Source organism: Cryptomeria japonica, chromosome 6, assembly GCF_030272615.1.
Source record: "Cryptomeria japonica chromosome 6, Sugi_1.0, whole genome shotgun sequence".
Taxonomy (NCBI): Eukaryota; Viridiplantae; Streptophyta; class Pinopsida; order Cupressales; family Cupressaceae; genus Cryptomeria; species Cryptomeria japonica.
Window position 1 is genome coordinate 517,213,623 of NC_081410.1, and position 288,358 is coordinate 517,501,980.

The 288,358-nt window shown below is 35.6% G+C and overlaps 1 protein-coding gene across 1 annotated transcript; it reads left to right on the forward strand.

Annotated features, from left to right (window-relative positions):
* Nucleotides 1-20,262: 20,262 nt before the first annotated feature.
* On the forward strand, nt 20,263-202,382 carry LOC131876675 (uncharacterized). Its single transcript, XM_059222126.1, has 4 exons — nt 20,263-20,640; nt 174,815-175,094; nt 192,666-192,857; nt 202,132-202,382. Exons 1-4 carry the CDS (start codon nt 20,263-20,265, stop codon nt 202,380-202,382), a joined length of 1,101 nt encoding a protein of 366 aa, XP_059078109.1.
* Nucleotides 202,383-288,358: the final 85,976 nt, after the last annotated feature.

Sequence of the window (288,358 nt, forward strand, 5' to 3'; positions counted from 1 at the left end):
TGGTCACTCTTGGAGTTGCAGTGGTAGCCGATGCTGATGCTATAGGCACTGCCTTGGCTTTCTTAGCTGCCGGTTCTTTTCCTTTCTTCATCGATGGTTCTTCAACCGGTACAATCCTCTCCAAGTAGGTTCTGGTCCTCTTAGCCTTTGGATCAAGAGGTGAGGCAATAAGGGTTGAGGCATACCCTTCCAGCATGTCATACATAACCTCATAGCCCATTGGCTTTACTTCCTCCATTCTAGGCTCAACAGTCTCCATTAAACATTTGTCCACCTGAATAGTGAAACAGATGTCATCTTCGTATTTCTTCACTATGTCACCTGAGATTCTTACCCTCTGACTCATCTTTCTTCTGAACTCATCAAAATATTTGTTCAGTACTTCAGGGTAGCCAGTTCTGATGGCTTGTACGCTATCCTTTATCTGTTTGGTTACCGGTTGGTCAGGGGACCACTGGACATCTCCTACACTAGGAAAGTAGCCTTGGAAATAAAATAACAACCCTACCAGTAGTTGTCCAAACTTAAACCTCAGTGAATTATCCTATTTGATTGCCTTAAGATTCAACAGGAGTTGCCTTTGCATGCTGGTGCATAAGTTGAAAGATGCATCCTCTTTTATCATCTGGTAAGTGGCATTTACCGCAGCAGCAGATAGAGAATTAATCTTGCTGGCTGAAAATGTTTTGTATCCTATCACCATGCAGGCATATTTCACCAAATCATCCTTGATAGGATTGACTATCATACCCTATGAATCACTGGTTGAACCGGTGAGCTTGTCTATTTCGGTTTTGCTCACTTTTCTCAGGGCTGGCACTTCCCCTGTGTTATAAAAGTCGGTGACTGCATGAATTGCCTAAGGCATAATGTCATGTGTCCTCTCTAGGTACATCTTATCACCGTGGACTCTGCTCAAAATAATTCTGATGTGATCCTCCATGAAATCTTCCAGAAAATATACTGCGTTATGGAATTTTTTCTTCTCTAAGATACTAAATTCTGGTTTTATCTTTTTGTCCTTGCCGCAAAATAGACCTAACTGAGTGTGAATGGCTAAAGAACCTAGGTCTTCTATTTTGCAATCAATATAATCAGAAATTCCTTTTTCAACTATGACTCCAGCCAGAACTTGTGACAAAGCATTATATTTAGACTTCCTCTGAATAAAACTTTCTGACTCAATTGATGTACTCAAACTGATATGAGATGCAGTAGCCATTGTAGAGTATTTCAAGAACACGAAAAATACCTTTCAAACACAAATTTAGGGCTTCCTGATTCTGCTTTACTCCACTCTTCATCGGTTACCAAATCACCGCTTTGTGTTCTCCACTACCACTTGCAAACTGGATTTGAATCTCTTTCAAGGTTACTCAATTTCTTGAAATCTAAGCTCAAATCACCTTTTCTTCGCTCTGCACTTCAAAACTTTTCCTCGCACAGATAGTGAGAAATGATTTGAAAAATGCATTTATACGTGTCTCTCACCTATCGTCATTAATGCTCCTCTATTAGCGCATAAACCCTAATTTTCCTTTTTACCATTTTTGATCTTCTGCCAAGCGATAGGTATCGCATACTAGTTAAGGTCTTTTACCGGTGTCAATCAGGGGTTCGAAAGCATTTTCTCCATTTGCTCCCCCTAAGCCTTTAAGGCTTAGTTTGCCGGTTCCGATATTTCCACGCTAGGTGCAGAAACTGGTTCCTCTTTCGACATTGTTGGTTTCTTCCTCCATGTTTTCTTCATGTCCCCTTGAACTTTTTCAACATCAATTTCTCCTTCCTGAGTGACCAGTATATCATCAGATATACTTTTTCTGCTTCTGCAGAATCTTGCAATGTGATCCGGTTTGTTGCAGTGATAGCAAACAAGTCCAGGTGCTCTCCAAGGTCCATTGTACATGTTTCCATTCTTCCTTCTACATGTTGCAGTAGTGTGACCATGACCATGATAGATCATACAACTTTCTCTCGATCTGGTTGCCGCTTGATGACCACCGCTTCTTGACTGATGATTGAAGACATTAAACCGGTTGTGATTCTGGTTCACAAAAGGTTCAGGACCAGTTCCTTGGCTCCTCTAAGGATATCTTTCAGTGTTATCCATCACAGACCTGCATTCAAATGCTCTATGCCCAAACTTGTTGCATGCATAACAATGACCATTGAACTTATTGGATCTAGGTACATTGTTGATAAAATAAGGAAAATTATTGTAGGCTTTGCTCCTACATACATTAGCAGTGTGTCCTTCTTTAAGACAGTTAAAGCAAATAGGTTTGAATTTTTGCTTACCTTTTCCTTTGAGTGTCGGTTGCTTCTTTAATGCTTCAACATTTGTTCCTGAGGATTCTCCTTCCTCATGTCCAGAGAAACCAAGACCATTGGTATTCTTTGCCAGTGTAGATGACTCAAGCTTTTGCTCTAGCTTGATAGTACTTTTTCCAAACTTAGCAAGTATTTCCATTGACTGAAAGAGTTATTTGGAAATAGCAGTGTTTGTCTCCATTAGACTTGCATTTTCTGAGATGGCTATGTTCAGTTCTCCTTGCATGTCTTCTTTTTCCATTCTGCTCTAATGAAGGCGAGCAGCCAGTGCACTAATCTCTTGTTTCAACTTGGAGATCTCATGATCTCTATCCTTTATCTGATCTTTAGCATTTCTTTGGTTCTCAAGCTCTTGACTAAACCTAATAGTCAGTCCTTCCAACTCCTTTCTCATATTGGAGTTTGAATCATTCAGTTTATTTACTTCAGCAATCATGGCTTCCATGTTAGCTTCATCTTCAGAACTACTTTCAGATAGTTCCATCAGCTTTTCTGCATGTTCTCTCCTTTTCTCTTGAGATGCCTTGTATTTGACCATAAGATCATCATAGGCTTGCTCAGACTTAGTGAGCTATTGAGTGAGTTCCCTCATGGTGTATTCCCCCATATCTCTTTCCAAGTGGTTAAACTTATAGAAAGCTAGGCTCTAATACCAATTGATGAATATTAAGAGGGGGGTGAATTAGTATGCCAAAAATATCTGCACTAAAACACTTACATAGTCTAAAGATAAACTGGTAAAGTAGTCTAACAGTCAAACCAGCTACCACACATGCAAACCAAAATGTGAATAAAGCATTCACCCACAAAACCAATACAACCATAACACAAGATATTTGACATGGAAACCCAATTGGGAAAAACCACGGTGAGATGGAACTCACAAGTCACTATCTACAGAATAGAAACCAGACCAGTTAAGGTCAGACCGGCTAAGGTCTTACAATGTTCTTCACTAGAATATATCCTGTTAGGAATCTCGATCTCTGTTAGGAGATAAGTCCGATTAAAGACTACCTTGTTAGAGGATTTTAGATTCACATGTGTGAACCACCTTGTTAGAGGATTTTACAAAGGCTTTGAGGCCTACCTGGTTAAGGGCTACAGACTTGTCAAAGATGTGAGTAATCAACAAGTGTTTGATCTATCGGATAGCACAAACTGCTCGGTTAGAACCAGTATTGCTCACAGTTAATGCATTCCAGCATTACTTCAGTCTACTCTATCTCTCTCACAGTTACAACTTGATCTTCTCAGATAAGATCATTCTCAACTTCCACCTTAAACCCTAGGTCGACATTAACCCTTTTAGCAACAACTTAAAACCCTAGACATGATGTCCTTTTAAAGGAATCTGATTTCACATCGGTCCAATAGGATTACATTACAATTTCCTAGGTTCAATGCATCTAGACGTACTCAGTAACATGACACAAAAAGCACCGTCAATGTGTCGGCACCGTCAAACAATCGGTGGATTGGTAACTCATCACAGATTATTATCGATTCATACAAAATACTGGTTGCCGGTTTGACAAAAAGGAAGACTGGTAAGAATGTGTTGTGCCGCTTTGCTCCCTCGTGCCGCTTGGGATCTACGAACCACTTGGGGTCGACATGCTTCTTCAGACTGGGAAACAGATTTTGCAAAATCACCACTAGTCTAAAGACTAGAATAAAACATACCATTTCGAACAAATACCGGTTGAGCACAAGCTCATACACATAAAGGGGATCTCAATACAAGTGTGTGTCCATCAATGACAATCACAACATAAAAAAAAAATGCCAACAATAATGTCTTTGACATAACCAAGTAGTCTTCAAGTCATTCCAAGTGTTGGTGAATAATATAACCTATCAGTGAACCAAATACTGGTGACTATGCATAAGTCTCTGACTTGCGGGTGAACATAATCAAAGATCTCCAAGTGCTGATAAGTGTTGACAAGTGATGACAATTGTTGACATCAGTGACAAAACCATATCAACATATCTAAAATACCAATGGCCTTCTATCATTTTACAAAGATAATTACAATATGAATATACATGACAACTCAATAATGTATAAATACATGAATATCAAAAACAATTGCCGATGTCAAATCTCCACAAGATGTCGGCCTCCAATACTGATAACCTGGTTCTAAACCATGTTGGCCTGCATTGCCAATAATCAAAGAATTTCTTCCAACCTTTCAGTGTCGATGTCAGTGCTGTTGTTAGTGAAGTGTCTGTAAAGTGCCCACCGATACATAACTGAAACAAAATATGAAACTGGAACAATTTTTTGTCTTGCCATGAATGACAACATATTGAAACCTGTTGGCAAATGTACACTCCAATGAGAAATTGTAGGTGATTGAAGGTATTGTCATTGATGGCAACCTTACAATCTTATGATACCAGAAGGCACCAACACCGACAGACTCTACACTGGCATACAGATCACCGACACTCAAAAGGAAGATTACCGACACCCTGGCCGATAGCAATTTTATATAAATGCATTTTGTAATTAATTGTAAAATCTTTTGTAAGCTGACATGGCGGACTGTAATATGACTCATATATGTATGAGATCATTGTAGATCATTTTGTAAGATGTATGATGTGAAATATGAATAGAAGGTAGCAGACCTAATATGTGAATTATAGGTTAAGGGTTTATGTATGTAGCAGAGCTTAAACCGGTACTGAATCTGGCATAGCAGATGCTAATCTGAAGTAGTACAAGACATAGGATTTGTATAATCCATTTGGTAAGTTAGTGTGACTTCTTTTGTAATTGAGCAGTGAGCTCTAGGCACTTGGCCTTCCTGCATGTGCAGGCCCCTATTGTAGTAGTAATATTCCCTTATTGGCCAGTAAGTGAATATTGTGGGTCACAAATCCCACTGAGGTTTTTCCCACACCGGGTTTCCTCATTAAAATATTATGTTATGGTGTGCTTTTCATGTTGTGGTTCTTGTTCTTATTTGCTACATTATTTATGCTTTACCGGTACACAGTTTTAATATGTTTTTCATGTTATAAGATAAGAAAATTAATATACCGGTCAGATACTTATTCACCCCCCCTTCTTAGTATCTTTGGGAATCCTAACAATTGGTATCAAAGCCTGGTCCTCTATTTTCAAAAGCCTAACACCTTGAGGAAGATCTTGACACTAGTAGAGATGGAAAACTTGAGAAAGCAATTGGAAACATCTCTTTTAGACTATGATGCAGAAAAGGTGAAGAATATCAAACTTGAAGATGATCTGAAGGCTGCTCAGGATATCATTGAAGCACATAAAGAGAATTTTACTATTCCAAGGAACAAGAGGAGAGAACTTTGTGAAAAGATCCAAAATGATGTCAAAGGGGGAGTAGTGCGATGAGAAAAATGGTTAGAAGAAAGGACATCATCAGCTTGGGGGGAGCATACATTTTTGACAACACAGTTTTGGTAAAACAATTTTTGGCAAATTCTTTTTGGACATCATTTTGGACACTTTTTTATTTTTCTCATGTGTTGCCATCAATGCCAAAGGGGGAGATTGCTGGAAAATGCACACTCCAATGATAAATTGTAGGTGATTGAAGGTATTGTCATTGATGGAAACCTTACAATCTTATGATATCGGCAGCCACCGACACCGACAGAATCTACATCGGCATAAAGATCACCGAAACTCAAAAGGAAGATTACTGGCACCCTGGCCGACAGCAATTTTGTATAGATGCATTTTGTAATTAATTGTTAAATCTTTTGTAAGCCGACATGGCAAATTGTAATATGACTCATATATGTATGAGATCATTGTAGATCATTTTGTAAGATGTATGATGTGAAATATGAATAGAAGGTAGCAGACCTAATATGCAAACTATAGGTTAAGGGTTTATTTATGTAGCAGAGCTTAAACTAACACTGAATCTGGCATAGCAGATGCTAATTTGAAAGCAGTACAAGACATAGGATTTGTGTAATCCATTTTGTAAGTCAGTGTGACTTCTTTTGTAATTGAGAAGTGAGCTCTAGGCTCTTGGCCTTCCTGCATGTGCAGGCCCCTATTGTAGCAATAATATTCCCTTATTGGCTAGTAAGCGAATATTGTGGGTCAAAAATCCCACTGAGGTTTTTCCCACAGTGGGTTTCCTCATTAAAATATTGTGTTATGGTGTGTTTTTCATGTTGTGGCTCTTGTTCTTATTTGTTGCATTATTTCTTCTTTACCGGTACACAGTTTTAATATGTTTTTCATGTTATAAGATAAGAAAATTAATATACTGGTCAGATACTGATTCACCCTCCCCCCTCTCATTATCTTTGGGAATCCTAACAAAACCAACCAATTGAGTGTCAATTACTAACAATCTTCCCCTATGGAATTGATGGCAACACTCATGTAAAAAATGATCATGGTTTGCATCTATCGATTTCAACCTAAACCTACTCCCCCTAAGCTGAATATTCATCTATGATCATAATAAAAAATACTCCATATATCCATATCTCCCCCTAATGTATACAACTCCCTTTTTCTTTTTCACATCAATATCTCTCCCTCTTTGACATCAATGCCATCAAAAATACCAAAAAGTATCAAAAAGGCAAAAATCGAGACAAAATGAAAGACTGTACAATGAATATGTCCCAAAATACCTTACCGGAGCTGAATGTATTTGAAAATATTCGGATAAGCCTTCTCCAAAAGCTCAAGATAGGTATCCCAACCAGATTTGAAAGTGCTGAAAATAGATACAAGTCCATTTAGCATATGAGCAAATGACTCTTTCTCATTAATATTTGCCAGTTTGAGCTTACCAACCATATCTATACACTCCTTTTTATGTACACTTAATGAATCCAACCAGGGACTCACCAAACCTTTAAGACTTCTGGCTCTCCTTATGATTTTATATTTTTCTTTCTTAAGAGCGAAAAATTGGGCTTCCAAAACCAAAATCTAACCATCTATAGTTGTAGTTAATGAATTCAATCCATCAAAATAATTGGCTATACCTACAATCTCCTCCTGAATATCCTCAATCCTTTTATCTCTCTCAATTGTGAGTAAACCTATATTACAACATACTCTCTAGATATTAGTACACTTCCTCAATGTATTATTAATCAATTTCAACTTATCATCAATCTCCTTCCTCTCAGACTCAATCACTTGATCAAATGTAGCTCTCTTTGCCTGTGTGAACCTCTCCAGTGTTTGTCGGTTTGATATCTATTGCAAAGACTGAAAATCCTCTGAAATGTTCTCTATGATTGTCTTAATCTTGCCGGATGGGCTCGCTTCTTTGACAAACTTTCACTCTAAGACTAGTCTAAAATTAGTAACATATATCACAAATGGTATCAGAACTTTGATCCTGCCATCTTGCAAGGTATAGACAAATCTATGAACTATTCTAGTTAATAAGAAAGATTCTAACAATGCATGTATTGAGTGGATACTTTGAGTATGATTTGTGTCTTCATGAATTCATGTGAATAATTCCTTCATTAAGGAGTTATTTTATGCTTGAGTGTATTCATATGTCTTATGTATTCATGTGATCACTTGATGTCTGATATGTTTTCAACATATGTCTTTATGTGTGCCTCATGACTAATGTGTCTTCAACATGTAAATATACAAAAATACAATATACATATTACAAGATTTTGATGCACATCAATGATAAAATTGTCAAACAAATTCCATGTAATGATCATGGCTCATACCAATATGCAGAGCCTATTGTAAAAACTTAATAAATTCTATTGGATTTTAATTTGATAAATCCACAATATGCTAGAATTGGATCACATTTTAATTGTAAATATTTAAGTTTCAAAGTACAAAGACATGCACATAATGAACAAATTGGATCAAATATCATTTTTTATATATATCAAAATGCACAATAATTGTGTATGTATACAAAAATGGCATATATGCCAAGTCAATAAAAGTTTTACAAAAATGTGGCATATTCCATGTCTAGATTGATATACAATAAAAATGTCGAATATATACATGTATTGGTCCTTCAATGACCACAAATAACACAATATGATCTATAGTGGGAAGCTTATAGGATACATATGTCTAGGACACTAGGAAGCTTTTAGTACTATTTCATGCCATGCTAGTATTCTAAAAATGTGTAGGTACCCATTTCGGGTGCTTGTGTTTAGTCTAGGCATGATCTATGTCCTGTTGAATAGTCTATAGTCTATTTTGAGAGCTTAGAGTGTCAGTTTGAGAGATCAAGGGTTTTGAGAGCTCAAAGTGTTATGTTATGAAGGTATTGATATCTAGGAACCATTAGAGGTGTCTTAAGTTTGTTTAGAATGACTTTATATGGTGTTGTGGGTGTTGAAGTGCGATTAGGGTTTCACTGAAACCAATTGATGGCACCTAGGAACTAGTAGGTATTCTTGTTTGTCAAATCAAGTCTTGCAACTTTTTGAGTGGTCTTGTGTGACCCTAATCACTATAGTAACCTTTTTTTATGATTCAGGATACCCTTCCCCATGTTTAATTGAATTTTTAGGTTCTTAGTCTTCTATATGAAATTATTAGTGAATGATAGTTTGACTTACTCTTGAAGTTGAGTCTTAAACTCATGTATGTTATGTATGTTCACTCTTAGTTAATAAAATAAAAGTATGTCCATATATTCTTATGTGTATTTTTCTAATATCATCTAGGGTTCCTTGGCAGAGCATTAAACTAAGTGCCATAGTCTAGGAGGACTAGGGTGCTGGGAATATTATTCCTAACTTCCTAGGCTAAAAATAACATGTGAGAGCTTAGAAAGGTGATAAGCTTCTATATTTGGTATTGGATTGAGTTAAATTGATCAGGTTTGGAGGCATGAGGGGAGAAACACCAAAGTGAGGACCAAATGATTAAGAAATTAGATGAAAATATGATTTATGAGACTACAAGTTGTAACTCTTGTCTTGGGTCTACATGGGTGTTCCTCATGACTGCAATGAACTTGGAATGCTTGATAGGCATGACTTTGACAATAACTATTATTGGTGTGTTTGTAGCATCCATCCTCTTTGTGATTTTTAATAGTTAATTTCATAGATATAATTGATCAAAACAGAAAATTGCATGCAACAAGGAAAATACGAGTCTTGACCCAATAAATTTACTAGTTGAGTAGAATGGGATATTATTCCATCCTATTTTGCAAGAATCAAATGAAAACTATGTTTCAAATGATACATACAAGGATTGGAATGTCATATTTGATTCCTAAAATAAGGTGTACATCATCTAAACCCACTCACCCTTCTCAATCGCCATTATTATTGTTTCTTGCTCCAAATGGTGTTAGATTCCTTGTTACAATTTTTGTTGCGACATTGAATATCAATGCATCTACAATCCCTGATACCTTTCATGTTTTAGTAAAAGAGAAATTATTTTGCACTTGGCCTATTATGTTGGCAACATTTTACGAGAGTCTGGTATATTGTTCAATGCATTGCAATTGAGAAAATACATATAATCAAATTTAAGTTGATGATTGAAAAAAATTGACAACTTCTTGTATGAATCATTTCTTAGAAGCAGTCCAATTTTTTTCCAATCACTCGACTATTAATTGTTTGTAATTTGAATCAACTTCTCCCTATCAAAAATATTATAGCTGTGTATGTTGGAGCTTCATATAATACATCACTACAACTCAACAAATTGTTATATTGAATAATATATTGTAATTATCTTTATAGATTATCAAAATCTAATACTTACTTTACACATACTTATACAATAAATTAACTTAAGAGGTCTACAAATTTTGCTAAATTATAACATGAATTTCTAGAGTCCATGATATCATTGAGATTAGACTTTTGGATTTGAAATGTGCAATTTTTTTCGACATCATTTATCTTCTATGTTTTAGTAAATATATTGACTCAAAACAAAATAAATATTCAATAAAGTAACACAATCAAATCCAAAACTCTATGCACATTATTAAAATGTTCACTTCTATTTATATAGTGACAATGACAATCATTAAAAATTTGCAATCAACAATTAATTTTTTAATTGAAAATCTTATTTCAATTTCCAAACCTTACTAAAATATCTAAGATGATCATTTGTAACATATGCTTGACCCTAATACGTTGGTTGTCATTTGTTGACCTCAGATTTATATGATTGGAATAAAGGAAAGATGTACTGTATTGGTACTTGTCTTTTCAATTGCCGACCTATAGACGTTGATCAAACATTGCGTAAAGAATGTTGCGATCACTTCTTATTTTAAAAAATCCCGTACGCCCGCATTAATAACCTACGTTTGGAACGGTGCATATGTACTCCAAGTTTTCTGGAATGAATCTTCACCTCATATTGCACTGATATTTTTCGTATTGACTGTGGCAATTGTCTCGTGGTAGGCAAAAGTTGACCTGCGCGTGTATATTACAGGGGTTCTCTGCGGGTTTCCATTCATTGCAAGATTACAGCTTTCAATTTTCTTCTTCTATAAGCTGAGGAGGGATGGCAACAAAATGAAATTGCCTCCATGAAACTCCATGAAAGCTCAAACTGAGAGAGGAAGAAGCTGCTGTCCTCCCTTACTCAAAATATTACATGCAGAATGTTTGCCAGTAGGACGTACTACAATAAAGAATGGAGATGTCCGCAAGTGGGCAACCTCAAGGTAGGAAAGGCAAGAAGATCATGTTTTATGGGCGTGGTAGCACCAACTCTTCTCACCTTTCCTACCTTGAGGTTGCAAACTTGTAGATGATGTTTGCCAACGAGTGGAGATGAGGTTGCAAACTTGCTGATGATGGTTGAGGAGATGTTGACTTCATTCCTTCTCACGACGAGCACATTCATCGTAGATTGGTAAAAGGAAATTTTAAGGAAGAAGATTGTAAAATCTGAAAACAGAGGCACGATGTAATGGAGTTTGTGAATTGAATTTCTTTTTAATTGTGTATGTTACATATCTGTTTAATTATTCCGTGTGTGCCTCTGTTTTAAGATTTGAGCAGGTTGATCGGGGAAACTTAGGTTTGAGAGTTGCAAAAGAAGGGATGGTTTAAATCACACACTACACTTTGATTTCTAGGTTTAAAAGTGTTAAACATTCAAAATTGACTGGCATTTTCTAGACTTAATATGTTGCTTAGTGTGTAGTTTAAGGCTGACTGCAAAAGAAGATAGATCATTGAAGCAATAGCGCTTGAGGAAAGAAGAGGAGTCAAGGAAGGAGGCAGTGCCAAAGAAGCATCATACGAGGAATGAGATGGTGACAAGGAAGGAGATGGTGGTTGTGAAGTAGAAGGTGGTAAAGGAGGTGGTGATAGCGAATCGGGTGAAAAAGGAATTGGCGATGAAGCGATAGGAGGCCAAGAAGGAAAAGTCGGTGCCAATGAACCATGAAATGGCATCTACAGCTAACGAGACCTGAATACTTTACCCCACACACTAAGTGTAGCATCCTAAAATTACACCCTTTGCAATTTTGATTGCATTTGGGTCTTCACCTTAGTGTTTGCACCCCTCGGCCCAATTGAAGACCCAATTATGCTCTTGCACATCACAAATGGAATCTAAACTCAAATTGCACCTTATCTAGCACCTTATGTCTGCCCCAAACTAGGGCAGGACCATGACATCATGCCATGGTCCTCACTGGGACCATGGCACCACACAATGGTCCTCTCTAAATTGGGCCCAATTTGACCCTTTGGTCCTATTTCAAAATTGAGCAGGATTTCCCTCTCTGTGTCGACTCATGTCAGAAAATTAGCCAATTTCACCAACGAGCAAGTATATAAAGAGGTTTTCCCCTCTCATTTGAACATCTATTTGTATGCGGGAAAAGCGAGTCGATAGAACTCAATATGTGAAAAATGTTCCAAAATACTTGTCCACACACACACACAGGACTTCTTGGTGCAAGCTATGGAGTAATGAAGTATTACTCAGCTTCCCAAGGTTGGTCCCATGGTTCTCTATCTTACAATGTCCCTCAAACTAATGTTTTTGCTCTCAGATCACTGAGCAAAATGGTTTAGGGATGGCAAATGCAAGAACAAGGGATGCTTTGATAGATTTTAGTATGAGATGCATCCTAAGCTATGCATGATCTTAAAATGTAATAAACTAGATTATAAGATGACAAGGTTAGTATAAATACTATCCTAACATGATATATTAGTCAATGATTGAGCTAAAATGATAAAGAAATTATTCTAAACATGCATATTTAGACTAATTCCTGATTTAAAAGAGGCTAAAATGATGAGCATAAAATGAGATATGAAAGCTTAAATGTATTTGAGCATAAGTGTGATACTACAAATTTGGAGGATGATGCAAAATGGAGGAATGAGAGCTCTATTTATAGCAAAAATAGGGCAATGGATGGTCAGGATTGAAAGAGTTGATCAAGGGTTGAGTTTGAAAGTTGGGGATCCATGTTTGCAATTTGCACCAATGAAATGGTGACAAGTATCAACATAGGGTTGGGTTGAGAGAAGGGGTTGGAGACATTAAATGCCTGAGAAGACCTTAGGGTTATCTAGAAGGTAAGGGTCAAGCTTAAGTTAGGATTACCCACTGGATTAAGAGTTAATCCAAGGATAAACCTTTATGCAAACGATTAAGAGATAATCATGGTCAAAACATTAAATGCTTGATGAGACCCTTGGGTTGGATGAAGGTTGAGTTAAAAGAAATTCTTTAACCATGTAGGAGGGTTTGAGTTAACCATTAATGGTTATGAAGACTTTGGGGAATTAAGTGGTTGAAAGCTTGAAGCCTTTAATGGTTATCAAAGACTTTGAGGAATTAAGTGGTTGAAGGTTTGAAGCCTTTAATGGTTATCAAAGACTTTGAGGGTTTGAGAAGTGACCTCCCCTTGCTTAGGGATGTGACAAAGTTTAGAAGATGGGTTAGGCTAATTACAAGCGATTAGAAGAGTCTAGAAGGGATTAGAAAGGGGTTTAGGAAGGCAAGTGGGAGATGTAGGATTTTGCAAGTGGATGGAGGGATAATAGGATTTAATTGAATTAAATGATTTAATTCAATTTGGTTGCAATTTGGGGAAATTAAATAAATTAGATATATTCAATTTAGGATAACTATTTAATTAAATTTGTATTTAATTAAAAGTGGATAGGGGGAATTTAATTGAATAAAATGATTTATTCATTAAATGGTATAGTGAATTTAATTTAAATAAATTGAGTAATTTACTTAATTAAATAGAGGAATGTGGGTAATTTAATTAAATTGGATTTAATTAAATAGAGAAATGAACATAAAATATTCATTTAGGAATATGGTCATTTTTATACGTCTACACTATCAATCACATGAGCATCAAGATCATACATGAGATCAAGCATTAAAGACCAATTAAGCAACAATTAGTCTTCTTTCAACTTAAGAGCAGTAGTAAAGTCAAGTTTCAAGCATTGAAGGAGACATTATTCATCATATTTTGTTGAAGACTTCATAAACCCTAATTCCATGTGGAAGCAAAAAAAACTTCACTAGAGGTATCATAATTCAATATTAAGTCGTAATTCAATATCTCTCTCAAAACGAGATCCTTTCCTTTCACTCATTTCAATTACGTTTATTTCAATTTCATGGTTAATTCCAAAACTGGGGTTTGACCTAAGGAAAACCCTTATTCCTAACACATTTCCCTTTATTCTGGTGTAGGAAACTGGTACAGAGTTGTACTCCTCATATTGGGCTTCACTCACGGCGATGAATCATCTCCCTTTGGTGTGTGTAAAGTTTAGACAACTGTTGTGATGCACCATGGTCGTGGCAAATTTTGAGAAGTTTTGGTGAGAAGGTCTGATTTGACTTACATTGTTTAATTCCAAGTGCGTGCAAAAATCCCGCAACTGTAGCTCACTATTTTCATGCTTTCACCTTCATTTTTCAGCCTTTTACCTAATTTCATCACTTCATTTTACAAAAGGGGAAACCCCCTTATATCCAAATTCACTTAGCATTCAATCTTTATCTGATTTTTGACTGGATCTATTGAATTCTCAATCCTCTTTTGAATGTAAAGGCCCCAAGAGAAAAATATCTCTAGTGGTTTTCATTCCTTGGGTGGAAACCCTAGGGAATCATTTTTCCCGTTTACATTTTTGGTGAACCCAATATGTCCTATGCTTACTTTTGATTTTATTTTTTAGATTTGAGTATGTATGCAATTTCAAATTCAAATTTCCATTTAGAAGTTTGATTTTCTTGCAAATTTTAAAAATTTAGAGTTTAATTTCATTACAACACTTATTTTTAATTTCAAATTTGAGCTTGTGAATTGCATAATTTGGGTTAATTTTTTCAGATTTTTAATTTTTAATTTCAAATTTTCCTTGCAAGTCAAATTTCAAATTCAATTTTATTTTTGACTAATGGCAACACACAAGAGGTTAGGGCTGCAACCTAGAGAGTTCAGAGATTTTAGACCAAATGATTGGTCAACGTACCATGCATGTCTAGATTTTCGTTCATGGACAAAACCTAAATGGGTTTGGGAGGATCATAACAAAGCCCCTGAACTATTTATGGGTAGAAAGGAAAGAGGTGGATGGTGCAAGAAGTTCTTGAGATCCAAAAATGACTTCCAAGGTAGCTTCAACAATCGCAATGACAACCAATCGGGAGAGAAACCAGATTGACAAAAGGTTTGTGCAAAGGAATGGAGGCCGAAGAAGATCCCAAGAATGAAGCCTTTGGGGAAGGTAAACGCTCAACTGCCGAAAGCTCAAAAAATATCTTTCTTTTTGGATAATAAAAGTTAGAATGATTTGCTAGCTTTCTTAAGAGAAAAGGGTTTTGGCATGAAATGGATTGGAGATTGGTTGGCTTTTAGCCATGTTAAGAAATGGTGTGAGGAGAAATGACCTTTCAAAGTGGATATAAAGACAATTCCTAACGACTTCTTCTTAGTAATCATAGAGAATAGTAAGGATAAGAGTTGGTTCTTAAATAATGGGTCATTTTTCATGGGACGTCGAGGTTTGTAAATCAAGGATTGGGAGCTGAACTTTAATCCTATTAAGGCCCCTCTGGAAAAAGTGCCCATTTGGTTGCTAATTTATAACCTTCCAAAGAAATATTGGAATGAAGAGACCTTCTAGATGATTGGGAATAATTTAGGATTTAATATCAAATCGGATGAGGCTATAGAGAAAAAATAATTTAGCATGTATGCAATAATATGTATTGGATGGAAACCTCATTTCCCTTTGCCTACATGGTTAGAAATAAATACAAATGTAGGATGTTGGATATAGTAGGTGAAGGTAGAAGATCAACTAGAAAGATGCTCTATGTGTAACAAGGAAGGACATTCGGTAGAGGTGTGCATGGTTTACCCTAAGAGTAAGTAAATAGATTCTTCATTGGAAGTTACAGTGGTGAAGTTTGTGAATGAGGCGAAGGAGAAGAGGCAGTCAAAAAATTTGGATGATGAGGATTCCCCTTCCATGGTGGTGCATGTTGCTAAGGAGCATGAAGCAAAAATAGGGAATGAACATATGGCAGTCTCAAGTGATGCAAATAGAATAGTAGGCCAGATTGAAGTTGCTAACCTAGTGGAAGAGACCTTAAATAAAGTTGAAGCGGCTATGAAGACATTGGATGTAGGAGTGGTAGGAACCCAGAAGGAGCCGAGTGCAAAAGAATATTTACAACCGGAACAGAGTTAATGTGCTAACATGAATAATGAAGAAAGGATTGTTTGTGAAGAGAAGGCAGATGACACGATTTGAGATGATGAGGAGGATGATTGGGGAGCTTTTGATGAGGAAGATATTATAGAGAGTCGTACCATCAACCAAACCAAATCAGAGCTTGCAAAAGCCCCCCTCGAGGAAAAGAAGTCCAGGGGTAGGAAACCAAACAGGATCTAGATTGCTATGGAAAGAAATGCCAAAGGACAATGTAAACTTACAGTAGGGAAGGGAGGACCCCTTCCTGAACAAAAATGAAACTCATAAGTTGGAATGTCAGGGGCTGTAACACCCTTGACAAATGTCATCTGATCAAGCATGGTCTTGAATAGATGAAATTGGATCTGGTATGTTTACAGGAGACAAAAATGAGCTTGGAGGAGGCAGAGGGTTTGATGAGAGCTTTGGCAATCATGGACAGGGGTTTTTTCAAGTGTTGTGGGTTCTTCAGGTGGACTTGATATACTATGGAATCCTTCTTTTGTTAAGGTGGAGGAACACTTCAAAACTCATGCTTGGCAATTGTGCAAAATCTATTCTTGCAGTCTCAATTGTAAGTTCTTCCTCATTAATGTGTATGGCTTGGTGAAAGCTAATCTGCAATTGAAGATATGAAAAAAATTATCATTGATCCTGAGTAATCTGTCACAACAACTGGGGATTGCTGGGGGAGATTTTAATGCAATTCTAGACATGATAGACAAGAAAGGAGGAAATGTGGGTGTCACTACTTCACAAGCTGTCTTCCAAAAAATTTTCATTGAGAATGGCCTGAGAGATGTAAGAACTAATAAAGGAACCTTCAACTAGTCCAATTGTAGATTTGGGGGTGATCATATTGCTGAGAAATTAGACACTTTTTTTGGGCGGAAATTGGGCTTCCAAACCTTTAATCTTCAAAGTTAGGGTCAAATTGATTGTTGCATTAGATCATTTTCTAGTGGAACTTTCGGTTTGTCTAGATAGTCTCTCGATTATATGTCCTTTTAAATTTGATAAAATGTGGTTAAGGGAGCATGGTTTGAAAGATTTGATCAAATCCTGGTGGGAGGAGGCCCTGATGGTGTATTGTTCGAAAGCATTCTAGTTCTTTAAGAAATTATAGTTATTTAAAGGAAAATTAAAAGAATGGAATAGGATGAAGGTTGGAAAAATTTTCATCGACAGAGATAAAATAAGGCCCCGGGGCCAGATGGTTTTCCTTATTTCTTCTATCAATAGTTTTGGGATGTGGTCGACCTTGATGTTTGGAAGGTGGTCGAACAGGCCAGAGTAAGTGCATAGGTAGCCAAATAATTAAACTACACCTTCTTAGCCTTCTTAGAATTAAAGAGGTCATTTTTATATGAGCTTTTGTTTCTAATTTAAGTGATTGTTAAGAATTAAAGAGTTTATGAAATAACAATTGATTTTCTAAATGAGTCTTTGTTAATGCATAGCACATTTTTCACTGGATAATATATCATAGCTTAACCAACAAATGTAATTCGAAAGGGGAGTAAAAGAACAATGTTGACATATTATATATGCAAACATCCTAACTTAGTTAAGTCACAATGATGTCTAGACTTAGGCAATGTGCAAGGATCATTGTTAAATGATTAAGCTTCATATCAATTTGTGTATGGTTGTTATTTGACTAACACGTCATGTTATTCGCACTCTGTTGCAGTCAATATGTGCATAATAGATTGTGTTATCGCTATTAGTATATCGCAGGGAAGGTCCTTTTATAGATTAAGTCGGTCGCGAAACTACGAAGAGCACATAACATGAAGATTACTGATCTTCATCATTTCATAGATTAGTTTAAGTGTTGACTAACGTGTCCCGCGTTATAATGAAATACACATAATGCACGTGTTATTGACTACCATTGTGGTCTATCACCATTTCAATGAGAAGACTGCCTAAGTGTTCTGACTGGCCCCAAAACTGTGAAATGCATATAACACGCATGCTATTGACAACCCATTTTTTTCCAATTCATCATCAACATTCTTTATTGACTTTGACCCTCAGCAAAATAGCAAAATGCTATAATGTTTGTGGGGCCCAATTTTCTCCTGTGTCGGCAGGTACTCATCTATCAGGATCTAGTTCATCCACTTGGCAACGGGTTGTACCGGTGGGACCATTTTTTGGGTGATGTGGTAGATTTCACTGATTAGATGGTTGTCGCCATTTCACAAGGAGACCATGAAAGTGTTGTATGTTGCCATCGAAATCACAAAGACAAAAAAGGTGACCTTGGAGTTAATATAAGATGTTATGGTGATTTGTTTTTAATAGGTCATGGGTCAAACCTTTCAGTTGACCCAGCCCATAGAAAAACCATGAAAAGGCATGTCATTTTTGGTATTTTGCAGGGATGTCTGTTAGGATGTCTTAACTAGCACGATGATGTTAAGAGGTTGTTTGGTGTGCAAATAACACTCGTGTTAGTTGCATTGTGGAGCTCAAGCATTTTGTGCGCTCAATAGTTGACCTATCCACATAAGTGTTTGGTGATTGCTAACTAGAGGCTATGAACGAATGATTGAAGAGTTTTGAGGCTACATCTGCATGTCGGTAAACAAGAAAATAAATGCAGAAGTTGACCAAGGGTTGACTAAATAGTTTAAATTTTATTATGACAATGTGGTGCTCATTGATTGCATGCAGGGAAATGAGAATCTGATTAATCACTTGCTAGAGTTTGTTGTCATCTACCAACTAATGATTCATTAATGGAGGTAGCTATGATCAAATCGATCAGAACAGGAGGATGCAGAATATATTAATGGTGACTGCATTGTAGATTGTTTGTTGTGCTTGAGGAAGGATACCAGATCTTTTCGGGTAGAGGAAGATTACTAAACTTAGTAATCTAAGTACAAAGAATGAAAAGACATAATTAATGCATTCAATACATGAGACCAATCTGGGAACGTATTTAGGACAAGGAATAAAATTTCATGAAGTATAAACATCCAAGACAACATAACTGAATAAAATATTTTTATTTTCTTCTTTGTAGGGAAAAATATTGGGTGTACAGAGCCAATTGAATCAAGTAGCAGATTTGATGAGATTTGACAATTGGAGGTGTGGTTGTTGAGACAAAGATAGATGTGGAAATACAAAAATCTTTATCTAACTAAGGATGTGTATAGAGAGCGATGTGTGAAGACCTGTAGATAGTAGAAAATGTAGTTACTAAACCACAAATAAGAAGAGAACATTTAGTAAGGTGAAGCAAAGGCAGAGAGAAGAAGACAATCAAACAGAGGAAGAAGATAAAATAGAGGAAGAACATTAGCTAGCAGTGAAATCCATTCTCAAGGTGTGAGAATTTGTAAGTGTTACAAACCCATTTGTAACAAGGCTATTACTGATTTTGTAAACCTTTATTTCTTGTAAATATCTGAGTGGGTTCTCAGAGAAGGGGTAGGTGCTCTTAATTGTTAGGGGGTTGGTGCTCAAAATCATCAAGGATTGGTTCCCCTTGGGTTGGTTCCCTAAATATATTTTAATTAGTGATTTTATTGTGAGGCTGGACTGGAGTAGTAGATTCTAGCAACATTTTTTATCGAGGGTTTTTCCCATTGTGAGTTTTCCTTGTAAATCTTGTGTTGTGGATTTATTCTTGTGTATGTGTGTATTCTCATTTGCATTGCATTGTTAATATCTACACACTTAATCTTTTTTTTTTTTAAATACATTGATTCACCCCCTCTTGGTGTTCACTTGTGTTCTTCAATTGGTATTAGATCCCTAGGTTCTCTTATAGTAAAAGATTTATCCAACTTGGGTAGATCCTTCTTAGTGAACACAATGGCTAGGAATGAATCCTCCTCTTCTAAAACACCTATAGTTGATGGCACAAACTATGCCTTTTGGAGTAGAAGAATGGAAACTTATTTATCCTCAAGTTTTTATGTTTGGATGTAAGTAAAAACAAGTTATACTATTCCTTAAGCGTCTCCTACAAATCCTGATGCTAAAAGAGAATATGAGAATAATGTTCGAGCCAAGAATGCCATCCTTAGTGGCTTATCTGATACAAAGTTTATCAAAGTGATGCATTGTACAACTGCAAAAGATACTTGGTACAAGCTGCAAAAAATCTATCAAGGTGTTATCAAAGTAAGGGAGGACAACCTACAAAATATCAGAGGTCAGTTTGAAGGTTTAAAAATGAAGGAAGAAGAGAAAATAGTAGAATACATTCAAAGAGTAGATGAAACTATAAATACTATAATAGGAATCAAAGAGGAAGTCAAATTTGAAGTCATCATCAAAAAGGTGCTCAGATCTCTCAATCCAAAGTATGACACCGAAGTCTCAGCCATTGAAGAAGCTAAAGATCTGACCACCTTCTCTATGGATGAACTATTTGGCTCTATATCATCCTATGACATGAGAACAATAAGTGGAGAATTGTCAAAGAGAGAGGCAACAATAAACATATACAAGAAAGGAATAGAAGAAGTTGCTCATGAAAAAAAAGATGATTCTGATGTTGTTGTAGATAACTTTGTCAAAAAATCGAAAAGGGATCAAGCAAGTACAAAGGTAAGCTTCCCTTCAAATGCTTCAACTATGGAAAAATATAACATTTTTGTTCTAAGTGCCCCTATGGTGAGAAAGCTAAAGATGAGAATAAAAACAAAAGATCTTTTTGTAAGGATAAAATGAAGAAAACGTACAAACCAAAGAGAAGATGCTCTAGGAAGAAAAATAGTCTCTACACCTTTGAAGATGATGACATGGATGAAGCGAGTGTCTCTGATGAGGATTGTAGTGAAGAAGAAAGACAAGTTAATCTCTTCATGGTACAATGAGAACTATATGATGAGCATGTTGCTAGTGATGAAGAGGAAGAAGTTGAAGTTGAGGTAGATCTTGAAGGTGAACTTGTGAGTTCTCTAGAAGAACTTAGAAAGGTGTGAAAAGAATACAAAAATAATAGGTATGCTATTGCTGAAGAACAAGAGTTGATAAACAAATTTCTTGATGAGTGAAAGACAATAATTTTTGACTTGAGAATCCAGTGGGAAGAAGTAAAAAGGATGTATGAAGTAACAAAATCAGATTTAGAGAAGAGGAAAAAGGAGTATCAAAAATTGGAAGAAGATCTTGTAAATATAAGGAAGGAGTTTGAAAAGAATAAAGATGAACTTAACATGAGGATTAAGTATGAGGGGAGCACTAATGCACTGGACAAAATGTTGAGCAAACTAAAGCACTCCAAAGACATAGAGGGTGTTGGATTTGATGCTAGTCAATTCTCTAATGTAGAGGACTCAACCAATAAAGAAATACACTTACCTCTTCAAGTGAAAATGTAAACAAATAAACCTTCACTATCACTAAGCCTACTGAGAAGAAGACATGTTTCTACTACAAGAAACAAACATGCTGATCCTAAAGGAAAAGCCAAGATGGATGATAGAGGCTTCACAAGACTCAAGGATATAAGGAAGAGCTCAATAAGATCAAGTTATGTTGCTCCAAGGAGACCAATGAGAAACAATTTCAACAGTGATTGATATGTACCTTAGTTCCATGGATACTATTATAAATGTAATACTTATGGTCATAGAATTGCAGAATGTAGACTTATGCGTAGGTCCTATTATAATTTTAAAAGTAGATATTCATTTATTTCTCTTAGAGATGTAAATGTCATTTGCTATCATTGCAATGGTGTTGGTCACATGATTCATGAATGTAGGAGAAATGTATCTCAGTCCTACAATAGATTTTCAAATTCATCATTCAATGTGAATGTAAAATGTTATCATTGTCAAAACTTGGGCCACATTCAAAACATTGTAAGCTTAGGACAACTAAGCAAAAGAAGGTAGTGTCAATTTTGGAATAAAAAACAAAATTAGATTAGAATGAGACAATATAAAAGAAGGAAGAGACAAAACAAGTTTGGATAGAAAAAGGGAAGAAAAAAAATGAGTCAAGTTTGATTGTCCAAACTTCCCTACATGCAAAAAGAAAGAACTTGTGCATAGTAGACAGTGGTTGTTCCAATCACATGACTAGAGATAAGAAGAAATTCATTAATCTTGAAGATTGGAATGGTGGTTCTGTGAGATTTGGAGATGACTCATCAATTAAAATAAAAGGAAAGGATACTCTCAACATAGATGGAAAATTCAAATCTCATGATGTATATTATGTTGAAGGTCTGAAACACAATTTTCTAAGTGTGAGTCAAATGTGTGACAAGGGATACAAATTCAATTTTGACTCCAAAGGATGTGAGATTAGAAAGGAAAGTAATGGAAAACTTATTGCCAAAGGCAAGAGGATTGATGGTAATGTATACAATCTGAAAGAATTCTTTAAATCTCAGTGCATGATAGGACAAGTTGATGAGAGCTAGTTGTGGCATAGAATGCTAGGACACATTAATTTTGACAATTTGGTTAAGGTAAGAAATAGAGGGTATGTTCAACACATACCTCAGATTATCAAACCTGCAAGCACTTTCTATGATGAGTTCCAAAGAGGAAAGAAAGCTAAAGTGAGCTTAAAGACTTAAGAATACTCAACTATAATGCCACTAGAACTTGTGCACACTGACTTATCTGGGCCAACTAGAACAAGAGCACTAAATGGATAAAAATATTTATTGCTTCTTATACATGATTTTTTAAGGATAACATGGGTCACCTTTCTTCAAGATAAGTCACAACCATTTGAAAGATTCAAAATATTCAAAAATATGGTAGAAAAGGAAAGTGGATACAAACTAAAATGTATGTGATCAGACCATGGAGGTGAGTTCACATCAAATGAGTTTAAAGATTACTATGAGAGACATGGAATTAAAAGACAATTCCCCGCCCCTAGGACACCACAAAAAAATGTTGTTGCAGAAAAGAAGAATAGCATAGTCAAAGAGATGGCAAGGACAATGCTAAATGAAGCCAATCTACCTAATGTTTATTGGAAAGAGGTAGTCCACATAGTTGTATACACCTTAAATAGAGTAGAACTAAAAGTGAATAGCATAATGTCACCTTATGAGTTATGGTATGATAGGGAAACCTCAGACAAGTACTTCAAGGTGTTTGGTAGAAAATGCTTCATCAAAAGAGATGAGGATGGAGTATTTAGCTTTGAATAAAGATGTGATGAATGTACCTTCTTAGGATACTCTACTAACAACAAGGACTACAAGTGTTTTAACAAAAGGCCAAAGAAAGTGATTGAAAGTGTACATGCTAAAATCCATGAAGATCTACATAAAGGTAAACAAACCACAAGAAATCAGATTGAAGAAACATATGTTGAAGATGAAGAGAAATCTAAAAGTGAACAAGAAGAGGCTCCTAGCAAAGCTCCAAATAGATATGTTCAAAAGAATCACCCTGAAGATCAGATAATTGGCAATATGAATGAAGGTGTGCAAACCAAAAGAAGTCATGTAAGAAATAATGAGAAAGTAAACTTTTGCCTTATGACTTAGATGGAACCCCAGATATATGATGAGGCCAACAAGAGTGAAAAGTGGTTGAAGGCTATGGAGGAAGAGTTACAACATATTCAGAAGAACAAAACATGGGAATTGATTCCTAGACCTGCTGATAAATGTCATTGGGACTAAATGCATCTATAAGAAAAAGATGAATGAAGAAGGAAAAGTGATAAGGAACAAAGCAAGGCTTGTGTGTGTAAGGGATATGCTTAAGTTGAAGTGATAGACTTTGAAGAGACCTTTTGCACCAGTTGAAAGACTTGAAGCAATTAGAATGTTCTTGGCATTCTTAGCCTATAAAGGATACAAAGTATATCAAATGGATGTCAAATATGCATTCTTGAATGGTAGTCTTGAAGAAGAGGTATACATAGAGCAACCTAAAGGATTTCAGCTACATGAAGATGAGAAGTTTGTTTGCAGATTGAAGAAGGCACTATATGGATTAAAACAGACACCTAGAGTATGGTATTCAAGATTACATAAGTATCTCCATCAGCAAGGTTTCAGGAAGGGAAATGCTGACAACTTATATATTAAGGTAGAAGGAGAAAACATGATCATAGTAGTGGTATATGTAGATGACATCATATTTGGAGGAAACAAGGATACCTTATGCAAAGAATTTTTTGATCAAATGAAGTATGAGTTTGAGATGTCCATGCTTGGAGAGTTATCATATTTTCTTGGTTTGCAATTATCGCAGTAGGATAAAGGAATATTCATCTCTCAAATCAAGTATGCTAAGGACATGCTAAAGAAATTTCAAATGGAAGACAACAAACCGGTTAGTACCCCCATGGTGACAGGTTGTAAATTAAGGATGATGAGTCACCTAGTGTGGATCAGACCCTGTATAGATCCATGATTCAAAGTCTATTGTATCTCACGACCTCAAAGCCTAATATAGTTCAAGGAGTTTGTATGGTTGCAAGATTTCAAGAAGCTCCTAAGAAATCACATATCAATGCAATTAGGAGGATATTCAAGTATCTGTAGGGAACACTCAATTTTGGTTTATGGTATCCAAAGAAAGGATATTTCATTTTACAAGCCTATACTGATGTTGATTGAGTAGGATGTGTAGATGATAGGAAGAGCACTAGTGGTGGATCCTTCTTCATTGGAGACAAGTTGGTATCATGGCATAACAAGAAACAAAGGTCAATCTCTTTATCAACTGTTGAAGCCGAATACATTGTTGTTGCAACATGTTGCTCTCAAGTGTTATGGATGAAGTAGACACTTAAGGATATTCAAGTAGAATTTTTAGACCCCATCCCCATCATGTGTGAAAATTCAAGTGCTATAAATATATCAAAGAATCTTGTCATGCATTCTAGGACAAAGTACATTGTCATCAAGTCTCACTTTCTCAGGGAAAAGGTTGTAGAGAAAGAGGTAAAAGTTTAATATTTGTGCACTGGTGAACAAGTAGTTGATATCTTCACTAAGGCATTGCCAAAAGACAATAATGAATAAATTTGGGTGTTATCCCACCCTCTGTCAACACTTAAGCATTTTAATGAAGTTTGTGGTTCCAAGGGAGCATATTTTTTTATAAATTTTTCCTTTGAGCCTCATGCTTGATCTTAAGGGGAGATCGCAAGTTTTTATAAGCAGTATTAGAGCTAGGTTTTATCTTGTAATAATGGTTCATCTAGTCTTTTAGGCAATACAAGTAGTCCAACTTTATGTATGCGAAAATGTTCAGAAGGAGAGAATGCACACTTCTTGCAGTATTTTAGCCGCACAATACAAGATTTGTACATCAGGTTGATTTTTTATAGGCAACCAAGCCTACCAAAGGGGGCAATTGTTGGCATTGTATTATCATTGATGCCAATGGTAGAGAATTTATAAAGAGGATGTGTATAACACATCATGTTAGTCACACAGGAGATAATAAAGGCCAACATGAAAGGGTTGTTAGAGTACGTGAAAATGGACAAAGGAGACATGGTAGAGAATTTATAAAGAGGATGTGTATAACACATCATGTTAGTCACATGGGAGATAATAAAGGCCAACATGAAAGGGTTGTTAGAGTATGTGAAAATGGACAAAGGAGACATAGGTCAAAGTGTGTTAAATGCATTGGGTGGTTTGATCTGACTCACAAAAGTATGGTTGTTGTTTGAATAACATGTCATGTTAGTCACACTTTGTTGTAGTCGATATGTGCATAATACATCATGTTATCTCTATCGTTATATCGCAGGGAAGTACCTCACGCAGATTAAGTCAGTCGAGAATCTGCAAAGAGCACACAGCACAAAGATTACCAATCTTTTCCATTTCATAGATTAAGAGTCAACTAACATGTCCGGTGATACAACAAAATGTGCATGTTATTGACTACCATTGTGGTCTATTGCTATTTCATTGAGAAGACTGCCTAAGTGTTCTGACCAGCCGCGAAACTGCAAAATGCGTATAACACACATGTTATTGACAACCCATTTTTCACCAATTCATGGTCAAAAAATTTCATTGACTTTGACCCTCTACAAAATAGTGAAATGCTACTATGTTTGTGGGGCCCACTTTTCTCTTGTGTTGGCAGGAACTCATTTTTCGAGAGTTGATTCATCCCCTTAGCAATGAGGGTGGCTACAAGAAGTTGAGACCCACTTTTGGGCAAAAAGTGGAAGTGTTTTCTATATTTTTCAAATTATTTTGTCGATTGATATCCAAATTTGAGGCACTTAGAGATTGAATCTCGTAAAACTTCAATAATAGAAAATGTAGTACTCAGAGTCTAATTTTCAAATATGTAATTTATTTCAATACCCACATGGTAGAAATATATTTTTAGTAGGCATGATTAAAAACCACTTTTTCAAAATGTTTGTTTCAGGACCATACCACACATGTGTATGACCACCATTTTTTGACACAAATAAATGATTTTTGCAAATCCTTCCAGGAAACGATACCTAATACACCAAATATTAATGAGAATATTTTTTCTTATTTTTTGATTGAATATATTTTTGTTTATTAATTTTTAATTGACAATAAAGTACATTTCCAAAACATTCGGTGTACGACCACCATAATTTGATGAAAATTTCATTATTTAATTTTTTTTTTATCTTCAAAATAATTGTATGTAGATTGATGTCATATAATTTATTTTTCTAAAAACCTAAAAACAAAAAAGTTATTAAAGTTTTAGTGAACCTCAGTATTTTAGGTTTAAGTAGCACTTTTGATTAATAAATAATGCAAAAATAGTAAAATAATTTTATCACTGTGAAATTTACATTTAATATCAAGACATTGACAACTCTAATGGGTTTTCGTTTCATCAAAATATTCGATCAGGAAGGCCCTCAAAAAATTAGGCCAAGGTAGAAATTTGATATTCTTTAGCCTTAGCCATTTTTTTGGAGGTCCAAGCATAGGCTTGGTCCCACCAAGCCTAACCCAGAGCCAAAAGCAAGGCAGAGGGTTGTTTCCCACTCCACCTTTTATGAAACAGATGCCCCTTTCGCTTTGTACCGTTGAAAGTGAAATGGGCACCCATTTTTCAGAAATGTGTACCCGATTTGAAAATAGGCACCCATTTCATTCAAATAATGGGTGCCCATTTCTTAAAAGATTAGTTGGGAAAAAAATAGCCCACAAGGAAAAATTTCAATGAGTGAATGATTATTCAATCATTATTCAACAGGTTTGATCTGCAAAGAGAATATTTTGTTAAATAATTATCTTTTATTGTCTTGTTATCGATTTGACAAGGAGATCCATCCGAATTCGAATTTTGGTACAGCCATGGGATCAAATCAACATAGAAAGAGGAAAAGGAAGGTTCTGACAGTTGGAGACATTGCAGCAAATAGCAAGGAGGAAAAATGTCAATGAGAAAGAAGAGAAAGAATTAAAAAATTGAAAAATGTTGGAGCTTTAAGTTCAACAATCATTTTAGAAGAGGAGAACATTAAGGACACCATAAATGTTGAAGAAGGAAACACAATAGAATGAAATTTAGATGCATCTTGTAATCCATTATTGGATATAGGTATGTCTTCACAACCCCATTTTTATGTTAGCATTTTACAAAGGGAGAATGTTGGCATTCCAGTAAGTTTGTTGGTATGAGGATATTGAGAAGGTTGTTGGAGATTGTTGATATAATTGATAAAGGATGATCATTGTCTTAATAATATTATTCTGTCATTGATGTCAAGCTATTGATTTTCTGATTTAGTATGATGTTGCCATATCTTAAAGAGTATGTTTTGATGAGTATAAAGATATCGATAAGTGACACAGAATGAATGTAAAAATGAAGGAGAGTAATAAGTTATTTAATGGGCAACTATTACCGAGTTAGACAGTGATGATATCTTGTTGTTTTGATTGTTTTGATATCCTATATATGAGTATTCAAAGACTGAACAAGAAGGAGAAAAGATTTCAAGCTATAGAATTAGTTAAGGTTTGCTACTGTTCTATGTTACTGAGAAAGATGCTAGTTGGTAAACCCTAAGGTCATCGCTATCGGCTAAAGAAGGCAGAATATCTACTGAGTGACGTTCAGTATTTATCGAGTAACAACCGCGTAATAACAGAATGCATTGGATGGATAAAAGCATTATTAAATGAAAGATGCCAATGAGCTGGAGATGTATAGATGATTGGTATGTCATGCAAGAAGTTTGTTAAGGATCTACGACAACGAAAATACATGGGTTAAATCTACAACACAGATTGAACGGTCATAACCTAGCACAAGTTCCAAGGTGAGATAAAATGTTTTCAGATCGAAAGATACAATGAACCTAGTCAAGTTTAAAGATCTAATGGCTAAGATTGATCATGGGAAATGTGATCAAGGAGATTAAGCGGTTAGGAATTGTTTATAAATAAGAAATTATTGATGAACAATGTATGCGGGCAAAATAGAAGAACAGTGATACTACAGTAGTGATCACTAAGCACAAAAGATTGAAGAACATATTGAGAAGCCCAACAAGGAGCAAGATAAGTCTTATGACAAGATTATTTTGAGCACATAGAATTTGCTTTAGCATTTTAGATGTGAAGTTGCAGATATATCTTATATTGTTATTTATGTTGTAGGTGATAGGGAATCGCTTAACTGAGTGGACCTAACAGTCTTATTTATAAATCCTCTAGCAAGGTAACATTCTGAATGAGTGTTTGAAATCCTTTGACAAAGTCACTTCTAACAAAGTGAAAGACTCTAACAAGTTCGAGGGAAATCCCTTAACTGGGTCACATCTAGCAATGTGTTTATGTAATCTGTAACAAGATTGGCTTTTAACCGAGCATACTCTAGAAGGGTATATTTCTTAGTGGGCCCGAAATCCCACAGTGGTTTTTCCCTATTTGGGTTTCCACGTTAAATCTAGTGTTAAATGTGTTATGATATCTTAAGTGTATATGTTTATGAGTTTGAATGATTTACAGTCATAGTTGCATAGTAGTAAAGGCTACCAAGGTTGAATCTGATAAATATATTGTATAGTGAGTTTTTATGATTCACCGTCCCCCCCCCTCTCATCTTATTAACAATTGGTATCAGAGCTTTGGACTCTAGAAGAAATTTTTTAAGGTACTTGAGGCAAGATCCGAAGATGTATAAAAGGGATGCACCAAAGCTGAACAAGTCTTGTTTCTCCACATGGCAGAAAAGGATGAAGCTGCACTTATCAGGAATTAGAGAATATGCAACATATTATCTGGAGAATGATTACATTGCACCTAGCACCTACCCAGTGACAATGGAAGAGATAAAGGAAAATGAAGAACATATTCAAGCAATGATTGAAATAACATTAGCATTAACCGACTTAGAGTTTAATGATCTAGAAGGTTGCAATGATGCCAAAGCAATGTGTAATAAGCTTATATCTGTGTATGGTGGTGATGAACATGTTCAGAGAGAAAAAGTAGATAGTCTGAGAGGTCAACTTGAATCCATGAAAATGAATGAAGATGAGAACATAACCCAATACAGTACAAGGTTAAAGGAAACTGTCAATCAAATCAAAGAAGTAGGAGGAACTATTGAAGAAAAGGATGTAACAAGTAAGTTGCTCAAAATACTTCTACCTTCTTATGCCATTCAAATCTTTGCAATCAATGAATTTAGGTCTATACCAAACATGCCAGTATTCTTGGATGCTACTATCGGTAAGCTACATGCATTTGAGTTAAGTAATTTTGATAATAGTGGGTCTTTGGTAAATAAAGTTGAATCTCCATTCAGTTCTTTTCATCTTGGTGAATCTGATGATTACAATGATAGAATGTATAAGTAGACTGAAGGAAATCAGAGTAGAGAAAAGTGAGAGATTTCGCAAAAACATGGAAGAGGTTCACAAACTATATGAGGAAATCAGAAAACAAGAAGAGTTTGAAGCATTATTATCCAGAAGGTGACCAAGAGGCAAAGGTAAGTATAAAGGAAAGTTACCTTTAAAATGTTTTAACTATGATAGGATAGGACGTATGGCTTCTAACTATCCTAACAAAGAATCTAATGAAAAGAGAGAATACCAAGATGACAGACAAAAAGACAACCAATACAGAGGACACTGAGACTTCAGAAGGAGAGATAGAAAGTCATGCCTATTAGTTGATGAGGAATCCAACAATAATAAATCTGATGGGACTTAGACAGAGGAAGTTGTTTATGTGGCTATGAAAGATGGATCATATGAAGAGAGGTATGAGGAAAAAGCCTTAATATCTCACATAAATAAAAATGATTCTTGGATCATACATAGTGGATGCTCACATCACATGATAGGTGACAAACACAAGTTTGTTAAATTAGAAGACTATGATGGAGGCTATGTAAGATTTGGTAATGATGCACCATGTCCAGTGAAAGGTAAAGGTTCTATCACACTTCTTGACAATGCTAAATGTGATGATGTATACTGGGTTGAAGGTTTGAAATACAATTTGTTGAGTGTAGCATAGCTAAACAATACAGGATACCGAATAGAATTTCATAAAGGAAGTGTCAAAGTTCATGACAAACATGGAAAGCTGGCTACTACCGGGACACAAACAAAAGGTAATGCATTTCATCTTGACTCAACTCAGAACAATTGTCTGTATGCTAAAATAGAAGATACCTGGTTATGGCATAAAATATTTTGTCATGTAAATTTTGTTAACCTGATCAAAATAAGTAAGAAGCATAGAGTAAGAGGTCTATCGAGCTTGGAAAAACCTAAGAAAGCAATATGCCAAGGATGCCAGATGGGTAAGATGACAAAACAAGCTTTACAAGTAAGTCCTACACTTCTAAAGGAATTTTAGATCCTGTGCACACTGATCTTTGTGGTCCTATGAAAGTTCAAAGTTATTATAGAGATAAATACTTCATATTATTCGTGGATGATTACTCAAGGATGATGTCAGTTATGTTTTTAAAAGAGAAATTAGAAGCCTTTCAATTGTTCAAATGGTATAAGGCTAGAGTTGAAAAAGAAACAGGAAGATAGTTGAAATGTCTAAGATCTGACAGAGGAGGAGAATTCATTTCTGATGAATTTAATCTATTTTGCAATGATCATGGTATAAAGAGACAAGTGTCTACACCAAGAACACCTCAGCAAAATGGGATAGCTAAAAGAAGAAACAGATCAATTTTAGATTGTGCCAGAACCCTGATGATAGAAAAGAGGGTACCTCAAACATTTTGGAGAGAAGCAATCAACACTGTAGTTTACACCATGAACCGTGTACAACTGAAGAAAGGAACTTTGAAGACACCGTATGAAAGCTGCTATGACAAGAAACCTAATGTAAGTTACTTTAAAATATTTGGAAGTAGATGTTATGTTCACAAAGATGACATAAATGGAAAGTTTGATCAAAAAAGCGAGGAAGGAACATTTCTTGGCTATTCTTCTAGAAGTAAAACATTTAAATGTCTAATCAAATCATCAAACAAAATAGTGGAAAGTGCAAATGTGAGAATTGATGAATTTGCAGAAAGAAATGATGAAGGAAATTCCAAATAACCAAAAGATTATGAAGAGTTTGTATATGTTCAACCGAGAAGTCCTACTGAAAAAATTGATGAAGAAAATGAAGAAAATACTCAGTTACCGAGTGATGAAGAAGATCAAACAAAGCCTACCGAGCCTATATTAGCCAAGTATGTCAGAAGAAATCATGCATCAAGTCAAATTATAGGAGATAAGGATGATCCAGTGATGACAAGGAACAAACTAAGACAAAACACATGTCTGATATCTGAATTTGAACCGAGGATAGTAAAAGAGGCATTTAGTAATGAAGATTGGATAAATGCTATGACAGAAGAGATTGAACAAATCAAGAAGAATGAAACATGGACACTGGTCCCAAGACCAAAAGAGAAAAATGTAATCGGTACAAAGTGGATTTTTAGAAACAAGCTAAATGAAAAAGGAGAGGTCATTCAGAATAAAGCAAGACTAGTTTGAAAAGGTTATGCTCAAGAAGAAGGAATAGATTATGGTGAGACTTTTGCACCTGTGGCAAGACTTGAAGGAGTGAGAACATTGTTGGCATATGCTGCTTACAAAAATTTCAAGGTATATCAAATGGATGTTAAATCTGCATTTTTAAATGGTATACTAGAAGAAGAAGTTTATATTGAACAACCTGAAGGATTTATTGAAGACAAGAATAAAGACCAGGTATGTAAGTTGAACAAAGCATTATATGGTCTAAAGCAAGCACCTAGAGCATGGTATGAAAGACTGTACTCTTACTTAATCAAGATTGGATTTATAAAGACAAGTGAAAACAACAACATGTTTATGAAAAATGATGAGGACAATGGAATATTGCTTTCAGCCATATTTGTTGATGATATTATTTTTTGTGGAAATGATTCTTTATGCAAGAACTTTGGAAATGAAATGTGCAGAGAATTTGAGATGTCCTTAATCAATGAAATAAAGTATTTTATAGGTCTATAGATACTACAAATGAAAAATGAGATTTCCATTACTCAATCCAAGTATATAAAGGAAATATTGAAGAAATTTGGAATGGAGGATTCTAAACCTGTAAGTACTCCTATGACTACCATTTGTAAACTATCAAAGATTGATGAATCTACATCTGTTGATGAGACACTTTACCGATCTATGATTGGAAAGTTGCAATATGTGGTTCACAGCAAGTCAGATATAGCACATGCAGTAGGTATAGTTGCAAAATTTTCTACAGATCCCAAAGAAACCCATATGATAGTAATCAAGATAATTTTCAGATACTTAAGAGGTACTAAAGATTATGGCTTAGTATATCAAAAGAGGAATGTTTTTGACTTAAAAGTCTATACTAATGCTGATTGGGCAGGAAACATTGATGATAGGAAAAGCACAAGCGGTGGAGCTTTCTTTTTGGGAAACAAACTAGTAAGTTGGCTTAGCAAGAAACAAGGATGCATTTCATTGTCAACAGCTAAAGCTGCATATGTCACTGCAACATTGAATTGTACCAATATAGCATGGATCAAACAACTGTTGGAAGGTATGAATGAGAAATTTACCGAGCCAACAACTATATTCTGTGATAATACTAGTGCCACTAACATTTCAAAGAATCTGGTAATGCACTCTAAAACAAAGCATATCTCTATAAAGTATCATTATCTTAGAGAAGAAGTTCAAGAGAAGAAAGTTGTGCTGGAATATATTAGTTCAAAGGAACAAATAGTAGACATATTCACAAAGCCACTGCCAAGGGACACTTTTGAGTATCTCAAAAGTAAGTTAGGGGTCCTACCCCTATCTAGTACTCACTGACTGAGTCCGATGAAAGCATCAATTCTATGAATCTACAAGATAACTATTTATGAGTTGATGTTGTTTTACACACTCTAGGAGGTTGCCTAAAGTTGTGTAGGAAATAGTGATTAAAGACAAGTTGCTCTGACCAAGACTGAGATGATACATTTGTATTTTCAACAAGAAAATTACTTCACAGCGGAAGGAATCATGAATTAGTTTTACTTTTTGGCATTGTTGTCAAAGGGGGAGAAGAATAATTAGTAAAGACAGATAAGAGAAAACTAATGACTGGGGGAGAAAATTTTAGGAGAAGTTTAAATAGCAATCCGAATCCGAATCAATTGAAATAAATCAAGTTGGTATTGCCATTAAAGTTGGTTTTTGCCATCAATACCAAAGGGGAGATTGTTAGCATTTCACAAAGGGAGAATGTTGGCATTCCAATAAGTTTATTGGTATGAGGATATTGAGAAGGTTGTTGGAGATTGTTGAAATAATTGATAAAGGATGATTACTATCTTAATAATATTATTTTGTCATTGATGTCAAGCAATTGATTTTCTGATTTAGTATGATGTTGCCATATCTTAAAGAGTATATTTTGATGAGTATAAAGATGTTGGTAAGTGACATAGGATGAATGTAAAAATGAAGGAGAGTAATAAGCTATTTAATGGGCAACTATTATTGAGTTAGACACTGATGAGATCTTGTTGTTTTGATTGTTTTGATATCCTATGTATGAGTATTCGAAGACTGAACAAGAAGAAGAAAAGATTTTAAGCTATAGAATTAGTTAAGGTTTGATACTATTTTATGTTACCAAGCAAGATTCTAGTTGGTAAACCCTAAGGTTATTGCTATCGGTTAAAGAAGGCAGAATATCTATCGAGTGAGGTTCAGTATTTACTGAGTAACAACTGAGTAATAACATAATGCATTGGATGGATAAAAGCATTATTAAATGAAAGATGCCAATGAGCTAGAGATGCATAGATGATTGGTATGTCATGCAAGAAGTTTTTTAAGGATCTACGACAACGAAAATACAGGAGTTAGATCTACAAGACAGATTGAACGGTCATAACCTAGCACAAGTTCCAAGGAAGGAATACAAGTTCCAAGGTGAGATAAAAATGTTTTCAGATCGAAAGATACAATGAACCTAGTCAAGTTTAAAGATCTAATGGCTAAGATTGATCATGAGAAATGTGATCAAGGAGATTAAGCGGTTAGGAATTGTTTATAATTAAGAAATTATTGATGAACAATGTATGCGGGCAAAATAGAAGAACAGTGATACTACAGTAGTGATCACTGAGCACAGAAGATTGAAGATTTGATTGAAGAATAGGTTGAGAAGCCTAGCAAGGAGCAAGATAAGTCTTATGACAAGATTATTTTGAGCACATAGAATCTGCTTTAGCATTTCAGATGTGAAGTTGCAGATATATCTTATACTATTATTTATGTTGTAAGTGACAGGAAATCTCTTAACCGAGTGGACCTAACAGTCTTATTTGTAAATCCTCTAGCAAGGTAACATTCTGAATGAGTGTTTGAAATCCTTTGACAGGGTCACTTCTAACAAAGTGCAAGACTCTAACAAGTCTGGGGGAAATCCCTTAACTGGGTCACATCTAGCAATGTGTTTATGTAGTCTGTAACAGGATTGGCTTTTAACCAAGCATACTCTAGAAGGGTATATTTCTTAGTGGCTGCAAAATCCCACAGTGTTTTTTCTCCATTTGGCTTTCCATGTTAAATCTCGTGTTAAATGTGTTATGATGTCTTAAGTGTATCTGTTTATGAGTTTGAATGATTTACAGTCATAGTTGCATAGCAGTAAAGGCTACTGAGGTTTAATCTGATAAATATATTGCATAGTGAGTTTTTATGATTCACCCCCCCTCTCATCTTATTAATAGTTTAATCTCATGAACAAATTGGTAATATAGTAGAAGCAGGTTATTCATTAAATCAAACCCATTTGAAAATAAGACCCCAAATGAGAGTAAAAGTCAAATTGAAAAACCAAAATTGAAACCCCAATTGAAATTGAAAATCAACTGACAACTGAAATCAATAATGTGGATGTAGACATGGAAATACCAATTGAAAAAGAAACATGTTTGAATGATAATGAAATAAATGAATATTTTCAAATTAAAAGAGATGTGCTAGACAATATTCTTGGCTTGGTTTCATGGAGACAGATTAGGACAGATGCAAATAGACTATTTAGACAATTTTTTTATAATAAGAAATTTGGGTTTCAATATCAATTAATAGTACAACTAATTAAAATGACTAAAATGCAAAAAGTGATGAATAAGTTAGGTTTCTATGTGAAACCTAAGAAGAAGGATGAGTCTTTAAAACAAGTTGTATCAATTGTTTCTAGCAACTTTGATACAATTGGAAAGAAAAATAAGTCTAAAGATAAGAGTGTGGCACACCGAGCAATAACAACAACTTTAGTAAGCAAAACAACTTCTGATAAAAGAATGATGACTAACATAGTTGGATATCTTAATATTCATCATAAAACTTTGTCAAGAGCTGTAAAGAGAAGAGTCAACTTTGAAAGTGATCCATCAAACAATTTGTGGACTTTTAGTGGTAGACTACCAAGATCTAATATGAAACTTACTGGTGAAGTCAAAACTTTGATCAAAAAATTATGGCATGATAATACGAGAATATCACCTAATGCTAGAGATGTTCTTAAATTAAGAGTTGGGTATAAAATTCATGATCCACATCCAGAACACCTTTTGGACATGACTCAAACTGAATTGTACAAAAGAATTTTGGATGATAAGGTGTTAACTATTAGCATTAGTCAAACTTCTTTTGAAAAGTGTAAATATTTGTATGTTCGGATTGACAAGGAAAGAGTCACATGTTGTTGCAAAACTCATGTTCAATTTCATTACCATTATGATGTATTTCGATATATACGTGTTACCATGCATAGTAATGGAATGTTGCAAGAATGTGGTATAAATATACCAGCTAAAACTATAAAGGAGTTTATATCAAGTTTGTTTTGCAACCCACCTAATGAGCAATATTTTCTTTTGAATGCATGTGTTTCTAGTGTATGTGATATATGTGGCAATCTTGCATTGTTGGATGAATGTTTACATGAAAATATTTCAATTGATTTTAGACAACAATTAGTTGATGTAAAAAGATTTAAAACTGTTGAGTATCCATTGAAGGGTGGAAAGGTTGGAAGATGGTGTGATCTAAGTACTAAAAAAATTAGTGTTCATGTATCTATGAATGAATTTAAGAATAAGATCCTACCTAAATATGTTAAACACTCTCAAAATGCTAAATGGCTCGATGGTCAGTTTTAAGTATGTAAGAATACATTTCTTGTTGTTAGTATACTTTCGGTCATTGACTTTGCAAATAACTACACGCTTGCACCACAAGATGAGGTCCAATCACAATATTACAATTTAATGCAAGTAGCAATTTTTGTTCATATTGTCTATAGGCATGCACCTGATAGTATAGAAAAGGATCATAAAATTTTGAGAGAGTACCATTTGTATATGAGTGATGATAAATTGTACTCATCAGAGTTTTACTAGTATTGCTTCAAGACCTTTTATGAGAATTTGAAGGAGAGAGAAATTCAGATGACACAACATCTAATATGGTCAGATAATTGCACAGGGAAATTAAAGAATGCTAGAATGTTTTATTGGTTGAGTAGCATACATAAGAAAACTAATATTGAACACATGAGGAGTTTTTTTAAGGTTGGACATGTGAAAGGAGAACATGATGGTGTCGGTGCATGTGTTAAGAGATCCGTTTGCAAAGAGAAACTCAAATTCAAGGAAAAAGCTAAATTTAAAAATGGAAGTGCAATTGTGGATTGGTGTAGTGCAAATTTATCCACAAGATCAAGTCAGAGCTCTACAATTAGACATTTCTTTTGGCTAGTTGAAGAGGAGAATATCCTTCCAAGATATTATTGTGATACAATCAATGGTTTAACTAGATATCATTCATTTAAGAGTTCTAATTCTAACACTTGGACAATATGGACAAGGGAGTGGTGCAGGAGCACCCAAAGACACAAAGGAGGACACAAATGAAGTATAAAAGAGCCTAATATCACCCATAAGGTAAAAAGGATCATTTCTAATAGGTTGATAGTTTTGTGAGCCAATAAGACCTAATTGATGTAAGGCATTGTCATGGTTGCATTTTATAACCCACCATGGATAAATGACCATGTGTGTTAGTAGGAGTTTAGGCATGAGTTAGGAAAATAAATATTGGTCCTAGAAACATCAAACCAATCCTTGGAATAGGTCGAATACACTTGGAGTTGTGAAGTTTGAAAAGTGCAAGTTGACAAGTTTTGTTGTCATTGTAAAATATTGTAAAAAGGGATAACTAATCCTCCAACGGTTCCAAAATTTGAAAAGTAGTTGGAAACCATTAGGGAGGATATATTATTCCCACTTGGATTGATTCCAAGCTATTTTTGGTGTATTTTTTGAAGTTTATTAAATTTGATGATGTTTTGGAGTTTGGAGCAATACAATATACTTGGAGTTTTATAAAATTTTGTGTTTTTGCTATTAATTTCTAATTAGTACAGATTGTTGGATGTTTGAAACCAATTGAATGAATTAGGGAAGTATCTTACCTTTTATTTGAATCAATTTTGAGGTTTTATAATACTCGGGTTGTAGGGATCCATCCAGATATAACTAGACTAGTCACAAACCCTACCGACACCTAGGGTTTCACTGTAAAGATGCCCTTAATCTGACATTTTCACTAGAGGACCTAACCAAATATTGGGAAAATGTTAGAAGGGCCATTGTATCATAATATTTTGGTGTTGGTTTGCAGGGATACTCCAAGACTGGTGAGATTGAATTGACCCTAGGCGGGCATCTCTATGTGATCGCCTGAACTGTAGAAGTGGAAATCACTTGCAAAAGATAAAGAAGATGGGATCAATTCTTTAAACCTTTTATTTTTTGGTTTGACACCTTACCCCAAGTTTTAGAAGTGTTAGTTTAGTTGGGGGACTAATACAAGGGGTACTTTCTTTATAAATCAGACCTAATTGGCTTAATTAGCTTTGGAAGGATAGTAAGGGTACAGACCTTTCAACTTGTGGTTAGAGTTCAAGCCTTTGGATAATTGTTTAACTAGGTAAAGGGTATCTAAATCTACCTTTATTTTGTCTTGTCCTTTGGAATTTTGTTAAGTTGTGTTTGGAAAACTCAATCGGTAGGGCTACTACGCTATCGGTAGGGCTACTAGAGAATTGGATAGTTGTGAGGCAAGTATTCCCTAACGCATCTGATTGCCATATCTTATGGGTGTTTTGTGTTGGTTGGACCACCAATAGGAAAAATCCAATAGGTTTCCATCCCACCATTACCAGAAGACACTAAACCGATTCACACAAGGGTAGAGTGTTTTCATCATACCGGTACCAGAAGAGAATAAACCAATATAGATCTGGTCACACAAATTGTTGTGTGAGCTGAGAATTTGGTAGGTGCATTTTTTGACACCTTGAACAAACAAAATAACTTGTTTTGGACATAGTAATTGTTGGTGAGAGAAGGTTTTCACCTAGTTGTTCCCTGGCTCTGCATCAGGGAGCTTGCATGTTTTTGTCAATTTTGTGTTGCAGGTGAATGGGAACAATGCAAGAAGATGGAATGGGTTGAATAATGGCAAAAAAAATCCTTAACACCTAGTGAGACACAATATCAAGATATTAGAAGAAATGAAGACCCAGATCATGCATTTGCATTAGAATATTATGATCATGTTTTAGACCTCATACAACCTAGTAATTTAATTCAATTTCTTGTTTATAAATGTAAATTATATTATTTATGTATTACCATATAATTTATGATTGTATTTGAATTATAAATTCTAATAGGTTTTATTTCTACATGTACTTAATTTTGTTTTCTAGGACATCTGTATGTTGTTGTTGCACTTGAGGATAATGATGAGTAGACTGAGTATTGGCTAGCTAGATGTGTAGAACCTAAGACAAAGTTGATATTTCATCAAGTAGATGATGATGGTTTTTCAGTATCCAGTTGGGTCCGTTGTGGTAGGTCGCACATGGCTACAAAAATACCTAACAAGAAGGAATGACTTACCAGCTTATGAAGACTACCGATCAGAAAAGAATATTATATACTATTCTCATTTGGTGGTGGCAACAAACATCAAATTAGAAAGATACAAAGGGAGACCTTCTAATAAGGTACTATGGACACTTTGAATGGAAGGGAAATCATAGAAATATATGTAGCATTGGGGTGAAAATGGGTCTAAGGATGTAGTAGGATGTATTAAAGGGTTCTCAATTTTTTACAAGATCAAAATATGTCCTATGATGTATTAAGGCATCCTATAATATATTAAGAGGTCCTAGGATGTACTAAGGTGTCCTAGAGAGAGAGAGAGAGAGAGAGAGAGAGAGTTATTGTTCATTTTCTATCTATAGTTTATTGTGTGTTTTATGTTTAGGGTTTATTGTTTATTTTTTTCTAGGGTTTATTATTTGTTTGTTTTCTATCTAGGGTTTATTGTTCGTTTGTTTTTTGTCTAGGGTTTATTGTTCATTTGTTTTATGTCTAGGGTTTATTGTTCATTTACTTTTTTTCTTTTTGTTTTCTACCTAGGGTTTTAAGTTTTAACTATTTTTTATTTTTCATGTTTTCTACAATATTTGAAAACTAAAAAACAACTATTTTAAACATAAAATTAATTTTTTTTTTACACTATTAAACAAAAAAAAATTTCAAACTTTAAAATTTTAACGTACTCTCTACAATTAAAAAATAACAATAAATTAACATTCTTTTAAAAAAATAATAATAAAAATAAAATACAATAATTAAAAAACAAAGGTATGTCCCTAGAATGAAAAAAAAAATGGTCTGGGGGGTCAGTTGGAAAGCTGAAAACAGGCACACGTGCTTCCTGAAATTGCTTACCCATTTTCTAAACAGCAAAAATGAGGAAAAAATGCCTTAAAAAAAAATTAAATACATTTACAAAACGGGCACCCATTTTTTACAGATTAGGCACCCGATTTGTAAAAATCGCATGCCCATTTTGCTTCAGGGGACCGAACCGAAAAGGGTGCACATTTTTTAAAACATGCACCCATTTTATTCATGGCTCAGGCCCTCGAAGTGAAGTAGGCACCCGATTTGTAAAAATTGGGCACTCGTTTCTAGTGGGTAATTTTCCCAACATATAGACTTCCACAGGATTGGGACCCAACTTTCAACTATTACCCATGAGTTGTACTAGTGGGACCTTTTTGGGTGATGTGACAACTTTTTAGTGATTAGAAGGTTGTTGCCATTTCATGGGAGACCACGAAAGTGTTGTATGCTGCCATTGAAACCGCAAAGACAAAAAAGGTGAATGTGGAGTTAATATAAGATGTTACAGTGATTTGTTTTTGCTAGGTTGTGGGTGAAACCTTCCAGTTGACCTGAATCATAGAAAAACCACAAAAGGCATGGTGTTTTTTCCATTTCATAGGTATGTCTACTAGGATGTCTTAATTGCTAGTGATGTTGTAAAGAGGTTGTTTGCTGTGTGAATAACACTTGTGTTAGTTGCATTGTGGAGCTCAAGTTTTTTGTGTGCTCGATAGTTGACTTATCCACATAAGCATTTGACAATTGCTGACTGGAGGCTATGGATGAATGATTGAATAATTTTGAGGCCACATGGTAGTTCACCAAGGGTTGACCAACTGGTTTGAATGTCATTGTGATGATGTGGTTCTCATTGATTGGACATAGGGGAATGAGAATATGATTCATCTATTGCTAGAGTTTGTTGCCATCTATGAATTGAAGATTTCATTAATGAAGGTAGCTATGATCGAATTGATCAGAATAGGATGATGGAGAATGCATTTATGGAGACCTCATTGCAGACTATTTGTGTGGCTTGATGAAGGGTACCAGATCTCTTTAAGAAGAAGAAGATTGCTAAACTTAGTAATCTAAGTACAGAGAATGATCTGAAGAAAGAATGTGTTTGCCTAGCCAATAAGAATAATAACTAGATTTAAAGTCCTAACTCAAATATTGGTCATCTATTCCAAGTAGCTACCATTTCCATGACTAAGGTTCATTTACTTGTCAACCTAGGAACGTATTACTTGAAATGGGTCTGCATTGTATATGCACTAAGTTCGGGTGAAAATCATTCTGCACTACTACAACAAATAAGTCTATCTAAAATAAACAAGCAAAAATATGACAACTAAATGGCTACAGGAAATCTTAACATTAACAAAAGATTCTAACTAAATAACAATTTGTTGGCATTCTACACTCATATGAGAATAGTTGATGTTGTTATTGATGGCAACCAAGTGGCACCAAAAGGTAATAGGTTTCTACATGCACCGACATCACAAATTTTATGCACCAGTAGACACTTACACTGGCATTTAGATTACATTGGCAACAAAGCATACCAGCCCTCAAGCCGACATGGGATAAAATTTTGTTTATTGTAATATAATTATATTATGTAAGCCGACTTGGTATATTGTAAAAGACTCATATATGTATGAGATCTTATAGGTTATTTTGAAGTAGTAGAAGAAGGAAATATGATATATGTATGGTAGAAGAAAACTATTTAGTGGCAGTGGAGGTTTTTGTTTAAGGTATCTATTTGAGCTTAAACCGGTACTAAACCTAGAATTAGAGATTTTGTTTTGAGCCATACATTGTATTGGATTTAATTATCCATTTTGTAGTTAGTGAGACTCTACTTTGAGCAGTGAGCTCTAGGCTATTGGCCTCCCTGCATGTGCAGGCCCTTATTGTAAGTAGTATTTATTGATTGGACAGTGAGTAAATATTATGGGTCACAAATCCCACTGAGGTTTTTCCCACACCGGGTTTCCTCATTAAAATATCTTGTGTTATGGTGTGTTTCTATGTTGTCTCTATTATTTATGTTTAATGCGTTAATTCTTGTTTACCAATACACTGTTTTGGGTTGCAAAGTAATAAATAAGTTTAAATATTCATCAAACCAGTTAGACACTGATTCACCGCCCCACCCTCTCAATGTCTATGGTAATGTCATTGAATCTAACACTATTAACTAATTTTAGAGATGACAAACATGAATTACTCTATCTACTTTGGCTGCAGGAACAATCACAAGATCTGGCTCCAATGGCTGGAGGAACAATCAGTTGCTAGAACATCTACTGCAACAAAAATAAAACTTAATATAAAAATCACACATGAATACTCACCAAGTGGGCCCCCTTGGATGAGTGTATCCAGACTTCAAAATTATTTTATATACTCAGAATAACATAGCTATTATTCATTATTTCCAAAAGTTGATACAATGCATGAGATCAGAGAAATGCTTCCAATTCTCGAAAATGTTGTCTAACCTCCGTGAAGAGGTGCAGGTCTTTATTTATAATAAATTTATAACAAAATTTCAACTACTTAGATCATGCCCATGAACTTAGGTGGAATCATTTACTACAACAAGGAGAAGAAGTTAATCCACAAAGAACGTGGGGCTTTACTAAACCGTAGTCAAGAATATAGCATGGCAGTGGTTACTAGATTGATGTTTGTTGGAGACAACCATAAATGAGTCTAGTATCACCTCACTATTCCTTTTCTGATTTACTCAAACACCATATTCTCCAATGTTTTAAATACTCAACCACCTCAAAAAATCTCCAACTGTTTGCATGGTGTGATTCTCCATCTAGCTTAAGACAATCGCTTCTGCAACAACTTATTTACTCATGCATTAAAGGTTAGAACATACAAGAATATATATATATATATATATATATATATATATATATATTTCCATTAATCACAATATTTATACATCCACGCATCATATTACCATAATAATCCGCATAGCTATAGGAATATTAAGTCACAACAATAAAGGGTTCAACGGGTTAGGCTATCATTAAAAAATGCACATAATCAAAACTTTGATACATCACATGACTTAAACATTGTCCCAATATGCAACTTAAAACATAGGAAAAACTTATCAGTCATAGAAATAAAAGAGCTATTATTTTATCTCATCATTTGCCCCCCAACTTAATGTCTTGTTGGTCCTTTAGCAGGAGGAAAATTCCTTAGTCTAGCACTGACTCAAAAATCACCTATGGTACGTTGTCCTGTACCTCCTCAAGCAAGGTTCCAATAAAATCCTTTCATCTTCTCCAACCTATCCCACTTGGCTTCCTCCGTAGCCTCATCATATAGTTTATCTATAGCTACACATCCCATCAGTGGCCACATAAGGATAGGTGGCTGAAATATCAATGGTAGCCAATTATTGCCTTTTGTGCTATCCAAGTGGATATACTTGGGAGCTCTTTGTATGGCTGCATGATAATTGGGAAATGAATGGGGTTCACCCTGCTTTAGGTCCTCTAGAAGGTTGTTCCAATGTTGAGTTGGATATTCAATTGCAACTTGATTCTCAGTTCTAACCAAATTTTCATACTCCTGAAATACTTCCTCTCTCAATGGTAAAACTTGGCTTCTAACATTAGGTCTACTCAACAACTTTTTCCAGTCATAGTACATTTGTTGTGGGTTTTTAGCTTCCTCTCTAAGTGGTAGTGGACAATCAAGCTCCAAGTTCATGTATGTTCTAGATTGTACTCCCATACTAATTTCATTTTGTATTCAAGATATCAATGCTTTTAACTGAATATCACCAATATACAACAAGGGATTTCATTCATTGTTAGAAGAGACAACATAATTATGCAAATAAAAATCACATAGAAAATTCTTAGCAGCTATAGGAGAGCTTTGGTAAGAACTATAAAACTCATGCAAAGTCTTCAAAGAAGGGATTAGATCCCTAACAATGTGGTTAAGTTTAAAACATAGATACTGTTCCCTCAGATATAAAGAATAAACTCTCGATGGAGCCTTGCACTGCATTAAATTGGGAACCATGTTTTGCTACAGTATCTACTTTAGTTTGTAACTCAAGAATTTGGTTGTCCCTCTTTTCAATTTCTTTTTGTTGCTTGTAAATTATCTCCTATAGCCTAGCCTTTTCTATTTCCCACTATCTATAAAATGTGAGTACACCAGATAAGCTAGTGAGACATGAAGGAGCCTATGAGTAGTTACCTAAGGGCTCAAGATCTTATCACCTAGTTCTTCAAACTGCTTTGCTATTTGGGCTAAACTTGACAGTCTTTCAGCTTCATGTCCTTCCTGCAACTTACCCTCTTTCTGACTTCTGTGCCCTAATTCTCATGTTTCCATAGAAATAACCTCACTCACACCTCATGTTTCCTGAGCTCTTTGCTTAACTCAATGAATTCTTCTTAAAGGGAATTCTTGTGTGGTTGTAGGAGGTTCTGCTACAAGAAAATCCTCCTTCATTTTTTGCTTTTTAACTGGAGGAACCTGCACTTCTTGCGGCCATTCCATGGTTTCTCCCCCTGCATCACCTTTTTCTTTATCCTTTCTTTTATAAAATGCAATCCCACTTTAAGTTTGAGTGGAGGGATGCTCAACACTTGGCTCAACTATTGTTCCTTTCATGCCAGACAAAGCTTCCTCGGCAATAGGAGGTTCGACTGCTGCAAAAACCCTAGGAGACAAAGCTTCTACGATATTTTCCTCTTGAATTGCAATTTCTTTTGTAGAAGGACCATTTTCTTCCCCAAATTGCCTGATATACTTAAACTCTCCCCATGACATCTACAAGACATCTCTAAGAGACCGTTCTACCAATAATTTGATTAATCCATGATGACTTACAAAATGGGTACTACCCTTCTTAGTCTCCTTTGCACTAATAGAGATAAGATGATACAAGACATTTGGAATATTCATCCTTCAACCATGCCTCACATGACTCAATAATGTGAAATGGATAGAATGCAGATTGGAGTACTTACCATCACATGTTAAATACTTCATTACATGAAATGCAACCTACATCCATTCTCTTGGAAGAGACATCCACTTAGTTCCTTTCTTGTCCATGCTCAAAGGTTCATCAACTGGGTGAGTAAACTTTGCCCTTGCACTTCTTGCATCTTTTTCCTTAGCAAATAGTGACTTTGGCTATTCTCTTCTCTATGGCTATGACCCATAACCCTTTGACAAAAGCCTCCCCTTCACTAAATGGGCGCATAAATTCTTGCGCAATCTTAAAATCTATCAATTTAAAAATATAATTGATCCACCCATAAGTCTGGAAAAATATTCACATTGGTTGTCCTGTAGCAAAGTGTCATAAATCATAGCCTCATGATGGATAGGGGCACCTCTCATGGTTAACTTTACATTCAAAAACAATCACCACAACAAAATGAATATCATCACAACAAAATGAAAGGCTGAAATATTTTGTGAGATTTAAAAATTCATGCCCCATAACCTTTTATTTATTCTTCAATACCTTTCATCAACTATGGCAGTAGGAAAGGTTTACTCACTCATACTATAGGCTTTCACATCAGTACTAACTCATTCAAAAATGATGTCAAAAAGATTAAAACACATCATGGACAAGGACACATAATTACACAGTCACAAATAGAACCATAAAACACCCCCCCCAACTTAAGATGACACGTGTCCACACATGCAGAAAAGGACAGAGGGAAGGGTATGCGGATTATGTGAATCATATCAGGTAATAATCATAATGAAAGTATAAATGTATAATTAAAGAAAAATAAATAATATACATACATGTAGTCATGCTAATTAATGATGCAATCAAACAATTGGTTTTTAATGATATGAGATGAGGTGATGTGAAGTGGATGATGTGACAGAAATAGAAATGAAATGAGATGATCTAGATGAGAGAATTATTAGTGAAGATCAGTATTTCCATTAAATATGGAAATGTTTATTATCAATGCATGCAAAAATAATTTTAAGACTCTGGACCAGAAAGGCCCCTTGTAGAGGTTGCAAGAACTATGGTCTACACTTGGTTGTCAAATTGTTGCAAGAAGTCTTCTTTTGTTGTAGGCTTATGATAAAGGCATAGACGATGACCATTGACCAAAAGTTTGAATATGACTGGGTCTATTGTTGTCAACTGAACTGCTCCATTTAAAAAAAAAATCATCAATCTCATATGGGCCCAACCAACCTATCTGTAGCTTCCCCATTGTATCCTTATATCTAGAATCATATAAGAATGTCCAATCTCCAGATTGAAACTTTCTCTCTTTAATATATTTATCATTCCATTTAGCATGTTAATGTTGAATAATGTATGTATATTGGGAAATCATCTTTCTCAGTTCATCTAGGGCATTCAATTGCATGATGTGGTCCCTTTGTGCTTCTGACAGAGTCATATTCAATTGCATGATGTGGTCTTTTGTGCTTCTAACAGAGTCATATTCAATTGCAGAGTTGTCCTAAGATTTTTATGCTCAAACTCAATGGGCATCATGGTTGTTTTTCTACACTATTTCAAAAGGTGTAAAATTAGTTGTTGTCTTCCATGTTGGTTTGTATGCCGAAATGGCTTCAAGAAGTCTATTTGGTGAATATTTCTTATGAAGAGTTACTATCTTGGTAAGAATAACTTATAAATCCCTATTTGTAACCTCTAATTGACCATTTGCACGAGGATGGTATGGAGTAGACTTCTTGTGTCTGATATTATATTCATTAACCAAAGCTACAATTAATGTGGAAGTAAATTATGGGCCTTGATCTGAAACAATCTCTCTTGGTACTCTATATCTGGTAAATATTTCCTCATAGAGAAATTCAACTACCTTATTATCTCTTGAATATGTCATTTCTCTTTCTTCCACCCATTTTGTAACATAATTAGTGCATACTAGAATATAGGATATCCCATTGGAAGGAGGATCAATTGGTCCAACAAAATCCAATCTGCATTTGTCAAATGGTGCAACCGATATTTGGGGATACAATGGCATTTCATCAGATCTAGTGGTCCTACCCATTTGTTGGTATCTATCACATATTCTAGTATATTGAGTTGCATCTTTATGCAAATCTGGCCAATAATACCCTGTGTTAAGGATTTTAAGTGTTGTTCTTTTAGCAGCAAAATGTCCTCCACATGGCTCATCATGACATGCATGAAGAATATCATATGTTTCATCCTCTCTGACGCACCTTCTTAAGACTTGGTTAGGTCCAATATAAAATAAACAATCAACAATCCAACAGAAATTAAAGCTTTTATCAACTAGAAACCTTCTTTATTTTGGAGAAAAAATGAGAAGGCATCTTATTAGCAGCCAAATAATTTGCAATATTAGCATACCAGGGAGTGTGAGCTTTAATCAAGAACAAATGTTCATCTGGGAAAGCATCATTTATAGCTTCAAGATTATCCTACAATTGAAGCCTAGAAAGATAATCTATTACTACATTCACTTTACCTGGTTTATCAACAATTATAATATTAAATTCTTGCATCAATAGTAACCATTGAGCCAATATTCCTGTAATTGAAGGCTTGTTCATGAGATATCCGATTGTTGTATAATCAGTATGCACATATGTTTGATATCCTATGATATAATGCCTGAATTTATTAAGTGCATATATTGCTGCCAACATCTCCTTTTCTGTGATAGTATAATTAAGCTCAGGTCCCTGCATGTTTTTGCTGATGAAATAAATTGCATTCTCTAAATTGTCCGTCTTCTATCCCAAAACGGCTCCTATAGCATAATTTGATGCATCTGTAAGAATATGAAAAGGTAATGACCAGTTCGGACCCTTGATCACTGGTGCTTGAGTCAATGCACATTTGAGATTAAAGAAAGCTTCATGGCATGCGGGAGTCTAATAAAACTCCATATCTTTAGTCAAAAGACAATATAAATGTCCTACAATTTTACTAAAATCATTAATAAATCTTCGATAATATCCAACATGACTAAGGAAACTTTAGACATCCTTTTGCTTTATTAGAACAAGAATGTTTTTAATGACTTCAATTTTGGTTGGGTCAACCTGTATTCCAATTATAAAAATATGATAACCAAGAACTATGCCTTCGTGCATCATCATAAAGAATTTTTCACTGTTCAAGGATAAATTCTAATCTTCACAACTTTGTAACACTCTCTTTAAATTCTTCAATGCCTCTTCAAATTCTGAACCATAAGTGATAAAATCATCCATATAGATCTCCATGCTATCTTGGAAAATATCTAAAAATATGCTTATGACCTCTCTTTGAAAATTAGCTATAGCATTACACAACCCAAAGGGAAGAACAAAATATGCATACATTTCCCAAGGGAAAGTAAATGTAGTCTTTTCTTGATCCTTGAGAAAAATTTGAATCTGGTTGTAGCCACTGAATCCATCCAAGAATGAAAAGTATTGCTTCCCTGCCAAGGAATCTAATACTTGATCAACAAATGGTAATGGAAAATGATCCTTCCTAGTTGTTGAGCTCAAAGCTTTGTAATCTACACATACCCGCCATTTACCTCCTTTCTTTGGAACTATGACTAGAGGTGACACCCACTAACTATTTGATATATGATAGATAAATCCAGCATTTAATAATTTATGTAGTTCATCTTTAACTATCTCCCTTAATGCAGGATTGATTCTTCTCTGTGGTTATTTGAGCGGACTACAGTCTTCTTTGATATAAATATGGTGTGTACAAATCGTAGGATATATTCCTTTCATATCTTTGTAATCCCATGCAAAAGCATGTTTATGATATTTGAGCAATTCAACTAGTATTAGCCTTTGAGTGTCTATGACTTGATTATTGATATTTAAATGTTTATTTGGATCAACTTCCACCTTGATAGTAAGACCGACCTGAGTTGCTTCAAAAAGATAAGAAGTGTAGACTTCCTATGGCAACAAGGTATGCAATATGTTAGTGGCTGCAAGAAAATCCGATGTTGTAATACTTAATGTTAACTCCTGTGATTGCTGCTCCAGATTATATTGATTTTCTAGGATTTTAGAAAGGATAGAATCATCATCCTGGAGTCATATGAATGATTCTCTATTAATCATCAAAAGATGACTGATAGATTTGACTTTCCCTTCTAATTCCTCCCCCACATCAGGCCAAACAACTTGTTCTTGATCAAGTTGGGGTTGAGCAGATGAATACAGGGCTAGAGTTTTAGTAATATTTCCATAAAAGATAGTCATGTCTCCTGATCGATATCAAATATATGCATCAACTGTAGCAAGCCAAGGTCTCCCTAAGATGACTGAATATCCCCCCAATGTAGCTCTAGGAGATAAGATCATAAAATCCGTTGGATATTCCCAAGAGTTTAGAGTAATGACATCTTCAATCATACCATTAGGTCGAACCATGGAACTGTCAACAAGCTGCAGGACCGTAGGAGTAGGCCTGAGACTAGTTCTGTTAAGTTTTTGTATAATGTCCTTTGTCATTACATTGATGGTTGCTCCCAAATCTATTAAGGCATTCTTTATTTGAGTGCCATTGATGACTATTTTCATAATAGGACTACCAGGGTCAGAATATTTAGGTATTGAAACTTTTCCCAACATTATATCAATGAGTTGACTCATTACATGCATTATTTGTAGATCATTTTTCTTCTTGTTAGGTTTCTTTAAACATGCTTCTTTAATTGCCTTACCTTAGATAGGGACATCCTTGATATCCTGAAATAATAGTACCTTAACACATATGTGTTTCAGCTGATCAATGATATCAAAATTTATATCCTCTTATTGAGGAATCTCTTCAACTTGCAACCTTTGAGGAAATGGGGGTATTTGCTGACTCTAGGGAATTTGGGTTGTTGAGCTAGATATTTTCTTTCCCTTTTGTATTTTAGTTATAACTGGAGGGGACAGGTTAGGAAAAGTTGTCGTGGATCTAAGGTGAATATCACTTATAAAAAGAGAATAAGTTAGGTATTGATTAGGATCGGCTGAATAAAATTGTTGTTGTTGTTGAGGCTTTCTATTAGGATTTGGCATGGGTTGAGTAGGCATTTGTGTGGGTTTAGATGGAACGGTATTAGTAGTAGGAGGGGGCATTGTAGTAGGTTGTTGAGACTGCTCTGGTTTCTATAGAGGTTGTTGATAACCAAAAGACTAATTTGACCATTACAGACTTCCTGTCCATTGAGGAGCAGGTTGCCAATTCCCTTGGAATGGTTGCCATGGTCCTTGAGATTGAGACCAATTTCCTTGTGGCTGCTAGCATTGTGGATTTTGATTGGCAAAATTTTTCCCTTGGTCTTGAGGGTTATACAAATTTTGATAATTTCTAAAATTTTAAGCATATGGAGGTTGCCACTAATTATTTTGTGCATAGGATTTTCCATTATAACTAGAAAAAGAAAGTGGATCAGGAGGCATACCTTGTCTTGGAAAATTTGGCCTTCTTTGAGCAACATAAAATATTTGTTCATCATCTCCTTGTACTGTCTTGAAATCAGGAACTTCAAAATTTGCAACCATCTTACATATTTAGTCTCTTTTCTTTTGTCTACAATATGGATATAATTATGCAAGCATTGCATCAACTTCCTCATGCTTCTAATTAGCTTGAAGTGTGTCTAACTGAGTAGCCATATTGTTTATGATATCCTCTTTAAAATCCTTCAAAAGGCGATTGAGCTCCATTTGTGAAACTTCATTACTGGGCATTGATGAAGATATTCCCGACTTGAAATGCCTATTCTTCTTAGAAGAAGATCTAGAAAACTTCTGACAAATTTGGCCAATGTCATTCCATGTTGATTGATTTATATCACCACCTCTCATAAGGTCTAAATAATCTATGCATTCATCACTAATCCCTCTCAGAAATATCAACTTAAGAGAATCTTCATTTAAAATACTATGCTTGGACTTATTGACACTGAATAAAAATCTCTTCAGATAATCTTCTAGACTCTCATGCTCCCTTTGTGTCATGCTAAAGATATCATCCCCATGGTGGTCAGTCCCTCTATAATAATCTTTATATTTCACAACAAATAATCATTTCATCTCATCCCATGTATTGATTTTACTAGTCCCTAGACTCATAAACCATCTCAAAGCTGATTCTTCTAATGTGGCAGGAAATATTTTAAGTCTATGGAGATCTATAGTGTAATCACAACTCCTACAAAGGACATCAAATTTAAACAAGAAAGTATTGGGGTCCTCTGTCACCATTCAATAAAATTTAGGAAGAGACGAAGATGAAACGTTCTTGAGATTAGCATTATAATGCAAATTAGAAATGGGGAACTCAAATATTGGGTTCACAGGTGGAGGTGGGTTATTCACCAGGGGGTGGATTTCCTTGCATTGGTCTTTGAGGAGAAGTTACTAGACAAGGGTCCTATTTAGGAGGTCCAAAGATGAAATGAAGGTTGTTCTCAGAAAGTTCAAATACAAGAAGGTTCAAATTATTTGGGGCTTGAAAAAGTGTAGCAAAAGGTTTTACATCTGGTGCTTCATATGGATTGAGTCTTGTATGATCAGGATGGTTAGGAAGGAATCTACATTGAGCATCTCTTCTTTGTATATGCATGCAGATTCATGAGAATTACTTAAAACAAACTAAGATATCAAAACCAACTATACTAAAAACTTAAAAATTCATAGCTATGACAGATTCTTAGTTTGACACCATCCTCGGCAACAATGCCAGAAATGTTTACCTAGCCAATAAGAATAATAACTAGATTTAGTCCTAACTCATAGATTGGTCATCTATTTCAAGTAAATATCATTTCCATGTCTGAGGTTCACTTACTTGTCAACCCAGGGACGTATTACTTGAAATGGGTCTGCATTGTATATGCGCTCATTTCTGGTGAAAGTCATTTGGCACTACTACAACAACTAAGTCTATCTAAAATAAACAAGTGAAAATATGAAAATTGAATGGCTATAGGAAATCTTAACATTAACATAATATTCTAACTAAATAACTGTTAACTAAGTTTAGAGCTGACAAACAAGAATTACTCTGGCTTTTTTAGTTGCAGGAACAGTCACATGATCTGGTTCTAGTGGCTGTAGGAATAGTCAGTTGCTAGAACATCTACTGTAGCAAAAAGGAAACTTAATCTAACAATCAAACAAGAATATTCACCAAGTGGGCTCCCTTGGATGATTGTATCCAGACTTCAAAATGATTATATATACTTAGAATAACGGGTGAACTCACAATATTGGTTCCCACTTTTTGACCAACTTTGACACTTAGATGAACATTTTGCAAAAAACCTTCACTTTCTGACACCTATAACTTTTAAATCGTTAAGAATTTGAAGATGATGTAAACTAGTGATTTGTAACATCCTTTTTGTAGATTCTAAATATATTTTTTTCAAATTTTTTTGAATAAAATTTTATTGATTTTTCCATCTCCCTCAAAAGTAGTTTTTTACAGGAAACAACATTTTTTAAGAGTGATGTGCATCCCGAAACGTATAAATTTTTTTCTATAAATAATAAAAACTTATCTCTTTTAAATTTTGGTTTTTAACATCAATACCCAGGGCATGCAGTTGGTTTGATAGTGATATGTTGAATATTTTTTATTTTATTAAGTTTTGAAGTCCGACTAATTATAATTTAGATATAGGTGTACGTTTGAACACATAACTTGCTCTATATATATCAAAATTAAGTTTTATTTTTTTTGTTAGAAAGAAGACATCAATACCTAGGGCATAGATATTTTTCAGAATTTTTTTCAATTAGTTTGCTATTTTTCCCAATGCATTGAACAAAGAAGTTCATGTTCGGTGAAAAACCTACATTCATAAAAAATAAAATAAAAATATATTAATAAACTTAAATATATTAAAAATTATACTATTTGAAAGCTTATAATAAGGACTAAATCCTCAAGAAAACAAAACTTCTAAATGATTTCATTTGACCCCTCAAAAGCTAATGTAAAATTGGTTTTTTATCAGCATTTGATAGATGCAAAGGAGACTCCATTGCAAGTATGATTTAGAAGTAGAGAGGTTCTATCCAAGAAATTTTGATCTAAGAGCCTTTGATCTAACTCTCTTCAATTAATTACTTCAAATGGAACCTCTTAAAGCTTAAATAATTATATTTTCCAAAAAATGTATGATTTCAGCAAAAATCAGGATGTACCAAAAAGTGGGAACCAACTTTGTGAGTTCACCCTAACATATCTTTTATTCATTATTTCCAAAAGTTGATACAATGCATGAGATAAGATAAATGTTTCTAATTCTGGAAAATGTTGTCTAACCTCTGTGAAGAGGTGCATGTCTTTATTTATAAGAAATTTATAACAAACTTTCAACTACTTAGATCATGCCCATGAAATTAGGTGGAAACATTTATTACAACAAGGAGAAGAAGTTAATCCACAGAAAACGTGAGACTTTACTGAACCGCAACAAGGAATATAAATAGCATGGCGGTGGTTACTAGATTGATGCTTGCTGGAGACAACCATAAATAAGTATGGTATCACCTCACTATTCCTTTTCCAATTCACTCAAACACCAATTTCTCCACTGTTTTAAATTCTCAACTGCCCTGAAATGTCTCCAACTATTTGTATGGCATTATTCTCCATCTAGCTTAACACAACCGCTTATGTAGCAACTTATTTACTCGTACATTAAAGGTTATAACACACACACACACACACACACTTATTTACTCTTGCATTAAAGGTTATAACACACACACACACACACACACACACACACACACACACACACACACATATATATATATTTCCATTAATCACTATATTTATACATCCATGCATGATATTACTATAATAATCTACATAGCTATAGGAATATTAAGTCTAACAATACAAGGTTCAACGGGTTTGTCTATCATTAAAAGATGCACATAATCAAAACTTGGATACATCACATGACTTAAACACTATGCTAATATGCAACTTAAAACATAGGAAAAACTTATTAGTCATATAAATAAAAGAGCTATTATTTTAGCTCATCAGAATTAATGGATTCAATACAGGTGGCCAATCTAGGAATGCATTTAGGATAGAGAATAAAATCTCCTGCAATAGAAATCTCCAAGAAAACATAACTAAATAAAATATTTTGATTTTTCTCTTTGGAGGGAAAATATTGGATGTACAAAGCCGATTGAATCAAGTAACAAATTTGATGAGATTTGACAATTGGAGGTGTGGTTGAGACAAATATGGAGATGGAAATAGAAAAATCTCTATCTAACTAAGGATGTGTATAGAGAGTGATGTGTGAAGAGTTGTAGAAACTAGAAAATTTAGTTACATAATGGCAAATAAGAAGAAAACATTCGACAAGGTGAACAAGAGGCAGAGAGAAGAAGAAAATTAGATAGAGGAAGAATATAAAATAGAGGAAGAACATTAGCAGGCATTGAAATCCATTCTCAAGGTGTGAGAATTTGTAAGTGTTACAAAACTCATTTTTAACGAGGCTATTACTGATTTTGTAAACCTTTATTTCTTGTAAATCTTTGAGTGGGTTCTCAGAGAAGGGGTAGGTTCTCCTTGAGTAGGTGCTCTAAATTGTTAGGGGGTTGGTGCTCCTTCGGTTGGTGCCCTAAATATATTGTAATCTGTGATTTTATTGTGAGGCTGGATTGAAGCAGTAGACTCCAACAACATTTCTCATTGTTTTTTCCCACTATTTTTTTTTCTCGTAAATATTGTGTTGTGGATTTATTATTGTGTGTGTGTGTATTCTCATTTTCATTGAATTCTTAATATCTAAACACTTAATCTAGAAATTTCTTAAAATACATTGATTCATCTCCCTCTCAGTCTTCACTTGTGTTCTTCACTAGATTCATGAAGTATAAAACAAAAAAGCACTAAGAACTGGTTGTAGTTTGTAATTCCATAGCACATGAACTGTACATAAAAGAACTAGATTATAAAAGCTTACAATACTGATTTCGTCAAAGTTTATAAGTCCATAGTAGTCCAAATTTTAGATTCATTTAGTATCTCGATCTTGAACATCTTGATGAAGTTCTAATTTAGTGTTCACTAGTAGATTAGACTTTATAATCTATATGTAGTGAAAAATTGATGTAGTTGCACTTCAAATCTAGTTCATAGGTTTCACTTCAAAACTAGCCCGAAAAAATAAGGCGATTATTTGTAATGAAATTATCAAAAAAAATTTATCAAGTATGTGAGTTATATAATACAACTTTAGAAATCTAGTGGTAAAGAAACACCTTTTGTCTTGTCATGTTGACTCTAGTATATGGCTAATATATACATAATAATTATTTTATTTAATATTTATTATTATTTTTTTAAAATTTGATAATTCTTTAATTTTGTTTTTACTTTGAAAGGTGTAATAAATACTATAATTGACATGTTAATTTTTAATAATTTGCTTTGTAAGCATGTGTATTTATACTTTTTAATTTTATTGGTGAGATGGAGGCTCTTTAGTGATGTGACACATAGGTAGAGAAAACTAACTATGACCTGCTAATGAGGGAGCCATGAATGTATCAGGAAAATTGCTAGCAAATGTGTTAAGAACTAGAGGATTATCATAAAGCTAAGAGGAATATAGAGGGATTCGATAGAAGTTTATAGAGAAATACTGACATGGTTGAGAGGTGTTAGAAGATGGGGACAAATGGTGAGAGGGGAAAGAAATAGAGAGTAAACTAATGATACAAGGGATCTAGTGACAAGACATAACCATGGAAGGAGGATCCATCCCAAGGAACCTATGATGGGAACTGATAAGAAATCAAAATAGGAAGGAAACCTACAAAGTATGACACCCAAGATTAAATCCCAATAATACATGGACTATGGGGTTGGGGCTTCCCCCCTCTTAGGTTTTCTAAGGCAAGGGCATAATTTATTTCCTAGTCTTGAGGGACCTTACAACTAATATTTCATTAACAACAATAAATTTAGGAAGATGATTAAGAGGATGAGGGAGAATAATTTTTTCATTAAATGGGGTAGAGGCTGGATTTCTTTACCGAAGATAAATCAATAGAATGAAAAATAGTGAGGAATGTTGGGGGTTAAATTCATGGTTAATGGCTTCTATCTAACAGAATGCCCCAATGAGTGTGTGAAGACTTGCATTATGAATATCAGATCATATTTAATGGATAGGGTAATATTTTTCATTAAGGAATAGGAACCTAACATTGATTAATCTAAAACATCCATTAAAGAACCTCTAGTATAGATCCGACTGTATAATCTTCCATCTGAGTACTAGGATTCAGAGACATTAATAAGTATTTTTAATCAATTGGGAACCTTTGAGGAGTTGGACAAGAACATGGAGGATTCAAATATACTCTTGGCCTCCTAAAGGAAATGAAGATCAAATCCAACAATAGATATTACAGACAAAGGGTTGATAGAGAGGATTGTTAGGCCCAATATGGAAAGCTAATGTATTGAGAGGGGAGGGGTGAATCAGTACTCCAAAACTTTTCTTATGTAATAACCTTACTATTATGCATAAACAGAATAGTGCAGTAACATAAAACAAAACTATAATTAACAGATAACATTCATACATGATTCACTCCATAACACATATATTTTGGTCACGCAAAAATTCTTGGTTAGAGAGAAAAACTACGATGGGGATGGCACCCACAACTTCACTACTGCAATAATAAAGAGTGCTCAGTTAGAGCTACATTTAGCTATTTCTGATAGCTTACCCTATTAGGAGTATTAAGATCAGTTAGATCTACCTTACTAAAGGATTTATACAACACTATATAAGTGTAGCACCTAGTTAAAGGATTTACAATTTATAGACATGGTTAGTGTCTTTTACCCTATTAAAGGTTTCTCTTACAACTTCAAAATATTACAATATAATCATTACAAATATCTGCAACTTTACATCTGAAATGCTAAAGCAGATTCTATGTGCTCTGAATAAGATTACCTTGCCTATAGCATACCTCAATAACTCATAAAGTAACTCGGTAAACCCTTCTGTTTACTCTGTTCCTCAACTGTTTGCCGATAACCTTCTCGGTGACCTCTGTGTCTCTATAACAGTCATAATACTCTGTGATTTCTCATGTATCACATAAGTCTTGCTTCATACACATATGCACACACATTTCTCACATTCACATCTATTTCTAACCCTAAATTCATGCTGTATAAATAGACTTCTTATGTTGGTGATCTGATTCATTGCTTCGATCTTACAAACATGATTTTTCGAATAAATAACCATGCAAAATATTTCATTGGTTAGATGACCTCAAAATTATACAAAATTTGTATGTGCAATTTCCAATGTGATAATGGTTCTGTGTGCCTCGATCTTGTAACATGTTTTCATATGTGTGTCCAGGTTCAATGAATCTGGTAACACGTTTCACTCGGTGTATTATCTTTACTGCTTAGTAGTCATGAAATAACACTCGGTAGATAGCTTGGTGTATACTGGGCTTTGTGACTGTTTTCCTTCTATAACCGACTAGACTGTTCATACCGACTAAATATTTTGATAGTGGTAACCGACTAGAGTATATAGAATGACTTTGCATATAAAACTAATGGCAATTTGATAAGTAGTAACAATCTCCCCTTTTGACATTAGTTGAGATGTTTGACAAAACTACTTTCAAAGTCATTACTCAAAAATCTGTATACTTTACAAACTTTGACTAAACATGCAGTATATACATTAGTCATTGAAATAGTATAATCAAATATACTCCCCTTATCAATATGCTATACAAAACTTTGTAATCACTATTCTTTCCTCTGTTCATTGCTTGGTTCACTGCTCTTGGATGCTCTGCATATTCTACTCATTCTCTGCTCGGTATACTCCCCCTGTATACTACACTCCAGTTGTTTGATACTTTGAATACTATACACTCTTGATGATATACTCTGATATACTCCCCCTTTTTGACAAACATCAAAATTTAGTTACCATTGGGAGGTGGCAACTGATCAAAAATGGATTTGTACGTTGTCTTGGCTTCGGTGAGAGCGATAGAGAGTGCATCCTTTACACTATCCATTAAAGAATTTTGTGCATTAATATCAACCAATAATGAAATGAAGCCATCTAAAGTGCTTTCCTCTTGTGTAGTAGAGAGATAAGTGGCTCAGTTTAGCTATTCTTGAATGGATGAAAGATGAGGAAGGAATAATGTTTGAAGTGTCATTATGTCCATCCTGATCTTGTGTTCTTCATTCCTCAGTTCAAATTGTTGAGCCATGAGCTATTGAAGCTTAGTATAAAAATTCTGAACTGAATTGGGCTCAGGGGTCAACTTATTTGAGAGATCGGTGATCTCTTTCTCAGTGCTTCTATTTTATTCTTAATGTCCTTAAGAAATAAAGAAAATGTGCAGAGTTTTTGAAATAATGAAAGAATGTGCTTGAGTTGAGGGGACAACTCAGCAATAAATTTGACAAGTTTTACCTTTCCAACAGCAATGGATTTCTGTACTTCCTCTATCATTTTAGCAGTTAGCTCCTTGTCTTTTAGTTTGCTCAAGTATTTGGATGCATCTACTCTAGATGTCTCAATCTGATTTAGGAGTTCATCCAATTGAATATGGATGGCTGCATCAGTTGATACTGTAGCTAAAGGTAGCATATCTGATAGTAAGGTCTTGACCTTCTAAAGTACTTTATTCTTCTTTTGTATGGCCAGTTGCTTCTCCTGTTTGGCCTTTGCTTTGCATAGTTCACCGAATTCATTGAGTGCTTGCCCTTTCAAATTGGAGATGTCTACATTGGGCAACACTATCAGTTTTGATAAATCAATTTTGAAACTATGCTTTTTCAACTTCTTTTCTTTACCTTTCACCAGGTGAACCACTACAATAGCTTGAGAGGCTTGAGTACCCTCGATAGGTTGCTTGGTAGAGACAACACTTTTGTCAGTTTCTTTAGCCTTGGTAGTGTCTTGCGGTGTCTCAGTGCTTGGTGTCTCAGCTATAACATTTTCCATGCTAGAAGGTGCTTGAGAGGTTTGTTCTTGTGAAGTACCTTCTGCTGTAGACTTTTGACCTTCGGTGCCTTCACATGTAGCCTAAGGAGCTTCAGTTGTAGTAGGTTGATTGATCGGTGGGTAAGGCTAAACTTGTTCCAGAATAGATTCACTGGAGACAAGTTTTGCATAAGCATTGCCTTCTATCATTTCTTGTTCAGGTGCCTCTGCATCCATGATATCTTCATCTATTTGAATGGTGTCAGCAGGGTCTTGGTCGGTGATGCTAGGCTCTTGGTCGGTGACATCAACTATTTCCACTGTAGATTGTTCACCAGCATTCTTTCTTTGAAAGATGGTCTTCCATTGCTCTTTTGTTTCCTTCTCCACTTCTATATACAGGCCATTCATCAATTTCAAGGCCTTTTGTTTTACTGTAAATTGAGTTTGGTTGTTTGTTAGATGTTCTTTTATTTCATCAACTGACATATCACGAAAGAGATGCACCAAACTTCTTTCTCTAATTTGTTTCTCTGAGTCTAGGGCATATTGCCATCTGGTTTCAATATGTGCATATAATTCCTTGGGAATAGAATTACATACTTCTAATGGGACTACTCAGAATTTGAGAAGTGTGCAAATGATAGCTTCTTCAATTTGCCTCTTTTCATTAGCAGATCTGGAATCATATTTGACAAATCTGAATCCACCAAATCCAACAAAATTCCTTTAGATTATTACAAAAAATTTCTACACTATGTACATCTACCTTCTTGCTTTTCACAATCTGAAATTTATTTACATCTTCAGATTCGGTATCACTCGACTCTTTTGGTAAAATGAGTCTCTGAGTAGATTTATTGTAAGTTCTAGTTACCTTAGGAACGGCAACACTCTTTTGTTTCTTACTCGGTGATGCAGCAGATGCCCTTGTGTTAGGTCTCTTTGTTGGAGGGGTCGGTAGGGCCATTGAAGTGTCCTGTTTCTTTCTCTTCAACACTTTTCCCTTAGGCAATTTGGTGCTAAGTGTTATGTATGCTTCTTGGGCTTCTATCTCCTCTTTGGTGATGGCTAGAACTCCTTTGATAGGTGTGGAGGAAGACTCTTCTCCAAATTTCTCAGTTAATGCCTTAATCATCTTTGTAGCTTTTCTTGTAGCCTTAGGTACTACAATGCTCATTTTTACTTTTTCCTTCACCTCTTCATAGGTTCCATACCTCAGCTCGGTAGTATGCCTTGGCAATGATAGATAGGCATCAATTTGTTGCTGTGTGATATCAAAATCAATCTCATAACCCATAGGTGACAAAGATTGAGTCCTCGGTTCCACAGCATTCATATAACAGTAATTGGTGTTGACCTCAAAACATATTTCATCTTTGTATTTTTCTACCAGCTGTGGTGGAATCCGGTACCTGTTATGCATTTTCTCTTGAAACTTGTTGAAGTAATCAACCATTATATCATTAAAGTTATCACCTAACTTCTTGATGAAGTCATTGATCTGATGGGTGATTGGTTGATGTAGTTCCCAAACAACTTTACCGACTGTTGGAAAAAGCTTCTTAAAGTAGAAAAACATACATACAAGTAGTGATCCAAATTTTAGAGTATTTGCCATGTTGTTCTTCTTCGGCTTCCTAATTGTGTTCAGATTTTCAAACAAGTTCTTTAGCAATACTTCACACAAGTCAATTTTCATGCCTTTCTTAACGATTTTGTATGCTAAGTACACTACTGCACAAGGTACATTGTTTTCCCTTGCCAATTGGAAGAAATAGTAACCAATTACTCTAATGGCAAATTTGAGTTCAGGATCAGTGACATTGTTCAACTTCAGACCTCTGTAATCCAATTCAACTCCAGTCAAACTGATCAATTCCTTCTGTGATATCATTTTCTATGCTCAGGCATGATCATAGATAGGACAATCAGTGATCAGATGAATGATTTCTTTAGTGATCTTAAATGGTTGCTCTTGTAGCCACATGAAATCATCATGCACTCGGCTTAGTACAAACTTGACCCACTGGGGTTTGAACACATGGGGATAGGTTAGGTCTTCAGTCAATCCCTTGATATTGATATGCTCATACTTGCTATCCATTTTACCATCTGTGCACAATTCATCATATGCATCTTTGATCTCAACATGACCGAGTTCTTCAACACGACATTTTGTGAAGAATTTCACATCCTCGACTAACAAGACTCGATCCGAGATGAGTGAAAAAGCAGTTTTGTCATCCAATTTAGATGCAATTTTGGAATTCAAAGAGTATTTTAGTGAGGGCTTTTCTACATTTGTGACAACAATGGGGTTTTGGATCTTAGATGCCATTTTGATTTCAGATAAAAATTGACATAGGAACCTTAGGGTTTGAGAACTTAACAAACGACAGATGCTTCACACTCAGTAGATAATAACAACTTAATGAGTTTGGTAAACTAGCTTAGCAATGCGATGAGATTCGATGTAAATACCTTAGATTTTCCTTTGAAGATGGTTTGATCGCCTTGATTCGCTCTGCTCTACTTCTCAAAAACTTAGTGAATGAAAATGACCACAAAAAACCTTTTAAGTACTCAAAAATACATTATCGGGCTCCGTGCAAGTTAGGTCAAAGATATTAAATACACTCGGTTCACTTAACTTTCTTTCCCCTTTTTTTTTGTGTTTTAACCGAGTAACCAGATTTCCTTCATATACTGACTTGACAGGCTTCCTGAATTCACCGACTTAATAGTTTTCCCATAAAGTGCTCCAAAAGACTTTGATAGAATTTCAAACTTACTACTACATCTTACTAAGCAGATTTTGAATTCAGTACATACTAAAGTAGGAACTTTTTAAGATTTAACCTTGTGAGAATGTAGTCCCTTCATACCTTTACCGATTAATTTGGAGTGGGAGCACCTAACTCGGTAGGTAAGGTGCTTTCTTTATTTGACACAATTTCCTTCTTTCTCCAAATCATCTTTAATTTCCTTTTTATTTCCTCAGTGTCTTCTCTAGGTTGATCTCTGCAATCTCCAGCCAAGTATCCTACTTTGTGACAATGAAAACATGCCATACTAGGATTTCTCCATGATCTTCGGTTATTCATTCCAAACTTTATAAAGCAGTTGGCACTTATATGTCCATATCTTCCACAACATTCACACCATATCCTTGTATTGTAATCCCATGGTACTGCAGAATATTGTCGGTAAGGATCTGTGTGAGTTTGGTAACCTCTAGTATTTGCTCGGTGTGTAGACCACATGTGGTTCTTTTGCTTAAACCAACACTTCTCAGTACTATGTCCATATCTATTGCAGTTTTTACAAAACCCTTTGAATTTTGCCTTCTGATAATTGTTAACAGACTTTGTCCTACATTGATTAGATGTGTGACCATATTTATTGCAATTGTAACAATAACCATTGGTCTTAGTGGTATTCGGTTGCTTACCTTTTCTGATTTGACACATGTTGGTAGTATGACCTTGATTTCCACAGTAGTAGCAAATAGGCTTCTTCCTTTTGATGTTATTCCTTTTTCCAGCTTGTTTTGATGATTCTCCTCTCTCGATAGTGCAGATTCCCTTCTTGGTAGAGTCTTTTCCTTTGTAATCGAGTCCTCCTTCTTTGTAGGGTCATCTTGTGTTTAGTTTCTCATCGAACATCTTTGATGCTTCATAACTCTTCTTTAGTGTTTCCTTGGATTTCTTCTATGTTTCAAGTTCATTGCTCAACCTTGATACTTCAAGTTTCAATGCTTGATTCTCATCATCTTTTAGATTTGCTTCATGATGTGTATAACCTAATTGATCTATCAAATTTTGTTGAATACCAGTTAGCCTTATGATTTCATCATTCTTATCAGATACTAAGACTTCAAGTTGTTGTTTCTCTCTTTTTAGATCTCTTGCTTTATCCTTGGCTATCCTTAATGCATCTAGATTTTCAGTCATCTGTGTACTGAAATGTTCATGTTCTCTTTTCATTGCTTTTAGTTGATCAACCAATGCTTTGTTCTTTTCTTTCAAAATTCCAATCATTTCTTTAGTTTCTTCAGATATACTGTTCTCAGATGATGTCTCGATTTGTTCCACTAACTCTTGAGAATCCTGCAAGTCATCAGATAATCTTCTCCTTACTTTGAGAGATTTTTGCATTTGCCTTTGCATGTCTACAATCACTTGATTTGCATTATCCAGCTCTTCTTGTAGATACACAATCCTCTGAGATTGTTTATAGCCTTCCATTGATAAGATCTTTCTCCTTAGGTAGCTAAACCCTTTTCTAAGATTCAAGCTTTGATACCAATTATTAGGCCCAATATGGAAAGCTAATGTACTGAGAGGAGAGGGGTGAATCACTACTCCAAAAATTTTCTTATGTAATAACCTTACTGTTATGCATAAACAGAATAGTGTAGTAACATAAAACAAAACTATAATTAACAGATAACATTCATACATGATTCACTCCATAACACATATATTTTGGTCACGAAGAAACTCTTGGTTAGAGAGAAAAACTGCAGTGGGGATGGCACCCACAACTTCACTACTGCAATAATAAAGAGTTCTCAGTTAGAGCTACATTTAGCTATTTCTGATAGCTTACCCTATTAGGATTATTAAGATCAGTTAGATCTACCTTACTAAAGGATTTATACAACACTATATAAGTGTAGCACCTGGTTAAAGGATTTACAATTTATAGACTTGGTTAGAGTCTTTTACCCTGTTAAAGGTTTCTCTTACAACAAAATATTACAATATAATTATTACAAATATCTGCAACTTTACATCTAAAATGCTAAAGCAGATTCTATGTGCTCTAAATAAGATTACCTTGCCTATAGCATACCTCGGTAACTCATAAAGTAGCTCGGTAAACCCTTCTATTTACTCTGCTCCTCGACTGTTCGTTGATAACCTTCTCGGTGACCTCTGTGTCTCTATAATAGTCATTATACTCTGTGATTTCTCATGTATCACATAAGTCTTGCTTCATACACATATGCACACACATTTCTCACATTCACATCTATTTCTAACCCTAAATTCATGTTGTATAAATAGACTTCTTATGTCGGTGATCTGATTCATTGCTTCGATCTTACAAACATGATTTCTTGAATAAATAACCATGCAAAATATTTCGTTGGTTAGATGACCTCAAAATTATACAAAATCTGTATGTGCAATTTCCAATGTGATAATAGTTCTGTGTGCCTCGATCTTGTAACACGTTTTCATATGTGTGTCCAGGTTCAATGAATCTGGTAACAGATTTCACTCAGTGTATATCAACTCGGTGTATTATCTTTACTACTCAGTAGTCATGAAATAACACTCGGTAGACAGCTCAGTCTATACTAAGCTTTGTGACTGTTTTCCTTCTGTAACTGACTAGGCTATTCATACTGACTAAATATTTCGGTAGTGGTAACTAACTAGAGTATATAGAATGACTTTTTATATAAAACTAATGGCAATTTGATAAGTAGTAACAAGGATGAGCTGGTTATTCACTCCAAGTCTTAGTCAATGAGACATGTGATTAAAGAATGTAGGTTGGATCTTGCTTCACCAGAGGAGCCACCCAAAGTCGAGGAACATCAATGATGTACCCTCTTTATGGCAGGTTTGTAGTAGGAAAGAGATTGAAACATAATGTCACCCATGTATCTCCTCCATAATACCTTTATAGCTTAGGTAGAAGAAAATGGAGAAACCAATATGGACAAGCTATTGTAAGAGGATGAATTCAAAAAATTATTGGATTGCATCTTTTAGGATTTGATCCCATAGAAACCAGAGGTTGAACCCAAAAAGAAAAATTGGAATCCCCAAATCCACTAGATAGAATAAGGGAAGGACAATAAATAAATAAAGGAGATTAAAAAGAAAGGGATTGGGAACTGGCAAAGTTACTAGAGAAACGCTTCAATATATTACTAGAGCATAAAAGGAGAGTATGTGGAGGAAGAGGAACACATTGAGGATGATTTTGTTTTTGAAGAATATAAATATGAGAGTGAATAGGAAGAAGGAAAGAAAGAGATATTGTAGGAAAGAATGATTGGTCAATCCTGATCTAAGATTAAAAAACAAAAGTTAGAGAAAAAAAGGGAAGTAGGAGAGACCGACCAACAAAAATAATCTAGAAGTTCAATGTAATGTTAAGGGGCAAAATAAGTTGATTAAATTAATATTTGTTGTTTGTTGCCCAACCTGAATTGTAATGAGGTCCCTAATCTATAATTTTAGGGTCATTAATGCCCCTAACAAAATGTTCCTGATCAATCAAGGGTTTATTTAGTGTTACTCTAAGAAACTAAGCTAAATTCTCAGCATAGTGGGAAGTTTTTGAAGTACTAGAAGAGATGGGAAGGAACATTTATGGAGGCTAGAGGGGCTTTAGGTGTCTTGGGGGTCTTATGAGACCCACTAAAGATGATAGGGGAACAAGTAGCTACCAATGCAAATTCTAAAATTCTTTGGATGATAAATATGAGTGCGCAAATTGGAGTCTATGTGATAAATGTATATGGCATAACATATGTAGATAAGAAAAGATAGGTGTGGAACCAAATAACGTAAGCCATTAAATCCGACCAAGGAGATAGGATAATGTTAGCTAGAGACTTTAATGCCACTCTATGTAATGAAGAGAAGAATGGAGGAATGACTTAGAATTTTCAAATTCAAATTAAATTTTAGAATTTTGTGGATAGGAATGTATTAAGGGATGTAATCCCAAAGAGAAGGATAGTTCATGTGGAAAAAAAAAGTAAAGGATTTATGTATATCATAAAATGGTTTTATAGGTCTCTCCTACAAGGTGAATGGGACCATATTGAAATGGTCTTCAAATCCAATTTTCTACCATAAACAAGATGAATTCATTACCCAATGAACCTTAATTTCATGGTAGATAGCCCCCCCCTAGAATTCACCTTCAAACTTGAGAATATGTGGTTATAGGATGTAGGGTTGAAGGACAAAATGGTGGAATGGTGGAAGGAGGTGCAAATTATAGAAGAATTTAGATTATACAAAGTCAACAAGAAAGTGACCTATGTAAAGAATCAGTTAAGAGAATTAAATAAACAACATTTTGGAACCTCTTTTGAGGGAAAATTAAATATTCAAAAATAATTGCAAGAGGAATGGGAGGGGAGAATTTTGAGAGGGAAAAATAACATAAATTTGAATATGTAGATACTACGGAAAAAAGAGGATGTCTTTTGGAGGTAGAAGTTGAGGGAGGTCTAGATCAAGAAGAGCCATAGAAACACAAATTTATTTCATCTCTCCTTTAAAGTCAATAGAAATAGGAACAAAATAGTAGAAATTGTTAAGGATAATTGTACAATCACTCTTTCAACAGATGATGTGAATAAGGATGCAGTCTATTTATTTAAAGACATACTGAATATGAAAGAATCCCTTCATTTAAAGGAGCATGATTAGATTATGGCAAATATTCCCAAGCCCATTCCATCTAGGGATAAACAATAACTGTGTAGGAAAATTTTACTTAAGGAAGTTAAGTGTATCACTTCTAGCTAAATTTGGAAAAAGGTCCTAAGGTGATGGGTTTCCCACTAGCTTCTTCCAATGCTTTTGGAATATCATTGAGCAAGATCTTAATTTGGTAGTTGTAGAGTCTAGAAGAGGAACAAGTATTCTAGGTGAATTAAATCATACCTTTTTGGCTATGATTTTGAAGAAAAGAGATGCAACCTATCCGAGTAATTTTAGAGCAATCTCCCTATGCAATGTAGTATACAAAATAGTCACTAAACTAACACAAAATTGATTGAAGGGACTAATAAAAATACTTATTTTAGAAGATAAAAGTAGTTTCTCTTTGGGAAGATTCACTATAGAGGGTATTATGGTGGAAGATGAAATCACTCATTTAGTAAAGAAGACAAGCTCAAAATTAATGAATATACAATTGGACATTTAGAATTCATATTATTAGGTAGACCAAAGTTTCCTCTTGGATTCCTTGCAAAAATTTAGTTTTGGTAGAAAATGGCTACAGTGGATTAGGTCTTCTAGCTTAAAAACAAAATTCTTAGTGTTGGTAAATAGAAGATCACGGGGATTCTTTTCATCCACTTGTGGAATACAATAGGGGGTCTACCTATCCCATTTTCTATTTATAACCATAGGTAAGGCTAATGGTAGAAAGATCATAGAAAATAAAGTAGTGATGAGGTGGATTGGTCTTAAGGAGATGGAGGTTGTATAAAATGTCATGTATTAGCAATTTGTTGATGATGTAAGGAATTTAAGTAGTGAAAAAACTTCCCACTCTAACCTTGAGAGGAGGGTAATGCAAAAATTTTTATAGATCATCACAATACTTAAAGAAAATAAAAATAGATATAATAACATTCAAACCATAACACAGTGATTTACATGGGGAAAACCCTTTTGGGAGAAAAACCCCACACTCCAAAAGCCATCCAATATATTATTTCGCAATAAAAAATAGATTACAATATACTTGCCGAGAAAGCTCTTCACAGGAGTACCACTAATCAGAGATTCAAAGGTAACTCAATAGCTATAAGACTCTTACACACAACCTCTATCTTACACACCTCATATATAGGAGATACAATACAAGAAACCGTCAAACGATATAACAAAAAAAAGGGCTAAAACCACCCAATAAGGTGTAGCCGACCTTATTTCCCTCCTAGAATCCCTATGATATGTCCCTCCCTTTTATAGCTCATTTATATGTCTGATACAAATTATATTTCTTATTTCAGGAGTACAAACTTTCGAAGGCCATAACTTCTGAACCATGTGTCCGATTGATGAACCGTTCAAAGCGTTTGAAAGATCATGAAGTTCTCTATTTCCTCGTAAACCGCTACCCCATTTATGCCCACTTTTTTATGGATTTTTTGGGCCTATAAAGTCCTCAAAATAAAATTTAAACCTTTCATTGGACCCCTCCAAAAGGGAAAATTTAATATCTTCGAAACTAGCCATGATCTTGTGATGTAACTTTACCAAAATTCTTATCTAGTCAACCTGAAGCTTCGGGTAAAATTTCACATTTTTTTCTCAAATGAAAAATTACTATAAATAGTAACCTCATGTAAATGTAAGGTTGAAACACCATTTTCTCAAAAAATCTCCACTTGTCGAACACCTTGCAAGAGAAAATGAAGTAGCAACACAATAAATTAATTGCTAAGAGCCATGAGGCCCATAGACTCCGAACACCATTTGAACTTCTTCGTGCTCACAACCTTATTTAGATAATCTATAACATTCATCAAAGTTTCTACCTAAACCAAATTCACCCTGCCATCTTCAATCATATCTCTGAAAAAATGATATTGAACATCAATGTGCTTGGTCCGGGCATGAAATGTTGGGGTCTTAACTAGGAAGATCACACTCTAACTGTCATAATAAACTGTCATGGCTCCTTGTTTTACTCCAATGTTTGAACATAGTATCTTAAGCCAAATGGCTTCTTTAGAAGCATGAGTAGCTTCCATATACTCTGCTTTGGTAGTGGACAAAGCAACCACAACCTATCACTTTCTCATCCAACTTCTTGCCTATCTAGGGGTCTTGATTCAACTCTTTCAGGTGTAGAAGAAAATTGAGTCACACCTTCTTTTTAATTCTATTATGGCTGCAATGTAACAAAAGGAGACTTAATTTCTCTAAAAATAACACTTCTACTATGAATTACTTTTTGTACAATAGGGTCCCAAAGTTTGTATCCTTTCACACCATAATCATACTCAGTGAAGATAAATTTCACAACCTTGTTCTCCAACTTTGTCCAATTATCCCTTAACATATGTGCATATGCCTCACAACCAAAAAATCTAAGATGTCTAAATGAAGGCTTGTGGCTCGACCATTCTTCCATAGGCGTTTTATCAACAAGAGCTGATGTAGGAGACCTATTAATCAGGTAGCAAGAAGTGGCAACAACTTCAACCCAAAAAAATTGTTGTAGACCAACACCACTTAACATACTCCTAGCCTTCTCCATCAGTGTCTTGTTAATTCTTTTTGCAACTCTATTTTGTTGTGGAGAATACAGAGTTGTCCTCTTTCTATTAATGCCACACTCTTTATAAAATCTATCAAAATCATTAGAGAAAAATTCACTGCCATTATCAGTCCTCAAACTTTTAATTTTCTTTCTAGTTTGCAACCCAGCCATTGCTTTAAATTATTTAAATCAACTAAAAACTTCGGATTTACTCTTTAGAAAATGTACCCATGTCCTACTAAAATCATAAATATATGAAACATAATGTGGATTTTCCAATCGAAGGAGAATCTACATGACCAAACACATTAGAATGAATAAGATCCAAAACACCACAAGTTTTATGAGAACTCGAGTAAAACTGAACATAGTTTTGTTTTCCATAAAAGAAATGCTCACATAAATCAAAGTCAAGATTACAATCATTCAAACCTTTAACAAGGTTTTTATTTTTCAAGGTCCTTAGACCCTTTTCTCCAATGTGGCCAAGCCTCTGGTACCATAACATAGTCTTCTTTGGAGGTAACTTTTCTTTAGAAGAAAGAGCACCCTTAGGTACCCAAAAGCCATTTCCATGTGTTGAAGGTGAAACCCTCAAATCTTCCACAGATTTACTTTTTACAAGTGTTAGTACACTCAATAGTGTATGCATATAGCTTATACAAAGTTTCAAACCTGACACCTCTAGAAATTACCATAGAACCCTTAATCATCTTACATCCTGCTTTAGAAAAGACTACCTGCACACCCACATCTATTAGTTTGCTCAAAGATAACAATTTTTTTTTTAAACTAGGGATATTCAACACACCATTAATCCTTTTTATTCTACCATCAGAAAAACTTGATTCTAACTTTACCTTGACCAACAATGTCTAAATGTGAATCATCACCCAAGTACACCTTACCTCCATTAAATTCTTCATATTCAGAAAACCAATCTCTATTGGAACTCATATGAAAATATGCAGCTGAGTCAATTAACTAGGCATCATTACCTTCATGAATCGCCAAAGCTACAATAAATGCATCACCAACTTCCTTCACAGAATATAAATTAGAATCAATCTTCTTCTTTTTCTTCTTGTTTTCTTCTTTTCAGTCCTTATGGATGTGACCTGGTTTACCGCAATTCCAGCAAATGACTTTGGACTTTCCAAGAGATTTATATCTTGTTAGGATTCCCATAGATACTGAGAAGGGGGGGTGAATCAGTATCTGACTGGTAATTAGAATTTCTTCTCTTAAAACATGTAGAGCATATTATAACAATGTACCAGTATGCATAATGCAATAAATAGAAATGAAAGTAACCACATAAGAAACACACCATAACACAATATTTTAGTGAGGAAACCCAGTGTGGGAAAAACCTCAGTGGGATTTGTGACCCACAATATTCACTTACTAGCCAATAAGGGAATATTACTTTACAAGAGGGGCCTGCACATGCAGGAAGGCCAAGTGCCTAGAGCTCATTGCTCAATGGGAAGTCTCACTAACTTACAATGTGGATTACAATGTCTTCTACTGCTTTGTAATAGCATCTATAATGCTAGATTTAGTACCGGTTTCTACTTTGCTTCTTACATAAACCCTTTAACCTATATTTCGCATAATAGGTCTGCCTAATTTTTTTTCCTCCCTATTCAAAATGTCTACAATGATCTCTCTTATATATAAGAGTCATTTTACAATTTGCCAAGTCGGCTTACAAATTTTTTACAATAATAAGCAAAATATAATATATCAAAAATCCCATCGGCCTTTGTGCTGGTATGCTTCCTTTCTCTACCGGTGTCGGTGGTCTGAGTGCCAGTGTAGAGTGTGATCTGCTGATGCCGATGTAATTCCTTTCCGGTGCCATAGGATTGTAAGGTTGCCATCAAGGATAAAACCTTCAATCACCTTCAATGTCTCATTGGAGTGTGCATATTCCAACAATCTCCCCTTTTGGCATTGATGGCAACACTCATGAGAAAATTCAAAAGTGTATCCAAAACTGTAATCCAAAAATGTGTTACCAAAAAATGGTTGCTCCCCCTGAGCATATTATTCCTGTGATATTGGATTTTCTCATACCACTACTTCCCCTTTGGCATCAATGACAAAGGTTGTCAAGATGTCAATAGAGTTGTAGTCTCAACCTTGTACCTGTGTGGTCAGCATCTGGAATATATCCGCCAAAATTAAGTTTATACTCTCCATAAATTTCTTACTGTCCTTTATAGTTGTATCTGTTCTTTGAACTATACCGGTGAGGAGCTGCATGTGCTCTATCAGTGTTCTCTATCCCTGTATCAGTGCCTCAGATATTTCCTTCTGTAATGATGCTAGATAGTCCAATCTTGGACTCAGTTTTAGTCTCAAATTCTTTTCCTTATCCACTATTCTCTCCTTTTCTCTTCCTAGCTTAAGTAACTCTTCCTTAAAAGTTGTTATCTTCTATTCAAAAACTGATAATGTATCAGGTGAGTTAACAAAACTGTCAGCAAGTTTATTGATTTCATCCTGTACCTTGCTCATCTTCTTATCTATGTCTACTATCAAAAAGTTTGTCTTGCAGGTATCTTGGTACAGAGTTTTGTATTCTTTCAATAAGTTACATAGTTCCGGTAGAAGTGTGTCAAATTCTCTAGTACACTTCTTTATCTGATCTTCAAAGAATTTTTTCTTTTCAATTTCTACCTTGTTCTTCAATGTCTCTTCCTTTATTTTCTCAATAGTCACTGTGTTCTCAGTGATGTATTTACACAAAGTATCAAGTTGTCCTAAAGAATCCTTATTGTCTATGTTACAGTTAGGAGCTATTACCTTCAAAATTGGGATTGCATCATCTATAGGTTTATAAGTCTGTGAACTACGATCTGTTATCCTTTTGATAGAATCTAAAAGTACTTTTGTTATATTAGTTGATTTATAGCATGTTGATGAGGAACCAACACTCTGAATACTGCCAGTGGTAGAAGTAACCAAGCTTGTTGTGACCTCTGGTAGGTTAGTCTGTGTTTCCATTTCTTTATGCAATGGTTTTTGATCTTCTCCTATTGCCGGTGGAGCTATTTCCATGTGACTCTGTTCCTGTACCTATTCTGGAGCCTGTTGCTCTTCTTGTCTCTCTATTTGTTGCTCTATCTTAGTCTCATTCTGAGTCTCTACTGATTGTTCTTTATTATCATCTATCGGTTTCTCTTGAGTTTGATCAGTTTGCTTAGTTACCCATGGCTTACTAGCCATGTCTGTTTTACCAGTTGTATCTTTGTCTACCACAATGTTGATCTTTTGTTATCAACATCCACTATGTATAAGACTTCAGGATTAGGATTTATATCCTATTCATTCATACTTTCAACTGCTAGTTGATCTTCTATAGTTGTTGTTGTTACCGGTGGAGTGATCAAAGGAGGTGGGGGTAAGCTGTCTTTTACTTTGATACTAGGAGGTTGACGCAGAGCATCATGAAAACATCAATCAAATAATCATTATCAAATCTTCTCCATATATATCAATCCATAATGATTTTAGATCCATTTATCATGCATCAAACCTAAATCATTTAAACCCTTCATCTATTCATTTCTTGCAAATGAAAACCAAGAATTTGTCCAAACTATGAAATTTACTCTATTCTGATCATGAAATTATAGTCATGAACAGTCATTAATAACTCTTAAATTATTAATCACCCAGACAATCTCTTCAGTTAGATTCTATAAATACTAGTTATAAAACTTTCCTCCAAATTATTGAAAGATCCAACAGTGAAATCCAACGTTATGATGATTTTTCCAAAACTGGTCACCATGAATTAGGGTTTTGGGTAGTTCCAAACGGGTTTCACCAAAACATTCATAACTTTCTCAAAACTGCATGAAACAAACTCAAACCAAAAGAAATGGAAACATTGTTAAATATACTACACTATAATTATGGAAATACACTTTTTTCCAAGATGTACATGGCCGTACCAGGCCTGGAAACAAGAGGAAAAACTTCCAAGATCACAAAACAAGAGATTGAAAACAATGAAAATATGATACCAAAATTTTTCCAATGCTTTCCAATTCCTTCTCCAACTTTTACATACCCTTATGAATGACCATTACATAGGTTTTAATAGCCTTTTCATCTTCACATGGAAGTTACAACTACCCAACTTCCTCTTATAACCATTACAACTTCCCATTTTGGTCTTTTTACAACTTTTGAAAAGTTGCATTTTACAACTTTTACAACTTTTGAATCAAATGATTTTAAACCTTCAAAACATATTAGGATGGAATAATGATGTATTTTTGTCACCATTTTACCCCTCCAAGGTTATTTTATACAAATATTACTAAATGACTAATTCAAGACCTTATTGGGACAATTTGGACAACTCATTACAATGGGCTCTTTTAGCCTTACATATTGATTCATATTGACTCAAAATGACATTACAAATAAAAATGTAATTGAATATACTTATGAATTGATTTTTATCCTCTTATAGACTCCTTTTGTGCCTTTGTGTTAGGTGCTCCTACACCATACTCCCGACTTTGAAAAAGTTTCCAAGTCCCTTGGAAACATGGCTGAAAATAACCTGCAAGAAATTTTTTAGTGAGATCTTCACCTTTGTCTTCATTAATCTTTGTCTCTTCATGCCTCTTCATTCTTTTTTCATTATCTATATGCTACTTCAATCTCCCTTCAATAAATCTTCCTGTGACTCCTTCCAATGGAGTGTGTATGGCTGCCATCAATGGTGCTTTTTATAACCATATGTCCACCTCTTCATGTTGCATCACCTCACCAGCAACCGCTATGCCTTACCTAGGAGTTCTTCTCTTTGCCTCTCTCCCTAGTCTTTTGGCAACCAACTGGACCTCCTTCTCAGGCCCCTTAGACCATCTCCTATGGCCCCAGGACAGACCTTCATGTCTGCCTTCTTGCAGCTACATGGACGAGCACCTTGCAACCAAAAACTCATTAGTAAAAACCAAATAAAAAATCCTTCATGGCTAGGTCCTGGTGTGGATTGCCTCCTTCAGCGCTCTACCCACACACTCAGGCTCTTCTAGCTCTGATACCAATTTGATGTAGAGCATCATGAAAACATCAATCAAATGATAATTACCAAATCTTCTCCATATATATAAATCCATAATTATTTTAGATCCATATATCATGCACTAAATCTGAATCATTTAAACCCTTCATCTATTCATTTCTTTCAAATGAAAACCAAGAATTTGTCCAAACTATGAAATTTACATTATTCTGGTCATGAAATTACAGTCATGAACAATCATTAATAACTCTTAAATTATTCATCACCCCAACAATCTCTCTGGTTAGATTATAGAAATGCTAGTTATAAAACTTTCCTCCAAATTATAGAAAGATCCAATGGTGAAATCCAAAGTTATGATGATTTTTCCAAAACTAGTCGCTGTGAATCAGGGTTTTGGGTAGTTCCAAACGGTTCGCACCAAAACATTCATAACTTTCTCAAAACTGAATGAAATAAAATCAAACCAAAAGAAATGGAAACATTATTCAATATAATACACTATCATTTTGGAAATACACTTGTTTCCAAGCTGTACATGGTTGTACCAGGCCTGGAAACAAGAGGAAAAACTTCCAAGATCACAAAATAAGAGATTGAAAACAATGAAAATATGATACCAAAATGTTTCCAATGCTTTCCAATTACTTCTCCAACTTTTACATACCCTTATGAATGATCATTACATAGGTTTTATAGCCTTTTCATCTTCACATGGAAGTTACAACTACCCAACTTCCTCTTATAACCATTACAACTTCCCATTTTGGTCTTTTTACAACTTTTGAAAAGTTGCATTTTACAACTTTTACAACTTTTGAAGCAAATGATTTTAAACCTTCAAAACATATTAGGATGGAATAATGATGTATTTTTTTCACCATTTTACCCCTCCAAGGTTATTTTATACAGATATTACTGAATGACTAATTCAAGACCTTATTGGGACAATTTGGACAACTCATTACAATGAGCTCTTTTAGCCTTACATATTGATTCATATTGACTCAAAATGACATTACAAATGAAAATGTAATTGAATATACTTATGAATTGATTTTTATCCTCTTATAGACTCCTTTTGTACCTTTGTGTTAGGTTCTCCTGCACCAAAGGTTCACCAACTTTTCCTTTACCCTTGTCCTTGTCCTTCTGATATACCTTTATAGGTTTGTGGCTCATGTACTCTTCATGTTTTTCTTTTTCAACTATGAGTGTATCCCATGCATTTTTTGTTTCTTTAGTCACCTCATTAACTCTTCCAACCATTAATGCATTATGCCGGTGTGCAATAGAGAATACTGATTGGTTGGCTTCTGCAATTAAATCATCTATTTCTTTAGGTGAGTTCACTGGGTAAACAACAAGTAATTTCTCTATCTTGATTTTCTTATCAAGCTCTACAGTAGCTTTTCTTCTTGCTTCCAATCTTTGAAATAATTCATTTGGTACTTCATCGGCCACTTCCATCAAAAATTTCTTATACATGTCCATGTGCAAAATAACACTATTCTCAAATTGTTCTTTTTCATCTGCTGTCAGAGTATCATACAATTTCTCTATATTCTTCAATTTCCCTTCCTCTGTAATTTCATTTAGCAATATGTCAAGAGGGGTCATGTTTTGTAGAGTCCTCTTCTTCTTCTTTGGTATCAGCTTCTTCTTTGGTGTAGTTTTCTTAACCGGAGATCTCACTGCTTGTTGTTTTTGTCTTGTTCTCCTAGGTGAGGGTGTTGTTGCCGGTGAAGGATCTCTTTTTCTTACAACTCTTTTGAAAGTTGCAGGCATGTCATTCTCTGAAGAAGTGCCTACCGGTGATAGGTGAGTTTCAGGTTGTAAAGTTCCTAACTCTTCCTCAGTGATACCGGTTTGTTTCATCACATCTTCTTTAATGGCCTTTGTCTATCTAGAACCTCTTCTCACAACTGCTTCAACCTTTTTCACTCTCTTCTTAGATTAAATTTGTTTTTCTATGGTCTCAGCACTACCAAATACTTCTTCCTTTGGTTCATTTGGTGCTTCAAGAAGTTCTTTAGCATAAGTTTCAATGATAAGGTCATCAGTCTCATAACCCATTTCTATTACCTAAATTGTCCTAGGGATGACTGCTTCCATCCATATCTCATCCTTTTTTATCACAAAGCATATGTTATCCTTATACTTGTCAACAGTTTTCTGTGACAATCTGATTCTCTTCTTCATTTTAGCTTTTAATGCTTGAAAGTGTTCATGGATATTCTTTTCTTTGTCTTCACCCATGTTGTTGAATAGTTCTGATAATTGTTTGCCTACCGGTATATCAAATCCAAGTTCTTTATAGCCTATACGAAGAACCTGTTTGGTTATGTGTAGCATCAAGCATACAAGTAGATTTCCAAACCTAAAAGTTCCTTTCTTATCTCTCTTGATCTTGCCTAAGTTGTCAATCAACTCATCTTTTAACCATTCACATATGTCAATTTTCACATTGTCGGTAATCATGTCATAGGCAATCTTAATGCATAAACTTGAAACTGAGTTAAGTCTATTTGCATGAGTGGATTTATACCCTAAAATCATTTTGATAAATCTCACATTTATGTCAGTAACATCATTGAATCTCAAGGACCTTTTGTCAGATGTTGCACCAGTTAGATTAGTTACTAGGTCATTTGAGACCTTTTTAGTCTTGTCGGGCCTTTTACCGGTTGAGAGTAACCCTGTCATTGCTTTGATAGCTTCCTTGGTAATTTTGTGAATCACATCTAACCAAAAAAAATTCACCATGTACCCTTCTTAAGACTATCCTAATTACATCCTTGGGAAATTAGGAATGTAGAGGATTTTAGAAAATCCTAGGGTTTCAATGACTTTGTGTTCCGGTTTTACATTTCCGGATTCATCACATATGACATATTTATACATTGTTTTTATTTCTTCATTTCCTAATTCCTCTATGTTGCAATGGATGTAAATTATGGGGTCTTCATCATAGACAACTCCTTTTGGAATTTGAGATAAAGCACCTACAGTATCATCTTTCTTTGCTACTTCGGGAACTAATTGAAACATGGGCCTAGGAAATTTTATAACCTCGACTACAGTAGGGTTTGCTATATATTCAAGTGCAGAGGTGGATGCCATGATGATAAATACCTTTTTTTGCCCTTGGATGGATTGATTGCTTGAAGTGCTTTGCCTCTTTGCTTGAAATCCCTTAGCTCTGCAAATATCGCTCTCCTCGAATGTTTGAAACCTTGGTGAAGTGAAATGGAGCCAAAACCACAAATTTATAATGTTTATTTGGCATCTACCACATTTAATGCATGCCAGTTAAGTAGTCACTTAAGATTGTCTACCTATAGTGAAGTAATTTTCTCATCTCTAACCGAGGGAATAATAGCATATGTCTCATTGATTGCCAAACCCTCAAAGAAGATTTTCTTCAGTTTGATGAAGAGCTTCTTGCCAGTGGAGTACTACTTTGTCCTACCGATGAAGCACTACTCTGTCCTACTGGTGAAGCATTGATTGGTTCTACCGGTGGAGGAGTATTCCCAACATTTATATCAGCTTTTCTAATCCATTGTTTTGAGAATTCTTGCTTAACCTCATCAACTTTTTCTTTCCCTTTCAAGCTAGAACTTTTGTTGTCTGCCAGTGATCCTTTACTTCTACAAAATTTTGCAATATGCCCAATCTTGTTACATGTATAATAAGTCACATTGTTTTTCTGAATAGCTTTGCCATAACCTATGCTGGTTTGTGTTCTACATTGATTAGATAAGTGTCCAAATCTTCCACAAACATAACATCTTACATTCATTCTAGAATTTTCAGAGTTGTGACCAACTTTGTTACATTTTGAACACTGACCGGTGGGTGTGTTGATGTTCTAATAATTTCTAGATCTACATTGATTTGCTCTATGCCCATACTTATTACAGTTAAAGCATTTTCCATTGAATTTAAAAGCATTAGGTTGTCTTACCGGTTTGCTGTGATCCTGAGTGTTTGCAGTACCAGAGCTTTCTCCTTCTTCAAAGCCAATTCCACAAGTATCACCATTAGGTTTCTGAATCTTTAATAAGTCACCAAGTTCTTCTGAGCAATTCTTGTGTTTTTCTTTGTGTTGATTTGCAATATCCAGTTCTCTTTGTAAGATCTCTTTCTATCTCATCAGTTCATTGGAGTCATTCTGTGTATGCATCAGATCTGTCTTCAATAGGTCATTTTCATAGCTAAGTCTTGTGTTCTCATTTGCTGTATCACTTGGTCTTTTGGTCAATTCTTCTTCATTCTATTTCCTATCTTTAGTTTCTTTGCAGAATCTCATGGTCATATCTTGCATCTCATTCTTCATTTTTATGTTCTCTAGTTTTAGCATTCTTATCTCATCATTAAGTAATTCCTTTTCATCATTTTGATTTTCCAACTTTTCACATAATTCTCTTCTCTTGTTTCTTGTAATGGTAAAATTCTCTTAAAGTGTCTAAATGATATCATGAGCTGCCTTTAGATCATCTTCAAGTTTGATGTTTTTCAATTTTTCTGCATCATAGTCTGAGAGAGTTGCTTCTAGTTGCTTCATTATATTTTCCATGTCTACCGGTGTCAAGATCTTCCTCAAGTTGTTAGGCTTCTGAAAATAGATGACCAGGCTCTGATACCAATTGTTAGGATTCCCACAGATACTGAGAGGGGGGGGGTGAATTAGTATCTGACCCGTAATTAGAATTTCTTCTCTTAAAACATGTACAACATATTATAATAGTGTATCAGTATGCAAGAAATAATGTAATAAATAGAAATGAAAGTAACCACATAAGAAACACACCATAACACAATATTTTAGTGAGGAAACCCGGTGTGGGAAAAACCTTGGTGGGATTTGTGACCCACAATATTCACTTACTGGCCAATAAGGGAATATTACTTTACAAGAGGGGTCTGTACATGTAGGAAGGCCAAGTGCCTAGAGCTCACTACTCAATGGGAAGTCTCACTGACTTACAATGTGGATTATACAAATCCAATGTCTTGTACTTCTTTACAATAGCATCTATAATGCTAGATTCAGTACCAGTTTCTGCTCTGCTTCTTACATAAACCCTTTAACCTATATTTCGCATAATAGGTCTACCTAATTATTTTTCCTCCCTATTCAAAATGTCTACAATGATCTCTCTTATATATAAGAGTCATTTTACAATTTTCCAAGTCGGCTTACAAAGTTTTTACAATAATAAACAAAATACAATATATCAAAAATCTAGTCGGCCTCTGTGCCGGTATGCTTCCTTTCTCTGCTAGTGTCGGTGGTCTGAGTATCAATGTAGAGTGTGATCTATTGATGCCGATGTAATGCCTTGCCGGTGCTATAGGATTGTAAGGTTTCCATCAATGACAGAACATTCAATCACCTTCAATGTCTCATTGGAGTGTGCATATGCCAATAGATCTCCCTCTCGATTTGGACTTATCGCGCTTCTCATTCTTATTTCCATTCTCCTTAGGTCTTCCATGAATAGTTAGGGCTTCCTTCAAACTATGGGATACCTTCCTTTGCATCTCTTCACCAAGTAGGGCACCCACCACATCTTCAAACTTAAAAACAATAGAAGTACTATCGATAGCCATAACAAGAGAATCCCATGAATTAGGCAAAGAACAAAGAAAGATCTAGCATTTCTCATCTTCGTTCATCTTAACACCAACAGATACTAATTGAGCCACCAACATATTGAATGCTTCTAGGTGGTCTACAACTCATCCACAATCTTCCATCTTCAAGGAATACAATTTCTTCCTCAATAAAATTTGATTCAATAAAGATTTCGCTTGATACATTTTACCAAGCTTATCCCATAGTTTTTTTGCAAGGTTTTCTTCATAGAAATTTATCAGAATAGAGTCTATTAGGCACAGTCTAATCAAACCCTTGGCTTTTCAGTCCATAACATCATATTGAGCCACCGCAATAGGATCTAAGGGCCTTTAGATATTCGCATTAGCAACATCCCATAGATCTTGATCTTTTATTAGATTTTCCATCTTCAACTTCCACATCTAAAAATTTGTTCCATTAAATTTCTCCACCTCTATTTTCCCTAATGAACTTGCCACCTAAAAATTATTGCAACAAGATCAAAAAGTGTCTTATGCAAAATCTCCCACTCAAATCTAGATTAGTTCAAAAAACCCAACAGCCCATAACTGAAACCAAAGGTGATCAAGTTCTGATACCACTTGTAAGGATGTTAAGTAGAAAAATAACTTCCTACACTAACCTTGAGAGGAAGGTAATGCAAAATTTTTTATAGATCATCACAACAGTTACAGAAAATAGAAATAGATATAATAACATTCAAACCATAACACAATGATTTACATGAGGAAAACCTTTTCGGGAGAAAAACTCCACACTCCCAAAGCCACCCAATATATTATTTTGCAATAAAAACATATTACAATATACTTGCAGAGAAAGATCTTCACAGGAGTACCAGTAATCAGAGATTCAAAGGTAACTCAATAACTATATGACTTTTACACACAACCTCTATCTCAATATAGGAGATACAATACAAGAAACCATCAAATGGTATTACAAAACCATAGGCTAAAACCTCCCAACAAGGTGTAGATGACCTTATATCCCTTCTAGATGCCCTATGATGTGTTCCTCACTTTTACAGCTCATTTGTGTGTCTCATACAAATTATATTTCCTATTTCAAGAGTATAAACTTTAGGAGGCCATAACTTATGAGCCGTGTGTCCGATTGACGAACCATTTGAAGCATCAGAAAGATTGAAAAGTGCTCTATTTCCTTATAAACTACTACACCATTTATGTGTTGCCTTGATGATGATTATCATGTATTCAGCACTTGTTGTCATTCATGAAACACTCTCTCACACACATATGATTACATTGACTACTAGTGTAACTTCATTGATTTACACTGTTAACTAGTATGTTTAAGGTTCATCTCTAACCGGTACTCTGTGTCAACTAGTATATGCCTAAGAGATAACCTGTGGTTACATTAAGTCGGCATCAAAATGAAGATGAAGATGAAGATGAAGATGAATCAGAAGATTCTAGGACAATGGTTCACATATTTTTGTTCCAACCGGTATTGACTATTCTAACCGGTATCCATTTTTGTGATGAGTTACCAACACCGTTTCCTTGGCGATCATATTTGTGATGAGCTATGTTTAATTATCTAGATACACTGGACCTAGGAAATTATGTTCCTATGGCTGACATAAAATTTGTATGTCTATTTAAAGGCATCTTAGTGAATCATTTGAAAATGAGAGAACTGATATAGAAGAGGAGATTTATGTGAATGTTGATATGCATAAAGAGTGAAATATTTTGTTGAAGAGAAGTGTTGAATATACTTAGAATGATCTGATCAAGCAAGTCTTGCGCTACTCAGAATAGATCAAACCTTTCTTGTTATTTTTTAATCATTACAATAGAATCAAATCCCCTAACCAGGTAAGCTCTAATAAGATTCATTGTACAAATCCTCTAACAAGGTGATCCATTAGTTTGGATTCTCAAATCCTCCAGCAAGGTTACTCTTAACAGGGTATAATCTTCTAATGAGTTTTGGGATCTCTAACAAGATTTGCTCCTAGCAGAGTACTTTGTAAGACCTTAACCAGTCAGTTATCTATTACTGCAAACAGTTAACTTGTGAGTTCCAGCTCACCATGGTTTTTACCTATTTGGGTTTTCCACGTATAAATACTTGTGTTATGGTGGATTTTCTACTTTATGTGGATGTTGTTATTTCATTTTGGATAGCATGTATTTTGTTTAAATGCTTGGTTAAGTTCATATGCCAGTTAGTGTTTGAAGTTGTGTTTGTTTTGGTGTCACTAATTCACCCCCCCTCTCAGTGGTTTTCAAGACCATCAATTGGTATCAGAGCCTAACTTCTTTGAAGCCTAACCACTTAGAAGGGAATCTTGAAACTATCATGGGGGTCAGGAGCTACTTTGAGATGGTTAGAGAGCTAGAAGCTAGCAGAAATGAAATTGAATCTCTTAGGGGCAAATTGAAAGTTTCTCAAGTCTAAAGGAGAGAGCTATCTGAAAAAATGCTAGAAATATCTAATAATAGTTCTTTAGATGAAGCCACCATTGAAACTTTAGCTGATGAAGTTGAAAAGGTGAACGGTGAAAAACTGAATCTAAGAAGAGAGCTAGAAGGTCTCACTATCCGCATGAGTCGGGAACTAGAAGCTAGAAGAGTTGCTAAAGATCTTATCAAGGTAAGAGATCAAGAGATCATAAAGATCAAATGGGAAAAAGACACTATACATGAGGACTTGATTGCTAAAACAAAAGAAAAGGAGAATCTAAAAATAGATCTTGAGTTGGCATCATCTCTGAAAGAGAACTCATCTAAGCATAATGAAGATCTTATCAAAAAGCTTACTGAAGCCAATGAGAAATTAGAGAAGTTTGTCAAAAGTTATACCATGCCGGAAGAAAAAATTCAATCACAGAGAATTAGGGCTGATATATCTGGACTTCGTTTTCATACAACTGAAAAAGGTGAATCCTCTGGTACAAAGAACAAAACTTCTCCTAAAGTCAATAAGACTACCAGCAAGAAGGCTTTTAAACCTATCTACTTTGTTTGTCACAAGCCAGGTCATACTACAAATGTTTGTAGAAACAAACCTAATAGAAATACAACTTACAATACTAATGCTAGGTATGTGTCTAGAAATTTTGAAGGTCATTGCTACACATGTGGAATGTATGGGCATAGACATGTTGAGTGTAGATATGGATCAAACAATCTTGTACCACACATGTATCCTAGACCAAATGGTGACCGGATAAGGAATTCTAATAACTGGGTAAACTAGAACTGACAAAGATCTTATGGAAACCGGTTTATTCCATTCGAAATGGAAAAGGCAATAATGTTATTTGCACCTTTTGCAATAACTTTGGTCATGTGGCTATGAACTCCAGGATAAGAACAAGAAGAGGAAATGCAAGACCCTAGAGATCATCTAGTATGGTTTGTTACCACTGCAACAAACTGGGGCACTTAGCAAAGTTTTGTAGATCAAGAAACAACAAATCGATCAACTCCTTTAAGGATCAAAAAGGCAAACAAAAAGTTGATATCAAGGAAACCAGAGAAGATATGAATGAAATTTGGAAAAAGAAAGGTGATGACTCGCTTAGAGAAGAAACCGTTCCTTCACCGAGTGAAGAGAACCCAACATCAGAGACATAAGCCTATCTAACATGGCTAAGGGGAGCTTAACGGTAAAACATCTCCTGACCCCTTGTAAAATGAGCAGGAAATAATTTTTTAATTATAAATTTTTGGTGACTTTTTGTTAATGTGTTATCAATCGGTATTTCACTTAAGTGGTAAGTAAAAATTAGGGTTTGTAACCTAGAGTTTGAGCATTTATTACAGTTGGTTAAGAGGATAAAAACAACTTTTACTTTATCATTTTTATCCTAACTCTTTCGAAAAAGAAATTTGAAGCAATTGCAGAGTAGAACAAGATTGTCTTGTTGTCAATTGGAAAATTGTTTCGCATTTAGAGAAATCAAGTTGAAGCAAAAGTTGCAGAGAGGCGAATAGGTGTGCATTTGAACATTTCAACAGGGAAATGGAGCGACATGCAAGATGCAAGGTATTTCTTTGTATACTACTTCAAAACTTGTTTATCTAGAATGGCATCTACTTCTAATCCTATAGAGAGGTTGATGATCATTGTTGAGCCTGAGGAAGCTCTAAAGGTAGATGAAATTATGTCTTATAATGCATTATCGCAAGTCCCAAGTGGTGTTGTGGTCAAAGGTGACTTGTCCAGCTATATATATTGCAAGATAGAAGATTTAGGAACTCTACACATCTATACTCAGCTAAAATTACTTTGTGATAAGAGCGGAAAGATTGAAACAAAATATGATAAGGTTTTTGAAAAAGGGTTTCATAATGCTACATATTTTCTTGAAGATTTTGAGGGTGAACACATGAGAATCATCTTGAGTCGAGCCCACAGAGCGAATATGTATTTGGAAAGGACCCATACAATAACCAAGGAGGCTATTAGGGTTGTAACGAGTTATTGCTCAACCGGTGAAATTCCTGTGTTAAGAAGAATTTCAAAGGACATTGTCTTCAAGTTAACCAGTTCTACATCTAATAATCATGCTTTCTCTATCAACACTATTAGAGACCTTGCGGTGAAACTTGCAGCAATGGTGATATGCTATGAGGTATTCTACTCCAGTAGACTTAACAGTGTTCCATCTGCAGCAATTCACACAACACATAGAATTATTATTGATAATGCAGACTATGATATTTGTGAAGCTATCAGAGACCAATTATTTCAAAATTTGAAATACACTAAGATGGACAACACACAAAAGTTCAAATATGGTTAGCTATTAGCTGAGTTATTTTTTTATTTTCATAACTTCCTACCGAGTATTGGAGATATTGAATGGTCCAAGGAACAACGGGTCAATGCACAAATCAAGAACAACATTAAGGCTGTGAAGAATAATTTTTCAGCTATCGTGAACAAGTATTTTAATGAATTTCCAAAAAAGATGAGCATGAGAATGTGGTTACCTGAAGATGTGGTAAATCACTTTGCAAAAGACATAATCTTCATGGTTACCACTGACTTTTGCTTGATGCAAGCAATTAAACCTAGAGAGGAAGAGATGGAAGATATGAACTATGAGGTTAATCATGATTTATTGGTCGGCTATGCTAATACCCTGTTAGCATCGCCTAAAGATAAAAAGAAGGCAAAATTGGACATTGTTGTAGTCCAAGTTCCTCCAACTGAAACCGATACTACACATGTAGCTAAAGTGAAAGGAAAGCAAAAGAAGTCTAATGAAAAATCTCCTATGAAAAAGACCACAAGGGTGACTCGGAGTGTCCTAACCAAGAAGGAACCAACACCTAAAGTATATGTAAAGAAGGAGAATGCACCAAAGAAGAGAAATCAAAAACTAATTTTGCAAGCAGAGTCTGAAGGTACAAATTCTGAAGAAGAACCAAAGAAGGAAAAAACAATTGACAGAACACCTAAGAAGGTAAAGGTAGTGCCAAAGGAAACTACACCTATAGATATTGCTACCTACAAACCTGACACAGTCTTTTAGAGGAAAATGAAGTCATTAGGAAGAAATAGATTTTATAATGTCAAAGAACATTTTTATTTATTTATTGAAGATGAGCAGAAGCAAGTAATCCAATAGGTAATTACTTATTTTGGTCATTACAATAGATTTCTGCATGATTTGGAGAAAGGTATTTCAATCTCTTTGTATAATACTTTGGTAGATAAATGGGAGGAAGCAATTCAATTGGAAAAGAAGATTTTTAATGAAATATTTGTACAATATTTTCCCAATCTATCATCAGATGGAATTAGTGCTCTAATTGAGAAATACAAAGTACATTTTGATTTTAAAGTGAGGATATTTAAGCTTCTTAATGCAAAAAGGTCAGTTATTGAGTCCAAGACACATCAGCTAGCTTGTGTAATCAAAAAGAGGGAAGAAGTCATCCACTCTAGCAATAAGGATGATACTATAGATGATGTTCCTTGAATAGAAATGGATGAAGAGGAAATTGTTCAAACTGACATAGTCTATCTAACCAAGAAGAAATATGATTCCATTATTCTTGTTGATGAAGATGTTCAGGATATAATAGACCTATCTAGAGACATTACTGCACTAGATATGGATCCTCCTACAATCATTGATGTATATGTTATACGAGTTGAACAACTAGGTATTCAACTCATAGTGGACAACATGAACCGGCAATAGAACAACTAGAGAAACCCCAATCTCCATTGTTCATTGAGATTACTCAAAAGGAGTCTACAGAGGAAGCTATTACTCAACAAACTGAAGATACAATAGAGAAGAACACATAAAGAGCTATCATTAAGAGTGTACCCCTTGAACCGATGAAGAAAAAACTACTTGATGATGATGATGAACATTCTTTAAGTATCTCAGGACCCATTAACATGAACACCTTGAGTGCATCATAAATGATGAAGATTGCTAATGTTATGAAATCTCAAGGACACAAGAAGTGACTGAAAAAGGAAAGGATTGAAGCAGAGATAATCTAGAATACAATAGAAATTTTATCTGGTTTACTACCGAAAATGACCATTGCACATCTTCCCAATCCCATCAAAAAACTTAGTCAGTTAGTTGCAGATGCATCTGATCAAATTAAATCACTTGAAGATGTTTCTCAATTGTCTGCTGAGAAGAGCCACAAGAAGGAATATGGAAATAAACTGGCTAAGAACATTGAAAGTGGCAATATGTCTTTATCTCATAATGGAAGTTTGTTGAAGAAAGCCATCGAATCTAGAGGGAAGCATCTTTCCTCTACCTCCAATATTACTTTCTTTTAATCTAATATTTCTAAGAGTCAAGTTGAAACCAAGAAAGAAATAGAAAGGTTATGCAAGGCATATGTCCCACTCTAAGACTCCATTCATGCCTTTAACCATTCTATAGATTATTTGCATGACAGACTAAATAGGAATGATAATGAAAAGGCTAAGAGATTATGATCTCTAAGAGAGCTCAAGAGTTAGCTCACATCATAAGTCGACATTCTTTAGAGAGCCTACTCCAATGTAGAAGCGATTCTTGCTACTCCTAAAACCTGCACACTAGAATCAACGGAAGAATTCCATTCCCAATTGATGTATACATTTGAGTATACTACTAACATACTGGAATCATGGGAAAATTATTTATCCCTAATGAAGCAGATTTTCAATGATATTTTTATGAGACTAGCCAATGCATGAACTTTAAAAAATAAAATTGTAATGTATGCTTATCACTTTGATACAAATTTTCTATATATATGTATATATTTTACTTTATCATTTTGGCATTGTTGTCAAAGGGGGAATAATAATATGTATGTGTGTTTTCCAAAATTTTGTATTTATCAATGCATTAAGGGGGAGTATTGCATGAAAAATGGGAATATGAGTACATATGTAAATATGTTGTGTATGCACACTTAGCGGTATTATATTACTCTAAAAAATTTCTAAGTGTTACCATCAATGCCAAAGGGGGATATTATTGGCTTGATGATGATTATCATGTATTCATGTTGTTGTCATTGATGAAACACTCACACACACACATATGATTACATTGACTACCAGTATAACTTCATTGATTTACACTGTTAACTGGTATGTTTAAGGTTCATCTCTAACCGGTACTCTGTGTCAACCAGTATGTGCCTAAGAGATAACCTATGGTTACATTAAGTTGGCATCAAAATGAAGATGAAGATCAAGTGGAAGATTCCAGGATAATTGTTCACATATTTTTGTTCCAACCGATATTGGCTGCTCTAACCAATATCCATTTTTGTGATGAGTTACGAGTACCCTTTTTTTGGTGGTCATTTTTGTGATGAGTTATGTTTAATTGTCTAGATACACTATAGCTAAGAAATTGTGTTCCTATGGACAACATAAGATTTGTATGTCTATTTAAAGACATCTTAGTGAATCATTTGAAAAAGAGAGAACTGATATAGAAGAGGAGATTTATGTGAATGTTGATATGCATAAAGAGTGAATCTTTTGTTGAAGAGAAGTGTTGAATATACTTAGAATGATCTGATCAAGCAAGTCTTGTGCTACTTAGAACAGATCAAACCTTTCTTGTTGTTTTCTAATGATTACAACGGAATCAAATCTCCTAATCGGGTAAGCTCTAACAAACTTCATTATACAAATCCTATAACAAGGTGATCCATTAGTTTGGATTCTCAAATCCTCCAGCAAGGTTACTCTTAATAGGATAGTACTCTTAACATGGTATAAGCCTCTAATGAAGCTTGGGATCTCTAACAATATTTTCTCCTAGCAGAGCATTTTGTAAGATCTTAACTAGTTAGTTATCTATTACTGTAGATAGTTAACTTGTGAGTTCCATCTCACCGTGGTTTTTACCTATTGGGGTTTTCCATGTATAAACACTTGTGTTATGGTGGATTTTCTACTTTATGTGGATTCTATTTTTTCATTTTGGATAGCATGCATTTTGTTTAAATGCTTGGTTAAGTTCATCTACTGGTTAGTGTTTGAAGTTGTGTTTGTTTTGGTGTAGCTAATTCACCCCCCCCCCCCCCCTCTTAGTGATTTTCAAGACCATCATTATTCCCACTATTCAGGGTATTTTGGGGCCTCTAAATTCTACAAAATCAAATTTAAACCTTTCATTGAACCCCTCCAAAATGTAAAATTTAATATCTTCAAAACTAGTTGTGATCTTGTGATGCAACTTTACCAAAATTCTTATCTAGTCAACCAGAAGCTTCGGGGTGAATTTCACACCATTTTGTGCTCAAATGATAACTTACTATAAATAGTAACCTCATGTAAAAGAAAGGTTGAGACACCATTTTCCCAATATATAGTAGGGAGGCCAAGACTATAACTTAGCTCCTCAATTAATATTGCAAGGAATTAATAAAGAAAATAAAGTTGAGAAAATCAAAGGTATTCCTTTTCAACATCCAATCAAGCCTATAGGTTGGCATTACCAAAATCGTTGAATTAAAATTAGCTTCACTCCCAAGTAGATTTCTTGGCACACCACACTTTGGGGGCATTAACAAATGATCCTTCTAGGACCCCCTCCATTCTAGTCATAGGAAAAAGAAGAAACTTTGGAGAGAGAAGCTGGGTTCCTCGACTGGGATGATCATGATTCTCAAGGTTTTTGTCTCCCATACCCATTTATTTTATGTAATGCTTGAACATTATAAATAATATTGAAGCAAATATTGAGCAATTGTGAAGAATTTTTTTTGGACTAGTAATTGAGACAAAAAAAAGTTTCCTTTGATCTCTTGCAACAAAATATGCACCCCTAAGGTTGTAGGGGGTTGGACTAAGACAAAAATAATATTAATAAATTGGGGGAAAATGGCATGGAGCATGTACTACAAGAATAATTATAATTGGGCCAAGATTTCCTTGAATAAATAACTATAATCCAATGACCCTACCAGAATATTCACAACAATTGACCCTCTACAAGGATCAAACATATGGAATCTTTTATTGAAGTGCACAAACTTTATGGTTGGGTATCTCACTTGGGACATTAAGGATGGTAGAAGTATTTCTTTATAGATGGATTGATGGTGTGGTGTTGATTCATTGTCTAATAAAACCAATTCAATCAATATAACAGAGAAGTTGACAAATGAGTGGGGTTCAGAGGTTAGAGATTATTCAAAATTATTCCTTGAAGATGGCATCAAAACATGGAGATCAAAATCCTTTCAGCATATAAATGTTCCAAAGGAGTAGAAGAAAGATATTTGTAGACTACTTAAGGGTCATACAATCATCTTGGTAAATAATGAAGATAAAGTTAGATGGTGTGGCTTCTTAACCAAGATATACATGGTAAAGATGGGATACAAAGTTAATCAAGTGAAAATCAACAAGGATAATTGGCTAGGTAGGGGCATTTACCTAGATGGTACTACAAAATAGGATCTTGACACCAAATAGATTGAGTAAATTTAGCATTCAAGACATGGTAAAACGCCTCTTGTGTGAATAGAAGGAGGAAGAGGTTAATCACCTTCTACTTGGATGTAATTATGCATCATAGTGCTCACAAGGTATAATGAAAAAATTGGGATGATAGAGCCCATTTCTAGTAGATATAGAAAATAAGCCACAATCTTAGTGGATGCTATAGAAAGACTGTCTTTGTGAGCTTGTGGATCATGAAACCCTTCATTGTCTTTTGGGAGATTTGTAAAGAATGAGTTTTAAAACTAGGATGGCATGATTAGATTAACTTGGTTTGGCCTAAAAGTCTTCATGTTCACGGGGCTAAATGTGTTTATCATATTGTTGCTCCTAGAAATGGTTCCATATGGAGAGATCCAAAGGATAGATAGTTTAAGGTGACTATCAATTGTAAATCTAGGGGCAATATGGGTGAATCCAGAGCTTGATGTGTTCTTTGTGACAATGAAGGGTGTAACAATACATCTAAATCAACATAGCTAGGAAGAGTGACGAACAATGATGGAAAATTTAAGCAAGTGGTAATTACCCTACAATGTGCTCATGAGAAGAAGGTGAGTAGGATACACTTGGAATGTGATTCACTCCTAACTATAAACACCACTAGACAAGGATTGTCTCCTAGCTAGCATTTGGATAAATGGCTTGTTCCCATTGATAAACTTCTTAAGGATTTTGAAGCATAAAAGGTCAAAAATATGTATAGGGAGGCTAACAGGTGACAAATGAGTTAGTAAAGCAAGTGACAAAGGTAGGGATTTTGCAAGTGAAGCAATCCTAATTATTGCAAGGTAAGGTTTATCTTTGTACCATATCTAAATTTAATGAAGATGATGGGAAAGGACAATACAAACATCATAAAGATTTGTGAACAGTGAGTGATTTGATGGGAGAAATTTTTTTTGATATTGGAAGTGTTGGAAAGTTTGATATAGAAACATGTGGATATTTTGAACCTATTTATTTCAAGGCCCGTGTCAATCTCCACTTTTCAAAAGTTAGATGGTGAGATAGATACAATTGACACAATGATTTTGATTGGTTTATAGTAAAAGGTATATGGTTGAGAAGAGAATGATCAAGGTGTTTAAGACAATCCATGGTTGTTCATGTCATTACGATGGTGCTTGGTTAATTTTACTTAGGCTCAAACCATCATTACAAAGTTAATCTTGATATCTCAGTCATGTTTTTGGCATTAGTACTTAACACTAGGGATTTGAAGGAGATGGCCACAATATGATGCAAGGAGTTAATTTGGATATTTTTAGGGTAGATGGAAGATGTGTTGGAATCAAGGAACATTAAGAGGGGGGGTGAATCAGTTTCCTATAATTTTTAACTTTCACAATCTATTTATTAAACCACTTAATGCATATGATAGAAATTAGAATGCAGAAACACCTAGAAAAGATTAACAACACAATAACACCAATATTTTTATGTGGAAACCTAGTTAAGGAAAAAGCCATGGTGGGATTCTAACCCACCATATTAATATACACTACTAAAAGTATATAAATATTACATAAGGGGAATGCACATGCATTCAAGTACACTACCTAGAGCTCAGTGCTCAAATTACAAGAGAGGGCTACAATCCAAAAGTCTCACTGCCTTATAAATGTTTATAAGAGATTACAATGTGTTTTAAACTATGAAGTAGCATCAACAAATGCCTAGATATAGTTATGTTTAAGTACAAAACATATTCTTACTCTGCTCTGGAATATTGCTCTGTTTTGATATTCTATAACATACCAGAGCACCAATCTTCACCTTGTGCATGTGAAACTATGCACAATCACTCATACACATATCCCATACAATCATCGAAGACCAAAATGATCAAATAAACCTCTTATATATCTGCATCACCAATTTAGGTCACCACCAAGTCAAATTCAAGAACACATCACAAAAGATGAAATGTGTACACAATTTGGCTTCAATCTAAACCAAAAATAACTATGTGGACCCAAAAAAGGTCCCCATGCTTCCCACAGGTCGGCTCATCAACCTAGAATGTGCAAATTGATGGTGATTGACACTCATCCGATGATTTCAGGTAACTTTCGGTGGTTGATTAGTTGTTTAGCATTGTCATTGATGGAAAATATTCATGGTGCTTTGATTCGGCAGTTGTGACCTAGTGTATCCTAAAGATGGAGGTAACCGATAGGCAATTAACTCGTAAAATAGGCTAAAATAAGGTATTTAATTAATGTATTGATCTAGAATGATCTCCAGTGATTACGGTAATTTTTGGTGATTGTTTTATGATCTCAATGATATGGAAGACCTTTAGGAAGTGTGTGGTTATAATATTTTTGTCTGGTGCTATGTTTTGTTTGAGATTAAAGCTGACTTGATCTACATGTTACACTTATTGAAGGCGACTTGAAGGAGATTGTTTTTGTTGTAAGATTGGATATATAAGATTATTTTGGAAATTAATTTTAGATGTGTTATATGTGTGGTGATCTATTTTGGTGCAACTAAGAGCAGTTTCACGTGTGCATTTTGATTTCAGACCAATCAGTAGTTGACTAAGATAGAGACAGAGTATTTATCACAACAGAAGCAGTCAGAGATTCAGAGCCTATTTGGAACTCATCTTTGCATAGTTAGATGTTGATTAAGAGTTCATTTCATTGTATTTACACATTGTAAACAATTGTAAGTTAGTGAAATGTCCTTGAGGGTTGTAGCCCTCTGGGTAACTTAATTTGAGCAGTGAGCTCTAGGTAGTGAGACTGAATGCAAGTGCATTCCCATCTATGTAATATTTATATACTCCTTGCCATAGTGTATGAATATTGTGGGTTCTAGCCCTACTGTGGTTTTCCCTTTCTGGGTTTCCATGTAAAATTTTTGGTGTTTTGGATTTGTGTATTTATTGTTGCATTTTTATGTTCTTATCTGTTATGCATTGTTAACCAGTGGATAAAGAATAAGTTTGCGGTTTCAATTTTTGGTAGATCACTGATTCACCCCCCCTTTTAGTGATCTTTGATTCTAATAATTGGTATCAAAGCCTAGCTCCTTTGAAGAAGCTTAACCACTTGAGGAAGATCTAGGAGATTGATTCAATGGATTCCAATTTCCAAAGACAACTCAATGTGGCACTTCAGGATCTTGATGCAGCTAGAAGTGAGGTATGTACCTTGAAGAAGAACCTGAATGTTGCTAATGATTTCATTAATGAGCTGAAGGATCAAGCAAGTATCTATAGAGAAAAGAGGAAGGAATTAATTGACAAGTTGAAGGAGAAAGAAGACCAGATCATGGAATACTTGGACAAAGCTTTGAAGAATGAGATGCAATCTATTGTGGTGAGATTGACTAAGGCGATTGAGGACTAGAAGAAGAATGAAGATAATCTGGCACAATCATTGAAGGAAAGAGTTGATGAATGCTTCAGGCTTACCTACATGAGAATGATCATTTGAAGCTTGAATTGACACAATCAAGGAACAATGGTCAAGAGCTTGAAAGATAGGTTGCTACCTTGAGGGATGAACTTGGTACTACCAATGAATACAAAGACAAATTTAAAGCTATCTCAACAAGACTTGATGTGATGCTGGAAAGTCAGAGACATGGAAAGGATATGCAAGGCCTGGGATTTGAGAAAGGTGAATCTTCCAGATCTAAACAAGGCAATGTTAAACCTGATAAGAAGAAGAGCAATAATCATCTAGTAAGACATCCTAATTCTCATAAATTCAATGCTAGATGTTTTACTTGCAACAAATTTGGTCATAGGGAAAGTTAGTGCATAAGTAGGATGAATAATGGAATGGTGAACAATAACAATATGATGAACAATATGGATAATGTTTCTACCTTTACCAATCAGTTTTTCATATGCAATAATTTTGGACACAAGTTAAATGTGTGTAGAGCAGTAATAAATAAATTTTGGAATAAAAAATGCTATGCTTGAGGAATATTTGGACATATCTCTAATCAGTACAAGACAAGACATAACTAGATGAACTTCAGAACTATAAAGAATAATATTGTTTGTAGAGAATGCAACAAAACTGGTCACATTGCAAAATTCTGCAGAAGGAAAAACAATGCTCTAGTTGACAAGAACAAATCAGATGAAAAGGGAAAGGCAAAATTTGATGAGATCAGAGATTAACATAAGAAGATATAGGTAAAGAAGGATGAATCTAAGGTATATAATGGATCTATACCTGAATCCGGTGTAGAATCTTCATCCAGTAACTAGGGCTTTTGGCCTTAAGGGGAGGCAAGTCAATGGAAATCTTGTGGCACCCCTTGATGAGATCTATGGTGGATGGACTACAGATGATACTTGATATCCAAATCTTAGATGATTGATTTCAACATCTGGTTGAATATTTGGGGTGGATTTTCAAAGTTAAAAAGGCAATTACGAGAATTATTCTTCACTTTGTGAATAGTGTTTTCAAGCTAAAGAACAAGGAGACCAAAGGTTACAAGTGATCAAAGAGCTAAAAGAAATCTAGCGAAGCGATCTAGGGCATCCGACAGTTAGTTAAGGTATTTCTCAAAAGACATTTTTTTGAGTCTGATTTTCTAAGATTTCCAAATTGCATCTACATCTTTCTGTAATGGTGGGAAAATGATGAGTGATGGATCAAGAGGAAAACTACCCTTTCTCTCAAAGAGATATGAGATTTTTACTACTGATTATCCTTCAAACACTTTTCATCATTACATTAAGAAGATAAGGGATGAGATAATTCACTAGATTAAATCTCCACACAAAGATGATAGATTAAATTCTAAATCAATTGAGAATGTTAGGATGATTACTTCTTCCTTATTTGATTTGGAAAATAAATTGATTAAATTATGTAGTGCAAAAGTGACAAAGAATTTATTATAACTTGATATTGAAATTTGGGATGAAGCTATGCACCTAGATCTGGTAGTAAATGTCGCGATGATGTCACCCTACATATTTTATGAAAAGTTGTACATGGTCCTCCAAAAAGTCCGTGAAACAAAAAGGGTTTTTCTACCTCTACAAATGAAGCCTGAATCTAAAAGTACAGCTATGCACCTGCAAACAACACACAAAAAAGAGAGAAAAGGGGGTTGGGATTGGGGGTTTGCCTTTAGGTCAAACCCCAGTTTTGGAATTAACCAAGAAATGAAAGAAAGTACTTGCAAGTAGATGTAAATAAAAATCTAAATTGTAAGTTACCTCAAGGGAGGTTGTAGTAGAAATGTTGATAGAAATGCTTGTATGGAATTGTATGTTGGAATCGATATCCTCTTCAATGGTTGGATCCTTGACTTGAATGCAACACCTAGCCTTGAAGGGAGACTTGAGAATGCTAAATGCTAGAAAAGAATTCTTGAATGCTCTTGAATGCTTGATCACTTGTGAATTTCCCACTCATCCAACTTATTCCACCTTTTGCAAATGAGAGGATAAATTCCCCTTAAATACATGTTTGGTGGATTTGAATTTTATCATGAGCTGACATCGGGGAGGTTTTCTACCTAAGGTACAACCCACAAGGCATGCTCTAGGAAGGGTCTTGTCCTAAAATAGGGTAGGGATAGGGGTGCCATGCCCCTATCCTGGGAGGAAAAGGGAACCACCCCCTGTCCAAGGGGGGACAGTGGCACTGTGCCCCTGTCCTACCCCTTTCTCCAGGGCAGAATGTGGGCGGGGTGATGTAGAGGCCAAGGAAGAAGCTATTTTTGCAAGTTGAGCACTCTCTGGTCTTTGATCAGGCTAGAGGATTCAAGTTTGCATGTGTGAGGACCCTAATGTAGTCATAAATTGCTAAGGTTGCAATTTTATGATACTACATTTAGCACCCACTTTAGCGGGAGTATAAGCTTACACCAATACTGGTGATAAAGTACAAGGAAACAAGATTGAAAGACTTTTACCATGTCAAGGAGACAAGATTCATAAATCCCTCAGTGGACTTAGGATCTTATTGTTAGGACCTGAAGGCAGCTAAGAGGTGGGGGGGGGATGAATTAGTTGTCTATTAATTTCAACCAAAATATAACTTAATCAAACTTGATGCATAATATCGGTAAACCAAACTTAATGTCGGTTGATAGTTTAATAGTTAATAACAATACTGGTGAAGCTTAATGCATGAAACAGGAAGAGAAATAACATCCACAACACATAACATAGATATTTGTATGTTGAAAACCCTGTAAGGGAAAAAACCACAGTGGGAAACCTTACCCACAATCAGATGATACTACTCTAGATAGTATGTGTGTATAAATGGGGTCTGCACATGCAGAAAGGCCAACTACCTAGAGCTCATTACTCAATCACAAAATCAAAGTCACACTGACTACAATAGGATGGTTAAATCCTAGATAATGTACTGCTCAAAATAGTATCTTCATATACTGGATTCAGTACCGGTTAGGCTCAGATTATCTCCTTCAAACCTTCCTTGAATCTTTGAATGATGTCTACATGAGTAGCTCTACTTATATTCGCATATACCAAATATCACAACCTTATTTCCTCTCCTATACTATATCAATCTCACAATTGAGATCTTACATATATACCAAAACCTAAGACCAAATGTGTAGGTGGCTCACTAAGAATATCAGAATTAAATCAATTACAAATGAATCAATATGTGATGTATCATATTGGCTCAATGCATTTACAATAATAACCAATCAATAAATCATCTCGTTAACGTGTCATGCTGATCTGGAATAGATAACGCATGTCGGTCCATAACCTAGACCAATTTATCAGTAACACCAAATATGACAACTCGATTAGACCAATAACCAAATCACCAAAACCAAGTGTGCAAACCATGTCTTCGACATAACCAAATAAATTTCAGATGATAACAAGTCATCCTCTATGCTGGTGAACAATATAACCTGCCAGTGAACCAGATACCGGTGACTGTGCATAAGTCACTGAATATGCCGGTGAGCATAATGTGTTAGTTCAACATAACCAAAGATCTCTAAAAGGATAAGTGCTGATAAGTGTTGACATCAATGACAAAACCAATGCAACACATCAATAATACCAACAATCTCCCCCTTTGGCATTGATGGAAAAACAAGATGGAAAAACCATCTAAGTGCCAAAGTAGAAATGCCAATAAACCAAAAAACAACAATCTCCCGAAGAGATCAATTACCAGAAATTAAAATACAGATGCAGAGAGTAACAATCTCTCCCCAAAAGATAATATGTTTTTCCATAGATATCTCTCCCCCTTTTAAATCAAATGCCAAAGCAATACAAAAATTAGATACATCCAGTTCATAGAACTAATTACAAATACCAACTAGTCCCCCTGAGAAGTAGCTCTCCTTCATCAAAGCCGGAAAAAGGTTTCTCTATAAATTCTTTCAGTTTGATGTCAACCTCCAACTGTCTAAGTCTCTATCGGTGAAGGTATAACCCCAAGCTGCTCTCTGAGTTATTCAAAAGTTTCCTTAGGAAAGAGCTTAGTAAAGACATCTACAATCTTCTCATTAGTATTCACATAAACCACTTTCACTTCTTTTGATTCAATAATCTCTTTTAGAAAATTGAATTTGATAGAAACATGTTTAGTTTTAGAGTGAAATACCGGATTCTTAGATATATCAATTGCTGCCATATTACCACAGTAAATAATTATAGGCTCTTTGCATTTTACCTTTATGTCCTTCAACATTTGTTTAATCCATAATACCTGAGTACAATTAGTTGCTGCTGCAACATATTCTAATTCAGCTGTTGATAATGATGTACAACTATGTTTCTTTCCTAGCCATGAAATCAATCTGCTACAAAGAAAGAATGTCCCACCGGTGGTGCTCTTTCTGTCATCTATATCTCTTGCCCAATTAGCATCGATATATGCACATAAATCAAAATTTTTATCTTTAGGATACCATAAACCAAGATTTGTTGTGGCTTGTAGATACCAGAAAATCCTTTTCATTGTTCATTCATGATTTTCCTTAGGATTACTCTGAAATCTTGAAACAATACATACTACATTCATAATATCAGGTCTTGTTTGTGTCAAATATAGTAAACCTCCAATCATAGATTTATATCTTGTTAGATTAAAAGGTGTTGAATCATCCTTCAATAATAGTTTATTAGTTGTAGTCATAAGAGTACTTACCCATTTAGAGTTTTCCATACCAAATTTCTTTAGTAGTTCCTTCAGTTACTTTGATTGACATATGAATATACCTTTATCAGTCTGTGAAATCTACAATCCTAAAAAGAATTTTATCTCCCCAATCATAGACATTTCAAATTCTTCCTGCGTCTTATTAGAAAAGTCTTGACACAATCCATCTTCTCCTCCAAAAATGATATCATCAACAAAAACTTCAATAACCAAGATGTCATCATTAGTCACTTTGAAATATAATTTGTTGTCAGCATTACCTTTAGTGTAACCAAGCTTCAAAAGATATTTTTCCAATCTTGCATACTAAGCTCTAGGAGCTTGCTTCAATCCATATAAATCTTTCCTTAACCTGCAAACCATATCTTTGTCATTTGTCATAGAAAATCCATCAGGTTGTTCAATGTAAACTTCCTCTTCAGGATCACCATTCAGAAATGCACATTTAACATCCATTTGATATACTTTATAGTTCTTGTGTGCTGCAAATGCTAGGAATAGTCTAACTGCCTCAATCCTAGCTACCGGTACAAAGGTTTCATTGTAATCATTTCCCTCTTTTTGTGAATATCCCTTACACACTAATCTTTCTTTGTTTCTAATTACCTTGCCATCTTCATTAAGTTTATTTCTAAATACCTATTTAGTACCAATTACATTTTTTGTTTTTAGGCCAGGGAATCAATGTCCATGTGTTATTCTTTTCAATTTGTTCCAATTCATCTTTCATAGCCTTAATCCAATGTTTATTTTCACATGCCTCATTATCTAATGCCGGTTTAATTTGAGAAATTAAACATATCTCTTCATTTTTCAGTCTTCCTCTTGTCATTACTATTGGCATTCTACACTCTTATGAGAATAGTTGTTGTCATTGATGGCAAACATATGGTAGCCTACTGGCACTCATCTAGTAAAACCATCGGCAGGCACTGGCACTGGCATAGACATCTACATACACTGACAGACACTTCACCGGAAACGGCCAAAAAGCATACCAACACCCCAGCTGACAGGGAATAAACTTTTGTTTAATGTATTTAATTGTAATTATCTTTTGTAAAGTTGACAAGGCATATTGTAAAAGACTCATATATATGTATGAGATCTTATAGGTCATTTTATGTAGTAGAGGAAGAAAGGCAGAATATATGGATGATATTTATGTATAAGGAGATATAGTTGACAATGAAGGTTTTGGTTATAGAATGAGCTTAGACTGGTACTAAACCTCACATAGCTGATGCTACTTTGAAGCATTACATTGTATTGGATTTCATAATCCACTTTTGTAGTCTATGTGACTCTTATTGAGCAGTGAGCTCTAGATAGTTGGCCTTCCTACATGTGCAGGCCCCTCATTGTAAGTAATATTTATTCATTAGCTAGTGAGTGAATATTGTGGGCCACAAATCCCACCGAGGTTTTTCCCACATCGGGTTTCCTTGTTAAACATCTTGTGTTATGGTGTGTTTTCTATGCTGTGTTTATTGTTCATGTTTACTGCATTAATTCTTATTTACTGATACACTATTTTGGAGTGCAAAGTTCTTAATAAGGGTAAATATTCTTCTAACCGGTTAGATAATGATTCACACGCCCCCCCTCCTCTCAATATCTTTGGGACTATAATTAATCCTAACAATTACACCTTGATACTTATTCCCAATTATCTGACTTTCAGAGTGATTCAATCTTACATACTTGGGTGTATTCACTTGTTGTTGTTCTTCAATCACCATGGAATTCTCTGATGATGCCAGTGTGACTAGATCAACATTGTGTACCAGTGCATTCTGTATAGGTTCATTAGTGATTATCTCAATTGTTGGTTCAGAGTCCATAGACCTTGAATCTCTTCTAAAGTGTTCAACAATCTTCACATTTATGCTCTCAATGATTTTTTGCAATCTTTTATTAAAACATCTATATGCCTTGCTCTTAGATGAATAACCAAGAAATATTCATTCATCACTTCTAGGATCAAATTTACCAATATACTCGTCTCTCCTAATGTAACATTTACTTCCAAATATTCTGAAATATTTAAGAGTAGGAGTATTACCAAACCATAGTTCATGAGGTGTCTTACCAGTTTCACCTTTGATGTGAACTCTGTTGAATGTGTAAATTGTTGTATTCACTGATTCTCTCCAATATACATTAGGTAGGTTTGCTTCTGATATCATACTTCTAGCTACATCGAGAATAGTTTTGTTCTTCCTTTCCACAACTCCATTCTACTGGGGTGTTCGAGGTGCTGATAGCTGTCTTCTAATTCCATTCACTTCATAGAATGTATTAAATTCCTTAGATGTGAATTCACCTCCTTGATCTGATCTTAAACATTTGATTTTCTTATCGATTTCATTCTCTACCATTGCCTCGAATAGCTTGAATTTCCCAAAATCTTTTGATTTTTCCCTGCGAAAAGTAACCCAACACATTCTAGAATAATCATCAATGATTAGCATAAAATATCTATCTCCTTGTAGACTTCTAGTTCTTTCCGGACCACATAAATCAATGTGAATTAAATCAAGAACACTATTAGATTTTTCTGGAGTACGCTTAAAAGCTGTTCTAACTTGCTTCCCAAGTTGACAATCCTTACATACTAGATTGTGAGGTTTTACAATCTTAGGTAAATCCCTTACTGCCTTAGTTGTACTGATCTTTACAATGCGATCAAAATTCACATGAAAAAGTCTCTTATTCCATAGCCAACTTTCATCAATATGTGCAATCAAGCATGTCTTCTCATTGTTATTAAAATAAAAGATATTACCTTTAGTTTGATTACCCATTGAAATTTCCAAACTAGTTCTATTCATGATTTTGCATTTACTATTCTTCAATTATAACTGAAATCCCTTTTCAAGTAATTGACCAACACTCAAAAGATTATGCTTCAAACCTTCAACATAATAAACATTGTTAGTATTGTGCTTACCATCAAAAGATATAGTGCCTTTTCCTCTGATCAAACAAGATTTATCATCCCCCAAATATTACTAGACCTCTATTACATTCTTTAAAAGTTAAGAATTTACTTTTATCACTAGTCATATGATGTGAACATCCGGAATCAATGATCCATTTATCCTTTTCTTCAATTTTAGCTGTCAGGGCTTGCTTTGTTAGGCCCAATATGGAAAGCTAATGTACTGAGAGGGGAGGGGTGAATCAGTACTCCAAAACCTATCTTTAATAATAACCTTACTATTATGCATAAACAGAATAGTGCAGTAACATAAAATAAAGTTAAAACAAACAGATAACAATCATACATGATTCACTCCATAACACATATATTTTGGTTCCGCAGAAACTCTTGGTTAGAGAGAAAAACTGCGGTGGGGATGGCACCCCTAACTTCACTACTGCAATAATAAAGAATGCTCGGTTAGAGCTACATTTAGCTATTTTTGATAGCTTACCCTGTTAGGAGTAACAAGATCTGTTAGATCTACCTTGCTAAAGGATTTTACAACATTTATTCTAAATGTTGCACCTAGTTAGAGGCTTTACAATTTATAGACTTGGTTAGAGTCTTTTACCCTGTTAAAGGTTTCTTTTTCAACTTCACAATATTACAATAAAATCATTACAAACATCTACAACTTTACATCTGAAATGTTATAGCAGATTCTATGTGCTCAGACTAAGATTACCTTGCTTATAGCATTCCTCGGTAACACATAAAGTAACTTGGTAAACCCTTCTGTTTACTCTATTCTTCGACTGTTCTCTGAAAATCTTCTCTGTGACCTCTGTGTCTCTGTAACAGTCTTCCCTTCATACATATATGCACACACCTTGCTCTTAATTCATGCTCTATATATAGAACTCTTAAAACGGTGATCTAATTCATTGCTTCGATCTTACAAACAAGATTTCTCGAATAAATAACTAAACAAAATATTTCATTGGTTGGATTGACCTCACAATCATACACAATATTCTAGTGCAATTTCTAATGTAATAACGGTTAGATGTGCCTCGATCTTGTAACACATTTTCATATGCATGTCCAAGTTCAATATATCTGGTAACACGTTTCACTCGGTGAATATCAGCTCGTTGTGTTAACTTTACTACTCGGTAGGCATAAAAAGATACTCAGTAGACAGCTCGGTGTATACTGCATTCTATGACTGCTTTCTTCTGTAACCGACTAGACTGTGCATACTGACTTCTCTGCTTATGTGAGGCCTCACCTCGACTCAGTCTGACATTCAGTGGATTTTATATTTAGACTATGATGGATACTTTATTTTGATGCTTTTTGAGACTTAGAACTTATATGATTTCAGGATTTGGATAACATTGCTATGATTTGGTGATTTACTTATATGCTTTATGAGATAGAACACTACATGATTGTTAGATAGGATGATATTGCAATGATAGATGTCGTTATTGAATTTGCAGGATTTTACTCTGAATATAGAACTATGATGTATGTTTAGTTTATGTGAATTGGGATGTTATGTGAATTTGCTTGATAAAAGATGTATTCAATCTGTGCAGATGAAAATTGTATGCAAGTAATGATGTGTATTGTTATATTATTGAATTATATTATATATGGATATTTGGAAGAATTAATGTGTAAATTGAGACGCGCATGAAATTTACCATGTGACCATGGAAAATTATGGAGAATCAAACCTAGACTTATGTATGTTCGTAAGCCAAGGTTTGTCTATTTGGAGAGACAACACCCCGTTTGTGTTGTATTTTATTCGTAACAGTATATGCTGCATGAGTGTTAAGTGTTATTTAAATTTATTGTGTAAAAACCACAAGAGACAATTTCATGTTTTATTTTTGTAAAAGTGTTTTATTTGTGTCACTTGACATATGTGTGGATTTAAATTTAAATGTTTTACTTTGTCTCTTGGTGGGAAAGTGTTTAATTATAGTTCTTAAATAAAATAATGTGTTGTCATAAATACTTCGGGAATATAATATTTGAGGTGGTCAACTTATGTTTGACCCGAAAATAAACTTTAGAGGGGTTTAAAATGGGTTAAATGAACACCTAGGGGTAGTTTAATAGGGTTTCCTAAAGCCCATAAGGTATACCTAGGGGTTAGGGGTAATTTTAGGCAAGTTTCTACATTATAATGATCTTTTTAATGCTTTAAAAATTGGCTTTTTTGAGTTGTGCGAAAATTGAAAATTTAGAAGTTAAATCTAATTTAGATTTTTCTTATTCGAATGGGAGTCTTTTTGCATTTTTGCTTTCCTTCCCTTTTGGTTTTTAGAAACTTGTGAGAACTCAGAGAGTGAGCTTCTTAAGCAAGATTTTGAGATTTTGAGGGTAATCACCCACTCTCCATTTTTGGACACAAGAGAAATTTTGAAAAGAAAATAATGTTATGGAATAGAAAAATTGATTAACGGTAGAAGGAAAAAGATTCGTGGATTGGGCAGCTCTTCATCAAATATCATAATACCTTTGGGCAGATTAAGGTTGGTTTCAGTTATTCATTATAATGTCTTCTTCTTGCTTATGTCTGGAAGTTTGTTGGTGTAAGAAATCTATGTTCTTGAATGTTTTTGTTGAAAAATCTTTTGGTATTTTTGCATTATGATTTGTGTTGTGTTTTGGGAGTTTCCTCAAGACCTCTTACTCTTGGGAGAGAAGAGGATCTTGTGGGTGGTAGCAGTGACAACCCTCGAGTGAGAGACTCTCTTTCGAGAGCGATCGAAAGGGATCTTTGTGTGACCCTTGCTGCATGGCCTGCTTTTGCAATGGGGATCATAAGGAGGGATATAAGGCTAGAATGCCTTTGGGGGGCATAAGGAATAAGGGGTTGAGATTCTTGATATAATTATTGTGCCATGAGGTGGCTTCTTGTTTATTTCATACTTGCAGTTCTCCTCAGAGTATTGGTCCACTACCACCCTTTGAAAAGATCATCACCAAAGTGTGGTGCTGTGAAGTCAAGTTGGGAGTGTGTTTGAAAATCTGTATGTATTTGCCTTCTATGTGTTTGCCTGTTTGTTACCTGTCTAGGAATTGGTTCTCCGAGCTCAGAGATGGCTACCAGTTAGCCTAGGCTGGGAGGTGAGCACTCCGTGGTCATATTTGTGTTTTCTATTATGCAGGAAAGTCAAGAGAAAGAGAATAGGAACCATGAAAAGACACAGAAGATTATTGTTGAAGATACTTAAATCCAGTTGCAAATATTTGCTTAAATTTGTTATAGAAGTATGCCTCATTCATAGAAAAGAGAAGCAAGTTGTAATTCTTGAAAATAGACTTGAGTTTTATTGTTGTAGCTAAGAAAAGAAACATCCTGTAAATATGCAGAATATCTTAGAGTTGTAAAAGCTTGTTTTATTTCTACTTCTGATTTTTTTTTAGAAAAAGAAAAGCCACTTTGAGTTGCATGCAAAACCTTCTTTTCTATTATGAATAAAAAAAATAGTTTCCAATTAAATTCTATCTATCTTCTACTTGATGAAAAATAGGAGTTTATTTTTGCTGAAAGATCCTAAGTATTTAAAAAAAAAAGTTTTAAGTAATTATTTTATTAGAGGAAAAATCACTGAATCCATTTATTCTAGAGAAGTATATTGTTTTTCCTAAAATGTATTTCTAAATTGTATTTCTAATTAGTGTTGATTAAAAAGCTTATCAATAGATTTTGCTTCATTCTTTTATCAGCAATTAAAACCAAGTAAACAAAGAAAAGGGGGCCTAATTCTATATATATATATATATATATATATATATATATATATATTGGTATATTTTCACCCTTATAACTTTATGATTATAAATTTATATAAATATATATATATATATATATATATATATATATATTTATATAAAATATATTTTAAAAATAAATAAATAAAATAAAAAAAGGGGAAATTTGGGTTCCACGCTGACCCCACTGTGTGTACGCACAGTGAAGGCCGCGTGGCGCCCACTGTGTGAACACACAGTGTGGGCTGCTCGGCTCCCACTGTGTGGACACACAGTGGACGGCTGCGGCTGCCACTGTGTGGCCACACAGTGGTGTGAGCCGCTAGTGGCGCCCACTGTGTGGACACACAGTGGTGCCGCGGTGCCCACTGTGTGCCCACATAGTGGCGCCTCGGCCCTCCCCGTCGCCTTCTTCGAACCTGCAACAAAAATGGTCGGCGCCTTGGGGTTTTGGCCTTGTAAAAAAAAAAAATACTCAGTGATAAACAAAAAAATGGATTAAACCCTAGCCTGGGTAGGGCTAGGGTAAATGAAATAAAATATTATGATAGTTTTCAGAGTTATTAATATGTGTAAAAAAAAATATAAAACCCTAATTAGAGTTGGGAAGCAGATCAACTATTATCTTGGGGAGATAATTCTAAATGGATTAAAAATAATGTAAAATTATATATATATATATATATATATTTATATATTTAAATATAAATATATATATATATATATAAATATATATATTCTGGGTATAAATTGGAGTAAGTTTTTAATAAAGTTTTAAATATTTAAATGTTTTTTTTTATATAAAGTTTTAAACATCTAAATACCTCCGTAGGATTACTCATAGGAAGTAAAAAGGGAAGTGAAATATATAAATTATAAGAAGTAAGCCTAGCCTTTATAATTTTAAATGTATTTAATGTAATAAATACTTAATTTTATCTCGGGTAATTTAATTAGAGTATTTAAATTTTAAATTGGATGTTTAGACTATGTGTCTTATTGGGAATTGAATTAAATTTCCTCTCCTATTTTCTTTAACGTGATGGATTTAATAAACCTAATGACTAGGTATCTCGTAGAGATAAAATTAAACCAGATAGCTTTCCGCAAATAAAATTAAACAAAATTTCGATGCTTGGTTCTTTTCAGAATTAGCTCGAGTATAATTATGGAAGTTTCAATAACGCTTGTCGTGTGAGTGAACTTTTTAATTAATTTGTATTTAAAAAAAAAAATTTGTTCCGTTTTTGCCCTAAATTTTGGGCATGACATTTTGGTATCAGAGCGAGGTTTCCACACTAGGAACCTTACTCGCTTACGTTTCGCCTTAGAATATTTAAAATTATTTTGTTAAATTGATTTTTGAATTTAATTGAATTTAATTCTAAAAGAAATAAATTAATTGTTTTGCCTTATTTCCTCTTAGGATGCCTCCGACGATGCGACAAGCTCGCAAGCGCGGACGGGGTCCTAGAAGTGTGCGCATAGCATGCAATGAGGTAGAGAGGGAGGCATTGGTTCCAGAGGAGAACCCAGAAGCACCTCCCGAATAGCCAAACGAACCTAACCGAGACCTCTTAGCAGCCATTCAGAATCTTATTGGCATTGTTCAGGAAAGGATCCCATCAGAGAACCCTCAAGTTAGGAGTCATGACTCTGGGAGTTATAGATCTGTTGATAGAGAACGAAGAAGGAGCCCAACTCTGATTTCTATAGAGAGTCAGGGTGGTAATGAGCCAAAGTCAGTGCATATGCTAGGACCACCTTTAGCAGTGGAAATAGTTTATTTTGAGAGAGGTCGTCGAGATCCAGGGGATCTCATCAGGGAGGTCATGCACCTCCAACCACCATCCTTCGGAGGTTCTACAGATGGAGTAGAGGCCGAGGCATGGCTTTTGAGTCTTGAGAGGTGCTTTGCGTTGCGTTCTTATGAGAGCAACTTGAAAGCACGTGTTGTAGTTCATCTACTGAGAGGGACAGCCTCCACCTGGTGGAGACAGGAAGAGTACAAATGCGGATTAGTTCCTGATACACTCACTTGGGAGATATTCATAGAAAGGTTCCGTGAGAGGTACCTATCAGAACACTTCAGGGAGTGTCGTATAGACGAATTTCACAATCTCCAACAAAAAGGCTTGTCAGTAACCCAGTATGAGAGTAAATTCTTTGAGTTGTTGCCATATGTAGATTATATTAAGGATGAGAAACTTCTTGTAAACCACTTCATCAGGGGATTAAATGCCTGTATAGCCGGGCCTGTTAGGATGTCCGCCCTAGAGAGCCTTCGGGTTGCTATAGAAAAGGCACTGATTGCTGAGGAAATTCAGATTAGACCACAGGACAATACGGATCGGTTTCAGAACCGAAATCCCGCACCTCAGACTTATGGATTCCAGAAACCACATTGGAAAGGGAACAACTGAAATTCTCATGGGTTCTCCAAACCCCCTCCTCCAGAACAGACACCACAGAACTAGAGGCAGAAGCCTCCACAGTATCAGCAGGGCTCCAAGCCCAAACAGTGGTAGACTCAGGGACAGAAACATGATCAGAGAGCACCGGGGCAGTACACACAGACAACAGGAACTTAGCAGTCCTCCAAGGGTGGGTACAGCGGATCCAGTAGGACAGGAGGTCAGGCATTCTCTAGGCCTTAGGGTGCCCAGTTCTAGGCACTGGGTGCTTACTTTACGTGTGGAGCCATGGGGCATATGGTGAGGGATTGCCCTCAGGGACAGGTAGCAGGGAGTTAGCGGATGGCCGCTTCAGAGCTGACAGTTGGTGATATGGGCAAGTCCCATAGAGTATTCACAGCAATTGACAACCGCTAGGTTGAGCATCAGGCCACGGTTATTGAATCTACAGGTATAATCAAAGGTAACAATGTATCTATTTTGTTTGATTTAGGAGCTACTGACTCCTTTATATCTCCATTGGTTGTGGAGCATTGCGGGCTAGTGGCAACTAGACAGGGTGGCAGTTGGGAAGTGGAATTAGCTTCAGGGGCTAGAGTGTCAGTGGAATAAGAGGTTAGGGCATGTTAGCTACAGATTGGCAAGACCACCACTTTAGTAGACCTTAGAGTGACTCCAATTGGATCTTACGAAATCATACTTGGCATGGATTGGCTTTATGCCCACAGAGCCAAGATGGATTACCCCCTGAAAAATATCGAGTGTGAGGATGATCATGGTTCGCCCATACTTATCACCGGGATTCAGAGGCCCGTGTCTCTTCGTATGATCTCCGCAATGCAGCTTAAGCGGAGCATGCGGAAGGGATGTCATCTTTTTGCTATCACTATCAGTGACAGAGGGGAAGAGGAGGAAAAAGAAACATCGCTCGATGACCATCCTATCCTTAAGGGATATTCAGATGTATTTCCTTTAGAGTTATCAGGAATGCCTCCCCGCAGAGAGATTGATTTTCATATAGACCTAGTACCAGGAGCCGAGACAGTTTCCAGAGCACCTTATAGAATGACCACAAATGAGCTTAATGAACTTAAAATTCAACTCGAGGAACTTCTTGAGAAGGGTCATATCCATCCTAACGTATCCCCGTGGGGTGCCCCAGTCATCTTCGTTAACAAGAAGGATGGATCTCTCCGATTCTGTATGGATTATCGGCAGCTAAATAAAGTAACCATCAAGAACCGATATCCTTTGCCCAGAATTGATGATTTATTTGACCAGCTTCAGGGTGCCAAAGTCTTTTCCAAAATAGATCTGAAGTCAGGATACCATCAGTTGAGAATAGTGGAAAGTGATATCCACAAGACCGCATTTCGCACTAGATATGGTCACTATGAGTTTACCGTAGTCCCCTTCGGACTTACGAATGCCCTAGCAGTTTTTATGAGCCTCATGAATTGGGTGTTCCATACCTTTCTAGACCATTTTTTTATTGTGTTCCTCGATGATATACTGATATATTCTCGGAATGAGAAGGAGCATGAGGAGCACCTGAAACAGGTATTGCAGTGTTTGCGGGATAACCAGTTGTTTGGCAGCCTAGCGAAGTGTGCTTTCTTTCGGTCTGAGGTCAAGTACCTTGGGCACGTTATTTTCGGTGATGGGATATCAGTTGACCCATCAAAGATTAGGGCTATTATGGATTGGCCAGCGCCTACCAGTGTGATAGAGGTCAGGAGTTTCATGGGTTTAGCAGGGTATTACCGATGTTTTGTCGAGGGTTTCTCCAGAGTCGCACACCCTATTACTTCTCTTCAACATAAAGGGAAGAAATTTGAGTGGACAGAGAAGTGCGAGAAGGCCTTTCAGGAACTCAAGAAGGCACTTACTAGATCTCCTATCCTTGTTTTACCAGATCCTTCAGCTGACTTCATGGTTTGTACAGATGCTTCCCTTGAGGGTTTAGGGGCAGTTCTTATGCAGGATGGTAGGGCCATAGCTTTCGAGTCTAGGAAACTTAAGACTCATGAACTTAATTATCCCACTCACGACCTTGAGCTCGCAGCAGTAGTGCATGCACTTGTGAGGTGGAGACACTTCCTTTTAGGACATCACTTTGAGCTGCATTCAGATCATCAGAGTCTTCAGTACATCTTTACTCAACCGAACCTTAATGCACGATAGAGGAGATGGATGGAGTTCTTGTACAAATATGATTTTGATGTTCACTACATCAAAGGAAAGGAAAATGTAGTTGCAAATGCCTTGAGTAGGAGACGTCATGAGGTTTACACCATATCCATGGGCACAGACTTGAGAGACCGTATACTTCGACACTTGTCAAAGGATGATTGGTATGCAGAGGTTTGTCAGGTAGTACGTTCATAGGTTACTCTAGAAGGGAAATATGTGGATTATTCTTTGGAGTCCGATGGACTGTTACGCCACAGAGGGCGCATTTATGTACCTTCCTCTGGAGGGTTGTGAGAGTTCATTGTCGCGGAAGCTCATAGAGCTCCTTATGCAGTGCATCCTGGGGTTAAGAAGTTGCATGCTGACTTGAGGCAGTTGTATCATTGGCCGGGAATGCGGTAGCTCATTACTGAGATAGTAGCTCGATGTCTCGAGTGTTAGATGGTAAAGGTGGAGCACCGCCATCCAGGTGGGTTGCTTCAGTCTCATGCTATACCAGAGTGGAAGTGGGATACTATATCCATGGATTTCATCATTGGTCTCCCTTTGTCTTCTCATCGCCATGATGCTATCTTGGTGACAGTTGACAAGTTGACCAAAGTAGCTCACTTTTCACCAGTTCGTACTACATTCACAGCTCCGGCAGTAGCACAGGTGTTCTTGCGACACATTGTTAGACTACATGGCGTACCCCGCAAGATTATTTCTAACAGGGATTCTCTTTTCACTTCTTCCTTTTGGAAGTCATTACAGGTAGCTATAGGCACTAAGCTCAATTTCAGTACAGCCTATCACCCAGAGACAGATGGTCAGACAGAGAGGGTCAATCAGGTGTTAGAGGATATGCTTCATATGTACGTCATGGATCATCAGACCCGGTGGGAGGAGTATCTTCCCTTAGTGGAGTTTGCCTATAACAATGGGCATCACACTTCTTTGGGGATGCCACCCTATCAGGCATTATACGGCAGGCCTTGCAGGACGCCCTTGAGTTGGGATCGCATAGAGGATAGAGTTGCTATTGGTCCTGAGTTAGTTCAGGATATGGAACAGCAGGTGGATTTGATTAGGCAGCGTCTCACAGAGGCTCAGGATAGACAGAAGAAATATGCCGATGCAAAGAGGATAGATCGTAGGTACTTGGTTGGAGACAGAGTTTTCTTGAGAGTGTGACCGCATAAGAGTCCAATCCGTTACGAAAAGGGTTCTAAGCTCGCACCTTGCTTTATAGGACCTTTTGAGATTCTGGAGAGGATAGGCCCAGTTGCCTACCATTTAGCTTTGCCACCTAGCTTGTCACGCATCCACGATGTGTTTCATGTTTTAGTTTTGAGAAAGTATATCTATGATGAGTCTCACATTTTAGATTGGGATGCCTTGTAGGTTGAGTCGGACGGGCAGCTAGCTTTGGAGCCCATTCGCATTTTTGCACGCCGGACATTGGCTCTTCGAGGTCGAGAGCTGGACCAGGTTAGGGTCCAGTGGGATTGTTATGATGAGGTTACGGCTTCATGGGAGGACGGAGCACGTATGAGATCAGATTACCCCTACCTCTTTGATGAACTCCAGGAGGAAGTTCATGCCTAGAGGGGGAGGATGTGAGGCCTCACCTCGACTCAGTCTGACATTTAGTGGATTTTATATTTAGACTATGATGGATACTTTATTTTGATGCTTTTTGAGACTTAGAACTTATATGATTTCAGGATTTGGATAACATTGCTATGATTTGGTGATTTACTTATATGCTTTATGAGATAAAACACTACATTATTGTTAGATAGGATGATATTACAATGATAGATGTCGTTATTGAATTTGGAGGACTTTACTCTGAATATAGAACTATGATGTATGTTTAGTTTATGTGAATTGGGATGAAATTGCTTATGTGAATTTGCTTGATAAAAGATGTATTCAATCTGTGCAGATGAAAATTGTATGCAAGTAATGATGTGTATTGTTATATTATTGAATTATATTATATATGGATATTTGGAAGTACTAATGTGTAAATTGAGATGCGCAGGAAATTTACCATGTGACCATGGAAAATTACGGAGAATCAAACCTAGACTTATGTATGTTCGTAAACCAGGGTTTGTCTATTTGGAGAGACAACATCCCGTTTGTGTTGTATTTTATTCGTAACAGTATATGTTGCATGAGTGTTAAGTGTTATTTAAATTTATTGTGTAAAAACCACAAGAGACAATTTCATGTTTTATTTTTGTAAAAGTGTTTTATTTGTGTCACTTGACACATGTGTGGATTTAAATTTAAATGTTTTATTTTGTCTTTTGGTGGGAAAGTGTTTAATTATAGTTCTTCTTAAATAAACTAATGTGTTGTCATAAATACTTTGGGAATATAATATTTGGGGTGGTCAACTTATGTTTGACCCGAAAATAAACTTCAGAGGGGTTTAAAATGGGTTAAATGAACACCTAGGGGTAGTTTAATAGGGTTTCCTAAAGCCCATAAGGTATACCTAGGGGTTAGGGGTAATTTTAGGCAAGTTTCTACTTTATAATGATCTTTTTAACGCTTTAAAAATTGGCTTTTTTGAGTTGTGCGAAAATTGAAAATTTAGAAGTTAAATCTAATTTAGATTTTTCTTATTCGAATGGGAGTCTTTTTCCATTTTTGCTTTCTTTCCCTTTTGGTTTTTAAAAACTTATGAGAACTTAGAGAGTGAGCTTCTTAAGCAAGATTTTGAGATTTTGAGGGTAATCATCCACTCTCCATTTTTGGAGACAAGAGAAATTTTGAAAAGAAAATAATGTTATGGAATAGAAAAATTGATTAAGGGTACAAGGAAAAAGATTCGTAGATTGGGCAGCTCTTCATCAAATATCATAATACCTTTGGGCAGATTAAGGTTGGTTTTTGTTATTCATTATAATGTCTTCTTCTTGCTTATGTCTGAAAGTTTGTTGGTGTAAGAAATCTGTGCTCTTGAATGTTTTTGTTGAAAAATCTTTTGGTATTTTTGCATTATGATTTGTGTTGTGTTTTGAGAGTTTCCTCAAGACCTCTTACTCTTGGGAGAGAAGAGGATCTTGTTAGTGGTAGCAGTGACAACCCTCGAGTGAGAGACTCTCTTTTGAGAGCGATCACAAGGGATCTTTGTGTGACCCTTGCTGCATGGCCTGTTTGTGCAATGGGGGTCATAAGGAGGGATATAAGGCTAGAATGCCTTTGGGGGGCATAAGGAATAAGGGGTTGAGATTCTTGATATAATTATTGTGCCATGAGGTGGCTTCTTGTTTATTTCATACTTGCAGTTCTCCTCAGGGTATTGGTCCACTACCACCCTTTGAAAAGATCATCACCAAAGTGTGGTGCTGTGAAGCCAAGTTGGGAGTGTGTTTGAAAATCTGTATGTATTTGTCTTCTATGTGTTTGCCTGTTTGTTACCCGTCTAGGAATTGGTTCTCCGAGCTCGACGATGGCTACCAGCTAGCCTAGGCTGGGAGGTGAGCACTCCGTGGTCATATTTGTGTTTTCTATTATGCAGGAAAGTCAGGAGAAAGAGAATAGGAACCATGAAAAGACACAGAAGATTATTGTTGAAGATACTTAAATCCAATTGCAAATATTTGCTTAAATTTGTTATAGAAGTATGCCTCATTCATAGAAAAGAGAAGCAAGTTGTAATTCTTGAAAATAGACTTGAGTTTTATTATTGTAGCTAAGCAAAGAAACATCCTGTAAATATGCAGAATATCTTAGAGTTGTAAAAGCTTGTTTTATTTCTACTTCTGATTTTTTTTTAGAAAAAGAAAAGCCATTTTGAGTTGCATGCAAAAGCTTCTTTTGTATTATGAAAAAAAAAAATAGTTTCCAATTAAATTTTATCTATATTCTACTTGAAGAAAAATAGGATTTTATTTTTGCTGAAACATCCTAAGTATTTAAAAAAAAAAAGTTTTAAGTAATTATTTTATTAGAGGAAAAATCACTGAATCCATTTATTCTAGAGAAGTTTATTGTATTTCCTAAAATGTATTTCTAAATTGTATTTCTAATTAGTGTTGATTAAAAAGCTTAACAATAGATTTTGCTTCATTCTTTTATCAGCAATTAAAACCAAGTAAACAAAAAAATGGGGGCCTAATTCTATATATATATATATATATTGGTATATTTTCACCCTTATAAATTAATGATTATAAATTTATATAAATATAAATATATATATAAATAGATATAAATATATATATATATATATAAATATATATATATATATATATTTATAAAAAATATATTTGAAAAAAAATAAAATAAAACAAAAAAAGGGGAAATTTGGGTTCCACGCGGACCCCATTGTGTGTACGCAAAGTGAGGGCCGCGCGGCGCCCACTGTGTGAACACATAGTGCGGGTCGCTCGGCTCCCACTATGTGGACACACAGTGGACGGCTGCAGCCGCCACTGTGTGGCCACACAGTGGTGTGAGTCGCTAGCGGCGCCCACTGTGTGGACACACAGTGGTGCCGCGGCGCCCACTGTGCGCCCACATAGTGGCGCCTCGGCCCTCCCCGTCGCCTTCTTTGAACCTGCAACAAAAATGGCCGCCGCCTTGGGGTTTCGGCCTTGTAAAAAAAAAATACTCAGTGATAAACAAAAAAATGGATTAAACCCTAGCCCGGGTAGGGCTAGGGTAAATGAAATAAAATATTATGATAGTTTTCCGAGTTATTAATATGTGTAAAAAAAAATATAAAACCCTAATTAGGGTTGGGAAGCAGATCAACTATTATCTTGGGGAGATAATTCTAAATGGATTAAAAATAATGTAAAATTATATATATATATTTATATATTTAAATATAAATATATATATATATATATATATATAAATATATATTCTGGTTATAAATTGGAGTAAGTTTTTAATAAAGTTTTAAATATTTAAATGTTTTTTTTTATGTAGAGTTTTAAATATTTAAATACCTCCGTAGGATTACTCATAGGAAGTAAAAAGGGAAGTGAAATATATAAATTATAAGAAGTAAGCCTAGCCTTTATAATTTTAAATGTATTTAATGTAATAAATACTTAATTTTGTCCCGGGTAATTTAATTAGAGTATTTAAATTTTAAATTGGATGTTTAGACTATGTGTCTTATTGGGAATTGAATTAAATTTCCTCTCCTATTTTCTTTAACGTGATGGATTTAATAAACCTAATGACTAGGTATCTCGTAGAGATAAAATTAAACCAGATAGCTTTCCGCAAATAAAATTAAACAAAATTTCGATGCTTGGTTCTTTTCAGAATTAGCTCGAGTATAATTATGGAAGTTTCAATAACGCTTGTCGTGTGAGTGAACTTTTTAATTAATTTGTATTTAAAAAAAAAAAATTTGTTCCATTTTTGCCCTAAATTTTGGGCATGACATTTTGGTATCAGAGCGAGGTTTCCACACTAGGAACCTTACTCGCTTACGTTTCGCCTTAGAATATTTAAAATTATTTTGTTAAATTGATTTTTGAATTTAATTGAATTTAATTCTAAAAGAAATAAATTAATTGTTTTGCCTTATTTCCTCTTAGGATGCCTCCGACGACACGATAAGCTCGCAAGCGCGGACGGGGTCCTAGAAGTGTGCGCATAGCATGCGATGAGGTAGAGAGGGAGGCATCAGTTCCAGAGGAGAACCCAGAAGCACCTCCCGAATAGCCAGATGAACCTAACCGAGACCTCTTAGTAGCCATTCAGAATCTTATTGGCATTGTTCAGGAAAGGATCCCAGCAGAGAACCCTCAGGTTAGGAGTCATGACTCTAGGAGTCATAGATCTGTTGATAGAGAATGAAGCAAGAGCCCAGCTCTGATTTCTATAGAGAGTCAGGGTGGTAATGAGCCAGAGTCAGTGCATATGCTAGGACCACCTCCAGCGGTGGAACCAGTTTATTTTGAGAGAGGTCGTCAAGATCCAGGGGATCTCATTAGGGAGGTCATGCGCCTCCAACCACCATCCCTCAGAGGTTCTACAGATGGATTAGAGGCTGAGGCATGGCTTTTGAGTCTTGAGAGGTGCTTTGCATTGCGTTCTTATGAGAGCAACTTGAAAGCACGTGTTGCAGTTCATCTACTGAGAGGGACAGCCTCCACCTGGTGGAGACAAGAAGAGTACAAATGCGGATTAGTTCCTGATACACTCACTTGGGAGATATTCATAGAAAGGTTCCGTGAGAGGTACCTATCAGAACACTTCAGGCAGCGTCGTATAGATGAATTTCACGATCTCCAACAAAAAGGCTTGTCAGTAACCCAGTATGAGAGTAAATTCTTTGAGTTGTTGCCATATGTATATTATCTTAAGGATGAGAAAATTCTTGTAAACCACATCATCAGGGGATTAAATGTCAATATAGCCGGGCCTGTTAGGATGTCCACCCTAGAGAGCCTTCGGGTTGCTATAGAAAAGGCAGTGATTGCTGAGGAAATTTAGATTAGACCATAGGACAATAGGGATCGGTTTCAGAACCGAATCCCGCACCTCAGAGTTATGGATTCCAGAAACCACATTGGAAAGGGAACAACTGAAATTTTCAAGGGTTCTCCAAACCCCCTCCTCCACAACAGACACCACAGAACCAGAGGCAGAAGCCTCCATAGTATCAGCAGGGCTCCAAGCCCAAACAGTGGCAGACTCAGGGACAGAAACGTGATTAGAGAGTATCGGGGCAGTACACACAGCCGATGGGGACTCAGCAGTCCTCCAGGGGTGGGTACAGTGGATCCAGTAGGACAGGAGGTCAGGAATTCTCTAGGCCTCAGGGTGCCCAGTTCCAGGCACGGGGTGCTTGCTTTACATGTGGAGCCATGGGGCATATGGCGAGGGATTGCCCTCAGGGACAGGTAGCAGGGAGTCAGCGGATGGCCGCTTCAGAGCTAACAGTTGGTGATATGGGCAGGTCCCATAGATTATTCGCAGTGATTGACAACCGCCAAGCTGAGCATCAGGCCACGGTTATCGAATCTATAGGTATAATCAAAGGTAACAATGTATCTATTTTGTTTGATTTAGGAGCTACTGACTCCTTTATATCTCCATTGGTTATGGAGCATTGCGGGCTAGTGGCAACTAGATAGGGTGTCAGTTGGGAAGTGGAATTAGCTTCAGGGGCTAGAGTGTCAGTGGAATCAGAGGTTAGGGCATGTCAGCTGCAGATTGGCAAGACCACCACTTTAGTAGACCTTAGAGTGACTCCACTTGGATCTTATGAAATCGTACTTGGCATGGATTGGCTTTATGCCCATAGAGCCAAGATGGATTGCCGCCTGAAAAAGATCGAGTGTGAGGATGATCATGGTTCACCCATAGTTATCACCGGGATTCAGAGGCCCGTGTCTCTTCGTATGATCTCCGCAATGCAGCTTAAGCGGAGCATGCGGAAGGGATGTCATCTTTTTGCTATCACTATCAGTGACAGAGGGGAAGAGGAGGAAAAAGAAACATCGCTCGATGACCATCCTATCCTTAAGGGATATTCAGATGTATTTCCTTCAGAGTTATCGGGAATGCCTCCCTGTAGAGAGATTGATTTTCATATAGACCTAGTACCAGGAGCCAATCCAGTTTCCAGAGCACCTTATAGAAGGACCACAAATGAGCTTAATGAACTTAAAATTCAACTCGAGGAACTTCTTGAGAAGGGTCATATCCGTCCTAACATATCCCCGTGGGGTGCCCTAGTCATCTTCGTTAACAAGAAGGATGGATCTCTCCGATTGTGTATGGATTATCGACAGCTAAATAAAGTAACCATCAAGAACCGATTTCCTTTGCCCAGAATTGATGATTTATTTGACCAGCTTCAGGGTGCCAAAGTCTTTTCCAAAATAGATCTGAAGTCAGGATACCATCAGTTGAGAATAGTGGAAAGTGATATCCACAATACCGCATTTCGCACTAGATATGGTCACTATGAGTTTACCATAGTCCCCTTCGGACTTAGGAATGCCCCAGTAGTTTTTATGAGCCTCATGAATGGGGTGTTCCGTACCTTTCAAACCCGTTTTGTTATTGTGTTCCTCGATGATATACTGATATATTCCCGGAATGAGAAGGAGCATGAGGAGCACCTAAAATAGGTATTGTAGTGTTTGTGGGAGAACCAGTTGTTTGGTAGCCTATCGAAGTGTGCTTTCTTTCGGTCTGAGGTCAAGTACCTTGGGCACATTATTTCCAGTGATGGGATATTAGTTGACCCATCAAAGATTAGGGCTATTTTAGATTAGCCAGCGCCTACTAGTGTGACAGAGGTCAAGAGTTTCATGGGTTTAGCAGGGTATTACCGATGTTTTGTCGAGGGTTTCTCCAGAGTCGCACACCCTATTACTTCTCTTCAGCATAAAGGGAAGAAATTTGAGTGGATAGAGAAGTGCGAGAAGGCCTTTCAGGAACTCATGAAGGCACTTACTAGCGCTCCTATCCTTGTTGTACCAGATCCTTCAGCTGACTTCATGGTTTGTACAGATGCTTCCCTAGAGGGTTTAGGGGCAATTCTTATGCAGGATGGTAGGGCCATAGCTTTCGAGTCTAGGAAACTTAAGACTCATGAACTTAATTATCCCACTCACGACCTTGAGCTCACAGCAGTAGTGCATGCACTTGTGAGGTGGAGACACTTCCTTTTAGGACATCACTTCGAGCTGCATTCAGATCATCAGAGTCTTCAGTACATCTTTACTCAGCCGAACCTTAATGCACGTCAGAGGAGATGGATGGAGTTCTTGTGCGAATATGATTTTGACGTTCACTACATCAAAGGAAAGGAAAATGTAGTTGCAGATGCCTTGAGTAGGAGACGTCATGAGGTTTACACCATATCCATGGGTACAGACTTGAGAGAGCGTATACTTCGGCACTTGTCAGAGGATGATTGGTATTCAAAGGTTTGTCAGGTAGTACGTTCGTAGGTTACTCTAGAAGGGCAATATGTGGATTATTCTTTGGAGTCCGATGGACTGTTACGCCACAGAGGGCGCATTTATGTACCTTCCTCCGGAGGGTTGCGAGAGTTCATTGTGACGGAAGCTCATAGAGCTCCTTATGTAGTGCATCCCGGGGTTAAGAAATTGCATGCTGACTTGAGGCAGTTGTATCATTGGCCGGGAATGCAGCAGCTCATTACTGAGATAGTAGCTCGATGTCTCGAGTGTTAGAGGGTAAAGGTGGAGCACCGCCATCCAGGTGGGTTGCTTCAGTCTCATGCTATACCAGAGTGGAAGTGGGATAGTATATCCATGGATTTCATCATTGGTCTCCCTATGTCTTCTCATCGCCATGATGCTATCTTGGTGATAGTTGACAAGTTGACCAAAGTAGCTCACTTTTCACCAGTTCGTACTACATTCACAGCTCCAGCAGTAGCACAGGTGTTCTTGCGACACATTGTTAGACTACATGGCGTACCCCGCAAGATTATTTCTGACAGGGATTCTCTTTTCACTTCTTCCTTTTGGAAGTCATTACAGGTAGCTATGGGCACTAAGCTCAATTTCAGTACAGCCTATCACCTGGAGACAGATGGTCAGACAGAGAGGGTCAATCAGGTGTTAGAGGATATGCTTCGTATGTATGTCATGGATCATCAGACCCGGTGGGAGGAGTATCTTCCCTTAGTGGAGTTTGCCTATAACAATGGGCATCACACTTCTTTGGGGATGCCACCCTATCAGGCATTATACGACAGGCCTTGCAGGACGCCCTTGAGTTGGGATCACATAGAGGATAGAGTTGCTATTGGTCCTGAGTTAGTTCGGGATATGGAACAGCAGGTGGATTTGATTAGGCAGCGTCTCAAAGAGGCTCAAGATAGACAGAAGAAATATGCCGATGCAAAGAGGATAGATCGTAAGTACTTGGTGGAGACAGAGTTTTCTTGAGAGTGTGACCGCATAAGAGTCCAATCCGTTACGGAAAGGGTTCTAAGCTCGCACCTTGCTTTGTAGGACCTTTTGAGATTTTGGAGAGGATAGGCCTAGTTGCCTACCGTTTAGCTTTTCCACCTAGCCTATCACGCATCCACGATGTGTTTCATGTTTCAGTTTTGAGAAAGTATATCTATGATGAGTCTCACATTTTAGATTGGGATGCCTTGCAGGTGGAGTCGGATGGGCAGCTAGCTTTGGAGCCCATTTGCATTTTGGCATGCGAGACATTGGCCCTTCGAGGCCGAGAGCTGGACGAGGTTAGGGTCTAGTGGGATTGTTGTGATGAGGTTATGGCTTCATGGGAGGATGCAACACGTATGAGATCAGAGTACCCCTACCTCTTTGATGAACTCCAGGAGGAAGTTCATGCCTAGAGGGGGAGGATGTGAGGCCTCACCTCGACTCAGTCTGACATTCAGTGGATTTTATATTTAGACTATGATGGATACTTTATTTTGATGCTTTTTGAGACTTAGAACTTATATGATTTCAGGATTTGGATAACATTGCTATGATTTGGTGATTTACTTATATGCTTTATGAGATAGAACACTACATGATTGTTAGATAGGATGATATTGCAATGATAGATGTTGTTATTGAATTTGCAGGACTTTACTCTGAATATAGAACTATGATGTATGTTTAGTTTATGTGAATTGGGATGAAATTGCTTATGTGAATTTGCTTGATAAAAGATGTATTCAATCTGTGCAGATGAAAATTGTATGCAAGTAATGATGTGTATTGTTATATTATTGAATTATATTATATATGGATATTTGGAAGTACTAATGTGTAAATTGAGATGCGCAGGAAATTTACCATGTGACCATGGAAAATTACGGAGAATCAAACCTAGACTTATGTATGTTCGTAAGCCAGGGTTTGTCTATTTGGAGAGACAACAACCTGTTTGTCTTGTATTTTATTCGTAACAGTATATGTTGCATGAGTGTTAAGTGTTATTTAAATTTATTGTGTAAAAACCACAAGAGACAATTTCATGTTTTATTTTTGTAAAAGTGTTTTATTTGTGTCACTTGACACATGTGTGGATTTAAATTTCAATGTTTTATTTTGTCTCTTGGTGGGAAAGTGTTTAATTATAGTTCTTCTTAAATAAAGTAATGTGTTGTCATAAATACTTTGGGAATATAATATTTGGGGTGGTTAACTTATGTTTGACCCGAAAATAAAATTCAGAGGGGTTTAAAATGGGTTAAATGAACACCTAGGGGTAGTTTAATAGGGTTTCCTAAAGCCCATAAGGTATACCTAGGGGTTAGGGGTAATTTGAGGCAAGTTTCTACTTTATAATGATCTTTTTAACGCTTTAAAAATTGGCTTTTTTGAGTTTTGCGAAAATTGAAAATTTAGAAGTTAAATCTAATTTAGATTTTTCTTATTCGAATGGGAGTCTTTTTGCATTTTTGCTTTTTTTCCCTTTTGGTTTTTAGAAACTTGTGAGAACTCAGAGAGTGAGCTTCTTAAGCAAGATTTTGAGATTTTGAGGGTAATCACCCACTCTCCATTTTTGGAGACAAGAGAAATTTTGAAAAGAAAATAATGTTATGGAATAGAAAAATTGATTAAGGGTAGAAGGAAAAAGATTCGTGGATTGGGCAGCTCTTCATCAAATATCATAATACCTTTGGGCAGATTAAGGTTGGTTACAGTTATTCATTATAATGTCTTCTTCTTGCTTATGTTTGGAAGTTTGTTGGTATAAGAAATCTGTATTCTTGAATGTTTTAGTTGAAAAATCTTTTGGTAGTTTTGCATTATGATTTGTGATGTGTTTTGGAAGTTTCCTCAAGACCTCTTACTCTTGGGAGAGAAGAGGATCTTGTGGGTGGTAGCAGTGACAACCCTCGAGTGAGAGACTCTCTTTTGAGAGTGATCACAAGGGATCTTTATGTGACCCTTGCTGCATGGCCTGCTTGTGCAATGGGGGTCATAAGGAGGGATATAAGGCTAGAATGCCTTTGGGGGGCATAAGGAATAAGGGGTTGAGATTCTTGATATAATTATTGTGCCATGAGGTGGCTTCTTGTTTATTTCATACTTGCAGTTCTCCTCAAGGTATTGGTCCACTACCACCCTTTGAAAAGATCATCACCAAAGTGTGGTGTTGTGAAGCCAAGTTGGGAGTGTGTTTGAAAATCTGTATGTATTTGCCTTCTATGTGTTTGCTTGTTTGTTACCCGTCTAGGAATTGGTTCTCCGAGCTCGGGGGTGGCTACCAGTTAGCCTAGGCTGGGATGTGAGCACTCCGTGGTCATATTTGTGTTTTCTATTATGCAGGAAAATCAGGAGAAAGAGAATAGGAACCATGAAAAGACACAGAAGATTATTGTTGAAGATACTTAAATCCAGTTGCAAATATTTGCTTAAATTTGTTATAGAAGTATACCTCATTCATAGAAAAGAGAAGCAAGTTGTAGTTCTTGAAAATAGACTTGAATTTTATTGTTGTAGCGAAGCAAAGAAACATCCTGTAAATATGCAGAATATCTTAGAGTTGTAAAAGCTTGTTTTATTTCTACTTCTGATTTTTTTTTAGAAAAAGAAAAGCCACTTTGAGTTGCATGCAAAAGCTTCTTTTGTATTATGAAAAAAAAAAATAGTTTTCAATTAAATTTTATCTATATTCTATTTGATGAAAAATAGGAGTTTATTTTTGCTGAAAGATCCTAAGTATTTAAAAAAAAAAGTTTTAAGTAATTATTTTATTAGAGGAAAAATCACTGAATCCATTTATTCTAGAGAAGTATATTGTATTTCCTAAAATGTATTTCTAAATTGTATTTCTAATTATTGTTGATTAAAAAGCTTATCAATAGATTTTGCTTCATTCTTTTATCAGCAATTAAAACCAAGTAAACAAAAAAAAAGGGGCCTAATTCTATATATATATATATATATATATATATATTTGAATTAACATAATGCTTTTCCTTTGTTATTTTAGTATTAAATTTTTGCATGTAAATCTTATTTAAAATATATATATATATATATATATATAAATATATATATATATTTATATAAAATATATTTAAAAAAAAATATAAATAAATAAAAAAAGGGGAAATTTGGATTCCACGCGGACCCCACTATGTGTACGCACAGTGAGGGCCGCGCGGCGCCCACTGTGTGAACACATAGTGCCGGCCGCTTGGCTCCCACTGTGTGGACACACAGTGGATGGCTGCGGCCGCCACTGTGTGGCCACACAGTTGTGTGAGCCGCTAGCGGCGCCCACTATGTGGACACATAGTGGTGCCGCGGTGCCCACTGTGCACGCACATAGTGGCGCCTCAGCCCTCCCCATCGCCTTCTTCGAACCTGCAACAAAAATGGCCGCCGCCTTGGGGTTTCGGCCCTGTAAAAAAAAAATACTCAGTGATAAACAAAAAAATGGATTAAACCCTAGCCTGGGTAGGGCTAGGGTAAATGAAATAAAATATTATGATAGTTTTCAGAGTTATTAATATGTGTAAAAAAAAATATAAAACCCTAATTAGGGTTGGGAAGAAGATCAACTATTATCTTGGGGAGATAATTCTAAATGGATTAAAACTAATGTAAAATTATATATATATATATATATATATTTATTTATTTATAGATTTAAATATAAATATATATATATATATATATAAATATATATATTCTAGTTATGAATTGGAGTAAGTTTTTAATAAAGTTTTAAATATTTAAATGTTTTTTTTATATAGAGTTTTAAACATTTAAATACCTCCGTAGGATTACTCATAGGAAGTAAAAAGGGAAGTGAAATATATAAATTATAAGAAGTAAGCCTAGCCTTTATAATTTTAAATGTATTTAATGTAATAAATACTTAATTTTGTCCCGGGTAATTTAATTAGAGTATTTAAATTTTAAATTGGATGTTTAGACTATGTGTCTTATTGGGAATTGAATTAAATTTCCTCTCCTATTTTCTTTAACATGATGGATTTAATAAACCTAATGACTAGGTATCTCGTAGAGATAAAATTAAACCAGATAGCTTTCCGCAAATAAAATTAAACAAAATTTCGATGCTTGGTTCTTTTTAGAATTAGCTCGAGAATAATTATGGAAGTTTCAATAATGTTTGTCGTGTGAGTGAACTTTTTAATTAATTTGTATTTTAAAAAAAAAAAATTTGTTCCGTTTTTGCCCTAAATTTTGGGCATGATAGCTTATACTGACTGCATGATTCGGTAGTGCTAACTGACTAGAATGTAAAGTATGACTTTGAATACAAAAACTAATGGCAACTTGATAAGTCGTAACAATCTCCCCTTTTGACATTAGTTGAGATGTTTGACAAAAACTACTTTCAAAGTCATAACTCAAAAATCTATATACTTTGGAAAATGACTACACTTGACAATATATACAATAGTCAATGAAATAGTATATGCAGATATACTCCCCTTATCATTATTCTGTATATTGCTCGGATTTTGCATGCTCTGTTTTGTTCTATGCTTGTGTGCTCTACCTTCTCTGCATGCTCTTCTCGGTATACTCCCCTGTATACGATACTCAAAACTGTATTACCAAAACTATATCACTCTCCAAAATATAGTATATTATTTTCCTTATGTAGTATTACTCCCCTTTTTTGACAAACATCAAAAACTTAATTTCCATTGGAGGGTGGTAACTGATCAAAAATAGATTTATACTTGTTTTGGGCCTCGGTGAGTGTGACTGAGAGTGCATCCTTTACACTTTCCATTAAAGAATTTTGTGCTTGAATATCAGCCAATAGTGATATTAAGCCATCAAGAGTGCTTCCCTCTTGTGTAGTAGATAGGCGTGTAGCTTAGTTAATCTACTCTTGAACTAATGAGAGATGAGGAAGAAATAATGTCTGGAGAGTCATTATATCCATCCTGATCTTATGCTCTTCATTTCTGAGTTCTAACTGTTGAGCCATGAGCTGTTGAAGCTTGGTATAAAAATTCTGAACTGAATTAGGCTCGGTGGTCAACTTAGTTGAGAGATCGGTGATCTCTTTCTCAATTGCATCAGTTTTATTCTTGATATCTTTAACAAATAAGGAAAATGTACAAAGTTTCTGAAATAAATAAAGAATATGCTTGAGTTGAGGGGACAACTCAGCAATGAATTTGACAAGCTTTACTTTTCCTATAGCGAGAGATTTTTGTACCTCTTCTATCATCTTTGCAGTAAGCTCTTTATCTTTTAGTTTTCTCAAGTACTCAGATGCATCAACTCCAGATGTTTCTATTTGAGTAAGGAGCTCATCTAGTTGAATGTGGATGGCTGCATCGGTTGACACTATTGTTGAAGGTAGCATATCTATTAGTAGTGTCTTTACCTTCTGCAGTACTTTATTCTTCTTTTGAATGGCCAATTGTTTTTCTTGTTTGGCCTTTGCTTTTCATAGTTCACCGAAATCAATAAGTTCTTGCCCTTTTAATTTTGAGATATCCACATTGGGCAACACTATCGGTTTAGTTAAATCAACTTTGAAACTATGCTTTCTCACCTTCTTCTCTTTACCTTTGATCACTTGTACTAAGACAAGTGCTTGTGAGGCTTGTTGACCCTCAATAGGTTGCTCGGTAGATGCAACACTTTGGTCAATTCCTGTACCCATTGTAGTGTCCTTGGGTGTCTCGGTACTAGGGGTCTCAGCTGTAACATTTTTAGTGCTTGATGGTGCTTGAGACGTCTAATATTTAGTTGTATTTTCTGCTGCTTCAAACTTGTGAGCTTCAGTGCCTTGTTTTGTATCCTTTGGAGCTTCGGTAGAGATAGGTGGTTTGACCGATAGATAAGGCTGAACTTGTTCTAAGATAGATTCACTAGATACAAGTTTTGCCTAGGTAGTACCTTCAATCATTTCCTGCTCTAGTGCTTCCGCATCCATGACATCTTCATCAATTTGAATAGTGTCAGCCGGGTCTTGCTTGGTAGCATCAGGACCTTGCTCGGTGACATCAGGATCTTACTCGGTGACATCAACCATTTCAACTTGAGATTGTTCACCGACATCCTTTAGTTTGAAGATTTCCTACCACTTGGCTTTTGTCTCATTTTCCACATCAATTTTAAGGCTCTCTGTTTGACAAGAAATTTAGAATTGTATGTTGTCAAATGCTCCTTAATTTCTGCTATAGACATATCAGGAAATAGATGGACTAGACTTCTTTCTCTTATTTGTTTATCTGATTCCATTGCATATTTCCATCTATTATCAATATGTAAGTATAATTCACTCGGAAGTGACTTTACTAGTTCTAATGGAGCTAACCGAAACTTTAGAAGTGTGCAGATGATAGCTTCTTCAATTTGTCACTTCTCATCATTATTTCTAGTCTCATACTTGACATATCTAAATCCTGCAAATCCACCATATTCTTTAAGATTGGCACAAAAAATTTCAACACTATGAATGTTTACCTTCTTGCTTTTTACAATCTAAAATTTATTTGCATCATCGGGTTCTGTATCACTAGACTCTTTTGCCAAAATGAGTCTCTGAGTAGATTTATTGTAGGTCTTGGTTACCTTGGGTATAGCAACACTCTTTTGTTTCTTACTCGGTGATGCAGCTGATGCTCTAGTGTTAGGTCTCTTTGTTGGCGGAGTCGGTAGGGCCTTTGAAATGTCTTGTTTCTTTCTTTTCAAAACTTTACCCTTAGGTAGCTTGGTACTTAATGTTATTGCTGCCTCTTGAGCTTCTGATTCCTCTTTGGTAATGGCAAGAGTGCCTTTGATAGGTGTAGAGGAGGATTCTTCTCCGAATTTCTCGGATAAAACCTTTATCATCTTCATAGCTTTTCTTGTAGCCTTGGGTACTACAATGGTCATTTTTACTTTTTCTTTCACCTCTTCATAAGTTCCATATCTTAGTTCAGTAGCATGCCTTGGCAATGATAGATAGGCGTCAATTTGTTGTTGTGTTATACAATAGTCAATCTCATAACCCATTGGTGGCAAAAATTGAGTCCTTGGTTCAACAACATTCATATAACAGTAATCGGTGTCTACCTCAAAACATATATTATCCTTATATTTCTCTACCAGCTATGGTGGAATCCGGTACTTGTTGTACATCTTCTCTTGAAATTTTCTGAAATAGTCATCCATGATATCATTAAAATTATATCCCAATTTCTTGATAAAATCATTGATTTGATGGGTGATAGGTCGGTGTATCTCCCAAACTACTTTACCAACTGAGGGAAAGAACTTCTCAAAGTAGAAAAACATGCATACAAGAGGTGAACCAAACTTCAGTGTATTTGCCAAGTTGTTCTTCTTTGGCTTCCTTATTGTGTTCAGGTTCTCAAACAAGTTCTTCAGTAGCACTTCACATAAATCTACTTTCATTCCCTTTTTCACTATTTTATAGGCTAAGTCAACTGTGACACATGGTACACTATTTTCCCTTGCTGATTGGAAGAAACAGTAACCAATTACTCTAATTGCAAACTTATGTTCTGCATCAGTGACATTGTTCGATTTCAGTCCTCGGTAATCAGATTCTACTCTAGTTAGACTGATTAGCTCCTTCTATGATATCATTTTTTGTGCTCGTGCATGATCATAGATAGGATACCCGGTGATCACATGAATGATTTCTTTGGTGATTTTGAACGGTTGCTCCTCTAGCCACATAAAATCATCATGAACTCTGCTTAAAACAAACTTAACCCACTCAAGTTTGAACACTCGGGGATAGGCTAGGGCTTCAGTTAATCCCTTGATTTTGATATGCTCGTACTTGCTATCCATTTTGCCATCGATACAAAGTTCATCATATGTGTCACTAATCTCAACATGATCGAGTTCTTCAACACGACATTTGGTGAAGAATCTAACATCTTCGACTAACAAGACTCGATCAGGGATGAGTGAAAATGCAGTTTTGTCATTTGGTTCAGAGGCGACTTTAGGAGTCAGAGAGTACTTCATCGAGGGTTTCTCCACATTTTTGACAACTACGAGATCTTGGATCTTGGGCGTCATTGAAGGTTTCAGGTAAAAACTTAGTAAACTATCCTTAGGGTTTGATGGTTTACAAATGACTAATGCTTCACACTTGGTAGATAATAGCAATTTGACAAGATCGATAACTAGCTTAACAGTGTGAAGAGATTTGATGTAAATACCTTGAAATTTTCTTTGAATGAAGTTTGATCGCCTTGATTCGCTCTGCTCTTCTCTCTTGAAAACTTGGTGAATGAAAATGACCGCGAAAATACCTTTAAGTACAAAATACCTTATCGGGCTCTGTGCAATTTAGGTCAAAACATTAAATGCACTCGGTTCACCTTTAACCGATTTACTCATTTTTTTCATTTTAACCGAGTAACCAAATTTCCTTCATTTACCGACTTGATAGGCTTCCTGTATACACCGACTTGATAGGCTTCTTGTAAAGTACTTTTGATAGAATTTCAAACTTACTAATGCATCTTAACTATGCAGATTTTGAATTTTGTACATAATAGAATAGGAACTGTCATGATTTAACCTTTAGAGAATGGAATCCCTTCATACCTTTTCAGATTAATTTGGAATAGGTGCACCTAACTCGGTAGGTAAGGTGATTTCTTCATCTGACATGATTTTGTTCTTTTTCCATATCATCTTAAATTTTTCTTTTATCTCTTCAGTGTCTCTTCTAGGTTGATCTCTGCAATCTCCAGCTAAATGTCCAACTTTGTGACAATGAAAACATGCCATACCAGGATTTCTCCATGATCTTCGGTTGTTCATTCCAAACCTTATAAAATAGTTGGCACTTATATGTCCATATCTTCCACAACATTCACACCATATCCTTGTATTGTAATCCCATGGTACTGCTGCATATTGTCGGTAAGGATCTATGTGAGTTCGGTAACCTTTAGTGTTTGCTCGGTGTGGACACCACATGTAGTTCTTTTGCTTAGACCATCACTTCTCGGTACTATGTCCATATCTATTATAGTTTCTACAAAACCCTTTGAATTTTGCCTTCTGATAGTTGTTAACAGACTTTGTCCTACATTGATTAGATGTGTGACCATATTTATTGCAATTGTAACAATATCCATTGGACTTAGTGATATTCGGTTGCTTACATTTTCTAATCTGGCATATGTTGGTAGTATGGCCTTGATTTCCATAGTAGTAGAAAATAGGCTTCTTCCTTTTGATGTTATTCCTATTTCCAGCTTGCTTTGATGATTCTCCTCTCTCAGTAGTATGAATTCCTTTCTTGGTTGATTCTTTTCCTTTGTAACCAAGTCCTGCATCTTTGTTGGGTCTTCTTGTATTCAGTTGCTCATCCAATATCTTTGATGCATCATAACTCTTCTTTAATGTTTCTTTGGATTTATTATCTGTTTCAAGTTCATCAGTCAACCTTGATATTTCAAGTTTCAATGCTTGATCTTCATCATTCTTTAGAATTGCTTCATGATGTGCATAACTTAGTTGATTTGTCATATTTTGTTGAATCCCAGTTAACCTTATGATTTCATCATTCTTATCAGATACTAAGACTTCAATTTGTTGTTTCTCTCTTTGTAGATCTCTTGCTTTATCCTCTTCTATCCTCAATGCATCTAGGTTTTCAGTCATCTGTGTACTAAAATGTTCATGTTCTCTTTTCATTTCTTTTAGTTGATCAGCCAATACTTTGTTCTTTTCTTTCAATACTCCAATCATTTCTTCAGTCTCTCCAGATATACTATTCTCAGATGATGTATCAATTTGTTCCACTAACTCTTGAAAATCCTGGAAGTCATCAGATAATCTTCTTCTTACTTTTAGAGATTTTTGCATTTGCCTTTGCATGTCTACAATCACTTGATTTGCATGATACAACTCTTCTTGCAGATACACAATCCTCTGAGATTGTTTATAGCCTTCCATTGATAAGATCTTTCTCTTTAGGTAGTTAAACCCTTTTCTAAGATAGAAGCTCTAATACCAATTGTTAGGCCCAATATGGAAAGCCAATGTACTAAGAGGGGAGGGGTGAATCAGTACTCCAAAACCTTTCTTTAATAATAACCTTACTATTATGCATAAACAGAATAGTGTAGTAACATAAAATAAAGTTAAAACAAATAGATAACAATCATACATGATTCACTCCATAACACATATATTTTGGTTACGTAGAAACTCTTGGTTAGAGAGAAAAACTGCGATGGGGATGGCACCCACAACTTCACTACTGCAATAATAAAGAATGCTCTGTTAGAGCTACATTTAGCTATTTCTGATAGCTTACCCTATTAGGAGTAACAAGATCTATTAGATCTACCTTGCTAAAGGATTTTACAACATTTATTTTAAATGCTGCACTTGGTTAGAGACTTTACAATTTATAGACTTGGTTAGAATCTTTTACCCTGTTAAAGGTTTCTTTTCAAACTTCACAATATACAATAAAATCATTACAAACATCTGCAACTTTACATCTGAAATGTTATAGCAGATTCTATGTGCTCAGAATAAGATTACCTTTCTTATAGCATTCCTCGGTAACTCATATAGTAACTCGGTAAACCCTTCTGTTTACTGTATTCTTTGACTGTTCTCTGAAAATCTTCTCGGTGACCTATGTGTCTCTGTAACAGTATCCCCTTCATACATATATGCACACACCTTGCTCTTAATTCATGCTGTATATATAGATCTCTTAAAATGGTGATCTAATCTAATTCATTGCTTCGATCTTACAAACAAGATTCCTCGAATAAATAACTAAACAAAATATTTCATTGGTTGGATTGACCTCGCAATCATACACAATCTTGTAGTGCAATTTCCAATGTAATAATAGTTAGATGTGCCTCGATCTTGTAACACGTTTTCATATGCATGTCCAGGTTCAATGTATCTGGTAAAATGTTTCATTCAGTGAATATCAACTTGGTGTGTTAACTTTACTGCTCAGTAGCCATAAAAAGATACTCGGTAGACAGCTCAGTGTATATTGCATTCTGTGACTGCTTTCTTCTGTAACCGACTAGACTGTGCATACCGACATCTCTATTTATACGAACTTCATGATTCGGTAGTAATAACCGACTAGAATATAAAGTATGACTTTGAATACAAAAACTAATAACAACTTGATAAGTAGTAACATGCTCTACCAGTTGTACAATAGGTGTCGGTAGATCTTCTGTTATTACAACAAAATCCCATCCATTGTCTACTAGTTCCTCATAAGAATCATCAGTAACTCCTTCATTAGCATAGTAACATGATTTGTCTCTATTCTTCTTAAATCTGTATCTATGATATTCAGAGTTAGGCTTGTATGTTCTTGTAGCTTCTTCTCTCAATCTTGCATGTCTATCAAGACATCTAGATGGCATATGACCAATTTTATTACAGTTAAAACATTTAAATGGTGCTTTACCTTCATACTCACTTCCAACTGGACCTTTAGGTATTTTTCTTGCAAATAGTGCTTCAAGATCTTCAAGTTCTTCATTTTCCCTTCTGATGTCTTCAAGTTCTTTTGCATAAAGTGTTTTCCAATCAGATTTATCAGATGATGATGATGATGCTGCAGATGATGATGATGCTTTGAAAGCTAAATCTATTTTAATTATAGCAATAGGACCAAATTCCTCAAGTTCAAAAGCTGAAAGTTTTCCAACCAAAGTATCTCCAGATATTGATGTATTATGCATTGTTATTAATTCATTAATAGTAGTTACTTTCATTTTGTATGTCGGTGGCAATGCTCTTAAAAATTTAGAAACAATATCATCTTCACTTAAGGATCCTCCACAACATTGTATACCCAAAACAATTTCATTAACTCTTTCCATAAAAGTAGAAATTCTTTCATCTTCTTCCATTTTCAGATTTTCATACCTGACTCGGAAGCATTCCAGTGTTGGAGTTTGAGGAGACTGAGTATTTTGAGGGATAATTTCATGAGCTCGAACATGACATCTTCCTTGGAATTCTCTCACACAATGATTCCACTGAGTCTTAGTAGAAGATTGAGAAGAAGGAGGAACACTTGAACAAGTAGGAACATTTCTCTCCTTGATAGTTGAAGGTTTAGGTTGAGGTCTTTATAGTTGAACAATAGGAGAAGCAGGCCTCTTCTCTTGATAAGAGAAAGGAGGTGGAATTGCACCATAGAAAGGAGGAATATTAGGTGTAGGGAGGAGACCAAGTCCATCATGAGGAGGAGGTATAGGTATAACCTTAGGAGGAATATTGTGGTTCTCCTTGAGATAAGGTAAAGTCGAATCCATAGGAGTAGGGGGACGATTATCCTTAGGAGGGAGATTAGTTCTATTCGAGAGAGGAAGAAGCTCATCTTGGAGAATAATAGGAATATCAAGTATTGGAGATCTAGGTTGAATTAAGGATATGATCATATCGTTCTTCCATTTTTGATAAGATTGAAAAAAGAGCATCGCTCCTTGATGGAAGAGATTGAAATTGTTTATGCCAAAAGAGATCAATAAGAACACCTGGGCTTCTTTCTGATGGATGAAATAAGATATGGTTCATGGTTATGATTTCTCCATTGTGAGGAAATTCAAGACACTTGTGGATTGGAGAAGCAATAGCCTTCATGGAAGATAGCAAAGGATTGCCCAACTTCACACAGAATTTCTCAGAAGAAGGTTTGATAACAAAGTCAACATCCATGGATTTAGCATGAACCTCAATAGGAAGGGTGATAGAACCAATGGTAGGACAAGAGAAGCCATCAAATAACTTCACAACTACATTAGAAGCATCATAGAGTGGTTTATACAATCATAAAGTGAAAAGATACACTTCAGTTATGACATTAACCATGCAAGTGGGATCAATCAGGGCACCACGACAAGGGATATCTTTAACCTTTGCAACTGTGTATAAAGGGCCATCGGGTGCTCTAATGGTCTCATTAGGGTCAAATGTAATACAAGGATCCCTAGGAGAATCTTGTGTTTCTACCATATTAACCAAATTTGGAGCCATACAGATGAATGCTTCAGAAGTGAGAGAGTTAGGCGCAATCTCAATAATGTTAGATGTATGGGATGGAAAGGGATCACTAAAAATCTTAAGATTTTGATTATGAGGAGCAACTGATTTATTTCCTTTATCATTCACACCTGCCACATATATAGTATTATTATCAATCAAGTCTTGAACCTTATTTTTCAATGCAAAACATTTCTCAGTATCATGCCCAGGTTGACGATGAAATTGGCAAAAGGAATTGTTATCAAAATAAGGAGATGCAAGTTTGGAAGGATCAATTTGTTTTATAGGAGGAAGTTTGATAACATTTCTATGCAACAAATGAGACATAATACTATGCAAAGATTCATTCAAAGGAGTAAACTATCTTTCTCTTTGGAACAATTTAGAAATAGAAGACACACCTATTGTAGCATTCACATTGTTGTTGTTGATTGGATCATTGAACTTGATGAATCTTTTATTTGGTTGACCTTCATAAATGGTTGTTGAACACTCTCCCCCTTATCACTCGGAGCCATAGGAGTGGATTGCTCCATTTGACTCACAACCAGTTGATAATTGTGGAGTGTTGTGCACAAGAAGGAAGTAAACTCAGACAATAGAAGCTTTTCCCTGATATCTTTTTATAAATTAGAAATAAAAATTCTTTGAATATCATTATTAGGTATATGAAAATAAATTTGAGCATACAAATGCTTATATCTACCAATGAAATCAGTCACATTTTCTTTAACACCTTGTTTACAATGCATTAAATTAGTCAAAGTTATTTTAGGACCAATGTTGTTTTGAAATTATTGGATGAAAGTATTTGCTAATTGTTGAAAGGAAGTGATAGAATAAGAAGGCAAAGAACAATACCATTATAAGGCCTTATCTCTTATTTTTCTTGTAAATAATTTTGCAAGAAATCGTTGATCATTAGAAAATTAGTGCACAAGGTTTGAAATGTTTTGATATACATAAGAGGACCACCTTTTCCATTATAGTGTTCCAATTGAGGGACCTCAACATGTTTAGGTGGCATGTCTTTAACAATATCAAGAGAAAGTGGGCTCACAACATCAAAGGTGGGCACACTAAACTTGGATTGACTCATGGAAGTAATTTGTTGTTTTAAGGAAGACACAGTTTGGGCAAGATTGTTGATTGCCATTTCATTGGAAGAATTGATGTTAGACATAGGTGATTGAGAAGGTGGTGTGAGGTTGTTGAAAGAAGGCATGGACTAAGAATAAGGTAGCGGGACATTATGATAAGTAGGCATTGGTGATGATTGGATAAGAAAAGGGACACTTAAAGGATGAATAAAGTTGTTAAAGGAATTTCCCCCTAGTGTCACACTGATTGGTTTAGGAATAGTAAGAATACTCATGGAAGGCATGGGTAATGATGGAGGATTAAATGAAGAAGAGAGATTGCCACCATGACCCATGGTTGTAGGAATGACATTTTGAGTTTAAGTAGCCATGATGTTAGATGTGAAAGTAGGAATAATTGTCATAGGATTAGTCAAAGGAATAGAGGAATTGACTTGTGTTCAATTTTGAGAATAACCTAGGGTTTCAACACAAATCTTGATAGGCATGACATTAGAATCAACAACATGTGCAATGCCACACAATATATCAATTCATTCTTATCACTTTAAAGCATGCATTTAAGACCTTCAATTAATGGAAGAGCTTCACTATAAGGGTATTCTTGTGACATCCATTGTTGAAAACTATCAAATTGATTGTTTAATTTGGAAAGTTGATCTAAAGAAACCCTAGTTATAGCTTCTTCTTCATCATGAGATCCATCAATAGGCATATGATTAGGATGAGAAGTGTTAGGTCCCGGAGACAACTGAGAGGGGGTGTGTGTGAATCAGTTGTCCAATAAATTAAAACCAAAAACTAATTAACCAACTTAATGTTTAATACCAATAAACTAGTTAAGTATGTCGGTAGACAGTGTTAACAGTAAATTGCTATACTGGTAAGGATTACTGCATGAAACATAAACATAAAGTCATCCACAACACATAACACCAATATTTGTACGTGGAAACCCTGTAAGGGGAAAAACCACGGTGGAAAACCTTACCCACAATCAGATGATACTACTGCATATAGTAAGTGTACATAAATGGGGTCTGCACATGCAGAAAGGCCAATAGCCTAGAGCTCACTGCTCAATCACAAAATGGGAGTCACATTGACTACAGTTGGATGGTTAAATCCAATAAGAATGTACTACAAAAAATAGCATCTTCATATGCTGGATTCAGTACCGGTGTAATGCTGATATGCTTCTACCAAAACCTAACTTCACCTTCAAATGATGTCTTCATGTATATCCTGCTTGATCTTCCATATACCTTCACTCAATTCTTTTTCGCATTCCACACTTGATTTTACAAATAAGATCTTACATTTATACCATACCCTAAGACCAATTTTAGTAGGTCGACTCTACAAGATATTACAATAAAACATTTTCCATACAATATAATATCCAATGCAATAACTGATTAAACATATCGGCTTAATGCATTTACATCAATAATAAATCATCTCCATAGCATGCCATGCTGATCTGGAAAAGATAAACCTGCCGGTGTAACCCTAGATAACCTGGACCTATTTTCTGGTAAAAGAAAATATGAAAATATGAATATACCAGTGATTAATTATTCAAAACATAGTGTCCACATGATGTCTTTGAAATTACCAAGTGTCTTCCATATCATTCTAGGTACCGGTGAACAATATATCCTGTCGGTGAACCATATACCAGTAATTGTTGCACAGTTTACTTGCTTTCGGTGAATGTTGCTGGATCTTCAAAGTAGGTGTTGACATCAATGACAAAACCATACCAAAATACCAACAATCTCCCCCTTTGGCATTGACGGCAACACAAGATTGAAAAACCATCAAAGTGCGAAAACAGAAATGCCAAATACAAAAACCAACAATCGCCATTTCTCCCCCTGGGAGTAACATGTGTTTGTCCAAAGATTTATTTTCAATACCAATCCCTCTTTAAAGGATAATGTGTTTTTCCATAGTATCTCTCCCCCTTTGACATCAAATTCCAAATTCAAGTTCATACAAAATACCAACTACTCCCCCTGAGAAGTAGCTTCCTCATCAAATACGGGAATAAAAGATTTGTCTTTTCAATTCTGCTGGTTGATGAAAATCATCAACTGTCTAAGTCTCTACCAGTGGTGGTATGACTCCAAGATGATCTTTGAGATATTCAAAAGTCTCCTTAGGCAAAGGTTTTGTGAAAATATCTCCAAGCTGTTCTTTAGTATTCACATAAACTAGTTTTATCTCCTTTTCTTCAACTTTTTCCCTTAGAAAATTCAGTTTGATAGAAACATGTTTTGTTTTAGAATATAATACTGGATTCTTAGATATATCGATTGCTACAGTGTTATCACAGTATATAGTAATGGGTTCCTTGTATTTTACCTTTATGTCTTTCAACATTTGCTTAAGCCATAATACCTGTGTACAGTTAGTTGCTGCTACAACATATTCTGATTCTGTTGTTGATAAAGATGTACAACTCTATTTCTTACTCAGCCAAGAAACTAATCTCTTTCCAAGAAAGAATGCTCCTCCAGTGGTGCTTTTTCTATCATCTACATCTCCTGCCCAATTTGCATCTGTGTATGCACATAGGTCAAAATTTTCATCTTGAGGATACCATAATCCAAGATTTGTTGTGCCTTGTAGGTACCGGAAAATCCATTTTACTGCTGATACATGATTTTCCCTAGGATTACTCTGAAATCTAGAAACAATACATACTGCATTCATAATATCAGGCCTGGTTTATGTTAAATTCAATAAACCTCCTATCATAGATTTGTATCTAGTTGGATTAACAGGTGTAGATTAATCCCTTTGAGATAATTTTTCATTTGTAGTCATAGGTGTGCTTACCAGTTTAGAGTTCTCCATCCCAAATTTCTTTAGTAATTCTTTCAAGTACTTGGATTGACTCAAAAATATAACTTTATCAGTCTGAGAAATCTGCAAACCTAAAAATAATTTTATTTCTCCAATCATAGACATTTCAAATTCTAGCTGCATTTCAAGAGAAAATTCCAAACATAATCCATCTTCTCCTCCAAAGATTATATCATCAAAAAATACTTCAATAATCAAGATGTCATCATTAGTTATTTTGTAATATAAATTGCTATCTGCATTTCCTTTAGTAAAACCAATCTTCAAAAGATACTTATCCAACCTTGCATACCAAGCTCTTGGGGCTTGTTTCAATCCATACAGAGCTTTTCTTAACCTGCAAACCATATCATTGTCATCTATTAAAGAAAATCCAGCATGTTGTTCAATATATACTTCTTCTTCAAGATCTCCATTCAAAAATGCACATTTAATATCCATTTGATAAACTTTGTAGTCCTTGTGAGCTGCAAAAGCCAAGAATAATCTAACTGCCTCAATTATGGCTACCAGTGCAAAGGTTTCATTGTAATCAACTCCTTCTTTCTGAGAATATCCCTTACACAGTAGTCTTGCTTTATTTCTGACAACCTTACCATCTTCATTAAGTTTATTTCTAAATACCCATTTAGTTCCAATCACATTTTTATCTTTAGGCCGGGGAACTAATGTCCAAGTATTATTTTTCTCAATTTGTCCTAATTCTTCTTTTATAGCTTTAATCCAAAATTTATCTTCACATGCCTCATTGATAGATGATGGTTCAATTTGAGAAATAAGACATACCTCTTCATTTGCCAATCTTCCTCTTGTCATAACTCCTTTAAATTTGTTTCCAATTATCTGATCTTTAAAATGATTCAATCTTACATACCGGGGTATCTTAGTTTGTTGTTGTTCTTCAATTATTGTGGAATCTTCTGATGATACCGTGGTAACTAGATCTTCATTCTGTACCGGTGGATTCAGTATAGTTTATTTGTCACAATTTTTGTTGCCGGTTCAGAGTCTATATATCTTGAAGTTCCTCTGAATTGTTCATCAATCTTTACATTTGTACTCTCAACAATTTTCTGCAGTCTTTTATTAAAACATCTATATGCCTTTCTCTTAGATGAGTAACCAAGAAATATTCCTTCATCACTTCTAGGATCAAATTTGCCAATATACTCATCTCTTCTAATATAACATTTACTTCCAAAATTTTTAAAATACTTAAGAGTAGGAGTATTACCAAACCATAGTTCATGAGGGGTCTTACCGGTTTCACCTTTGATGTGAACTTTGTTGAATGTATAGATAGCAGTGCTAACTGCCTCTCTCCAATACACATGTGGTAGATTTGCTTCTGATAACATACTTCTAGTTGCATCCAAGATAGTTCTATTTTTCCTTTCAACAACTCCATTCTGCTATGGTGTCCGAGGTGCTGATAATTGTCTTCTGATTCCATTCACTTCACATAATGTATTAAAGTCCTTAGATGTGAATTCTCCTCCTTGATCTAATCTTAAATATTTGATTTTCTTACCGGTTTCATTTTCAACCATTGCTTTGAATAGTTTGAACTTTCCAAGTGCTTCTAATTTCTCTCTAAGAAAAGTAACCCAACACATTCTAGAATAATCATCAATAATTAGCATGAAATGTCTATCACCTTGTAAGCTTCTAGTTCTAGCTGGACCACATAAATCAGTGTGAATTAAATCAAGAGCATTATTGGATTTTTCTGGAATACTTTTGAAACTAGCTCTAACTTGTTTTCCAAATTGACATTCCTTACAAATTGTATTCTAAGGTTTCACAATTTTAGGTAGATCTCTAACTGCCTTAGAAGTATTGATTTTTACCATGCAATCAAAGTTTACATGACATAATCTCTTATGCCATAACCAACTTTCATCTATATGTGCAATTAAGCATGCCTTTTCACTGTTATTCAAATGAAAGATATTACCTCTAGTCCGATTACCGGTTGCAATTTCCAAACAAGTTCTATTCATGATTTTACATTTTCCATTTTTAAATTGTAACTGAAATCCCTTCTCAACTAATTGACCAACACTTAAAAGATTATGCTTTAATCCTTCAACATAGTAGACATTGTGAGTGTTATGCTTACCATCAAGAGATATTGAACCCTTACCTTTGACTGAATAGGCTTTGTCATCTCCAAATCTTACTAAACCTCCATTGTATTCTTGAAAGTTCAAGAATTTACCTTTGTCTCTAGTCATATGATGTGAGCATCCTGAGTCAATGATCCATTCATCCTTTGCTTCAACTTTAGCAGCTAGGGCTTGTTCTACCGGTTGAGCAGTAGGTGCTAGTTGATCTTCTGTTATAGCAACAAAAACCCATCTGTTGTCTACTGGATCCTCATCAGAATCATTAGTCACACCTTCATCAGCAATGTAACAAGATTTATCTTTGTTCTTTTTAAATTTGTATCTCTGATATTCAGGATTAGGCTTGTATGTTCTTCTAGCTTCTTCTCTTAGTCTAGCATGTCTATCAGGGCATCTTGAAGCCATATGACCAATCTTATTGCAGTTAAAACATTTAAAGGGTGCTTTACCTTCATACTTACATCCAATTGGACCTTTTGGCATTTTCCTTGCAAATAGTGCTTCAAGTTCTTCAAGCTCTTCATTCTCCTTTCTAGATTCTTCAAGTTCTCTTGCATAGAAGGCTCTCTAGTCTGATTTGTCAAATGATGGAGTAGATGATGTTGATGCTTTAAATGCCAAATCAGTTTTTATAGTAGCAATAGGACCAAATTCCTCAATTTCAAAGGCTGAACATTTTCCAATCAATGTATCCCTAGTTACTGACATATTAGGCATTGTTCTCAACTCATTTATAGTAGTAACCTTCATTTTATATGCCGGTGGCAAACCTCTTAAGATTTTTGAAATAATTTCATCCTCACTCAGGGTTCCTCCACAACATTTAATACCCAAAACAATTTCATTTACTCTTTCCATAAAAGCAGAAATCCTTTCATCTTCTTCCATTTTTAGATGTTCATACCTGACTCAAAAGCTTTCAAGTTTTGCAATTTTGACTATGGAATCTACTTCATTCAGTGTTTCCAAGTGATCCCAAATAGCTTTAGTAGTAGACCTATCTGATAATCTCATGATTTGTTGATCTGATAATGCGCTAAAAAGTGCTTCTCTTGCTTTGCAATCATTCTCTTCATCTTTAGCTAAGGTAGTTGGAGCAGTCTGACCAGCTACAGTAGCAGTATAACCATTCTTAGTAACTTCCTAGATGTCTTTGCCAATGCAGTTCAGATGTGTCTCCATTTTGATCTTCCATATTCCATAGTTGGTTCCATCAAGTTTAGGACTGTCCTTCCGGAAATAATTAGTAGACATTGGATCTCCTCAAGTTGTTAAACTTCTACAAAAGAGGACTAAGCTCTGATACCAATTGTTAGGTTCCAAAGACAACTAAGAGGGGGGGGTGAATCAGTTGTCTAATAATTTCAAACCAAAAACTAATTAACCAACTTAATGCTTAATACTGGTAAACCAGTTAAGTACGCCGGTAAACAGTGTTAATAGTAAATTTCTATACCGGTAAGGATTAACGCATGAAACATAAACACAAAGTCATCCACAACACGTAACACCAATATTTGTATGTGGAAATCCTGTAAGGGAAAAAACCATGGTGGGAAACCTTACCCACAATCAGATGATACTACTGCAGATAGTAAGTGTACATAAATGGGGTCTGCACATGCCGAAAGGCCAATAGCCTAGAGCTCACTGCTCAATCACAAAATGGGAGTCACACTGACTACAGTTGGATGGTTAAATCCAATAAGAATGTACTGCACAAAATAGCATCTTCATATGCTGGATTCAGTACTGGTGTAATGTTGATATGCTTCTACAAAAACCTAACTTCACCTTCAAATGATGTCTTCATGTATATCCCTTCTTGATCTCGCATATCCCTTCACTCAATTCTTTTTTGCATTCCACACTTGATTTTACAAATAAGATCTTACATTTATACCATACCCTAAGACCAATTTTAGTAGGTCGGCTCTACAGGATATTACAATAAAACATTTTCCATACAATATAATATCCAATGCAATAATCAATTAAACATGTCAACTTAATGCATTTACATCAATAATAAATTATCTCGATAGCGTGCCGTGTTGATCTGGAAAAGATAAACCTGCTGGTGTAACCCTAGATAACCTAGACCTATTTGCCAGTAAAAGTAAATATGCAAATATGAATATACCAGTGATTAATTCTTCAAAACAAAGTGTCCACATGATGTCTTCGACATTACCAAGTGTCTTCCATATCATTCCAGGTACCGGTGAACAATATATCCTGCCGGTGAACCATATACCAGTAACTGTTGCATAGTTTACTTGCTTGCCGGTGAATGTTGTTGGATCTTCAAAGTAGCTATTGACATCAATGACAAAACCATACCAAAACACCGACAGGAAGAATTAGTATGATATTCATTAAAGAAGTCACCGAAATTAAGCTTCATTCCCTTGATAATTAAACCTTGGGAAGCCTTAATTTGAATGCTTCATCTAATGGGGATAGGATAGATAGGACTAATAGTGGTAAAACTCATGCACTAGAGGGAAAATTTGAATTTTGGATTGTGAAACAAAGCTTACAAAATTGAGTAATGCAAAATTGAAAAACATAATGAGTACACAATTTGATCTTTGTTGAAGAGAATGACACAATTTCCAAAAATGAAAGGAAATTGGAAATTTTAAAATTAGGGCCAAGGGAATACACTAAATTTAAAAATTACAATTTATAAAATTAGGGCAGACTATAATTAACCTCTTAATTTAAAAAAAAAAATGAAATTTGAAATGTTGAATTTTGAAGGTATTTTTCGATTCTAGAGGGATAAAAAATCGATAAAATCAACCAATCTTCTAGATTTAGGGGCTATTAAATAGAGTCATAACAGTCTCCCAAAATTTTAGGAAAATAGTCGAGGACTGTGGTGGGAACGCACATGGTCCAACCAACTTTTTTCAAAATTTTGAGGGATGGATATTACGATGATTTTAAAGCTAACTGTCATGCACAAACATTTGGGCATGAATGGAATATACATATTTTTTTAAATAGCAACCTAATAACATTAAATTTGCAGATACGAAACGCTCTAACAAGTTTTGTCTTAACTATGTTTTGAGTTAACTCTAACCACTAACTCAGGTAAATGAAATTAATTTAAATTAAATGCAGAATACTAAAGAATTATTTATTATCTACTCAACTTTAATCAATAAATTAATTTAACCAAAAATCTCCAAATTAATTGATTAATCTTCAATAGCCATTAATTTCTTTTAGGAACTAAATAATTTACTCCTAGCACTTAGGTTTATTAATGCCTATAATTTATTTTATCAAGAAATAAAAAAAATGTGATTAAACTATTTCAACTAAAGGTCAATTAAATCCATAATGAAAATTGTTCTATGAAGTTTAATCTCATAAACCTATATCTAGGTGGACTAAAATATATTCCTCCATAGCCAAAAATAACTTACCAAATTTGTTATTAAATTTTCTAAAAGATTAACTTCATAAGTATTTTAAATTTTTAATCATCTTATTTAACATTTTATATAATCGTAAATAAAATATGAATGTACAAATAAAATAATTAATAGATGTGTACATTCATATTCTTAACTATATATATATATATATATTTTCTTTAAACAAACATTATTATATAAAAAAACACATGGACCCTAGAATAAGAATATCATAAAATTCCCCTTTCAAACCCCATTTCTTTTATTCCCTTTTTTAATTTCGATAAGCCCTAACCCTAACCAGGTTAGCATTTCATATTCTTTGTTGCAGGATGGAGGAGGGGCTGAAGGCATGGTGGCTAGAGGCGGAGGTTTTGAAGAGGGAGGGAGCAGTAGTGCAGGGTTTCCCCAGCCGCCACTATGTGTACACACAGCGGCGGCGGTGTCAGGTACCGCCCACTATGTGTCCACACAGTGGTGGTGCCGCGGGCCGTCCACTGTGTGTTCACACAGTGGTGGGTCACGGGCGCCACTATGTGTCCACATAGTGGAGGCCGCTGTCTGTCCACTGTATGTCCACACAATGGCGGCCGCAGGCTATCCACTGGGTGTCCACATAATGGTTCGGCCCTTCGCCCCCCCGTATAGTTTATTTCATTTAATAATAAGTGTAATTTTTTTTTTTAATATATATATATATATATATATATATGTAATCCGTTTTGGACTTATTTTAATGTTCCCATTCGTATATTTAAATTCTATTTCCATGCATGATCTTGTTTATATATATATATATATATATATATATATATATATATATATATAAGGAATGTATATATATCATTTTATTAGGGTAAGAAAACTCTGTAATATTTTGTTTGAATACACTTATACATAAGCATTCAGTTTTTTTTTTTTACAACAATATATAGATCTATAATATTTTGTTTGTTTTAATAGTGAAAAAAAACAGGTTTTCTACATCATATTCTTTTCTGGATGGGTTAATTTCTATTATGTAAAAAAAGTCAGAAAATAATTAAACGACAGATTTTAACAATATTTAAACTTTGCAAGAAAATACTTAATAAAACATTTTGCATTTCTTTCCTTTTCATTTCCAAAAATCAGAAAATGAATAAATGACAGAATTTAACAGCATTTAAACTTTGCAAGAAAATACTTATTAAGACATATTGCATTTCTTTTCCTTTCTTAAATTTGTAGAAATAAATAGAATATAGGACTCGTTATGAAACAAAATTAATTATATTTACAATAGTATTATAGAATTCAGAATTTAATAAAATGCACTTTTCTCATAGTATATTCAAATACAAAATCAACTTTTACATGGGATGCTCTTCTTTTTCAAAAGTAAATACAATATGTAGCTTTTCATTTACATTTCTGCAACTAAAATATAGCATCCCTTTTTCTGATTCTTTTTCTGCAAATCATGTACAAAAACCAACAACTCCTAGCTTGACTTTTTTTTTCATTCCAAGCAACCTGCAAATAAATCGTAAGGCTTGACCATGGAGTTCTCACCTCCTAGCCTAGGCTTACTAGAAGCGACCCGCAAGCTTGGAGAACCAAGCCCTAGACAGGTTACGCACATGGAAACACATCAAGCAAGGGAAAACAAGCACAACAACACTTTCCCAACCAAGGCTACACTTCATCACAAAATGTGATGATTTTACACTGGTGGTAGTGAACCAAATACCCTAAGGAGACTGCAAGAATAGTAGTTCACAAAGCTAACTCATGGAAAAACAAAGGTATATCATAATTTCATTAACCTGACATTCCTTATGCCCCCCAAGGCATTCATGCCATACTTTCTCCCCTTATGATCCCCCAATGCACAAACCAGGCCATGCAACAAGGGTCACATATACACCCCTTGAGTTCGCTCTCATAAAGAGAGTCTCTCACTCGAGGGCTGTAAAACTTCTACCACCCGCAAGACCATCCTACTCTCCCAAGAGTAGAAGGCCTTGGTTACTCCCAAAACATCAAAAATGCATACAAAAAAATAAAAGATAGATCGCATAATAATAATGTTCACAAAAGAAAATACAAGAGAATCACTTTCACATAGAACCAAAATTTCCAACATAGACCTGCAACATAAAAATAAATAGATGAACCAACCTTCAATCTACCCAAAGGTATGCTAGAACTAGTTTGAGCATGAGTAGCCCAAATCCACAAATCTTCCTTCTACACTTAGCCAAATTTTGAATCCAAAACCAACTTTTGAAATTGCATAGTCTCAAAAAATGGAGAGTGGGTGATTACCCACAAAATCTCCGATTCTTCCTAAGAAGACCTTAGTGAGAGTTCTCACAGGTTTCTAAAACTGAAAAAGGAAAAAGTAAGAAAAAGATCAAAAAGGATCTCTCATCAAAAGGGAAGGTTATCTAACCTAGATGGCACCTTCTAATTTCAATTTTCTCTCACCTTAAGAAACTCACTTTTTGAGGTGACTAAACAGTCACATGGGAGTAGACACATACACAAAAATATTCCTAACCCATAGGTATACCTTATGGGCTTTAGGAAACACCTTTAAACTACCCCTAGGAGTCTATTTGATCCCTTATAAACCCATGCTAAGTTAACTTTCGGGTCAAACTTGAGCTGACCACTCCAAAGGTTCTCTACCCAAGGAAAATTTAGAAACACATTCAAATGTTTGAAAAAGCTATGGTTGAAACAACTCCCTCCAAGAGACAAGTCAAAAATCAAGGCATAAATCAACACGTGTCAAGTTACACAGTAAAATACATTACAAAATTACACATGGAAATTGTCTCTTGTTGGATTTAAATAAATAAATAAATAAAATTTAACTCACATGCATCATTTACTATTACAAATAAAATACAATACATATGGGGTGTTGTCTCTCCAAATAGACAACCCCTGGGTTTACGAACATACATAGGTCTAGGTTTGGTTCTCCATAATGTTTCCATGGTCACATAGATAATTTTCCTGTGCATCTCAATTACACATTAGTAATTCCAATAACCTCATATAATATTAAATACACGAATAAGAATACACATCAAACACTCTGCATACAATTTACATTTAAACAAATCGATATATCTTATATCCAAATAAATCCACATAAGCAATTATCATAATCCACATAATGTTGATCGATGCATAAAACATACATCCTATTTCTATCATCATAGTAAAGTCCTGCAATTCCAATAATGACATACATCATCATAAAGTAATCCTACTCTAGAATCATATAGAGTTCTATATCTATAATGCATAGAAATGAAGCATCAATATATATCAATGTTATCCCAATCATGAAATCATATAAGTTCTAAATCCATAATACATAAAAATAAAGCATCCATAATAGTCTCAACATGAAAATCACTGAAATGCTAGGATGAGTCAGGGTAGGGCCTCACACCCTCCCCCTCTAGGCATGAACTTCCTCATAGAGTTCATAAAAAAGATGGGGGTACTATGATCTCATACGTCCTGTGTCCTCCCATGAAGCCATAACCTCATCATAGCAATCCCACTGAACCCTAACCTGGTCTAGCTCTCAACCTCAAAGGGCCATAATTTGGCATGCCAAAATGTGAATGGGATCTAAAGCTACCTGTCCGTCTGACTCCACCTGCAAGGCATCCCAATCTAAAATATGAGACTCATCATAGATATACTTCCTCAATACTGATACATGAAACACATCATGGATGCGTGACAGGCTAGGTGGCAATGCTAAATGATAGGCAACTAGTCCTATCCTCTCAAGGATCTCAAATGGTCCTACAAAGGGAGGTGCGAGCTTAGAACCCTTTCTATAACGGATTGGACCCTTATGCGGTCACACTCTCAAGAAGACTCTGTTTCCAACCAAGTAGCTACGATCTATCCTCTTTGCGTTTGCATATTTCTTTTGTCTATCCTATGCCTCTCTAAGACATTGCCTAATCAAATCCACCTGTTGTTCCATATCCCAAACTATCTCAGGACCAATAGAAACTTTGTCCTCTATGCGGTCCCAACTCAACGGTGTCCTACAAGGCCTACCATATAATGCCTGATAGGGTGACATCACCAATGAAGTGTGATGCCCATTGTTATAGGAAAACTCCACTAAGGGAAGGTACTCTTCCCATCTGGTCTGATGATCCATGACATACATGCGAAGCATATCCTCTATCACTTGGTTAACCCTCTCTATCTGACCATCTATTTTTGGATGATAGGCTATACTGAAATTGAGCTTGATGCCCATAGCTGCCTGTAATGCCTTCCAAAAGGAAGAAGTTAAGAGGGAATCCCTATCAGAAATAATCTTCCGTGGAATGCCATGAAGTCTAAAAATGTCTCACAAGAACACCTATCCTACCACTGGTGCTATGAAGGTAGTCTGAACTGGTGAAAAGTGGGCCACTTTGGTCAACTTGTCAACTGTCACCAAGATGGCATCATGGCGATGAGATGATATAGGGAGACCAACGATGAAGTCCATGGATATAGTATCCCACTTCCACTCTGGTATAGCATGAGACTGGAGCAACCCCCCTGGATGGTGGTACTCTGCCTTGAATCTCTGACACTCGATGCATTGGGCTACTAACTCAGCAATGAGCTGCCGCATTCCTGGCCAATGATATAACTGTCTCAGGTCAGCATGCATCTTCTTAACTCTGAGATGTGCTGCATAAGGAGCTCTATGAGCCTCCATGACAATGAACTCTCACAATCCCCTGGAAGAAGGTACATAGATGTGCCTTCTATGGCATAATAGTCCATCAAACTCCAAGAAATAATCCACATATTTCCCTTCTAGATTTGCGTGAGATCATATTACTTGACAAACCTCTAAATACCATCCATCCTCTGGCAATTGCTGCAATATCTGATCTCTCAAATCTGTGCCCATAGATATGGTGTATATCATGTGACATCTCCTACTCAAGGCATCTGCAACTACATTTCTTTCCCTTTGATGTAGTGAATGTCAAAATCATACTCGCACAAGAACTCCATCCATCTCCTCTGACTTGAATTAAGGTTCGGCTGAGTGAATATGTACTGAAGACTCTGATGGTCTGAAAGAAGCTCAAAATGATGACCCAAAAGAAAGTGTCTCCACCTCACAAGTGCATGCACTACTGCTGCAAGCTCAAGGTCATGAGCAGGGTAGTTAAGCTCATGAGTCTTAAGTTTCCTAGACTCAGAAGCTATAGCCCTACCATCCTGCATAAGGACTGCTCCTAAACCCTATAGGGAAGCATCTATGCAAACCATGAAGTCAGTTGAGGGATCTGGCACTACAATGATAGGTGCACTAGTAAGTGCCTTTTTTAGTTCCTAAAAGGCCCTCTCACACTTCTCTATCCACTCAAATTTCTTCCCTTTATACTAAAGAGAAGTAATAGGATGTGCGATTCTAGAGAATCCCTCAACAAAGCGTCATTAATAACCTACTAAGCCCATGAAGCTCTTGACCTCTGTCACACTGCTTGGCACTGGCCAATCCATAATAGCTCTGATCTTGGATGGGTCTACTGAGATCCCATCACCAAAAATAACATGCCCAAGGTACTTGACCTTAGAATGAAAGAAAGCACACTTCGACAAATTGCCAAACAACTGATTGTCCCTCAAACACTGCAAGACTTGCCCCAGGTGCTCCTCATCCTCATTCTCATTCTGAGAATATATCAATATGTCATCGAGGAACACAATCACAAAGCAGTCAAGAAATGTGAGAAATACCCCATTCATGAGCCTCATGAAAACAACTGGAGAATTTGTAAGACTGAATGGAACGACGGTGAACTCATAATGGTCATATCTAGTGCAAAATACGGTCTTGTGGATATCACTTTCCACTATTCTTAGCTGATGGTATCCTAACTTCAGATCAATTTTGGAAAATAATTTGGCACCCTGAAGTTGGTTGAATAAGTCATTGATCCTGGGCAAGGGATATCGGTTCTTGATGGTTACTTTGTTCAACTGACGATAATCCATGCATAATCAAAGAGATCCGTCCTTCTTCATGAAGATGACTAGTGCACCCCAAGGGGATATGCTAGGATGAATGTGACCCTTCTCTAGGAGTTCCTCAAGCTACATCTTGAGCTCATTAAGCTCATTTGTGGTCATCCTATAAGGTGCTCTTGAAATTGGCTCAGTTCCTGGTACAAGGTCTATATGAAAGTCAATCTCTCTATAGGGCGGCATTCCAGGTAGCTCTGAAGGAAACACGTCTGAATATCCCTTAAGGATAGGATGGTCATCAATCGATTTTTCCTTTTCATCCTCTTCCTCTCTATCACTGATGGTGATGGAAAAAAGTTGACATCCCTTTCGCATGCTCTGCTTAAGCTGCATTGCGGAAATCATACAAAGAGACACGGGTCTCTGAAGCCCAGTGATTACTATGGGCGAACCTTGATCATCCTCACACTCAATTTCTTTCCAGTGGTAATCCATCTTGGCTCTGTGGGCATAAAGCCAATCCATGCCAAGTACGATGCCATATGATCCAAGTGGTGTAACTCTAAGGTCTACTAAGGTGGTGGTATTTCCAATCTAAAGCTGACATGCCCTAACCTCTGATTCCACTGACACTCTAGCCCCTGAAGTTAACTCCACTTCCCAACTGACACCTTGTCTAGTTGCCACTAGCCCACGATGCTCCACAACTAATGGAGATATAAAGGAGTCAATAGCTCTTGAATCAAATAATATAGATAAACTGCTACCTCTAATCTTACTTGCAGCCTCAATGACTGTGGCCTAGTGCTCTGCCTGGCAGTTGTCAACTGCTGTGAAGACTCTATGGGACCTATCCATATCTCCAACTATAGACTCTGATGCTACCATCTTCTGATTCCCTACCATCTGACCTTGAGGACACTTTCTCTCCATGTGCCCCATGGCTCCACATGTGAAACAAGCACCGAGTGCCTGAAACTGAATGTCGTGAGGCCTAGAGAAAGACTATCCCCCTGTCCTGATAGAACCACTATACCCACCCTTGGAGGACTGCTGAGTCCTTGCCAGAGGTGTGTAAGGAACCTGAGATCATTGATCTCACCTCTAACCTTGAGACTGCCACTACTTGGGCTTCGTGCCCTGCTGACTCTGCGGAGGCCTCTGCCTTTGGTTCTACTATGACTATTACGGAGGAGGGGGCCTGGAGAACTCTAGTGTGTTTTTGTTATTTCCCTTCCAATGAGGTTTCTGAAACCCGTATGTCTGGGGTATAGGGTTTGAGTTCTGGAACTGATCCCTTGTATCCTGTGATTTGACCTGAATCTCCTTTGCTATCAGGGCCTTCTCCACAACAACTTGAAGGCTCGTTAGAGTGGACATCCTCACTGGTCCTACTATGCTGACATTCAGCCCTCTGATGAAACAGTTGATGAGAAGCTTCTCATCTTTCAGGTAGTCCATGTAGGGCAAGAGCTCGACGAATTTGCTCTTGTACTGGGTCACTGAGAGATCCTTCTACTGGAGGTCATGGAACTCATCTATCCTACACTATCTATAATTCTCTGAAAAGTACCTCTCTGTTACTACTTACTAAGGTTGTCATTAGTCTTATGTTCAAAGTTATTCTATATACTCTAGTCATTTACCTCTATCGAAATATTCAGTCGGTATGCACAGTCTAGTCAGTTATAGAAGAAAGTAGTCACAGAGCCCAGTATGCACCGAGCTGTCTACTGAGTATCATTCCATGTTTACAGAGCAGCAAAGATGACACATCGAGTTGATATACACCAAGTGAAACGTGTTACTAGATTCATTGAACTTGGACATACATATGGAAACATGTTACATGATTGAGGAACATAGAACTGTTATCACATTGGAAATTGCACTTAAAGATTGTGTATGATTTCGAGGTCATCGAACCAATGAAATATTTTGCATGGTTATTCATTCGATAAAACATGTTTGTAAGATCCAAGCAATGAATGGATCACCGACATAAGAGATCTATTTATACAACATGGATTGAGATTAGAAAGACACATGTAGTATGACAGAAAGGAAGATATAGAAATATATGAAGTAAGACATGTGAAAGCACTAAGTGTTATGACTATTACAGAGACACAGAGGTCACCGAGAAGGTTTTCAGAGAATAGTCAAAGAAAAAAGTAAACAGAAGGGTTTACCGAGTTACTAAATAGGTTACCAAGGTATGCTATAAGCAAGGTAATATTATTTGAGCACATAGAATCTGCTATAACATTTCAAATGTAAAGTTGTAGATATTTGTAATGATTTTATTGTAATATTTTGAAACTATAAGAGAAACCTTTAACAGGGTAAAAGACTCTAACTAAGTCTATAAATTGTAAAGCCTCTAACCAGGTGCACCAATTAGATTAAGTGTTGTTAAATCCTTTAGCAAGGTAGATCTAACACATCTTGATACTCCTAATAGGGTAAGCTATCATAAATAGCTAAACATGTAGCTCTAACTGAGCACCCTTTATTATTGCAGTAGTGAAGTTGGGGGTGCCATCTGCACCGCAGTTTTTCTGTCTAACCAAGAGTTTCTGTGTAACCAAAATATAAGTATTATGGAGTGAATCATGTATGATTGTTATTTATTTGGTTTAGCATTTCATTATGCTACTACACTATTCAGTTTATGCTTAACAGTAAAGTTATTATTGAAGAAATTTTTTGAAGTACTGATTCACCACTCCCCTCTCAGTACATTAGCTTTCCATATTGGGCCTAACAATTGGTATCAGAGCTTCAATCTTGGAAAAGGGTTTAACTGCCTAAAGGGAAAGATCTTATCAATGGAAGGCTATAAATAATCTCAAAGGATTGTGTATCTAAAAGAAGAGTTGGATCATGCTAATCAAGTGATTGCAGACATGCAAAGGCAAATACAAAAATTTGTGAAAGTGAGAAGAAGATTATCTGATGATTTTCAAGACTCTCAAGAGTTAGTGAAACAAATTGAGACATCATCTGAGAAAAGTATGTCTGAAGAGACCGAAGAAATGATTGAACTATTGAGAGAAAAGAACAAAGCACTGGCTAATCAACTAAAAGCAATGAAAAGAGAACATGAGCATTTCAGCACACAAATGACTGAAAATCTTGATGCATTGAGGATAGCCAAGGATAAAGTAAGAGATCTAGAAAGAGAAAAACAACAACTTGAAGCCTTAGTATCTAAAAAGAATGATGAAATCATAAGATTGATTGGGATTCAACAAAATCTATCAGATCAACTAGGTTATGCACATCATGAAGCAAATCTAAAAGATGATGAGAATCAAGCATTGAAACTTGAAGTATCAAGGTTGACCAATGAACTTGAAATAGAGAAGAAATCCAAAGAAACACTGAAGAAGAGTTATGAAGCATCAAAGATGTTGGCTGAGCAACTGAATACAAGACAAACCAACAAAGATGCAGGACTCAGTTACAAAGGAAAAGACTCTACTAAGAAGGGAATTCATACTACCGAGAGAGGAGAATCATCAAAGCAAGCTAGAATAAAAAAGAACATCAAAAGAAAGAAGCCTATTTGCAACTACTATGGAAAACAAGGTCACACTGCCAACATGTGCCAAATCAGAAAAGGTAAGAAACTGAATGTCACTAAGTCCAATGGTTATTGTTACAATTGCATTAAATATGGTCACACATCTAATCAATGTAGGAAAAAGTCTACCAGCAATTATAAGAAGGCAAAATACAAAGGGTTTTGTAAAAATTGCAATAGATATGGACATAGTATCGAGAAGTGTTGGTATAAGCAAAAGAACTATATGTGGTATGCACATCGAGCAAATACTAGAGGTTACCGAACTCACACAGATCCTTACTGACAATATGTTGCAGTACCATGGGATTACAATACAAGGATATGGTGTCAATGTTGTGGAAGATATGGACACATAAGTGCCAACTGCTTTATAATGTTTGGAATGAACAATCGAAGATTATGGAGAAATCCTGGTATGGCATGTTTTCATTGTCACAAAGTGGGACACTTAGCTGGAGATTGCAGAGATCAACCTAGAAAAGACACTGAAGAAATAAAAGGAAAATTATAGATGATTTGGAAAAAGAAGGAAATTGTGTCAAATGAAGAAAGCACCTTACCTACCGAGTGAGGTGCACCTATTCCAAATTAATCGGTAAAGGTATGAAGGGACTGCATTCTCTCAAGGTTAAATATTAACAATTCTTACTTTATTATGTACTTAATTCAAAATCTGCATAGTTAAGATGTAGTAGCAAGTTTCAAATTCTATCAAAGTCTTTTGGAGCACTATACAGGAAACTTGTCAAGTCAGTGAATACAGGAAGCCTATCAAGTCGGTAAATGAAGGAAGTTTGGTTACTCAGTTAAAGTGCAAAACAAAGAAAAGAAAGTTTAGTGGAACTGAGTGCATTTAATGCTTTTGACCTAACTTGCATGGAGCCCGATAAGGTATATTGTGTACTTAAAGCATTTACGTGGTCATTTTTCACTCACCAAGTTTTCAGGAGAGCTGAGCAAGCGATTTAAAGGTGATCAAACCTCCTACAAAGCAAAATTCAAGGTATTTACATCAATCTCAATGCATTGTTAAGCTGGTTTACCGATCTTATCAAGTTGTCATTATCTGCTAAGTGTGAAGCATCTACCATTTGAAAATCTTCAAACCCTAAGGATCTTTTGTTAGTTTTTATCTAAAATCTACAAATGGCACCTAAGATCCAAGATCCCATTGTTGTTAAGAACATCGAAAAGCCCTCACTAAAATACTCTTTAACTCCCAAAATTGCATCTGAACCGGATGACAAAACCACATTTTCATTCATCCCAGATAGAGTTTTATTAGTCGAGGATGTGAGATTCTTCACCAAATGTCATGTTGAAGAACTCGGTCACATTGAAATCAAGGATACCTATGATGAATTGTGCACCGATGGTAAAATGGATAGTAAGTATGAGCACATTAAGATCAAGGGATTAATTGAAGCCCTAACCTATCCCCATGTGTTGAAACCCCAGTGGGTCAAGTTTGTTCTAAGCAGAGTTCACGATGATTTCATGTAGTTAGAAGAGAAACCGTTTAAGATTACCAAGAAAATCATTCATCTGATCACTGGTTACCCTATTTATGATCATGCCTGAGCTTAGAAGATGATATCATAGAAAGAATTGATTAGTTTAACTGGAGTAGAATCAGATTGTAGAGGACTAAAATTGAACAATGTCACTGATGTAGAACTAAAGTTTTCCATTAGAGTAATTGGTTATTGTTTCTTCTAATCAGCAAGGGAAAATAGTGTACCCTGTGCAGCAGTAGACTTAGCATACAAAATTGTGAAAAAGGGCATGAAAATTGATCTATGTGAGGTGTTGCTGAAAAACTTGTTTGAGAATCTGAACACCATCAAGAAGCCAAAGAAGAACAACTTGGCTAATACGCTAAAGTTTGGATCATTACTTGTATGCATGTTTTTCTATTTTGAAAAATTCTTTCCATCAGTCGGTAAAGTTGTTTGGGAGCTACACCGACCAATCACCCATCAGATCAATGACTTCATCAAGAATCTAGGTGATAATTTTAATGATATTATGGATGATTACTTCAGTAAGTTTTAGGAGAAAATGCATAACAGATACCGGATTCCACCCAAGCTAGTGGAGAAATACAAAGATGACATGTTTTGAAGTAGACACTGATTACTGTTATATAAATGTTGTGGAACCAAGAACTCAATATTTGCCACCTATGGGTTATGAGATTGATTTTGACATCACACAACAACAAATAGATGCATTTCTTACACTACCAAGGAATGCTACCGAGCTGAGGTATGGAACATATGAAGAAGTAAAAGAAAAAGTTAAAATGAGCATTGTAGTACCCAAAGCTACAAGAAAGGCAACAAAGATGATAAAGGCATTATCGGAGAAATTCAGAGAAGATTCTTCCTCCACACCTGTTGAAGGCACTATAGCCATTACCAAAGAGGAATCTGAAGCCCAAGAGGCAGCTATAACATTGAGCACCGAATTGCCTAGGGGAAAAGTGTTGAAAAGAAAGAAATAGGACACATCAAAGGCCTCACCTACTCCTCCTGCTAAGCGACCTAATACAAGAGCATCTACAGCTTCACCGAGTAAGAAAAAAAAGAGTGCTACTACTCCTAAGGTAATAAAAACTTACAAGAAATCTACTCGAAGACTCATTTTGCCAAAAGAGTCTAGTGACACGAAATCTGAGGATGCAAGCAAATTTCAGATTGTCAAGAGCAAGAAGGTAAATGTACATAGTGTTGAAATTTTTTGTGCTAATCTGAAGGAATATGGTGGATTTGGATCCTTCAGATATGTTAAGTATGAAACCAAAAATGATGATGAAAAGAGACAAATTGAAGAAGTTGTCATCTGGACACTTCTAAAATTCTGATTGGTCCCATTAGAAGTCTCTAATTCTCTTCCAAAAGAATTATATGCACATATTGATAACAGATGGCAATATACCCTGGACTCGGAGAAACAGATCAGAGAAAGAAGTCTAGTACATCTCTTTCCTGACATGTCGGTAGTTTAAATAAAAGAACATTTGACAACCTACCACACAAAGTTCCTCATCAAACAAAAAGCCTTGAAACTGATGAATGGTCTTTATATTGAAGTGGAAAATGAGACAAAAGAAAAGTGGCAGGAAATATTTAGAATCAAGGATGCCGGTGAGCAAGCTGAAGTTGAAATAGTTGATGTCACTGAGCAAGATCCTGATGTCATCGAGTAAGACCCTATAGACACCATTCAAATAGATGAAGATATCATGGATACAGAGGCACCAAAGCAAGAAATGATAGAAGGCAATGCATATGCAAAACTTGTATCCAGTGAATCAGTTTTGGAACAAGTTCAGCCCTATCCACCGGTCAATCAACCTGTCTCAATAGAGGCCCCTTAAGATACTGAACAAGGTGCAGAGGTTCACAAGTCTATAGAAGGAGACGCTACTCCTCAGACTACTGGGGAACAAACTTCTCAGGATCCTTCTAGCACTGCAAATGTTGCAACTGAGACACCAAGTACCAAAACACCAAAGGATACTACAGAGGCTAAAGAAACCAACCAAAGTGTTGCCTCTATCAAGCAACCTATCAAGGGTCATCAAGCCTCACAAGCCATTGTATTGGCTCAACTAGCCAAGTCTAAAGAAAAGAAGATGAAAAAGCATAGCTTCAAAGTAGATTTGTCAAAACCAATAGTGTTGCCCAATGTTGACATATCAAAATTAAAAGGGCAAGCACTCATTGAATTTGGTGAACTATGCAAAGCAAAGGCCGAACAAGAAAAACAAATGGCCATAAAAAAGAAAAATAAAGTACTTCAGAAGGTAAAGACACTATTATCAGATATGCTACCTGAAGCTATAGTGTCAACTGATGCAGCCATCCATATTCAACTGGATGAAATTCTCAATCAGATAGAGACATCTGGAGTAGATGCATCTGAATATTTGAGCAAGCTAAAAGACAAGGAGCTCACTGCAAAAATGATAGAAGAGGTACGGAAAGCTATAGCTCTTGGCAAAGTTAAACTTCTCAAATTTATTGTTGAGTTGTCCCCTCAACTCAAGCACATTCTGTATTTATTTCAGAAACTCTGTACATTTTCTTTATTCATCAAAGACATCAAAAATAAAACTGAAGCAATTGAGAAAGAGATCACCGATCTCTCAAATAAGTTGACCCCAGAGCCCAATTCAGTTCAAAATTTCTATACAAAGTTACAACAGCTCATGGCTCAACAATTGGACCTAAGAAATGAAGAACACAAGATCAGGATGGACATAATGACACTTTAGACATTATTCCTTCCTCATCTTTCATCCGTTCAAGAATAGATTAACCGAGCCACTCACCTATCTACTACACAAGAGGGAAGCACATTAGATGGCTTAATTTCTTTATTGGCTGATATTCAAGCACATAATTCTTTAATGGAAAGTGTAAAGGATGCCCTCTCTGTCGCTCTCACTGAATCACAAACAAAGTACAAATCCATTTTTGACCAGTTGCCACCACCGAATGGTAACTAAATTTTGATGTTTGTCAAAAAGGGGGAGTGACATAGTATTCAAAGAATCAAAGTATAGTACAAATGATATTGTATTCAAAGCATCAAAGTATAGTACAAAAGGAGTTTAGTATATAGGGGGAGTATACCGAGCAGAGTGAGCAGAGTATACCAAGCAGTGAATAGAATAGTAAGCAAAGAACAACAGCAGCACATAGAACATTGATCACCGAGCATGCAAAATCAGAGTTTTGTACAGTATATTGATAAGGGGAGTATATCTAGATATACTATTTCATTGACAAATGTATATATTGTCCGTTTAGTCAAATTTTGCAAGTATATAAATTTTTGAGTTATAACTTTGAAAGTAGTTTTTGTCAAACATCTCAACTAATGTCAAAAGGGGAGATTGTTACTACTTACTAAGGTTGCCATTAGTCTTATGTTCAAAGTTATTCTATATACTCTAGTCGGTTACCTCTACCAAAATATGTAGTTGGTATGCACAGTCTAGTCGATTATAGAAGAAAGTAGTCACAGAGCCCAGTATGCATCGAGATGTCTACCAAGTATCATTCCATGTTTACTAAGCAGCAAAGATGACACACCGAGTTGATATACACAAAGTGAAACGTGTTACCAGATTCATTGAACCTGGACATACATATGGAAACATGTTACAAGATCAAGGAACATAGAACCGTTATCACATTGGAAATTGCATGTAAAGATTATGTATGATTTCGAGGTCATCTAACCAATGAAATATTTTGCATGGTTATTCATTTGATAAAACATGTTTGTAAGATCCAAGCAATGAATGGATCACTGACATAAGAGATCTATTTATACAACATGGATTGAGATCAGAAAGACACATGTAGTATGACAGAAAGGAAGATATAGAAATATATGAAGCAAGACATGTGAAAGCACTAAGTGTTATGACTATTACCAAGACATAGAGGTCACCGAGAAGGTTTCCAGAGAACAATCAAAGAACAGAGTAAATAGAAGGGTTTACCAAGTTACTATATGGGTTACCAAGGTATGCTATAAGCAAGGTAATCTTATTTGAGCACATAGAATCTGCTATAACATTTCAGATGTAAAGTTGTAGATATTTGTAATGATTTTATTGTAATATTTTGAAACTATAAGAGAAACCTTTAATAGGGTAAAAGAATCTAACTAAGTCTATAAATTGGAAAGCCTCTAACCAGGTGTAGCATTTAGATTAAGTGTTGTTAAAGCCTTTAGCAAGGTAGATCTAACAGATCTTGATACTCCTAACAAGGTAAGCTATCATAAATAGCTAAACATGTAGCTCTAACCAAGCACCCTTTATTATTGCAGTAGTGAAGTTGTGGGTGCCATCCCCATCATAGTTTTTCTCTCTAACCAAGAGTTTCTGTGTAACCAAAATATAAGTGTTATGGAGTGAATCATGTATGATTGTTATTTATTTGGTTTAGCATTTCATTATGTTACTACACTATTCAGTTTATGCTTAACAATAAAGTTATTGTTGAAGAAAAGTTTTGAAGTACTGATTCACCCCTCCCCTCTCAGTACTTTAGATTTCCATATTAGGCCTAACACTCTCCCTGAACCTCTCTATAAATATCTCCCATGTGAGAGTATCAGCAACTAAACCACACTTGTATTCCTCCTATCCCCATCATTTGGAGGTCGTTCCTCTCAATAGGTGGACTGCTACACATGCCTTTAGGTTGCTCTTGTAAGAGCACAATGCAAAGCACCTCTCAAGGCTCAAAAGCCAAGCCTCAGCTTCTTCCCGATTGGTAGATACCTGAAATGATGGTGGCTAGAGGCACATAACCTCTTTGATTAGATCCCCTGGATCCCGATGTGATCTCTCATAATACATTGGCTCTGCCACTGGAGGTGGTCCTGATAGATGCACAAACTCAGGCTCATGCCCAACCTGACTCTCTATGGGATTAGGAGCCGAACTCCTACTCTGTTCCCTATTTGTCGATCTATGGCTCCCTAAGTTCTGGTTTTCAACATGATGATCCTCTGGTGGAAGCCTATCCTAGAGTATCCCTATCAGGTTTTGGAGTGCCTCTACGATGTCTCGGTTTGGGTCAACCAGCGGTTCGGGAGGAGCCTCTAGATTCCCTTTCGGAACTGATTCCTCCCTATCAACCTCATCGCGTGCTATGCGTACACACCTAGGACTCCTTTTGCATTTACGAGCTTGTCGCATAGTCGGAGGCATCCTAATGGGAAAAAAAATTTAAAAAAATGAATTAAATAAATTTTTTTTAGGAAAATATTTAATTAATTAATTAAAATTAAATGTTATAAAATTAATATAATATAATTAATTAAATAATTAAAGCGAAACATAGTGGAGAAAGGTTCCTAGTGTTGGAAACCTTGCTCTGATTCCAAAATGTCATACCCAAACTTTTGGGCACGAACGAAATATTTTTTTTTTAAATAACCTAATAACATTAAATTTACAAATATGAAACGCTCTAACAAGTTTTGTCTTAACTATGTTTTGAGTTAACTCTAACCACTAACTCAAGTAAATGAAATTAATTTAAATTAAATGCGGAATACTAAACAATTATTTATTATCTTCTCGATTTTAATCAATAAATTAATTTAACCAAAAATCTCCAAATTAATTGATTAATCTTCAATAGCCATTAATTGCTTTTAGGAACTAAATAATTTAGTCCTAGCACTTAGGTTTATTAATGCCTATAATTTATTTTGTCATGAAATTAAAAAAACATGACTAAACTATTTCGACTAAAGGTCAATTAAATCCATAATGAAAATTATTCTATGAAGTTTAATCTCATAAACCCATATCTAGGTGGACTAAAATATATTCCTCCATAGCCAAAAATAACTTACCAAATTTGTTATAAAATTTTCTAAAAGATTAACTTCATAAGTATTTTAAATTTTTAATCATCTTATTTAACGGTTTATATAATCGTAAATAAAATATGAATGTACAAATAAAATAATTAATAGATGTGTACATTCAAATTCTTAACTATATATATATATATATATATATATATATTTTCTTTAAACAAACATTATTATATTAAAAAACACATGAACCCTAATAAGAATATTATAAAATGCCCCTTTCAAACCCCATTTCTTTTATTCCTTATTTTAATTTCAATATACCCTAACCCTAACCGGGTTAGGGTTTCATATTCTTTGTTGCAGGATGGAGGAGGGGCCGAAGGCATGGCAGCTAGAGGCAGAGGTTTTGAATAGGGAGGGAGTGGTGGCACAGGGTTTCCCCGATAGCCACTGTGTGTACACACAGCGGCGGCGGTGCCGGGTACTGCCCACTGCGTGTCCACACAGTGGCAACCGCGGTCGTCCACTGTGTGTCCACATAGTAGCGGGCCGCCGCGGGCCATCCACTATGTTCACACAGTGGTGGGTCGCGGGCGCCACTATGAGTCAAAATAGTGGCAGCCGCGGGCTGTTCACTGGGTGTCCACACAGTTGTTCAGCCCTTCGGCACCCCCCCACCCCCGGTATAGTTTATTTCATTTAATAATAAGTTTAATTTTTTTTTTCGTATATATATATATATATATATTTATATATCTATATGTAATCCGTTCTAGACTTATTTTAATGTTCCTATTTGTATATTTATATTCTATTTTCATGCATGATCTTGTTTATATATATATATATATATATCATGTTATTAAGGTAAGAAAACTCTGTATTATTTTTTTTTAATACATTTATACATAAGCGTGCAGTTTTTTTTTTTTACAGCAATATATAGATCTATAATATTTTGTTTGTTTTAATAGTGAAACAAAATAGGTTTTCTAGATCATATTCTTTTGTGGATGGGTTAATTTCTATTATGTAAAAAAAATCAGAAAATGATTAAACTACAGATTTTAACAGTATTTAAACTTTGCAAGAAAGTACTTAATAAAACATTTTGCATTTCTTTCCTTTTCAATTCCAAAAATTAGAAAATGAATAAATGACAAAATTTAACAACATTTTAACTTTGCAAGAAAATACTTATTAAGACATATTGCATTTCTTTTCCTTTCTTAAATTTGCAGAAATAAATAGAATACAGGACTCGTTATGAAACAGAATTAATTATATTTACAATAGTATTATAGAATTCAGAATTTAATAAAATGTACTTTTCTCATAGTATATTCAAATACAAATTCAACTTTTACATGGGATGCTCTTCTTTTTCAAAAGTAAATACAATATGTAGCTTTTCATTTACATTTTTGTAACTAAAATATAGCATCCCTTTTTCTGATTCTTTTTCTACAAATCATGTACAAAAACCAGCAACTCCTAGCTTGACCTTTTTTTTTTCATTCCAAGCAACCTGCAAATAAATCATAAGGCTTGACCATGGAGTGCTCACCTCCCAGCCTAGGCTTACTAGAAGCCACCCCCGAACTTGGAGAACCAAGCCCTAGATAGGTTACACACATGCAAACACATCAAGCAAGGGAAAACAAACACAACAACACTTTCCTAACCAAGGCTACACTTCATCATACAATGTGATGATTTTACACGGGTGGTAGTGGACCAAATACACTGAGGAGACTGAAAGAATAGTAGATCACAAAGCCAACTCATGGAAAAACAAAGGTATATCATAAGTTCATTAACCCAACATTCCTTATGCCCCACAAGGCATTCATGCCATACTTTCTCCTCTTATGACCCCCAAATGCACAAACCAGGCCATGCAGCAAGGGTCACATATACATCCCTTGAGTTCACTCTCATAAACAGAGTCTCTCATTCGAGGGTTGTCAAACTTCTACCACCCACAAGACCATCCTACTCTCCCAAGAGTATAAGGCCTTGGTTACTCCCAAAACACCAAAATTGCATACAAGCAAATAAAAGATAGATTGCATAATAATAATGTTCACAAAATAAAATACAAGAGAATCACTTTCACATACAACCAAACTTTCCAACATAGACATGCAACGGAAAAACAAAGAGATGAACCAACCTTCAATCTACCCAATGGTATGCTAGAACTAGTTTGAGGATGAGGAGCCCAAATCCACAAATGTTCCTTCTACACTTAGCCAAATTTTGAATCCAAAACCAATTTTTCAAATTGCATAGTCTCAAAAAATGGAGAGTGGGTGATTACCCACAAAATCTCTCATTATTCCTAAGAAGACCTCAGTGAGAGTTCTCACAGGTTTCTAAAACTGAAAAAGGAAAAAGTAAGAAAAAGATCAAAAAGGATCTCTCATCAAAAGGGAAGGTTATCTAACCTAGATGGCGCCTTCTAATTTCAATTTTTGTTAACCTTAAGAAACTCACTTTTTGAGGTGACTAAACAGTCACATGGGAGTAGACACATGCCTAAAAATACTGCTAACCCATAGGTATACCTTATGGGCTTTAGGGAACACCTTTAACTACCCCTAGGAGTCCATTTGACCCCTTATAAACCCATGTGAAGTTAACTTTCGGGTCAAACTTGAGTTCACCACTCCAAAGATTCTCTACCCAAGGAAAATTTAGAACCACATTCAAATGTTTGAAAAAGCTATGGTTGAAACAACTCCCTCCAAGAGACAAGTCAAAAATCAAGGCATAAATCAACACACGTGTCGAGTGACACAATAAAATACATTACAAAATTACACATGGAAATTGTCTCTTGTTAGATTTAAATAAATCAATAAATAAAATTTAACTCATAGGCATCATTTACTATTACAAATAAAATACGATACATACGGGGTGTTGTCTCTCCAAATAGACAACCCCTAGCTTTACGAACGTACATAGGTCTAGGTTTGGTTCTCCATAATGTTTCCATGGTCACATGGATAATTTTCCTGTGCATCTCAATTACACATTAGTAATTCCAATAACCTCATATAATATTAAACACATGAATAAGAATACACATCAAACACTCTACATACAATTTACATCTAAACAAATCGATATATCTTATATCCAAATAAATCCACATAAGCAATTATCATAATCCACATAATGTTGATCCATACATAAAACATGCATCATATTTCTATCATCATAGTAAAGTCTTGCAATTCCAATAATGACATACATCATCACAAAGTAATCCTATTCTAGAATCATATAGAATTCTATATCTATAATGCATAGAAATGAAGCATCTATATATCAATGTTATCCCAATCATGGAATCATATAAGTTCTAAATCCATAATGCATAAAAATAAAGCATCCATAATAGTCTCAACATGAAAATCACTAAAATTCTAGGATGAGTCGGGGTAGGGCCTCACACTAACCCCAAAAATTTGGTGAATTTGATGATCTATAGATGGGCAAAATGAAGGCGCAAATGTGATAATAGGACCCTATTAGGGTTTTGAAGAAAAAGAGGAATTGAATTAAAATTTGGAAAAGGGTCAAACCTAATGGATAGGGTGTTGGCATTCTACAATCTAATGAGAATATTTGATGTTGTCATTGATGAAAACCAACTGGCAACCAACAGGCAACCAACTGGCAATAGGTTTCTACACATGCACCAACATCACAAATATCATCCACCAGTAGCACTTTCACGAGCATCCAGATTACACTAGAAATGAAGTATACCAACACTTAGGCCAACATGGGATAAAGTTTTGTTTATGTGAATTGTTTTGTAAATGTAATTAATTATTTGTAAGCCAACTTGGTATATTATAAAGACTCATATATGTGTGCGATCTTGTAGATCATTTTGATATGTAATGAATAGGAAATTATTGTATGAGGTGATATAGTGGACATTGAAGGTTTTGGTTAAGGTATCTACCTGAGCTTAAACCAGTACTAAACCAGGCATTTGAGATGCTATTTTGAGTAGTACATCATACTGGATTTAATTATCCATATTGTAGTCAGTGAGACTCTTTTGAGTAGTGCGCTCTAGGCAGTTGGCCTTCTTGCATGTGCAGGCCCCTGTTGTAAGTAGTATTTATTCATATTGGCCAGTGAGTAAATATTGTGGGTCACAAATCCCACTAAGGTTTTTCCCACACCGGTTTTCCTCATTAAAATATCTTGTGTTATGGTGTGCATTTATGTTGTCTCTATTATTTTTGTTTACTACACTATTTCTTGTTTATGGGTACATTGTTTTGGGTTGCAAAGTCATAAATAAGTTCAAATATTTAACTAATCACCTAGAAATTGATTAAACCCCCCCCCCCCCTCTCAGTGTCTTTGGGACTGTCATTGAATCTAAAAATTGGTATTAGAGCCTGGTCCTCTATTTCCAAAATCCTAATAGCTTGAGGAAGATTTTGAAAGCGGTATAGATGGATAATTTAAGAAAATAATTGGAAGGAGCTCTTGAAGATTTTGATGTAGAAAAATCAAAGAATATCAAACTTAAAGATGATCTACGGACTACTAAGGAATTCATTAAAGGACTTCAGGAGAACATGGTTATAGCACAAAATAAGAGTAAAAAACTTCATGAGCAAATGCAGAAATATGATGATGACAAGGAAACTCTTAGTGATATTGCAGACACGTTGAGGCAAGAGAACACTAACATGAGAAATGAAATGCAAGACTTAACCATGAGGCTATGTAAGGATCTTGAAGACAGAAAGAAGAATGAAGAAGACTTGACTAGGAGACTTAATGATGGAGGTAATGAAAATCTAAGACTTTGTTATCAAATTAATATGCTAAAGACAAATCTGATTCACATGCAACATGATAAAGATAAGCTTGTGAGAAAAGTTGGAATTCTTGAAAATGAGTTGATTACTACAAATGAACACAAAGACAAATTAAAGAAAAGTTCACAAAAACTTGATGACATGCTGAAAAGACAAAAACCTGATGGAGATACAATTGGACTTGGATTTGAACATGGAGAAAGTTTCGGAACTGCAAACAATCAACATCATAGTAAACTGGTATGACAACCTAATGCTTATTAATTTAGTGGGAAATTTTTTAATTGCAACAAGTTTGGTCATAGAGAAAATTAGTGTAGATTTAGAAATAATCAGAATACAAACTTACCCACCAGTCAATGTTCCAAATGCAATAAAGTTGGTCACAATTCAAAAAATTGTAGAATGAATGTGAAATGCTATGTTTGTGGTAGATTTGGGGATTTATTTAATCAATTCAGAAATCAAACTGGTCAAGGATATGGAAAATCTATTCAGAGGAATAATGTAACTTGTTATGCATGTAACAAGATTTGACATATTGTAAAATTTTGTAGAAGAAAGACTATACCGACGAACAATAAAGGATCTAGTGTGAAGGGAAAAGAAAAGGTAAATGAAAAAAAGCAAAAATTTTCAAAATAATGGATTAAGAAGGTAGATCAGAAAGTTGATGAATCTATCTCTGCATTGGTAGAACAGAGTAACCCTCCATCGATAGGAGATTCCTCATCTAACTAAGGAATAATCCTTGGGGGCAATTGTGAAAAATTGAAAATCATGCATTCTACCCTCAGTTGATGGTAAGAAGACACATTTCTTCTCTACCAGCAGATATGTTAAGTTTTTACTTAATCGACGAGCATTTAATGTAATTTTTAAAGAACTTTTTGGCTATATAACACCAGAAAACCCTGATTTTGACTCACCAAGAATTCAAGCATTCAGAGAGCATGAAATTGAGCAAGTGAATTCTAAGGCAAAGCCACAAAGTGATTTTTAGGCATTCAAATTTTGAGTAAGAGATGATTCTATCAGAGCTTTTTCAAAAATTCTGAAGGGTGTTGCTTTTGCCGAAGACCCTAGAATCTACATTCATTGCAACATAGAAAATCTAGGAACCGATGATTTAGAGAACATGTATAGTGGTGTCATTACTGATGAACAAGGTTTAATCAAACTAGAGCATAAGATAGTTGAAGACTTAGGATTGATTGAGATACTGAACATACCTGAATTTCCTAAGGAGGTAGTCTGTCTAGTTCTGAGTAGAGTTCATAGAGAGTTCATGTGGCTTGAATCTGTTTTTAAAATCTCTATGGAAGTAATCAAGGCGGTTATTGGTTTACCCTCAATTGATAGTAGGCCTGACAAAACTAAGAAGATACCTAACAAGGGAGTTATGGAGTTAACCGAAGCTACATCTGACAATATATCTCTTATGGTTAATGACAAAAATTATGATAATGTGAGATATGTGAGTATGGTACTTGGATAAAAAGTAACTCATGCAAACAGATTGAATTCAGTTTCGAGCTTATGTATTCATAATACATATGAGATGGTAAAGATCAATGCTAAGATTGATGCTTGTGAATGGCTTAAAAATGAATTAATAGACAACCTGAAAAAGATCAAGGCACACAAGAAAGGGACAGTTCATTTTGGCAACCTTCTTGTGTGTCTGATGCTTTACTTCACCAAAGAGATACCCAACATTGGTCATAAGGAATTTGGATATGACATCCCGGTAGGAAAACAAATCAAGGAAGCTATCAGTGGTATGAACAATAAAAGTGACAACATTATAATAGATTACTTAAAAAACTTTCAGAATAAGATGAGAGCTAGAGAAAGGTTACCCCAGAGCATAGTAGACAAGTATGACAAGAAAATATGCTTTGTAATTAAATGTGATGAGACATGGATGGAAGCAATTATCTCGGTAACTATTTGGGTTACTGAAATGGGTTATGAAGTTGATCTAAACATTCTCGAAACATGTGCAGAAACACTACTTGAGGCACCTAGAGAACCAACTCAAGAAACTTTTGGAAATGCTGAGACCATTGAGAGTGTTGTTCCAATGCAAAAATAGAGAAAAATAAGAGAGAAATTTATTAGAGATGCATCCAAGATGGGCAAGGAGGTCAAAGAAAATGTAATGAACATAAGTGGTATATCTGCTAGTGATCTGGAAGGATTGAAGCTGGAAGCTCATGTTTCATCGGTTGTTACTTCTTCAGATACTGACAGTGGGAAAGTAACCGAGTTCAAAAGAGTTGAAAGGAGGAAGAGAAAACCCTCACCAGTACCCTCTCCATCTCTCAAGAGGACTAGAAATTTGAGGAAGAAGCAACAAGCAATTAGGGAACCTAAAAAGAAACTAACACATAAAAAGAAACAGACTAAGACACTAGATACCCTGACACCAGAGGAACTGGTAAATGAGATAACATAGGATGGAAATATTTGCAATGTGAATAAATACTATCATTCCTACAAAGATTCAGACAAGGACACTATAGAGGCCAGTATAATTTTGCATTTAGATATCTATAAAAATGTTTTGAATGAAGTTGTAGAGGATCTATCGAATGACTTATATTTAAGGTTACAAGCTAAAAGAATGTCAGTGATGGAACTAGATAAAAAGCTAAAAGTTGAAACATTATTGGCAATGCACCCTGTAAACTCTAGAGAGAAAATTGATGAGCTGAACTCTGAGGCAAACTGATCAGTTTTTGTCAATGAACACCGAAAGGTTAGCCTAATGGCTAGTAGAGTTAAGGAGATTGCTAATGAGACTGCAGACAAATAGGATATCTTTTTTGTTGAAAAGGAAAAGAAAGAGGAAAAGGAAAGGCATAAAATAGACAAATCTTTTGCTAAGGTGTACTGAAAGCACAAAGGGAAAGGAAAGATTGGTGGTGTACTTGCTATAAAGGTAATAGATAACATCCCTCCACTGGCTCAGGATATCCCTCCATTAACTTCAACATCACCGATACATACAAAAAATCAACTGAATAAGGCAACTGATGAAGTAACTCATGATGATACTAACCTAGAGTTTGAAATACTTTTCACCATGAATGTGGATACACAGGATATAAACAATGTTGTGGATAAAGATGATGAATACTAAGAGGGGGGGGTGAATTAGTATGCCAAAAATCACTGTACTTAAACACTTTCCTAGACTACTAGTAAATCGGTAAAACAGTTTAGCAGAAAAACCAGTTAGCACACATGCAAATCAAATAACAAATAATGCATTCACCCACAAAAGTACAAACACCATAACACAAGAGATTTTGACATGGAAACCCAAATGGGAAAAACCACAGTGAGATGGAACTCACAAGTAACTATTTGCAGAATAGGAACCAGACCGGAAAAGGTTAGACTGGTTAAGGTCGTACAATGTTCTTTGCCAGAACATATCCTATTAGGAATGTCAATCTCTATTAGGAGATAAGTCCAGTTAAAGAATACCTTGCTAGAGGATTTTAGATCCACAGATGTGAACCACCTTGTTAGAGGATTTACAAAAGGTTTTTAGGCCTACCTAGTTAAGGGCTTCAGACTTGTCAAAGATGTGAGTAATCAACAAGTGAGTGATCTAGTAAATAACACAAATTGCTTGATTAGATCCTTGATAGATCATTCCTAATGCATTCCAACATTACTTCAATCTTCAACACATTCAATCTCTGCCTCTTCTTGCAGACCTAAACTTCTCTTATGTAATTACCCTTACAAAAACTCATCAACTACCTTAAACCCTAGCAACAACATAAAACCCTAGACATGATGTCCTTATAAAGGAATCTGATTTCATGTCGGTCCAATAGGATTACATTACAATTTCCTAGGGTCAATGTATCTAGACATATTTGGCAACATGACACAAAAAGCACCATTAACATGTTGGTACCGCCAAACAGTCGGTGGATGGTAACTCATCACAAAATACCAGTTGGTTGCTCATCACAGAGTATTACCGGTTCATACAAAATACTAGTTAAAGAAAAATATCGGTTGCCAGTTTGACAATAATAAAGACTAGGAAATATGAGTTGTGCCGCTTCATTCCACTTGAGATCCTTGAACCACTTGCAGTCTTCATAATGCTTCAGATTAGTAAACACTTTCTACAAAACACCAATAGTATAAAGACTATAATACATCATACCGGTTGAGCTTTAACTTATACATACAAAAGTGATCTCAAATCAAGTGTGTGTCCATCAATGGCAATCACAACATCAATCATAAAAAATGCCAACAATCTCCCCCTTTGGCATTGATGGCAACACTTAGGCAAAATTTTGACTTCTAAGTGTTTTACAACAAAAATATGCCATAATCAAAATTACTCCCCCTAAGCATATACACTATCCCTTTTGCAGAAAATACAATGTATACTACTCCTTAACAGAAATACCATGAAAGTATATATCAAAACATTCAAAATTTATACTTCTCCCCCTTTTCCAACAATGACAAAAAAAATATTATAGATCAACCCCCGTTTCATTAGTATTAAAAGAATAAGTGTTTATGATAGTAAAGAGTAAAACTTGTCAAAAACTTATTTGAAGTCCTGCAAAAATTGCTTCATGGATAAGGACCATGAGTCAAGTAGGGATGTAGCCACCTCTTTCTCTGTCTGCATCTGGGAGACCTATTCTTCCATGGCATCTATCATGATCATCTCTTGAGTGATCGTTAGGGCATCAAGATTTAGATAGCACTTTTGGGGAATTTGCAATCTTGGTAGTAGGACCAGTTGAAGTTCCTGCAAATTTCATGTCCAATTGCTTATCTCTACCTCTAGTCTTGCAGATTGTAGTTGAAGCTGATGAATAGTTTGACCATATGTGGAAAAGCAATCATATGGCATCTTGAAGGTGCTAATAAATGACTGCATATAAGATTGTAGTTTGTTCTTCTGAATGAGCACATCATCATAGAATAAATGAGGTTGGAAAATTTTGTTGAGTAGAATATTGCCCTCATTCATTGTATCTCTAATGGCCTTTTGTGCCTTCTGGAGATCAGACTGGAGCCATATTAGCTTTTTCACTAGGGCAGTGTCCAGAGCCTTTCGATGTGCCTTCTTGGCATTTGCTTCTGCGACCTCTTCTAGGATTTGTACCTGATCTTCTACAACTGAGCATAGGAGATTCAATTATGCAAGTGAGGAATTGGTACTAGGAAGGTTTGTACCAGGTATCAAACTGGTAAGTGTTTCCACTGTAGTTTGGATAACATATTCCTCCTTAGAGCATCCAATCGCTCTTGAGCGAGCTTAATACTCTACAACAGCTTTGATTCATTCATAGGCTGGAGATCAATAGGACTGCTAATTGTAGCCAGTTTGGCCTGACTACCGGTTGCCATTGGAGTCTCCACCTATGTGCTCTTTTTCGTTGCTTCCTTATCCTTGACTTTTTGCTAGTCTTCTTGAGCCTTCCTCTGCTCCTCTTCCTCTTTCTTTCTTTTCTCTTCTTCTTGTTTCTTCTCTTCATCTTTCCACTTCTTCTCTTCTTCATCCTTCTTCTTCTCCTCTTCCTTCTTCCTCTTTTCCTCTTCCTATTTCTTCTCTTCCTCTTTCCGCTTCTCCTCTTCTTTCTTTTCTTCTTCCTTCTTCCTCTTTACCTCTTCATGTTTCTTCTCTTCTTATTTCCACTTCTCCTCTTCTTTCTTTTCCTCTTCCTTTTTTTTCCTCTCTTCCTCTTGCTTCTTGTTTTCCTCTTCTTTTCTCTTATTCTCCTCTTCTTTTCTTTTATCCTCTTCCTCTTTCTTCTTTTTCTCCTCTTTTCTCTTATCCTCTTCATCTGCCTTTTTCTTCTTTTCAGCTTCGTGTTGCTTCTTTTCTTCTTCTGCCTTCTTTTCCTATCCTGTTCCTTCAAATGGTGTACCCTGAGTAACATTTTCACCATCTAAGGCATCAACATCAATGGGGTCCATTTGTCTTATGACCAGTTATCCTTCACTATTATACACCTCATCCGAGTTGCCAATTTCTGATTCCTTTTCAATTTGCCAATTTGCCTCAGATACTTGATACAATCTCAGAGCAGCTTTGGTATGAGAGTGAGTATCTTTTATTACTTCTAAGGCTTTTCCTTCAAGCAATATGAGTCTTCTTCTCATAAAGAAGAGGCCTTTAAAGTTCTCCATGATTTCATAGATTTCTGAGTTGGATACATTGGAAAATATTGTGCAAATATTTATTCCCTCATTTCCTGTTCTTTTTCAATGGCAATGCGCCATTTGGTGTCACAGATTTGATATCTGATGGTAACCAGTCATTAACACATAAATACTTAATGATTTCCTATTCAACTTCTTCCTTTTCTTCATTATTGAAATCATCAAAATGTTCTACTAAATCATTAATAACTTTCTCCTAATATTTTCAATAGTTCTTTGACAATGTGTTAAAGATTTGTAGGAAGAGGTGTCAATATTTACCGGTGCAAATGATGCCAGTTCATTCTTTGTCTTTTTCTTTGTTTGCCTAGTCTTCTTATTAGGCTGTTCTTCTAACACAGTTTCTTCTAAGTCAGGTGTATTTCTTTTTGTCTTCCGCTTCCTCTCAAAGACTTTTGCAGGTGTCACGTTTGGTTTCTTCTTAACTTGTGACCGCTTGGTCACTTTGGGACTTGCTGTAGTAACCGGTGTCGATGCTGAAGGCACCACCTTTCCTTTATTTTCTGAGGGTTCTACAATTGGTGTAACCCTTTCCAAATAAGTGTCGGTTCTCTTTGCCTTAGGATCAAGGGGTTGAGGTGATTAGGGTAGAAGCATACCCGTCCAACATATCATTCATTACCTCATAGCCCATAGGCTCTACTTCTTCCTACCTAGGCTCAAGAACCTCCATTAAGCATTCATCCACTTTGATGGTGATGTAGATTTCTTCCTCATACTTTTTGACTAAATCATCGGATATTCTTATCCTTTGGCTCATCTTGCATCTGAACTCATCAAATTATTTGTTCAGTGCTTCCGGATAGCCAGTTCCAACCACTATAGGCTCTCCTTGATTTTTTTTGTTACCGGTTGGTCGACAGACCACTGAATATCACCTACTACCAGAAAGTAGCCTTGAAAATAAAAGAACAACCCAACCAATAGTTGTCCAAACTTGAATCTTAGTGCATTGTCCTACTTGATTGACTTAATATTCAACATAAGTTGTCTTTGCATGCAAGTGCACAGATCAAATGATGTGTCTTCCTTGATCATCCTATAAGTGGCATTTACCACTGCAGTAGAGACAAAATTAATTCTACTAGCAGAGAACGTCCGGTAACCTATCACCATGTAGGCATATTTGACCAGATCATCCTTGATTGAGTTGATGGTCATGCCCTGTGAGTCGCTCATTGAACTAGTGAGCTTGGACATTTCAGTCTTGCTGACCTTCCTTAGGGCTGGCACTTCCCATGTATTGCAGAAACCGGTGATGGCATGAATCACTTCTGGTGTGATATCATGCATCCGCTCTAGGTACATCTTGTCACCGTGTACCCTACTTAGAATAATCCGAATGTGATCATCCAAAAATTCTTCAAGAAAGTAAACTGCATTTTGGAGTTTCTTTTTTTTTCAGAATGTTGAATTCCAGTTTAATTTTCTTGTCCTTTCCATAGAATAAGCTTAGTTGGGAATGGATCACAAGAGACCCTAGGTCTTCGATTTTGTAGTCTATGTAATCAGAAATCCCTTCTTCTACTATAACACCAGTTGGTACTTGAGGCAAGGTATTATATTTCGATTTTTGTTGTATGAAGTCCATAGAATCAACAGTTGCACTAGAACTATCATGAGATGTTGAAGCCATGATAAATGAAGAATTATGAAAAAATACCTTCACAAATTGAAATTTAGGGCTTTGCAATTTGAACTTCTCTTCACACTCCTTTGGTTACTGAAATACCACTTTGTGTTCTTCACTCCTTCAACAGATGATAGCTTTAGATTCTTCTCCATATTTTTGATAAACTCTTTGAGTCGCAATGTAAATCACTTTCCTTCGCTCTGCACTTGAAACAAAAACTTCTTCACTCAAAAAATGATAAGTGAGAAATGTTTTCAAAATTCCTTTTCAACAGGTTCTCCACCTACCATAATAAATGCTCCAATATTAGGGCATAAACCCTAATTTTTTCTTTTACCATTTCTGGTCTTCTACCGCCTAATAGGTATCTCATACCGGTAAAGGTCTTTTACCGTTGTAATCAGGGGGTTCGAAGTATTTCGCCATTTGCTCCCCTAAGCTTTTTTGATGCTTAGTTTGCCAGTTCTGAGATTTCCACACTAGGTGAAAAAATCGGTTCTTCTTGCAACACTGCTAGTTTCTTTCTCCAGGTTTTGTTCATATCCACTTAAACAGTTTCAATATCAATCTTTCCTTCCGAAGTCACCGGTATGTCATCTGATATGTTCTTTCTACTTCTGCAGAATTTCGCTGAATGACCTGGTTTGTTACAATGATAGAAAACCATTCTAGGTGCTCTCCAAGGTCCATTATTCATATTTCCACTCTTCCTTCTGCATGTTACAACAGTGTGACCATGACCATGGCAAATCCAACAATTTTCTCTCCATCTACTTGTCGCTTGATAGCCACTGCTACCTGACTGATGATTATAGGTATTATACCGGTTGTGATTTCGATTCACAAAAGGTTCTGGACCAACTCCTTGAGTCCTCTGAGGATGTCTTCCAGTGTTGTTCATATCAAACCTGCATTCTGATACTTTATGCCCAAACTTGTTGCATACATAACAATTACCATTGAACTTATTGGATCTAGGTACATTGTTTATAAAGTAAGGAAAATTATTGTAGGTTTTTCTCCTACACACATTGGCAGTATGTCCTTCTTTAAGACAATTAAAGCAAACAGGTTTAAAATTTTGCTTACCTTTATCCTTTGATCCCAGTTGTTTCTTCGATGCTCTAGCATTTGCACTAGAGGTCTCACGTTCCTCATGACCGGAATAACCAAGTCCATCAGTATTCTTGACAGGTTTGGTAGATTTAAGCTTTTTCTCTAGCTTAATAGTACTCTTGTTGAACTTAGCAAGTATTTCCTTTGACTCAGAGAGTTCTTTGGAAATAGAAGCATTTGTTTCCATCTAGTTTGCATTCTTGGAGATGGCCATGTTTAGTTCTCCTTGCATTTCTTCCTTTTCCACTTTGCTCACATGGAGTTGAGCAATTAGGGCATTGATCTCTTGCTACAGCTTGGAGATTCCATGATCTTTGTCTTTTACCAGATCTTCAATTTTCCTATGGTTCTCAAGCTCTTGGCACATTCGAATAGTCAGTCCTTCCAACTCTTTTCTCAGGTTGGAATTAGATTCATTCAGCTTTTCTACTTCTTGAATCAGGGCTTCCATGTCCGCTTCATCAGAAGAACTATTTTTAGATAACTCTATCAGTTTTTCAACATGTTCTCTCCTTTTTTCCTGAGAGGTCTTATATTTGACAATAAGATCATCATAAGCTTGCTCAGATGGAGTGAGCTGATGAGTAAGTTCCCTCATAATGTATTCCCCCATATCTCTTTCCAAGTGGTTAGACTTATAGAAAGGTTGGCTCTGATACCAATTGATGAATACTAAGAGGGGGGGTGAATTAATATGCCAAAAATCATTGTACTTAAACACTTTACTAGACTACCAATTAACCGGTAAAACAGTTTAGTAGACAAACCGGATAGCACACATGGAAACCAAATAGAAAATAATGCATTCACCCACAGAATTACAAACACCATAACACAAGAGATTTTGACATGGAAACCCAAATGGGAAAAACCATGGTGAGATGGAACTCACAAGTAACTATCTGCGGAATAGGAACCAGACCGGTTAAGGTCATACAATGTTCTTTGCCAGAACAAATCTTGTTAGGAATGTCAATCTCTGTTAGGAGATAAGTCTTGTTAAAGAATACCTTGCTAGAGGATTTTAGATCCATATATGTGAACCACCTTGTTAGAGGATTTACAAAAGGCTTTTAGGCCTACCTGGTTAAGGGCTTCAGACTTGTCAAAGATGTGAGTAATCAACAAGTGAGTGATCTAGTAAATAGCACAAATTGCTTGGTTAGATTCTTGATAGCTCATTCATAATGCATTCCAGCATTACTTCAGTCTTCAACACATTCACTCTCTACCTCCTCTCGCAAACCTAAACTTCTCTTTTGTATTTACCCTTACAAAAACTCATCAACTACCTTAAATCCCAGCAACAACATAAAACCCTAGACATGATGTCCTTATAAAGGAATCTGATTTCATGTCGGTCCAATAGGATTACATTACAATTTCCTAGGTTCAATGTATCTAGACATATTTGGTAACACGACACAAAAAGCACCGTTAACGTGTTGGCACCGCCAAACAGTCGGTGGATGGTAACTCATCACAAAATATCGATTGGTAACTCATCACAGAGTATTACCATTTCATACAAAATACCAGTTAAATAAAAATACCAGTTGCCGGTTTGACAATAATGAAGACTGGGAAATATGAGTTGTGCTGCTTCATTCCTTAATTCCTCTTGAGATCCTCGAACCGCTTGTGATCTTCATACTACTTCAGATCGGTAAACACTTTCTGCAAAACACTGATAGTCTAAAGACTATAATACGTCATACCGGTTGGAACAAATACCGGTTGAGCTTTAACTTATACATACAAAAGTGATCTCAAATCAAGTGTGTGTCCATCAATGACAATCACAATATCAGTCATAAAAAATGCCAACAAAAGAGACTGTAGAGGTTAAGGAAGATGATGTTAAGGACAATAAGATCTCTAAGATACCGGCACACACTATTGACTCTTAGAAGACTGCAATACCAGCACAAGCTGAGCAGCCAGAGACTAAGAAAACAACAGAGGATAAGGGAACTAACACAGAGCAATCAGAATCAGAGAAACCGACAGTTGAAGAGGCACTTGTACAGACTGAAAAATCAAAAGAAGAGGTACAAACACAGATAGAGGAACCAGTAGAAATTGTAAGTAAAGTGGAAGCAATTGATGGAAATAAAGAGCAAATAGTGAAGGTAATTGGACAAGCATCTGTTGAGAGGAAACCCATAGCAGAAGCAAGCACATCTACAGGTGAATTCAGACCCACTAATATAACAGAGGTTCTATTGGATTCTATCAAGAGGATAACAAATTGCAATGCCTTAGCATTTAAGACTATTGATAACACATTACCTATCTTAAAAATTATTGCACCTACCTATAAGATATATCACATTAATGATTCTATAGGTAAATTGGACACATTGTCCAAATTCATTGCTGAAAATGTCATAACTATAGATAAAGTGAATGAGGATACTATTAAGGAAAGAGTAGATAAAGAGAAAGGAGAATTCTTTGAGAAGACAATCAAAAACTATAATGAGCATATGGATTCATTATTACCAGTACTCAACTCAACAATTTTGGAATATAAGGAACTGTATCGAGAAGCATGTAAACCTCACTATTTGACAAAGGATATAGATGAGGATATCAAGAAGACACAAAAAGAGATTGATGACATTGTAGATAATATGATAGGTTCTTTCGGACTTATCTTAGATTTTGAGTAGGAAATGACAATTTTTGAGGAGAATTTAGAGAAAATTGAGAAAGAGAAAGCAAGGATAAGGTCAAAAGCCCGAGAACTCAAAAGTAAACTTGGTCCAAAATTGGACAGTCTCATTACTCAATAGGTTGAGTTACCAAAGGCAACATTTCAAGGAGAACAGTAACCGGAACAACAAATGCACTATCAAACCGACATGATCCAGCAGATTGAGACCATTCTCTCCGACAACAACAAATTCATGCAGAGCCTAAATCTAGTTTTGGCAGACATTTTTCAGATTGTAACGAACCGGTTACAGGCGATGAGGTAGAATTTTTGTATTCTTTGATTCTTTTTGACATCCTTTGTCATTGATGCAAAAGGGGGAGTAGTATGAAGAAAAATAAGGAGTAGTATGAAGAAAAATAAGTAGTATGGAGAAAATAAATACAAACAGAAGATCACTTGCTCAGGGGGAGCACACTTCTTTTTGGATTTCATGGATTTCATTTATGGATAGCAGTTTTGGATTTTTCTCATGAGTGTTGCCATCAACGCCAAAGGGGGAGATTGCTAGCATTCTACACTCTAATGAGAATAGTTGATGTTGTCATTAATGGCAACCAACTGGCAACCAACAGGCAACCAACCAGCAATGGGTTTCTACACATGCACCGGTATCATAGATATCATACACCGGCAACACCGACACCGAAAGGCACTTTCACCGGCATCCAAATTACACCAAAAATGAAGTATACCGACACTCAGGCCGACATGGGATAAAGTTTTGTTTATGTGAATTTTTTTGTAAATGTAATTAATTATTTGTAAGCCGACTTGGTATATTGTAAAGACTCATATATGTATGAGATCTTGTAGATCATTTTGATATGTAATGAATAGGAAATTATTGTTTGAGGTGATATAGTGGACAATGAAGGTTTTGGTTAAGGTATCTAATTGAGCTTAAACCGGTACTGAACCAGACATTTGAGATGCTATTTTGAGAAGTACATTGTATTGGATTTAACTATCCATATTGTAGTTAGTGACTCTTTTGAGCAATGCGCTCTAGGTAGTTGGTCTTTATGCATGTGCATGCCCCTATTGTAAGTAGTATTTATTCATATTGGCCAGTGATTAAATATTGTGGGTCACAAATCCCACCGAGGTTTTTCCCACACCAGGTTTCCTCATTAGAATATCTTGTGTTATGGTGAACATTTATGTTGTCTCTGTTATTTTTGTTTACTACACGATTTCTTGTTTACTAGTACATTGTTTCGGGTTGCAAAGTCATAAATAAGTTCAAATATTTAACTAACCGGTTAGACATTGATTCATCCCCCCTCTCAGTGTCTTTGGGACTGTCATTGAATCTAACATAGGGACACCTTGAAAATATTTATAAATCTGAATGTAACTGAAATTGATTTTAAATTTACACAAAATCCAATTAATTTTAAAAATTAGGGTTTGATTACCTAACCACTTAATTTTGAATATTGAAATTTGGGGAAAAAAGGGAGGAAATAGAAAATTTGAATTGTAGGATTGAAGACAAATCTGAGAACAATCAAAAATCTAAAAAGTAAATTGAAATCCAATTTTTAAACAAGTTCAAGATGATTTATGAAAATTAGGGTTTTCACAAGTAACCTCTTAATATTTATAAATTTTAATTGCAAATTGATCAAGACAATGAGGAAATTGAATTTGACAATCAAAACAATTTTTCAGATCTAAGATAACCACAAGCAATTTTTAGAAATCACAAGTTCAATGTTAAATTAATAAACTAGGGTTTTGAATTATTTAACCAGTAAGTTTGGAGAAAGTTGAACTTGTAAATGAAAAATATGCAATTTTGTTCAAAGGAAAGCATGCAAGATGTTGAGTTCACCAAAATGTAATGGTGGGAAAATGATGAGTGATGGATCAAGATGAAAACAACCCTTTCCCTCAAAGAGAGATGGGAGTTTCACTATTGATTATCCTTCAAACACTTTTCGCCATTACATTAGGAAGATAAGGGATGAGATAATTCACTAGATTCAATCTCCACACAAAGATGGTAGATTAAATTCTAAATAAATTGAGAATGTTAGGATGATCCCTTCTTCCTTGTTTGATTTGGAAAGGAAATTGATTAAATTATGTAGGGCAAAAGTGACAAAGAATTGATTATAACTTAAGATCAGAATATGGGATGAAGTTGTGCAGTTGGATATGGGAGTAAAATGTCAAGAAGAAGTCATATTACAAATTTGATAAAAATTTGTCCGGATCATGGTAGGAATGTACACAGTCCTCTGAAAAATCCACGAAATGATAAGGGTTTTTTTGCCTCTGAAAAATAAAGCCTAAATCTAGAAGTATAACTGTGGACCTGAAACCTACACATAGAAAAGAGAGGAAAAGGGGTTGGGATTGAGGTTTTTCCTTTAGGTCAAACCCCAATTTTGGAATTAACCAAGCAATGAAAGAGAGTACTTGCAAGTAGATGTAAATGAAAGGCTAAATTGTAAGTTACCTCAAGGGAGGTTGTAGTAGAAATGTTGATAGAAATGCTTGTATCAAATTGTATGTTGAAATCTCCTCTTCAATGGCTGGATCCTTGACTTGAGTGCAACACCTAGCCTTGAAGGGACACTTGAGAATGCTCAATGATGGAAAAGAATTCTTGAATGCTCTTGAATGATTGATTTCTTGTTAATTTCCCACTCATCCAATTTATTCTACCCTCTACAAAAGAGAGGATGGATGCCCCTTAAATACATGTTTGGTGGATTTAAATTTCATTATGGGCCAACATCGGGGAGGTTTCCCGCCTAAGGCACAACCCACAAGGCATGCTCTAGGAAGGGACTTTCCCTAAAATAAGGTAGGGACAGGAGCACTAGGCCCCTGTCCTCTGAGGAAAAGGGTGCCATGCCCCTATCCAAGTGGGGACAGTGGCACCGTGCCCCTTTCCTACCCTTTCTCTAAGGCATAATGCAAATGGGGTAATGTAGAGGCCAAGGAAGAAGCCATTTTTGCAGGTCGAGCACTCTCTAGTCTCCAATCAGGCTAGAGGATTTGAGTTTGCATGTGTGAGGAGCCTAATATAGTCATAAATTACTAGGAGTGCAATTTTATGATACTACACTTCCATTGCCACTCCTCTGGTGGTTGAGGTTAAGGACAAGACCTGTCCTGTATTTAAGAAACACCTTTACAAGTCCATGGAATACGACCCTGTTGGAGCATTTTTCTTTTTTCAGCATGGAGTCTTGCATGTTTATGATGTTTAAGCTTATATTCACTACAAAATTAAAGAAACCAACTTGGAAGACATCTTGAACCTGTATACTAACAGAATCATGGATGATATCGACAATCCTATGATAGAATTTATAAAACTCAAAAGAAAGGGTTTCACCCAATTTGTGAAATTTTTGACTTTTGATGAAAAGGAGTGGGTAAGATATGTCCTGAGTAGGATCCACACTAAATTCATGTGGCTAGACCAACCTTACAAGATCACTATGTTGGCATATGCACACTCCAAGGAGACATTGTAGGTGATTGAAGGTTTTGTCATTGATGGCAACCTTACAATCCTATGACACCGGCAAGGCATTCCACCAGCACTAGTAAGATCAAAATCTACACCGGCACTTAGACTACTGGCACCAGTCGTAAAAGGAAGCATACCGGCATAGAGGCCAACAGGTTTTTTGTTATAATATATTTTGTTTATTATTGTAAAAACATTGTAAGCCGACTTGGCATGATGTAAAAGACTCCTATATAAGAGAGATCATTGTAGAACATTGTAAGAGATGTAAGGATTATTATGGTAGAATGTAATTAGGCGAAATAAGGCAGACCTATTATGCGAATTATAGGTTAAGGGTTTATGTAAGAAGAAGAGATGAAACTGGTACTAGATCTGGCATTATAGATGCTATTTTGAAGCAGTACAAGACACTAGATTTATATAATCCATTTTGTAAGTCAGTGAGACTTCCATTTTGAGCAGTGAGCTCTAGGCACTTGGCCTTCTTGCATGTGCAGGCCCCTCTTGTAGCAGTAATATTTTCTTATTGGATAGTAAGTGAATATTGTGGGTCACAAATCCCACCAAGGTTTTTCCCACACTGGGTTTCCTCATTAAATCTTTGTGTTATGGTGTGTTTTTCATGTGGTTGCTTTTATATCTGTTTATTGCATTACTTCTTGTTTATCGATACAAAGTTTTAATATGTTCTACATGTTTCAAGTTAAGAAATTTAATTCACCGGTTAGATACTGATTCACCCCCCCCTCTCAGTATCTGTGGGAATCCTAACAATTGGTATTAGAGCTTGGTACTCTATTTTCAGAAGCCTAACAGCTTGAGGAAGATCTTGACACCAGTAGAGATGGAAAATTTGATGAAACAATTAGAAGTAGCTCTCTCAGATTTTGATACAGAAAAGTTGAAGAATATCAAACTTGAAGATGATCTAAAGGCAAATTAGGAAATTATTCAAGCACTTCAAGAAAATCTTACCATAGCAAGAAACAAGAGAAGAGAACTCTATGAAAAAATGTAAATTGAGGATGATGAAAAAGAACCTATTAATGATATGATAAACAAGCTGAAGCTAGAGAACATAACAACAAGGAATGAGATGTAGGATATGACTATGAGATTTTGTAAAGAAATTGAAGATAGAAAGAAGAATGAAGAAGATTTGACTAGAAGACTAAGTGATGCAGAAAATGAGAACACCAAACTTAGCTATGAAAATGATTTGTTGAAGATAGATCTAATGTATACACAGAATGACTCTAATGAACTGATGAGGCAAAAGGAAATCTTAGAAAGAGAACTACATACTGCAAATCAGCACAAAAAATTTTCAAGAAAAGCTCAGAAGAACTTGGTGACTTATTGAAGATTCAGAAACCTAATGGTGACCTTTGTGGAATTGGCTTTGAAGTTGGAGAAAGCTCCGGTACTGCAAACACATAGGATCATAGCAAACTGGTAAGACAACCAACCACTTATAAATTCAATGGAAAATTATTTAACTATAATAAGTATAGTCATAGAGAAAATCAATGTAGATCTAGAAGTTATCAGAATACCAATACACCCACCGGCCAATGCTCAAAATGCAATAAAATTGGTCATAATTCTAAAAATTGCAGAATGAATGTTAGATGTTATGTTTGTGGAAGATTTGGACACTTATCTAATCAATGCAGAACACAAACCGACATAGGTTATGGAAAGGCTATTCAGAAAAATAATGTGACTTGTTATGCATGTAACAAAAGTGGGCATATTGCTAAATTTTGTAGAAGCAAGTCCTCACTGGCAAACAACAAAGGTCCTAGCTTGCAGAATTTTTAAAATAATGGATCAGGAAATTGGAACTGAATGTGGATAGGAATACTCCTCCATTGGCAAAATGAACTAGCACTCTATCGGTAGGAGTCTCTTCATCCAATTAAATAAATTTCTTTGAGGGTTTGGCAATCAATATGAAATATGTTATTATTCCCTTGGTTGATGGTGAAAAGTAGAAAATTACTTCTATACTGGCAAACAAATTTAAGTGACTACTTAACTGGCATACATTAAATGTGGTAGTTGGCAAATTAACATTATAAATTCATGGTTTTGGCTCCATTTGACTTCACCGAGCATTCAAACATTCGAAGAGTGCAAAATCTCTAGAGCTAAGGCATTTCGAGCAAGGAAGCAAAGAATTTCAGCAATCAATCTTTCCAAAGGCAGAAAAAGGTATTTATAATCATGGCATCCTCCTCTATACCTGAATTCATAGCAAACCCTACTATTGTGGAAGTGATAAAGCACCCTAGGCCCGTATTTCAGCTAGTTTCCGAGATAGAAAAGAAGGATGATAATGTAGGTACTTTTTCCCAAATTCCAAAGGAGTTGTTTATGGAGAAGACCCTATAATTTATATCCATTGCCATATAGAAGAATTAGGAGATGAAGAAATCAAAAACATGTACGAAACAGTTATATGTGACGATTCTGGATATGTGAAACCTGAACATAAAATTGTTGAAACCCTAGGATTCACTAAAATCATCAGCATTTTGGACTTTCCTAAGGAAGTTATTAGGATAGTGTTGAGTAGAGTACATGGTTCATTCTTTTGGCTTGATTCGGTTCACAAAATTACCAAGGAAGCTGTGAAAGCCATAACAGGGTTACCTTCCACTGGTAACAGACCAGACAAGACAAAGAAGGTCTCAAATGACCTAGTAACAAACATAACAGGTGCAACATCCGACAAAAGGTCCTTGAGGGTTAATGATGTAACCAACATAAATGTAAGATTCATTAGCATTGTAGACACCCAAAAATGGTCAATGCTTGCGGAGTCATATTTTAACATTTGCGCATTGCCTCATTTTAGGTTTTTGCATCGCATTAACATTCTCCTATGTCACGCACTTGGTTTTTATCATTTGCGAGCATCGAGTCTTTCTTCTACATTCTTCATTCGTCTCGCTCTCAAATTTGGACAACAATCTTCAATCATGATTTTGGTCGATCTTTGTCCTTGTCAATCTTGTCATATTGCGATCGATTCGTCATCGATCCTTGTCCTTTTCAATCATATAAATTTGGTCTCTTTATCAATATTGGTCAATTTGTCAATCAATCTTAATTGTTTATCAATCAAATCATTCAGAATCATGATCAAATCGAATCTACATCAAATCAATCTTACATCAAGACCTAATTGTCATCCTTGCGTTTCTAATTCATCTTCCAAGGTTTTATGATTTATTCATTTAATCTTGTTTGGCATTTTCCCTCTAGGTTAAATAATTTATTTATTTATCCTAGGTCTTCTTGTCACAATTAAATGTTTATTTAATTGGCTAATTAATTTCCTCCTATTCTTGTGAATTAATTAATAAATGAAAGATTATTAATTAATTTACCTAATTTTCTCATTTTCTAATTTCACTAATTTTCTAATTTTCATTTTTTCTAAATTCTTAATTTCCACCTATTTTCTAATTTCCTAATTGCAATTTCCACCTAATTAACTTGTCTTTAGTGCTCCCTATTTTTGTGCTTCATGCGTCATACTCTTGGCATAGCAAGATGTCATAAAGTTCTAGTTCTCTAAGCTTTGCATTGGCAATATGTCATAATTCATGACATAGAAGGTGTCATAACCTTCTTCTTTTCACTCAATTGTGCCAATTTTGAAATCAATTGCTTCTAATATCCATTTCATGCTAAATTTGTCTTTTCTCCAATTTCTCTATAAATTGGATGATTTTCTTCAATCAAATCCCTTGATCCTTGATTCTTAGCCCCTTGACCCTTCGAATCCCTTGAATCCGAATTTTCTATCAAACTACCGAACTTATGCTTCTAGTACTCTTGAGCTTTTCATCAATCTTGCTTTCAATTGTGTGAGCACTTGTAGGTGAGATCCACAAACCCATTGAAGAGGAAAGATCAACAATGGAGCCGCATGGAAGGAGTATTCAATTCTACATCTGGTTTGCATAATTTTCATTTTGAATGCTTTGTTTTCATACCTCTATTGAGTGTGCTTGGAATTAGGTTCATTTCAATGAGTGTTCTTTTGATTGAGTTATCATGTCTTGTGTTTTGATCTACTTACTTGTTTTGATGATTCCTAATTTCTACGCTACAAGCATGATTATAGGCTACAAAGTAACTCATGCAAGTAGACTGAACTTAGTTTCCAGCTTATGCATAAAAAGTGCACATGACATGGTTAAGGAGAATGTGAAAATTTATGTATGTGAATGGTTAAAGGATGACGTGATTGACAATTTAGGGAAGATCAAGAAGGATAAGAAAGGAACATTTAGATTTGGGAACTTACTTGTATGCTTAATGCTACACATAACCAAATAGGTTCCCGGTATAGGCAACAAAAACCATAGATTTGACATACCGGTAGGGAAACAGTTATCAGACTTGTTCAACAACATGGGTGAAAGAAAACAAAAGAATATTGATGAGTATTTTCAAACACTAAAGGCCAGAATGAACACCAGAGTCAGACTATTAGAGAAAATTGTGGATAAATACAAGGATGACATATGTTTTGTGATCGAGAAAGATGAGATCTGGATGGAAGCAGTGATCCCAAGAATAATATGGGTTACTAAAATGGGCTATGAGACTGATGGCCACATCATTGAGACATATGCTAAATCCCTTCTGAAGCACCCAAGGAACCTAATGTAATGCCCCTACCCTAGTCAGACTGGTAATACCCATTTGAACTTGGTTGATTTCCTATGTGGCATTCTTGAATGGTAGGTTAACCGTGGTGCTATGTGTAGTTTAGATAATATAAATAATCATGCATACCTATTATTGTGCTTTTGCATCGATTGTTGTGTATATGTAATTGTTTCCTAACTCTTGTGATAAATCTCGAGCTAACGCCTTCATTGAATATGTATATGTATATGTATGCTTGCATGAATTCATGGGTGCAGGAGATTGCAGGTACAACACCGCCTAGGGCGAGGTTCATCTTCTTTGGGATTTACAGGGTTGAGTATACCTCCTTCATCCTTAGAATTCGGATGTGGTGGTTATAAAACTCTTGTCTTGTCTTAGCCATGGTCAAGTGAGCATCGCATGTGTGGTTTGTGGGGGCTTTCTCTTCGTTGGGTTGCGTGTCGTGTGATTTGGTGGACTTCCTCGATTTGTGTTCCTTGCGCAGGGTAAGTGGAGTTTGTTATTCTAAATATTCAATTCAATTTAATGTGTGGATGTACGCATTAGTAATGTAGAAAATTTAAAATAGGTAGTTTTCTTTTATATGATTAATCGTTAATTTAAAGAGATCGCTTTAATCATTATTGTAGCAAGCTTAAGGTATTTAACTTGGATTAATGTGCTCATTTACGCATTTGTAGTTGAGAAATTAGAATAAATAAGACTCTTGCATTAGATTAGTCATTCATTTAAAAAGGTCGCTTTATTATGTTATAGCAAGTTAATTTAATAGCTAATTTTAAAATAATGAATTTAATGAGTTATGCGTTTTAGAAAGGAAAGATTTAAAGTCATTAGGGAAATAGAAATAAATTCATCATTTTCGCATTTTGGAATAGAAAGGGTAAATTTTATTATTAAAAAAGAAATTATTTCCTTTTTACTTGTAAAGTTGATATAGTATAAAAGATTGATTTTTAGAAAATTAAATTAATCAAAACGCCTTACCCGGTCAATAGTTTCAAAATTTGAAGTAGGCCTAAAATTTATATTGAGAAATTAAAATTTAAAACTCAATAAGAAATAGAAGCATTTTAATTTTCATAAGGAAAGTGAATAAGATGTAATAAATAATGGAAATGAGTGACTTCCAATTTCATTTTCATTTATTTTATTTTAAAAATAAATGCCTAAATTCGAAATTGAATATTAGGGCAAAAATAGGGTTTCTCATTTAACCTAGTTTGAAAATGTTTTTGGGGGTTCTTCTTCTTTTGGGGTCATCTTTTTGGAAAAGAAAAAAAATGGAGATGGGAAAATTTTTGGAAAAATGGGGGATTTGCTTGGAGTTGCAGGTGGAGCTCATCATCAAATTTCTTGCCCGGAATGCGTCATGAGGTAGGATTCCAACCCACCCTCTTGTTATTTGTTGGATAAAAAAAAAAAGAGTTGAAAGTTCTCCATGAAATGCTGGAAAAAGAAATGGTCATTGAGTTTTAGTTTCAGTTTTGGAAGCTTGTTTGTTCTTGGATTCAAGTTTTGACATGGCTACTTGGACATTTTGAAGCGAGAAAATCTTTCCCAATCCTTGCTTATACATTCTGGAAATACAAAAAAAAAAAAAAAGGCTTTGACTGTGATAAATGGCCAATGGGGGTTTTATGTTATTTCAATTATTTTATTATGTGATTTTAAAAAGAAAAAAAAAAAAATTGCTTGAAACGGGCTAGATTTGTATTACAAAAAAATTACATACAAAAAAAAAAGTATTTAAAAAAAAAAGAAAATAAAATAAAATTTAGGGTTTTCGGGGGGGGAGCCGAAGCTCAACCCGTCCCCTTCCCCGCGGCGCCGCCGTAGCCCGCAGGGAACCTGCGAAGACCATAGTGTGGCTTGCAGGGAACCCTGCGTCCACACTGTGGGCCGCAGGGAACCTGCGAAGACCATAGTGTGGCTCGCAGGGAACCCTGCGTCCACGCTGTGGGCCGCAGGGAACCTGCGAAAACCACAGTGTGTTTCGCAGGGACTTGCGTCCCACAGTGTGGTTTCGCAGGGATCTGCATCCACGTTGTGGGCCACAGGGACCTGCGTGCGGGTTCCACCCACTCCCGAGATGGGAGGTGGGGCCCGCAGGTAGGTTTTGAAAAAAATAAAACAAAAAAAAATTGTTTTATGATATTTTTTTTTATATATATAATTTGTTTTAAAACAAGAAAAAAAAAAAATTATAATATATGCCATGGGCTATGTAAAAAAAAGGATTTTGTAGTATATAGTAGGAAGGTTTATTCTATTTGAAATTAGTTTGTAATTAGCTAAATATTGTCTATATATATATATATTAAATACGAAGTTTGTGTATATATGAATTTGTTGATTTAATTAAGAAAATAAAAATTCATTAGTCATGTATTGTTAAATTTATATTGGTTACATTTAATTTTGGAACCAAATCTAATAGGGAAGTATCCTTGGAGAAGAGATCAAATATTGTCTGTATATGAGTCCTTTGAAATAAAACACCATTGCTAACGTTATGAAATATATTTTAATAAGACATTGTATTTCTTTTAAATAAGCATTGTCTTTCGATTTGAATGATTCAGATCTTCCGAGAATTTTAGAAATGAAAACTATAGTATAGGAGAGTATGAAATTTGAATCTAAATTATCTTCATATATTTTGTTATTACTTCATCGATATGCTAGTAAAATGAATGGAAGTTGGACAATGTATCGAGTTGGAAAGTTATAAGTTTAAGATTTGTATTTTCTTTGTTAAAGTGATGGCAAAACCTTGATGTAATTGTTTGGACCCTGTCATGTTGTCATTGGGACACTTGTTAAGTCTTAGGTCTCTAAATAGGGTACTGTTGGGCAATGGACCTTGTACTTCCTTGTAGCATGCACTATTGATTTTGCTTCTACGTGGAAGACAACTAGGATTTATGGACCAAGGTGGTTATTTGTATATTGATTGTATTCGCCTAAGTGGCAAGATGTGAAAGACTTATCAATTATGTATTCCTAACGATATAATACCAAAGGGGTCTTGCAGTTGAGCAGACCCGGAGATGTAGCCCTTTAGGGGTGAACTCCGAGATCATATCTGTGTTATGCGATGTTTTAGTTTTCTTTATTTCATGCTTTAAGTTATCATGTATGGTTGTTATCTTGTAAGGTGTATGATGGAAATTAACGAATTTAAATCTAAGTGCATAAAATTATTCATCTTGGCAAATGTAGTAATTAGGTTCATAAGAGGATTGTAATTAAGATTATGGAAAACTATTTTGAAATTGTGAATTAAAAGTAGTATCAGTGGAAAGAATCTTGTTGGGTTACATTATTGGATTAACTTGTTATTAAGCACGTAAATTGAACAAATGAGTATGGGAAACAAAGATAGAATTAATGTTATAATTTCTAAGTTGAAATCTAAAGGATGAACATCATATAGGTATTTACTTTTATCTCCTTAAATGAGTACGCCATGTTAAATTATGCTTCACTACATTGGACAAATTTGTTTAGTTATTTATGTTTTAATCTTAACAAATAATCCTTACCAGATTAATTTGATAATTGAGCAAACTCAACTAGATATCCATATTATAACCCTTATAAAAATAATTCCTTATGATTGCTAAAATTGAACTAAAATGGGAAGTAATTGTATAGTTGATTTTATCTCAACCTTAGTAAATGTATATATTCATATTAACTTCATTTAACGAAAAAGGAGTGACATGTAATAAGATAATTGTACTTTAATCCTAATGAAAGAACGTCACTATGTACTCATGTTTTAATCATGTAATGATGAATATCATCTTGCTAACTATATTTTAATTTAAGGGATACTCTCATGTGTCCTAATACATTGTCACCTTAATGAATTTAGCCATCTATTATCTTTATTAAGACTTCAATGAATTCTATGGCTACTCACATTTTATCTTTCATAAAAGAACTGCAACTCATTAGTTGGCTATGCATGAAATCAAATGAAGGGTCCTCACTCTATTAATTGTAGATTAACCCTTAATGAATGCATCTCATCTTATTAACCATACTTTTAATATTTAAGAAAAACATCAAATGTGGGTGGTTATCTTAAAACCCAATGAATGAACTTGTCATATTTATCATTGAACCTTAAGGAAGGCCTCTTAAATTAAATAGGTGTTAATGTGCATTGAGTAAATAACCTCACGATGGCCTCCTAACCACCCAAAGTAAATGAATGCTTCCTATCTATTATAAGATGTCAAATCATTGAACATATATATAATCATGTCTTATGCATTATCTCACAATTAAGATATCCAGATTTAATAGATCAATTGACGCAAGTTGAACTAGGTGTAAGGTTATGTAATCACGTTGGGAAACTCCTTAGGATCATTTAGCCTTCCGCTGTGTTATCTAGTTTTAGATAACTCCAAACTATCTTAATGTTGTAACTTTTCATTAACGCTCTATATTATTATTTAAAAAAAAAAATATTTACACTCTATTGAGTGTTTTTGACTTAAACCCTTAGGGGTTTCCTAGTGGGGCATTACACCTAAGGAAAAAGTATTTGGCAGTGCAGAAATGATTAAAAGTCACATTCAATCCAAGAAAAGAGTGAAGAAAGTAGAAGCAACTATGAGGAGAGGCTTAAGATAGGCAAAGGCTATCAAAGAAGATGTACTAAAACAAACCGGTATCACTGAAGATGAGTTGGAGGCACTACAACTTGAAACTCACCTCTCACTAGTAGCTACCTCATCAAAAAGTGATATGCCTGAAGCATTCAAAAGAGTTGTAAGGAAAAGAGAACCTTCACCAGTATCCACTCCTTCACCAAGAAGAACTAGGCAGAAACAATAGGCAGTGAGGTCCCCGGTCAAGAAGACAAACCCTAAGAAGAAGAAATTGACACTAAAGAGAAAGACTCAACAAAATATTTCTCCGATTGATAGACTATTAGAAGAAATAATAGAAGAATGAAAACTTAAAAACATCAATAAATTGTATGCCTCACTATCAGTAGATGATAAAGAAAAGGTTGAAAACGGTGTTATTTTACACTTGCATATCTATAAGAAGTTCTTAATGCAAGTTGTAGATGAACTACCAGATGAAGTATTGAAGAGACTGGAAACAAGAAGACAAGCTGTGGTAGAGCTTGACAAGAAAATCAAAGATGAAAAATTACTTGTTGTCTACCTAGTTAAATCTCCAAAAGAAATAGATGATCTAATTGCAGAGGCCAACCGATTAGTATTCTCTACTGCACACTAACATATTGCACTAATTGTTGGAAGAGTAAATGAGGTTGTAGAGGAAACTACAAACGGATGGGATATATTCCTTGTAGAGAAGGAAAAACAGGAAGAGTATAGGAACCCCAAGCCTATCAAAGTTTATCAAAAGGACAAAGATAAGGGTAAAGGAAAGGTTGGTGGTCCCTCAAGCTTAAAGATAACTGATAATTTACCCCCACCACCTCAAGATACTCTACCGATACAAAAAACTGAAGACCAACCGGTAGATGATAGTATGGATGTATCACAAGAGGATACTAATCCTAATTTAGAGGTACTATACACTATGGATGTTGATACTCAAAAGGTCAACATTGTGGTAGATAAAGACACAATCGGTAAAACAGAAATGGCTAGTGAGCCACAGGTAACTGATGGAACTGATAACATACAAGAAGAACTGGTAGATGATAACTTAGGGAAACAAATAGATCAACAAATAGACAAACAAATAGATCAACAGGAAGAGACACAAATAGAGACACAAGCTGAGCAATAGGCTCCAAAACAGCAATAGGTAAATGCAGAATCAGTGCCATTGGCATATAGTGAACAAGGTGAACCATTGGTTAAGGAAATGGAAACAAAGACTAACCTACCAGAGGTCACTACATGCAAGGCTAGTGCTCCCACTAAAGGAATTCAGTATGTTGGTTCCTCTTCTATAGGATTTAAATCAACCAATGTAATTGAGGTTCTTTTAGATTCTTTGAAGAAAATAACAGATTGTAGCTCACAAGCTTATAAAGCTATAGATGATGCAATCCCAATTTTGAAGATGATAGCTCCAAAATGCAACATAGATAATAAGGATTCTTTGAGTCAACTTGACACTTTGTCTAAGTACATTACTGAAAACACAGTGACAATTGAGCAAATAAAGGAAGATGCATTCAAAGAGAAGTTAGAAAAACAAAAATAAAAATTCTTTGAGGACCAAATAAAGAAGTGTACAAGAGAATTAAACACACTTCTACTAGAACTATGCAGCTCATTGAAAGAATTTAAAACTCTATACAGAGACATCTGCAAGACAAATTTCTTGATATTTGACATAGATAAGAAAATGAGCAAGGTACAAGAAGAAATAAGTAAACTTGATGACAATTTTGTTAATTCAGCTGATACATTATCATTTTTTGAGCAAAAGATAACTAGTTTTGAGGAAGGATTACTAAATCTAAGAAGAGAAAATGAGAGAATAATAAACAAGGCTAAGAATCTGAGATTAAGACTAAGTCCAAGACTGGACTATCTAGCATCCTTGAGGAAGGAAATATCTGAGGCATTAGTACAAGGACATAAAACATCGGCAGAGCATATGCAACACCTCACCGGTACACTTCAAAGAATAGAGGCAACAATAAAAGATAGTAAAAAGTTTCTTGAAAGCTTAAATTTAATTTTGGGGGATCTTTTTCAAATTGTAACCACCTAGTTACAAGGTTGATACAGGAAACCATACTCTATTGACACTTTGACAACCTTTGTCATTCAAGCCAAAGGGGGAGTAGTGGTATGAGAAAATAATCAGGTAAAGACTCATCTACTAAAGGGGAGTTCACACATTTTTGGTACACACATTTTTGGTAACATATATTTGGACTTCAATTTTTGGACACACTTTTTGAATTTTCTCATGAGTGTTGCCATCAATGCCAAAGGGGGAGATTGTTGTCATATGCACACTCCAATGAGACATTGTAGGTGATTGAAGGTTTTGTCATTGATGGCAACCTTACAATCCTATGACACCAGTAAGGCATTCCACCGACACTAGCAAGATTAGACTCTACATTGGCACTCAGACTACCAGCACTAGCAGTAAAAGGAAACATACCGGCACAGAGGACGACAAGATTTTTGTTATAATATAGTTTGTTTATTATTGTAAAAACATTGTAAGCCGACTTGGCATGATGTAAAAGACTCCTATGTAAGAGAGATCATTGTAGAACATTGTAAGAGATGTAAAGATTATTAATCTTAGAATGAAATTTGGCGAATTAAGGTAGATCTATTATGCGAATTATAGGTTAAGGATTATGTAAGAAGCAGAGTAGAAACTAGTACTGGATCTGGCATTATAGATGCTATTTTGAAGCAATACAAGACACTGGATTTATATAATCCATTTTGTAAGTCAGTGAGACTTCCATTTTGAGTAGTGAGCTCTAAGAACTTGGCCTTCCTACATGTACAGGCCCCTCTTGTAGCAGTAATATTCTGTTATTGGCCAGTAAGTGAATATTGTGGGTGACAAATCCCACCAAAGTTTTTCCCACAGTGGGTTTCCTCATTAAATCTTTGTGTTATGATGTGTTTTTCATGTGGTTGCTTTTATCTCTATTTATTGCTTTACTTATTGTTTACCAATACAAAGTTTTAATATGTTCTATATGTTTCAAGTTAAGAAATTTAATTCACCAGTTAGATATTGATGCATCCCCCCTCTCAGTATCTGTGGGAATCCTAACACACTATTAATGCAATTAAGACAGTTACCTATTTGATTCAAAATGGTGAGAAGCAAAGGTTGCAACAGGTTACAAACCCTACCGTGAGCAAACTAACCAATGCAGAGTTTCATGGGTGATCGATGAAGATCAATACAATTAAAGAGGATGATGTTAAATTTTCTGAAATGGTGATTGGTCACAAGGTGTATCAGTCTAACAAACTGAATTTAGTATTCGACATGGCTATCTATGCAACTTACACAATGGTCAAGGAAGATGGTCATTATGACATGTGCAGTGTGTTGTTGGAGGAATTGTTGATAAATTTGAAGAAGATTAAATAGTATAAGAGGCATGTTTTTAAATTTGGATCTTTTATTATTTGTTTGGCACTCTATTTCATGAACCAAATCCCCATAACTGACAGGGTAGAATGGGATTATGTAAAACTAGTTGCGTAGAAAATAAAGAAAGTACTTGACAGTCTTGGAAACCAAGACAATCAAAATGCTGCATTGTGGGCTTTCTTTAAAACTTTTCAACATAAAATCAAACAAAGAGTGAGGATCACCAAAGTAATTGTCAATAAATATGAGGGGACAATATGGTGAACAAGGATGAATTCTTGATGGAAGCAGTTCAACCCCAGATAGTATGTATAATGCTAATGGGATATCAGGTTGATGAGGCTACCTTGGATGCATATTCACAACACTTGTTGAATGCTCTGGAAGACACTAAGGAAGAGAAGTTTAGAACATGCAAAGAGAAATCAATGGAGTTGCACTCCAAGTTCTCTAAACCGGTGAGGAAGAGGAAGGTGGCAAAGATTTTAGAAGATACTATTATTGAGGAAGGCCATCCTTAGGAAAGAGTCAAGGTTTTTAGGGAAGCAAGGGATGCAGTTGAAAAAGAAAATAAATAATGCCTGCACCTGCTCCCATTAAAATAAGGTAACAGGACCTTATCCCGCTCCAGTGAAGACACCTCCTGCTGAAGCTGAGCCATCCGATGTATCTGCAAAGGGGAAAGGTGTTTTGAGGAAGAAGCAGAAGACATAAAGAAATTATGTAGTTTTTTATTTGGTGCAATCAGAGACTAAATCTGATTCAGATATTCACAAGGCATTGAAGAAAGGTGAATTTTCTAAAGTGATCCGGAAATCCCAATTTGATGGTGAGAAGGAGGAGCCAAAGAAGAAGAAGGCAACATCTAATCCTATCCTGGCAAGAAATCCTAAGAAAGGAAAGAAGACAAAATCGGATCTAGATGAGGTTATAGAATCTGGTAAGATGAAATATTCTAAAATAGAGTATCATATTGTTCCTCCGTTATTTACATAGGAATTAATTGATGAAATTATTAAAGATCAAAATTTGAAGAACATCCCTATATATTATGTAAATATGAATGATAAGGATCAGAGGAAGATTGAGGAAGCTGTAATTTTGTATATGGATGTATTTAGTAGAGCTTTGATTGAGTTAGAAAAATATCTTTCCAAATATTTGTACAACTTAATTGATGCTAGGAGAAAATCTGCAAGCCAAATGGACAGAGAAATAAAGGAGAGTGAACTGGTTAATCAGTGCACTAGTATCACTATAGAAGAAATTGTCAGATTAATTTTATTAGAAAATAAAAAGGAATTCTAAAGTAAGAACAACGTCAATAGTCTAATGGTTGGCTGAGTTAAAGAAGTAAGGAGAGAAACTAGTGAAATCTAGAAAAAAATTCTCACCGAGACTCGGCTTGTAGGTACTATCTTTCAAAATGATGCGACTCAGTCAAAAAATCCTCTGGCAGACAATGTAAATAAAGAAGAGGATACACAAGATGTTGGTGAATAAAAAAAATTGGATTCTGTTGAGGATGAGCCTACAAATGCAAATGATAAACAACCAGATGTAGAGGATGGTGCACCAAGTGGTGACAATAGTGCATAGGAGGCACCTAAATAAGTTAAATATGGACCTGTTGAGGTAGAGAACAAAGAAGAGGTGAAACATGATTAACTAGTTAAGGACAAGGGTAAGGGAATGGAGACTCTGGTACTTGTGGAAATTGACACTATAAAAACCCAAAGCCTAAGGAGTTTTCCCTAGTTCAATATCAATTTTGATAAACCCTTCAAGCAAATGTCTTCAACAGAGAGAATGATAGCTACCGTTTCTCTTCACGTGCAAGCCAGTCAAGAGTTAGGACAGTCGAAATCTGAATAGAAGAAACTCATTGAAAAATCTATTAAAGTTTTGGAATAGGTGGTACCAGATCTGCAACTTGATGGAAGTAACAGTTCATCTAGTAAGCTTCAAAATTTAATCGATCATACATCCACCTAATTTGATTCTTTATCTCAAGGATCAGCCCAACAAGCTATGGAGAAGTTTAAAGATACTAAAGTTAAAATATTTTCGCAAATGATTACTAAGGATAAGGCACAACTAGGTAGAGAGTTAAAACTGATTGATGAGGCCTTAGTGGAAGGTGGTAAAATTTACAAGTCTTGTCTAATTTTGACCAATTTTACTACTGAGATAGACAAGCAGATAGAGAATTATAAAGGGCAGTTAGCTTAGATTTCTCAGGCCTATGATCCCACGACTAATTTAACTAGCAGTATTGAGGGACAAATTTTCAATATCACTGAGCAGATTAGGAATTTTGAGAAGGAAAATAAAAGGATGATTAGGCAAACAGTTGAACTCCAGAACTTAATTGGTCCCTAGTTGGACACCTTAGTGTATCATAAGATGGACTACATTTAGAACATGTCTCAAGAGACTCCTACTGAGATTGCAGCTATAGAATTTCACACATATATGTTGAATAGTTTTGTTTCAATTTTGGAGAAGTTGCAAGCACGTTGGAACACATATCTTGGGTTCTTGAAGAAGGAATATGTGGATATATTGAAGCATGTATAGATTTAATCCTCCGATGAATGTGTATATATGTATAAGCAATTTTGGTGCACACCCTATCTTTGGCATTCATATCAAAGGGGGAGAGATGAGGTGAAAAATGTAAAGTGTATAGATTGATTGTATATATGGAGTATGTAGTCTGATGTATCTTAGATTCATGGATTTCTGATCTAAGGGGAAACCTTATAATTCTTTTATTCTTTCATCTGGCTGTACAGGTTTCAACACTTAGCCTTTTTCCACAGGTGTTGCCATCAATGCCAAAGGGGGAGATTGTTGGCAATTGACAGTCATCTTGTGTTTTAAGGTGACTTTCGGTGGTTGGTTATTTATTTAGGGTTGTCATTGATGGAAAATCTTTGTGTTGGTTTGATCCAATAGTTCTGATCTATCTTAGCCAGAATATGGAGGTAACGAGTAGGCAGTTAACCAGTAAAATAGGGTAAAACAAGGTATTTCAATAATTTTTTGATCCAGAATGAACTCTAGTGATTATGGTGATTGTTTTTGTGATCTCAATGATATGAAAGACCTTTAGGAAGCATGTTTTTATAATATTTTTGTCTAGTGCTATGTTTTATTTGAGATTGAAGCTGACTTGATCTACACGTTACACTTATTGAAGCCAAATTGAAGGAGATTATTTTTGTGGTAAGACTGGATATATAAGATCATTTTGGCAATTGATTTTTGATGTGTTATATTTGTGGTGATCCATTTTAGTGTGACTAAGAGTAGTTTCACGTGCACATTTTTCTTTCAAATTAATCGGTATCTTACAGAGGCTGAGACAGTCAAAGATTAAGATCCTATTCGGAACTCATCTTTTCATAGTTAGATGTTGATTAAGAGTTAATTTCATTATATTTATACATTATAAACTATTGTAAGTTAGTGAGACTTCCTTGAGAGCTGTATCCCTTTGGGAAACTTAATTTGAGCAGTGAGCTCTAGGCAGTGAGCCTGAATGCAAGTGCATTCCCATCTATGTAATATTTATGTACTCCTAGCCATAGTATATTAATATTGTGGATTCCAGCCCCACCATAGTTTTTTTCCTTTCCGTATTTTCACATAAAAAATTTGCTGTTCTGGATTTGTGTATTTATTATTGCATGTTTATGTTCTTATCTATTATGCATTGTTAATCAGTGGATAAATAATAAGTTTGTGGTTTCAATTTTTGGTAGATCACTGATTCACCCCCCCTCTCAGTGATCTCTGATTCTAACAAAAAACAACCACAAAAAATTATCTGCAAGATCCACAAACTAAATCATCACCATTGTTCTAATGAAAACATGATTACTAGATCTACTAACTTACACAAAACTTATCACCAAAGGCTATAAACTTGTTGGGAATTGATGTTGTTGGGATATGTTGTTGTCATTGATGTCAACATATTCTTTCTCTAGTGACTGCAGATTGGTTTTGTTTAATAGAGAGTATGACTAAGAGGGGGGGTGACTTAGTGGTTCCTAAATTTTTTACTTTCAAAGCAACTTCAGAATAGCAACACACCCACCGGCCAATGCTCAAAATGCAATAAAATTGGTCATAACTCTAAAAATTGCAGAATGAATGTTAGATGTTATGTTTGTGGAAGATTTGGACACTTATCTAATCAATACAGAACACAAACTGGCATAGGTTATGGAAAGGCTATTCAGACAAATAATGTGACCTGTTATGCATTTAACAAAAGTGGGCATATTGCTAAATTTTGTAGAAGCAAGTCTGCACTGACAAACAACAAAGTTCCTAGCTTGCAAGGAAAAGAAAAAGTTGAAGAAGTTAAGCATGAATTTTTAAAACAATGGATCAGGAAATCGGAACTGAATGTGGATAGGAATACTCCTCCACTGGCAGAATAGAGTAGTACTCCACTGGCAGGAGTCTCTTCATCCAATTAAATAAATTTCTTTGAGGGTTTGGCAATCAATATGAAATATGTTATTATTCCCTCAGTTGATGGTGAAAAGTGGAAAATTACTTCTATACCGGCAAACAAAGTTAAGTGACTACTTAACCGACATACATTAAATGTGGTAGTTGGCAAATTAACATTATAAATTAGTGGTTTTGGCTCCATTTGACTTCACTAAGAATTCAAGCATTCAAAGAGCACAAAATCTCTAGAGCTAAGGAATTTCGAGCAAGGAAGCAAAGCATTTCAGCAATCAATCTTTCCAAAGGTAGAAAAATGTATTTATAATCATGGCATCCTCCTCTATACCTGAATTCATAGCAAACCCTACTATTGTGGAAGTGATCAAGCGCCCTAGGCCCGTATTTTAGCTAGTTTCTAAGATAGAAAAGAAGGATGATAATGTAGGTAATTTTTCCCAAATTCCCAAAGGAGTTGTTTATGCAGAAGACCCTAGAATTTATATCCATTGCCATATAGAAGAATTAGAAGATGAAGAAATCAAAAACATGTACAAAATTGTTATATGTGATGATTCTGAAAATGTGAAACCTGAACATAAAATTGTTGAAACCCTAGGATTCACTAAAATCATTAGCATTCCAGACTTTCCTAACAAAGTTATTAGGATAGTGTTGAGTAGAGTACATGGTTCATTCTTTTGGCTTGATTCGGTTCATAAAATTATGAAGGAGGTTGTGAAAGCTATAATAGGGTTACCTTCCACTGGTAACAGACTAGACAAGATAAAGAAGGTCCCAAATGACCTAGTAACAAACGTAACAGGTGCAACATCCAACAAAAGGTCCTTGACGGTTAATGATGTAACCGACATAAATGTAAGATTCATTAGCATGATTCTAGGCTACAAAGTAACTCATGCAAACAGAATGAACTTAGTTTCCATCTTTTTCATAAAAAGTGCACATGACATGGTTAAGAAGAATGTGAAAATTTATGTATGTGAAAGGTTAAAGGATGAATTGATTGACAATTTAGGGAAGACTAAGAAGGATAAGAAAGGAAAATTTAGATTTGGCAACTTACTTGTATGCTTAATGCTACACATAACCAAATAGGGTCCCTGTATAGGCAACAAAAACCTTGGATTTGACATACTGCTAGGAAATAGTTATCAGAATTGTTCAACAACATGGGTGAAAGAAAACAAAAGAATATTGATGAGCATTTTCAAACACTAAAGGCCAGAATGAACACCAGAGTCAGACTATCAGAGAAAATTGTGGATAAATACAAGGATGACATATGTTTTGTGATCAAGAAAGATGAGATCTGGATGGAAGCTGTGATCCCAGGAATAATCTAGGTTACTGAAATGGGCTATGAGACCGATGACCACATCATTGAGACATACACTAAAGCCCTTCTGAAGCACCCAAGGAACCTAAGGAAAAAGTATTTGGCAATGCAGAAATGATTGAAAGTCAAATTCAATCCAAGAAAAGAGTGAAGAAAGTAGAAGCAACTGCGAGGAGAGGCTCAAGACAGGCAAAGGCTATCAAAGAAGATGTACTAAAACAAACCGGTATCACTGAAGATGAGTTGGAGGCACTACAACTTGAAACTCACCTCTCACCGGTAGCTACCTCATCAGAAAGTTATATGCCTGCAGCATTCAAAAGAGTTGTAAGGAAAAGAGAACCATCACCGGTATCCACTCCTTCACCAAGAAGAACCAGGCAAAAACAATAGGCAACGAGGCCCCTGGTTAAGAAGACAAACCCTAAGAAGAAGAAATTGACACCAAAGAAAAAGACTCAACAAAATATTTCTCTGATTGATAGATTGTTAGATGAAATCATAGAAGAAGGAAAACTTAAAAACATCAATAAATTGTATGACTCACTATCAGCAGATGATAAAGAAAAGGTTGAAAACATTGTTATTTTACACTTGCATATCTATAAGAAGTTCTTAATGCAAGTTGTAGATAAACTACCAGATGAAGTATTGAAGAGACTGGAAGCAAGAAGACAAGTTGTGGTAGAGCTTGACAAGAAAATTAAAGTTGAAAAATTACTTGTTGTCTACCTAGTTAACTCTCCAAAAGAAATAGATGATCTAATTGCAGAGGCCAACTGATCAGTATTGTCTACTGCACATCGACATATTGCAGTAATGGTTGGAAGAGTAAATGAGGTTGTAGAGGAAACTACAAACGGATGGGATATATTCCTTGTAGAGAAGGAAAAACAGGAAGAGTATAGGAACCCCAAGCCTATCAAAGTTTACCAAAAGGACAAAAATAAGGGTAAAGGAAAGGTTGGTGGTCCCTCGAGCTTAAAGATAACTGATAATTTACCCCCACCACCTCAAGATACTCCACTGGTACAAACAATTGAAGACCAATGGGTAGATGATAGTATGGATGTATCACAAGAGGATACTAATCCTGATTCAGAGGTACTATACACTATGGATGTTGATACTCAAAAGGTCAACATTGTGGTAGATAAAGACACAACTGGTAAAACAGATATGGCTAGTGAGCCACTGATAACTAATGGAACTGATAACACATAAGAAGAGCTGGCAGATGATAACTCAATGCAACAAACAGATCAACAAATAGACAAACAAACAGATCAATAGGTAGAGACACAAACAGAGACACAAGTTGAGCAACACTCTCCAGAAGAGCAATAGGTAAATGCAGAATCAGTGCCACCGACATCTAGTGAACAAGGTGAACCATTGGTTAAGGAAATGGAAACAAAGGCTAACCTACTAGAGGTCACTAAATGCAAGGATAGTGCTCCCACCGACATAATTCAGTATGTTGGTTCCTCTTCTACAGGATTTAAATCAACCAATGTAACTGAAGTTGTTTTAGATTCTTTGAAGAAAATAACAGATTGTAGCTCACAAGCTTATAAAGCTATAGATGACACAATCCCAATTTTGAAGATGATAGCTCCAAAATGCAACATAGATAATAAGGATTCTTTGAGTCAACTTGACACTTTGCCTAAGTACATTACTGAAAACACAGTGACAGTTGAGAAAATAAAGGAAGGTGGATTCAAAGAGAAGTTAGAAAAACAAAAACAAAAATTCTTTGAGGACCAAATAAAGAAGTGTACAAGTGAATTTGACACACTTCTACCAAAACTATGCAGCTCATTGGAGGAATTTAAAACTCTATACAGAGACATCTGCAAGACAAATTTCTTGACAATTGACATAGATAAGAAAATGAGCAAGGTACAAGAAGAAATAAATAAACTTGTTGACAATTTTGTTAATTCACCTGATACATTATCAGTTTTTGAGCAAAAGATAACTAGTTTTGAGGAAGGATTATTGAATCTAGAAAGAGAAAAGGAGAGAATAATAAACAAGGCTAAGAATATGAGATTAAGACTAAGTCCAAGACTGGACTATCTAGCATCCTTGAGGAAGGAAATATTTGAGGCATTAGTACAAGGATAGAAAACATCAGTAGAGCATATGCAGCACCTCACTGGCACAGTTCAAAGAACAAAGGCAAAAATAAAAGATAGAAAAAAGTTTCTTGAAATCTTAAATTTAATTTTGGTGAATATTTTTCAAATTGTAACCACCTGGTTACAAGGTTGATACAGGAAACCATACTCTATTGACACTTTGACAACCTTTGTCATTCATGCCAAAGGGGGAGTAGTGGTATGAGAAAATAATCAGGTAAAGACTCATCTACTTAGGGGGAGTTCACACGTTTTTGGTACACACATTTTTGCTAACATATTTTTGGACTTCAATTTTTGGACACGCTTTTTGAATTTTCTCACGAGTGTTGCCATCAATGCCAAAGGGGGAGATTGTTGGCATATGCACACTCCAATGGGACATTGTAGGTGATTGAAGGTTTTGTCATTGATGGAAACCTTACAATCCTATGACATGGGCAAGGCATTCCACTGGCACTAGCAAGATTAGACTCTACACTGGCACTTAGACTACAGGCATCGGTAGTAAAAGGAAGCATACCGACACAGAGGCCGATAGGTTTTTTGTTATAATATATTTTGTTTATTATTGTAAAAACATTGTAGGCCAACTTGGCATGATGTGAAAGACTCCTATATAAGAGAGATCATTGTCGAACATTGTAAGAGATGTAAGGATTATTATGGTAGAATGTAATTTGGCGAAATAAGGCAGACCTATTATGCGAATTATAGGTTAAGGGTTTATGTAAGAAGCAGAGTAGAAACTAGTACTAGATCTGGCATTACAGATGCTATTTTGAAGCAGTACAAGACACTAGATTTATATAATCCATTTTGTAAGACAGTGAGACTTCCAGTTTGAGCAGTGAGCTCTAGGCACTTGGCCTTCCTACATGTACAGACCCCTCTTGTAGTAGTAATATTCTCTTATTGGCCAGTAAGTAAATATTGTGGGTGACAAATCCCACCAAATTTTTTCCCACACCAAGTTTCCTTGTTACATCTTTGTGCTATGGTGTGTTTTTCATGTGGTTTCTTTTATCTTTGTTTATTGCATTACTTCTTGTTTACCATTACAAAGTTTAAATATGTTCTACATGTTTCAAGTTAAGAAATTTAATTCACCGGTTAGATACTTATTCACCCCCCCTTTCAGTATCTACGGGAATCCTAACACACTGCTGATGCAATTAAGTCAGTTACCTATTTGATTCAAACTGGTGAGAAGCCAAGGTTGCAATAGGTCACAAACCCTACCATGAGCAAACTAACCAATGCAGAGTTTGATGAGCGATCGATGAAGATCAACACAATTAAAGAGGATGATGTTAAATTTTCTAAAATGGTGATTGCTCACAAGGTGTATCAGTCTAACAAATTGAATTCAGTATTCGACATGGCTATCTATGGAACTTACACAATGGTCAAGGAAGATGGTCATTATGACCTGTGCAATGTGTTGTTGGAGGAATTGTTTATAAAATTGAAGAAGATCAAATAGTATAAGAAGCATGTTTTTAAATTTGGATCTTTGATTATTTGTTTGGAGCTCTATTTCATGAACCAAATCCCCATAACTGACAGGATACAATGGGATTATGACAAACTAGCTGAGTAGAAAATAAAGCAAGGACTTAACAGTCTTGGGAACCAAGACAATCAAAATGTTGCATTGTGGGCTTTCTTTAAAACTTTTCAACAAAAAATGAAACAAAGAGTAAGGATCCCCAAAGAAATTGTCAAGAAATATGAGGGGACAATATGGTGAACAAGGATGAATTCCTGATGGAAGCAGTTCAACCCCAGATAGTATGTATAATGCTAATGGGATATCAGGTTGATGAGGCTACCTTGGATGCATATTCACAACACATGTTGAATGCTCTGGAAGACACTAAGGAAGAGAGGTTTGGAACATGCAAAGAGAAATCAATGGAGTTGCACACCAACGTCTCTAAACTGGTGAGGAAGAGGAAGGTGGCAAAGATTTTAGAAGATACTATTATTGAGGAAGGCCATCCTTAGGAAAGAGTCAGGGTTTCTAGGGCAGCAAGGGATGTAGTTGAAAAAGAAAATAAATAATGCCTACACCTGCTCCCATTAAAATAAGGTAACAGGACCTTATCCCGCTCTGGTGAAGACACCTCCTGCTGAAGCTAAGCCATCCGATGTATCGGCAAAGGGGAAAGGTGTTTTGAAGAAGAAGCAGAAGACATAAAGAAATTATGTAGTTTTTTCTTTGGTGCAATCAGAGACTAAATCTGATTTAGATATTCACAAGGCATTGAAGAAAGGTGAATTTTCTAAAGTGATCCGGAAATCCCAATCCAATGGTGAGAAGGAGGAGTCAAAGAAGAAGAAGGCAACATCTAATCTTATACTGGCAGGCAAGCCTAAGAAAGGAATGAAGACAAAATCAGATCTGGATGAGGTTATAGAATCTGGTAAGATGAAATATTCTAAAATAGAGTATCATATTATTCCTCTGTTACTTAGGACTTAATTGATGAAATTATTAAAGATCAAAATTTGAAGAACATCCCTGTATATTATGTAAATATGAATGATAAGGATCGGAGGAAGATTGAGGAAGCTGTAATTTTGTATATGGATGTATTTAGTAGAGCATTGATTGAGTTAGAAAAATATCTTCCCAAATATTTGTACAACTTAATTGATGCTAGGAGAAAATCTGGAAGCCAAATGGATAGAGAAATAAAGGAGAGTGAACTGGTTAATCAGTGCACTAGTATCACTATAGAAGAAATTGTTAGATTAACTTTGTTAGCAAATAAAAAGGAATTCTAAAGTAAGAAAAGGGTCAACAGTCTAATGGTTGGCTGAGTTAAAGAAGTAAGGAGAGAAACTAGTGAAATCTAGTAAAAAATTCTCACTGAGACACAGCTTGTAGGTACTGTCTCTCAAAATGATGCCACTTCGTCAAAAAATCCTCTAGTAGACAATTTAAATAAAGAAGAGGATACACAAGATGTTGGTGAATAAAAAAAATTAGACTCTGTTGAGGATGAGCCTACAAATGTAAATGATAAACAACTAGATGTAGAGGATGGTGCACCAAGTGGTGACACTAGTGCATAGGACCCACCTAAATAAGTTAAATATGGACCTGTTGAGATAGAGAACAAAGAAGAGGTGAAACGTGATTAACTAGATAAGGATAAGGGTAAGGGAATGGAGACTATGGTACTTGTGGCAATTAACACTGTAAAAACCCAAAGCCTAAGGAGTTTTCCCCAGTTCAATATCAATTTTGATAAACCCTTCAATCAAATGTCTTTAGCAAAGAGAATGATAGTTACCATTTCTCTTCACATGCAAGCCAGTCAAGAGTTAGCAGAGTCAAAATCTGAAGAGAAGAAACTCATTGAAAAATCTATTAAAGTTTAGGAATAGGTGGTACCAAATCTGCAACTTGATGGAAGTACTAGTTCATCAAGTAAGCTTCAAAATTTAATTGATCATACATCCACCTAATTTGATTCTTTATCTCAAGCATTAGCTTGACAAGCTATGGAGAAGTTTAAAGATACTAAAGTTAAAATAGTTTTGCAAATGATTACTAATGATAAGGCACAACTAGATAAAGAGTTAAAACTGATTGATGAGGCCTTAGTGGAAGGTGGTCAAATTTACAAGTATTGTCTAATTTTGACCAATTTTACTACTGAGATAAACAAGTAGATAGAGAATTATAAAGGGCAGTTAGCTTAGATTTCTAAGGCCTATAATCCCACAGCTAATTTAACTAGCAGTATTGAGGGACAAATTTTCAATATCACTGAGCAGATTAGGAATTTTGAGAAGGAAAATAAGAGGATGATCAAGCAAATAGTTGAACTCCAGAACTTAATTGGTCCCTAGTTGGACACCTTAGTGTATCATAAGATGGACTACATTCAGAACATGTCTCAAGAGACTCCTACTGAGATTGTAGCTATAGAATTTCACACTTATATTTTGAATAGTTTTGTTTCAATTTTGGAGAAGTTGTGAGCACGTTGGAACACATATCTTGGGTTCTTGAAGAAGGAATATGTGGATATATTGAAGCATGTATAGATTTAATCCTCCGGTGAGTGTGTATATGTGTATAAGCAATTTTGTTGCACACCCTATCTTTGGTATTCCTATCAAATGGGGAGAGATGAGGTGAAAAATGTAAAGTTATAGATTGATTATATATATGGAGTATGTAGTCTGATGTATCATAGATTCATGGATTTATGATCTAAGGGGAAACCTTATAATTCTTTTATTCTTTCATCTGGTTGTATAGGTTTCAACACTTAGCCATTTTTCATAGGTGTTGCCATCAAGGCCAAAGGGGGAGATTGTTGGCAATTGACAGTCATCTTGTGTTTTAAGGTGACTTCCGGTGGTTGGTTATTTATTTAGGGTTGTCATTGATGGAAACTCTTTGTGATGGTTTGATCCAACAGTTGTGATCTATCTTATCCAGAATATGGAGGTAACCAGTAGGAAGTTAACCAGTAAAATAGGGTAAAATAAGGTATTTCAATAATGTTTTGATCTAGAATGTACTCTAGTGATTATGGTGATTGTTTTTGTGATCTCAATGATATGAAAGACCATTAGGAAGCATGTTGTTATAATATTTTTGTTCGGTGCTATGTTTTATTTGAGATTGAAGTTGACTTGATCTACACGTTACACTTATTGAAGCCGAATTGAAGGAGATTATTTTTGTGGTAAGTCTAGATATATAAGATCATTTTGGCAATTGATTTTTGATGTGTTATATGTGTGGTGATCCATTTTAGTGTGACCAAGAGTAGTTTCATGTGCATATTTTTCTTTCAAACTAATCGGTATCTGACAGAGACAGAGACAAAGTATTTAGTAGAGCTAAGACAGTCAGAGATTAAGATCCTATTCAGAACTCATCTTTTCATAGTTAGATGTTGATTAAGAGTTAATTTCATTATATTTATACATTATAAACTATTGTAAGCTTGTGAGACTTCCTTGAGAGCTGTATCCCTTTTGGAAACTTAATTTGAGCAGTGAGCCTGAATGCAAGTGCATTCCCATCTATGTAATATTTATGTACTCCTAGCCATAGTATATTAATATTGTGGATTCCAGCCCCACCATAGTTTTTTTCCTTTCCGTACTTTCACGTAAAATTTTGGTGTTCTGGATTTGTGTATTTATTGTTGCATGTTTATGTTCTTATCTATTATGTATTGTTAACCGGTGGATAAAGAATAAGTTTGTGGTTTCAATTTTTGGTAGATCACTGATTCATCCCCCCTCTCAGCGATCTCTGATTCTAACAAAAAACAACCACAAAAAATTATCTGCAAGATCCGCAAACTGAATCATCACCATTGTTCTAATGAAAACATAATTACTAGATCTACTAACTTACACAAAACTTATCACCAGAGGCTATAAACTTGTTGGAAATTGATGTTGTTGGGATATGTTGTTTTCATTGATTTCAACATATTTTTGCTCCAGTGACTGTAGATTGGTTTTGTTGAACAGAGAGTACGACTAAGAGGGGGTGACTCAGTGGTTCCTAAATTTTTGACTTTCAAAGCAACTTCAGAATACTAGATAACCACTTAAGCACTAAATAATCAAACTGGTAAAGAAAGAAAGAAATCTAAAGAGATCAATCACACAAATGCGACTCACAACACCAAATGTAGGAGTAAAAGCCAATGTGGGAATAACCTCAGTATGAAAAGCTACTGGAGACTATTGCTCCAATCCAGCCTCATAGGTAAAACACTGAATTACAAAGATTTTGGGCAGAAACCCAAGGAGCAACAACCCCTTCTATTTTAGGGAACCAACCTAAGGAGCATCAACCCCTGCACCAAGCTCCAACTTGGCAATTTATATTGAAATACAATTTAAGCACTAAATAATCAAACTAGATAACCACAATTTATCAAAATACTAGATAACCACTTAAGCACTAAATAATCAAACTGGTAAAGAAAGAAAGAAATCTAAAGAGATCAATCACACAAATGCGACTCACAACACCAGATGTAGGAGTAAAAGCCAATGTGGGAATAACCTCGGTATGAAAAGCTACTGGAGACTATTGCTCCAATCCAGCCTCACAGGTAAAACACTGAATTACAAAGATTTTGGGCACAAACCCAAGGAGCACCAACCCCTTCTATTTTAGGGAACCAACCCAAGGAACATCAACCCCTGCACCAAGCTCCAACTTGGCAATTTATATTGAAATACAATTTAGATACATTTAAGGATTCTTGTTGCAAATGAATTATGTAGCTCTTGATTAAATATCCTACTGCCAATTGACAATCTTTTCTCTTCCACTGACTCTCACACTACCAGTTGTGAAATTACTCTCTCTGATTCTTGGCCTATGTTATCTCTCTCTCTCTCTCTCTCTCTCTCTCTCTCTCTCTCTCTCTGCAACTTTCTTAGAATAATTTCTAAGGCCAACAATTCTTCTTTTCACTTAATCTCTCTTTTCTCTTCTTCTTCTCTACATCATCATCTTGCTCTATCTCGAGCTCATATATTTATCATCATGATTTCTTGCCACGAATACATTCAAACACTGAGCAGTTAGGATTTTCTTTACTTGACACAATCTTCATGAGATTCGATCTAGCCTATCTTGGATCGATCACCTGTACTCCAAGGATGCATCTATATAGTGTTTCCATTATCAAACACATACTTGTAAGAGATAGCAATCACATACAAGATTTCCTACCTTGAAATCTATCGACTCATAAAAGGCTTTCATTGTTTCCTTTTCGAGGTCTTCTTGCAACTGGATTTCCTTTGCATTGATCCAAGTGCCAACTACTCCCTGATATTCCTCTGTTATTCTTTCTTTCTCAAGTTGCATCAGTCAGTTACAATCCTGTGATTTATAGTTGTTTCATTTATGTCAACTAGCTATTTCACCAACCATGTCGATGGTGGCTTTATTGACCTCTGTATATTTGCCAACTCGGCTCCATGTGGAATTACCATCGTCAATCACTTAGCTCACTGACACATAATAGGTTCATACTTCAACATTCAAAAAACTCATACCGATACACACCTTTACCATTAAGATCTTCTTCTTCTGCTAATCTGATAGTGCACACTATATCGATAGCAAATCTCCACCTTCAATGGTTTGTGATATCTTTAACATTCTTCCTCTTCATCATAAATAGGTAGCCAATCTCTAGACCAGTTTATTTCTCTACTAGTTGTTTCTCAATCATGTTAACACACACAACCTTCATCCTAGTTTATGCCTTATCGATAAGCCTTCATTCTATTTTCTATCTAATGTGAATTGTCATCATGCCGAGAACTCCTTCTTTCTTATCGGTGACCTTGCCAAACCGGTTGACATCAATGACTACTTAATGCCAAAATGCCAATAATCTCCCCTTTGGCATTGATGTCAACTTATTGCAAGACACTCCATACCTATACATTTCTCCTCCTTTGACACAATGACAAATGGTATGATACACTCCCCCTTTCATTAGTACCAAGCTCCCCTTGAGCCATTTAAGCCTTCCTAGGTGGATGACACTGATAACTCAATGATGAACAGTGAGTACCAAACCTGTACTAAGAGGGGGGGGTGGATCTATACAAGCACAAAAACTTTTCCCTAACTAGTTTGACTGCAAACAATGAACTTGACTGGCAATCACTAACACCGGTCAGAACCAAATTACTACTGGTTAAACACAATGCTACTAGGAAAGACATAAACTGGCAACACTTAGCTTTCCATACAACCTACTCCCTCATTTCCACTTTATCCTTATACATAAACAGATAATCTATCATCAGAGATACAATAATTTACTAGCATAACATGTTTCACCACTTGACAGAAAATAACAAAGCATCACATGAAAGAGGCATCACACATGACACACATATTTTTCACGTGGAAACCCAAATGGGAAAAACCACGGTGGGTATGAATACCCACAAGCTTTTTTTGAACTCTTTAGAAGTCCACTCTGTTAGGAGCCTAGTCTGGTTAAAGACTATTACAACAAGTTCTGTTAGGAACTGATCCTATTAGGGATCACCCAATTAAGGGATGTCTAGAATACCCAGTTAAGGGTTAAACCCTATTAGAGGTTATCTTGTTAGAGGATTTTATGAACTCAATGGCTTTGAGTCACCCTGTTAAAGGATTTATAGAAAGCTAGTTAAAGCTACCCAGTTAAAGGATTTTCCAACTGTTGAAGTAGTTAAAGATCAACAGGTATTATTGTTGGCATATGCACACTTCAATGAGACATTGAAGGTGATTGAAGGTTTTGTCATTGATGGCAACCTTACAATCCTATGGCACCAGAAAGGCATTACACTGGCATCAATAGATCATACTCTACACCGACACTCAGACCACCGGCACCGGCAGAGAAAGGAAGCATATTGGCACAGAGGCCGACAGGATTTTTGATATATTATATTTTGTTTATTATTATAAAAACTTTGTAAGCTGACTTGGCAAGTTGTAAAATGACTCTTATATATAAGAGAGATCATTGTAGACATTTTGTAGGAATATGGAAGAAAAGAATTAGGCAGAGCTATTATGTGAAATATAGGTAAAAGGGTTTATGTAAGAAGCATAGCAGAAACTAGTACTGAATCTGGCATTATAGATGCTATTTTAAAGCAATACAAGACATTGGATTTGTATAATCCACATTGTAAGTCAGTGAGACTTCCCATTGAGCAGTGAGCTCTAGGCACTTGGCCTTCCTGCATGTGCAGGCCCCTCTTGTAAGTAATATTCCCTTATTGGCCAGTAAGTGAATATTGTGGGTCACAAAACCCACCGAGGTTTTTCCCAGACCAGGTTTCCTCACTAAAATATTGTTTTATGGTGTGTTTCTTATGTGGTTACTTTCATTTCTATTTATTGCATTATTTCTTGCATATCGGTACACTATTATAATATGTTCTGCATGTTTTAAGTTGAGAAATTCTAATTACCGGTTAGATACTGATTCAACCCCCCCCTCTCAGTATCTGTGGGAATCCTAACAATTACAATGATCTGGTAATAGCACTTAATGCCAATGCAGATCTGCTTTAGTTCCTTCCTTCTGCACACACAATATGCAGGTATCAATCCTCTTATTTGGTCTGGTAAGAATCACATATCTCTGCACTTAGATACACACACAACATTTTCCAACAACCTCAACATGAAACACAACATCGACCTTATAGAACACAGATAGGTCACAACATAAACCCTAAACCCTAAACACTTAGGTTAAGAAATTAATCAGTTGAATCCTGACCATTGAGCACTTTACATTTGAATACAATGGTCTTGAACAGATCTCAAGACATTCTCCATCATTTTTTCTTCACTGCTTCTTGGAGGTGATAACCCATCACACGTTCTTCACCGTTTGTAGAGACTTTGCACATTCCTGAGGTAGATAGGATCAATCTCCTTCATGCAAGATCCTTCACATGCATGAGGCTGACGTGGCAACATGATCGGATCTCCATTATAATGCTAACTCATCACACAGGCTCAAAACACTTCAACCGGAAACCCTGAAGCTGAGACTACTAGCTAGTATTCATGCCATATGAACCCTAGATACAAAACATTCATTATACCAGTTCTCATTCTGACATACCGGTTCCGGTTCACAACATCATACTAGTTCACTTGGACAAGTATACCACTTCATCTTTTTTCACATATGTCGGTTCACTCTTCATCATGTTATCGGTTCACTCTTCAGCATATCAACTGGTTCACAACATCATACCGGTTCACTTGGACAAGCATACCACTTCACCTTTTTTCACATATGTCAATTCACTCTTCATCATGTTATCGGTTCCCTCTTTAGCATATTGACATCAATGACAACACAATATCATCATGTCAATATATTTTGCACATATACCAATAGACACAACCCCCAATTTTTGTCAGAGGTACTCAAAAGTGCTTACCAGTAAAGGTTTTGTGAAAATGTCTACTACTTGTTCTCCAGCAAGGACATAATCCATCCTCACCTCCTGTCCTTCAACCTTTTCTTTGAGAAAATGATACTTGATAGCAATGTGCTTTGTTTTGGAATGCATCATTGAATTCTTTACTATGTTGATTTCACTTGAATTGTCATGTCGAATGAGAATAGGATCAGTGATGTCCACCTATATGTCTTTAAGAGTCTGCTTCATCCAAAGCACCTGAGAGCAATAGGTAGTAGTGGATAGAGAGGCTGAGTCCTACTTCTTTCTATGCCATGAGACCAACTGGTCACCTAGAAAGAATGCACCACCACTTGTGCTCTTCCAATCATAATGCATCATACCCAATCAGCATCAGTGTATGCTTCCAAGATGAAATTTCCTTTTTTAGAATACCACAATCCATAACTGAGTGTCCATTGTAGGTACCTAAAGATTCTGCTCACAACATTCATAGGTGACTGCTTAAGTGCAGCTTGTAATCTGGCTACCATGCATACAACCCAAACTATATCTAGTCTTGAAGCAGTTAGATACAATAGATTGCCTATCATGGATCTATACAGAATCTGATCCACCACCGTTGATTTATCATTCTTGCTCAATTTATTGCCGGTCACCATGGGAGTACTTACTGGTTTACAATCTTCCAGTTGGAATTTCTTCAACATCTCCTTTGGGTACTTGATTTATGAGATAGAGATTCCCTTATCTTATTGTAATAACTGCAAACCAAGGAAGTATGTTAATTCACCAAGCATTGACATCTCGAATTCTGACTGGATTTGATCAGCAAATTCCTTGGAGAGGGTGTCCTTGTTTCCTCCAAAGATAATGTCATCTACATATACAACCACAATGATCATGTGGTTCCCATCTTTCTTTATGTATAAATTATTGTCAACACTCCCCTTTTTGAATCCCTGCTCCTTCAGGTATTGATCTAATGTTTAATACCATTCTCTAGGAGTTTGCTTTAGACCATATAGGGCATTCTTCAACTAGCACACAAATGTTTCATCATCAAGTAATAGAAACCCTCCTGGTTACTCCATGTATACTTCTTCTAAATTTTCATTTAGAAAGGAATATTTTACATCCATTTGATATAATTTATAACCATTGTAGGCAAAGAAGGCTAGAAACATTCTAATTGCTTCTAATCTAGCTACCGGTGCAAATGTTTCTTGAAAGTCAATCCCCTTTACCTGAGAGTATCCTTTGCACATTAGTCTGGCTTTGTGCCTAACAATCTTACCTTCTTCATTCATCTTATTTTGGTAGACCCATTTTGTGCCAATGATGTTCTTATCCACTAGACTTGGGACTAACTCCCAAGTCTTGTTCTTCTCAATTTGTTGCAGTTCTTCTTCCATGATATCCATCCATTCTTGTCTTTTGCTAGCCTCATTGAATGTTTTAGGTTCTACTTCATTCATGAGGTAGAAGTTGACTTGTTCATTATTTTGGGCAAGTCTTCTTCTAGTTTGCACACCATCACTCTTATTTCCTAGAATTTTCTCTTTTAGGTGATTCAATTGCACATATCAGTTGGGACCCTTCTTGGATGCTTCTTCTGATTCATTGTCTGACAGAGCTTCATCATCTTCATTACCAGAATCATCATACTAGTTAACCTATGGTTGACATCCTTTATGCATGTCCTCATCAACTTTTACATGTACACTCTCAATGACTCTTCTTAGCCTTTTGTTGTAGACTCTCTTTTGAGAGTGATCACAAGGGATCTTTGGGTGACCCTTGCTGCATGGCCTATTTGTGCAATGGGGGTCATAAGGAGGGATATAAGGCTAGAATGCCTTTGGGGGGCATAAGGAATAAGGGGTTGAGATTCTTGATATATTTATTGTGCCATGAGGTGGCTTCTTGTTTATTTCATACTTGCAATTCTCCTCAGGGTATTGGTCCACTACCACCCTTTGAAAAGATCATCACCAAAGTGTGGTGTTGTGAAGCCAAGTTGGGAGTGTGTCTGATTATCTGTATGCATTGCCTTCTATGTGTTTTCCTGTATGTTACCCATCTAGGAATTGGTTCTCCGAGCTCAGAGGTGGCTACCAGTTAGCCTAGGCTGGGAGGTGAGCACTCTGTGGTCATATTTGTGTTTTCTATTATGCATGAAAGTCAGGAGAAAGAGAATAGGAACCATGAAAAGACACAGAAGATTATTGTTGAAGATACTTAAATCCAATTGCAAATATTTGTTTTAATTTGATTCAGAAGTATGCCCTCATTCATAGAAATGAGAGGCAAGTTGTAATTCTTGAAAATAGACTTGAGTTTTATTGTTGTAGCTAAGCAAGGAAACATCCTGTAAATATGCAGAATATCTTAGAGTTGTAAAAGCTTGTTTTATTTCTACTTCTGTTTGGGTTTCAGAAAAAGAAAAGCCTCTTTCAGTTGCATGTAAAAGCTTCTTTTGTATTATGGAAAAATTAGTTTCAAATAAATTTTATCTATATTCTACTTGTTGAAAAGTATGAGTTATTTGGCTGAAGAATTCTAAGTATTAAAAAAAAAATAAGAGTGTTTTAAGTAATTGTTTTATTAGTGGAAAAATCAATGAATGTGTTTTATTCAGAATAGTATGATGTATTTTTAAAAAAAAAAAAATTGGTTTCTAATAGGTAGTAAAAGAAAAAAAAAGAATATACAAATTAATGAATAAAGCCTGGTCTTATAAAATTCAAATGTATTTAGCGAGTTAAATGCTTAATATTGCCCTAGTTAATTTAATTAGAGCATTAAACTTTTAAAATGGTTGTTTAGACTATATGGTCATATTGGAGATTGAATTAATATTCCTCTCCTATTTCTTTAGCGTGATTGTTTTAATAAACTTAATGACTAGGTATCTCGTGGAGATAAATTTAAACCAGTTCGTTTTCCGCAATTAGAATTAAACAAATTATCGATGCTTGGTTCGTTTCAGAATTAGCTCGAATATAATTATGGGAATTTCATTAATGCTTGTCGTGTGAGCGAACTTGTTAATTTAATTAGTATTTTATAAAAAAAAAATCGTTCCGTTTTTGCCCTAAATTTTGGGCATGACATTTTGGTATTAGAGCAAGGTTTCCACACTAGGAACCTTACTCACTTACATTTCGCCTTAGAATATTTAAAATTATTTTGTTAAATTGATTTTCAAATTTAATTGAATTTATTCTAAAAGAAATAAATTAATTGTTTTGCCTTATTTTCCTCTTAGGATGCCTCCGACGACGCGACAAGCTCGCAAGCGTGGATGGGGTCCTAGACGTGTGCGCTTAGCATGCGATGAGGTAGAGAGGGAGGCATCGGTTCCAGAGGAGAACCTAGAAGCACCTCCTGAACAGCCAAATGAACCTAACCAAGACCTCTTAGCAGCCATTCAGAATCTTATTGTCATTGTTCAGGAGAGGATCCCAGCAGAGAACCCTCAGGTTAGGTGTTATGACTCTGGGAGTCATAGATCTGTTGATAGAGAACGAAGTAGGAGCCCAACTCCGATTCCTGTAGAGAGTCAGGGTGGTAATGAGCCAGAGTCAGTGCATATGCCAGGACCACCTCCAACGGTAGAACTAGTTTATTTTGAGAGAGGTCGTCGAGATCCAGGGGATCTCATCAGGGAGGTCATGCGCCTCCAACCACCATCCTTCGGAGGTTCTACAGATGGAGTAGAGGCCGAGGCATGGCTTCTAAGTCTTGAGAGGTGCTTTGCGTTGCGTTCTTATGAGAGCAACTTGAAAGCACGTGTTGTAGTTCATCTTCTGAGAGGGACAGCCTCGACCTGGTGGAGACAGGAAGAGTACAAATGCGGATTAGTTCCTGATACACTCACTTGGGAGATATTCATAGAAAGGTTTTGTGAGAGGTACCTATCAGAACACTTCAGGCAGTGTCGTATAGATGAATTTCATGATCTCCAACAAAAAGGCTTGTCAGTAACCCAGTATGAGAGTAAATTCTTTGAGTTGTTGCCATATGTTGATTATCTTAAGGATGAGAAACTTCTTGTAAACCGCTTCATCAGGGGATTAAATGTCGGTATAGCCGGGCCTGTTAGGATGTCCGCCCCAGAGAGCCTTTGGGTTGTTGTAGAGAAGGCACTGATTGCCGAGGAAATTTAGGTTAGACCACAGGACAATAGGGATCGGTTTTAGAACCGAAATCCCGCACCTCAGACTTATGGATTCCAGAAACCACATTGGAAAGGGAACAACTAAAATTCTCAGGGGTTCTCCAAACCCCCTTCTCCACAACAGACACCACAGAACCAGAGGCAGAAGCCTCCACAGTATCAGCAGGGCTCCAAGCCCAAACAGTGGCAGACTCAGGGACAGAAACGTGATGAGAGAGCACAGGGGCAGTACACATAGCCGATGGGGACTCAGCAGTCCTCCAGGGGTGGGTACAACGGATCCAGTAGGACAGGAGGTAAGGCATTCTCTAGGCCTCAGGGTGCCTAGTTCCAGGCACGGGGTGCTTGCTTTACGTGTGGAGCCATGGGGCATATGGTGAGGGATTGCCCTCAGGGATAGGTAGCAGGGAGTCAGCGGATGGCCGCTTCAGAGCTGACAGTTGGTGATATGGGCAGGTCCCATAGAGTATTCGTAGCGGTTGACAACCGCCAGGCTAAGCATCAGGCCACGGTTATCGAATCTACAGGTATAATCAAAGGTAACAATGTATCTATTTTGTTTGATTCAGGAGCTACTGACTCCTTTATATCTCCATTGGTTGTGGAGCGTTGCGGGCTAATGGCAACTAGACAGGGTGTCAGTTGGGAAGTGGAATTAGCTTCATGGGCTAGAGTGTCAGTGGAATCAGAGGTTAGGGCATGTCAGCTGCAAATTGGCAAGTCCACCACTTTAGTAGACCTTAGAGTGACTCCACTTGGATCTTACAGAATCGTACATGGCATGGATTGGCTTTATGCTCACAAGGCCAAGATGGATTGCCGCCTGAAAAAGATCGAGTGTGAGGATGATCATGGTTCGCCCATAGTTATTACCATAATTCAGAGGGTCGTGTCTCTTCGCATGATTTCCACAATGCAGCTTAAGTGGAGCATGCGGAAGGGATGTCAGCTTTTTGCTATCACTATCAGTGACAGAGGAGAAGAGGAGGAAAAAGAAACATCGCTCGATGACCATCCTATCCTTAAGGGATATTTAGATGTATTTCCTTAAGAGTTACAGGGAATGCCTCCCCACAAAGAGATTGATTTTCATATAGACCTAGTACCAGGAGCCAAGCCAGTTTCCAGAGCACCTTATAGAATGACCACAAATGAGCTTAATGAACTTAAGATTCAACTCGAGGAACTTCTTGAGAAGGGTCATATCCGTTCTAGCGTATCTCCATGGGGTGCACCAGTCATCTTCGTTAAGAAGAAGGATGGATCTCTCTGATTGTGTATGGATTATCGGCAGCTAAATAAAGTAACCATCAAGAACCGATATCCTTTGCCCAGAATTGATGATTTATTCGACTAGCTTCAGGGTGCCAAAGTCTTTTCCAAAATAGATCTGAAGTCAGGATACCATCAGTTGAGAATAGTGGAAAGTGATATCCACAAGACCGCATTTCGCACTAGATAAGGTCACTATGAGTTTATCGTAGTCCCCTTCGGACTTACGAATGCCCCAGCAGTTTTTATGAGCCTCATGAATGGGGTGTTCCGTACCTTTCTGGACCGTTTTGTTATTGTGTTCCTCGATGATATACTGATATATTCTTGGAATGAGAAGGAGCATGAGGAGCACCTGAAATAGGTATTGCAGTGTTTGCGGGATAACCAGTTGTTTGGCAGCCTATCGAAGTGTGCTTTCTTTCGGTCTGAGGTCAAGTACCTTGGGCACGTTATTTCCGATGATGGGATCTCAGTTGACCCATCAAAGATTAGGGCTATTATGGATTGGCCAGCGCCTACTAGTGTGACAGAGGTCAGGAGTTTCATGGGTTTAGCAGGGTATTACCGACGTTTTGTCGAGGGTTTCTCCAGAGTCGCACACCCTATTACTTCTCTTCAGTGTAAAGGGAAGAAATTTGAGTGGACAGAGAAGTGTGAGAAGGCCTTTCAGGAACTCAAGAAGGCACTTACTAGCGCTCCTATCCTTGTTGTACCAGATCCTTCAGCTGACTTCATGGTTTGTACAGATGCTTCCCTAGAGGGTTTAGGGGTAGTTCTTATGCAGGATGGTAGGGCCATAGCTTTCGAGTCTAGGAAACTTAAGACTCATGAACTTAATTATCCCACTCATGACCTTGAGCTCGCAGCAGTAGTGCATGCACTTGTGAGGTGGAGACACTTCCTTTTAGGACATCACTTCGAGCTACATTCAGATCATCAGAGTCTTCAGTACATCTTTACTCAGCCGAATCTTAATGCATGTCAGAGGAGATGGATGGAGTTCTTGTGCGAATATGATTTTGACGTTCACTACATCAAAGGAAAGGAAAATGTAGTTGCAGATGCCTTGAGTAGGAGACGTCATGAGGTTTACACCATATCCATGGGCACAGACTTGAGAGACCGTATACTTCAGCACTTGTCAGAGGATGAATGGTATGCAGAGGTTTGTTAGGTAGTAAGTTCGCAGGTTACTCTAGAAGGGAAATATGTCGATTATTCTTTGGAGTCCAATGGACTGTTACGCCACAGAGGGCGCATTTATGTACCTTCCTCCAGAGGGTTGTGAGAGTTCATTGTCATGGAAGCTCATAGAGCTCCTTATGCAGTGCATCCCGGGGTTAAGAAGTTGCATGCTGACTTGAGGCAGTTGTATCATTGGCCGGGAATGCGGTAGCTCATTGCTGAGATAGTAGCTCGATGTCTCAAGTGTCAGAGGGTAAAGGCGGAGCACCACCATCCAGGTGGGTTGCTTCAGTCTCATGCTATACCAGAGTGGAAGTGGGATACTATATCCATGGATTTCATCATTGGTCTCCCTATGTCTTCTCATCGCCATGATGCTATCTTGGTGACAGTTGACAAGTTGACCAAAGTAGCTCACTTCTCACTAGTTCGTACTACATTCACAGCTCCAACAGTAGCACAGGTGTTCTTGCAAGACATTGTTAGACTACATGGCCTACCCCACAAGATTATTTCTTACAGGGATTCTCTTTTCACTTCTTCCTTTTGGAAGTCATTATAGGCAGCTATGGGCACTAAGCTCAATTTCAGTATAGCCTATGACCTGGAGACAGATGGTCAGATAGAGAGGGTCAATCAGGTGTTAGAAGATATGCTTCGTATGTACGTCATGGATCATCAGACCTGGTGGGAGGAGTATCTTCCCTTAGTGGAGTTTGCCTATAACAATGGGCATCACACTTTGTTGGGGATGCCACCCTATCAGGCATTATACGACAGGCCTTGCAGGACGCCCTTGAGTTGGGATCGCATAGAGGATAGAGTTGCTATTGGTCCTGAGTTAGTTTGGGATATGGAACAGCAGGTGGATTTGATTAGGTAGCATCTTAGAGAGGCTCAGGATAGACAGAAGAAATATGCCGATGCAAAGAGGATAGATCGTAGCTACTTGGTTGGAGACAAAGTTTTCTTGAGAGTGCGACCGCATAAGAGTCCAATCCGTTACGGAAAGGGTTCTAAGCTCACACCTTGCTTCGTAGGACCTTTTGAGATTCTGGAGAGGATAGGCCCAGTTGCCTACTGTTTAGCTTTGCCACCTAGCCTGTCACGCATCCACGATGTGTTTCATGTTTCAGTTTTGAGAAAGTATATCTATGATGAGTCTCACATTTTAGATTGGGATGCCTTGCAGGTGGAGTCAGACGGGCAGCTAGCTTTGGAGCCCATTCGCATTTTGGCACATTGGACATTGGCCCTTCGAGGTCGAGAGCTGGACCAGGTTAGGGTCCAATGGGATTGTTATGATGAGGTTACGGCTTCATGGGAGGACACATCACGTATGAGATCAGAGTACCCCCACCTCTTTGATGAACTCCAGGAGGATGTTCATGCCTAAAGGGGGAGGATGTGAGGCCTCACCTCGACTCAGTCTGACATTCAGTGGATTTTATATTTAGACTATGATGGATACTTTATTTTGATTCTTTTTGAGACTTAGAACTTACATGATTTCAGGATTTGGATAACATTGCTATGATTTGATGATTTTACTTATATGCTTTATGAGGTAGAACACTACATGATTGTTAGATAGGATGATATTGCAATGATAGATGTCGTTATTGAATTTGCAGGACTTTACTCTGAATATAGAACTATGATGTATGTTTAGTTTATGTGAATTGGGATGAAATTGCTTATGTGAATTTGCTTGATAAACGATGTATTCAATCTGTGCAAATGAAAATTGTATGCAAGTAATGATGTGTATTGTTATATTATTGAATTATATTATATATGGATATTTGGAAGTACTAATGTGTAAATTGAGATGCACAGGAAATTTACCATGTGACCATGGAAATTATGGAGAACCAAACCTAGACTTATGTATGTTCGTAAGCCAGGGTTTGTCTATTTGGAGAGACAACACCCCGTTTGTGTTGTATTTTATTCATAACAGTATATGCTGCATGAGTGTTAAGTGTTATTTAAATTTATTGTGTAAAAACCACAAGAGACAATTTCATGTTTTATTTTTGTAAAAGTGTTTTATTTGTGTCACTTGACACATGTGTGGATTTAAATTTAAATGTTTTATTTTGTCTCTTGGTGGGAAAGTGTTTAAATTATAGTTCTTCTTAAATAAAATAATGTGTTGTCATAAATACTTTGGGAATATAATATTTGGGGTGGTCAACTTATGTTTGACCCGAAAATAAACTTTAGAGGGGTTTAAAATGGGTTAAATGAACACCTAGGGGTAGTTTAATAGGGTTTCCTAAAGCCCATAAGGTATACCTAGGGGTTAGGGGTAATTTTAGGCAAGTTTTTACTTTATAATGATCTTTTTAACGCTTTAAAAATTGGCTTTTTTGAGTTGTGCGAAAATTGAAAATTAGAAGTTTAAATCTAATTTAGATTTTTCTTATTCGAATGGGAGTCTTTTTGCATTTTTGCTTTCTTTCGCTTTTGATTTTTAGAAACCTGTGAGAACTCAGAGAGTGAGCTTCTTAAGCAAGATTTTTGGGAATTGAAGGGTAATCACCCACTCTCCATTTTTGGAGACAAGAGAAATTTTGAAAAGAAAATAATGTTATGGAATAGAAAAATTGATTAAGGGTAGAAGGAAAAAGATTCGTGGATTGGGCAGCTCCTCATCAAATATCATAATACCTTTGGGCAGATTAAGGTTGGTTTCAGTTATTCATTATAATGTCTTTTTCTTGCTTATGTCTGGAAGTTTGTTGGTGTAAGAAATCTGTGTTTCTTGAATGTATTTGTTGAAAAATCTTTTGGTATTTTTGCATTATGATTTGTGTTGTGTTTTGGGAGTTTCCTCAAGACCTCTTTTTCTTGGGAGAGAAGAGGATCTTGTGGGTGGTAGCAGTGACAACCCTCGAGTGAGAGACTCTCTTTTGAGAGTGATCACAAGGGATCTTTGTGTGACCCTTGCTGCATGGCCTGTTTGTGCAATGGGGGTCATAAGGAGGGATATAAGGCTAGAATGCCTTTGGGGGGCATAAGGAATAAGGGGTTGAGATTATTGATATATTTATTGTGCCATGAGGTGGCTTCTTGTTTATTTCATACTTGCAGTTCTCCTCAGGGTATTGGTCCACTACCACCCTTTGAAAAGATCATCACCAAAGTGTGGCGTTCTGAAGCCAAGTTGGGAGTGTGTCTGATTATCTGTATGCATTGCCTTCTATGTGTTTTCTTGTATGTTACCCGTCTAGGAATTGGTTCTCCAAGCTCGGGGGTGGCTACCAGTTAGCCTAGGCTGGGAGGTGAGCACTCCGTGGTCATATTTGTGTTTTCTATTATGCAGGAAAGTCAGGAGAAAGAGAATAGGAAACATGAAAAGACACAGAAGATTATTGTTGAAGATAGTTAAATCCAGTTGCAAATATTTGTTTTAATTTGATTCAGAAGTATGCCCTCATTCATAGAAATGAGAGGCAAGTTGTAATTCTTGAAAATAGACTTGAGTTTTATTGTTGTAGCTAAGCAAGGAAACATCCTGTAAATATGCAGAATATCTTAGAGTTGTAAAAGCTTGTTTTATTTCTACTTCTGTTTAGTTGCATGTAAAAGCTTCTTTTGTATTATGGAAAAATTAGTTTCAAATAAATTTTATCTATATTCTACTTGTTGAAAAGTATGAGTTATTTTGCTGAAGAATTCTAACTATTAAAAAAAAAAAAAGAGTGTTTTAAGTAATTGTTTTATTAGTGGAAAAATGAATGAATGTGTTTTATTCATAATAGTATGATGTATTTTTTTTTTTTTTAAAAAAGTGTTAGAATAAAAGTTTAGCAAAAGATCCACTTCTATTTCTTTTATCAACAATTAGAATAAATAAATAAAAGAGCCTAAGTTATATATCAATTATTTATATATATATATATACTTAAATGTTTATTTGTGCACATGTAATTTTGGATTTACATAATGTGTTTCCCATTGTTATTCTGTTTAAAATTTTGTATGTAAATCTTATTAAAAAATATATATATATTTTTATATATATAAATTTATATAAATATAAATATATATATATATATATAAATATATATATACATATATATATATATATATAAATATATATATACATATATATATATTTATATATAATATATTTAAAAAAAAAAAAAAAAAAAAGGAGATTTGCGTTCCACGTGGGCCACACTGTGTGTACGCATAGTGAGGGCCGCGCGGCGCCCACTGTGTGAACACACAGTGCGGGCCGCTCGGCTCCCACTGTGTGGACACACAGTGGACGGCCGCGGCCGCCACTGTGTGGCCACACAGTGGTGTGAGCCGCTAGCGGCGCCCACACAGTGGCGCCTCGGCCCTCCCTGTCGCCTTCTTCGAACCTGTAATGAAAATGGCCGCCACCTTGGGGTTTCGGCCCTGTCAAAAACACTCAGTGGTAAGCAAAAAAAAAATTGATTAAGCCCTAGCCCGAGTAGGGCTAGGGTAAATGAATTAAATTTTACATGATAGTTTAGAGTTGATAATATATTATAAAAAAAATAGAACCCTAAATAGGGTTGGGAAAATATTGTTTATTATTTTGGACAGTTATTTTAGAAGAATTAAGATATATAAATATATGTATATATATATATATATATATATATATATATATATATATAATTCTGGTTATATTTGGAGTAAGTAATTAATAGAGATTTAAATATTTATATACCTCTAAATTGGTTTCTAATAGGTAGTAAAAGAAAAAAAAAGAATATACAAATTTATGAATAAAGCCTGGTCTTATAAAATTCAAATGTATTTAGCGAGTTAAATGCTTAATATTGCCCGAGTTAATTTAATTAGAGCATTAAAATTTTAAAATGGTTGTTTAGACTATATGGTCATATTGGAGATTGAATTAATATTCCTCTCCTATTTCTTTAGCGTGATTGTTTTAATAAACTTAATGACTAGGTATCTCATGGAGATAAATTTAAACCAGTTAGTTTTCCGCAATTAGAATTAAACAAATTATCGATGCTTGGTTCGTTTCAGAATTAGCTCAAATATAATTATGGGAATTTCATTAACGCTTGTCGTGTGAGCGAACTTGTTAATTTAATTAGTATTTTATAAAAAAAAAATCATTCCGTTTTTGCCCTAAATTTTGGGCATGACAGCTTCTTCTGATTCATTGTCTGACAGAGCTTCATCATCTTCATTACCAGAATCATCATACTAGTTAACCTATGGTTGACATCCTTTATGCATGTCCTCATCAACTTTTACATGTACACTCTCAATGACTCTTCTTAGCCTTTTGTTGTAGTATTTGTAGGCCTTGCTGTTAGATGAGTAACCAAGGAATATTCCTTCATCACTCCTGGAGTCAAAACTTCCTAGACCATCCAAATTTTTCTTGAGAAAGAAGTTGCTTCCAAATACTTTGAAGTTTTTGACTGATGGCTTCCGGTCATACCATAACTCATAAGGTGTCATTCTGTTGTTTGCTCTTAAGTGAACCCAGTAAAAAGTATATTCAGCAATATGAACAACTTCCTTCCAATATGTGTCTAGTATCCTGGCCTCATTTAACAAGGTTCTGGCCATCTCCTTAAATGTCATGTTCTTCCTTTCTACAACACCATTTTGTTGTGGTATCCCTAGAGCTGACTATTGCCTTCTAATTCCATGTTTTTCATAATAGTCTTCAAATTCATTTGATATAAAATCTCCACCCCAGTCTGATCTTAGGCATTTTAACCTGCACCCACTTTCTTTCTCCACTATCTTCCTAAATATCTTGAATCTTTCAAATGCTTGTGACTTATCTTGTAGGAAGGTGACCCATGTCATTCTTGAGTAGTCATCACTAAAGAGCATAAAGTATCTTTCTCCTACAAGTACTCTTATCCTGGTTGGACCACATAGATCTATATGCACAATTTCAAGTTGTCTTGAGGTGTTGTGCTCTTTTGTCCTGAATCTCACCTTAGTTTTCTTACCTTTCACACATTCATCACAAAAATGTGCTTATCAGTTTGATGATGGGTGGAATATTCGTCACAAACCCCTTTTTGCTTACTACAACTAGGTTATCAAATTTTATGTGGCCTAATCTTCAATGCCACAACCAACTTTCATCTACTTCTCCTAACATACATTGGGACTCATATCATTCCTTCAGATTATAAACATTTCCATTTGTTCTTTTTCCTTCTTCCACAACTTCACCAATACTATCTTTTTTTATTTGGCAACCGGTTGAGTCAAAGGTGAATTTGTAACCTTTGTCACACATTTGACTTACACTCAGCAGATTGTGCTTAAGGCCTTCCACATAATATATATCATGTGCCTTCAATTTTCCATCAATACTTAGAGTGCCTTTTCCCTTTATTTTGATGGAAGAGTTGTCTCCAAACCTTACTGAACTACCCTTACAGTCTTCAAGTTTGATGAATTTCCTTTTGTCACCAGTCATGTGGTTTTAGCAACCACTATCTACAACCCATAGATTTTTCCTTTCAGCATGTAAGGTAGTTTGTACTATGAGACTTGATTCTGCCTTTTCCTTTTTTTTCTCAACCCATACTCATTTGGTTTCCTTCTTCTTGTTAGCAGCTATATTGTGTTCAGATTTAATTACCAGTTCTGGATTAGGATTTCTCTTCTTCTGCTTGATCTTCCTATTTTTACACAACTTTTCTATGTGTCCAAACTCTTGACAATTATAGCATTTTACATCTTCATATAAGGGAACATCCTTAAAATTATTTTTGGGTACCGATTTATTCTTCCTACATTCAAAACTCTTATGACCATATCCATTGCACTGATAGCAAACAACATTCATATCATAGAGTGCATTAAAAGGATTTCTACTTTCATAACTCATAGGGGGCTTATTTATTAATCTACAGTCAGCCATTTTATGCCCAAATTTGTTACACCGGTAACAGTAACCATGAAAGTTTGGAACATACCAATTAGATTGCCTTGGTCCTGAATGGGACTGTCTCATCAGGGATCTTCCCTTCATGTTGTTGAATCTAGTGAAACATTCATCATCAACCCTTGCATTTCTCCTTGGATCTACATGTTGATACAAGAAGTGTGGCCTCTAGTTCATTGATGTATACCGATTTGAGTGGCAATTTCCAATAGCATCTGCATGTGTTTTTGTCAGCATCCTTGCCTATAGTGAATGTCTTCTTTTCTTCGCCTTCAAAAGAAGAGGTGAACTTTATTTCTTTGTCAGATTTATCTTTGTGGGTTGAACTTTGACCTACTTCAAAGCCTAAACAGCCAGTGTCTTTCGATTGCTTTCGTTTTCTCAACATCTTGTCTAAGGCCTCGACGTTGCCTTCATATTTGCTCCTTATTTTTATTTCTTTCTTACTTTTTTCAAGCTCCTTTATAAGCTTCCCTATCTCTGATTCCAACTCTTGATGCTCATTTTCTCTCTTTGTCAGATCAGAGGATGTAGCTTCACATATCCTCTTAGTTTCTTCCAGATGCAATTTCAAGTTAGATATAACTTAACTGGACTCATCCAGGGATTTCTTCAAGAGATCTTGTTCATCTACTGCAAAAAGCTTGACCTTCTTGAGTTCTCTTCTTATTTTTCTCAATTCTTTAAGAGCACCGATAAGTTCACCTTCCAAGTCCACTTTAGCCTCAATATCCTCCTCTTCCTCATCTTCATCAGCTAGTTCACCAAGTGCCATGAAGAGATTGACTTTTATGTCATTCACATGGTAATCATCTTTTGATGCATTTTCTTCATATGTTGTATCATCCTCAATAGTATATAGACTGTTCTGACTCTGGTAGCTTCTCCTTCCTTTTCGGTAGTCATTTCTTTCTCTATCTTTGCTAGTAGATTTTGTGAACTCTCTTGACTCATCTCCACCAATTTCTTTGTGATGACAATTAGCAGCAAAATGTCCGACCTTCCCATAGTTGAAACATTTAAGTGGTAGCTTTACTTTATACCAGTTGGATCCTCTTTTGAGCTTCCTGACAATGTTTTCTACTTCTACATCAGAATCTCTATTGGATTATTTATGAGTAGTTGCTTCTTTCCCCTTTTTGGTGATGCTGAATGCTGCTTCTTTCCTTAAGGAAGTATCACTGGTTGTTCTCATCTCATAGGTTATCAGCGAGACAAATAACTTATCCATTGTAAAGGTCTTCAGGTCTTTGGCTTCTTCTATGGAAGACACCTTAGTATCATACTTGGGTGTGAGAGATCTTAGTACCTTCTTGACAAGAGTCTCATCTGCAATATCTTCACCAAGTTGTTTGATGGTGTTCACAATTTCATCAAATCTATGAAGATAGTCTACAACCTTTTCATCATCTTTCATCTTGATGATTTTAAGTTGGCCCCTTAGTACTTGCAGCTTGGCCTCCTTGACTTTTGCATCTCCTTCAAACAACCTTTGCAATTTATCCCAAGTATCCTTTGTTGAAACATAGTGCATGACTTTGACAAACTCATTATCAGACAACTCACTTAAGATAGCATATTTGGCCTTTGCATTGTTCTCATATTCCTTTTTGGCATCCAAATCAGTGGGAGGAACACTAGGAATAACATAACAATTCTTGATAGACATCTACACATCAAAAGCCAGAGAGAAAATGTATGTCTCCATTCTTCTGCTCCAGAAGGCATAATTAGAACTATCAAACATGGGGGTCTTTGAGGAAGAAGACTCATTTGTTTCCATTGTGTTCAAAGTCCATAATCTAACCAAGGTTTAATGATAATTGGGAACTTGGCTCTGATACCAATTGTTGAACACAGAGTACCACTAAGAGGTGGGGGTGAATTAGTGGTTTCTAAATTTTTGACTTTCAAAGAAACTTTAGAATACTAGTTAGCCACTTAAGCACTAAAAAATCAAACCAGTAAAGAAAGAAGGAAAGCCAAAGAGATCAATCATACAAATGCAAATAATAACACTAGATGTACGAGGAAAACCCAATGTGGGAAAAACCTCAGTGAGAAAGGCTACTGGAGACTGCTGCTCCAATCCAGCCTCACAAGTAAAATACTGATTTACAAAAATTTAGGGCACCAACCCAATGAGCACCAACCCTTGCACCAAGATCCAACTTGGCAATGTATATTGAAATATAATTTGGATACAGTTAAGGATTCTTGTTGCAAATCAATTTTGCAACTCTTGATTAAATATCTTGTTGCTGATTGATAATCTTTTCTTCTCCACTAACTCTCACACTTTCAGTTGTGAGATTACTCTCTCTGATTATTTGCCTATGTTATCTCTCTCTCTCTCCCAGTCTCACAACGCACTGTGTCACACTTGGATGTTGTCTTCTCTACCACACCTTGCCAGTTTTTCTTAACTCTGAACCTATAGTTATACCGATAGTCAATCACTGTCAGTTAAACCCTCTCACCGGTTTGCTTTCTCACTTACTCTACAACTTTATCAGAATAAGTTCTAAGGCTAAAAATTATTCTTTTCACTTAATCTCTCTTTTCTCTTCTATTGGCATATGCTCACTCCAATGAGACATTGTAGGTGATTGAAAGTTTTGTCATTGATGGCAACTTTACAATCCTATGTCACCGACAAGACATTCCACCAGCATGACCAAAATAGACTCTACACTGGCACTTAGACTACCGGCACCAGTAGTGAAACAAAGCATACCAACATAGGAAGCCGACAAGATTTTTATTGTAATATATTTTATTTATTATTGTAAAATCATTGTAAGCCAACTTGGCATGATGTAAAATGACTCCTATATAAAGAGAGATCATTATAGAACATAAAAGAAATATAGAAGGTAATGCAAGCGAGATATGAAATGTAATTAGGTAGACCTATTATGCGAATTATAGGATGAAGGTTTATGTAAGAAGCAGAGCAGAAACTGGTACTGGATCTAGCATTATAGATGCTATTCTGAAGCAGTACAAGACACTGGATTTATACAATCCATTTTGTAAGTCAGTGAGACTTCTATTTTGAGCAGTGTGCTCTAGGCACTTGGCCTTCCTGCATGTTCAGGCCCCCTTTTGTAATTAATATTCTCTTACTGGCCAATAAGTGAATATTGTGGGTCACAAATCCCACCAAGGTTTTTCCCACACTGGGTTTCCTTGTTAAAATATTGTGTTATGGTGTGTTTTTCATTTGGTTGCTTCTAATTATATTTATTGCATTATTTCTTGCTTACCGGTACATTGTTATAATATGTTCTACATGTTTTAAGTTAAGAAATTCAACTCACCAGTTAGATACTGATTCACCCCCCCCCCTCTCAGTATTTGTGGGAATCCTAACATCTTCTTCGTCTTTGCAACATGATCTTGCTCTGTCTTGAGCTCATATATTTATCATCATGATTTCCTACAAAGAATACATTCAAACACTGAGCGGTTAGGGTTTTCTTTACCCAACACAATCTTCAAGAGATTCGATCTAGCCTGTCTTGGATCGATCACTTGTACTCTAGGGATGCATCTGTACATGGTTTTCATTATCCAATGCATACTTGCAAAAGATAGCAATCACGTACAGGATTTCCTGTCTTGAAATTTGTCGACATAAAATGCTTTAGCTGTTTCCTTTTCGAGGTCTTCCTGCAATCGTATTTCCTTTGAATTGATCCAGGTGTCAACTACTCTCTGATCTTCCTCTATCATTATTTCTTCCTCGAGCCACATCAGTCAGTTACAATCCCCTAATTTGTAGTTTTTTTCATTTATGTCGACTAGATGTTTCACCAACCATGTCGATGGTGGGTTTATAAACCTCTGCATATTTGCCACCTCGGCTCCACATGCCTTTACCATGGTCAATCACTCAGCTCACTGATACACCAATCAGTTCATACTTGAACATTCAACAAACTCATACAGATACATGCCTATACCGATGAGATCTTCTTCTTTAGCTAATCCGACAGTGCACACTATACTGGTAACATATCTTCACCTTCAGTGGTTTGTGATATCTTTAACATTCTTCCTCTTTATCATAAATAGGCAGCCAATCTCCAGGCTAGTTTATTCCTCTACCAGTTGTTGCTCAATCATGTTAACACACACAACCTTCATCCTAGTTTATGCCTTACCGGTAAGCCTTCATTTTGTCTACTCACTTTTATGTGAATTGCCCTCATGTTGGTCACTCATTCTTTCTTATTGGCAACCTTGATAAATCGCTTGACATCAATGACAACTTAATGCCAAAATTCCAATAGGTTTATTGGGCTTATGCTTTGGTGTATGGAGTATTTCTAGTATTATCATATTCTTCCGTGTTGGTTCTGGTGATTTGTGAAGCTTAATTATGTTGGTATTATGGATGACTTCGTCATGTGTTGCATTGGTTTTGTCATTGATGTCAATACTTATCTTTTTGGAGGTCTACATTTTTTATTTGGCACTCTAGTTATATTGGTTTATTGTTGAACCAACACATTGTAATCCTAGTATGGATATTGGCTTATATGCTTCACTGACAACTTATATGTTTCACCGACAGCTCAAGCAGTGATGATGACTTGTTATCATTTGGAGATAATTTGGTTATGTCAAAGACATGGATTGGATGTTTGCATTTGGTGTTTTTCTTATTGTTCTGATCAGGTTCACATATTTTCCTTAACCAATAGATAGGTCTAGGTTATGGACTGGTACAAGATATCATGTTCCAGATCAGCAGGACACGTTTTGGAAATGGTTTATTGATTGGATTATGTGTAAATGTATTGAGGCCGACATATAGTATTGCATCAAGACTTATTTTTTAATTGTAATATCTTCAGAGATCCAACCTCATGATTAGGTCTTAGGTTTTGTATAAATAATTGTAAGATCATATGGAAGATCATTGTGAGTGTGTGCGAATATTGAAGATCATTATGAAGAGAGAAAATAAGCAGATCCTTGTGTGAATCACGCAAATATTATCTTAAGGTTGAAGGAAAGGTTATGTAGGTGTTTTGGCACTCATGTTCAGAGCTTAAACCAGTACTGAATCCAACATTGAAGATGTTATTTTGAAGAAGTACATTGTTATTGGATTTAATCATCCAACTGTAGTCAGTGTGACTCCTATTTTGTGATTGAGCAGTGAGCTCTAGGTAGTTGGCCTTTCTGCATGTAGAGATCCCATTATTGTATTCACTTACTATCTGCAGTAGTACTATCTGATTGTGGGTAAGTTTTCCCACCCTGTTTTTTCCCCTTACAGGGTTTCCACATCAAAATATCTGTCATGTGTTGTGGATGTTGTTTTCCTTTTTGTTTCATGCATTAAGTTATACTGGTACTGCTATAACTGGTAATCTGTTTTACTGACACTGAATTTTAAGTTGGAATAATTTATTTTGGGTTATAATTTATTGACAACTGATTCACCCACCCTCTAAGTTGTCCTTCCCAGTTCCTAACAAATTGATCATATCAAATGATCCGGTTTTGCAGTTTGTTTATCCGATTAATGGTTTGCAGAGTTCAATATTGTCTCTGGTATATTCCAGTGTGATCAGATCTTTATCTAAGATTTTGGGATATTGTTTGGGATGGTCTTATGTATCTTCATTTCATATGATTCATAATTTAGTGCTCAACAAGTTATCTTTTAATCATGACAATTGTTGTTGGCTGAGTCTTCTTGAGTTTTAGATGTTGATCGATGAAGATTTGATAAGTGGTGTTGGTAGAACTATTACCGATGATTCTAATGTTATTTTTGGTGTTTTCTAATTGTGTCCTATTTTTTTTGATGATCTGCATTGATCATTGTGCAATTTCTTGGTGATTTTGTTGAACTGGTGATGTTCTTCATGTTATGCTATTTGGCTAGTAATGTAGCGTGTTACAGTTGATCTTGGTGTGGTTTTCGGTGGTGTTGTGTGTTTGGAGATTTGATTTAGGTCCATGTTATGTCATATATATCATTATATTGGTTTGGTGGTCGATCTTTGCATTGTGTGATGTAATTTTGTAATTATGAGTTGAGGGTTTAGCTGACCTTATTGTCAAGCTTGATGAATTGTATAAATAGTGATATAGTCATGTAAATTAAGTGTCATGGTTATGTCTGCATCATCAAAGAGTGGTGTATGTGTGATCAAGTGATTCACCCTTCCTCATTGTGATTGAGAAGAGATTGGTGTTGTAGAGAAGATAATTGAGCTTAACTGGAATTATCATCGAGCATTTGTAGATGCTATTCTTTAAGTTCATTTCTTCTAGATTGTAGTCTGAATCTTGATGTAAGTTAGTGACACGTCCTTGAGGGTTATAGCCTTCTAGGTCATTATCTTTTGAGAAGTGTACCTAAATGCATATGCATTCCCCATTGTAATATTTTCATATACTACTGCAGAGTGTCATCTTATTGTGGGTAGATTCCCATCGTTCTTTTTCCCTTAACCTGGTTTTCCATGTCAAAATATTGGTGTTGTATGTTGTGTTATTAATTTTCTTATCTTTTTTATTTCTATGATTTATCAGATGTATTTTTTTTATTAAGTTTATGGATCTGATGAAAAATTATTCAAGCCCCCCCTCTCATTTTTCCTCCATTGTTGTTGCTAAGAATTGGTGTTGGACACAATGGATCATTGAGAGGGGGATGAATAAATGATTTAAACTATTTTCACTTAAGCAGAGCTATACCAATTTGATATGAAATAAATAAAGTGAAAGGCGGTTACCAAAGCAATACAAAAAAGATGTGCAAGAGAAACACCTAAAAGGTTAATACTTCACACACATGAATATGTAAAACATAACACCAGATGTACGAGGGAAACCTAGAGTGAGAAAAACCTCGGTTAGAATAGCTGCTAGAGATCTTCTCCTCCAATCCAACGTCACAATGTAAAAGATCTGATTACAGTTTTTAGGGCACCAACCCAAGAAGCACCAACTCAGAGGAGCACCAGCCCCTACACTATTTATAGGCTACAACCTAAAGGAGCTACAACTCTTGCACTAAGCTCCAACTTAGTGAAAAACAATATAAAGATTTTAAATACAAAATGAGATCTTTGTTACAAAAGAAGTTTTCCAACCTTACAATATTCTATTCTGTTGGTTTCAACCTTACTAGTCTATGTTCTCTCCGCCCACTCTGCAACTTTTCTTTTCTAATAATTTTTCTCAGTCCTCTCTCACAATGTCTTCACAGTTCAACTCACACTTGATCACTCTTTTGCATGTTCAACTTTTGTTGGTTTTTCACCTCTATGTTCTATGTTTACTCTATCGATTTTTTCCTTACATTGATTTACCCTACTTCTCCTTATTGGTATAGTCTTCACTCATAAACACTTCAAGTGTTTATCTCTTTGGCTCTGAGACAACAATTTCACACTTTCCTTCACTCTTCAGTAGCATCAATCATAGTCTCAAGTCATCATATTTTTTCTTGAGCTTTCTCCCCAAGAATCAATTCAAAACAGAGCGTGGTTAGAGTTTCCTTTTCCTAACCAAATCTACATCCGATCTGATCCGATCCATCTTGGATTGATCACCTGCATTAGCGGAATGCATATGTACATGTTTTCCAACATCCAATGCATATTTGCCAAAGATAGCAATCTCGACCATGATTTTTGGCCTTGAAATATGTTGACTCATTTATAGCCCAGCTATTTCCTTCTAGAGGTCTTCAGGCAATATGATTTGTTTCCTTTGATCCAGACACCAACTACTCCTTGATCTTTCTTTGTCATACATTTTTCCTCAAGTTGCACCAATTTGTTACCATCTATGACTTGTAGTTGTTTCATTAATGTCAACTATCTATTCCAACAACCATGTCGATGGAAACTTCACTGACCTTCACATGCTTGCCACCTTAGCTCCACATGGCATCTCAATGGCATACACTCATCTCACTAACACAAGATTGGTTTACAATTAAAAATTTGTGAGGCCCTCCCCAACCAAGCTTTGATTAACTTACTTGACCATGTTTAACTCTATTAATAAATGCTATATAATTCAATAGAATGGACTGTGTTAGACAGATAGATTGGTGAGAAAAGTAATTGAACCAAGTTATAAAATCATTTCACCTTGTGGTGTACATTTTGATGTGTTATGAATTTGCAATCCGAAAAGGTCCACTGATTGGATAATCTTGATCTAACATATGTCAGCTATTCAGGATGTAGAACTTATATGATTCCATGATTTGGATAACATCGATGTATGATTGATGCTTCATTTATATGCTTTATGATATAGAACTCTATATGATTCTAGAATAGGATAAATTTGAGATGATGTATGTCATTATTCAAATTGCAGGACTCTACTATGATGATAGAATTATGATGTATGTTTTATGTATGGATCAAAATTATGAGGATTATGATAATTGATTATGTGGATTTATTTGGATATAAGATATATGGATATGTTCAAATGTAAATTGTATGTAGAGTGTTTGACGTGTATTCTTGTCGATGTTTTTTATATTATATGAGGTCATTTGGAATCACTAATGTGTAATTGAGATGCGCGGGAAAATTATCCATGTGACCATGGAAATATTATGGAGAACATAACCTAGACCTATGTACGTTCGTAAAACCAGGGTTTGTCTATTTGGAGAGACAACACCCCATTTGTATAGTATTTTTATTTGTGAAAGTGAATTTTGCATGTGTGTTAGATTGAATTTATTTATTTGTGTAAATCCAACAAGAGACAAGATTTCATGTATAATTTTGTAAAAGTATTTTTATTGTGTCACTTGACACATGTGTTGATTTATGTTTGATTTTTGAATTGTCTCTTGGAGGGAGTTGTTTAACCATAGCTTTATCAAATAAATTAATGTGGTTCTATATTTTTCTAGGGTAAAGAATCTTTGGGGTGGTCAACTTAGGTTTGACCCGAAAATTAACTTCAGAGGGGTTTAAAAGGGGTTAAATGGACACCTAGGGGTAGTTTAAGAGTGTTTCCTAAAGCCCATAAGGTATACCAAAGGGTTAGGAGTAATTTTAGGCATGTTTCAACTCCCATGTGACCATTTAAACACCCTCAAAAAGTGGTTTCCTAAGTTGAGCGAAAATTAAAATTAGAAGGATCATCTAAGTTGTAAACTTTTCTTTTGGATGTGAGATCCCTTTCCCATTCTCTCCTACCTTTCCTTTTCAGTTTTAGTAACTTGTGAGAACTCTCACTAAGGTCTTCTTAAGAAAAAATTAGAGATTTTATGGGTAATCACCCACTCTCCATTTTTGGAGACAAGAAATTTTAAAAGAATAGATAGGTTTGGGTTTTGGGAATTTGGCTAAGTGTAGAGAAGCAAGGCTTGTGGATTTGGGGCTGCTCATCCTCAACTAATCTAACATACCTTTGGGCAGTTTGAAGGTATACTTTTCCTTGCATTGTTTTCATATTGCATGTTATGTTGAAAGATTGCTTGTGTGAAAAGGATAGTTTCCTGTATTTTTCCCTTGAGAAAATTGTTTTGTGTCTATGTTTTACTCTTGTATGTGTTATTCTGTGATTTGGGATTAACCAAGGCTTCCTACTCTTGGGAGAGAGGATGGTCTTGTGTGTGGTAGAAGTTTGACATCCCTCGAGTGAGAGGCTCTCATTATGAGAGTGATCACAAGGGATATTTATGTGACCCTTGCTGCATGGCATGTTTATGCATTTGGGGGTCATAAGGAGGGAAATAAGGCTTGAATGCCTGGGGGGGCATAAGGATGTGGGGCTATTGTACTTATGATATATTTTGGTTGCCATGAGGTGGCTTTGTGTTTTGTCATACTTGCAGTCTCCTCAGGGTACTTGGTCCACTACCACCCTTGAAAAGACATCACAATGTGTGGTGCAGTATAGCCTTGGTTGGGAATGTGTTTGTGAATTGTTTTCCCTTGTTATTTTGTTGCATGTGTATAACCTGTCTAGGGCTTGGTTCTTCAAGCTCAGGGGTGGCTACTAGTTAGCCTAGGCTGGGAGGTGAGCACTCCATGGTCATAGCTTTAATTAAATTGTAGGTTGATGGAAGAAAAGAATAGAACAAGCGGAAGTTTGTTGGAGTTAATTGTTGTAGAAAAATATTTATAAATATAATTATTAGTTTGAAAACCCTCATCTAATTGAAATGAGAGACCTATTTGTAAAGTAACAATAGTGTCTTTGAAATACATTTTAAAGAATTGTAATATTATTTTAGTAAGCTAAATTGCAGAAAAGAAATGAGAGATCCCATTTGTATTTTTGGCTATAATGTATTTTAAATGTACTCTAAATGAATGAAACTATTTTGTTAAGTAATATTTTGTTGCAAAAGAAATACATTATCTTAGATTAAGATCCCTGTAGTTGCTATTAGAAGTATGAATGTCAGTTTGGGAATGAAAGTCCATTTTGCATGTGAAATTTCAAAAAAAAAAAGAATCAATTTTACTTCCTATGCATACCTTTGAGATTAGATTTATAATATATTTATCTAGTTGTTGTTAAATTTATTAAATTTTGTCATTTAAATAGTTGTTGTTAGATTTATAAGATTCTATCATTTGTCTATTGTAGAAATAAAACCTAAAGCTAATCAAAATTAAATGAAATAAATATTTTCTAAAGATGTTGTTCTAAGTATATTTAATAATGTTAATTACTTTATTTTTGCAAAAAGAAAAGCCATGTTTGGATAGCCTAACTATTTCTTTTGGCAACTAGGATATTAATAAAAAAGCAAATAAACACATTGATTAAAATTTAAAGAATTTATCCAATCTGTTAAATATGTTTCAGAATATAAATGTTATATAGAAAGCTTATGCCCTAGATTCAACATAAATTTTTTTTTATATATATATATATATATATATATATATATATATAACCAGATTTACATGACTATATAAATGGTTAAATAAATTCATTTTTAGAAATAAACAAATAAATTTATTTGTTTAATATATATATATATATAAATTTAAACCAATATATATATATATATATATATATATATATATATTGTGCCTATTTAATAACAAAAAAAAATACATATATTAAAAACACCTTAATTTTTTTTAAAAAGAAAAAAATGGTGGGGAAGTTTGGGCCGAACGCATTGTGTTAAACAGAGTGGTCGGTGGGTTGAATCACTGTGTTTAGCACAGTGGGACGACACAACCAGAAGCTGCCACTGTGGGTGACCACAGTGGTTGGCATCACTGTGGCCTCCCACAGTGGACGACCCAGAGGCCGCCACTGTGGGTGATCATAGTGGTCGTCGCCACTGTGGTTTCCCATAGTGAGCGGCGTCCCCGGGGATGCCCCCCGCCGAGATTTGCCATGGCCGCCGCTCGTTTACCATCGCCCCTGCAAAAGAAATTCAAGGCAAATATATATATATATATATATAAACCTAGCCCAGTTAGGGTTAGGGTAATGTGGACAATAAAGAATAAAGAAAATATAAAGGCATTTTACAAATGAAAATAATTAAAAGGGCTTTCTTTATATTAATAAAGAAATTAGGGTTTCCATGGATATTGTAATAATGGAAATATATATATATATATATATATATATATATATATATATATATATATATATATATATATATATATAAAGATAGAGAGAATTAAAATAATATGAGCGAAATGGGTAAATAGTAATTATATTTGTTTAAGGAGAAATATATATAATTTAATTATATATATTAAAGAATTGTTATAATTTTTTATATATATTAATTTTTATTTTAATTTAGACATTTAATAATGATGTTGTTCAAGGGCAATTGGTAGATCAAACATTTAATTAGGTGTTTTTCACTTTATATATGTTTTTATAAACATATGGGTTTATTTTGAAACAATATGTTTAAATTTAACATGCTTTGATGTTAATCTTTTAGAAACCTTATAATAAATTTTGTAAGATTATTTTGGGCTATGGGGAGATATTTAACAACCCTTTAGTCGATTTAATCTAAGCACATTTTAATTATTGAGTAAAATAAATTTTAGACATTATATACTTATTGAAGATTAATTTTATCTACGATAATTAATTGAGTAAATTACTTTACTGGTTAAAGTTGAGGAGATAATAAATATTTCTTTAAGTGTTCCGCATTTGATTTAAATTAATATCTCTTACTAAAGTTAGGGGTTTATGTAACACAAACATAGTTGAGAAAAAAAAAAAAAAAACTTGCTAGTGCAATTCATATTTGCTATTTAATGTTTTAAGTTGTGATTTAAATTTTTTTTTATCCCATTCGTGCCCAAAATTTTGGGCATGACATTTTGGTATCAGAGCCCTAGATTCAAACACTGGTGAACATGGGCTACACTCATAACTTAGTTGAAAACAAACCATGGCTTGAAGTATAACACCTAGATGGAAAACTTGCGAAATAACAAAGTGAAACATAAGTGAAAATTCTTGTAAATCAATAGATCAACATATAACAATTCAAGGGGTTCAAAGGGTCACTAAAAGCCCTGAAATTTGAACTTATTAGTCATAAGGTTTAAGGCATAATAAAAACACCAAGGGTTGTGAAATTTTAAATTATTATTCATATGAGGTAATTTCGGTGTTTATTAATGGAATTTAGTTCTTTAGTACTTATGGGGTTACCATTCAATTGGAACCTGAACGCAATAATTGCCCTAATCAAATCAAGTATGAGGAGTTAATTCTTCACTAAAATACTCTTGATGGTAACTAAGAGAATGCCTTCCATCGAGATATGTTCTTGACATGGCAAGTCAAGCAAGATAGTTAGACCTAAGATAAAGGCATAATAAATAAGATAAATAAGATCAAGACAGTTCAAGTTAAGTTTTTAAGCCACGTGAAATTATGATGGTTAAAAAGATCAAGGCCACCATTGGAGACATAAATGAAGAAGAGTTAAAAGGAACTCTTACAAATCTCAGATAGGAGCATTAACATATCCTAAGGACTAGGTGCCTTAAGAATGTGGTCATGCTAGATTTCTTATTAAGAGTATTTGTTAGACAATTTTTTTTTGTAGTAATGTAGTGAAGCTAGAGTTGGTTAACCCTAAAGATAAGAGCTAAAATGATGAATGGCAAACTCCTTGATCAGAAAACCCTAGTAATACTATAGGTGAGTTAAATAAGGAGAAAGGAGGCATGAACTTCTTGGGTTAAAACACGTAATTACAATAAACCCTAAGTTCATCCATGGTTATATAATTGGGGAAACAAGCAAGTAAAACCTCAACTAGTTCCTTTATGGGAAGCTAATCTTGGAGAAAGTAAATAATGGAAGAGTAGAGTTGATTTGGGAATTGTACAAAAATCCCCATTGAAGTGCAAGGAGTGTAAAAGTATTAGGGTCTTATAATCTAGGAATAAGTAACTAATTCTCCTTCAGAAAACTAAGGAGAAAAGTGCAACCCAATCATGGCTTGTCGCTTGGTACAAGACACTATGTAACACAATTTAACTATTAGGCACAATCGAAGAAGTTTTGCAAATTATGGCACTCAAGTGTGAAAGTATGCAAGAACATTAAGTATGGATGAAGCAACATGTGGATGGAAATGGCTTATGGAAAGATAGTATAACGGTAATATCATACCAAAGTTTTAATAAGAATTACTTGGCAGTATAAAATATTTTATGAGAACATGGATAAGGAGCCGAATTATGTGATTAGCCAAGGGAGAACTTGGGAAATTATGGGAGTCTTAAGACATTGGTAATTATTGGACACCTTTAAGTTATACCATAATTGGGTAACAAGATATTAGGATGGTAAGAAGGGTTATTTAGTTTGTAGAGATTGAAGGTTGTGATATGCCGGAATTGGCTAGTAAGTAAATATAAATAAGTAATATGGAACAAGATAACTTCCCTTTTTACCAATACTATTTAAAATGAATGGGTGTTGGTCACTCCTCGAGTGCACACCCCCTTGATATCATAAGTTGCATAAGGGAAGTAGGAGGGAATAAGTCAACTCTCCGCAATGTTAGAAATATGTCATGAAATGTGTGGGAAGAAATTAGTTGTCAAGCGTTATTGAATTTTACTTGACAATTAGTCCACCCCAAATGGCTCGTAACCATAAGTTTTAGTAATTTGGCAACAAGCTCCTACCTAATGAAGGCAAGTGAATGTTAGAAGTAAAAGTATAAGGAGCTAGCATAAGGTGCTAAGAAAACAAATGATGTCCCTAGTAAAATTATATGATTACATTATACAAATCCTAAGTGGTTCTAAGTAAACAAGTGTCAATTTTGTACCAAACTATCAACTATGTGTGTAAGACATGAAAGTGTCAATACTTGACCTACCACGTAAAATTGAATCAAGGTGTAGCATATTAAGATAATTAATAGAAGCCATATTAAATTAAGTTATTAAGGAGGGATGTAATAACAGGATGGAGGAAACTGGATATTTATTAAATAATTTATATTGAACCAAGTAACTATATAAATGTCTATTTAGTAGAAGATGATCTAATTAAGTACTATTAAACGCAACTGTAATGAAAGGGACTTTTGGGTGAAATTATTACTGCCCTTATAAAATTTATTCGATCCACTTGATAATAGGAGTTATCGTATTTGTTATGTTAGTAATTTTCTTAATCCTATCTCCTAGGAGTTTTATCGAGACCTAATGTTTCGTTGGATCAACTTGTTAAGCTTTAACCTCTAACTAAGCATAGATTGCATATAATTAAGTGTTCAAAAATATTAGTGCAAGAGGAATGGATAAAGAATAGTAGAGTTAGTGCAAGCAATTGATTGAATATAATTAAGGATGTTAATAACCCTAAATAGATAGTGGAGTATATCAAAAAGTGTTACTTGAAATAGTAAGCATGTGAAGGTTAAAAAGGAACATGAATTATAAAAACAAATGCGATCTCTTGTGTATAAGAATTTATTTCATAAATCAATAAAGGATTATAAAGAATCTAAGAACCTTAAGAGTCTAATAATCACTTCCTAACACACTCACACTTTCTAACACACTCAGGACGTGTGATCTTGAGTGATGTGTTGCGGTTACTCCCTAGGGTATGACCAGTATGGTCATCTTGTTTCGAGTTTTGGTTCGTCAATATTTTCAAATTTCTTTGAAAAGTATATTGTGACCTAGGGGCTAGTACTTTCTTTTATTTTTTTAATTTTTTTTTTATGAAGACAGGACCACTAAATTTATGTTTCTTTTTATTGGAACTATGACACTTGCCATGTTTCTAGTTTTAATATCTTTCAATTGCCAGCATTTTTCTTCTTTTGAAGGGACTTGGTAAAAGTAATTTCTATTTTGACCTTTTAAAGTGTCAAGTGGTCATTTTGATGGTTGATATAGCTAGCCCTAGTGATGTGATTTGTGTAAATATCTATCATGCTCGTTGAACCACTGATAGCATGTCAAGAGAGAATACTGCAAGGAGTGAAATTAGGCACAAAGAATTAACAAAGAATATATTTTATCAAATTAAGATAAAGGAAGGAATATCCCCCTAAGTAAAATTAATTGCGAGTAATCTGAAAGAGAAAAATTTATAACAATAGTGTGACCTAGACCTAATGAATTGCGAAAGTAATGATTGTTGACTAGTAAATTTGGCATGTGTATGGAGGTGATTGCATGGACGATGTCTAAAAAAAAAAAGGTATTAATAATTTCCATCACTCCCTTAGAATGGGATTGTTATGTACCTTAATGTTTGAAAATTGCGAATAATGTACCCTATGATACTTAAACCATGGTGCCTAGAAATATAAACATTGTAATCCCTATTGGTAGAAAACTACCCTATATAGGGGCGGATTTGAAGAACGTAAATTTGACTATGCCTTGTTACCTAAGGAAGTTGGAAGAAATTATTCACATAGGACGGTTTAACAAATATTTTTATTAACACCCTAATGAGGTGCCTGGATGTAAAATAATTAGATTCATTAAGAATAAACTATGATGTCAATTCTCTTTAGTGGCAAGCATGGATGACAATTGTGGTGGGATAAGCATGTTTTACACAAACCCTTAATAAGTATGACTCCTAGAAAACTATAAGCAAACTATCATGTGAAACCTTGATTGTGGGAGTTGAGGTGTGTTAATGATATGATTTGGATGGCGCATTAATGTAAGTTGTTGAAAAGTAGAACCTTGTAAACACCTACCTGAGATCAAAGGGAAATGTAATAAAAATACTAAAGAATTTAACCTTGTGAAGATAGTAAGTTAATTACAATAATAAGTTGATTCTGGTATATCACCTTTCTGGTAGGCAAGATAAGATTTTGAGTAACTTATTCAAATTGTGGAAAATGTTATGTCCCTACTTCGTAATTCTACTCATGTGACTTCTAGGAGTAAGTCAAACTGTAGTGGAGGAGGATGTGAGGCCCTCCCCAACCAAGCTTTGATTAACTTAGTTGACCATGTTTGACCCTATTAATAAATGCTATATAATTCAATAGAATGGACTATGTTAGACAAATAGATTGGTGAGAAAAGAAATTGAACCAAGTTATAAAATCATTTCACCTTGTGGTGTACATTTTGATGTGTTATGAATTTACAATCCTAAAAGGTCCACCGATTGGACAATCTTGATCTAACTTATGTTAGCTATTCGGGATGTAGAACTTATATGATTCCATGATTTGGATAACATCGATGTATGATTGATGCTTCATTTATATGCTTTATGATATAGAAATCTATATGATTCTAGAATAGGAGAAATTTGAGATGATGTATGTCATTATTGGAATTGCAGGACTCTACTATGATGATAGAATTAGGATGTATGTTTTATGTATAGATCAAAATCATGATGATTATGATAATTGATTATTTGGATTTATCTGGATATAAGATATATTGATTTGTTCAAATTTAAATTGTATGCAGAGTGTTTGACGTGTATTCTTATGCATGTGTTTTATATTATATGAGGTAATTTGGAATCACTAATGTCTAGTTGAGATGCGCAGGAAAATTATCCATGTGACCATGGAAATATTATGGAGAACCAAACCTACACCTATGTATGTTCGTAAAACCAGGGTTTGTCTATTTGGAGAGGCAACACCCCATTTGTATAGTATTTTTATTTGTGAAAGTGAATGTTGCATGTGTGTTAGATTGAATTTATTTATTTGTGTAAATCCAACAAGAGACAAGATTTCATGTATAATTTTGTAAAAGTATTTTTATTGTGTCACTTGACACATGTGTTGATTTATGTTTGATTTTTGAATTGTCTCTTGTAGGGAGTTGTTTAACCATAGCTTTATCAAATAAATTAATGTGGTTTTATATTTTTCTAGGGTAAAGAATCTTTGGGGTGGTCAACTTAGGTTTGACCCGAAAATTAACTTTAGAGGGGTTTAAAAGGGGTTAAATGAACACCTAGGGGTAGTTTAAGAGTGTTTCCTAAAGCCCATAAGGTATACCTAAGGGTTAGGAGTAATTCTAGGCATGTTTCAACTCCCATGTGACCATTTAAACACCCTAAAAAATTGGTTTCCTAAGTTGAGCGAAAATTAAAATTAGAAGGATCATCTAAGTTGTAAACTTTCCTTTTGGATGTGAGATCCCTTTCCCATTCTCTCCTACCTTTCCTTTTCAATTTTAGTAACTTGTGAGAACTCTCACTAAGGTCTTCTCAAGCAAACATTAGAGATTTTGTGGGTAATCACCCACTCTCCATTTTTGGAGAAAAGAAATTTTAAAAGAATAGATAGGTTTGGGTTTTGGGAATTTGGCTAAGTGTAGAGAAGCAAGGCTTGTGGATTTGGGGCTGCTCATCCTCAACTAATCTAACATACCTTTGGGCAGTTTGAAGGTTGGATATACTATTCCTTGCATTGTTTTCATATTGCATGTTATGTTGAAAGATTGCTTGTGTGAAAAGGCTAGTTTCCTGTATTTTTCCCTTGAGAAAATTGTTTTGTGTCTATGTTTTACTCTTCTATGCATTATTCTGTGATTTGGGAGTAACCAAGGCTTCCTACTCTTGGGAGAGAGGATGGTATTGTGGGTGGTGGAAGTTTGATAGCCCTCGAGTGAGAGGCTCTCATTATGAGAGTGATCACAAGGGATATTTCTGTGACCCTTGCTGCATGGCATGTTTATGCATTTGGGGGTCATAAGGAGGGAAATAAGGCTTGAATGCCTTGGGAGGGCATAAGGATGTGGGGCTATTGTACTTATGATATATTTTGGTTGCCATGAGGTGGCTTTGTGTTTTTCTATACTTGCAGTCTCCTCGAGGTACTTGGTCCACTACCACCCTTGAAAAGACATCACAATGTGTGGTGCAATATAGCCTTGGTTGGGAATGTGTTTGTGAATTGTTTTCCCTTGTTATTTTGTTGCATATGTGTAACCTGTCTAGGGCTTAGTTCTCCAAGCTCGGGGGTGGCTACTAGTTAGCCTAGGCTGGGAGGTGAGCACTCCATGGTCATAGCTTTGATTAAATTGCAGGTTGATGGAAGAAAAGAATAGGACAAGTGGAAGTTTGCTGTAGTTATTTGTTGCAGAAAAATATTTGTAAATGTAATTATTAGTTTCAAAACCCTCATCTAATTGAAATGAGAGACCTATTTGTAAAGTAACAATAGTGTCTTTGAAATACATTTTAAAGAATTGTAATATTATTTAAGTAAGCTAAATTGCAGAAAAAAAATGAGAGATCCTATTTGTAATTTTGGCTATAATTTATTTTAAATGTACTCTAAATGAATGAAATTATTTTGTTAAGTAATATTTTGTTGCAAAAGAAATACATTATCTTGGATTAAGATCCCTATACTTGCTATTAGCAGTATGCATGTCAGTTTGGAAATGAAAGTCCATTTTGCATGTGAAATTTCAAAAAAAAAAGAATCAATTTTATTTCCTATGCATACCTTTGAGATTAGATTAATAACACATTTATCTAGTTGTTGTTAAATTTATTTAATTTTGTCATTTAAATAGTTGTTGTTGGATTTATCAAAATCTGTCATTTGTCTATTGCAGAAATAAAACCTAAAGTTAATCAGAATTAAATGAAATAAAATTTTTCTAAAGATGTTGTTCTAAGTATATTTAATACTATTAATTACTTTATTTTTGCAGAAAGAAAAGCCATGTTTAGATAGCCTAACTATTTCTTTTGGCAACTAGGATATTAATAAAAAAGGAAATAAACACATTGATTAAAATTTAAAGAATTTATCCAATCTGTTAAATATGTTTCAGAATATAAATTTTATATAGAAATCTTATGCTCTGGATTCAACATATTTATATATATATATATAACCAGATTTACATCCCTATATAAATGGTTAAATAAATTCATTTTTAGAGATAAACAAATAAACTTATTTGTTTAATATATATATATACATATATATGTATATATGCCTATTTAATAACAAATATATATATATATATTAAAAACACCTTTATTTTTTTTTTAAAAGAAAAAAATGGTGGGGAAGTTCGGGCCGAACCACTGTGTTTAGCACAGTGGGATGGCGTGGCCGTAAGCCGCCACTGTGGGGACCACAATGGTCGGCCCCACTGTGGCCTCCCACAGTGGACGGCCCAAAGGCTACCACTGTGGGTGACCACAGTGGTCGCCACTGCTGTGGTTTCCTAGAGTGAGCGGCGTCCCTGGGGACACCCACCACCGCCTGCAACCAAACATCCCCCGCTGAGATTTGCCATGGCAGCCAGTCGTCTACCATTGCCCCTATAAAAGAAATTAAAGGCAATATATATATATATATATAAAACCCTAACCTGGTTAGGGCTAGGGTAATGTGGACAATAAAGAATAAAGAAAATATAAAGGCATTTTACAAATGAAAAGAATTAAAAGGGGTTTCTTTATATTAATAAAGAAATTAGGGTTTCCATGGATATTGTAATAATGGAAATATATATATATATATATATAGAGAGAGAGAGAGAGAGAGAGTTAAAATAATATGAGCGAAATGGGTAAATCATAATTATATTTGTTTAAGGAGAAATATATATAATTTAATTATATATATTAAAGAATTGTTATAATTTGTTATATATATTAATGTTTATTTTAAGTTAGAAATTTTATAATGATATTGTTTAAGCGCAATTGGTAGATCAAACATTTAACTAGCTGTTTTTCACTTTATATATGTTTTTATAAACATATGGGTTTATTTTAAAACAATACGTTTAAATTTAAAATGCTTTGACGTTAATCTTTTAGAAACCTTATATTAAATTTGGTAAGATTATTTTGGGCTATGGGGAGATATTTAACAACCCTTTAGTCAATTTAATCTAAGCACATTTTAATTATTGAGTAAAATAAATTTTAGACATTATATACTTATTGAAGATTAATTTTATCTACGACTTTTAATTGACTAAATTAATTTATTTGTTAAGGTTGAGGAGATAATAAATATTTCTTTAAGTGTTCCGCATTTTATTTAAATTAATATCTCTTACTAAAGTTAGGGGTTTAAGTAACACAGACATAGTTAAGAAAAAAACAAAAAAACTTGCTAGTGCAATTCATATTTTCTATTTAATGTTTTAAGTTGTAATTTAAAAAAAAAATTATCCCCTTCATGCCCAAAAGTTTGGGCATGACAAAATTCAACAAACTCATACCAGTAAAAGCCCTTACCGGTGAGACCTACTCTTCATACACACTACACCGGTAACATATCTTCACCTCCGATGGTTTGTGATCATTTTAACATTCTGCCTCTTCATCATAAATAGGTAGTCAACCTCCAAACTGGTTTATGCTCTATCGGTTATCACTTAGCATGTTAACACACATATGCATCTCACCTCATATTAGTGAAGGCACTGATTATCTCAATAACTACTTGTCTTCAATCATACTGTTTTATAGGCCTTCATGTTAATCTTCCTTATGCCAATTCAATCTTCTTTATACTGGTTTGACATACTTCTACCAATATCTTGCAATACCGGTTGACATCAATGACAACTCAATGCCAACAATTGGTATTAGAGCTAGATACTTTGAAAGAATCTTAACCTCTTGAGGAAATCCAGGATGGAAACTAGAATTAGAGGTGTTATCTTTAAGATGGAGAGTCTAAGATTTGATGGTAGTAACTATGATAAATGGAAGATCTGGATGGAAGTGCACTTGAGATGTCTTGGATAATATTACTTTAAGATTACAAAGAATGCCTATTCTACTCCTCTGAATGGGTAGGTTACTGTTGATGAGATCAAGGAAGTTGAGCATAACATTAGAGTGAAGGAAGCATTGATGAGTGCCCTGATTGATTCAGAGATGACAAATATAATGGGACTTAAGACCACAAATGAGATATGTGAGAAGCTTGAGACCCTATATGAAGGAGGTAAACAAGTCAAAGTTTCTAAGTTGTAGAGTTTGAAAGGCAAATATAAGATGTCAAAGATGGGAGAAGATGAGAATAGAAATACCTTTATGGCCAAGGTGAATGATCTCGTCCTAAGTATCAGATGTGTTGGTGGAACCCTTGAAAAAGATGAAATTGTTTTTAAGGTACTAAGATCTTTTCCTCCTGCTTACAAACATAAGGTAGGTACTACAGATGAGATCTAGAGTGTGACTACTGTGACAAGAGATATGTTAGTTGGAAAAATTGTTGCATTTGAGTTGAGCCAATTTGGTGAATCACGTGGAAAGTCTTAGACAACATTTAGAGCATTTGTATCCGGTTAACAGAAGTATGAACCTGAAGAATGCAAAATATCTAGATATGAAAGAGAAAGGAGAGAGTTGGAAGAGCAAGAAAGATAACTGGATGAGCTTGAAGCATTGATTTCCTAGAGATTGCCTAAGGGAGCCAGTAAGTATGATGATAAATTTCCTTTAAAATATTTCTCTTCCAATAAGGTAGGACATTTTTCTTCTAGGTGTGTTGGAAGATGTTAAAATTGGCTTTATTTGTCTCCTACCTATGTGTTGGAACTTAGGGTTGAAGTTTTTTTTTTTAAAAAGGGTTTTAGAGTTGTTAAGGTTTTCCTTTGTTCTCTCGCACAATGCTATGTTTTTCTATTAACTTGTATCTTTTAGTGACCTGGTTTTAAGTTATTATCAAAGGGGTCCTTTGTCATTTGTTTATTTGCCCCATACACTAAGAATTACCATTTGAGGTTGTCGCTTTAATTTTTTAATTATATGCCTAAATATTAATTGTCCTTGTGGTTTTGCCTTTTAAAATTCCCTAGGAAGGCCCCTACGCACTGTCACTTTACCCTCGGCTAGTCTCCACATGATAAAATAATTCACCTCAGTGCCCGCTTTAGTCTCATAGTTGTGTGGGATAAGTGTGCCAATGGAAATACAAAGAAACGTTGTCTCGCAAGCCTTTCAGTGAAAGGTCACAACTGCATGGGATAAATGATTTACAAAGCTCAAAGAAACAGACTTATCCTACAATATCTTTGAAGTCGTGATTAAGCCCCGTAGGATAATGTGGAGATAGGGATAACAAAGGGATCCTTATCCTACAATCATCTCATATAGGCAAGAGGTTCACATAGGATAAGGGATGTTCGTAGATATGGTAGCAGTTTTCACTATGTAGTGTGACCATGTAGGATAAGGTAATATAAAGAAGCAAAGAGGAAGGTCTTATCTTGTGATGGTTTTAAGGAACCTTGATGGGCCTGTGGGACAAGAAACAACTCAAAGTTATAAGGTAAAGTTATCTCGCAATGCTCATAGGCTGATGTAAAGATGGCGTGGAATAAGAGGTAACAAGGTAAAAACAAAGAACCTTATCTCCTAAGGGATATCTTCTACTCAGTGATGGTCATGGGATAGGGATTACAAGGCAAGATCTATAGGATCTCTTATCCCACATATTTCTGTGGGGATAAGAGATGGATCACAGGATGGGAGAGGAAAAAACTAAGAGGCTTATCTCGCATGAGTCAAAATTATCAAGGAAAGGAGCCTTAAAGTGGTAAATAATAGTGAGATATGAGCGACACAGGATAAGATGATACTCAAAACACATGCAACGACCTTATCTCATGAGAAGAGACAATGTTGACAAATGTACTGTGGGATAAGGATAAAAGGGTGTTGATTAAGAAAAGATGGCAAGACCTTATCTTGCGAGGGTGAGAGGAATACTTCTAGGTGCTGAGGGATTAAAAAAAAGGTAAATACATAGGGACCTTATCCCGCGAGGATTGTCAAGATAGAAAAAGGTGGTGTGGGATAAAGAAATAAAGAGAAGTCTAAGGAAGGATTATCCCACAAAGATGGTAAAAGGAATTAAATCATAAAAATGGTTCAAACGACATGAATTTTGAAAATTTCAGTTGGTCAAGGACAGTCTAATAAATTCCATGTCATCATTCAAAGGTTGTCAAAGGAAATCTTGACCACTCAAATCCTGATCAACAGATGAAATTCAAATTTGGTGCCAGCAATTTGCTCTATCCAGCATGAATTAATTAATGGCATCACCATAAAAGAAAAATTCATCATTTTTCTCTCATAACTTGCATTCAAAGAAGAATTTAGAGCATGCCTTAGCAAGAAGAAGAGAGAATTTCACCAAATCAATGTGCCCTTTGTTGCTGCCCGAAAATAGGTTCACACTGCAACAAGGCAGAGACCAAGATGATTACTCCAAATACCTATAGAAAGCCATTTCCAACTGTCAATATCCTTTAGGCTTGGACTAACTGCGACAAGGATTTCTTCAAATCCTTCTACACTTTGGGTTCTACGAAACCCAGGAGGGTAATCCCTTCAGTAAAATTCTTGATCTTTGCACCACATTCCAAAATTCATTGAAACAAACAATATTATCTCATAAAAGAGGCTCAATAGAAAGTGAGAATGCTCAAGGATGGAAAATCCTTTAGTGATCCTCAACCTTAACTAAAGCATGAGATGGGCGGGACTGTTAGGTCCTAGAGACAACTAAGAGGGGGGGTGAATCAGTTGTCTAATAAATTCAAACCAAAAACTAATTAACCAACTTAATGCTTAATACCGGTAAACTAGTTAAGTATGCCGGTAGACAGTGTTAACAGTAAATTGCTATACCAGTAAGGATTAATGCATGAAACATAAACATAAAGTCATCCACAACACATGACAAAAATATTTGTACGTGGAAACCCTGTAAGGGGAAAAACCACAGTGGGAAACCTTACCCACAATCAGATGATACTACTACAGATAGTAAGTGTACATAAATGAGGTATGCACATGCAAAAAGGCCAACAACCTAGAACTCACTACTCAATCACAAAATGGGATTCACATTGACTACAGTTGGATGGTTAAATCCAATAAGAATGTATTGCACAAAATAGCATCTTCATATGCTGGATTCAGTACCGATGTAATGCTGATATGCTTCTACAAAAACCTAACTTCACCTTCAAATGATGTCTTTGTGTATATCCCTACTTGATCTTGCATATACCTTCACTTAATTCTTTTTCGCATTCCACACTTGATCTTACAAATAAGATCTTACATTTATACCATACCCTAAGACCAATTTTAGTAGGTCGGCTCTACAAGATATTACAATAAATTTTTTTTACAAACAATATAATATCCGATGCAATAACCAATTGAACATGTCGGCTTAATGCATTTACAACAATAATAAATCATCTACATAGCGTGCCATGCTAATCTGGAAAAGATAAACCTACCGGTGTAACCCTAGATAACCTGGACCTATTGCCGGTAAAAGCAAATATGCAAATATGAATATACCAATGATTAATTCTTCAAAACAAAGTGTCCACATGATGTCTTTGACATTACCAAGTGTCTTCCATATCATTCTAGGTACCGGTGAGCAATATATCCTGTCGGTGAACCATATACCAGTAATTGTTGCACAGTTTACTTGCTTGCCGGTGAATGTTGTTGGATCTTCACAGTAGGTGTTGACATCAATGACAAAACCATACCAAAATACCAACAATCTCCCCCTTTGGCATTGATGGCAACACAAAATGGAAAAACCATCAAAGTGCCAAAACAGAAATGCCAAATACAAAAACCTACAATCTCCATTTCTCCCCATGGGAGTAACATGTGTTTATATAAAGATTTAATACCAATCTCTCATACCAATTTCTCCTGAAATGTGTTTTTCAAAATCTCTCTCCAAAAAGATAATGTGTTTTTCCATAGATATCTCTCCCCCTTTGACATCAAATGCCAAAGTCACACAAAAAAAGTCAAGTTCATACAAAATACCAACCAATTCAATATACCAACTACTCCCCCTGAGAAGTAGCTTCCTCATCAAATACCGGAATAAAATATTTGTCCATTTAATTCTATTGGTTGATGACAATCATCAACTGTCTATGTCTCTACCGGTGATGGTATGACTCCAAGCTGATCTCTGAGATACTCAAAAGTCTCCTTAGGCAAAGGTTTTGTGAAAATATCTGCAAGCTATTCTTTAGTATTCACATAAACCAATTTTATCTCCTTTTCTTCAACTTTTCCCCTTAGAAAATTCAGTTTGATAGAAACATGTTTTGTTTTAGAATGTAATACCGAATTCTTAGATATATCAATTGTTGCAGTGTTGTCATAGTATATAGTAATGGGTTCCTTGCATTTTACCTTTTTGTTCTTCAACATTTGTTTAAGCCATAATACCTGTGCATAGTTAGTTGTTGCTGCAACATATTCTGATTCTGCTGTTGATAAAGATGTACAACTATGTTTCTTACTTAATCAACAAACTAATCTTTTTCCAAGAAAGAATGCTCCTCCAGTGGTGCTCTTTCTATCATCTACATCTTTTGCCCAATTTGCATCTATGTATGCACATAGATCAAAATTTTCATCTTTAGGATACCATAATCCAAGATTTGTTGTGCCTTGTAAGTACCGGAAAATCCTTTTTACTGCTAATTCATGATTTTCCCTAGGATTACTCTAAAATCTAGAAACAATACATACAGCATTCATAATATCAGGCCTAGTTTGTGTCAAATATAGTAAACCTCCTATTATAGATTTGTATCTAGTTGGATTAATAGGTGTAGATTCATCCCTTTGAGATAATTTGTCATTTGTAGTCATAGGTGTGCTTACCGGTTTAGTGTTCTCCATCCCAAATTTCTTTAGTAATTCTTTCAAGTACTTGGATTGACTCGAAAATATACCTTCATTAGTTTGAGAAATCTGCAAACCTAAAAAGAATTTTATTTCTCCAATCATAGACATTTCAAATTCTTGCTGCATTTCAAAAGAAAATTCCTTACATAATCCATCTTTTCCTCCAAAGATTATATCATCAACAAATACTTCAATAATCAAGATGTTATCTTTAGTTATTTTGTAATATAAATTTCTATCTGCATTTCCTTTAGTAAAACCAATCTTTAAAAGATACTTATCCAACCTTGCATACCAAGCTCTTGGGGCTTGTTTCAATCCATACAGAGCTTTTTTTAACCTACAAACCATATCATTATCATCTGTCAAAGAAAATCCATCAGGTTGTTCAATATATACTTCTTCTTCAAGATCTTCATTCAAAAATGCACATTTAATATCCATTTGATAAACTTTGTAGTCCTTGTGAGCTGCAAAAGCCAAGAATAATCTAACTGCCTCAATTTTGGCTACCGGTGCAAAGGTTTCATTGTAATCAACTCCTTCTTTTTGAGAATATCCCTTACACACTAGTCTTGCTTTATTTCTGACAACCTTACCATCTTCATTAAGTTTGTTTCTAAATACCCATTTAGTTCCAATTATATTTTTATCTTTAGGCCGAGGAATTTTCTCAATTTGACCTAATTCTTCTTCCATAGCTTTAATCCAAAATTTATCTTCACATGCCTCATTGATAGATGATGGTTCAATTTGAGAAATAAGACATACCTCTTCATTTGCCAATCTTCCTCTTGTCATAACTCCTTTAAATTTATTTCCAATTATCTGATCTTCAGAATGATTCAACCTTACATACCGAGGTGTCTTAGTTTGCTGTTGTTCTTCAATTATTGTGGAATCTTCTGATGATACTGGGGTAACTGGATCTTCATTCTATACCGATGGATTCAGTATAGGTTCATTTGTCACAATTTCTGTTGCCGGTTCAGAGTCTATATACCTTGAAGTTTCTCTAAATTGTTCATCAATCCTTACATTTGTACTCTCAACAATTTTCTACAATCTTTTATTAAAACATCTATATGCCTTGCTCTTAGATGAATAACTAAGAAATATTCGTTCATCACTTCTAGGATCAAATTTGCCAATATACTCATCTCTTCTAATATAACATTTACTTCCAAAAATTCTGAAATATTTAAGAGTAGGAGTATTACCAAACCATAGTTCATGAGGGGTCTTACCAGTTTCACCTTTGATGTGAACTTTGTTGAATGTATAGACAATAGTGCTAACTACCTCTCTCCAATACACATGTGGTAGATTTGCTTCTAATAAAATACTTCTAGCTGCATCCAAGATAGTTCTATTTTTCCTTTCAACAACTCCATTCTGTTGTGGTGTCCGAGGTGTTGATAACTGTCTTCTGATTCCATTCACTTCACAGAATGTATTAAAGTCCTTAGATGTGAATTCTCCTCCTTGATCTGATCTCAAACATTTGATTTTCTTATTGGTTTCATTTTCAACCATTGCTTTGAATAGTTTGAACTTTCGAAGTGCTTCTGATTTCTCTCTAAGAAAAGTAACCCAACACATTCTAGAATAATCATCAATAATTAGCATGAAGTATCTATCACCTTGTAAGCTTCTAGTTCTAGCTGGACCACATAAATCAGTGTGAATTAAATCAAGAGCATTATTGGGTTTTTTTGGAATACTTTTGAAACTATCTCTAACGTGTTTTCCAAATTGACATTCCTTACAAATTGTATTATGAGGTTTCACAATTTTAGGTAGATCTGTAACTACCTTAGAAGTACTGATTTTTACCATGCAATCAAAATTTACATGACATAGTCTCTTATTCCATAACCAACTTTCATCTATATGTGCAATTAAGCATGCCTTTTCATTATTATTCAAATGAAAGATATTGCCTCTAGTCTGATTACCGGTTGCAATTTCCAAACCAGTTCTATTCATGATTTTGCATTTTCCATTTTTAAATTGTAACTGAAATTCTTTCTCAACTAATTGACCAACACTTAAAAGATTATGCTTTAATCCTTCAGCATAGTAGACATTGTCAGTGTTATGCTTACCATCAAGAGATATGGAACCTTTACCTTTGATTGAATAGGCTTTGTCATTTCCAAATCTTCCTAAACCTCCATTGTATTCTTGAAAGTTCAAGAATTTACCTTTGTCTCCAGTCATATGATGTGAGCATCCTGAGTCAATAATCCATTCATCCTTTGCTTCAACTTTAGCTGCTAGGGATTTTTCTACTAGTTGAGCAGTAGGTGTCAGTTGATCTTCTATTATAGCAATAAAAACCCATCTGTTGTCTATTGGATCCTCATCAGAATCATCAATCACACCTTCATCAACAATGTAATAAGATTTATCTTTGTTCTTTTTAAATCTGTATCTTTGATATTTAGGATTAGGCTTGTATATTCTTCTAGCTTCTTCTCTTAGTCTAGCATGTCTATTAGGGCATCTTGAAGCCATATGACCAATCTTATTGTAGTTAAAACATTTAAAGGGTGCTTTACCTTCATACTTACTTCCAATTGGACATTTGGCATTTTCCTTGCAAATAGTGCTTCAAGTTCTTCAAGCTCTTCATTCTCCTTTCTGGATTCTTCAAGTTCTCTTGCATAAAAGGCTCTCCAGTCTGATTTGTCAAATGATGGAGCAGATGATGTTGATACTTTAAAGGCCAAATCAGTCTTTATAGTAGCAACAGGACCAAATTCTTCAATTTCAAAGGCTGAAAATTTTCCAATCAATGTATCCCTAGTTAGTAATGTATTAGGCATTGTTCTTAACTCATTTATAGCAGTAACCTTAATTTTATATGTTGGTGGCAAACCTCTTAAGATTTTTGAAAAAATTTCATCCTCACTCAAGGTTCCTCCACAACATTTAATACCCAAAACAATTTCATTTACTCTTTCCATAAAAGCATAAATCCTTTCATCTTCTTCCATTTTTAGATGTTCATACCTGACTCGGAAGCTTTCAAGTTTTGCAATCTTGACTATGGAATCTCCTTCATTCAGTGTTTCCAAGTGATCCCAAATAGCTTTAGCAGTAGACCTATCTGATAATCCCATGATTTGTTGATCTGATAATGCGCTCAAAAGTGCTTCTCTTGCTTTGCAATCATTCTCTTCATCTTTGGCTAAAGTAGTTGGAGCAGTCTGACCAGCTACAGTAGCAATACAACCATTCTTAGTAACTTCCCAGATGTCTTTACCAATGCAATTTAGATGTATCTCCATTCTGATCTTCCTTATCCCATAGTTGGTTCCATCAAGTTTAGGACTGTCCTTCCTTAAATAGTTAGTAGACATTGGATCTCCTCAAGTTGTTAAACTTCTACAAAAGAGGACTAAGCTTTGATACCAATTGTTAGGTCCCGGAGACAACTGAGAGGGGGGGTGAATGAGTTGTCTAATAAATTCAAACCAAAAACTAATTAACAAACTTAATGCTTAATACCGGTAAACTAGTTAAGTATGTCAGTAGACAGTGTTAATAATAAATTGCTATACCGGTAAGGATTAATGCATGAAACATAAACATAAAGTCATCCACAGCACATGACACAAATATTTGTACGTGGAAACCCTATAAGGGGAAAAACCATGGTGGGAAACCTTACCCACAATCAGATGATACTACTACAAATAGTAAGTGTACATAAATGGGGTCTGCACATGCAGAAAGGCCAACAGCCTAGAGCTCACTAGTCAATCACAAAATGGGAGTCACACTAACTACAGTTGGATGGTTAAATCCAATAAGAATGTACTGCACAAAATAGCATCTTCATATGTTGGATTCAGTACCGGTGTAATGCTGATATGCTTCTACAAAAATCTAACTTCACCTTCAAATGATGTCTTCATGTATATCCCTGCTTGATCTCGCATATACCTTCACTTAATTCTTTTTTGCATTCCACACTTATACCATACCCTAAGACCAATTTTAGTAGGTCGGCTCTACAAGATATTACAATAAAAACATTTTACAAATAATATAATATCCGATGCAATAACTGATTGAACATGTCAGCTTAATGCATTTACAACATTAATAAATCATCTACATAGCGTGCCATGCTGATCTGGAAAAGATAAACCTATCGGTGTAACCCTAGATAACCTGGACCTATTTGCCAGTAAAAGAAAATATGCAAATATGAATATACCAATGATTAATTCTTCAAAACAAAGTGTCCACATGATGTCTTCGACATTACCAAGTGTCTTCCATATCATTCCAGGTACCGGTGAACAATATATCCTACCAGTGAACCATATACTAGTAACTATTGCATAGCTTACTTGCTTGCCGGTGAATGTTGTTGGATCTTCAGAGTAGGTGTTGACATCAATGACAAAACCATACCAAAATACCAATAGGGACAACTCTGAAATACATGAAAATGTAAAGATGTTCTAATAATCAACAAATTGCAGTGATTTATTAGGGAAACTGAAACAAGGTTGATTAATAAAGATAGTTTCAAGTAGTGATTAGTGCCTTACTCCGTTGGGCACCTGAAGATAGAAAACATAAACTAAAAATATGATAGAATTTCATCTAATAGTATAAGATCTAAGATAATACTACCTTATAGTATATCTCATTTGCAATCCCAACTCAAATTGCTTATCTAAAATCCTTGCACAAGCCCTATAATTCTACAACTCTATTTAAGCAATTTAATAGACCCCTTGGGCCGAAGCATAAACAAAAATCTACATACATCACAACCATGCACTGAATAAAATAAACCCTTGGTTGATTTCACTCAAAAATTGGTAGAATCAAACAATGGAGAGAAAAGAGTTAGAATTCTATTTTTATTTGAATAAAAATACTACTTCTATCACAAGATGAAATTTACATATAACTCCTTCAAGAACTTGTGCAAAGCTTGACACTAAAACACTTCTTTATTTTCTCTGTAAAAGACTTTACAGCTTGCTCACTTCACCTAGACTCACTACTAGAAACAGGCAAGGAAAACCCCAAGGAACAAGAAAAATTTGAACCTACAAGAGACTCCCAAAAACTCTGAACCCATCTTATGGCCTTGATTTCCCTTTTTATAGAAGAAAGGGAGCAACAAGCTTCAGACCAAAAGACACACATCAAGAACAAATTTAATCTCATCAATCAAGCCATATACAATTTTGTTGCAAAGATATTCTTTTTCCATGTCCTGGGACCTGTGAATCAATATTTTCAACTGAAAATTGTTAGAAGCAAAACCATTTGAGCCATGTCTTTATCTCCCTAAATCCTTCAGATGGAGTGTGAGATGTTACGCTTCTATCCCATAGATCATATCCCTTCTTGGAAGGGATACTAGGTCCTAGCAAGAATAAAAGTTGCCCTTAAAATAGAAGAGGAAGTCAAGCCTTCATGCCCAAGATCAGAGAAACTACAAGGATGAGCTACAGGGAAACATAATATTTTGGGGAGGGCTCACAGTATCCATGCAATCACATGGATGATTTGTTACCACTCCCCACCCAAACAAGTCCTTCTTTCAATCCTCTGTGAGATTCCTTGTAGAACCCCCTACCATCCAGTGGCAGAGTAGAAGAAGAGGTTGTGCCATGCGTGGCCTTTCTTCATAAGAAAAAGATTTCACGCCCCCTCTAGCAATCATCCCCACTTTAATAAGCTCTCTAACAATAAACATACTCACATAGGAGAAAACACACCCATTTGGTTCATAAAGCATACAACAACTCCATTTACGACCTTGCTAAAACATCATTTTCCATGTAGAAGAAAGAATTGCTCTAAGAAAAGGAAAAAGGATTATTTTCTCTCCTAACAATTAAGTCACCACCCTACTATATTTATAATCAAAATGTTTCATTTGGTGATTCTCTTTCACATGAAAAAATCCTTATTCTGGTGCTTTCAACTCAACTTGCCAGCTATGGACTCTAGAAATCATGCCTATCACATCCACTGTATTTCCTGCCAAGGCTCATCTTCTCTGAATGATTTTGTTTATGATTTTATTCCTCCTTGAGTGTACATTTTCTACTTCAAAATCTCTATCAACAAGCGATCTCTAAATTCATCAAGGAACCTGCGATCCTTTATCTCTGACTCAGAAGCCATCCCAATCCCTTCACACCTATGAGATACTGTCCTTGCTTGTCTAATCAATTTCGACTGAGTAAAAAATTTCAAATTAGTCCTTCTGGAATGAGTCGACATCTAAGTATCCCAATTTTTTGCTATCTATTCCAAGTCGACAAGCCTGCATTCTGTTCATTTTATCTTTCCCATGTGGGAGACAACCAACACCATCAATGACCCTTTTAAAAAATCAATTTAAATTTCAGCCACTGATACTGCCTAGCCTAGAAAATCAAATGATCATTAATGATCAATGTGGCAATTCACCTTCCATCGGGGCTTGCGCACTCATTAAATTTGTGACATATCAATGCCATATCATCTCTTAACCCAACACTGTCAACGACCCCACTATCATTCTTCCTGGTCAGCTCAGGACATGTGGCATCATCTCGGGATGCCACGGTCCATAACCTTCTTGCAAATTCTATCCTAGGGATACGAGGGCCATCAGATATTCTTGCACTTTACTATGCAACCATAGTGTCTACTAACCTTTGTGAATTAAAAATCGAGCACCTTTTCACCCAGATCATGACATCACAATCCATTTGAAACATGTACTAATTGATAGGGCCATGAGTAAACTAGTCTTTACTCCCTGAAAAACAATAATATGAGGTCTTGAAAATTCAAACCTCTAGCTTTCCCCTCTCTACCGAGAACACGTGGCATCATCTTGTGATGTCGCAGTCTTTATTTTCCCTATACTTTCGACCATAGGGAAGCGCAAACCATTGGATTTAAACTACCTTTATCCATCGGCCGAAATACTTGGAATTTTTAGACTTAGAAAAATATAATGGGCCCACTGAAAAATGACTTAATGCTTAGGAAGTCTAATGGCCCCACCAAAGTAACCGATGCTTGGCTTAAGTAGGAAAAGGTAATGAAAAAATATAACAAGGATGAACTTTGACAGAGGACAAAATAAAACCAGAATGATCAATATTTAGGCTTAAAAATATGAAAATTTATGTGTAGTTAATTTTAGGACTATCTATTAGATTCAATGACAGTCTGAAAGACACTAAGAGGGGAGCATGAATTAGTGTCTAACTAGTTAGTAGAATATTTAAACTTATTTAAAAGTTTGCATCCCAAAATAGTGTACCGATAAATAAGAAGTATTGCAACAAATGGAAATAATAGAGACAACATAGAAACACACCTTAACACAAGATATTTAACGAGGAAAATCAATGTGGGAAAAACCTCGGTGGGATTTGTGACCCAGAATATTTACTCATTGGCCAATGAATAAATACTACTTACAATGAGGGGCATGCACAAGCAGGGAGGCCAATAGCCTAGAGCTCACTGCTCAATAAAGAGTCACACTGACTACAAAAGTGAATTGTCAAATTCAATACAATGTATTACTCAAAACAACATCTCTCATGCCAGGTTCAATGCCGATTTAAGCTCAGTCAATAACCAAAACCTTCGTTGTCAACTATATCACCTTATACAATATTTGCCTATACATTTCCATTACCATTCCTATATCAAAATGACTTATAAGATCTCATACATATATGAGTCTTTCACAATATACCATGTCAGCTTACAAAAGATAATTATATGACAAAAAAAATCATATAAAAAAACTTTATCCCATGTCAGTTGGAGTGTCGTTATGCTTTGTTGTTGTTCTAATCTGAATGTCGATGAAGTGCCTGTCAGTATTGACATCTTCTGGTATATGAAGTTTGTGATGGTGGCCATGTAGAAACCAATTGCCAATGACTTGTGAGATAGTTGCCATCAATGAAAACATCAACTATTCTTATAAGAGTGTATAATGACAACAATCTCCCCCTTTGGCATTGATGGCAACATTCATGAGAAAAATCAAAACTGTTATCTAAAAACTGAAATCCAAAAGATGTGCTCCCCCTGAGAAAATGATCTCCTTTGTACATGCACATTTTTCTCTCCACTACTCCCCCTTTGACATCAATGACAAAGGATGTCATAAATAATCAAAAGAGTACAAAAATACTACCTCAAGGTTTGTAACTAGTTGGTTACAATCTGAAAGATGTCCACCGAAATCATATTCAAACTATGCATAAATTTGTTAATGTCATCTAAAGTTGCCTCTGTCTGCTAGATCATATCGGTGAGATAGTGCATATGTTGCTCCAGTGATCGTTCTCTATGTACTGTTGCCTTAGAAAATTCAGTTCTCTGAGTAATCATATTATCCAGCCTCGGATCAAGTTTGTCTTTTAGTTCCCGAGCATTAGATCTTATCCCTGCCTTTTCTTTCTCAAGTTTTTCTAACTTTTCCTCAAAAACTGATATAAGTCCAGATGGACCTATAATATTATCCGCAATGTCATCAATTTTCTTTTGCGTCTTCTTGATCTCCTTATCAATGTCCTCAGTCAAATAGTGAGGTTTACATGCTTCCCTATATATCTCCTTATACTCCAAAATTGTAGAATTGAGTTCCAGTAAAAGTGTATCTACATGATTGGTACATTTCTTTATAGTGTTCTCAAAGAATGTGTTTTTTCCTTTTTCAAATATCTCCTTTATGATATCCTCATTCACCTTGTCTATAGTTATAACATTATCAAAAATGAATTTGGCCAATGTGTCCGATTTACCTAAATAATCCTTAATGTGATCTATCTGACATGTAGGTGCAATCATTTTCAAGATAGGTAAAGTGTTATCAATTGCCTTAAAATTCAATGTATTGCAATAAGTTATCCTCTTAATAGAATACAAAAGTACCTTTGTGATATTGGTAGGTCTAAATTCACCTATAGATGTACTCAGTTCAGCTATAGATTTCATCTCAATAGATGTCTGACCAATCACCTTCACTATATCCTCTTTATTTCCATCAGATGTATCCATTTTAATTTTATTTTCCTCTGGTGGATCTATCTGTGTTTGTACCTCAACCTTTAATGGTTTCTTATATTGTTTTAGTATCTCTATAACTGCTAGTTTTTCAGTCTCAACATGAACCTCTGCCTCAATTTGTTTCTCTAAAAATTCTACTATCCATTTCTTAGATTCTGGTGGCCTTGTGCTAATACCTTTTTCCTCTATAGGTTTTTCAGTCTCTGTTGGTTGCTTTTTTTGAGTCGGTATCTTAGTCTCCTAAGAGTCAACAATTTGTGTTGGTTTCTCTAAAATCTTACTATTATAAACATTATCTATCTTAACTTCTGAAGTTTCCTTGTCCACAACAATGTTTACCTTCTGGGTATCCACATTCATGGTAAAGAGTATCTCAAACTCAAGGTTAGTATTATCATGTGTTATACCTTCTGTATCACTAATAGGTGGATCTTCTATGTGTACTGATAGTGTATCCAAAGGTGGTGGTGGAAGATTATCTATAACCTTTATGTTTGGAATACCACCAACTTTGCCTTTACCCTTGTCCTTGTCCTTTTTGATATACTTTGAATGTCTTTTTAGGTCTGCTCCTTTCCTCTTTCTTTTTCTTTTCAACAAAGAATATGTCCCATTTATCTGTAGTCTCATCTGCAATCTCTTTTACCCTTCTATCCATCATGCTTACTTGTCATTGTCCACTAGCAAATACAGACCGGTTAGCTTCAGAAATAAGTTCATCTATTTCTTCCTTGGAGTTTACTAGGTGAACAACCAAGAGTGCTTCAACTTTTAATTTCTTATCCAATTCCATTACAGTTAGCCTTTTTTCTTCTAGTATCATATAGAGATCATTTGGTAGCTCATCAATCACTTCTATCAAAACTTTCTTGTATATATCCAATTGTAGAACAATGCTTTCCTCAATGGTGTTTCTGTCAGAATCATTAAAAGAATTATACCATTTAGTCACATTAGATAGATTACCTTCCTCTATTATCTCATTCAGGAAATCATCTAATGTGGGGGTAACTGGTGTTTGTTTATTCTTAGGAGTAAGCTTCTTCTCTAGTTCCCTAACTACCTATTGTTTCTTCCTTAGAGTCCTGGTTTTCTTAGGTGAAGGAGAGGGTACCGGTGAGGGTTTTCTCTTCCTTTCTACTCTTTTAAACTCAGCACCCTTGCCACTGTCAGTACCAGAGGATGTTTACAACCAGTGAAATGTGTACTTCAGGTTGTAGTCCTTCAAGTTCACTTGCTGATATACTACTGATGTTCATGACATTTTCTTTGATTTCCTTGACCTTCTTGGAGGCATCTCTGATAAATTTTTCTCTTCTCTTTGTCCTTTTGTGCATAGATACATTTCAATAGTTTCTGCATTTCCAAAGAATTTCTCAGATGGCTCCCTTGGTGCATCAAGTAGAGCTTTAGCATATGTTTCCAGAACATTTAGATCTACCTCATAACCCATCTTCATAACCCAAATAGTTCTAGGACTTGATTCTTCCATCCAAGTTTCATCTCTCTTAATAACAAAGAAAATTTCCTTGTCATATTTATCAACTACGCTTTGTGGCAGTCTCTCTCTTGCTCTCATCTTAGATTGGAATATTTTGAAATAGTCTGAAATGTTCTTAACACTGTCAGTTCCCATACCGGTGAAAGCATCTTGTATCTCTTTTCCTACCGGAATGTCATAACCAAAATCCTTGTGACCTATGTTGGGTATCTCCTTGGTAAAGTATAACATTAGGCATACTAGTAGGTTTCCAAAATCGAAAGTACCTTTCTTGTCTCCCTTAATCTTCTTTAGGTTATCAATTAATTCATCCTTAAGCCATTCACACACATCAATCTTAGTATTATTGTTTACCATCTCATATGCACTATGAATACAAAGACTAGAAACATAATTCAATTTATTTGCATGAGTAGCTTTGTAACCTAGTACCATACTTACATATCTCACATTTATATCCTTAACATCATTCACTCTAACTGACCTGTTATTAGATGTTTCTTTGGTTAAATCCATAACTCCTCTGTTAGGTATCTTCTTGGTTTTATCAAGTCTACTACCAGTTGAAGGTAAACCAGTAACTACCTTAATTGCATCATTGGTTATCTTGCAAATTGACTCTAACCACATGAATTCTCCATGGACTTTTCTTAATACAAGTCTGACAGCTTCCTTAGGAAATTCGGGAATGTTTAGAATCTCTACAAAACTTAAATTTTCCACAACCTTATGTTTGGGTTTGATTACTCTATTCTCATCAGAAATGACCTCATTAAACATTTTCTTCAACTCCTCAGTCCCTAGGTTTTCTATGTTGCAATGTATGTAAATTCTAGGGTCTTCTGCAAATGCTACACCTTTCATTATTTTCAAAAAAGCTCCTCAAAAATCATTTTGTTTCACAATCTCAGGGATAATCTTAAATACAAGTCTAGGGCGTTTAACATTTTCCACAATGGTAGGGTTCGAAATAAACTCTAGAACAAAAGATGAGGAATCCATTTCAAAGATAAATACCTCTAAATTGAAATTTTGAATGCTTGAAAATCACTTTGCCTTAGAATGCCTTGCTCAATTTCACGCTCTCTGATCGTTTGAATGCTCAGTGAGTTTGAAATGAGTGCTTTATAGCCAAAAATTTCTTTAAAACTGCATTAAATGCTCGTCAGTTAAGTGAAAACTTAACACATCGGCCGGTAAAGAAGAAATATATCTTCTCACCATTAACCGAGGGTAGAATACATGATCTTGAACTTGTTGCAATACCCCCTAAGGATTATTTCTCAGTTAGATGAAGAATCTCCTACCGATGGAGGATTACTCTGTTCTTCCGGTCAAGATATAGTTTCATTATTTCTCTAATCCCTCTTCTTAATCCATTGTTTTGAAAATTCTTTCTTTACTTCTACCTTTTCTTTTCCCTTCAAACTAGATCCTTTGTTGTTTGTCGGTGCATTCTTGCTTCTACAAAATTTAGGAATATGTCCAACCTTGTTGCAAGTGTAACAAGTTACATTATTCCTCTGAATAGCCTTTCTGTATCCTTGACTGGTTTGTGATCTGCATTCATTAGATAAATGCCCAAATCTTCCACAAACATAGCATTTCATATTCATTCTACAATTTTCTGAATTATGACCAACTTTGTTGCATTTGGAACATTGACTGGTGGGTGAGTTTGTATTCTGATTATTCCCGAATCTACACTAATTTGATCTGTGACCATACTTGTTGCAATTAAAACATTTCCCATTAAATTTATAAGCATTAGGTTGTCTTAGTGGTTTGTTCTGATCTTGATTGTTTGCAGTACTGAAACTTTCTCCATGTTCAAATCCAAGTCTATTTGTATCTCCTCCAGGTTTCTGTCTTTTAAGCATGTCATCAAGTTCTTCTGAACTTTTCTTGAATTTGTCTTTGTGTTTAATTACAGTAGCCAACTCATTTTCCATAGTTCCAACTTGTCTCACAAGCTCAACTTTATCATGTTGCATGTGAATCAGATTTGTTTATAGCATATCATTTTCATGACCAAGTCTCAAATTTTCATTTCTAACATCATTAAGTCTCCTAGTCAAGTCTTGTTCATCCTTCTTCCTATCTTCAATATCCTTACATAACCTCATAGTCATATCTGGCATTTCATTCTTCATATTACTGTTTTCTTGTCTAAACTTATTTGTAATGTCTCTAAGAGTTTCCTTTTCATCATCATCATTCTGCATCTTCTCATGAATCTTTTTTCTTTTATTTTGTGCTATAACAAAGTTCTCCTAAAGTCCTTTAATGAATTCCTTAGCAGTCTTTAGATCATCTTCAAGTTTGATATTCTTCAGTTTTTCTGCATCAAAATCTTCAAGAGCTCCTTCCAACTATTTTCTTAAGTTCTCCATCTATACCAGTGTTAGAATCTTCCTCAAGTTGTTAGGCTTTTGAAAATAGAGGACTAGGCTCTGATACCAATTGTTAGATTCAATGATAGTCCCAAAGACATTGAGGGGGGGGGGGGGGTGAATCAGTGTCTAACCAGTTAGTAGAATATTTAAACTTATTTAAAACTTTGCATCCCAAAATAGTGTACCGGTAAATAATAATTATTGCAACAAACAAAAATAATAGAGAAAACATAGAAACACACCATAATGCAAGATATTTAATGAGGAAACCCAATGTGGGAAAAACCTTAGTGGGATTTGTGACCCACAATATTTACTCACTGGCCAATGAATAGATACTACTTACAATGAGGAGCTTGCACATGCAGGGAGGCCAACAACCTAGAGCTCACTGCTCAATAAAGAGTCACACTAACTGCAAAAGTGGATTATCAAATCCAATACAATGTACTGCTCAAAACAACATCTCTCATGCCAAGTTCAGTACTGGTTTAAACTCAGTCAATAACTGAACCCTTTGTTGTCAACTATATCACCTTATACAATATTCACCTATACATTTCCAGTACCATTCCTATATCAAAATGACTTCTAAGATGACATACATATATGAGTCTTTTAGAATATACCATGTTGTCTTACAAAAGATAATTATATTAAAAAACAATTCATATAAACAAAAATTTATCCCATGTCGGCTAGAGTGCTAGTATGCTTTGTTGCTGATGTAATCTAAATGTCAGTGAAGTGCCCACTGGTGCTAGTGTCTACCAATTTATGAAGTTTTTGATGTCAGTCATGTAGAAACCAATTGCTGGTGACTTGCCAGATGGTAGCCACATGGTTTCCATCAATGACAACATCAACTATTCTCACAAGAGTGTAGAATGCCAACACTATCAACCTCCAACAAATTTAGCCCAGCAAAAGGACCAGTAAGTTAACAAATCCACCATCCTTGTGCATTTTCTAGACTCTTATAGTTGTGATACATAGAGATTTTGTGTGTGCCCTAGAGTCTATAGGGTTTGTGTTTGTTTTTATTTTCCCAAGCTCTCCTTCATTTTAAAATTAAAATGGCCTCCCCTGTCAAGGACTCTGCTACTCCCACTAGTGAGAATACCCCTGGAACTAGCACTAGCTCTATAATACCATAGATTGTCCATGCCATTCCCCTTGCTATAACTTTGCCTCTGTCAATAATTGCAAATGTTCCTGCTACTGAGCCAAGCCCTCAATTTTCCTCGCAAATGTCTAAAGAAGCTGAAGCAAGATCCCTTCATAAAGGGAAAGTTGTGAAGAGAAAGAAATGTTGGGATTATGTTGTCATTGATGTCAACCGACATGGAATGGTCAATAGTGAGTAAGTAGTGGTGACCAGTATGGGTGAAGTAAGTAATGATATCAACCTGTATGAAGGATGGAGTGTGTAAGTAGACAAAAAAGGTATGTTATCGGTACACATGAAGTGTAGCATCTGTTGGTAAAGAAGGACCACCGGTGAGGAAGCAAAGAAGCAATGAAGAAAAGAGGAATGTGATCACCGGTATATAGAAATAAGTATAAAGTAGTCAGTAAATGGACTTAGTGGATGAACCAGCATGTTTGATGGAAGGCCAAGCTTATCCACCTACAAAGGAAATGTTAGCAAGCATGAAGGTCAACCATTGAAATTAGGTTATACCAGTAAGGTGAGTTGAACCAGTAGAATGTCTTGGTCGTTGAAGGATGTCAAACCGACTTTGCAGTCTAAGCATAGGTGGAAGTCGATAATCATGACAAGTGGACACTAGGTGGTAAGCATGCAAAGGTTAGTCAAGTGTTCATTGATGTGATAGTTGACAAGAAGGTCAACATTAATGAAGAACCTGTAAATCATGGGACGATGGTAGGATGTTGTGGCTCGAGGGAGACAGAGTGGCAAGGTGATTGAATTCACCTTGCAAGATGATCTGATCCTTATACTCATTGACTGAAGGAAATAGCCAAGCCATTAAAGGTGATTGATAGAGAAACATCAAAAAGCATGTTGCAAACATCTAAAAAATAGAAAATGTGCATTAGAAGGAAAGGATATGGCAGTGTTGTTTGATATGATGTAGATCATCTTTTCAGAAAAAGAGATCTGATAAGATCTGATACGGATTGAGTTGGTAGAGGAAAAGCCTAGCACTCCACCATTTGAATGTTGCTTTTGGTAGTAACCCTCAAATATAAAAATGTGAACTTGAGAGAGAGTGATGATGGATGCAAGTTGAGAATAAGAAGAGAGCTTGAGCAAGAAGAGAGATTATATGCCTAAGAGTTCTTTGATAGAGAGTTAGAGTGTAGAGTTAGTAGGCTGAACCAGTGAGAGGTTCTAACCAATAGAGAGAGTAACTGGTAAAGTGTTATAATCTTAACAATAAAGTGTGCTGGTAAAGATTATATGGTTAAGAAGGAATCCAAGTGTGATATTATGTGTTGGCAATATAACAAGGATATTGAGAAGGTTGTTGATGATTATGGACATAACTGATTAAAGATGTTTTACTGTCTTGATATTATTATTTTGTCATTGATGTCAAGAAATTCATTTTTTAATTCAGTATGATGTTGCCATATCTTAAGGAATATGATATGAAGATTATAAAGAAGTTGGTAAAGACATAGGAAAGAATATGATGAATAAAGGGATAAGTTATTCAATGGGCAACTCTACCGAGTCAGACAATGATGAGATCTTGATGTTTTAGATTGTTTTAACATCATACATATGTTGTAAAATGTAAAGGTTAATACTACACTATGTTATCAAGCAAAGAACCTAGTCGGTAAACCCTAAGGTTGTCATAGTTGGTTAATGAAGATAGAATGTCTACTGAGTAATGTTTAGTATTCACCGAGTTGTAACCAAGCTATAACAGAATGCATTAAATGTTTACATGTGATATTTAATGAAAGAAGCTAATGAGCTGGAGCGGATCAATGATTGGCAAGCCGTGGAAGAAGTTTGTTATCAAATCTAAGGCAATGGAAAGTTGGCAAGAAGATCTACAGCTCAGATTGAACCGCATTACCCTAACACAAGTTCCAAGATGATTGTGCAAGTTCCTAGGCAGGGTAAAACATTTTTTAGATTGTAAGATACAATGAACCTAGACAAGATTGAAGATCTGATGGCTATGATTGATCATGGGAAATGTGATCAAGGAGATTAAGCGGTTAGATGATTGTTTATAAATAAGGAATTGTTGATAAACAGTGGATGCGGGCAAGTGTATGCATAGGGATGCTACATAGTGATCACCGAGCACAAAAGCTTGAAGACCTATTGGAATAATAGAGTATTGATGCCCAGCAGATGGACAAGAATAGTTCTATGTCTAGATTGTGTTGAACAAATAAGAATCTGCTTTAGCATTTTAGATGTAAAGTTGCAGATAGATTGTATTACTATTAGCTTGTGAAAGTAATAGGAAATCTCTTAACCAAGTGTACTTAACAGTCTTATAAGTAAATCCTCTAACAAGGTGACATTCTAAATGAGTGTTTGAAATCCTTTGACAAGGTCACTTCTAACAAAGTGAAGATCCTAACAGATCTAAGGGAAATTCCTTAACCAGGTCACATCTAGCATTGTGTTTTGTAATCTTTAGCAGGATTGGCTTTTAACCGAGCATACTCTAGAAGAGTATATTTCTTAGTGAGTCCGAAATCCCATAGTGGTTTTTCCCTATTTGGGTTTCCACGTTAAATCTGGTGTTATGAGGTTTATATTGTTCATATGCTTTTGAGTTTACATGTTTGACAGTTTTTATTCTATGACTGATATATGTTAGTGAGGTTGAATCTGATGTTTTCATTAATGATTAAGTTTGTATGATTCACCGTCACCTCTTATCTTGTTGGCTATTGGATATGTACTTATATTAAGTATCAGAACTATCAATTATGTAGGGTGAGGTTCTGAGAAAGAGAAGAGAGGGAGAAAGTAATCGATAAGATATCAGAGAGAGAAATCTGATAATCGGTAGAAGAAGGACTGGTGAAATAGAGGAAGGTGATAACCGATAGACATTAGTTGATTAGGTGTTGTAGAACTCATTTGCAACTAGGTGCTATCACTATATTAAAATTATATTTCATTGTATTACACCGAGTTGGTGGTCCTTGGTTTGGTGCCCTAAAACTTGTAGGGGTTGGTGCCCTAAATCTTTTTTGACTTATTGTTTGATTGTGAGGCTGGATTCAAAGGACTTGGAGCGTAAATTACTTATGAAATTATTGTCAAAAAGGTACTTAGATCTCTCAGATTTAAGTATGATACTAAGGTTTTTGCCATAGAGAAAGCCAAGGATCTGAAAACTTTCACAATGGATGAGTTACTTGGCTCCTTATCTGCCTATGAAATAAGGACAACCGGTGAAGCATCTTCAAGGAAAGAGGCAACCTTCAACTCCATCAAAAAGGGTAAGTAAGAGGTTTCTCATAAAGGAACCAATGAAGACTCAGATGCAGAGGTATCAAACTTTGTCAAAAATCTCAAGAGATGATCTGGTAAGTATAAATGGAAGTTACCACTCAAATGCTTCAACTGTGGTAAAGCTGGACACTTTGCTACAAAATATCCCTATAATGAAACTAGTGGAGATGAACAGAGATGTTTTGGCATATCTTTCGGTAAAAATAGAGAAAAGAATGTTTTTCGGCAAGAAGAAGATGCTACTAGAAGCAGAATAGTCTATATAACATTAAGGATGATGCCACAGATGAAGAGAGTGCATCAGAAGATGATTGTCATGAAAATGAAAGAGAATTTAATCTATTTATGGAACTAGATAAATCGATTGTGGAAGATGAAGATATTGAAGCTGAAGTGGATCTAGAAGGCGAGCTCATAAGTTCTCTTGAGGAGTTAACTAAGACAAGAAGAAAACTCAAGAAAGTCAAGCTTGTTGCAGTAGAATAACAAGATCACCTGAAGCAATCTTTGGATGAGTCCAATCAAGTGATTTCTAACTTGAAACTCTAGTTGGAAGAATCCAAGAGGATATGTGAAGTTACATCCTCTGATCCAATAAAAAAGGAAAAGAAGCATCAAGACCTAGAAGAGGAAATAGTAAAGCTCGGAAAGGATCTTGAAAAGAGTAAGGATGAACTAAAAATTAGGAGCAAATATGAGGGTAGCATAGAAGCCTTGGATAAGATTTTGATCAAACAGAAGCAATCTTAAGATACTGGTGGCTTAGGATTTGAAGAAGGACAAAGTTCAAATAGAAAATCTAGTAAGGAGATACAATTCACTTCTTCAAGTGAAGGTGAAGAAAATAAAACATTCATAGTAAGCAAGGATAGCAGTAAGAAGACTTATGCAGAAGCTGTTAGAAACCGCCACACAAACTGGTATACACAATCAATGAACTAGAGGCCACACTCAATGTATCAGAATGCAGATCTTAGGATAAATGCAAAGTTTGATCATGAAGGGTTCATGAGAGTTAGTAGCATGAAAAAAAGACCCCTAGTGAGATAGATGTTTGCAGGGCTAAGGCAACCAAACCGATATCTATCAAACTTTCATGGCTATTGTTACCAGTGCAACAAATTTGGACATAGGATAGCTGACTGTAGATTGATGAATAAGCCCATTGTGAGTTATGAAAGTAGAAACTCTTTTGCTGAGATCAATGTCATCTACTATCAATGTAATGGATTGGGTCATAGGTGTTATGAGTGTAGGAGAAGTCAAATAGTTTCCTACAATAGTTTTTCAAAATCATGATTTAATATGAATGTGAAGTGTTATAAGTGTCCCAAATTTGGACATATTGCAAATAATTGTAAGAGCATGAAAATCAAGAAGAAGACGACAACTCCTGATTAGGAACCGGTAGCCAAACCAAAGCATAAAATTGTAGTTGACAAGAAGAAGGAAACTCAACCGGTTTGGGTTGAGAAAGAAAAGGACAAAGCATAATCAAGTCTAATTGTGCAAACTTCTCTACACGCGGAAAGAGGAAACTTGTGAGTTGTAGACAGTGGTTGTTCCAACTAGATGACTGGTGATAAAAAGAAATTTATGAATCGTGAAGATTGGAATAGTGGCTCAGTGAAGTTTGGAGACAACTCATCTATCAAGAAAAAGGAAAAAGGTACTCTAAATATTAATGGAAAAATGAAATCACGTGATGTATATTATGTGGAAGGCCTGAAGCACAATTTGTTGAGTGTGAGTTAGATGTGTGACAAAGGTTATAAATTCACCTTTGATTCTACCGGTTCCCAGATAAAGAAGGAGAGTACCAGTCATGTTGTAGCAGAAGGAAAGAGGATAGATGGAAATGTATACAATCTGAAAGAATGTTTTGAATCTCAATGCATGTTGGAACAAGTCGATGAAAGCTGGTTGTGGCACAAAATATTAGGCCACATAAATTTTGATAATCTAGTTGTAGTAAGAAAAAGAGGTTGTGTGAGAAATATAGCACCAATCATCTAACCGATAAGCACATTTTGTGATGAATGTGTGAAAGGGAAGCAGACTAAGGTGAGCTTCAAGACAAAATAACACAACACCTCTAGACCACTTGAAATTGTACATACAGATCTATATGGTCCAACTAGGATAATAGCTCTTTCCAGTGAGAGATACTTTATGCTCTTCATTGATGACTATTCAAGAATGACATTGGTCACTTTCCTATAGGATAAATCAAAAGCATTTGATAGATTCAAGATCTTTCAAAAGATGGTAGAAAAGGAAAGTGGATGCAAACTAACATGCCTAAGATCCGACCAAGGTGGAGATTTCACATTAGATGAATTTGAATATTACTGTGAGAGAAATGGAATCAGAAGACAATACTCAACCCCCAGAACACCACAACAAAATGGTGTGGTAGAAAGGAGGAATAGGACAGTCAAGGAGATGGATAGTACTATGTTGAAAGAGGCAAGTTTTCTGGATATGTATTAGAAGGAAGTGGTTCATACTATGAAATATACTTTGAACTAGATTTAGTTGATAACAAACAACAATATGACACCTTCTCAATTGTGGTATGACCAAAAAACCCGCAGTCAAGTACTTCAAGGTGTTTGGGAGTAAATGCTTCATTAAAAGAGATCAGGATGGCTTGGGAAGCTTTAACTCTAGGAGTGATGAAGGGATCTTCCTTGGTTAGTCAACTCATAGTAGAGCCTACAAATACTATAGCAAAAGACTAAGAAGAGTTATTGAGAGTGTGCATGTAAGGGTTGATGAGGATATGCATAAAGGAAGACAAGAATAAGTGAAATGGTATGATGATTCTGGTGATGAAGGTGAAGAAGTTCAGTCAGACAATGAATCAAAAGAAGCATCAAATAAGGTCCCTAACTAATGTGTGCAGGTAAGAAGAAGACTTTCTTGGAATGATGAACAAGTCAATTTCTGCCTCATGATTGAGATGGAACCTAAGACATTCAATGAGTCCAACAAAATTTAAATATGGATGGATGCAATGGAAGAAGAGTTGCAGTAGATTGAGAAGAGCAAAAATTGGGAATTAGTCCCTAGAACAGAAGACAAGAACATCATTGGCACCAAATGGGTCTACCAAAACAAGATGAATGAAGAAGGTAAAATTGTTAGGCATTGTAGTGTCATAAATTGTACACCCTTGCTAGGGTGGTAGAATTTCACACTTAGGTTAGCACCTGCCTTAGTGTGTCTTGCATCTTGCATTTCTTATTTCCCTTTAAGCATTTAATTAATTAATTTAATTTAATTTAAAAGCATATTTCATCAGTTCGTAATAATAAAATTGAGTCCTTTACCCTAAGTGTGCCCCTTTTTATTTTATTCTTCTAATAAATCATTTAATCATAAACTATAATTATGTCCTATTTTGAACTTTAAGGCCCAATTTTCCATATGAAAACAACTCAAAATCAGATGTAACTTTGGTATTCACTCTAATATCATCATATCTAACGGTCGTCAAAATTTGGTGAAAAGTTGGTTAGACAGTGGCGAGAGTGCACATGGTCCTCAGCTTTTTCCCCAAAATTTTGGGAGCATAGTTCTATGATATTATAATGCTTAACCCTAAAATATTGATAGGAAATTAAATTCCTATGTCATCCTTAAGATGAAATTAAGTCAAAATTAAGATCTAGGGTTTCATACATAATAGCTTTCTTTCTTCATTTCAAGGGATTAGAAAGAATTGAATCTAGGAAAAAGTTATTGGAGCAAGCATAAGAGCCTTCTATTTAGTGAAAGAGAAGTCTATGTGGAGTCTTCAACAACATTCAACAACATTCAACAATATTTCATCAAGCATTCATCATCAATTAGGAGCCTTGAAGACATTGAAGAGTAATAGATCTTGTGGCAATATCTCTCGCTTGGGGATTGGTATGATTTCATGTTATTTTCATGTCTTTGTATAAAATTCTTTACATCAACTTGAATATTTACATTCATGCTTTACATCACTTTGCATCATTGATTTAGAATATTTACTGTGTCAATTATAAGCATTTAGGGTTTACTCTTTAGGGTTGCTCTAGATTGTTTTCTTTCATTTTAGGATCTTTCATACACACAAGGTTCTAACACACACATTTTCATTACATTATCAACTATTTGTAGAGGTGTAAATCACCAAAACAAGGGTTTGACTGAGGTAAAACCCTATATAGCCACCCAAACCTTCCCTTTTCAGTTCTAGGTATAGAAACAGGTACCCAGAAGGACTTTCAACTCAAGAAAAGGCATCAGAACCACCTAGAATCATCAAATCTACCCTAATCTTCCTAGGATAGGGGCTGGCACCCTGGTCCTACCTAGGATAGTGGTGTGGTTCCATGGTCCCTCCACTTTGTAGTGAAATTTGATAGGTTGCAGCTTCAGGTCATCATATTTGCAGTATTTCAGTTGCATCCTCTTGTTTGTAGAAACATGACAGTGGTGTGGCACCCTGGTCATGATCAGTTTGGCTCAGTTTACAGCATTAGGTACACATAGTACTACCCCTTTCATGCTTTCAGTATCTCAGTTTGAGATATGCAAGTTTGTTCAATTTCAAGTTCATTTGTGCTTCATTCTTTATCTCCTAGTCTAGTTGATCATTCAAACCCTAGTTTTTCTCATCATTTGCAACAAGAGGAATATAAACCCTAAGGGGTAATCATTGGCTCTCTCTTTCTCACAAGAATTAGCCAAAGTGATCTATCTCCCTAGGCTCTTTTGTATTCCCAATGTGTTGGCAAAAGTGGGATTAGGTACTAGTCAACCAATCTCGCTTTTCCCACCACCACATTTTGGTGAACCCGACGTGAATCAACCTTCTTTAATTCTGATTTATGTTCTTAGATATAAGTATTTTTTTTCTATTTCAAACTCAAATTTACATTTACAAGTTTCAATTTCTTGCAAATTTAAAAAATGTAGAGGTTAATTTTGTTAAAACCCTAAATTTTTTCAATTCATAATTGAACTTGTGGATAGTTTAATTAGGATTGTTAATTTGAGATCTGATTTAGGAACTCATTTCACTTATAAATTTCATTTTCTAAATCAACTGATAGAGTTCTTGCATTGGTTAAAATTGAACATTTCCTTCCACTTTGCATATATTATCATTTGAATGAGGAAATGTTTTTGTCATGATGCATTCATTTCATAAATGTGATAATGGGTTAGCTTCCCTTGTTCTAATTTTTCCATCTCATAGAGAACCACCTCCCATTTATGACAACATTTTAGTGCCTAAAAGAGATTTTACCAATCCATTTAAAACTCCCACATGTACTAAAGATGAAGATTTGAAGAGTGATCTTGACAATTCTCCTAAAATGTGTGATTCTCATCTAGCTATCTTGGAGGAAGAGGATGATATCATAAACACTTTTCTTAATGTTACCTTACCTTACTTACATGATGCCTCTCTAAGTGAAAAGGTATTTATGGACATTGACTTATCTTCTCCTAAATTTGGTCTTACCATTAAGGGCATGTTAGTACAAAAAGAGGTTATCAACACTTCTTCCAAATATCTCCTTCCTAAGCATGAATCTTTGGAGAAATATTTTCATCTCCCTCCTAAAGAATACTCCCCTCATGAGGCTCATTTTGTGCAAGAAGATGGTATTGTCCCTACTTTTCCTAGTGAAGGAATTTTATTTTTTGATTCCAACAAAATTCCCACTAGAGATAATGCATTAATGAGAAATGCTTTCCCTTCTCCTAAAGTTTGTCTTACCCCTAAAGATGCCTTAGAGAAAGAATATGAAATCATAATAAATTTCCTATATTCTCTCTCCCCTAAATATCATATTGAAGACATTTTGAGGAAAGAGGATGATTTAAATACATGTAGTGATTCTCTCCTTCCTAAGGATGAATAATTAATGAACAATGTTATCCCTTCTCCCAAAATTGGCAATAGCAATAAGGACATCTTTGTGCAAGATATTTCTAGTACTTTTCCTAAAGACCTCACTATTTGGGATGAACCACTAGAATAAGGCGTTGATTATTCTATCCCCCATGAGAGAACCCTATCCAAAGGGGATAAAATCATGATTGATAACTCTCTTGATATAATCTCACCTTGCATGAATCTCAATCATTTTTTCTCTAAAGGTAAAGCATGTCCCTCTCCTCAACTTGCTTCTACTCATATGGATACCCTAGTTTGAGATAAGATGGTTAACATCTTTTTCAAAGATCTCCCTCTCAAAGGTGAGACATTAAAGAGTAATTTTTATCCTAATCCTAGAGAGTTTATTACCCATGTAGATCCTTTGGTGATAGAGGATGATATGACCTTTCCTAAAATTCCAATGCCTACTTCTAGTCTCCCTCCCAAAATTGGTCTTATCCATGATAAACATTTAGTGCAAGGAGAGACTATCAACAATTCTTCCAAAAATATTGTTCATTCTTCTTCTAAGGAAACCTTTGATAGTCGTAAACCATCCTCAATAAATTTGATACATGTGAATGAAATACCTACTAAAACACTCTTCACAGTTCAAGGTGCTTGTCCTTCTCAAAATTCCCAATGTAATCCTATCTTAGTGGTTCAAGGTGGTTATGCTAGTAATTATTTTTGAACTCCTAAGAAACCTATTATTACTGTGCAAGGAGATCATCCTACTAAGAGCCCTTATGACTATGCTAAGAAAATTACTCGAAAGATTTATAGTATGGTTGCTCATACTTACAACACAAGAAACAATAGGCAACCTAGTCCTCCTCCCATTATCCCAACTTCACTTCCTCCCTATCAACCTAACCTTCCCCCAGCACCTTGTATATCAAATCTTAGCAAGGAGTATGATCTCATTGAACAACTTAAGGCCACTCCTACTAAGATTTTTATTTGGGATTTGGTTCAAACTTCACCTTCTTATCATGGGATGTTACAAGATACTTTCAAAAACTTAGATGTCCCACCTACAGTGACACCTAATAACATGTCCACTTTTATTGATCCTAAAAAAAAATCCAAAGCTCAAATTGTATTCACACAAGATGAGTTACCTTCTCATGAATTCCAACATCAAAATAATTCTCTTATGATTCTGGTTATTATCAATTATAGTTCTATAAGATGAACCCTTGTTGACAATGGATCTGGCCTTAATGTTTGTGGTGTAGACTTATTGGATATGATTAAAGTGGATCATTCTCTCATCAAACCTTCTTCTCTTACTATTCAAGGCTTTGATAATGTTGCTAAACAATGTCTAGGTGTCATAACCTTTCCTGTTAGGTTAGGTCATGTTATGCCTGGTAATTTGACATATAACCTTCTATTAGGGAGACCATGGATTCATATCATGCAAGTTGTCCCCTGAACTTTGCATAAGCAGGTCAAATTCATTTATAACAATATGAAATACACGTTATTAGTTGATGCCAAACCTCAAGAACCATTAAAATATGGATCTTCTTGTTCAACTACTTCCCATTCTTCTTCCAATCATTCTACTTCTTCAGATACATCTATCTTCTTTAATGATCTTGTTCCTTCTAGTACTCTTGATTCTTCTACTCAATCTGAATCTGTCATGCCCAACTTTTGGGCATGAACGGAATAATTTGTTTTTTAAAATACTTAACTTAGAACAACTACTTAATTAAAATAATGCAAATTAGTTTGGTCTTAACTATGTTTTGAATGAATCAAACAATTAAATTAATTGGGTGATAAAATTTTCTAAGTTATAAGCGAGCTAATATTTCTCCACAAGAGTTATCACTAACCTTCCATCAATAAATAATTAAATTCACTTAGCAATAATCACAACTAAATTAATAGGGACTATTAATGGTCTCCTATAGTTCTTTAATTACTTGGGGTCTAAAATTAATTTACCCTAACTTTTTGATTAAAATAACCTATTAAATAAAATATCCATTAATAAAAGGTAACTAACAAATTTCAAAATAAAGGGGGCCAACTTGACACACATGGGTCATTTTAAACCTCCTAGGTTAATCCTACCAAGACCTTAAGATTAAAATTTCTTATTAAAATACTTCTTCACTCCTATAGAATTTGAAAATGGTAAAAAAATGATTTGCAATTAAACATTTGGTTCCGAATAGATATATATATAATTCTACATACATATTTATATATATGTAGATACTATATATATAAAATCATGTATATATAAGTATATATTTTTTTTATATAAAGGGGCATGGGGAAAAGTGAAAATGTCCATCTATACAAGTATATATATAATTAAATATATATATATAAATACAATTATATATATAAATACATATATGTTTTAAATGTATAATTCCAGGGTTGAAGTGATGACCCCGTTTTTTGTATTTACTTCATCCTATTAAAAGAAAAATCATAAAAGTTTCCATGATAGCCCTAACTCTTTTTTTTTTTAAAATATATTCATATTCCTTACACATTTCTTGTTTTTAAATCCATAAGTGTTTTCCCTAACCCGAAATTAGGTTTGGGCATGTGTGTGATAAATCGAATTTTGTGTGTGCTGTGTGTGTGTGTGTAATGTCATTTTTTTGTGTGTGTGGTGTGTGCAGGTCATGGAAGAGATGGCACTGCCTTTATTTTCTTTCGGCTGGTTTGGGCCTACGTGGGAAATGAGGCACTCAAGGCAGAGGCCGAGCATTTGCGTGAGGAGGGGAGCTGAGTGGCGGCCACTGTGGTACCCTGCAGGGAGCAACCTCCGTTCACTAATAGTGGCGGCTGCCGCCCACTGTGGGTTACCACAGTGGCGGTCACTGCCGCTGTGAGTCGCCGTAGTGGCAGGCTTCGCCCTGCCCACTGCGGTGGCCCACAGTGAGCGGCGTCCGCTCACTGCGGCGCCCGCAAGGGTGAGGAAGGCGGCCTGCGGGGGTAGGGTTTCTTGGCCCTTTCCCCCGGTCCACGCCATGCAAGAAAATCTCTTTTTTTTAATTTTATTTTTTTATTTTTTTAATAAATTTCTTAACTTCATTAAAACATATAACATGTATTTTTATATATATATATATATATATATATATATATATATTGTGTAGGAGAAAAAGTGACACTAAGCAAACATGCCCTAATCTCACTTTCAACCACACACTTGTGGAATACGAAAGAGCCTAGAGGTATCACACAATTGGCTACTTCTTTTCGTGGAAGAGAGAGAGCCACGGGCTACCTATTAGGATTTCTATTCCTTTGTTGTAATTGAAAGATGAAATGATGCAAGTTCAATCCCTAACCCCAAAGTGCAAGTCTGAACTAATAACAAGATTACAGAATTGAACTTAAATGATGGAAAGTTGTAAACACAAGGATAAGACAAGAATGTAAATATGTACCCGGAGTTAAAATTTGACTGAAAATGTTCGGGACGGGGGCGTGGGCGCCACTGTCCTGATTCTGCCCCTGAAACTGCTCCGGAAACTGTTGTTTTGCACTTTGGAAAAAGCTATCAAAAATGCTAAAAATGCTGTCTGTCAGGAGGACAAGGGCGCCCAGCGCCCCTGTCCCAGGGACTAGGGCGCCCAGCGCCCCTGTCCTGGCAGGACCAGGGCGCCCCACGCCCCTGTCCTGGTCTTTTGCTCTGAAATTTGGTGGGAAGGTCAGTCTCAGTCTGCTTCTCCCAGATCCGCAACTTGCGGCGTCGTCCGAGTCCCGAAACCTGCACTTATATCTGAAAAGGTGTTTGGGCGGCTATATAGGGTTTTTCCTTAGTCAAACCCCCGCTTCGGTGATTTCCACCTCCACGAATAGCCAAGTTGTATTGTAAAATGTATTGTGTGTGCAGAGCTAGTGTGTGTGCAAGGTCCTTAAATGCAAGAAAGCAAACTAGAGCAACCTAGAAAGTAAACCCTAATTGCTTGTAAATGATAATGTAAATGCTCTAAATCAAGATGCAAAGTGATCTAAAGCATGAATAAAGGATATGTTGAAGCTTATGCAAAGACATGAAAACAACATGAAATCATACCCAACCCTCAAGGGAGGAGTACAAGCCAATCTTCAGTTGGTAATCTCCTATTGTTCTTCAATGTCTTCCAAGCCCTAAATGGATGAATGAAATTGATAAATTCTTGATAGAAGGATGTTGAATGTTGTTGAAGTCTTCAAAGATCTGCCCTTTCGCTGCATAGAAGGTCCTTGAAAGCCAAAAATCCGATCCTTTCAAATGAAGAAAGAGAGCTCTTATGTATGAAACCCTAGGTCGTAAATTCATATTTTGGCCGACCTAGAGATTGAATATCCTGCCAATTTCTTGGGGTTAAACTTTATTTTATGATTGGATCGTGCTCCCAAAATTTCGGGAAAAATGTCCGGGACCATGTGCACGGGTGCCACGGTCCCGACAACTTTTCACGAAATTTTTAGGGCCGTCGGATATGATGATTTTAGAGAGAATCCCGAAGTTACAGCTGATTTCGAGATGTTTTGACCCCCGAAATCAAGCCCCCAAGTTCAAAATAGGACCTAATTAGGGTTTTTGATTAAATGATGTATTGGAGGAATAAAATGAAAGGGGCACACTTTAATGAAAGGGCCCAACTTTATGATGTAGGAAATGATAAAATAGGACCTTAGACCTAATTAATTTAATTAATTAAGTGCTAAAGGGGAAATGCAATGCAAAATACAAAATGTGCAAAGGCGGGTGCTAAACTAGGTGTGAAATTGTACCACCCTAGCAAGTGAGTACAATTTACGACGCTACATTTAGCCCCCACTTTAGCGGTCATATGAACACTACGTGCATATGCAAGCTAAAGTACAGAAAAGTAAACATTATTTGAAAAAGGATATATCCATAAGTCTGTCGAACGAAGCCCCTAGCGGCATCTGCAGTACACAGTTAGGAACCGCACCCTACAAAACCACATGTTAGATCACAAAATCACCTAATGCTTACTAAGGAAGGTGATGAAAATTCAAGGGTAGCTATATGCCCCCCCCTATTTCGGCTTGCTAATTTTAGTGAGTTGAAATAGGGTATCATGTTTACCACTTCGAATTGTTAAAGAATATTGATCACAAATGCTCACAAGAAGATTTGATTTAAGATCAAAAACTAATGGAGAATCCTTTGGTAAGAAAGAGGACTAAATCTCAATTCCAACACAACAAAGAGTGTGAGGATTTGAGAGTTCTCTAACACAAGATGAAGGATGTAAATGGAAACAAAATGCAAAGAGAAGAAAAGAAAGGAGAAAAGCATGAATACGCACATTGGTGATCCATGAGAAGAATAGTGAGAGAGAAAAACACGGACTTCTCGCCCCTAGATCTTGTCTAGGTGATCCATGTAAGGGAGGAGAGTGAGAAAGTCTAGCCTTATGCCGCTACTTCCACTCAACCTCGTGCATGTGTGTGTAAGTGAGGTTAGAAGCACCTCATAGGAGTCTATGCCTGAGTATGCTACAACCTGTATATGTATGGTACAAAAGCGTGACATCTCGCTCTAAGAGTCTGTGCTCTGGTTCCGAGAATAATCACCTTGCATAAAAGAAAAATGGAGACATCTCGCTCTAAGAGTCTGTGCTCTGGTTCCGAGAATGACCCATTGCTCAAAAAGTGTAATGTTTATGTCATAAGAAAAGTAGAACAAGGATACCTACCTTCATCACAAAAGAAGATACCCCCAAAATGCAACAATTTCATAGATCCAAGCAAGAGAGTTTTGCACTCTTTAAGCAAGGATAAGATAGTTGAAAAGGGATTTCTTGTAGTATGTGTAAAGGAGATCCTTAGAGGAGAAGAGATCTTTGTACAAAAGACACCTATCCCCGAGAGGAATTGTCTTAGACAAATATAACATCTTCTAGAATAAGACAAAGAAGAGAATAAGAATGCAATACTTCCTTCTTTTGCGAGGTGAAAGTGATTCTTAATGTAGGATGATGCTCTTTTTAACACAATTAGGAGAGTGAATTCATTATGGATGTATTTTACCAAGTGCAAAAGAGGTTGTAGTCAAGGACTTACACCTCTTGTAAGAGAGAATCCTTGAACAAACAAAAACAAATGCGTACAAGGCATAACATCAAGTAATAAAGTCCACACCATCCACAAAATAGGAAAAAGTGGATCCTTAGATAAAAAAAAAGGAAAGATCATTGCCTCCCAAGGATAAGGACAATGAGAAGGACTTACACAATCTTCTAGGGAGAGATTTGGACATAAGCAAAATAAGAGATGTATGAAATCACTCTTGTCCCCATAGGAACAAGAAAATTAGGCTATTATGTTGCTTCAAAAAATATATGATTGCACTTGAAATTGTACCATCATGAATGACAATGAGCCCCCAGTAAATGAGCTACCAATGTCACATAATGATGAGCAACATAATAGCCATTAATGTTATTTAAAGACATGATAGATTGAATGAGGTATTTGAATATGACATGCTAAATGCTCAACTATAAGTGAGATCAAAAACACGTATAAAATGATAAAAATTGAAGAAGAAAAGTCACATGAAATCTTAGAAGAGGGATGAGTGTAATTTATTAGAGCCTTATCCCTGGAGGAAAGGACTTTGTGATGAATAGGAGATAAAGATTCATAGGTGGATTTAGAAATTTGAGGGGAGTCATAAAGAGATTTGTTCATCGCCAAGATTTCCTTATGAGGGGAATGAGAGTTGATAGAAGTAGAAGATGATTTAGTTGAAGTGAGATCATCATCACTACTAAATATAGCATTCACATTGAGAGATGGTCTTTTAGATGCTTTGGTACGTTTGCAGGGATTATAGCCGAGTCCAAAGGCATAATTGTGAAAATTAGTCTCTAGAGGAACTTTTATCCCTTGTTCATGAGCACCACAACCATTTCCATGATACCCATGCTTAGCAAAAATGCGAAAACCACGACCATAACGATCAGCCATTTCAGGAAGAGAAGGTGGTTTTTCATAAGACAAAGAATCAAACTCTTCATAATTAGAGGTGTGAGGAGAAGAAGTTTGAGAAGCGGCCACAAAATTATTGCTCATAGGTTCAAGTAAGACTGATTGATCTCTAGTTTCTTCCTTCTTTTTACCTTTAAGATCTCTAGGAGGAACCCTATATTCACCTACAAAGGTGGGATTAAAATCAAGGGATCCCCAATCGTCTTCTGCGAGAACCTTCTTAGGATTAGAAGCCTTTTCATGTGTAGACTCAAGTCGAGAAGGATCTTCTTCAGGAGCTTTAGACTCATCCAAAGAATTTTGATTATTAGAGGGTGATGATTCATCCATAGGTATCTTGTTTAACGAGTCATCACTAGAAGGGGAAGGCTTAGAAGAACTCCCTTTGGAAGTAGATGTTTGCAAACAAGCCTGAAGTTTAGTATCACCTATCAAGGTATATGTCTTGTTGTTATAAATGAATTTAACTTGTCTATGCAATGTAGAGGGGATAGCTTGCATACTGTGAATCCAAGGTCTCCCTAATAACAAGTTGTATGATAGATTTCCCGACATAACATGGATAGGAGTAGGCAAAGTAATAGGTCCCACTGTGATGGGTAAGGTGATAATACCTAATGAAGACTTAGCCACATTATCAAAGCCTCGAATGGGACGAGAGTCAGGCTCAATAAGGGATGTATCCACATTCATCTTATGCAATATATTAATGCTACATACATTAAGTCTAGAGCCATTATCTACTAGTGTTCATCTTATAGCCGTGTCATTTATGATAACCACAATCATCAAGGGATCATATTGTTGTTGAATTTCACTAGTAGGCAACTCATCTTGGGTAAACACAATTTGAGCTTTAGGATTCATCACAGAGTTAACTAATGATGCTATATTACTAGATGTATTAGGTGGAGGAACATTCAAATCTTTCAAGGCATCTTGTAACATTCCATGATGAGCGGAAGAAGTTTGGATCAAATCCCAAAGGGATATCTTGGTAGGGGTAGCTTTAAGTTGTTCTATGAGATCATATTCCTTACCGAGAACTTGTGAAATACGTGGAGCTTGTGGAAGAATAGGTTGGGAAGGAGGAAGCAAAGTGGGGATAACTGGAGGAGGATTAGGTTGCCTATTGTTTCTTCTGTTATAGGTATGAGCAACCGCATGATAACTCTCTCTAGTTAGTTGCTTAGCATACTCATAAGGGCTCTTAGTAGAATAACCTCCTTGCATAGTAATAATAGGTTTCTTAGGAGTGCAAAAAGAATCATTAGCATAACCACCTTGAACCACTAAGATAGGCTTATTTAAAGGTTGAGAATTTTGAGAAGGACAAGCACCTTGGACAGTGAAGAGAGGTTTGTTAGCTGTCTCATTCACATGTATCAAATTGATTGAGGATGGTTTAGAAGAAAGAACAAAAGTGTTGGAAGAATTATTGATAGTCTTCTCTTGCACTAAAATCTTATCATGGAATAAATCAATTTTAGGAGAGAGACAAGGGGTAAGCATTGATGTTCTAGTAGGAAGAGTAATACTAGGAAAGGTCATATCATCCTCTATCATCAAAGGATCTACATAGGGAATAAACTCTCTAGGAGAAGGATCAACATTACTCTCTAAAGTCTCACTTTTGAGAGGAAGATCTTTGAAAGAGATATTAATCATCTTGCTTTGAACTAGGGTATCCTTATGAGTAGAACCAAGTTGAGGAGAGGGAGATGCTTTATTTTTAAAGGGAGAATAATTGAGATTCAAGGAAGGTGAGAAACTATCAAGGGAGTTTTCAATCTTAATTTCATCCCCTTTGGCTAGGGGTAGAGAATAATCTACACCTTCTTCTAATGGTTCATCCCAAATAGTGAGGTTGTTGAAAGGAATGTTTGAAGTATTGTCAATTTTGGGAGAAGAGATAACATTGTTTAATAATTCCTCATCCTTAGGAGGGAGAGCATCAATAGATGTGTTAAACTCATCCTCTTTCCTCAAAATATGTTAAATATGATCTTTAAGGGAGAGAGAATTAAGGAAATTGCTTATTATTTCATCTTCTTTCTCCAAGGGATGCTTATGGGTAAGACAAACTTTAGGAGAAGGGTAAGCATTTATCATTAATTCATCATCTCTAGTGGGAATTTTGTTGGAAAAGGAAATGCCATCACTAGGGAATGTAGGGATCATGTCATCTTCTTGCACAAAAGGATCCTCATGAAGGGAGTGTTTTTTAGGAGGAACATGAACATATTTCTCCAAGGATTCATGCTTAGGAAGGAGATCTTTGAAAGAAGTGTTCATAACCTCTTGTTGCACTAACATGCCCCCATTGGAAGGACCAAATTTAGGAGAAAATAATTCAATGTCCATCAATACCTTTTCACTTAGAGAGGCATCATGGAGGGAAGGTGAAGTAACATTAAGAAAGGTGTTTATGATATCATTCTCTTCCTCTAGGATAGCTAAATAGGAAGGGCGCATTTTAGGAGAATTGTCAAGATCACTCTTAAAGTCTTCATCCTTAGAACATGGGAGAGTCTCAAAGGGATTGGAAGCAACTCTTTTAGGCACTAAAATTTTTTTATAGATGAGGGGAGGTTCTTTAGGAGAAGGAAAAATTGAAACAAGGGAAGCTAACCCATTATCACATCTATGAAATGAATGCATCATGACAACAATTTTCCTCTTTCAAATGATAACACATGCAAAATAGAAGGAAATGTTTAATTTCAACCAATGCAAGCACTTAGAATTTAGATTTAGAAAATGAAATTTATGATTCAAATGAGTTCCTAAATCAGATTTGAAATTATTGACCACAATTAAGCTATCCACAAGTTCAACTTTGAATTGAAAAATTAGGGTTTTAGCAAAAATTTCCTCTAAAATTTTTGAATCTTGCAAGAAATTAAGACTTGTAAATATAAATTTGAATTTGAAAACACTCAAATTTGAAAACATAAATCAGAATTAGAGAAGATTGGAGTTCACGACGGGTTCACCAAAATGTGTAGGAGAAAAAGTGACACTAAGCAAACATGCCCTAATCTCACTTTCAACCACACACTTGTGGAATACGAAAGAGCCTAGAGGTATCACACAATTGGCTACTTCTTTTCATGGAAGAGAGAGAGCCATGGGCTACCTATTAGGATTTCTATTCCTTTGTTGTAATTGAAAGATGAAATGATGCAAGTTCAATCCCTAACCCCAAAGTGCAAGTCTGAACTAATAACAAGATTACAGAATTGAACTTAAATGATGGAAAGCTGTAAACACAAGGATAAGACAAGAATGTAAATACGTACCCACAGTTAAAATCTGACTGAAAATGTTCAGGATGGGGGCGCGGGCGCCACTGTCCTGATTCTGCCCCTGAAATTGCTCCGGAAACTGTTGTTTTGCACTTTGGAAGAAGCTGTCAAAAATGCTGAAAATGTTGTCTGTCAGGAGGACCAGGGCACCCCTGTCCTAGGGACCAGGGCACCCAGCGCCCCTGTCCTGGCAGGACTAGGGCGCCCCACGCCCCTCTCCTGGTCTTTTGCTCTGAAATTTGGTGGGAAGGTCGGTCTCAGTCTGCTTCTCCCGGATCCACAACTTGTGGCGTCGTCCGAGTCCCGAAACCTGCACTTATATCTGAAAAGGTGTTTGGGCGGCTATATAGGGTTTTGCCTTAGTCAAACCCCCACTTCGGTGATTTCCACCTCCATGAATAGCCAAGTTGTATTGTAAAATGTATTGTGTGTGCAGACCTAGTGTGTGTGCAAGGTCCTTAAATGCAAGAAAGCAAACTAGAGGAACCTAGAAAGTAAACCCTAATTGCTTGTAAATGATAATGTAAATGCTCTAAATCAAGATGCAAAGTGATCTAAAACATGAATAAAGGATATGTTGAAGCTTATGCAAAGACATGAAAACAACATGAAATCATACCCAACCCTCAAGGGAGGAGTACAAGCCAATCTTCAGTCGGTAATCTCCTATTGTTCTTCAATGTCTTCCAATCCCTAAATGGATGAATGAAATTGATAAATGCTTGATATAAGGATGTTGAATATTGTTGAAGTCTTCAAAGATCTGCCCTTTCGCTACATAGAAGGTCCTTGAAAGCCAAAAATCTGATCCTTTCAAATGAAGAAAGAGAGCTCTTATGTATGAAACCCTAGGTCGTAAATTCGTATTTTGGCCGACCTAGAGATTGAATATCCCACCAATTTCTTGGGGTTAAGCTTTATTTTATGATTGGATCGTGCTCCCAAAATTTCGGGAAAAATGTCCGGGACCATGTGCACGGGCGCTACGGTCCCGACATCTTTTCACCAAATTTTCAGGGCCGTCGGATATGATGATTTTAGAGAGAATCCCGAAGTTACAGCTGATTTCGAGATGTTTTGACCCCCGAAATCAAGCCCCCAAGTTCAAAATAGGACCTAATTAGGGTTTTTGATTAAATGATGTATTGGAGGAATAAAATGAAAGGGGCACACTTTAATGAAAGGGCCCAACTTTATGATGTAGGAAATGATAAAATAGGACCTTAGACCTAATTAATTTAATTAATTAAGTGCTAAAGGGGAAATGCAATGCAAAATACAAAATGCGCAAAGGCGAGTGCTAAACTAGGTGTGAAATTATACCACCCTAGCAAGTGCGTACAATTTACGACGCTACATATATATATATATATATATATATATATATATATATATATATATATATATATATATATATATATATATGTAGCGTCCTAAAATTGCGACACTTGCAATTTCGACTGCATTTGGGTCTTCACGATGGCGATGCAACACGGAACCTGAATGGAGACCCTGAAACTTGTTCATGACACCAAAAACTGCATTTCTCAGCACCTTGGCCTGATCCTCCTTACACCCCGTTGTCCCTGGAGGTGGGACCATGGCACCCAGCGCCTTGGTCCCTAGCCCTATTTTGGGCCCGGTCTCTTTCGGGTCTCGGGTCTTTATGTTTGCAAATTGGAAAATAACATTTCCTGGTCAGCCTAAGGTCGGGAAAATCAGTCTATCAGCCCTAATTGACAAGTATATAAACTACATTTCCTCTCCCATTTTGGTAGATGGAAAAAAAAAGCGGAAATGATATTCAAGCATTCAAACATTCAAGCATTCAAGCATTTCTTCAAGCAATTGATCATCCTAAGTCTCCATTCAAGGCTAAGTGTTGCATTCAAGACAAGGATTCAACCATTGAAGAGGAGATCACATACAACATACAACATGCTACATACATTACACCTTCGCATGTAAGAATACAAACATTCTTACAACAAGGTATCAGTACTTGTTTACATTACAAACATTTACATTTACAGCATTCTCATTTCTTGGTTAATTCCAAAACCGGGGTTTGACCTAAAGGCAAACCCCTCATCCCTAACCCCCCAATCGTCCTCTCTTTTCTGTGTGTAGGTTGCAGGTACGCGGCTGTAATTGAAGATCTGGAATCCTTGTGCAGAGACGAATAGATCCCCCTTCATTTCGCGGATTTTTCGGAGGACCGTGTGCACGCCAGGCGCCATCGTCCCGTCAACTTTCGCTCAAATTTGCAGAACAGCACCGTCTCGACATTTTACTGCTAATTCTAGGTCTGCAGCTTCATCCCATATCCCTATCTCTGTTTATAAGCAAATCTTTCCTACTTTACATGCATTCCTAGTTCAATCTTTCTATCTACATTTCTTTACAAAAGAGGGTACCCTTGATGTCTTAACCCTTGAAACTCATATAGAATCCAATCTTGCATTGCGTGGGATTGGATCTTGTGGGTTTCAACACCTCTTTTGAATGTAAAGTCTCTCCTAAGTGAAAACCATCAACACTAGTGACTCTCCCTTCTCTCTCCTCGGAATTGGGGAGAGGAGAACGACTAGGGTTCGACTTTTCCGCTTTACAATATATATTGCTTTTAATAACTTACTTCTACCAGTTTATGAGTTTTCCCTTCTTTCCTTTTTCTTTTGCATTATTAAGTCTGTAAATACATGCAAAAAACTAAAAGAATAAAAACAGTGAGTTATTGGTGAAGGTTTCTCTATTTAATTATTTTTATAAGCTAACATACATATAATATATTTTTTTTTTTGTTGATAAGGCATTCTATTTATTCCCATTTTATTTAAGAATGAACATTCACAGCAAGTTCTAACCTATCTATTTTCTTTTATAAGCTAATATATATATATATATATATATATATATATATAAAACTAACATGCTGTAACTGATATCTACAATGCCTCCTAACTACAACTTGAAAATATAATCTTTTTGGTAACAAAATAAATCTCAAACTAAATGTTATTCTCTCTTCCTTTGATAAAATAAGCTACTAAAATAAGTTTCATTTTCTGCATTAAATGGGCAAATAAATGACTGATTTATTTATTTTGCAGCAGCATAAATAACAAAATAATCATGTAGTAATAAACTAAATTTATTTGCAGAATACACAAGAGTGCACAACTTCATATATATATATATATATATATATATTTTAATGAGGATTTAATCACATGCTAATACATTTCATTTTCTTTTTTTTGCAAAACTAACCATAATAGGAGAAATACATTTCTATAGAAAATTAGGATACAAGGTAAATAACAATACAAATAGGTTTGAAAACCCAAGAAGTATTTTCCCTTCCATAGTAATATGAATAAAATAAATACACTTCTTTCTTTTTGATAATAAATACAACATAACACTCTTTCTCCTTCCTTTTCTTACAATAAATAAATACATTCTTTTTGGACTATTTCTGCAACATAGAACAACAACTAATCCCTTTTCTTTCTTTTCCATCCCAAGCAACGTGCAATAAAAATACAACTTTGACCATGGAGAGCTCACCTCCCAGCCTAGGCTTACTAGAAGCCACCCCCGATCTTGGAGAACCAAGTACTAGACGGGTCACAAACAAACAAACAACACAACAACAAAAGCAAATACTCAACATGCACATTCCCATCCCAAGCTTCACTCTCACCACAACTTGTGATGATCTTTCCATGGGTGGAAGTGGACCAAGTACCATTGGGGAGATTGCAAGCCAAATTACAACTCAAGCCAGCTCATGGCAATACAAAATACAACAAAAGATACATCTCCATACCTTATGCCCCCCGAAGGCTCAAAGGCCATATTTCATCCCCTTATGACCCCCAAATGCATATACAAGGCTATGTAGCAAGGGTCACAAAGGACACCCTTGAGATCACTCTCCTTGAGGAGAGCCTCTCACCCAAGGCTGTCCTACTTCTTCCACCCCAAGACCATCCTACTCTCCCAAGAGCAGGAGGTCTTGGACACTCCCAAAACAAGAACACATAAAAGAGAACATAGAAATGAAAACTTTCATTTTTCTCCTACAACAAATTACATATACACATCTTTTTCACAAGCATTGCTTTCTTTAAAAAAAAAACAACATAAATAACTTAAACAAAAGGAAGTAAAACCAACCTTAATCTGCCAATAGGTATGTTAGATTTAGTTGGGGATGAGCTGCCCAATTCCACACAAACTTTCCACCAGCACTTCACCAAAATTCTATCCTACAACTAATTTTCAAAACCATGCATAATCTCCAACAATGGAGAGTGGGTGATTACTCACTAAGTCTCTAATCCTTGCCAAAGAAGGCCTCTCACACACTTCCCAACCCCTTGGGTGAGGTGAGAGTTCCCATTGGTTTCTCTTCCCAAACTCTTACACATTACTAAAACTGGAAAGGGAAAAGGTGAGAGAAGATGGGGAAGAGAGTTTGACATCAAAAGGGAAGGTTGTCTATCCTAGGAGGACCTTCTAAGTTGAATTTTCGCTCACCTTGGAAAAACCACTTTTTGAGGTGACTAAACAGTCACATGGGAGTAGTCACATGTTTCAAAATACCCCTAACCCATAGGTATACCCTTTGGACCTTTGGAAAAGCCCTAAAACGGACCCTAGGAGTCCATTTAACCCCTTAGAAACCCAACTGAAGTTAACCTACGGGTCAAACCTGAGTTGACCACTCCCAAGACTCCCTACCCAAGGCAAATTTGGGACCACACTCATGTGTTTGAATGGCTTTGGTAGAAGCAAAACTCCCTCCAAGAGACAAGTCAAAATCAATGACACTAATCATCACATGTGTCAAGTGACACAATAAAATACAATATAAAAATCACACATGGAATTTGTCTCTTGTAGGTTTACACAATTAAATAAAATCAAATTAACACACATGCATAATTTACTTCACAAATAAAATACATTACAAACGGGGTGTTGTCTCTCCAAATAGACAACCCCTGGCTTAGGAAACATACATTGGTC

Bases quoted from the DNA above. Each gene is read 5' to 3' on its own strand.
- LOC131876675 (XM_059222126.1), top strand. From the start codon at position 20,263: ATGAAGGAAGAAGAGAAAATAGTAGAATACATTCAAAGAGTAGATGAA. The intron at 20,641-174,814 runs GTAAGCTTCCCT...ATTGACTCTTAG, and splicing joins GGGATCAAGCAAGTACAAAG to AAGACTGCAATACCAGCACA. The intron at 192,858-202,131 runs GTAAGATGAAAT...TGGTGCAATCAG, and splicing joins AGATGAGGTTATAGAATCTG to AGACTAAATCTGATTTAGAT.